This window comes from Chrysemys picta, chromosome 13 (genome assembly GCF_011386835.1).
Source record: "Chrysemys picta bellii isolate R12L10 chromosome 13, ASM1138683v2, whole genome shotgun sequence".
In the NCBI taxonomy this organism is placed as follows: domain Eukaryota; kingdom Metazoa; phylum Chordata; order Testudines; family Emydidae; genus Chrysemys; species Chrysemys picta.
The window spans coordinates 23397584-23685941 of record NC_088803.1 but is presented as its reverse complement, the minus strand read 5'-3'; the positions used below and the strand labels follow the sequence as shown (position 1 = coordinate 23685941).

At 45.0% G+C, this 288358-nt stretch overlaps 6 protein-coding genes and 1 long non-coding RNA gene across 46 annotated transcripts; 4 read left to right on the top strand and 3 right to left on the bottom strand.

Annotated features, from left to right (window-relative positions):
* Nucleotides 1-15548: 15548 nt before the first annotated feature.
* On the bottom strand, nt 15549-20595 carry LOC135975492 (cyclin-dependent kinase inhibitor 1C-like). Its single transcript, XM_065566605.1, has 2 exons — nt 18778-20595; nt 15549-18107 (listed from the first exon to the last, which is right to left on the bottom strand). Exons 1-2 carry the CDS (start codon nt 20056-20058, stop codon nt 18066-18068), a joined length of 1323 nt encoding a protein of 440 aa, XP_065422677.1. The 5' UTR covers nt 20059-20595; the 3' UTR covers nt 15549-18065.
* Nucleotides 20596-56047: 35452 nt separating this feature from the next.
* Nucleotides 56048-105487, top strand: RBM39 (RNA binding motif protein 39). Of its 18 annotated transcripts, none has more exons than XM_065565628.1 (19): nt 56117-56357; nt 65406-65468; nt 65693-65765; nt 66726-67001; nt 67262-67311; nt 76767-76961; nt 78138-78203; nt 78310-78363; nt 80213-80330; nt 81016-81168; nt 81951-82088; nt 85130-85195; nt 86409-86613; nt 86773-86850; nt 90215-90247; nt 92170-92245; nt 92383-92488; nt 104318-104396; nt 104476-105487. In XM_065565628.1, the coding sequence occupies exons 9-19, from the start codon at nt 80268-80270 to the stop codon at nt 104574-104576; spliced, it is 1098 nt and encodes a 365-aa protein (XP_065421700.1). In that variant the 5' UTR covers nt 56117-56357; nt 65406-65468; nt 65693-65765; nt 66726-67001; nt 67262-67311; nt 76767-76961; nt 78138-78203; nt 78310-78363; nt 80213-80267; the 3' UTR covers nt 104577-105487. The 18 variants fall into 18 exon arrangements, 16 of the variants coding, with proteins under 16 accessions (XP_005310821.1, XP_005310822.1, XP_065421700.1 ...); XM_065565630.1 differs by having other exon boundaries at nt 65693-65806; XM_065565633.1 differs by having other exon boundaries at nt 56129-56357; nt 65693-65806; nt 66943-67001.
* An 8478-nt stretch (nt 105488-113965) lies between these two features.
* ROMO1 (reactive oxygen species modulator 1) lies at nt 113966-122698 on the bottom strand. 2 transcript variants are annotated; one of them, XM_065565642.1, is made up of 4 exons: nt 122558-122616; nt 118559-118677; nt 115569-115699; nt 113966-114166 (listed from the first exon to the last, which is right to left on the bottom strand). In XM_065565642.1, the coding sequence occupies exons 3-4, from the start codon at nt 115697-115699 to the stop codon at nt 114058-114060; spliced, it is 240 nt and encodes a 79-aa protein (XP_065421714.1). In that variant the 5' UTR covers nt 118559-118677; nt 122558-122616; the 3' UTR covers nt 113966-114057. The 2 variants fall into 2 exon arrangements, with proteins under 2 accessions (XP_065421714.1, XP_005310819.1); XM_005310762.4 differs by lacking the exon at nt 118559-118677 and having other exon boundaries at nt 122558-122698.
* NFS1 (NFS1 cysteine desulfurase) lies at nt 122630-186195 on the top strand. Of its 8 annotated transcripts, none has more exons than XM_065565614.1 (13): nt 122630-122789; nt 123511-123578; nt 125129-125245; nt 127040-127123; nt 128744-128896; nt 133267-133360; nt 135297-135431; nt 141159-141316; nt 145363-145468; nt 147051-147132; nt 153457-153540; nt 153676-153765; nt 183925-186195. In XM_065565614.1, the coding sequence occupies exons 1-13, from the start codon at nt 122690-122692 to the stop codon at nt 184142-184144; spliced, it is 1491 nt and encodes a 496-aa protein (XP_065421686.1). In that variant the 5' UTR covers nt 122630-122689; the 3' UTR covers nt 184145-186195. The 8 variants fall into 8 exon arrangements, 6 of the variants coding, with proteins under 6 accessions (XP_065421686.1, XP_065421685.1, XP_065421687.1 ...); XM_065565613.1 differs by having other exon boundaries at nt 147027-147132; XM_065565615.1 differs by lacking the exon at nt 183925-186195 and adding an exon at nt 155777-156232.
* LOC135975293 (uncharacterized) lies at nt 175435-190009 on the bottom strand. The gene is made up of 2 exons (XR_010592223.1): nt 189724-190009; nt 175435-177877 (listed from the first exon to the last, which is right to left on the bottom strand). It is a non-coding gene; the product is annotated as an uncharacterized LOC135975293 (long non-coding RNA).
* Nucleotides 190010-196355: 6346 nt separating this feature from the next.
* Nucleotides 196356-285254, top strand: CPNE1 (copine 1). 15 transcript variants are annotated; one of them, XM_024111631.3, is made up of 17 exons: nt 196359-196494; nt 200062-200112; nt 242819-242947; nt 244370-244549; nt 255345-255419; nt 255695-255766; nt 265765-265848; nt 267042-267131; nt 271433-271531; nt 272211-272297; nt 272376-272435; nt 272911-273044; nt 275505-275559; nt 275642-275693; nt 277058-277191; nt 281250-281486; nt 283942-285254. In XM_024111631.3, the coding sequence occupies exons 3-17, from the start codon at nt 242819-242821 to the stop codon at nt 284056-284058; spliced, it is 1605 nt and encodes a 534-aa protein (XP_023967399.1). In that variant the 5' UTR covers nt 196359-196494; nt 200062-200112; the 3' UTR covers nt 284059-285254. The 15 variants fall into 15 exon arrangements, with proteins under 15 accessions (XP_005310816.1, XP_065421693.1, XP_023967399.1 ...); XM_065565624.1 differs by lacking the exon at nt 271433-271531 and adding an exon at nt 271272-271367; XM_065565620.1 differs by lacking the exon at nt 200062-200112 and adding an exon at nt 197235-197268 and having other exon boundaries at nt 196384-196494.
* Nucleotides 206866-212821, top strand: RBM12 (RNA binding motif protein 12). Its single transcript, XM_024111628.3, has one exon. The coding sequence runs from the start codon at nt 206866-206868 to the stop codon at nt 209500-209502; it is 2637 nt and encodes an 878-aa protein (XP_023967396.1). The 3' UTR covers nt 209503-212821.
* Nucleotides 285255-288358: the final 3104 nt, after the last annotated feature.

Sequence of the window (288358 nt, the reverse complement as noted above, 5' to 3'; positions counted from 1 at the left end):
AATGTAAGGGGACTGTTGCCCCCTTACTAACTCTAGGGTTACCATACTTAACAAATAAAAAAAGAGGACCCTCCACGGGGTCCTAGCCCCACCCATTTCCCACCCCCAGCCCCGCCCCAACTCCGCCCCTTCCCCGCCCCAGCTCCGCCCTAACTCCGCCCCCTCCTCCCTCCCACTCCCAGCCACGCGGAAAGGGCTGCCCGAGCGCTAGCAGCTTCATGGTTTGCCGGGCAGCCCCCAGACCCTGCGCCCCCGGCCGGCGCTTCCACAGCGCAGCTGGAGCCCGGGAGGGGAAGTGCTCAGCCGGGGCCGCAGGGTCTGGAGGCTGCCCGGCAAACCATGAAGCCGGTAGCGCTTGGGCTTCGGGCAGCCCCCTTGCCTCCGGACCCTGCGCCCCCAGCCGGGCATTTCCTCTCCCGGGCTCCGGTGGCGCAGGGTGCGGAGGCATGGGGGCTGCCCGAAGCCAGTAGCGCTCGGGCAGCCCGGCCCTTAAACAGAGCCGAAGAGTCAGGGGAGGAGCAGAGCAGCCGCGGGAGGGGAGGTGCCCGGCCGGCATTTTCCTGGACATGTTCGGCTTTTTGGCAATTCCCCCCGGACGGGGGTTTGATTGCCGAAAAGCCGGACATGTCCGGGAAAAAACAGACGTATGGTAACCCTAACTAACACTCAGTGGGGGTGTTTTGGTTGGCTAGCTCCCAGCACTAAAAGGGGAAGGGTCGATGGGAAATCAGAAGCCTGAGACTGACAGTCCCCAGGAACAATGGGGAGAGGCCAATGCTCCATATCAGCCTGATTGACAGGGCGGGCAGGCTAATCAGGGAGTCAGGAGGCCAGGGGGGTCCCGTCTTCTGTGTGAACTGGAATGGCCTGAGTCAGACAGAGTGGGGCCGAGCTAAGGAGAGAGCAGGGGGCCAAACTAAGTTGCTGGGAGCAGAGCTGCAGCCCCAAAGCCAGAGCACAGCCCAGAGAGAGCAGAGCTGTAGCAACCAGAGCCAGAGGGGCCAGACAAACAGCCAGGAAGCAGGTCAGAGCTGGGAGCAGAGTCACAGAAGCAGCCTGCAGAGCAGACCTGTCCTGGGGGCAGAGCTGTAGCAACCAGAGCCAGAGAGGCCAGAGAAGCAGCCCAGGGAGCTGAAGGCAGAGCAGCAGCAGCAGCCATGCTGAGGCCGAGTGGAGCTGGAGCCGAGGCTGGAGCAGTCTGGAGCTGGGAGCGGTGAGCAGCTGGGGAGAGCAAGGGGGACCCTGGGCAGTGGGCCCAGCTCAGGGAGACACCTCAGCCAAGAGGCTCTGCAGGCCAGACTTGGAGAGGGATCATAACCCTGACAGGGCGGGGGAGATGCTGGGAAGAAGGGTCCTGCCCACCTAGAGCCTGAGAGCGTGTGGCCACCGCCAGAGCAAGTGTCCAACCCGCAGCATCTCTGCAGCACAGCCAGGGCCTGAGAAGGAGCCTGGGACCTACAAGGAACAGCCTGTGAACTGCCCTGACACTCCAGAGACACTGTTTGTAATGTTCCCTGCCACAGAGCGGGGTGATGTGTTTTCCTTTAACCTTTCCCATTTTTCCTTATTCCTTTTAAAACTAATTGTTAATTAAATAAACTGTATTGCATTAAATCGTATGTAATGATCAGTGGGTCAGGAAAGCATCCAGTGCGGAGTGGGGACACCCTAGCCCCTGACCTAGGTGACCACAGCAGGGTTGGGGGTCGAGCCCCCCAGGAATCCTGGGCCCAGCCTTGTTGGGGTTACGAGGACTCTGCCAGACAGGAGAGTGGAAGGGGAGTCCTCAAGGGCAGGGAGGCCTCTGGGTAAAGGAAGTGGGAGCGAGGACTCAGGCCTGGTCTACACTACGAGTTTAGGTCGACTTTAGCAGCGTTAAATTGAATTAAGCCTGGACACGTTCACACGACGAAGCCCTTTCTTTCGACTTAAGGGGCCCTTTAAACCGGTTTCTTTACTCCACCTCCCACAAGGGGATTAGCGATAAAATCGGCCTTAGCGGGTCGGAATTGGGGTAGTGTGGACGGAATTCGACATTATTGGCCTCCGGGAGCTATCCCACAGTGCTTCATTGTGACCTCTCTGGACAGCACTCTCAACTCAGATGCACTGACCAGATAGACAGGAAAAGCCCCACTAACTTTTGAATTTCATTTCCTGTTTGCCCAGCGTGGAGAGCACAGGTGACCACGCAGAGCTCATCAGCACAGGTAACCGTGATGGAGGCCCAGGATTGCAAAAGAGCTCCAGCATGGACCGAACGGGAGGTACGGGATCTGCTCACCATATGAGGAGATGAATCAGTGCTAGCTGAACTCTGTAGCAGTAAACGAAATGGCAAAATTTTAGAAAAGGTCTCCAAGGCCATGAAGGATAGAGGCCATAACAGGGACGCACAGCAGTGCCGCGTGAAAATTAAGGAGCTACGGCAAGCCTACCACAAAGCCAGAGAGGCAAATGGAAGGTCCGGGGCAGAGCCGCAAACATGCCGCTTCTACGCGGAGCTGCATGCCATGCTAGGGGGTGCAGCCACCACTACCCCAACCATGTGCTATGACTCCGTCACTGGAGAAACACACAGGGAAGAGGGTTTGAGGTTCGAGGAAGATGAGGATGAAGATAATGTAGATAGCTCACAGCAGCAAGGAAGCGGAGAAACCGGTTTCCCCAACAGCCAGGATATGTTTATCACCCTGGACCTGGAGCCAGTAACCCCCGAACTCACCCAAGGCATGCTCCCAGACCCTGAGGGCACACAGGGGACCTCTGGTGAGTGTACCTTTGTAAATATTACATATGGTTTAAAAGCAAGCGTGTTTAATGATTAATGATTAATTTTTGCCCTGGCAATCGCGGCCAGTACAACTACTGGGAAAGTGTTAACATGTATGGGGATGGAGCGGAAATCCTCCAGGGACATCTCCAGAAAGCTCTCCTTCATGTACTCCCAAAGTCTTTGCAAAAGGTTTCTGGGGAGGGCTGCCTTATCCCATCCACCATGGTAGGACACTTGACCACGCCAGGCCAGTAGCACGTAGTCTGGAATGATTGCATAACAAAGCATGTCAGCGTATGGTCCCGGTGTTTGCTGGCATGCAGACAACATCCATTCCTTATCTCTCTTTGTTATCCTCAAGAGAGTGATATCATTCACAGTCACCTGGTTGAAATGGGGTGATTTTATTAAGGGGACATCCAGAGGTGCCCGTTTCTGCTTGGCTGAACAGAAATATTCCCCACTGTTAGCCACGTGGTAGGGGGGGAGGGGTGAAGTGATCATCCCCGATAATTGGGGGGGGGGAGGATGGGGGTTAGTTGGGTTTGTGCTGCATGTTAACCTGGAAACCGCAGCCCCTCCTTTTACATTGCAAACCCATTTTAAATGGCCAAACCAATGGGTGCTTGGTATGGGAAATGAGGGCTCTACTGTTTGAAACCATTCCTACATGTTAAGAAGGTTAAAAAATCCAAAAGACTGTGGCTTACCATGGCTGCCTGCAAGCCTAAATCTGTTGCCTGGCACTGCGTGAGTGATCTCTCACACCAAACCGGCAGGCCCTCAATATAAGAGGAAAAATGCGACCTTATAACGAAAGCACATGTGCTGTGTAATGTGAACAGCAAAATTTAACGTGAAAGAGTGTACCCATTGTTCTCTAAAATATGTCTTTTTTAACCACCTCTCCCTTCTCCACCAGCTGCAAATATTTCTCCTTCACAGAGGCTAGTGAAGATTAGAAGGAGAAAACGGCGGACTCGGGATGACATGTTCACGGAGCTCCAGATGTCCTCCCACGCTGAAAGAGCACAGAGGAATGCGTGGAGGCAGTCAATGTCAGACTACAGAAAAGCACAGTATGAATGAGAGGAGAGGTGGCGGTCTGAATCACGAGATAAACAGAGCAAGTGGCGGGCTGAAGATGATAGGTGGCGTCAGCTTGCAGAAAGAAGGCAAGAGTCGATGCTCCGGCTGCTGGAGCATCAAACTGATATGTTCCAGCATATGGTTGAGCTGCAGGAAAAGCAGCAGGAGCAGAGACCGCCGCTACAGCCCCTGTGTAACCAACAGCCCTCCTCCCCAAGTTCCATAGCCTCCTCACCCAGACACCCGAGAACACAGTGGGGGGGCCTCCGGCCACCCAGTCACTCCACCCCAGATGATTGCCCAAGCATCAGAAGGCTGGCCTTCAATAAGAGTTAAAGTTTTAAACTGCAGTGTGTCCTTTTCCTTCCCTCCTCCACCACCCATCCCGGGCTACCTTGGCAATTATCCCCCTAGTTGTGTGATGAATTAATAAAGAATGCATGAATGGGAAGTAACAATGACTTTATTGCCTCTGCAAGCGGTGCTCGAAGGGGGAGGGGAGGGTGGGGTGGTTGGTTTACAGGGAAGTAGAGTGAACCGTGTGGGGGGGTGGGGCAGAGGGTTCATCAAGGAGAAACAAACAGAAGTTTCACACCGTAGCCTGGCCAGTCACAAAACTTGTTTTCAAAGCTTCTCTGATGTGCACCGCGCCCTGCTGTGCTCTTCTAACTGCCCTGGTGTCTGGCTATGCGTAATCAGCGGCCAGGCGATGTGCCTCAACCTCCCACCCCGCCATAAATGTCTCCTCCTTACTCTCACAGATATTGTGGAGCGCACAGCAAGCAGCAATAACAATGGGGATATTCTTTTCACTGAGGTCTGAGCGAGTCGGTAAGCTGCGCCAGCACTCTTTTAAACGTCCAAATGCACATTCCACCACCATTCAGCACTTGCTCAGCCTGTAGTTGAACAGGTCCTGACTCCTGTCCAGGCTGCCTGTGTACGGCTTCATGAGCCATGGCATTAAGGGGTAGGCTGGGTCCCCAAAGATAACTATAGGCATTTCAACATCCCCAACAGTTATTTTCTGGTCCGGGAAGAAAGTCCCTTCCTCCAGCTTTCGAAACAGACCAGAGTGCCTGAAGACGCGAGCATCATGTACCTTTCCCCGCCATCCCACGTTGATGGTGGTGAAACGTCCCTTGTGATCCACCAGGGCTTGCAGCAGCATTGAAAAATACCCCTTGCGGTTTATGTACTCGGTGGCTTGGTGCTCCGGTGCCAAGATAGGGATATGGGTTCCGTCTATCGCCCCACCACAGTTTGGGAATCCCATTGCAGCAAAGCCATCCACTATGGCCTGCACGTTTCCCAGAGTCACTATCCTTGATATCACCAGGTCTTTGATTGCCCTGGCAACTTGGATCACAGCAGCCCCCACAGTAGATTTGCCCACTCCAAACTGATTCCCGACTGACCGGTAGCTGTCTGGCGTTGCAAGTTTCCACAGGGCTATCGCCACTCGCTTCTCAACTGTGAGGGCTGCTCTCATCCTGGTATTCTGGCACTTCAGGGAAGGGGAAAGCAAGTCCCAAAGTTCCATGAAAGTGCCCTTACGCATGCGAAAGTTTCGCAGCCACTGGGAATCGTCCCACACCTGAAGCACGATGCGGTCCCACCAGTCTGTGCTTGTTTCCCGGGCCCAGAATTGGCGTTCCACGCCATGAACCTGCCCCAGTAACACCATGATTTGCACATTGCTGGGGCCTGTGCCTTGTGAGAGGTCTATGTCCATGTCAATTTCCTCATCACTCTCGTCGCCACGCTGCAATCGCCTCCTCGGCTGGTCCTGGTTTTGCTTTGGCATGTCCTGGCTCTGCATATACTCCAGGACAATGAGCGTGGTGTTCATAGTGCTCATAATTGCCGCGGTGATCTGAGCGGGCTCCATGATCCCAGTGCTATGGCGTCTGGTCTGAAAAAAGGCGCAAAACTAGTATCTGACGGACGGAGGGAGTGAGGGAGGGGCGAGTGACAACATGGCGTACAGGTACAGGGAATTAAAATCAACAAAGGTGGCTGTGCATCAGGGAGAAACAAACAATGGTCACACAGAATGGCTCCCCCAAAGATTGAACTCAAAACCCTGGGTTTAGCAGGCCGTTGATTTCACGGAGGGAGGGGGAAGCAAATGAATACAGAACAAATCTATTTTTTACATCTTAAGCTGGCAGATGATGGTGCAGCATGACTGATAGCCCTCGGCATCTTCTGGGCGCTTGGCAGAAAATAGCATACTACGACTGATAGCCATCATCGTCGAGACTGCCCAGGTGCCCATGATTGACAGCCACTGCAGTACGATGACGACGGATATCAGTCGTAATATACCATCTTCTACCAAAAGGCAAGGGGCTGCTGCGTGCAATGCAGCCCCACGTCTGCCAGCCCCACGTCTGCCAGCCCCACGTCTGCCAGCACCCAGATCATCGATTAAGGCTATCAGTCATACTGCACCGTCTACTGCCAAAAGGCAATTAGCTGCTGCTGTGTAGCAATGCAGTACCACGTCTGCCGGCACCCAGAAGACATATGGTGACGGTGAGCTGAGCTGAGCGGGCTCCATGCTTGCCATAGTATGTTGTCTGCACAGGTAACCCAGGTAAAAAGGCGCAAATCGGTTGTCTGCCGTTGCTCTGATGGAGGGGGAGCGGCCTGACGACGTACCCAGAACCCCCCGCGACACTGTTTTGCATCATTCAGGCATTGGGATCTCAACCCAGAATTCCAATGGGCGGCGGAGACTGCGGGAACTGTGGGATAGCTACCCACAGTGCAACGCTCCGGAAGTCGACACTAGCCTCAGTACTGTGGACGCAGTCCGCCAACTTCATGCACTTAGAGCATTTTATGTGGGGACACACACAATCGGCTGTATACAACCGATTTCTATAAAACCGGCTTCTATAAATTCGACCTAATTTCGTAGTGTAGACATACCCTCAGATCCTTTTGCTAGCTCAATTCACCAGGGTAGTGCAGAAGCCAGGAAAGTTTCCCACAATAGCGGGACCATTCCCCCGCTTACATGAAGAAGAGCTTTCTGTAGCTTGAACATCCAACAGAAATTGGTCCAATAAAAGATCTCCCCTTCCCCACCTTGTCTCTCAGCATCGTTTTTGACAGACTTTCTAGACAGCGCTGGTTAGAGCCGGGCTGCTCCACAGCAGCTCATTGTGCCATGCTGGGGGAGTGAATACCCTGCTTTGTAGCTGAATTAATCTGTCCCTCTGTCGGTAGCCAGCAGAGGACAGTCAGGAGCCACAAATAGTGAAATTGCTGCTGCTGCGCTCAGAAGGCAGCTCTGCTTGCATGTGGAGACAAGCCAATGGCCCCCCTCAGATACCTGCTGTCCAGACAGTTCTCTCCTCCCCTCCCCCTGTTATTCAATCCCACTTATCTGGATCCTGTCAGCACTCCCAGGGCAGAGAATCACAGCAACCATTACCCAGAGGGGCCTACACGCATCCCCTGTAAGGGTGAGTCTCAGCTATCACTTCTTAACCTTGGAGTCTCTAGTCCTCCTCTGTCTTGGATAAGCCTGGAAATATGAAGCAATGCAAACCAACTGGTAGATATGACAGGAACAAACAGCTGGGCTCCACTCCAGGAGGATGGGAGAAACCTAGACACCCATCCCTGCCTGTGCCCCCCTCTTCATACGAGAGTCTGCTAAGTTGGGGTGTTTCCCAGATAGCCATATTGCCCCTCCCGCACAGTGCTCAGGCTAGCCCTGGGCCCCGTGGGGTGAAGCTGGGGTTAGAAGTGGGTTACATTTGGTTGGAGTGTTTGCATTCTGAGGCCATCTCTACTCATTACTCATCTACTCTCCAAGCACACCCACTATTGCTGTGGTCACAGGAGCTGGAAGGGGAACTCCCTCCTTGTGCCTCTTCCATAAGCTCCCAGAGGCACAGGGTGGAGACACACCATCTCATCCCCACAGCCCCCCTCCTGCCATCTGCTCCAGCAGCGCAAGTGAGAAGAAGATGGGGTTCAAGCCACTGCTGCATTGTGTGAGTCCAGCAGCCATTGCAGCTCATCTCTCCCTACCAATGCCTGCCCCCCACCCCCAAATACAAAGCACTGGGAGTAAGGTATCCTGGAGCATTGTTATCCTGCCCACCCACCAGGGAGACTCTCCAGAACCAGGAGATCCCCCACTCCCTGCTCTAGAGCTCTCCTCCAGCAATCAGGGGAGATCTGCTCACCTCAAAGAGGACCCATTTCCCAAGTGACAACCCAGCCCCTCAGAGGGGAACTTGCTCCTCACCCTGTGTCCAGGGTCCACAGGACACTTGGCCTGCCAACACTGCTACCAGCAGGGGCAGTGGGACCCATGCCATGAATGCTGCAAGGGACAGCTGCCACATAGAGGTGCCTCACTGAGCTTTGGGGAGGAAGGAGCAGTGCCAGGCCCAAGGGTGTGGGATGAAGGATGGGGGGCAGGGCCTGCAGGTGAAGTTAATAGATTGCAGCAGGAGCATATGTAATTGGTGGATGCTGGGGATGGAAAGTGTCTGGACCTGATAGCTTTTTAGGGGATGGGAGCATCAAGTATCTTATATAAGGTGGCACGTGTATCCTGAGATGGGACACTTGAGAGCCCCTTGTGAAAATACCATCAGCACAGGAGTTTCCAGTCATCTCCAGGCCTTTCCTAAATATAGCCACATTTGAACTGCAGACAGCAGCACTACATGGGTTTGGAGAAAAAGGAATAGCTTGTCCAACTGAAAGGACAAGAGGCAGTTAGTTAGCCAGAAAGTAATTATCCAAGATGGAATCTGGCAAGGACACCCAGGTTAAGTCTGTTGGGGCCAGGATGTAGGTGGCCTGGCCTTGGGGTTAGCATCAGGCCTGTGCCAATAGACCAGGAGCCAATTACCAGGAATCAGGCTGGTTTAGAACACCAGGAGATCAGAATCAAGAGGCAAATGGGAGGGCAGGAACCAGGTGTCAGTTACCAAGAGCCAGGCTGAGTCAGGCTACTGGAAGGGCAGGATCAGAAGGTAGGAATAGGTAAACACCAGGCCAGCAGTCCATGATTGTATGAGGCCCTCTTGTACAGACAATTCCCTGTTGACTCCTCTGGCTTAAATAGGGGCTGCAGCCCAATCAGGGGCCTTGGAGCATTCCCAATCAGAATGTAGGGGCAGGGCTGGTCCCCCAGTTGGTCTTCATAGACCCTGGTCCCAGCTGCTGGCTGTGAGCTGCTGCAGTGAGGATTGGAGTGTGACTCCTAGGACCCCCTAGACTTGTGTTTGAGACCCACAATGCCTGATACTTTCCTACTACTGCAAAATGTGCCCTGAGAGCTTTAAAGGGGCCCTGCACAGGAGAGAGGGGAAAATGTTTCTGCTGGATTGTTTCACATTAGAAGTTGAGGCCTGTTTACCCTGGAAGACTATGCTGACTAGAAAACTTGGGAAATGATGACATCGCCTGAGCTGAGCAATTGAGAAGGGAAGGGACTTTTATTCAGACTGCTTAGAGTTTCCTCCTTTCTGTTGGTTCACAGTATTTAGGCGCAGTGGCTGATGGACATGTGACTAAAAGCCACAACACTTCCATCCCTTCATGAAGATGTTAGCATCTGCCATACACATCCTCGAGTGACCCTTCCTCCAGCAAAACCAGAGCTCAGAGATATTTCAAAGTTAAAAGACAAGCAGGAAAAAATCTTGCCAACACACCATAAGGTATCAATAAAAAGGCACAAACAAATTCTTGACAAGCATTAGTAACCACCGGTGGCCATGGCCTCAGTTTTACATCTTCTCTTGTGGCACCTCTGTTGCCGGCACAGAGTGCCCGAGGACAGCAACAGCAGGATCCGTTGCCCGGTGTGTGTCACGCCAATAAACACACCAGGGTGGAGAAGCAATCAAAGTTTATTTGAGATCTCAAAGTGGTGCAAGGAGACAGGCACGTCTCAAATCAAGCACACCAACATAAGAGGCCTTTATCTTTTATACATTTTGCAGCTAAGTCTTTCCCTTCTTCCCCCGCCCTTTCTGCCCCCCCCCTTCCTACTTCTCCCCCTTTCCCCCTCTGGTTACATTACACAACCTTGGCTGTGCAGCTTGTTCTCACTGTTTCTTTCTGCAAGTAATCTTGTCCTTTAGCTAGAAGCATGTAGGTTTCCCTTATCACTACTGCTTCCCAGCTGCTGCCCTGTGAGGTTAGTAAAGTTTAACATGCAGGGGCTTTGATTCACTTTGGCTTAGAGCGGGGGGGCTTCATCGACTCTCGGGTCTTCCACCCCCCCGAGTTACCTAGGGTGATGCCTAGTGACACCAATAACTCTATCACTTTTTGTGGGACATGGGCTCAGGACTAACTCTGACTGAAAACCTCCCCTTATGCGGCACCAGCAGCACTGCTTGTACTGTAGTATGTTGCTCAACCTTAATTGTGAGGCCTGACAGGATCAGAGATCACAAAAGTGCAGCTGTGGCCTAATTTAGTTATCAGCAAATGTTGCAATTCCAAGCCACAAGTATAACCCTGTTAGCTGGGTCATTAACCACAGCACCAATCCCTGACTAGTGACCGCTGTGCCACAAGAATGAACTCTCTGCTGGGACTCATTGCCAGGAGTCGTGCCTGTTTGCTAACACCTATCTAACTTAGCCAGCTTACATCCAGTAACCGTGTTCCTTGGGCAGATACGTTAGTCTATGAAACAAGTATTTGTGGTATTTTATCAGAAACATTACTGAAGACTCTCTAGACAGCCTCCTCTGCACTGCCTTTGACTTACTACCCTCCTGACAGGAAGAGACAAGCGTAATAGGAGAACCCCAAACCATTCTCTCCAGCTATGATTTCTAGTTTTCAGAATTTTTCTTAGGACTAAAACTAGACTCCCTGTCCCACAGATGCTTGGACTGCACTCACGCTGTCCCCGAGTCTCACACACGTGTGCCCTCATCCTGAAGAGCGTAATGTGAGCAGGGGCACTACAATAGTTTGTGTAGTATGGGGGCTGAGAGCCATTGAACCAGCCCGTAAGCCCTGTACATGATGGAAACCACTTCAAGCTGGGGGTGCTGCTGCACCCCCAACATCTCTAGTTCCAGCACCTCTGAATGTGAGGCATTACAATCTTCTGCCACTGCTCCCCTAACAATCTGGGACACAAGCCAGCTTGGCCCAGTGCCTCTCACTTTGAGTTTGTCCATATCTGAGCCTTGGCAGGGGCAAAAGCTGTTTGCATTGTACACCATGCTCTGAGGAGCAATGCTTAAAAATCATTAACCATCCCTGACAGCATTCAGAAAAACTCAGACAAACAAGTTAGTGAATCTATTGATTCTCCCAAGCTGAGGAGACTAGGAAGAGGGGAAATATTCTTCACACCAAAAATCCTGGTTGGTTGGAAGGAGGTTTAGCATTTGCAGTGAAGCTTTGAGGGGGTTGTTAGTTATTTTTATTCCCACAGTGCCTGGAAGCCCAATCCCAGCCAAAATCAGGGCCCCATTGTTACAGACACTGTAGAAACACACAAGAAGACAGCCCATGAGTTCAAATCCCAGCCTTGGTAGATTTGTGTGCTGTGCCCATTAGCAATCCCACTTCTGCTTGATGGCTGAGGCACAATGGGAGTGTGAATGGTGTGTGCAAATGTAAGTAGGTTCAGCTCCCTAGAAAGGTCCCCCTAATGCCATCTACCCACCATGAGACAGTCTGGTGGGAAGTACTGTGCCTGGGATAGAAAACCCTGTAGGGGCTGGGCTGATAGGGGAGGGGCTTGCTGCCACATTGAATATGGCACCAGAAAGGCCACTGCAAGCGTCCCAGCCAGGATGAGGCAGGAGAGGTTCACTGAACTGCTGGGCAGCTCTAGGTCTGAAAGCAGGGTGCGTAGCTGGGAACAGGCATACTGGCCGCATAGCTCAGGCCCACAGGCTTGAGACATGCTTGGGGCACACCACAGGGATCCAGCCCTGAAACTGGGGTGCAAGTTGAGACTGGGCATTTCAGTGCACGAGAGGCACACAGCACTGGGCCCAGGGGGACTCAGAATGGGCATTTTCTGTGAATGGCAGGGACACACTATGCTGACACAGGGTGGCGGGGAAGGAGTGGGGAATGGCAATGGGGAGCACAGGTCAATGGCTGTACGAAGGTGGGGGATCACCCTGCAGCCTCCCCACCCCCAGGACACGGACTCCGTGTCCCCACTGCCATGATGGAGCCTCTGCATTTATTTATTGACAAATAAAACTTGCAGAATCTTGCTGAAGTTTAAAATATTGTGTGCAGAATATTTTAATTCCTAGGCACGGAATTTTTAATTTTTTGGCGCAGTATGCCCTCAGGAGTAAATGGTTTTTGTTCTAGCCAGACAGAATGATAATGCCTTCCTGACATCTAGAGTTTGCAGAACAGGCTCCAGGTTGGAAGTGTGCAGTTTCAGAAAGAAAACTTGTAGGTATATGATCTGATTGATGTGAAATTCAGAAGTCACTTTAGGAAGAAACCTGGGATACTGTGCAAGGGGGCCTGCCCTCAAGGCCTCCAAATTTGCGGGGTAAGGGAATAACTACTAGAAAGGCTGTTTTCCTAGATAAATTCAATAAGTAGCAAGTGGCCATTGGTTCCAAAGGGGGTTTTGTGAGCTTTTGAGAACCAAGTTCAAGTCCCAGACAGGAGTAGGAAAGAGAGTTCCCAGGCCTTTCATGAATGTTGCAGTTGTGGGGTGAGCAAACAGAGAAAAATCCCTCAATAGTAGTATGAAGGGCGGCCAGATGAACCTTGAGGGAATTAAGGAACAGAAATGATTTTTTAAGCTGTAGCAGGTACTCCAGGATGCGTACAGAAGCAGGGCAGATTCAGGAGTAGCATTGTGGATTCACACCAGTGGCCAAATCTTGTCCACTTTTGAAAATAAGTAATTCTGGTGAAAACTTTTTTATCATTTAATAGTATGTGTTGTACCGCCGCAGAGCGGAATGACTCTAGCCCCACAAACCATCAAGTAACCATGGCGTGAGGTGAAGAGTGCCCAAGCTGGGAAGCGTCACTCAACCAGCATCCCGGGAGAGGAGTTGAGGATCTATTGGAGGACAGAGAGCTAGACGAAACAGGCGAGGGAACCACGCTTGCCTCAACCACGTTGGGGCTATTAGAATGATTCTGGCCTTGTCCTGTTTGATCTTGTTTATCACCTTGATGATGAGAGGCATTAGAGGGAAGGCATATAACAGCCTTTTTGTCCAAGGCAGGAGGAAGGCATCACCTAGGGAATTGTGATCTAGCACCCCCCACTCTCCGAGCAAAATAGGTGGCATTTTTTGTTTGTAGCTGTGGCAAAAAAAAAAAAAAAGTCTACTTCTGGAAACCCTAACTGTGAAAGATTCTGACCAGAACTGGGAATCAAACTCCCACTCGTAGTCTTGGGAGAAGCACCGGCTGAGCATGTCAGCCATGCATTCTGGATGCCAGGCAAAAACATTGCTGAAATCCCTACGTGATGCTTTATGCACCAGTTCCAAAACTTTATTGCCTCGGCACAGAGGGAAGGGGATCTTGCCCCTCCTTGCTGATGGATATAAAACATGTAAGCCAAGTAGTCTTTCATGACTTTCATGGATCTGTGTCTGATGAGAGGAAGGAAGTGAAGACAGGCATTTCTAACTGCTTTGGAGGGAGGTCTCTTGGGCTGACCACCTGTCAGAGAGCCGAGATGTGCTCCCATCCTAACAGAGAGGGATCCGCGACATGGTTACTGTTGGCACTGGTTGGAGGAAGGGGACCCTTGCCCCTACATTGCGACGGACCTTCCACCAGTCTAGGAAATGCATCAGCCACTGGGGAACCAACACCTGCTTGTTTAGACCAGTGGTTTTCAAACTGTGGGTTGCGACCCAGTACTGGGTTGTGGAATGGAAGGCACTGGGTCACGGCGGCTCTGGTCTGCACTGCCGACTGGGCTGTTAAAAGTCCCATCAGCTGTGCTGCCTGGCTAAGGCAGGCTAGTTCCTACCTGTTCTGACACCGTGCTGTGCCCCAGAAGCGGCCAGCAGCAGGTCCGGCTCCTAGGTGGGGGGGCCACGGGGCTCCGCGCACTGTCCCCACCCTGAGCACCGGCTCTGCACTCCCATTGGCCGGGAACCAGCCAATGGGAGCTGGGGTGGTCAGTGCCTGTGGGACAGAGCCACGCGGAGCTGCTTGCGTGCCTCCGCCTAGGTGCCAGACCTGGGCGCAGCGTGGTCCGTGATTCCAGGACAGGCAGGAAGCCTGCCTTAGCACCCCTGCTGCGCTGCTGACTGGGAGCCACCCGTGGTAAGCCCGCGCCCCAACCTAGCGCCCCAATCCCCTGCCCCAGCCCTGAGCCCCCCCCAAACCCAGAGCCCTTTCCTGCACCCCAAACCGCTAATCCCTGGCCCCACCCCAGAGCCAGCACCCCCAGCCCAGAGCCGTGACCCTCTCCCACACCCGGCCCCCTGCCCCAGCTCTGAGCCCCTCCCACACCCCTCATCCCCAGCTCCGTTGGGTTGCAGGCATTACCAATTTTCTTCAACTAGGTCACCAGAAAAAAAGTTTGAAAACTGTCTGTTTGTTGAGTAAACCGTTCTGAGCCACCCCAGGAAACAGCGGAGGCCTAACCTCGCAGAAGTGCAAGCGGCCATGTATCCCAGGAGCTGAAGGCAGTTTTTGACTGAGGTCTGGGATTGTCCAGAATCGATAATGTCCGGAACCTGTTCATGGGGAGAGATAGGGTTTCCAACATTCTAATTGCAGAAAACCAAACACCCTTGCCCGGCCCCCGCCATGCCCCTTCCCTGAGGCCCCACCCTTACTCACTCCAGCCCCCTCCCTCCATTGCTTGCTCTCCCCCACCTTCATTCACTTTCACTGGGCTGGGGCAGGTGGTTGGGGTGCGGGAGGGGGATGAGGGCTCCATCTGGGGGTGTGGGCTCCAGGGTGGGGCCAGAAATGAGAGGTTCAGGGTGCAGGAGAGGGCTCCTAGCTAGGGCAGGGGGTTGGGGTGCAGGTGGGAGTGCAGGGCCTGGGAGGGAGTTAGGGTGTGGGAGAGGGTTCCGACCTGGGGCAGGAGGGTCGGGGTGCAGGCTCTGGCCAGGCAGCGCTTACCTCAAGTGGCTCCTGGGCGGTGGTCCAGTGGGCTAAGGCAGACTTCCTTCCTGCCCTGGCTCCATGTGGCTCCCGGAAGTGGCCGACATGTCTGGCCCCTAAGCGGCGGCATGGCCAAGCGGTTCTGCACGGTGCGCGCTGCACACGCCCACAGGCGCCACCCCCACAGCTCCCATTGGCCATGGTCCCCAGCCCATGGGAGCTGCGGAGCTGTCGCGGCAGGCAGGGGCAGCACACGGAGCTTCCCGGATCGCCCCTGTGCCTAGGGGTCAGACATGCCGGCCACTTCCGAGGAGCTGCAAAGCCAGGGCAGGCAGGGAGCCTGCCTTAGCCCCACTGCGCTGCCAACCGGACTTTCAACAGCCTGGTCAGTAGTGTTGACCAGCGCTGCCAGGGTCCCTTTTTAACCAGGCATTCCGGTTGAAAACCGGACGCCTGGCAACCCTAGGGAGAGATGCCCTGGATGTCAGGGAAACCAGGGAAGCCCCTTGTCAAGGCTGGATCCCCACTTTGAACTTTAGGGTACAATTGTAGGGGCCTGCATGAAAACTTCTAAGCTTAACTACCAGCTTAGCTCTGGTTCTGCTGCCACCATTTCAATGGATTCCATTCCTGGGAAACCTTGAAAAAAACCTTCACCAAATCCCTGGTGAAAACAGATCCAAACCCCTTGGATCTTAAAACAAGGGGAAATTAACCATTCCCCTCCTTCCTCCCACCAACTCCTGGTGAATCAAGATCCAAACCCCTTGGATCTTAAAACAAGGAGAAATTAACCATTCCCCTCCTTCCTCTCACCAACTCCTGGTGAATCAAGATCCAAACCCCTTGGATCTTAAAACAAGGAGAAATTAACCATTCCCCTCCTTCCTCTCACCAACTCCTGGTGAATCAAGATCCAAACCCCTTGGATCTTGAACAAGGAAAAATCAATCAGGTTCTTAAAAAGAAGGTTTTTAATTAAAGAAAAAGGTAAAAATCATCTCTGTAAAATCAGTATGGAAATTAACCTTACAGGGTAATCAAACTTAAAGAGCTCAGAGGACTCCCCTCTAGTCTCAGGTTCAAAGTACAGCAAACAAAGATAAATACTCTGGTAAAAGGTACATTTACAAGTTGAGAAAAACAAAGGAAAACTAACACGCCTTGCCTGGCTATTTACTTACAAGTTTGAAATAGGAGAGACTTGCTTAGAAAGATGTGGAGAACCTGGATTGATGTCTGGTCCCTCTCAGTCCCGAGAACGAACACACTCCCAAACAAAGAACACAAACAACAGCCTTCCCCCCCCAAGATTTGAAAGTATCTTGTCCCCTTATTGGTCCTTTAGGTCAGATGCCAGCCAGGTTACCTGAGCTTCTTAACCCTTTACAGGGAAAAGGATTTTGGAGTCTCTGGCCAGGAGGGGTTTTATAGTACTGTACACAGGACAGCTATTACCCTTCCCTTTATAGTTATGACACGCCCCCCAAATCACAGATAGTGTTGGATGTTCGGTTCCACACTGGCTGTGATTTTTTCCTGGAGTTCTAGGAGAAAAGAGAGTTAATAAGACACATGTACCTTTAGACATACTACTGATTATATAAAAACTAACAATATGTTTCATTCCACGAACAATTGTGAATCAGTTAACTCTGGGAAACTTTCCCGGGAGAGTGCATCAGCCACTTTGTTAGAAGCTCCTGAAATGTGTTGTATTTCAAAATCAAAATCTTGGAGAGCTAAACTCCACCGAAGAAGTTTTTTGTTATTTCCCTTGGCGGTATGAAGCCACTGTAGCGCAGCATGGTCTGTTTGTAGTTGGAAACGCCGTCCCCAAACATATGGGCGTAGCTTTTCCAGCGCGTACACAATGGCATAGCATTCCTTTTCGCTGATTGACCAATGGCTTTCCCTCTCAGACAGTTTCTTACTGAGAAATACGACAGGATGGAATTCTTGATCCGGTCCTTCCTGCATTAAAACTGCTCCCACGCCTCGCTCGGACGCATCTGTGGTTACTTGGAACGGTTTGTCAAAGTCTGGGGCCCTTAGCACAGGGTCAGACATGAGTGTTGCCTTAAGCTGGTTAAAGGCCTTTTGACACTCATCAGTCCACTGAACTGCATTTGGCTGTTTCTTTCTGGTTAGGTCTGTCAGCGGGGCGGCGATTTGGCTGTAGTGGGGTACAAATCGCCTATAATATCCAGCCAAGCCTAAGAAGGATTGGACCTGTTTCTTAGACTTTGGAACCGGCTACTTTTGGATAGCATCCACTTTGGCCTGTAGGGGATTTATAGTTCCTTGACCCACCTGGTGCCCCAGGTAAATCACTCTGTTTTGGCCTATTTGACACTTTTTAGCCTTAACAGTTAGTCCTGCCTGCTGGATGCGCTCGAAAACTTTTTCCAGGTGCTCCATGTGCTCTGCCCATGAATCAGAAAAAATGGCCACATCATCGAGGTAGGCAACTGCAGATTCTCCCAATCCCGCTAGGAGACCATCTACAAGTCTTTGGAAGGTGGCGGGTGCATTTCGCAACCCGAAAGGGAGTACATTGAATTCATACACCCCTGCCTGGGTGACGAAGGCTGACCTTTCCTTAGCGGGTTCATCTAGTGGTACTTGCCAGTACCCCTTGGTTAAGTCTAAAGTAGAGATGAATTGGGCATGTCCCAATTTCTCCAATAGCTCATCTGTGCGTGGCATTGGATAGTTGTCAGGACGAGTTACAGCATTTAGCTTACAGTAGTCCACGCAAAAGCGTATTTCCCCATCTGGTTTGGGAACTAGAACCACTGGAGATGCCCATGCACTTTTAGAGGGGCGGATTATACCCATCTGTAGCATGTCCTGGATCTCCCTTTGTATAGCAGTTTTGGCATGAGGTGACTCCCAGTAGGGTGGGGTTCTAATAGGGTGAGCATTACCTGTGTCAATGGAGTGGTATGCCCGTTCGGTCCATCCTGGAGTGGCTGAGAAAATTGGTGCAAAGCTTGTGCACAGCTCCTTGATCTGCTGTCGCTGCAGACGTCCAAGGGTCGTGGAGAGGTTCACCTCTTCCACGCCACCATCCTTTTTTCCTTCGTAGTAGACACCTTCAGGCCACTCCGTGTCATCTGTTTCCTGGGCTGTAAACTGGCAAACGTTTAATTCTCTGGAATAAAAGGGCTTAAGAGAATTAACATGGTATACCTTAGGCTTTATGTTGGAGGTGGGGGAGGCTATGAGATAGTTAACAGCTCCTAGGCGCTCCTGGACCGTGAATGGTCCTTCCCATGACGCTTCCATTTTATGGGCCTGGAGCGCCTTTAAGACCATGACTTGGTCTCCTACTTTGAAGGACCGTTCTCTGGAATGTTTATCATACCAGGCCTTTTGCTCTTCCTGAGCATTCTTTAGGTTTTCTTTAGCAAGGGCTAAAGAGTGTCGGAGGGTGCTTTGTAGGTTGCTTACAAAGTCTAGAATGTTAGTTCCTGGAGAAGGCGTAAACCCCTCCCATTGCTGCTTCACCAACTGTAATGGCCCCTTAACCTCACGGCCATACACAAGTTTAAATGGTGAAAACCCTAAACTGGATGTGGTACAGCCCTGTAGGCAAAAAGCAACTGCTGCAACACTAGGTCCCAATCATTGGAGTGTTCATTTACAAATTTACGTATCATGGCCCCCAAAGTTCCATTAAACCTCTCCACCAGGCCATTGGTTTCATGATGGTAAGGGGTGGCAACCAAGTGATTCACCCCATGAGCTTCCCACAGGTTTTCCATGGTCCCTGCCAGGAAATTAGTTCCCAAATCTGTAAGGATGTCGGAGGGCCAACCTACCCTGGCAAAAATGTCTGTTAATGCCTGGCACACACTTTTAGCCCTGGTGTTGCTTAAGGGTACTGCTTCCGGCCATCGGGTAGCAAAATCCATGAAAGTCAGTACGTACTGCTTTCCTCTGGGTGTCTTCTTTGGGAAAGGACCCAGAATATCCACAGCTACGCGCTGAAATGGGACCTCAATTATGGGTGGTGGCTGGAGAGGGGCTTTAACCTGGTCTTGGGGCTTTCCCACTCGTTGGCACACCTCACAAGACCGGACATATTTAGCAACGTCCTTGCCCATTCCCTCCCAGTGGAAGGACTTCCCCAACCGGTCTTTGGTTCTGTTCACCCCAGAATGGCCACTGGGATGATCATGGGCTAAGCTCAAGAGCTTTACCCGATACTTAGTGGGAACTACCAACTGTCTTTGAGGATGCCAGTCTTCCTGGTGCCCACCAGAAAGAGTCTCCTTGTATAAAAGTCCTTGTTCTACAACAAACCGGGATCGGTTAGAAGAGCTGAGAGGTGGTGGGGTGCTCCGCGCCGCCGCCCAAGCTTTCTGAAGGCTGTCATCTGCTTCCTGCTCGGCCTGGAACTGTTCCCTTGATGCTGGAGACATCAGTTCCTCCTTGGACTGTGGACTGGGGCTTGGTCCCTCTGGAAGCGATGCAGGTGCTGGGGCTGTTTCCATTGATTGTGAACCGCTGTCCGCTGGTGCACTATGTGGTATCTCAGGCTCTGGCTGAGCCTCTTGGGTAGGGTTATCTGCTGCTTCTGCCAGTTCAGGCTCGCTGGTGCCCTCTGGCATTGGAGTTGTAGATGGGTTTGCAAGCACTGGACTCAGTGCTGGCAATGGTTCTGGTGCTAGTTGCGTTGCCAGTTCCGGTTCTGGGACTGGCTTTGGCTGGGTCTCTGGGATTGGATCCACTACGGCTGTTGCAGTCGTTGGCAGGGGATCCGGTTCTACCACCTTTGTCTGGGTCTCTGGTAACCCAGACGGGGCCCTGGTGGACGGCTTAGGAACAGGGATGGGGGTGAAAGCTTGCTTAGCCTTTGCTAGTTCCAGTTCATGTTTCCTTTCTTTTTCTCTCTCCTCCATCTCTTTTTCTTTCAGCTCCATCTCTCTCTTGTGGGCCTTCTCTTTGGCTTTTTCTTCTCTTTCTTTTAGCTCCATCTCTCTCTTGTGGGCCCCCTCTTTGGCTTTTTCTTCTCTGTCTCTCAGCTCTATCTCTTTTTCTTTCAGCTCCATAGCTCTCTTGTGGGCCTCCTCTTTGGCTTTTTCTTCTTTTGTAGTCATTTTCCTGTTTTCTTGTGCTGGGTCACCCCGTCTGCAGTTGACTGAAACTGGGAAGCTCTCAGCTCTGGCTGCTGCTGAGTTAACAGAGACTTTCTAACTAGCTACTCCCGAGAATGTAAAAAGAAAAAAAAACAATTCAGCTTGTAAAGTCCTTTTACCAGTCAAGTTTGCTAATTGAACCCTTCTCTTAACAAAGGACCTGTTAAAAAAACTTAACACCTCTGCCTTCAGGCAAGGAGAGATAAGATATGCATCTATCTACTTCCAGCTCGGCTTTCCAAGCAGCTAGAAGGAAAAAAAAATCTCACTGGCTTTTGGGTTTAAAATGATCCCACCGCTCTACCACCATGTCAAGGCTGTATCCCCACTTTGAACTTTAGGGTACAAATGTAGGGGCCTGCATGAAAACTTCTAAGCTTAACTACCAGCTTAGCTCTGGTTCTGCTGCCACCATTTCAATGGATTCCATTCCTGGGAAACCTTGAAAAAAACCTTCACCAAATCCCTGGTGAAAACAGATCCAAACCCCTTGGATCTTAAAACAAGGGGAAATTAACCATTCCCCTCCTTCCTCTCACCAACTCCTGGTGAATCAAGATCCAAACCCCTTGGATCTTAAAACAAGGAGAAATTAACCATTCCCCTCCTTCCTCTCACCAACTCCTGGTGAATCAAGATCCAAACCCCTTGGATCTTAAAACAAGGAGAAATTAACCATTCCCCTCCTTCCTCTCACCAACTCCTGGTGAATCAAGATCCAAACCCCTTGGATCTTGAACAAGGAAAAATCAATCAGGTTCTTAAAAAGAAGGTTTTTAATTAAAGAAAAAGGTAAAAATCATCTCTGTAAAATCAGTATGGAAATTAACCTTACAGGGTAATCAAACTTAAAAAGCTCAGAGGACTCCCCTCTAGTCTCAGGTTCAAAGTACAGCAAACAAAGATAAACACTCTGGTAAAAGGTACATTTACAAGTTGAGAAAAACAAAGGAAAACTAACACGCCTTGCCTGGCTATTTACTTACAAGTTTGAAATAGGAGAGACTTGCTTAGAAAGATGTGGAGAACCTGGATTGATGTCTGGTCCCTCTCAGTCCCGAGAACGAACACACTCCCAAACAAAGAACACAAACAACAGCCTTCCCCCCCCCCCAAGATTTGAAAGTATCTTGTCCCCTTATTGGTCCTTTAGGTCAGATGCCAGCCAGGTTACCTGAGCTTCTTAACCCTTTACAGGGAAAAGGATTTTGGAGTCTCTGGCCAGGAGGGGTTTTATAGTACTGTACACAGGACAGCTATTACCCTTCCCTTTATAGTTATGACACCCCTATACATTGTATGTTCTGAATGGGAGTTAGTGTGGGTTTTTCAATGTTCAGCTGAAGGCCCAGGTCCAAAAACAGACACAGCATTGTCCTTGAAGCGGACAACACTTCTTGGTAGGATCGACCCCTGAGTAACCAATTGCTGAGGTACAGGAATACCATGATAGCGTGATGATGCAGATGCCACTACTGATAGAGCCTTCTAGAATGCTCTCGGAGCTGAAGAGAGGCCAAAGGGGAGCACCCGGTACTGAAAATGATACTGGCCAGCCACAAATCAGAGGAATCTCCTGTGAGATGGTGTAACACTATATGGAAGTACGCATCCTGGTTGCCAAGGGCAAAAAAACAATCTCCTGAATTTAGAGAAGGAATTATAGCTACCAGAAGGCGACGTGTGTGTGTGGGGGGGGGGGGGGGGTGGCATAAAGGATCAAGTGCCCCTCCCCCTCCCGATTTTAATGAGTGCTGAGTTGCCCTTGCAGGTCTTGCTCTGTTCGGTCAGCCGCCAGGGGAGGATGGCTCTGTCCTTCTGGCGCCTCTCCCCTGGCACTTCCAGCTCGCTTGGCTCCTGCCCGTGGCAGCTGGGCCCAGGCGTGAAGCTGAGGAAGTGGGACGGAGCTGCTTTTCATACCAGCTGACTCCGCTAAGGGTCACTGTCTGCAAGAAAGCCAGGCTGGGGAGGTGGTGGCGACCCACTCCTTTCCTGGGCCTGGCTGCCGGGGACAGGGGCCAAGTGAGCTGGGAATGTGCCAGTGGAGTAGGGGGGGCTCAGATTCTCTTGGCCCCTGTCCCCAGGCTTCCTACCTGCCCTATCCCTGCAGCTCCGAGGCATTGGGGTGGCCAGGGACTGGGAGGCTCTGCACACTGCCCCTGTCCCCAGCGCCGACTCCGCAGCTCCCATTGGCTGGAAACCATGATCAATGGGAGCTGCAGGGGGCAGTGCCTGTGGGCGCAAAGGCAGTGCGCATCACACAGAGCCGCCTGGCCGCCGCTGCACCTAGAGACTGCACAGACCTGGTGGCCACTTCCTCAGAGCCACAGTAAGTGCCGCTGGGACCCTGCACCCCCTCCTGCACTCCAACCCCCTGCCCCAGCCAGCCCGGAGTCCCTTCCTGCACCCTAAACCCCTCATCCCCAGCCCCAACCCCAGTCAGAGCCCTCACACACACACCCCAATTCCCTGGCCCAGCCCAGAGCCCCTCCTGTACCCCAAACCCCTCATCCTCCCCCCAAGCCTTCACCCCCTCCTGCACCCCAACACTGTGCCCCAGTACGGAGCCCCCTCCTGCACCCCAACCCCCTCATCCGCAGCCCCACCCCCAGCCAGAGCCCTCACCCCCCTGCACTCCAACCCCCAGGCTGAGCCTGGAACCCCCTCCTGCACCCCAACCTCTTCATCCCTGTCCCCACTCCCAGCCAAAGCCCTCATGCCCCCTGCACCCCAACCCCCTGCCCCAGCCCGGAGCCCTCTCCTGCATCCCAAACCCGTATCCCTGACCCCACCCCAGAGGCCACACCCCTAGTCAGAGCCCACATCCCCTCCCGCACTCTGAACCCCCCAGCCCATAGCCCCCTCCTGCATCCCAAGCCCCTCATCCCCGGCCCCACCCCACAGCCTACACCCCCAGCCCAGAGCCCATACCCGCACCCCAATGCCCTGCCCCGCCCGGTGAAAGTGTGTGAGGGTGGGGAAGAGTGAGCGATGGAGGGAGGGGGGATGGAGTGAGTGGGGGCAGGGCCTTGGAGAAGGAGGTGCAGCATGGGTGGGGCCTCAGAGAAGGGGCGGGGTAGGGGTGTTCAGTTTTGTATGCTTAGAAAGTTGGCAACTCTATGCTGGGGAGAGGAGCCGAGTGAGCTGGAAGTGAGAGGGGAGAGGTGCAGCAGGGGAAGGACAGAGCCGCCCACCTGCAGGTAACTCTGGTGGTGCGAGGAGCGCGCAGCGGCCCCGGCTGGGCCCAAGGCAGAGGGTTGCTGGGGAAGGCGCCAGGAGCAGGGTCTCTGTGCTCAGCTGGAGATGGGGCATTGCCTGTGCCACTCCCCCGCTGAGGTGTCCGTAGGGTGACCAGACTGCAAATATGAAAAATCGGGATGGGGGTGGGGGGGTAATAGGACACTCTATAAGAAAAAGACCCAAAAATAGGGACTGTCCCTATAAAATCGGGACATCTGGTCACCCTAGGTGTCCACGAGGGCACGGGAGCTCCAGGAAGACACTGGTGCTGTGAGTCAGGCCAGGGCCAGCTGGCCTGGCCCAGAGGCACCTGCTCCCCGCTCCTGTGGCCCCAGCCTCCTAGGACCCGGTGGGATTGGCTGTCCTGGCTCAGGGAGGTGGGGCTGGGAGATTCCTCTGAGGTGACACATGGGGCAGTCACGTGGGCCCTCGTTTTGTGCCCCCCCCCAGTATCATCAGGCACAAGTCATCTGTCCTGAACTTTTGGAATCACACAAATGTGTTTACAAGTCATAGATCTAAGATTGATCTCCACCCTCCATTCTTCTTTGGTACGAGGAAACCCTTTCCCCTCCAGACAGCAGTTCTGTGGCTCCTAAATGAAGAAGGGTGTTTATTTTCTGCCTTAGCAGGAGCTAGTGAGAGGAGTCCCTGAAGGGGGACGAGGAAGGGGACTGAGGAGGAGAGAGGGAAGCAAAGTGGATGGTGTAGCCTGATTATATACTTCCAGCACTCATTTGTCCATGCCTGCTGGAAATTAGAGAGTTGGTTTCCAAACTGGGGAAGATGGGCAAGACAATGAAGCTGGCAGGCTAATGAGAGAGGGGAATTTGAACCCTCAGCTGTCCTGTCAAAACTGGCACATCAGTGATGACACCTGTTGGGTTAGACGGCCTCTTTCTCTGGAACCTGTAACTCTTCCTGGAGGGCTCCATGAGCCTCTGGAATCCAGAGAATTGCATAGGACGGGACCTTTGAGCCATTTGAGATCTGCTGATCTTCCGTTTGTTTACAGGAGTAAGGCTGCCTAACGAGCATAAAGTGGCCCTGGAATTTGGAAGAGTATATAACAACTTGTCAGTGTTCTTTGCAAACAACTTCCATCCATCAAACAGGAGATCCGCACCCGTATTCTGAACTTCTCTAGGGAAGCCGGACAATTGTAGCCAGGAAACCTGGTGTGTCACCACCACCGTAGAAATGGAACGAGCTGCAGTATCTCCGGCATCGAGTGTTGCCTTCAAGGATGTTCTCACCAGTAACTGTCCCTCAGCAATAGTGGCCTGGAATTGTTCCCTTTGATCTGGAGGACGGTGTTCAATAAACAACCCACATTTCGTGTAGTTGGTGAAGTGGTATGATCAGTGCTTGGTATTCGCAATGTGGAATAGCAACATAGCCAATGAATAGGACTTCCTTCCCAGGAGGTCCAGGTGATTTTGGTTTCTGTTGTATGAGGTGAATTTATAACAGTGCTGTTTGCCCTGCTCATTCACCACATCAAAGACCAGAGAATTGGAGGTGGGTGAGAGAAAAGGAATTCATGGATGGAGACATAATATTTTTCGTCAGCCTTCTTACAAGCGGGTATCATATCAGGTTTCCAATAGAGCCCCATTAATAGAGAGTGCAACTCTAGATGGTGTGTCACAGTGCAGAATGTCCAACAGTGTTAGGATGCTCTGACCTCCTCCAAGGGGATCTGTGGAGAGTCTACCACCCGCTTCACGAGATCCTGGGAACTGCTGAAAATCATCTGCCATTGATGGAAGAGGAGGCCTCAGGGCCTCATCCAGCAAAGAGGACAAGTTGGTGATTTGAGGCATAACTTCATTGCCTGCCCTGGTCTACTGCTCCTCAAATGTTTCCTTCTGTTGCTGGGGAGGAGAAGCTTGGGTCTCTCCAGTGTCCTAATGGGAGAGGGTTGGGGACCTAGAGAACTGATGATGATAGGCTGCCCAGGGATCCCAATATGGCCATTGAGGGACATTCAGGGGAGGAGATGTCATCCAGGGTTGCTCCCACCAGGCGTGATAAAGCCCTGGAATATCTTCCCTGCTCCTTCAGGAAAGGGAAGGGGATATGTAGTGTGTATTGCAGAACCCTGCACAGAAATGGAAGAAGCAGAGGGAAGGTCGTTGTCATCCTCCTCCTCCTCTTCTCCTAATGGAGGCGCTCCCACAGAAAATGGAGGGGATAAGACCAGGGATGTAAAAGGATCCAGAGACAGAGAGGTTCTTGGCACCTGCCACAACAGAGACTCGGTCAGCAGTCACTGCTAAGTCTCTCTGGTATCTAAAGTCCTGTGGTACCAAATGGTGCTGCGGCATTGATAGATGTTGTGGTACCAAGTGGGGTAATGGCACTGAGTAGGGTTGCGGTACGGGTGTTTGTCCTTGCTCAATGGCTTTGAGCACTTCACATGACTCTTGATAAGGGCAGCGTGAGTGGAGTCAGGCCCAACAGTACTGATCTTCCATGCTTGGTGCAGTCCCCAGCCGAGGGCACCAGGGTCTTCCCAGAGCCCTGTTTATCTTTAGCACAGCAGGGTTTTCTTGCTCACTGGAGAAGCCTTTTGCCTCTAGGTTACAGTCTCAAGGAAGACCTCTCTGAGGCTGCAAATCTGTCCAGAGATTGAGGTCTTTTTGAGGGGGAGTCCCTGGGAGGTGAACTAGAGCTCCTCTTCTTAGAAGATTTGGAGGACTCAGAGGATTTCTCCTTTCTAGGAGAACGTGTCACCGGGGTGGAAGGGGTGCTAGAAACTCCTGGAGATGCATGTCATGGGGGTCCTGACACAAGGTGGAGGGAACGCTCCATCATAAGGCATCAAAGTTTGACTTCAATTCTTCTGAGCTCTAGATTTCAGGGCTTGGACAGAAGTTGCACTTCTGCGGCACATGCGTCTCACCCAGATAGCGAACGCACTTGTAATGTCCGTCACTGACTGGGATGGCCTCTCTCCACAAGAGGCAGCGTTTATACCCCCTTGAACCAGCCATGCCCCTCACAAGGAGGACTTCCCAGAGGGAATAGAAAAAGTCTCTCTAACCAAAAATTTTTACAAAAATTTAACAAGTACAGAACTAACTGCTACTAACAAACTAGCTAACTAATTAAGTAGAGAAAACCTCCATACTGTCAAGCTAGGCAAGGAGCAGACACTCTAGCTCCATCTCAGGCCCAGGCAGTTGAGAAGGCACGGAGGGATGGGTTGCTGGCGCAGCCTGATATAGCCTCGAAGCGGGGCACGAGGATACCAACGGTGCATGAATGGGCTGAACAGACACTGCTAATGAAAATCTTCACTTGAGGGCACGTGGAGCTCATGTGAAGCACCCATAGGGACACTACTTGAAGAAGAACGGAGAGATGCAGAAGTGTAGTGTGGAGAAAAATCTTTAACCTTGTCTTTTCTATAGGAAAATTGTGGTTAGGCCCAGGTTAGCTAGATTAGATGCCTCCTTCCAAAAAATATGTTCTAGCTCCACAAGATATGGGCTGGATTCTGGAATCACTGGGGAGGGTTCTCTGGCCTATGCTATACAGGAGGTCAGACTAGATCAGTGGTTCCCAAACTTTAACAACCCGTGAACCCCTTTCATGAAAATATCAAATCTCGCAAACCCCCTCCTAAAAATGAATATTTCCAGGGATTTTCTCCCTTACCTGAGCATAAATTATAGAAGCAATGATCTTGGAAATAATTTGGTTTTTTTATGACATGCTTATTACACACTATTTATTATTACATTATTTATCATTACATTGTTAAATTTTATTACATTGTGAAAACGGCAACACTCTTCCAACATTTCACTTTTGTAGCTCGTATCACTTTGATTAAGCCTCCTACATGTTTCATCAAGGAGTACCAGACGTGAAACAGCATGATGGTATTTAAGAAGCCAACTCAAATAAAGAGTTCCTCCCACAAGCATTTGGGTCTTGAGCAGTCCAGGCAAACAACGCATGACTACAACAAAGCTTAAACTTGTTCTTCATAATAATTTTAAAAACAAACACTAGCAGTGTATTTAATTTTAGAAACAGCAAAAAATATCCACCTCCCTGTCCATTTCTCATAAGGAGTCTTGAAGTTTAAATCTCCTCACTGTGATGGATGCACTTGCTTTGATCTGCATTGCTCTTGGAAGTCTGGAACCATTGGAGAAATATAAAGTCTCAGATCTGGTTCGACATTGAGTCTGCTTCTGTATTTGGTTTTCAGATGTGCATACGAGGAAAATATTCTCACATAAGTATGTTGTTGAAAACGGTAACAAAACTATAGTAACTTTTTCTGCCAGCAGGGGGTACTCGTTTCTTAAACTCAGCCAAATGTTGATCAATGAGAGACTTCTGAAACTCCTTTTCAGTTCATAATCACAGGAGATCTCAATCAATTTATCTTTTTCCTCAGTGCTCAATATCTGCGTTGAGAAAGTGGTATCATCAAAGGGGTTGTGAATCCAGTCATTATCGCCTGACATAGCTGGAAAGTATTCCCTGAATGTTGTACAAAGTCCTTTTAGGTGTGCAGTTATATTGGTTTTAGTGCACTGATCCAACCGAAGTTTGTGTTCTGTCCGGAAGTCATGGTCATGGTGCTCGGGCTGCTGGCTCCACGCCTGGGGTCCCTAGGGATGGCTCTGTCCGCCATTACAGAATTTTTTCTGAGAACCCCCTGATACATTTCGCGAACCCCCAAGGGTTCACGAACCACAGTTTGGGAACCACTGGACTAGATTGTCACAATATTCCCTTCTGATCTTAACATCTATGAATTTATGACCATTCTTCCTACTCAAGACAAGCTCCCAAAGTACACCTCTACCCCGATATAACGCTGTCCTCGGGAGCCAAAAAATCTTACTGCGTTATAGGTGAAACCGCATTATATCGAACTTGCTTTGATCCGCCGGAGTGTGCAGCCCCGCCCCCCCCCGGAGCGCTGCTTTACCGTGTTATGTCCAAATTCATGTTATAGTGAGTCGCGTTATATCGGGGTAGAGGTGTATTTGTATTGTTAACACCCCTTTGTTTTTCTCCTGCAGAACTGCTGGAGCCATCACCCTTAGTTATTCCTGCTGGCTCACTCAGGGTGTTGGCTTTGTGTTGTGTGCGGATTGATTAGACTTTCACAAAGATAAATATTACCTTTAATCCAATGGTGGCAGCTGAAAGGAAGAGTTTTATTATAAGCATTTTGGTCATTTGTCACACACTGGCAGGTTGGAAGGTGGGGAGGGAACCTGGAGGTAGCACAGCAGATTGCACACTGCTAGCAATGTGCAGACACTCCTGTGCAACCTTCACTCATCCCCCTTGCGCATATGCATTAGGATATGGCCTTTCATTGCATGATGACGTGCTGTTTTTTCCACAGGACCCCTGTCTCATTCAGTGCACAGGATGGATAGTGCTCCCTGAAAAAACAGGTATTCAATATTTTATTTTCTCCTTGTTTTTCAGTGTGTGGCCCCAGGCCTTATTTACTGCACACTATTCAAACCCTGCTCAAATACAGAATTATTCATTTCCTCGGGGTCTTTTCTGTGGTGCTCCTCACTACAGTATCTGACTGTTTAACAAACATTAACTAATTTCTATTCAGCACCCCCTTGTTAGGTGAGGGCTGTATTATCCCCATGATGAAGTTAGGGGAACTTCACATATTAAGGTCACACATATCCACTAACTTTGGGTACCCGGTTTGAGATGCTGAGTACATGATTCATCAAGTACTAGGCTATAGTACTTCATATGTTCATAGCACCATGCCTAGTGACTTCCTTTGCAGCTGTGAGTGCTCCTCACTTCTGCACCTCAGACTCCATCAGCTCAGCTGGGCCCCCAGCAAATGAGGAACTCACACTTCGTGACCCCCTATGTATGTTTGGTTTAAGTGACTTGTCCCGCATCACACAGGACCTCTGTGGCAGAGGCAGGGATAGAATCCAAATTCTCCAGGGCATAGGTGCTGGAACTAGGGGTGCAGGGGGTGCTGCTGGCCCCCTGGCTTGAATGGTTTCCATTATATACAGGGTTTACAGTTTGGTTCAATGGCTCTCAGGACCCCCACTATAAAAATTGTTCCAGCACCCCTGATCCAGGGCAGCATTCAACTGCCCAAGCCATGAATCCGTCCTGCCTCTGCCTGCAATGCTCTGCCTCCTTCCCTGCCCACCTGTGGCTAGGACTTCCAGTTGCTACTGTTGCTGCTGCTGGGGTGGGGGAAGTAGCGTGTATCCCCTCTCCCATCCACTCTCCCACCTCTCCTGCTGACCATTTGCTGGCCTGCCTGCCTCCACCACCTGCCCTGGGACTGCACCAGAGCCTCTCGCTTGTGCATGTGAATGTATGTGCCACCTTGGCTCTCCCTGCTTGCATGCCAGCCCCTTCCCCTCACAATTTGCTGTCCCCCATCTTGTGTGTTTCCTCTCAGCCCTGCAAGGAGGGAAGCCAGGTACCCTTGAGACCCGGGAGGGCGCTGGCCTACCACCACCAGTGAGTTAGCCCTCCTCCTTCTCCTCCACCAGCCAACAACCCTGCTTAGGAGCCGGGGGCAGGCCCCTGTCATGCCCAGCCACATGGACAGACCCTGCTGCTGATTTCTGTCAGGCAGGGTCCACAGAAGAGGGGTTTGCAGTGACATTTGGGAGCTCAGGAGAGGGCCCATCTCAGAAGGAGGTCACCCTTCCCTCTGTTGACCCCTCCTGCTTTCCCCACCCCAATCCTATTGCCCTTGCCCCCCGGACCCACCCCCGCTAGCCAGCTTTCCAGTGACACCACTGAGGGTTGAGTACTAGTAATAGGGACAAGCATAAGTCGTGGGCCCAGCACCTCCTTCTTGAGGAGGGGGATGAGGCCTTCCAAAAAGCATCTCGGGGGACTACTGCTGGGCCTGCTTGCGGCTGGATTCCCCATCAGCATGTTGCGGCTGGATTCCCTGCTGACCCAGTGGTGGAATACTCTGCTACTGTAAGGGCCCTAAGCTTGGACGCAGTGGAGTTGAGAGGGCCTGTGTCCCCCTACCCCTGCCACCCCACCTACCCCTACTCCACCACCCCACCCGGTGCTTCCCTCCTCCACCACCCCTCCCAGGCTACCTTGGCAGTTATCCCCCTATTTCTGTGACTAATTAATAAAGAATGCATGAATTTGAAACAACAATGACTTTATTGCCTCTGCAAGCAGTGATCGAAGGGGGGAGGGGAGGGCGGTTGGCTTACAGGGAAGTAGAGTGAACCAAGGGGGCAGGTTTTCATCATAGAGAAACAAACAGAACTTTCACACCGTAGCCTGGCCAGTCATGAAACTGGTTTTCAAAGCTTCTCTGATGCGCAGCGCACCCTGCTGTGCTCTTCTAACCGCCCTGATGTCAGGCTGCGCATAATCAGTAGTCAGGCGATTTGCCTCAACCTCCCACCCCGCCATAAACGTCTCTCCCTTACTCTCACAGATATTGTGGAGCACACAGCAAGCAGTAATAACAATGGGAATATTGGTTTCGCTGAGGTCTAAGCGAGTCAGTAAACTGCGCCAGTGCGCTTTTAAACGTCCAAATGCACATTCTATCACCATTCTGCACTTGCTCAGCCTATAGTTGAACAGCTCCTGACTACTGTCCAGGGTGCCTGTGTATGGCTTCATGAGCCATGGCATTAAGGGGTAGGCTGGGGCCCCAAGGATAACTGTAACCCTTCTGCCCATCTAAGTTGGTAGCAACAAGGGCCGGGTTCTGTATCTAGGGGTTCCGTTTCAATAACGCAATGCAAAACCGGCTCGAGCCCCCACCCAGTGACCTGGGACAATTACATATCACCCCCTGGGTGCCTCTAAGAGGCAATACTTCCCCTCTCGCAAGCACGGAGTCTGAGTGTAGCAGGGAATGTTTAATAACATGAGGTAAACGACATCAGCATTACATTGGAAAAACACCACAAACAGGATTCCTAACACAAACCATGAGCAAAAAACCCACCCCAGCAAATTGGGCTGTGTCCTTTCCCTTTGGTTCTTGAATCCAGCAACCCAAAAATCACCCAGAGTCTCCAAAGTCCAACAGCCCCAAAGTCTCTTGGGTCCAGCAACCACCCAAAGTCCCAAAAGTCCAACAAACCCCAAAGTCTCTGTCCCTGGTCAGTGCAGCCCCAGAGTAAAAGGGGGGGGGGGCACGCAGGGTGTTAAGGGGCACCTTACGTGATCCGAGGCCAGCTGGCCGTCTCTCCGTGGGGTTCCGCCGCAGCCTTCACGACGAGCCAGTCCACTTCCTGCCGTCCCACAAGCTGCTCCGCTCTACAAGCTGCTCCACTCCACTCCGCTCCGCTCCCCAACCTGTGAGCCGCTCCAGCCGTCCCCGCAAACAGCTCCGCTCGCCGTTCCTTGGGCCACTCCAACCGGCCCCGCAAGGCTCCGTGCCGCTCCTCTAGTCGTCCCCACAAATTGCTCCGTCAGCAGCTTAGCAATATAGCTTCAGGCTCCCCCACTAGTTAACACAGCACTCAATGATCGCAGCTCTTAATAATTTCAGCTCTTAGCAATTTCAGCTCATAGTAGGGGAGCCCCACTGCTAGTACACCATTGGCCCAAAGTGAATTCAGCTCAGCAGTCTGTAACTAGACTCCTAACAGAATCAAAGTTAGCTCTGACATTCAACAGTGGAGAGAGGAGGTAGTGCAATTGGTGTTTCAAGCCCTCGGGGGGGGGGGGGGCATACCATCAGGTACAAATACCTGTCCTGATCCTCTTTCCATTCACTGGGTTTTGTAACCCATGCCCCTTGTCAAGCAAGTGCTACTTAGATAATGGTGAAGGACTCACTCAGTCCTTCTGTCATACAACAGTTCCACTGGCCTTGATTCACAGAATCAGGGTAACAAAACTTTATTCTTCCTGCCCCAATAACAGAGAAAACTGGGGATCCCACACCAGCCAAAGTAACCACTTTGAGTTGCTGTTGTTTCATGCCAGGCGAGTGGGTGTGCCTATGCAAACAAGATCAGCTCCTGGAGTTCTTTTCCACACTCGCCATAATTCACCACCAGATGTCAAGGTAGAGCTCATCCTAACTCTGCTTACATAACTATAGGCATTTCAACATCCCCAACGGTTATTTTCTGGTCTGGGAAGAAAGTCCCTTCCTGAAGCTTTTGAAACAGACCAGAGTTCCTGAAGATGCGAGCGTCATGTACCTTTCCCGGCCATCCCACGTTGATGTTGGTGAAACATCCCTTGTGATCCACCAATGCTTGCAGCACCATTGAAAAGTATCCCTTTCAGTTTATATACTGGCTGCCTTGGTGCTCCGGTCCCAAGATAGGGATAGGGATTCCGTCTATTGCCCCACCACAGATAGGGAATCCCATTGCAGCAAAGCCATCCACTATGACCTGCACATTTCCCAGAGTCACTACCCTTGATAGCAGCGACTCAGTGATTGCGTTGGCTACTTGGATCACAGCAGCTCCCATAGTAGATTTACCCACTCCAAATTTATGCCCGACTGACAGGTAGCTGTCTGGTGTTGCAAGCTTCCAGAGGGCTATCGCCACTAGCTTGTGAACTGTGAGGGCTGCTCTCATCTTGGTATTTCTGCGCTTCAGGGCAGGGGAAAGCAAGTCAAAAAGTTCCATGAAAGTGCCCTTACGCATGCGAAAGTTTCGCAGCCACTGGGAATCATCCCAGACCTGCAACACTATGTGGTCCCACCAGTCTGTGCTTGTTTCCCGGGCCCAGAATCAGCGTTCCACGGCATGAACCTGCCCCATTACCACCATGATGTCCAAATTGCCAGGGCCTGTGCTTTGAGAGAAGTCTGCGTCCATGTCCCCATCACTCTCGTCACCACGCTGCCGTCGCCTCCTCGCCTGCTTTTGCAGGTTCTGGTGCTGCACATACTGCAGGATAATGTGAGAGGTGTTTACAGTGCTCATAACTGCTGCGGTGATCTGAGCGGGCTCCATGCTTGCTGTGGTATGGCGTCTGCAGGAGAGCAGAGTGGCAGCAGAAGCGTGACAATGGTTTGCAGCCCTGTTGTACCATCTGCTGCCAGCAGCACCCAGGACACAACAGTGGCAACTGAGCTGAGCGGGCTGCACACTTGCTGTGGTATGGCATCTGCACAGAAAAAAGGCGCTAAATGATTGTTTGCCGTTGCTTTCACGGAGGGAGGGGCGACTGACGACATGTACCCAAAACCACCCGCGACAATGTTTTTGCCCCATCAGGCATTGGGAGCTCAACCCAGAATTCCAATGGGTGGCGGAGACTGTGGGAACTGTGGGATAGCTACCCACAGTGCAATGCTCTGAAAGTCGACGCTAGCCTCAGTACAGTGGACGCACTCCGTCGACTTAAAGCGACTTAATGTGCTTAGTGGGGACATACACAATCGACTGTATAAAATCGCTTCCTAAAAAAATCAACTTCTATAAATTCGACCTAATTTCATAGTGTAGACATACCCTTTATCTTTAGGACACTAAAATCAATTAGGTTCTTAAAAGAAGAACTTTATTATAAAAAAAAGTAAAAGAATCACACCTGCAAAATGAGGATGGAAGGTAACTTTACAGGGTAATAAAAAGATTTAAAACACAGAGGACTCCCCTCTGGACTCAGCTTCACAGTTACAATAACAGGAAAATAAAATTACCTCTTAGCATAGGGAAATTCACAAGCTAAAACAAAAGATAACCTAACACATTTCCTTGCTTTACTTATAATTTTTGTAATTTTAGATGGATCATTCCAGATATATTTTCAGGAGATTTTGTACCTGCCTGGTCTCTCGCTCCATCCGGAGAGGGAACAAACAAAGAGAGCCACAAACAAATCCTCCCCCCAGATTTGAAAGTATCTTCTTTCCTCATTGGTCCTTCTGGTCAGGTACCAACTAGGTTATTTAAGCTTTTTAACCCCTTACAGGTAAAGCAATTTAGTACAGCTGCCAAGGAGGGATTTTATGCTATCTTTCTCTCTATATTTATGACACAGACACACTTGCTTTCCCAGCCTTGGTTAATATTAGCAGGTTACTCCAACACACCACCAGCCCTGAACTTTCCCAAACCTGTGTGCGCTGCAATGTCCAGTCCTCTTCTGCAACATTCAGAGGAATAATAAAAGGACCATTTGCTCCTTTAAAGAGACAAAGGCCAACGGCTTATCACTTATAACAGCAACAAAAATGATAAGAGGTGTGGAACACTTTCCATATGAGAAGAGATTAAAAAGATGGGGCTTGTTCAACTTTGTAAAGAGACTAAGGGGGGGGGATATGACAGAGGTCTATAAAATCATGAATGGTGTAGAGAAAGTGAATAAGGAAGTGTTATTAACCCTATCACATAATACATGAATCAGGGGTCACCCAATGAAATTAGTAGTCAGCAGGTTTAAAACAAACATAAGGAAGTACATCTTATGTACTTATGTTCTTATCTGGGAGTCATAGTGGATCACAAGCTAAACAGGAGTCAACAGTGTAACATGATTGCAAAAAAAGCAAACATCATTCTGGGATGTATTAGCAGGAGTCTTGTAAGTAAGACACAAGAAGTAATTCTTCCATTCTACTTTGCCTTAACTGGAGTACTGTGTCCAGTTCTGGGCGCCACATTTCAGGAAAGATGTGGACAAATTGAAGAAAGTCCTGAGAAAAGCAACAAAAATGATTAAAGGTCTAGAAAACATGACCTCTGAGGGAAGATTGAAAAAATTGGGTTTGTTTAGTCTGGAGAAGAGAAGACTGAGGGGGGGGGGGGACATGATAACAGTTTTAAAGTACATAAAAAGTTGTTACAAGGAGGAGGGAGAAAAATTGTTCTTGTTAACCTCTTAGGAAAAGACAAGAACCAATGGGCTTACATTGAAGCAAGGGCAGTTTAGGTTGGACATTAGGAAAAACCTCCTGTCAGGGTAATTAAGCACTGGAATAAATTGCCTAGGGAGGTTGTGGAATCTCCATCATTGGAAATTTTTAAGAGCAGGTTAGACAAACACCTGTCCAAAATGGTCTAGATAATAGTCCTGCCTTGAGTGCAGGGGTCTGGGCTAGAAGACTTCTTGAGGTCCGTTCCAGTCCTATGATTCTTCACACAATATGCAATCAACCTATGGAACTCATTACCAGGGGATGTTGTTAAAACCAAAACTATAACTGGGTAAAAAAAGAATTAGATAAGTTAATGGAGGATAGGGTTATCATTGATTATTAGCCAAGATGGTCAGGGATGCAACTCATGCTCTGGTTGTCCCTAAACCTCCCTAGCCCCTGTTTGCCAGATGTTGGGAGTGGCTGACAGGATGGATCACTTGATAACTGCCCTGTTCTGTTCATTCCCTCTGAAGCATCTGGCACTAGCCACTGTCAGAAAACACGATACTGGGATAGGTGGATCATTGGTCTGAACCCACATGGCCATTCTTATGTTTAAGTGGAATTAACTAACAAACACAGCACTGTTGATGTAGATTAAAAGTAAAACAAGTTTATTAACAAAAGTAGATTAACTCATTTAAAATCCTAAGAGACAAAATTAGAAATAGTTACAAGCAAATACAAGTGAAAACACACATTTAAAGGTCTAAAATGTAATCTAGCAAGGTACTGGCTTTGTTCAAGATGACAATTGTCACCCACAGTTTTCCAGCAAGATGGCTGACTGCGCCTCAGTCAGGATCTCCTTCAGAAGCCCAAAGTGTTGGTTCCTTTGTCTTCTTAGGTGGAAGAGATTGCCTAAGCAGGTTTCTCACCTATACTCATTTCCTGGAGACTTCAGCCCCTCCTTGGCTGAAGGACCCATCTTTCTCAGCTTGCAAGTGCTCTGGCCCTTTGTGTCTGTCTAGTGATGGTTGTCAAAATGGCTTTCTGTCTCTGCTTATCTCTCTCAAAGTTCAATGACCTTGTTTCAAGAGGCAGGATGACCTCATGCTGTTCTTTCCTTCCTGTGATCTTCCCATCCCCCTGATGATCTGAATGTAAATGGAGCTTCTATTGTTTTGGTCACACTTTGCTTAATCTCATTGGAGACTGGCAAATAGCTGTGATGTTCCTTTCTGTCTCAGAGAGACCTGGTGTCTCCCTTTGTTTGGTCACAGACTGTAAAGCAGAGGTGGGCAAACTACGGCCTGCGGGTCACATCTGGCCCATGGGACCGTCCTGCCTGGCCCCCGAGCTCCTAGTCTGGGAGGCTAACCTCCGGTCCCTCCCCCGCTGTCCCCCCTCCCCCGCAGCCTCAGCTCGCTCGCTCTGCCACCGGCGCAATGCTCTGGGCAGCAGGGCTGTGAGCTCCTGGGGCAGCACAGCTGCAGAGCCCAGCCTGAGCCGGTGCTCTGTGCTGCATGGTGGCGGCGGCAGCATGGCCCAGCTCCAGCCGGGTGACGCAGCTGTAGCGACCCAGCCACCGGTGCTCCAGGCAGCGTGGTAAGGGGGCAGGGAGCAAGGGGGGTTGGATAGAGGGCAGGAGAGTTCGGGGTAGTGGTCAGAGGTGGGGGTGTGGATAGGGGTCGGGGGTGAACAGGGGATTGAATGGGGTCACGGGTTCCCGGGGGGCAGTCAGTTGGATGGGGCAGGGGTCGGGGGGGCATCAGGAATAAGAGGAGGGGTTATTCCTGATGCCCCCCCGGGACAGGGGGGGCAGTCAGGGGACAGGGAGCAGGGGTATGTGGATGGGGCAGGGGTCCCACAGGGGCCATCAGGGAACGGGGGGGTTGGATGGGGCAGGGAACGGAGGGGCAGGTAGGAGGTGGGGGCCGGGCCACAACCCTCTCCCCTAACCGGCCCTCCATACAATTTATAAAACCCGATGTGGCCCTTGGGCCAAAAAGTTTGCCTGCCCCTGCTGTAAAGCATAATATTAATGAGTATCTACAATTCCTTATGTAGAGTTAACACATACAATCCAAAAGTTATTAATCACCAGTGTGTCACAGGCTTTCATAAAAAAATCTCACTCTATACATTTTTATAATACAGTAATATTATATACATCAGCTGATGCAAATGCTTATAAATTAAGGTTCAATCCCCTAGTCTTCAAAGCACATATGAAATTTCTCTCGCTCCTCCTGAGGAGCAGATACCATAAGAACATAAGAACAGCCATATTGGGTCAGACCACAGGTCCATCTAGCCCAATATCCTGTCTTCCAACAGTGGCCAATGCCAGGTACTTCAGAGGGAATGAACAGAACAGGTAATCATCAAGTGATTCATCCCCTGTTGCCCATACTGGCAAAACCAACAATAGGAACACCATCCCTGCCCATCCTGGCCAATAGCCATTGATGGACCTATCCTCCATGAATTTATCTAGTTCTTTTTTGAGCCCTGTTATAGTCTTGGCCTTCACAATATCCTCTGTCAAAGAGTACCATAGATGGACTGTGCATTGTGTGAAGAAATACTTCCTTTTGTTTGTTTTAAACCTGCTGCCTATTAATTTCATTTTGTGGCCCCAGTTCTTGTGTTTATGAGAGGGAGTAAATAACATTTCCTTAATTACTTTTTCCACCCCACTCATAATTTTATAGACCTTTATAATATTCCTCCTTAGTCGTGTCTTTTCCAAGCTGAAAAGTCCCAGTCTTATTAATCTCTCCTCATACGGCAGCTGTTTCAGGCCCCTAATCATTTTTGTTGCCCTTTTCTGAACCTTTTCCAATTCCAATATATCTTTTTTGAGATAGGGCGACCACATCTGCACACAGTATTCAAGATGTGGGCATACCACGGATTTATATGGAGAGGCAATATGATATTTTCTGTCTTATTATCTATCCCTTTCTTAATGATTCCCAACATTCTGTTAGTTTTTTTTTTACTCCCGATGTACATTGAGTGGATGTTTTCAGAAAATTATCCACAGTGACTCCAATATCTATTTCCTGAGTGGTAACAGCTAATTTAGACCCCATCATTTTATATGTATAGTTGGGATTATGTTTTCCAATGTGCATTACTTTGCATTTATCAACATTGAATTTCATCTGCCATTTTGTTGCCCAGTCACCCAGTTTTGTGAGATCCCTTTGTAACTCTTTGCAATCTGTTTTGGACTTAACGATCTTGAGTAGTTTTGTATCATCTGCAAATTTTGCCATGTAGAAGGGTTCGGTTGGGGGTCGCCCCTCTCTGGGGTGGCTGGGAGCCAGGCCGCCTCACTACTTAGGTCTGGTGAGTCGGGGAATTAGCCTGGTGGGGCAGGAAACAGTCAAGGGCTCAGGCCCTCAGGCAGGGGCTGAGCAAAATAGTTCACTAACAAGCCCAGGCCCTGGGTCAGGGTGGGGCAGCAAACAAACAGTCTGGAGCTCAGGCCCTCAGGCAGGGGCTGAGCAAATAGTTCAATAGCAAAACCCAGGCTCCTGGTTCTGAGCGTCTGGGGCGAGGGGGAGACTGCCACTCATGAGTGGGGTGGCAGGGAGGACGCAGGCCCACCCACTCCACTGCGTCCCAGCCCGGGGACCTAACAGCGGCAGGCAGCCTGCTGCTGTGTCAGTGGGGATCCTGGCCGCAACACACTGACATCGGCTCTGGGCGTGCTGCAGCCAGACTAGGGTCGGCTGCCCCCGGGCTCCTTCCTACCTCCCCCTCTAGCAGTACCTGCGTCTGGGCGGTGTCCTCCACGGAATCGAGCACCATGGGCTCCTCAGGGAACTCGGCGAGCGGTAGGCTTGGCAGCTCCTCTGGGTCGCTTCTCACAGGTAGGCTTAACAGCTTCTCCGGGGTATGGTCGTCATCAGGCCTTGACTGGTATGGCCAGTCCTCGGGTCGGACACAGGCTGCAGGAGTCTCCCCAGCGGGAGCTAGGCCCCCAGCGTCTGGCTTCTCCGGCGGCCAGGCAGCTTCTGAGCCCTGGGGTGGGGCTTTTAGACTTCCTGTCCTGCGCTTTAACCTTTGGGGGGCGGGCGCAGGCTCCAGTGGCTCCGCCCACTTTGGCATCCGGAGGGGCTCGTCCCTCTCTGGGGTGGCTGGGAGCCAGGCCGCCTCACTGCATGCCACCTCACTGTTTACCCCCTTTTCCAGATAATTTATGAATATGTTAAATAGTATTGGTCTCCTGGGGGACACCATTATTTACCTCTCTCCATTCTGAAAGCTGACCATTTATTCCTACCCTTTGTTTCCTATCTTTTAACCAGTTACTGATCCGAGAGGACCTTTCATCTTATCTCATGACAACTTTGCTTAAGAGCCTTTGGTGAGGGACCTTGTCAAAGGCTTTCTGAAAATCTAAGTACACTATATTCATTAGATCACCCTGGTCCACATGCTTGTTCACGCCTCACCAATCTACTAGAATTCTTTGAGGGGATTGTTGGTGTCACTAGGCATAACCCTAGGTAACCCCGCTGTTGCCCCCTCGGGCCCTCTGTGCCGGCAACAGGATGATTTCCCTTTACAAAAACCATGTTGATTCTTTCCCAACAAATCATGTTCATCTATGTGTCTGATAATTCTATTCTTTATTATAGTTTCAACCAGTTTGCCTAGTACTGAAGTTAGGCTTACTGGCCTGTAATTGCTGGGATCACCTCTTCATGCTTTCTTCAACTCTGCTTCGTAGCTTTGTTTACCTTATATGTAAATAGTAGGGCTGTTGATTAATCGCCGTTAACTCACAGGATTAACTCAAAAAAATTAACTGCAATTAAAAAAATGAATCACGATTAATCACACTGTTAAACAATAGAATACCAATTGAAATTTATTAAATATTTTGAATGTTTTTCTACATTTTCAAATATATTGATTTCTATTACAACACAGAATACAAAGTTTACAGTGCTCACTTTACATTCTTATTTTTATTACAAATATTTGCACTGTAAAAATGATAAAAGAAATAGTATTTTTCAATTCACCTCATACAAGTACTGTAGTTCAATCTCTTTATCGTGAAAGTGTAACTTACAAATGTAGATTTTTTTTTGTTACATAACTGCACTCAAAAACAAAACAGTGTAAAACTTTAGAACCTACAAGTCCACTCGGTCCCACTTCTTGTTCAGCCATTCATTAAGACAAACAAGTTTGTTTACATTTACGGGAGATACTGCTGACTACTTCTTATTTACAATGTCACCTTAACATGAGAACAGGCATTCGCATGGCACTTTTATAGCCAGGGTTGCAAGGTATTTACGTGCCAGATATGCTAAACATTCATATGTCCCTTCATGCTTCGGCCACCATTCCAGAGGACATGCTTCCATGCTGATAATGCTCATTTAAAAAAAATGCATTAATTAAATTTGTGACTGAACTCCTTGGGGGAGAATTGTATGTCTCCTGTTCTGTTTTACCTGCATTCTGCCATATATTTCATGTTATAGCAGTCTCGGATGATGACCCAGCACATGTTCATTTTAAGAACACTTTCACAGCAGTTTTGACAAAACGCAAAGGTACCAATGTGAGATTTCTAAGGATAGATACAGCATTCAACCCAAGGTTTAAGAATCTGAAGTGCGTTCCAAAATCTGAAAGGGACGAGGTGTGGAGCCTGTTTTCAGATGTCTTAAAAGAGCAACATACTTAGATGCGGAAACTACAGAACCCAAACCACCAAAAAAAGAAAATTAATCTTTTGTTGGTGGCATCTGACTCAGATGATGAAAATGAACATGCATCGGTCTGCTCTGCTTTGGATTGTTATCAAGCAGAACCCGTCATCAGCATGGATGCATGTCCTCTAGAATGGAGGTTTAAGCATATGAATCTTTAGTGTATCTGGTACGTAAATATCTTGCAATGCCGGCTACAACAGTGCCATGTGAACGTCTGTTCTCACTGTCAGGTGACATTGTAAACAAGATGCAGGCAGCATTATCTCCTGCAAATTGTAACCAAATTTGTTTGTCTGAGCGATTGGCTGAAGTAGGACCGAGTGGATTTGTAGGCTCTAAAGTTTTACATTGTTTTATTTTTCAATGCAGTTATTGTTTGTACATAATTCTACATTTATAAATTTAACTTCAATTATAAAGACATTGCACTACAGTACTTGTATTAGGTGAATTGAAATATACTATTTCTTTTTTTTTTTACAGTGCAAATGTTTGTAATAAAAAATATAAAGTGAGCACTCTACACTTTGTATTCTGTGCTGTAATTGAAATCAATATATTTGAAAATGTAGAAAACATCCAAAAATATTTAAATAACTGATATTCTATTATTGTTTAACAGTGCGATTAATCACTTGACAGCCCTAGTAAATTGATCTTCATTGTCTCTGCCTGATGACCAGGCTGGTCAGAGAAGTAAATACACATTCCTTTGACTGGGGCAGTGACTCTCAACCTTTCCAGACTACTCTACCACTTTTAGGAGTCTGATTTGTATTGTGCACCCCCAAGTTTCACCTAACTTAAAACTACTTGCTTACAAAATCAGACAAAAACATACACAAGTGTCACAGCACACTGTTACTGACAAATTGCTTACATTCTCATTTTTACTATATAATTATAAAATAAATCAATTGGAATATATATGTATTGTACTTACATTTCATTGTATAATGCAGTATAAACAAGTCATTGTCTGTATGAAATTTTAGTTTGTACTGACTTTGCCATTGCTTTTTATGTAGCCTGAAGTAAACCTAGGCAAAAATCTAGATGAGTTTATGTACCCCCTGGAAGACCTCTGCATACTCCTGGTTGAGAACCACTGGTCTAGGGCAGACCTGTTTACCAACTCCTCCTGACATGCATGCTTTAAATACAATTTTAGTCACAGTTCCAGCATATATCCATAACTCGTAATACACATTGCGTACATACATCAGGCAAAAATATTAATGATCAGTGAGTTATTAGTTTTCCAGTGATATCTTACTTAATATCTTTTAGATACAGATTATAACCATTGTGAGTTGGGGAACACTGAATTGGTCAGGCCAGCGGAAACTCACTACCCGATATCAGTGAGTTGCTTTTAGGATCACATCTCCCTCCTTACAAAACTTCACAAGGGTCAGCAACTGGCTGAGCTGGAGTCAGCCGGTCAGAGACCTCGTCCCTGCACAGGGCATCTGCCATCCTATTTTCCTTCCCTTTTATATAGAAAAAACCTGCTTTGCCACCTTTCTCTATTTACAGTCTCCAGGACATAATATCAGAAAATAGCTGTAATTTCACCTACAGAGTTTGTAGAAACATTTCATAGTGATCTTATTGACTAGTGTGTGGTTAGATTTCAAATGATATATTATTTCACCTTTTAAATAATATTGTGACACCAGCATGTGAGGAGTAGTGACTATGTCAGGCCTGACAAAGTAGTGGCTCACCAATGGGCCTCTGTGTCACAGAATCCCACGATTTTCCTACTGTTAGGCCAGTTCTGGGCTACAGTACCCTATGGTCTATCCCAGGCCAGTTCCCATGTTACCCCTGGCATTTCTTCCCTTTGGGACCTTGTGACAGTGGTTAATATAGTGACCAGACAGTCTTCTCGGATCACAGTAGGCAGGGCCGGCTTTAGGCCAATTCCACCAATTCCCCCGAATCGGGCCCCGCGCTTAAGAGGGCCCCGCGCCCAGTGGCAGGGTCGCCCAGAGTGGGGGCAAGTGGCAGAGAATCCCTTCCCTGGCTAGAGGCACCTTTTTAATTTTTACTCACCCGGCGGCGCTCCAGGTCTTTGGCAGCGGGTCCTTCACTCGCTCCGGGTCTTTGGCGGCACTTTGGCGGCGGGTCCTTCAGTGCCGCCGAAGACCCGGAGTGAGTGAAGGACCCGCCAAAGACTAGGAGCGCGGGCCGGTGAGTACAAGCCCCACGTGTTTTTTTTAACGTGTTTTTTTTTTTTTTTAGTCATCCCTGTCGGGGCCCCGTCAAAACTGTTCGAATCGGGCCCCGCACTTCCTAAAGCCGGCCCTGACAGTAGGGTTTAATCTTAACAGGAGAACACAGGGCTACATGCATGTCTATCTTACCTAAGGGCATGCCTACACTGACAAAGTTACAGCGCCGCTCAGAGAGCGCCGAAGGAAAACCGCTGTTGTGTGTTCACACTGACAGCTGCCTGCGCAATAGCGTGTTCACACTTGCGGCACTTGCTGCGCTATTTGGAGCGGTGCACTCTGGGCAGTTATCCCACAGAGCACCTCTTTCTCTTTTGCCGCTAAGACTTGTGGGAAGGCGGAAGGGGTTGCGGGGCATCCTGGGTCCTGTCCCAATGCCCCGTGATGCATTGCTTCACATCCCAGCAATCCCCATGCTTCCATCCACATTTGGCTCCATCTGTCAATGGTTTGTGTACTGAGCACCCTGCCCTGCCTCTTTCTGGCTGCAGGAATGGATCCCAAGCTGTTGACAAGAATGCTGCTCGCACTGACCAACACGTCACGAGTGGCAGTGGAGTTATTCCTTAAACTACAAAGGCAAGAGGAGTACGACATTGATCTCGTCACACATAGTAGCTATGACACGAGACTGCTTGTGGCATTCATGGAGGTGCTAACCACAGTGGAACACCACTTTTGGGCTCGGGAAACAAGCACTGAGTGGTGGGATCACATTGTGATGCACGTCTGGGATGACGAGCAGTGGCTGCAGATCTTTCACATGAGGAAAGCCACATCACTGTGTGATGAACTCACCCAGCCCTGCGGCGCAAGGACATGAGAATGAGAGCTGCCCGGTCACTGGAGAAGCGCATGGCAATTGCACTGTGGAAGCTGGCTACTCCAGACTGCTACCGATAGGTCACTAACCAGTTCGGAGTGGGAAAGTCGACCATTGGAATCGTGTTGATGGAAGTGTGCAGGGCCATTCATCACATCCTGCTCCGAAAAACCATGACTCTGGGCAACGTGCGTGAGATTGTGGATGGCTTTGCACAAATGGGCTTCCCTAACTGCAGAGGGGCGATGGCATGCACATTCCAATTCTGTCACCAGACCACCTAGCCACCGAGTACATTAATCGCATGGGGTATTTCTCAATGGTTCTCCAGGTGCTTGTGGATCACCGTGGGCGTTTCACAGATATTAACGCAGGCTGGTCTGGAAAGGTGCATGATGCACGCATATTTTGGAACACTGGCCTGTTCAAGAAGCTGCAAGCAGGGACTTTCTTCCTGGACCAGAAGATCACCGTAGGGGAGTCGAAATGCCCATTGTGATCCTGGGAGACCCTGCCTACCCCTTAATGCCGTGGCTCATGAAGCCATACACGGGGCAACTTGACAGCAGCAAGGAGCGGTTCAACAACAGGCTGAGCAAGTAGAATGACTGTGGAGTGTGCATTCAGCCATTTAAAAGCCCTTTGGCGATGCCTGTATGGGAAGCTGGACATGGCCGATGACAATATTCCTATGCTTATAGCCACGCGCTGTACGCTCCATAATATTTGTGAAGGGAGGGGTGAAAGCTTCACTCAGGGCTGGAAAGCAGAGGCTCAGTGCCTGGAGGCTGAGTGTGAACAGCCAGAGACCAGGGCTATTAGAGGGGCACAGCGCGGAGCCATAAGGATCAGGGATGCTTTGAGGCAGCAATTTGAAGCTGAAAGCCACTAATATTTTTTGCTTTGCTCAGGATTGCAGTGCTTGTAATGCTAGGAGGTGATTGGTGCACATGATGCAAGAAGGGGCCTTAACATAATTGTATGTTGCTTTGCAGTTCTCTTTTTGCTTTCACTTAATAGAATAAAGATTGCTTTAAAACCAGCACAATTATTTTATTGAAAGACAACAACCAGAGGAGAGAGTCAAACAAAAAAATTAATCATCAGGGAGGGGAATGGGGGAAATGGAAGGAATGGGGGAATGGAAGTTCTCAAGAGAAGGAGGGGTCCCGGGACGGCTACAGATTTGTGTATGTCCCGGGATCATACCCAACCTTCTCCTTTGGAGTACGATGCAGCGGGTGCTGTACTTCAGCAGGGCCAAACTGCAGATGGATCGGTGTCGAGTGCAGTGAGTATTGAGAGTCCACACTGCTGGACTGTCAGGAGAGAGGAGTGGAATGCTGCGGGTAGAGAGTGGAGCCAGGAGGTCGATAAGAGTGTGCTGGCAGTGTGTGTGTGTGTGTGTGTGGGGCGCATGGGAAAGAGTTTTGCAACAGTGGTTGCAGAGGACGGCGGGCGCAGAGCTGCTCGGTTTGAAGAGCCAGTATCACCTGGAGCGTGTCCGCTTGGCGCTCCATAACTGTTAAGAGCTGCTCCGTGGCTTCTTTCCGGTGTGCCGTGTTCTCCTTTCAGTCCCTCTTCTCTCTGTCCCACCACTCCTTCAATTCCTTTTTCTCAGCGGCAGAATGCATCATAACCTCACGCATAAAGTCCTCCTTAATTCTTCTTTCTAATGCTTTCTAATTCTTCACAACCATTCTGCCACCGATAATGAAGAGGGAGGCTGTGCTCCCAAGGTCATCTCTGAAGTTTAAATGCAACATTTTACAGAAGCAGTATTGTTTGCAACACCGACAACACAGTTTCAGTGCTTTAAAACACAGCCAGTACTCACACACCTGTCACTAACTGGCTGACTCCAGGCAAGCACACATAAGTCATGAGACCCCCAAAATGGTGAGTAACCGCAGGGCAGGGTAAATCACTGTTCCCGGACCCTGCTGTACACTGGGCACGTGGCTCTTGGGCACTTGGGGAGAGCCAGCACTGTAGGGTGGGCCTGATAATCATTCCTGTCTCCACACTTTCCACAGGAGGTGATCATTATGGAAGATATCTCGCTGCTGAGGGTGAGCAGGGAATCAAGGAAGGTTCTTCTCCAAGCCTGTGGCTTGTGCCCTGGCCCTTATGCGGCTAGCCTGTGTGCAGCAATGGTTACCCCCCCCCCCCCCCAGTGATGGCACAGTGGCACGGGAAAGTTACCATTAATGAGGCAAGAAACAAAGCAGCTTTGCTGAGGAACCTGCGGGAGTGGTTTGCCTAGTATCTCGCCGAGAGTTTCCTGGAGATCTCTGAGGGAGATACACATGAAGTGAGGGAGTGTATCAACAGTATAAAGCACAGAGGGTCCTGTGGCACCTTTAAGACTAACAGAAGTATTGGGAGCATAAGCTTTCGTGGGTAAGAACCTCACTTCTTCAGATGCAAGTAATGGACATCTCCAGAGGCAGGTATAAATCAGTGTGGAGATAACGAGGTTAGTTCAATCAGGGAGGGTGAGGTGCTCTGCTAGCAGTTGAGGTGTTAACACCAAGGGAGGAGAAACTGCTTCTCTAGTCGGATAGCCATTCACAGTCTTTGTTTAATCCTGATCTGATGGTGTCAAATTTGCAAATGAACTGGAGCTCAGCAGTTTCTCTTTGGAGTCTGGTCCTGAAGTTTTTTTGCTGTAAGATGGCTACCTTTACATCTGCTATTGTGTGGCCAGAGAGGTTGAAGTGTTCTCCTACAGGTTTTTGTGTATTGCCATTCCTGATATCTGACTTGTGTCCATTCAGCAAAAAACTTCAGGACCAGACTCCAAAGAGAAACTGCTGAGCCAGAGAGGGTCTTGTTAACAGTTAATTCTCCTGTCACAGGGTGGCTATCCTCTTAAGGGGAGAACGGCCTCAGTGTACATGGGACAAGATTAGCTCATCTAGCCAGGAGGGGAGAATAAAGATCATGTGACTGGTTGGTCTGGTGACCCAATCAGGCCACTCATAAAGAAGAGGGAGCGCTCAATGAGGAGCTGGTAACACTGAAGCAAGGAGGTCCAGGTAGGATCCTGGGTACCTGGCTTGAGGAAGCAGCTGCAGGGAGTGAGGGGGGAGTTTGAATGATAACCTAGCTCTGGAGCGATGGGAACTCCTGTTGCAAGAAGGAAGAAAGAGAGACTTAACGTGAGATAGCTCTGGGAAGGAGGACTGAGGACACCCCTAGGTCCTTTTCTGCAGAACTGCTACCTAGCCATTCGGTCCCTAGTCTGTAGCAGTGCATGGCATTCTTCCGTCTTAAGTGCAGGACTCTGCACTTGTCCTTGTTGAACCTCATCAGGTTTTTTTTGGCCCAATCCTCTAATTTGTCTAGGTCCCTCTGTATCCGATCCCTACCCTCTAGTGTATCTACCACGCCTCCTAGTTTAGTGTCATCTGCAAACTTGCTGAGAGTGCAGTCCACACCATCCTCCAGATAATTAATAAAGATATTAAACAAAACCAGCCCCAGGACTGACCCTTGGGGCATTCCGCTTGAAACCGGCTGCCAACGAGACATGGAGCCATTGATCACTACCCGTTGAGCCCGGCGATCTAGCCAGCTTTCTATCCACCTTACAGTCCATTCATCCAGCCCATACTTCTTTAACTTGCTGGCAAGAATACTGTGGGAGACCGTATCAAAAGCTTTGCTGAAGTCAAGGAATAACACATAAAAATATTATATATATATATATAAAAAATGTGTGTGTGTGATTAAGTGACAGTTTAACAGAAGATATGCCAAACACTTCACATAGTATCATAGTATCCTGGGTCAGGTAAAACTAGCTACTTTGTCCTGGTCTACACTTGAAAGCTTGGGCAGCAAAATTTTAATTCTGTCAGCACAGCTTACATGCATCCACGCTCAAAACTGAGTCCTGCTGACAAAACTCTGAACATTTACTGGCAAAATTAAACCAGTTCCCTGAGCGATGTAAGTCCTCTAGTACGATAGTGTTGCTGACAAAATACCTGTATGGAACACAGAAGTACCTGTACCAGCAAACACAGTCTTCCAGCAACAAGCGCACAGTGCAACTGTCACTGCAGCAGGGACCTCTGGTTAAATTTTTGAACCCTGCAGATAAGAAGTCTCACATCTGGAAGTCCATTCCTTACTTAAAATCCCCAGTGTGTCCTAGAAACACCTGTCTCCTCATGAAGTGTATCTCTACAAGCACCGTTCCCGGTGAGAGGTCCTGGATTTCCTTGGCTGGGGTGGGGTGGGGAGAGTGAGCAGTGCCGGCAAAGCTGTGGAATTCCTGCAGAAACAAAGATGTATACACTGATATTGCAAAGGAGATGCAGAAGCCCGGATCAGCAAGGATGAGGGCCAAACCCAGGCAAAGGGAAAGAATGGTGCCAGGTTTAGCAGAAGACAAACGAAGAGGGCAACAATAAGTCTGGTGCTTCCCCCAAGAGCTGCTGTTATGTGCAGTGTGATGCCAAACTGAGCAGGGATCCCTTCACCAACTGGCCAGTGACAGTAGCCAGACTTGCAAGCTCTGGAGGAGGGCACCCGGGGACCTATGGACTGAGGTGAGGGACATGGATGATGTCAGGCTGCTCAAGAGCCAGGACTTCTTCAAGGCTCAGCTGAATTTGGAGAGTGAACGGATTAGCGATTAGGGACTCAGGTACATTGTAACTTCATGCCATTAATGCGTGCCTTTATTTTACATTCTCCAGGGCCCTTTCCCCTTTCAAAATGACAGCTGACTGTGAATGGACAATGAACAAAGAAATTCTGTTTTAAAGTAGACAGTTTATTTTAAGAGCATGAACTGGTAGCACTAGCTAAAATCAACAGAAAGAAAATAGGAAAAAGCAGCCAACAAGTATTCCCAAATGCATATGTTTGCCAATACTTTGCAAACAAGCATTCAAAGTACATATTTTTGCAGGCAATGACTACCCTGTAACCAAACAAAATTCAATATTCTGCAAATAGAAAAAAGCACTTGCACTAACTGTAAGCTACACATAGACCAGTGAGTATTCAAACAACATGCATTTGCAGAAAATGCAATGTAAACTGATTGGATGCAGGCTTTCAAGTCCAAAACACATTACTTGCATGCTGTGGTTAGATTCAGGAAAGAGGCAGAAACAATGTGTGGTTAGCTTGCACAGGCAGTCACTGAGGCCCTCTGCCAATAGTGCAGAAGAGCGTTTATCTTGGCCCACACAGCTTTCCAGTCCTCTGCGATTTCACTGAACTTTTCAAGCAAATACTGTTTGATCTTTGCCTGGACATTTATAGGCAGACCAGCCTTGTTTCTCCCATCAGGGTAGGGTACCGTCTTATTCCATTCTACAAGGACCTCTCAGGGGATCGTTGCTGCGAAGAGGCCAGTACCATAGAGCCCTGGCTGAACACAGGCTCTCTTAAGCAGTTGCAGTCTGTGGGCCTTCAATACCATCATAAATGATAACTGCTAAGATCACTATTGCCTGTAATAAGTTTTGCAGTCTTTATTACACTATCCTTGAAGTTCCCCTGCCACTCACTGGGTTTGAAGAAGTGCCCCCTGTGACGGGTTTGGTCACAGAGACACCCTCAAGACTGTCACTAGATGTGCTGGGATACCACTGAGAACAAACCCCCCTGCCAGAGAAGGCTTCCCTCCCCTTTCATCTTGCTGAGTTAGACACTCCAGTCAACTACAGCACAGACCAAGAGGTTGGGCCATGCTCCCCTGTAGTTCACAGAAACTAAATTTCACTTAGCCCAGGGGCTTCTCAGTTAACAGGGACTTTCCCAGCACCCAATATTCAGTCTTTCTGGGAGCCTAAACCCCAAATAAGGAATAGCCTCCCCCCCCAAGTTTTACTCTATATAAAGCTTATACAGGGTAAACTCATAAATTGTCCGCCCTCTATAACACTGATAGAGAGATATGCACAGCTGTTTGCTCCCCCAGGTATTAATTATTTACTCTGGGTTAATTAATAAGCAAAAGTGATTTTATTAAGTATAAAAAGTAGGATTTAAGTGGTTCCAAGTAATAACAGACAGAACAAAGTAAGTTACCAAGCAAAATAAAACAAAACATGCAAGTCTAAGCCTAATACAGTAGGAAACTGAATACAGGTAAATCTCACTCTCAAAGATGTTTCAATAAATGCTTCTTTCTCCAACTAGACCCCTTCCTAGTCTAGGCCCAATCATTTTCAGACAAATGTTGTGGTTTATGGCCTGGGTCCAGCAATCACTCACACCCCCATAGTTACAGTCCTTTGTTCCAGTTTCTTTCAGGCATCTTTTTGGGGTGGAGAGGCCATCTCTTGAGCCAACTGAAGACAAAATGGAGAGGCTTCCAGGGTCTTTTATATTCTCTCTCTTGTGGACGGAAACCCCTTTGTTCTTCTGTGCAAAATCACAGCAACAAGATGGAGTTTGTAGCCACCTGAGCAAGTCACACGTCCATGAATGATTCAGTTTTTTGCAGGCCGACGCCATTGTTTACATGTTAGTTTGAATGTTCCCAGGAAAGCTCAGATGTGGATTGGCGTCTCCCAAAGTCCATTGTCAGTTAAGTGTTTCTTGATTGGGCACTTACTCAGAATAGTCCTTTCTCAAGAAGCTGACCAAATGCTTCACTGATGCTACTTAGAATCAAACACATTGAGATACAAGTACATAGCCAATATTCATAACTTCAAATACAAAATTGATACACGCATATAGACAGCATAATCATAACCAGCAAATTACAACCTTTCCATAGATACCTTACCTGACCTCCTTTGTACAAGATTTGGCTATTAGCTATTATCTTTGGAAAATCATGGGAGACTGGAGAGATTCCAGAAGACTGGAAAAGGGCAAATATAGTGCCCATCTATAAAAAGGGAAATAAAAACAACCCAGGAGACTACAAACCAGTTAGTTTAACTTCTATGCCAGTGAAGATAATGGAGCAAGTAATTAAGGAAATCATCTGCAAACACTTGGAAGGTGGTAAGGTGATAGGAAACAGCCAGCATGGATTTGTAAAGAACAAATGTCAAACCAATCCGATAGCTTTCTTTGATAGGATAACGAGTCTTGTGGATAAGGGAGAAGCTGTGGATGTGGTATACCGAGACTTTAATAAGGCATTTGATACGGTCTCGCATGATATTCTTATCGATAAACTAGGCAAATACAATTTAGATGGGGCTACTATAAGGTGGGTGCATAACTGGCTGGATAGCCGTACTCAGAGAGTTGTTATTAATGGTTCCCAATCCTGCTGGAAATGCATAACAAGTGGGGTTCCGCAGAGGTCTGTTTTGGGACTGGCTCTGTTCAATATCTTCATTAACGACTTAGATATTGGCATAGAAAGTACGCTTATTAAGTTTGCGGATGATACCAAACTGGGAGGGATTGCAACTGCTTTGGAGGACAGGGTCATAATTCAAAATGATCTGGACAAATTGGAGAAATGGTCTGAGTTAAACAGGATGAAGTTTAACAAAGACAAATGCAAAGTGCTCCACTTAGGAAGAAAAAATCAGTTTCACACATACAGAATGGGAAGAGACTGTCTAGGAAGGAGCACGGCAGAAAGGGATCTAGGGGTTATAGTGGACCACAAGCTAAATATGAGTCAACAGTGTGATGCTGTTGCAAAAAAAGCAAACATGATTCTGGAATGTATTAACAGGTGTGTTGTGAGCAAGACATGAGAAGTCATTCTTCCGCTCTACTCTGCTCTGGTTAGGCCTCAGCTGGAGTATTGTGTCCAGTTCTGGGCACCGCATTTCAAGAAGGATGTGGAGAAATTGGAGAGGGTCCAGAGAAGAGCAACAAGAATGATTAAAGGTCTTGAGAACATGACCTATGAAGGAAGGCTGAAAGAATTGGGTTTGTTTAGTTTGGAAAAGAGAAGACTGAGAGGGGACATGATAGCAGTTTTCAGGTATCTAAAAGGGTGTCATAAGGAGGAGGGAGAAAACTTGTTCACCTTAGCCTCTAAGGATAGAACAAGAAGCAATGGGTTTAAACTGCAGCAAGGGAGGTCTAGGTTGGACATTAGGAAAAAGTTCCTAACTGTCAGGGTGGTTAAACACTGGAATAAATTGCCTAGGGAGGTTGTGGAATCTCCATCTCTGGAGATATTTAAGAGTAGGTTAGATAAATGTCTATCAGGGATGGTCTAGACAGTATTTGGTCCTGCCATGCGGGCAGGGGACTGGACTCGATGACCTCTCAAGGTCCCTTCCAGTCCTAGAATCTATGAATCTATGGTGCAACTATAGGACCTTGGTTGCAACAATGATCTATATGGTCACAGTTCATGTCAATAATGTCACACACACCCCTACATATTTACCATGATACTAAATGGTTGTGAAACTGTAGCGATTGTGGACCTGTTCTTACATGTGAAAATGTTTAGAGAGTTGTACTGCTTATCTTCTGATGTTTGCTAACCCTACAACAACAGAAGGGGCTCTTATGTTACTGTAGTAAATCCACCTCTTCAAGAGACAATATTCTTCCGTTGACAAGCAGTGTCTACAGTGGAACTCAGGTTGGCTTAATTATGTTGTACAGGGTGCAAAATTTTTCACAGCCCTGAGCAATGTAGTTAACCTACTCGGTAATATAGACCAGCCCTTAAAAATCTAGCAATGGCACTCTGTCTGGTGGTATTCATCAGTGGCCTTGGCTGCAATATCCTTGGGGACCATCCCTTCCACACATGCTGAGAAACTCGCCACAATGAGGAGGAAAAAGAAACAAGCAAGAGAAGACACCTTTCAGAACTGGTCAAGACTGATGAATCTAGAACCTGAGATCCAGGAATGGCAAGACCATATACTGGAAGAGAGACAGAAGGATTGAGAGGTGCACCAAGCCATCATACATCTCCTTACACAACAAACACATATGCTGAAACACATTATGGAGCAAAGCACCCAGCAGCCACTACTCTCAGTAAACAATTCCTTCTTTCTGCCCTCTCCCCTTTTTTCCAGACAGCAGCACTCCATGCAACTGTATTCCTTTCACTCAACTCTGTAATGAGAACTGCTTTGATTATACCTACCCTGAGCTGTGATGTAGCACAGAGGAGTCAGCACTGTGCATTTTCTTTTTTAGTAGTGTGTCTTGTGCACTAATAACACAAAGTTCTGGTTTGTGGGAAAACAATTTATTTTCTTTGTCTTACAGAGATACAGCCTCTGAAGCAACAGCCTCCCTTGCAGCAAACAAACAATTCATAAACCAGCCCATTACATTACGTACAATCACACAACATAACACACTGGCTATGGCAAACTATCAATGTGTGCTCTAGAAAACTTCACTGAGCTGCACAGCACCTTGAGGGGCTCTAGTAACAGTCGGGCTTTGTAAAGTCAGCTAGCTGTCCACATCCCTCACCCTGGCAGTAGCATGTCCTCCTTGACCTCACAGATATTATGCAAAACACAACATGCAGCAATACCAGGAATATGTGACTCACTGAGATGAAGCCCAGTCATAAGACATCTTCATCTATCCTTCAGTCTTCCAGCGGCATGCTGCATGGTCATCCGGCATCTGCACAGGTGATATTTAAATTTTTCCTTGCTGTTGTCCAGGTGTATGGCTTCCTGAGCCAAAAAAAGTAAAGGGTTGGCTGGGTCCCAGTGAATCACAATTGGCATCGCAACCACAATAGGGGAATATGTCCCTGCTTCCAGCTTGTCAAAAAATTCCTGAAGTCCTAAAGATGCATCATGGACCTTCCCTGACCAGCCAATGTTAATGTCATAAAACAGCCACACTGATGCACCAACACTTACATAACCATGGAGAACTACCCCTTTCTGTTTAGATACTCAAAGGCAAGGGGGGGCGGGGAGGGGATAGGTGTCCTTTCTCTCTCCCTTCTGCCCCAACCCTCAAGGAAGTCCAATTCATTGCTTTGTCCTTAAAATAGATAGGACAGCTCTGAGGGATGCTGCATAGATCCTGTCTCTAGTATCCCCCAAGAGGTAGCAGCTCCCATACCCAAACTCCCTGCCTGCTCCCCATACCCCCACCCAAAACCCTGCCCCAGCCCTGAGCCCCCTCCTGTGCCCCAAACCCCTCATCTCCAGCCCCACAACCCAAGCTGGAGCTCTCACCCCCACCCCAACCTCCTAGCCCTCTCCTGCACCCTGAACCCCTCATTTCTGGCCCCACCTGGAGCCCACATCCCCCAGCGCATTACCCCCTACCCCAACCCCTCCCCCAGCCCGGTGAAAGTGAGTGATGGTGGGGGAGAGCAGGCAATGGAGCGAGCGGGAGGGGGTGGCAGGGCCTCAGAGAACAGGGGTGTTTGGGTTTTGTGCTATTAAGAAAGTTGGCAACCCTTAGGGTTACCATATTTCAGCAAGCAAAAAAGAGAACGGGAGGAGCCCCGCCCCCGTCCTGCCCTAGCCCCGCCCCTGCCCCCCCCCACTTCCCGCCCCCCTCAGAACCCCCAACCCTCCCCCCGTTCCTTGTCCCCTGACTGCCCCCTCCTGGGACCCCTGCCCCTAACTTCCCCCCAGGACTCCACCCCGTACCTAAGCCTCCCTGCCTCTTGTCCCCTGACTGCCCCCTCCTAAGACCCTCCCCCCATCCTAACTGGCCCCCTAGGACCCTACCCCCTACCTGTACCCTGATTGCCCCAACCTTTATCCACACCCCCACCCCCAGACAGACCCCTGGGACCCCCACGCCCCATCCAACCACTCCCCACCCCCTGACAGCCCCCCCCCCAGAACTCCCAACCCATCTAAACCCCTCTGCTCCCTGTCCCCTGACTGCTCCGACCCCTCTCCCCACCCCTGCCCCCTGACAGCCCCCCCACCAGAACTCCCAAACACCCCCCCACACTCCTTGTCCCCTGACTGCCCCCTCCTGGGACCCCTGCTCCTAACTGCCCTCCAGAACCCCACCCCCTACCTAAGCCTCCCTGTTCCTTGTCCCCTAACTGCCCCCTCCTAAGACCCCCCTGCCAAACTGCCCCCCAGGACCCTGCCCCCTGCCTGTACCCTGACTGCCCAAATCCTTCTCCACCCCCCTCCAAAAAGCCCCCCCCCCAACTCCTGACCCCCCCCCCCGTCTCTTGACTGCCCCCTCCAAAATCTCCCTGCCCCTTCTCCTGCCCCCTGGCCCCCTTACCCTGCCGCTCAGAACAAGGTGTTGGGCTCTGTGCGGAGCCGAACACGTGGCTGCGCTCCCCAGGGCAACACACAACCCAGTCCCTGCCCCTGCACAGTGCTGCCGGAGCGGGGCGCTGGGCTGCAGGGGAGGAGGAGCTGCCGAGACAGATGCAAACGGCCCGGCAGGCCGGCTGGCTCAGAATGCGGGGAGGGGGGCGGGGAGGAGGAGCTCTACAGCTGCTCCGGAGTCCAGCCCGGCAAGCTGCGGGGGAAGGGCTCTGGCTGCCAGAGCCCCATGCGAGCGGCTGACTTTCCTGCAGCCCTCCCAGCCGCGCCTCGCTCTGCATGGGGGGGGGGAAATCCCAGACATTTTTAGTGATTTACAAATTCCCCCCAGACGCTATTTTTAACACAAAAAGGAGGACATGTCCAGGTAAATCCGGACGAATGGTAACCCTAGCAATCCTATACACCAGTGCCATGGCAGAAAATGGTCTTGTGTAAACAAAGCCTTTATTAGAGCTGGGCAGAGAGAGGTGGGCATGACTGAGCAACAGTCACAGCACTGGGGTGGGGACCCCCCGGCCCTGCACTCCAGGAGGGAATGGGCACCCCTCTAGCCAGTGCTGATCCCCCCCTTGCCCAGCACTCTCAGGGGTGCAGGGACCCCTCTGCCCCAGCATTGACCCCCAAGTCCAGCATTGAAAACCCCTCTTCCCCCCAACCTAGGGCTACTGGGGAGAAGAAGAAAGTAAGACCTTTTACTTCTAGTTTAAATATCCAAATTTAACCTTTGACCTCTCTCTTGCGGTTGCTGCTGACCCGAATCTCGCGAGACTTTGAGCCTACGGGAAGGGAGCGTACTTTGGCGGGGCCTATTCCTTATTCTCGCGATTGTTCTAGTCTGCTTCCGGGTGTGGTGTCTCGCGAGATTCGTGTGTCAAGGACGCGCTCAGCCTTGTTTGTTTTGTCTCAGTCTCGCGAGAGCCCGTGCAGCGGGCTCTGGGCGACCCCGTGTGTGAGTGCGCGGAGCTCCCGAGCAGCCAGACGCGGCAGGCGCCATTTCAGGGAGCAGTCGCCGCCGCCACAAGAGCTGGCCCGAAGCGGCCTTTAGTGTCTGAGCCACCCCCACACCTTTCGAGCCCCCCCCTTTCTGAGGGACTCGCCGCCGCTGGGCCTATCCCCGCCCTTAGCGCCGCTGGATCTCGGGCACCTGAGCCAGAAGCGTAACCCACAGCAGCGCAGGTAACCGCGCGGCCCCCGCCCGCTCATGGCCGTCCAGTTCCGCGGCCGTGTTCGGCCCGGGGGCCTTTCCCGCCGCCGCATGTGGGGGGGACGCGGACAGAGTCTCCCCTCCTGGCTGGGCCCTTTTACCCAGTCTTCTCCGGGAGGTCCTTGGGCCGTCTTCCCAGCCGGGCCTGTCTTCCCGGGGAGGCCCCTGGCTCGAAATCCCGGGGGCGGTGGGGGCTCAGCGGTTGTTACCCCCGCATTGGGGGTGGTGCTGGGGAGGCCGCAGCTGTTGGTCTGGCTGGGACCCTGGCTGTTCCCATAGCCACGTAGTTGGCGAGCTGGGCCTCGGCCCAGACTGTCCCTTGCGCAGCTGCTGCTGCCAAGGCCAGGAGCGCCCGGGGCACCGCCTGAGCGCCCCGCGTCTCACTGCGGGGAGAAGCTGCGCGAAGGACTCTCCGGAAAGTTGTTTCTGCTCGATTGGAATTTTAAATCCGGGTCTGGGCTGGCGGCGGGAGGGCGAGTGCCATGGGCGCCAAACCTGGACTAAGCTAGTGGACGCTGGACAGTCTAAAATTAAATTGTATTTTGTTACCACCTATTTGAACTTAAGTAGCAACATGTTGAGGAAAGGCAGGTTTGGCCTGTCCTTGGCCAGGAACACAATGTGTGTTTGTATCCATTATTAACTAATATTGCTAACACAGGCCAAGTGGAGCTTTGGCCCCTTGAGGTAAACCCTGCACTCAACCCTAGTACCTTTCTTGACATAGTAACACGTGTGAAAACTAAAAACTGTTCTGTTTTGACTAGTGTCTTACCATGTTAACTAAACACATTGTAAGAAAATATATTTGTTTCTTGGGGAATTCAGTGAAGGTATTACAGCTCACAGTAAAAACCCCAGAGACCTCACACAGGACTTCCAGCAAAACTAGGAAAGACTAGAATTAATATTTCTGAAATGGCTAAGGTGAAAAGTGAAGGTGGGGAATATCATCTAGGCCTCCTTTGTACATCATGAAGAAGCAAAAAAGGGGTAGGAGCACAATACAAAAATTACTTTGCAGTTTATAATTAAAGATTATACTGACAGTATGGGCAGGGTTTGCACCCATTGCAGCATTGTGATTGGGTGCCCCGAAAAGGCCTTCGGGTTTTTTCAGTATAGAAATATCAGCGGTTACAAGTCTTTGTTTCCCTGTTCCCCTGTTTGGATGACTTGCTAGGGCCATTTTGCCATTCAACATGGTTTATGGAAAATAGGTACTGTGAAATAAATAATGTTATTTTTCATGAGATTACAAATTTGGTAAAGGTAACTTTATAATTTCTGTAATGTTTGACTTGATACTGTGTGTTGTTGTAGCCACGTTGGTCCCAGGTTATCAGAGATACAAGATGGGTTAAGTAATATCTTTTATTGGACCAACTCCTGTTGGTGAGAGAGACAAGCTTTTGAGCTTACTCAGGGCTCTTCCTCAGGTCTATGAAACTGTTCCCCACCAATGGTCCATCTAGCCTAATATCCTGTCTTCTGGCATTCGGGAATGAACAGAACAGGCAATCATCAAGTGATCCATCCCGTTGTCCACATCCAGCTTCTAGCGAACAGAGGCTAGAGACACTCAGATCATGGTGTTGCATCCCTGCCCATCCTCGCTAATAGCCATTGATGGACCTATCCTCTAGGAACTTACCTAGTTATTTTTTGAACCGTGTTATAGTTTTGGCCTTCACAACATGGCAAAGAGTTCCACAGGTTAACAATCCATTGTGAAGTACTTCCTTTTATTTGTTTTAAACCTGCTATTAATTTCACTGAGTGACCCCTAGTTCTTGTGTTAGGAGAGGGAATAAATAACATTTCCTTATTCACTTTCTCCACACCAGTCCAGATTTTATAGACCTCTATCATATCCTCCCTTAATCGTCTCTTTTCCATGCTGAACAGTCCCAGTCTCTTAATCCCTCCTCATATGGAAGCTATTCCATACCCTTCATCCTTTGTTGTTGCCCTTCTCTGTACCTTTTCCAATTCCAATAGAACTTCTTTGAGGTGGGGCGACCGGATCTGCACACGGTATTCAAGATGTGGGCGAACCATGAATTTATGTACAGGCATTATGATATTTTCTGTTCTATCTATCCCTTTCCTTGTCTGTTACTTTTTTTGAGTGCCGTTGCACATTGAGCAGACCTTCTCACAGAACTATTCACAATGACTCCAAGGTCTTTCTTGAATGGTAACTGCTAATTTAGATCCCATCACTTTGTGTATATATAGCTGGGATTATGTTTTCTGAAGTGCGTTACTTTGCATTTATCACCACTGAATTTCATCTATTATTTTGTTGCCCAGTCATCCAGTTGGGTGAGCTCCCTTTGTAACTCTTCGCAGTCTTCTTTGGACTTAACTATCTTGGGTAATTGCAAATTTTGCCATGACTGTTTTTCCAGATCATTTATGAATATGTACCTCTCTCCATTCTGAAAGGTGACCATTTATTCCTACTCTTTGCTTTCTGTCTTTTAACCAATTCAGCCAACCATGGAAGGACCTTCTCTTTCTGAAAATCCAAATACACTACCCACTGGATCACCCGTGTCCACGTTCAATGGGAATCATCATTGAAAGGAAGTGTTTCTAATGGGGTCCCACAATAATCTGTTCTTGGCCCAGTGCTAGTCAATGTCTGTGTCAATGATCTGGTTGAAAATATAAAATCATTGCTGATAAACTTTGCAGATAATGCCAAAGATTGGTGAAGTGGAAATAAGGATAGGTCACATTGATGGATTTGAATCTGTTGGGAAGTTGTATTTAAACAAATTTCTCTTAATACTGGTAAATGCAAACCCATATACATTTAGAAAAAACATATAGGCCATATTTACAGGATGGGGGACTGAAAAAGATAGAAGGAATCATGGTGGATAACCAACTGAACATGAGCTGTTAATGAAATGGTGTGGATAGGAGCTAATGCTATCGTTGGATGTACAAACAGGAGAATATGGCATAGGAATGGGGAGGTAACTTTACTTCTGTATATGATGAGACTGCGATTGGTATACCGTGTCCAGTTTTGATATCCTCACTTCAAAAAGGATATTGGAAAAATTGAGGAGGCTTCAGGGAAGACAAGTAGTATGAGGACTGGAACACTTGCCTTGCAGTGAGTAATTTAAGGAATTCAATTTATTGTAGCTTGTAGAAGAGCAAGTTTTAAGAGACTTGGTCAGTCTAAAAGTATCGGGTGCTAAGGGCTCTTCAATCTAACTAAAGCATAACAAGACCCAAGGGCTGGAAGTTGAAAATCTAGATGACATTCAAACTGGAAATAAGGCACATATCATTGAACAGCTTCCCAAGGGATGAAGTGAATTCTTCATCACTTGAAATCTTTAAATCAAGATTGGATGTCTTTCAAAGAGAAGCTCTAGTTCATCTGCAAATTATTGGGCTTGATTCAGGCAACACATGGATAAATTCTCTGGCCTGTGCTATGCATAATGGCACTTTCTGGCCTTGGAATCTATGAAACTTGGACATTTGCAAAAATGTCCCTTCTCTGTTGCTTAGGTCTTGCTTCTTTTGGTAACTGGTGTCAAACCCTTCTTCAGTTTGGTGTTAGACCTGAATTTCTAATAAATAAGCATATTTCGATGTAGGGAGAATCTTTCTGACGTTCGTTGTCATAAAGAAGCAGGTGGCACACAGTTCTTTTCTTTGAACTTCATCTTCCATTCATAGCCATGACTTAGCTGGTGCTTATATTGCATTCTGTACTGTCAGCGTGCAGGTTACATTCCCACTGCACGCTCCTTCCTGATTCTTCTCCATACGATGTTTCACACTCAGAATCATTTTAACAAGCTCCTTATTAGTATGTAGAGTTGGTCAATCGACTGGTCCAAAAATAATTGGTCAAATATTTTAAAGTGCTTATTAGAACAGTAGTGAGTAAGACTATGGTTTCCAGTAGGCTTAGTCTTCGATACATATGCCTAATTACAAGAAACAGGTTATTTAATTATTTTAACTTGGAAAATGTGAAACAATGAAATGAAGTTTTTAAAAAATGAAATAATCATTGCTAAAAAAAGTAGCAATGTTAGCTTCATATTTAAATGTGAACAAGACTGAACAATTACAAAAGAAAAGAAAATGAAATTAAGTGGGAAATATCTAGCAACGGTGAATTGGATTTAAATCACCAGTTAGGAAGACTTAATTTAATCATGGATTTCTAAATAAAAGTGCATTCTTGTTGGTTGTTATAACCTTAATACATATTCTTCACATATTCTATCAGAGATAGATGTAGGTTCCATTTTTAGAAGGTACACACTATACATTTTTAAAGTGATTTATTTTGAAAACGTTTCAGATTAGTTTTATAGCTATATCAGAAAATGAATGGTTAATTCATTTACCAAAGGTAATGGAAGCAGATAGTTCACCTCCCAATGACTTCATAAATATCTCCAATTCAACAGGTTAGTCATTAATATTTGGAGGATTTTATTGCCATGCTGTATGAGGACAGAACATCACCAAACAGACATTTAAATTGCTTTATTTAACTAAAACAACAACGTTATGTATTCTGTTTTTTTTTCAACAGCAAACATATAATTTAACAAAACAAGTATAAGTCTTTTTGAATTTAGTTAAACATTCAAGTTTTTTAAAATCAGGTTTGTTTTTGTTAAAAATGTTTTTAACTAAAATAGTAAAACGAAATATATATTTAAAAAAAAAATTAAATCGACCATGTCAGCCAGGTCAACATGATAAACTTAGTTGTCTTTACCTTCATTTTGCTGTTTGTTCATAATCTGGAAAAGAAAAACAAGCTTTCCTGCTTTTTCAGGTTCCAAACAATTTCTCAATTTCTAATGAATTAGTCCAAAGGAAGAAAATATTCTTTCTACACCAGATGATGATGATACTGGTGTTAAAAGTGAGATTATGGCTTCAGCAGTCTTTTAATCCAAGTGCTTAAGTGACTTCCACCAGTTCACTGGCGTGACTTTCTTTAAACATCGTCAGCAAACACCCTTAGCTTTGAAGTTTGTTTATATTTGGCATTGTGGCAGGATGATTGCTGGATTTCCATGTCATAGCCAACTCCTCTTCAGCAGTTAAGGTTTGACCCTGGTACCGAGTATTGAGACTATTTGCAAGAAAATGAGCTGCAGATAGTGCTTCTTCAATTTGTTTTTTTAATGCTTGTAATTTAACTTTGCATATTTCTCTTTTAAGATTTCACTCAGTTCCTTCCAAATTTCAGCAGCATCAGCAATAAAACAGCTATTGCCCTGCATTTTGTTCAAGGCTACAGAAATAGGCTTCAGGGTACTCAGCATGTGTTCAACATTTCTCTTAAGCCCCATGTTGAGAACTTTGGCTGTGACAGTGCCATCTATTTTTTCACGATTTTGTTCACAAACTGTCATCAGATTAGGCCAGTTCTTGATATAGTGCTCAAAACAGTCCACTACTGAGTTCCATCGCACGTCTTGTAGGAGAGTTAGCTTGGTTCCTCCCACTTTTTTCAGAGCAGGTGCATCAAATGAGCACTGCAACCGTATGTTATTAGCTCTGGACTCTCTTCTAAATACTTTCTTCTCATCTTGGATACGTTTGCAGCATAGTCTGTGACCAAGCTGCGTACTAGACATGTGACATTTTTTTCACCATTTGTTATAGCTTTTACTGCTACTTCTTGTAAGTATTCTGCTGTGTGCGCATTTCCTGGTGTATCAGTTGTTTCTGTAAGGAAGACATTCCCTTCTTCTGTTGTCACACAAGCACATACAACATGATCATTATGGACATTGCTCTACCCATCAAGATTCAGGTTAACAATTTCACCCTCTAGACCTTTAGCACACTGCTCAGTTTCTCTGTCATACACTTTATCCAGCAATTTGCCTGCGACATCTGCTCTGTTGGGTGGGCTGTATCCTGGTCTTAATGACTGAACCATATTAATGAAGTGTGGATTCTCAATCATACGGAAAGGAGAGTTTGTTGCATAAACAAACAGGGCAGTTTTTTCATCAGTTACCTGTTTTTCTAATTTGCTGGTTTTTAATCACAAACTTATCTGTGGTTGTTTCTGGATGATGGAGATTTTTTTTTTCTTTTTGCTACAGGTGATATACTGTGGCTATGTGACATACATGATGTGACTGAAACACTATCATTGACAGATAACTCTGAAACTATAGAAAATGATGGTGATCTCTTGAAGGTGGATAGTCTTCAGAATCCTGTATGTTGAGGATGGATTCTCGTAAACAAAATAAGTCAATGCAGTTATTTAATTATTATTACCATACTGCTCATTTAGTATTACTCATTGCATTCACTGACACTCAGTACTACTTTAAAGGTGAAATTGCAAAAGGAAGATCTGCCTATTTCAGCTATTTATATTTTATCACAACTGCATCTAAAATGAAAATACCATAGAGTAACAACTATATTTTTTTCTCAAACATGAGAATTCAAGAATAGTCCAGAAGGAAGACAGGCAGTCCTTAACAAAGAAGTATGAAATAAAAAAGTTAACCAACCTGAAGATCCTGCATGTTCAGAGATGTTCCTTTCATCATCTTCAAGGCAGCTTCCTCCTGAGAAGGAACACTTCTCATGATGTTGTTTCATTCGGGCAACCAGGCCTTGCATTTCTTTGTTGCACTGTTTGCATTTTGCACGCATGCCTGTCTTACCCACAGGTAGAGGAACTTCATTTAAAATATTCTCAAACTGGGTCTCTCTTACGGCCTGCTGCTGTTATAGATTTTTCCTTCTAGTGAGAGAATATGATAGATCTCAAATCAATGAAGGCTACACTCAGAAAGACCTCCAGACTTCTGGAATATTCTACTCAAAAAGTTTCACATTTGTTTCTGCTCCCTGTTCCCTGCCTTCTCATATTTATCTCCAGATGACCTCTCCTTTTTCAGATCTATTCCGCCCCAACAATCTTCTATTAATTGAACTTTTTGAAACGTTGCACTTTTAGAGAGAGGTAAGGGATTGATTGGGTACACAAATTTGCAGAGGGACAATAGAGTTGAGGTCTGTTATTTCTCACCTCTATATATTTAATTATGTATTTATTTAAAAACATTTTTGCTGTTAACAAGCATGTTACCTCTGGAGACACAAATCCACAGTTTAAGAACTGCAAACCTAAGCATCTCTGATGACAAGTTTCAGAGTAGCAGCCATGTTAGTCTGTATCCGCAAAAAGAACAGGAGTACTTATGGCACCTTAGAGACTAACAAATTTATTAGAGCATAAGTTTTCGTGGACTACAGCCCACTTCTTCGGATGCATCTCTGATGGTATCTTCTAGACTGAGTACAGAGTCCCATTGGGTAGATAGAAAGATTAACCTAAATCAGTGGTTCCCAAACTTTAACAACCTGTGAACCCATTTCACTAAAATGTCAAGTCTCGTGAACCCCCTCCTATAAATGAATATTTCCAGGGATTTTCTCCTTTACCTGAGTATAAATTATAAAAGCAGTGATCTTGGAAATATAAAATTTGTTTTTATGATGTGCTTATTACACACTATTATTATTATTTATCATTACAGTATTTTTATTACATTATGAAAATGGCAACACTCTTCCAAGATCTCACTTTCATAGCTTGTATCACTTTGAATAAGCCTGTTATAAGACAAGGCTCCTATGTTTCATCGCATATCGGATGTGAAACAGCATGAAGGTATTTAAGAAGCCAACTCAAAGAGTTCCTCCTTCACAAGCATTCAAGATCTCGAGCAGTCCAGACAAACAACGCACGTTACAACAAAGCTTAAACTTGTTCTTCATAATAATTTTACAAACAATACTAGCTGCCTATTTAATTTTAAAAACAGCAAAAAATTTCCATTTCTTATAAGGAGTCTTGAAGTTTAAATCTCCTCAGTGTGATAGATATGTTTTTCTTTGATCTGCTTAACTCTTGGAAGACCAGGGGCTCCGGGTTGCTGGACCTGTGCTGCCCAGGGTCCCCAGGGACAGCTCTGTCCACTACTAGGGAATTTTTCCCTGAAAACCCCCTGTAACATTTCGCAAACCCCAGTTTGGGAACCACTGACCTAAATAATTTATACAGAAGCCCCTGGAACTGCATAAGATTGGGTCCCTAATCCATGAACTATTGGAACTCATTTACAAAACTTTTCTTAAACATTACATGAATATATTATTTCATACTATAGAATTTATAATCCCTATTCCATGATGAGATACATTATAGCTCAAAGATATCTTAATTAAAACTACCTTCGTTTTTTTCTCAAAGCATTTTATCAGAAAAATCCAATTTAAATCAAAAATCGATTTTTTTTATTTATAAAAAAACATTGGTTTTTATCCACCCAGTATAGCAATTATAAAAGAAAAAGTTTAAATGCACTTATGTTAGGTAGGCAGCTTAATGGCAGTACGCCTTTTCTCTTTGCATTTGGAGAGGAAGTTTAATTATTGTGAACCCTTCTCCCCCTTTTTTCCTTTTGATTAATTTCTGTATTTGTCTAGTCAGTTTAGCTTGTATGCTCTTGAGGGCAGGGATGGCATCTTGTTTAATGTGCTTTGTAAACTGCCATATGCCGTGATGTCCTTGCATACAAATAGATATTCATTCATACGTATGCACAATGTTTGTTCTAGAAGATTCCAGCCAATCAAGATACTCAGCTTTCAGTTAGTTCACCTTTTTCCCCAATATGTGGCATTAGTGTGTAGTAAAGTGATCAGACATTTATATAGGCTTGTTAATAGATAACAAACATCATGATGCAGTCAAAAAGGTAGGCCTCAGGGCATTCTTGATGGAATATTTAACAGTATTTGACCAGTTTGCCAAGTCTATTAGTATGCATTGTAATTAAAAATCATTTTGTGAATTTGGGGGTCTTCCCAACATTGGCTTTGTCACCAACAGTACAAGTGCCTTGGGAGCTATTAGAGATTGATATAGTTTATGGGCTTTTTTCCTGTCTGATGCATTTTGCTCTTCCTTTCAGGTGTCCTGAAAAATGGCTGACGATATTGATATTGAAGCAATGCTTGAGGCTCCTTACAAGAAGGTGAGAAAAATGTGCCAGTGAGGTGTTGTACTTACCTTAATTTAGCCTTATTCATGAAACTACTGCTGAACTGTAAACTAACATCCCTGGAGCCCTCATGATTTATCTTATTGGAGATGCATTACATGTAACTTGCAAATAAATATATACTGTTAATGTAATTATATTGTGCAGTAGTTTCACTTCAGCGTGATGAATAAATGCCCATCTATCTCTCTTTGTAGACTTGCCTAACGATATCTCACCTCTACTCCCATGAATTCACCTTTGATTCCAGTGTGAACTGTCAATCATAAGGTAGTAATTGAGTGACGTATCGCTGTACCGTGGTCCCCTAGGTAAAAAAAACAAACAAACAAAAAACAATTACTCGCCTAAAATTGCCAGCTCCAGTTTGGTATAGCAACAAGGTGAATGCAGTGTTTGGGAAAATAGCAGGGTTCCAAGAATAACCTTTTCACCAGTCCGTGGCAAGTAAATCTTTAAATAGTCTGCTCAGTGCAAGAGGCGTGACCATTATTTTTAACATAGAAGACTGGTGATGGTTAATCTTTTAACAGGGCAGATGGAAATGAATTGCTGAGTGAAAGAACTTTCCAAAATTCTTGGATCCCTGAATAGATACATTCTTAGCAAGTAAAAGACAGTATCACAGTCTGCAGTGTCATTCTAAAAATAGCCGTTGTACTCTTCTGTTTTAGTTGTTCAATTAGGAATTACCAATTTTGACACAAAATTCTGTTAACTTCTGAATGACTAGAATAGTGATGTACTTAGTCTCCTTAACAGGCAGCAAATGTATACTGTCTTTTTTTCGTTTTTTCACCAATTGGTGGTGAAAGTGTTAACATTATGCATGCATTAGCACTGGTTTCACAAGAAATGTGTATAAACTTGAAATAATTTAGCAGTTGTACTCATGGTGTAGCTGGAGTGATTAAACTATAGAATAAATAACAGCTACTGTTAGTTTATTTTGGAGTGTTTAGCACAACCATGTGGTATCAGTTTTGGATGAGCATTTGTAAGCTTTAAACACTGTATATTTAGTTTTATGTAATATTTAGCAGTTACGTAAAATCTTGAAGAGATAGTCATAATTTGTAATGTTAAGATTCTTGTGTCCTAGTTTAACATGGATATTTTCCATGTAAACAGGTATGGAAATAGGGAATGTTTAGGCTGGACTGGTGGATTTTTGATGACTTTCTTGGGAGTCGACGTTACTAAAGCAGTGTGAATCCCTGTTTGCTTCAGGGCGAGATGTGTGACAGAGGTGGCATCAAGCTCTTACAACCCTCCAACGAAAATGAGCGAAGATCTCAGGAATGGCATCGGTCACAAGAAATCGATAGTGGCTGGCTGCTAGCATGGCCACTTGGGGCTTAGGCAGAGATATAGCCTTGGTACTGATCAAAGGGATCATAGCACATGAAAAATGCTTAAACCTGAAACTTCCTCTTACATTTTATAGAAATAACATTTAACCACTTGAGTGCTGAAATCTACAGGATAATTTACTATCTAAATCATGTAAGGAAGTATCTACAATTTAATATATTTTTAAAAACTGTAATTTCTTGTATTTTATAATTGTATGTCTTAAATGTAAACAGCAAAGTGGTTAAACATGCCTACTTAAATTTTTATAGCTTTCCATATTAAACTATAAACACGTAATTTAGTATTAAAATTTTTGTTTTGTATTTTCTTATTCCTATTCCCTTTACCCTTTGACCACTTGAAATGTTACCACTTCGTCCTCACGATGTTCTTCTATCAACCCTGCTTAGGATGAGAACAAATTGAGCAGTGCCAATGGCCATGAAGAGCGCAGCAAGAAGTAAGTGTTTATCTGTATATTGACATTTCTAGGGAACTCTGTCAAGTATTCTTTGTTTTTACTTTTTAGTGTATGTAGTACTGTCAAAGAAAATAAAATGGAAATCCTTCCGTGTTTGTCTTTTGCTGTTTATGGCATTCCAAACAAATATGACTACCTCTTACACAGTTGATATCCGTGGTATAAATTTTCAATTAATGGTGTCCCTTTTTAAAAAAAGAAAAAGAAAGAAAATGTAAACTAGAACAGTTTTGAGGGCTTAAAGATAATGACCCTGTCCCTCTAAGATACTATGCTATCAGTGAGTTTTATATATTTTGGGTTAATTTTTGAAATAATTGTAATTACATTTGTGCACTAATTATAGGAATTTGAAGGACTTGTGGTTCAGAGAAATTCAATGGCCTCAAGCTCTAACTGGGAAATCTCATAGAAATGTGGTCACATGTGTTGGCCAGTATCAGGCTAATACAGTTTTAACTCCTTTCAACACTTTATTCCTTGAATTAGTATTGTGTGTAAAAAGCTATTGTTTGAATGAATTTTCTCTCTTCTCCCCAATCCAAAATAACTAACAAACTTGTATAAAGTAGAACAAATCTGGAGAGAATTAATTGTATTTATCTCCTCCAGGAGAGACTTATCAGTGTATTTTGTTCGCCTTGTCAGTATCCTGATTGATACTGTTGACCTGTATAGGCAAGGACCATGCACTCTGCAATGAGAGAAACCCAAGGAAAGCTTCCCCTACAAAACAGTCAAGCTTTTGGAGTTAAACAGAAAACACTTAAAAATTCAAATATGTAAAATAAGATTACTTAAATTACAAACACATATTTTGATTAAAATATTTGATATTTGCTGTAGGTCGTAGGAGAAAAGTGAAGTTTGGCTCTGTTCTGAAGAGAAATTTGGACACACATTTAAATATTTCTTTTTAAAAAAAGGCTTCATTGGATTCCAGGTTTGTGTGTCAGACTCGAAGGTCAAATGTGCATTGGTCACAAGTAAAAAGATGGATTTTCTAACTTACAGCTTAGCCTGGGATCTGAAAGTTAAGCTATATTTTTTTGTTTTGTTTTGTATATCTTTATTGCTAAAATATACATTGGGTTAAATTCAGTTACCTGTGTAACAGCAGAAATTGGCCTTGCATTAGAAATTTAATTGTGTGAGCTAGAACAGTCTTTAGCTTGCTGTCCCATAACTGCGGTGGCTGAGTCAAAGTGCCATTTTTACATAGATGCTCTTCTGACTAAACCGCACTTTAAGGGGTTCCAGTATATCCCATGTTGACTGTGAATAGTATTTTGGGGCTTTGTACAACCAGACCTGAATCCCCAGGTGGTATGGGCATTTCTCAATTAGATATTTCTGGTTTGAGTCCAAGTCCCTTGGTGCTGAAGACCGAGATAAGGTAGAGAAATAAGAGGGGACTCTTAAGAGCCTGCCTCAGTACAACACACTGTGCAATCAGAAGGATGCTGATAACTGAGGAGTCTTATTATTCTGACTTGTGACCAGGCTAGAGCAAGTTTAGGCCAATAGTCCTTTACAGTGGTTGAATGTCCAACTTCCAGATGAACAAGCCTTCACTATCTCTATCTGGAGCTTGGGCCAACACTACGTAAGCTAGGTGCCATTCCGTGGACAAAATACTTGTTATACTTATTGAAGACTAGCTGCAAATATTGCTCAATATTGCTCAGTGGTTCACATGTTTGATGTGGACAAGTGTAACAGTCCTTTGGAAACATAACAGTATTAATATACCATGGAGCTAAGGATTTGTCATGAATGGAGCTTTGCCAACTGATGGAGTCGTAGGTGGAACATGTTTGTCTGATCTACCCACCATCTGCTGCCACTAATTGTTAAAATCACAGGCATGAGTGAACTTCTGTGATCTGAGGCCACAGTTTGTTTGATCAGTGTTGCCTCACTGGACAGAGTAAAAGACTTCTCAAAGTTCATTTTGTGCACAAGATAGCACAACAGCAATTTGTCCATCCCTCTTTCACACTAGAGAAATAAAGGGACACTCAACTCAGTCTAATCAATTTTTAAACAACTTCAGGTACAAAACTTGTCCCTGAGGCCCTCTGTCTATGTTGTGAGTATTACTGTCAGGTTTTTCTGTCTTAGAATGTTTCTGTTTCTTGTTGCAGTGTGAAAGACTCACCTGGACAAAAGAATAAAATCACTGATGGGATAGACTAATTTTCTCAGAACTGAAATCATGTCTTCTCTATCTGGAAAGTGCCTTATGGGTATAGGCACTACTGCAAAAAACAAACCCAACTATTAGAGCCTGGCAGATCTGCGGATATCCACTTGATATCCGCATCCATGGGCCATGTTTGCCGATAACGGATCTGATGCGGTTACGAATTTTGTATCTGCACATGGCTCTACCAGCTATCACTCCACAACAGTGTTTATACCGCAGTATTGTTAAATGCACAAAGTATATGGAAACATTTTTTTAGTCTGTTCTTGGTTGTAACAATTTTGGGTATTAGTTTAAGTGATAAGTTTAAAAAAATTGGAAAATAGTGTTAAGTTTTTCTGCTCCTGATGAGATTCTGAATGAGCAAGCCTGTGGTATCTTGTTTTTTTGGATTAATGAAACCAATTCCTCACTTTTTTAACAGAGGTATTGCTTTAATTATTGCCTCAGCAGTAGCTGGATGGTGATGGAATGTGCTGCTTCTTTGTATTATGGTGTTGCCAAAAGACCCTTACTTAGAGCGGGGCCTCATTGCATTGTGTCTTAGCCTAATTCATAGTAAGACATCCCTGCCCAATAAGAGCTTACAGTCATTCTAAATAGAGAAGACTGTCAAAAGATGGAATGGGAAACCTCAGTACAGAGAAGTAAAGTGACTAATACTAAATGGAAAGGATTTTCTGAAGTGCAGTAACGTATGCTTCCCCAATGTTCTTGCTGTGTGCCATGTTTTACACACTTGTGAAGGACAGTGGGGAGTTTCCCTACTGAGAGCATTGGAAATAAGCTCTTGTACTATTTAACAGTCAAAAACTGCTGTTGAGAGTGAAACACTGCAGTAGCTACTAGGAATGATAGCCATATTTTGTTAGTTGCAGAAAGATGAAGATGCTGCTTGATCATATGTACTGAAAACAATGCATAATGTGAGGCAGTGTATTTGAGAGGGAGGGAAAGAGAGGGTAGAAGTGATGGATGGATGGCCACTCAGTGTTCGGTACTATTCCTTGAGTATCAGGGGGTAGCCGTGTTAGTCTGTATCTACAAAAACAACAAGGAGTCTGGTGGCACCTTAAAGACTAACAGATTTATTTGGGCATAAGCTTTCGTGAGTAATAACCTCACTTCTTCGGATGCATAGAGTGAAAGTTACAGATGCAGGCATTATATACTGACACATGGAGAGCAGGGAGTTACTTCACAAGTGGAGAACCAGTGTTGACAGGGCCAATTCAATCAGGGTGGATGTAGTCCACTCCCAATAATAGATGAGGAGGTGTCAATTCCAGGAGAGGAAAAGCTGCTTCTGTAGTGAGCCAGCCACTCCCAGTCCCTTGAGTAGTAGCATTTTCATTTGAGGGAAAGGGAAGGAAGGAGGGAGATTTGTTGCATAGCTTCCTTATTGTATTATTCTTAGCTTGAAAATTAAACAGGGAAATGTATTACTGTTTCATAGGGATTCTGTCTGAGTCAGAGTAATATGTTGAGGATCCAGAAAATGTAGGTAAAGAAGATGATGGTGGAGAGGATGAAACAGTTGAGACAGTTTGTCATTTCATACATTTGGATGTGTTGCTAGTGGTCAGCAGTTCTGTTGCAGTGGTTGGTGACTGCTTCTGACGGTTGCAGCCTCTCACTTCTTCATGCTCATGTTTGCACTTTTGATCCTGCTGCTATATACTATTTGAGAAAATTCCGCTTTTGCCACCAACAACTTCTGTGGGTTTTGCTCTTCCGAGGCTTTCTTCTTGTTCCCTTTAACAAAGCACTTTTTAGTAAAATTTTTACAATTTTTCACTCGATTTGATTAATTTAAAATAGACCATTATGGTTGATGTACTCTTCTGTTGAGCCTGTAGCATTTCTGTTAAAAAGAAACAGCTAGTTTCACCTAATTACATGAAAGAATGGAATGAGCAGTCAAGTTTCATGATTAAATCCAAGATAGTATCCTTTTAGTACAAATAACTATCAGCTTAAAAAAAATCTCACTTCCCTCTGATTTTATTTATAACACCTAAGATTACTGTAAATTAAAGATTAAAGCTGCTCTTCTTTCATTTTTCTTTGTGCATTTGGCAGTGTTTTGCATATAGCTAGTTTCACTGTTCCCTGGGGGTGTGAGTGCGCGTAGGTTGGTTTGTGTTTGGGTTTTTTGGGAGGGGTTAGTTGCTCTGTTGCTCCATAGTTAAGATAGAAGTTAATTCACTGACCTTGCTGATAAAGTGTTTTGAGATCTACTGATGAAAAGTGATAATTGAGAGCTGGGTATTATTCTTCTAATCCACCTTTGTCTCTTTCTATGCAAAATCATTTTATAGATAATTAGATATGTCTGGTTGGCATTATTGAGAGATTCCTTCTGTTTTGGGGTAGATTAGTTGCTGGGGAAGTGAAGGGAGGAAAAGGAAAGTAGACGGGGAGGGGAGTTTTAGTATAAATGTCATGTATAAACAATCTGGCCTTTTTCTGAATCCTGTGCTGTGGTGGCTTCTAAGGGTGCGGGGCCGGGGAGAGGACAGTGGTGAGAAACAAGTCCAGGAAGTATTAGAGATAATCTAGATATAATAGGCATCACAGAAAGTTGGTGGAATGAGGATAATCAATGAGATAGTAATACCAGGGTACAAAATATTTCGGAAGGACAGAACAGGTCTTGCTGGTTGGGAGAGTGGCACTATATGTTAAAGAAAGCATAGAATCAAATCTTAAATGAACCAAACTGTAGCACAGAATCTCTGTGGGTAGTAATTCCATGCTCTAATAATGGCAGTAGGGAGATATTACCGACCACCTGACCAGGATGGTGTTAGTTGCAGCAGTCATGACTGTGGATCACAGTAGTTGAATCTTTGTGCGAATGGGGTCAATTTTCTGCCTGTAAATAGATCGAAGTGACTGTTGTCAGGATGATGGCTACTTACTTCCAGTTCTAATGAATGGCTAAGACACCCAAGCTCAGGTAAGTATCAGAGGATGTATGACCGTGATAGAGGGGGATGTTATAAGGGTGGAGTTCTTCAAAGTGCTTCCCTCTGACTACCATCCTCACCTCAGTGTTGCCTGGGTTCAGCTTTCGCCAATTGGTCTTCATCCAGTTGCTGATTTTGGCAAAGTGTGGAAAAAGATGGGAGACTGATGTAAAGAAGATGTAGAACTGGCCATTGTTGTCATTTCAGCTGTTTTTTCTCACTAGCTGTCAGTGGTTTCATGAAGATATTGGAGAGTGTGGATTGCAGGAGGGTGTGATGACTGAGGTATAACTTAAGAGTAGTTTTAAAAGGACACAATAAACTTAAAAAATCTAGACATTTCTAAAAAATGTTTGTTTTGGATCTTCCTGTGAAATCCATCGTCTTGGTTTTGTAATTGTCCCGTCTCCCAATGGCTTTTCTCTTTGTTGCTGCATGAAAGGTCGACAAAAGAGGAGAGTGAAACAGACTACAGTGTTTTGAAATGAAACAAAGTAGGGCTGTCAAGCGATTAAAAAATTAATCGCGATTAATCGCACTGTTAATAGAATACCATTTATTTAAATATTTTTAGTTTTCTGTATTTTCAAATATATGGATTTCAATTACAACACAGTGTACCGTGTACCGTGCTCACTTTATATTTATTTTTGATTACAAGTATTTGCTCTGTAAAAAAAAAAAAAAAAATGTAATTTTTAATTCACCTAATATAGGTACTGTAGTGCAATCTCTTCATCATGAAAGTTGAACTTACAAATGTAGAATTCTGTACAAAAAGTCATTCAAAAATAAAACAATGTAAAACTTTAGAGCCTACAAGTCCACTCAGTCCTACTTCTTGTTCAGCCAATCGCCGAGACAAACAAGTTTGCAGGATATAATGCTGCCCGCTTCTTGTTTACAATGTCACCTGAAAGTGAGAACAGATGTTCTCATGGCACTCGTGTTGCATGCATCGCAAGATATTTATGTGCCAGATGTGCTAAAGATTCATATGTCCCTTCATGCTTCAACCACCATTCCAGGGGACATGCGTCCATGCTGATGATGGGTTCTGCTCAATAGCAATCCAAAGCAGTGCGGACTGGCGCATGTTCATTTTCATTATATGAGTCAGATGCCACCAGCAGAGGGTTGATTTTCTTTTTTGGTGGTTCGGGTTTTGTAGTTTTCGCATCGGAGTGTTGCTCTTTTAAGACTTCTGAAAGCATGCTCCACGCCTTGTTCCCCTCAGATTTTGGAAGGTACTTCAGATTCTTAAACATTGGGTCAAGTACTATAGCTATCTTTAGAAATCTCACATTGGTACCTTCTTAGCATTTTGTGAAATCTGCAGTGAAAGTGTTCTTAAAATGAACAACATGTGCTGGGTTATCAGCCAAGACTGCTATAACATGAAATATATGGCAGAATATGGGTAAAACAACAGCGGACATACATTTCTTCCCCCAAGGAGTTCAGTCACAAAATTAATTAATGCATTATTTTTTTAACAAACATCATCTGCATGGAAGCATGTCCTCTGGAATGATGGCCAAAGCATGAAGGCGCATACGAATGGTCAGCATATCTGGAACGTAAATACTTGCAATGCCGGCTATAAAAGTGCTATTCAATTGCCTGTTCTCATTTTCTGTAAATGTAAACAAACTTGTTTGGCTGAACAAGAAGTAGGACTGAGTGGATTGGAGACTGAAGTTTTACATTATTTTGTTTTTGAGTGCAGTTAATCTACATTTGTAAATTTTAAAATTGTAAATTTTACTTTCACGACAGAGATTGCACTACAGTACTTATGAGGTGAATTGAAAGATACTATTTTGTTTGATTTTTACAGTGCAAATATTTGTAATAAAAATGACATACAATTTGATTTGAATTACAACACAGAATACAATATATATGAAAAGGTAGAAAAACATCCAAAATATTTACAATATATACATGTTCATAAGCCGAATTTTTTTAGTAAAAAAGGGAAGCACCAGAGAAGGGGGTCAGCTTATGAACGGGTGTGGAGAGGGAGAGGTGGGACACAGCCCCTTCCCCCAACAGAGGCAGCAGAGCCAGAAGGGAAGAGGCGGGGCCAGAGTCTCCTCTTCTGCCCATGCTGCTCTCCCCCCAGCCTCCGAAGCAGCAGCTGCAGCTCCGGGGCTGGCAGGCTGCGGCCGTGCCGCCCGGTCTGGCCCGCCAGAGCAGGCTGCGGCCGTGCCGCCCGGTCTGGCCCGCCAGAGCAGGCTGCGGCCGTGCCGCCCGGTCTGGCCCGCCAGAGCAGGCTGCGGCCGTGCCGCCCGGTCTGGCCCGCCAGAGCAGGCTGCGGCCGTGCCGCCCGGTCTGGCCCGCCAGAGCAGGCTGCGGCCAGGCCAGAGACATCCTCCCCAGATAAGGTGGGATGGGATGGGGAGAGTGTGGGGGTCCCGGGTTAGGGGTGGGGTCACGTGGGGGGTGGTCATAAGGGTTACTCCCCTGACCCCCAGCTTCTCCCCCCCACAAAAATTTCCCCACCAGTTGCTGTCCCGGCCCGTCAGGGTAAGCACTGGTGCGCTGGGACGCTTTGTTTACGCGAGGTAAACAAACTATCCTGCCAGTGGCTTATCCTGATGGCCCGGGAGCCAAAGTTTTCTGACCCCTGAATTATAGGGTCAGCTTATGAACGGGTCGTAAAAAATTTCCATTTTTACTTATCCATCTTGGGGGTTCGGCTTATGAACGAACCGGTTTATAATGGAGTATATACGATAATAAATTTCAATTGGTATTCTATTGTTAAGCTGTGTGATTAAAACTGCGATTAATCGCGATTAACTTTTTTGAGTTAATCGCTTGAGTTAACTGTGATTAATCAACAGCCCTAACAGAAAGCTCTTCAAAAATATTCTTTGTTACGGAAGTCTGATGTTACTTTTACTTTTACAAGTTGAAAAAAAAAATCAAACCAAAGTTTGAGTGTTTTTTTGTTTGTTTTAGTTGATTGGTGTCCCTTAAAAATGCCACATCTTTTATTTACAGTGTTGTAGCTGTGTCGATCCCAGGTTATTAGAGAGACAGGGTGGGTGAGGTAATATATTTTATTGGACCGACTTCTGTTGATGGGAGAGAGAAGTTTACATAGAGCTCTTTTTCATGCCAGGGAAACATAATCATAGTGTCACAGCTAAATGCAAGGTGGGACAGATTGGTTTAGCATCAGTAGTTAACACATTTCAAGGGACCATTCAATGTGAAGCGGCCCATTAATCCCCCTTCAGTCTTAAGAGGAGAATATGAAGAGGAGGTTGTTAGTGGGTTATAGATTGTTGTAATAAGCCATAAATCCAGTGTGTCTATTCAGTCTGATTTTTATTGTCTAGCAAAGTTATGAGTTTAACCTCCCTGGCTCATCTCTGCAGGTTTCCTCTGAAGATGAGGACTGATAGGTCAGATATATTGTGATCACTTTGTGAAGTGTTCAGTTGTTTGTTGTGAAGACAGTAGGACAGTCTTCAGCTCCTGATGCCTCTTAAGCTTTTGCTTTTGGGAGGGGGTGGGGGGGCGGGGGAGAGGAGCAGCCAAACACATGGAAAGGATCAAATTGTGTGGCAGACTTATTGTTCCGCTCCTTTCGGTCCAGCTATATTTGTTTGGGGCAACTACTATTTTAGTATATAAGCAATGAACAGTTTCATCCTTGTGAAATTTAAACAGCTCTTCTGGAATTCTGTAGTTAATAGGAACTGGAGACAGTTTGCATGTTATTGCTGTTACAGTAATGCTGCAAAATTCCAAGATGTCTGTCAGGATTAAAAAAAAATAGGTAATTGTCCTTTGTCTTATTTTTACTATGAAAAGTCAGCCCCACTTGACTCTCTTCATCTTAGCAGATGTTGAAAACTTGGATGCTCATTGTAAATACTTTTACAACATAGTAATTGATGTGTTGAATTTAATATGTACTATTTTACATTCAGCCCCACTACCTAGTATTTTTTAATATTTACAAAGCCAAAAGATGAGAGCTTGAAACCAGGGAGCATTCATGCTCAAATTTTAAGAGTTCTAAATTGATCTCTTTTGCTAATGGCTGATCAAGCATATAAAAACTGATTTAAGCACTGTTCGTATGTTAGTGTCTGGCATTACAGATTGTGGAAATAAAATTAGTACATTGTTAGAAAGAAGACTGACTAATTAGATGAGGAAAGTTAATGCATAATGACAGAAGACAACATTGAAGTTTCTTAACATCTGTAACATAAATTGTATTTTCTTAGGAGAAAAAAAAGCAAGAGCAGAAGTCGCAGTCATGAGAGGAAGAGGAGTAAAAGTAAAGAGCGCAAACGAAGCCGTGATCGCGAGAGGAAAAAGAGCAAAAGTCGGGAAAGGAAACGCAGCAGAAGCAAGGAACGCAGACGTAGCCGCTCTAGAAGTAGAGAACGTAGATTCAGAGGCCGCTATAGAAGCCCATAGTAGGTTATTTTAATGTACAATTGAGCATGTTTCACATCAATATGGTAAAGGCTTAAACTGAACTATGTACTTTCTAAACTAGTCCGTTTACTTTTTACTTTGAACACTTGTTCAAAGTAATGTTGCAATTTACAAGGCAGTAAGGAGAACGATGGAAATAATGTTATGTTTCAGTTACTACTTTTAATTTTGTTTTTATCCAAACTACACGCAAATAACCTATACTTTGATTAAATTGAACTAAAAATTGATAGAAAAACAAGTAGCATAAAGTCAGAATATAACTTTAGTTAGGATTAGGATGAAAGAAAATTATCTATTCAAGTCCTAGTAAAAGACACTTATTAGTAGATAAACCAGGTCAAGTTGAAGGTTTAACACTTAAAAAACTGGATGATAGTTTCCAGTAGGGTGCAGGTTCTTAAGTCTATTGCTGTTGCTTCTAAAAATAAACTTTTATGGGATCCACAAAAAATATGAACTACCCTCTTCCTGCTGGGCTTGCATCAGGCGTTAACTAACAAACTTGCATCAGGCGTTAACTAACAAACTGTATTCCCAGAGCTTTGCTGACATCGCTGATGCTGGTGCACAAAGCAGGAAGTAAACAGAGGTATGTAGAAAAAAATGGACAAAACTATTCCAGAAGGAAGATACCTAGTTGGTAGCTAAGGACTACTTGTTACATGAAAAAGCTGTTTGCAAGCAATGGAGCATATTTTTTTCAAAGTCTATTTCTAATTAGTTTTTGAGTTTAGCTGTGATCTTTGTGAATGATGGCATTCTGCCTGAGCTGCATCATTGCCACTTGGTGGCAAGGTGTAGCTAATGGTAGATGAGAATATCTTTAGTTAACGAGAGATGTTTATTTAAGAGGTTGGCTCACAGTTGCGCTTAATGTGTGTTAAAGCCTCTGATTACATATATGTATATGAGAAATAGTATTAAAATAAGTATAGGAAAATAGAGGATCCCTGGAATGAACAAATAACCTTTTCTTATAATTTGTGTCAAACTAATATTCTTGAGGTAGCACTACTTGTCTTGGACTGTATTTTTGCCCATATAACAGTTAAAAAAACAGGGACGTCAATAAGCATTAGGTTGGCAGGATACTATATTTTTTCTTGTCATGTACTGGATTTATAACAAGCTCTTCTTTGTTTTTACCTTAGTTCTGGTCCAAAATTCAACAGTGCTATCAGAGGGAAGATTGGTCTGCCTCACAGCATCAAATTAAGGTTTCTGAGTTTTCTATTTTTGTGGCTAGTTAAGTGTCAGTGCTAAAAATTAAGCTACTTTGTACTTTTTTTGATGATCTAGTAAATATTTTTTTAATGTTTACAGCAGACGGCGCTCCAGAAGCAAAAGTCCATTCAGAAAAGACAAGAGCCCTGTTAGGTAGCTATTTTCACATTACTATTTCTTAACTTGTAATTAGTCTTGTTATGCTGAATGCCATGTGAGATGCTGCTGCATCTTGAACTGCACAATTACTTTCTGTGCAAGCTAGTTTTAGGATTGCCAGTTTCCAAAACTGTCTGATCAGTATAGGTATCCATGCTGCTTGGGATGGAAGGGAGGGCTTGCGGGCACGGGGGGAATCTGTATTGTTTTTCTGGTGAAGGAATATCCATGACATTTAATAAATTCACAGGTTTCAGAGTAGCAGCCGTGTTAGTCTGTATCCGCAAAAAGAACAGGAGTACTTGTGGCACCTTAGAGACTAAAAAATTTATTATAGCATAAGCTTTCGTGGACTGTAGCCCACGAAAGCTTATGCTCTAATAAATTCGTTAGTCTCTAAGGTGCCACAAGTACTCCTGTTCTTTTTAATAAATTCAGTTACTGTAAACACCTTGTTCACTGTTGCAAAATTGTTATGCATCAATCCTGCCTTGCTTTTCATATTTAAGATTATTTGAATTAGGTTATAGTTTACCTAGTTGAAATTGGTTCATTTTTTCTCATGAGTCTCATTTATAGAATCATAAAAGCTGAGATGGTCATCCAGTCCATCACTTGCAAGTGTGTGATTTTTCTCTACAGTATGTTACATTGCATGTAACATAATGAAACTGAGTGACTGTTTCCCAGTGTAACATATCTCACTGTCAGGAAGGTTTTCCTCATACTTAGCCTAAATATTTCTTTTCTTACACCCTGTGGTGTCAAATCCTAAATTCCACACCCTTAGTTTCACTGGATGTGTTACTGATAGTTCAACTCCAGTGTGGAAAGTCAGATTAATACATGGGTGTCAAACACCCATAATCTGGGCTGGATCTGCCCCATATAATGTATATGAGGCCTATGTGGCATAGTCATATTCTTCAAAATCCAAGTTTTTATTTTTAAATAAAAGTGGTGCAGCCCTAACTCACACTGCACTTTGACACATTCCCTGCTACTAAAACAGTGCTGCTAGGGCAAGAAACTACAGTAATTATTCAATTATATAGTAATTATTCAGTTAGCAGTTTACTTGATTGTTTTGTTAGAACGTCTACTCTTTGTATCTTTTGGATTTTTAAAATTTTTGGTAGTAACAAATGCTGAAACTAAAATAATCAATTGACCAAGTTTAAGCATTTGGGACTTTCTGCATATGGACATGTTGGCATTACTGAGTGATACAACAGTGATAGTCAGTGTACTTGTGTAAAATGGCCACTCAGCCAGCTAGGACTCTTATTCTCTGGAATCTTGGCTGTAGTCACTTGCATCTTTAAAAATAATTGCATAAAATTAGGTCCCTAGATGTTGTGATTATTGCTTCTACCTTTCTTAAGAAATGAACAGTCTGTGATGAAATATCCTATTTTGTTACCTGTTTCTTCACTCCCCACACTTACCTTCTGTCTTTTGCATATTGTGTTTTATATAGTAAAATGACAGACCCTGCCCCAAAGAGTTTACAGTGTTTATGCAGTACCTATCACAATGGGGCCTTGATGTGGTTGAGTCTTCTAGGCAGTTCTGCAATATAAACTAAAAAAAAAAAGGCCACTTGTTTATTAACAAAGTGCTAAGCACCTCCCTTTAAAGTTAGTGGGGATACTTGTGTGCTACTACTTGTGAATATCAATTTAAAGGACAACCTTTAGGTTCTTTCTTTAAATTTAGCACATATCTTTAAAAAAAGTTATGTAGATGTTTTGACTTGTTGTCAGGCTTAAATGACAAATTCTGCATTTGCTCAAACTGTCAATTGCCTTAAATCAGAACCGAGTTTCTCCTTGTTTTGCAGAGAGCCAATTGATAATTTGACCCCTGAAGAGAGAGATGCTCGAACAGTGTTCTGTATGCAGTTGGCTGCAAGAATTCGGCCAAGAGACTTGGAAGAATTTTTCTCTACTGTAGGAAAGGTAATTGAGGGTGGGTTAAATGAACATATAAAAATTGTCTGTGTGCAGTATCAGTGGCTTTTCCAATATTGAAGCCCTCTGCAAAATTGTAAGTAGATAGCTCTGCACATGGAATTCATATTTAGTCAGGAGTTTTATGTCCGGACTGGTTTGCAAAAATCAAAGCTTCAGCTCATGGGACTTGCCTTTGTCATACATTTGTCCAGTGACCAATGCAATGGAAGTAATTCTGATTAGGTCCTCCGTGTATTGTTGCAATAAAAAGTAAGATGTCATCTTTGCATGTGGGTCTGCAGCATAAGATGGAATTCTAAGTTTAGGTCCCTTTTTAATATGGTAGCTGTTCTGGTGAGCTGTTAGAAAATTTGTAGTGATGCAACAGTTTTGACAAACTGGAATCTACAACCCTTTTTCCTTACTACCTTCAGTTTTATGTCAAAATTGTCAGTCAAAAAATCACTTTAATGAAGCTAATTTTTCGGGATGTGTTGGTTTAGAAGGTAGTGTGACTATGTATCTAGTCTATATAGAATTATTACACCGTTAAGAAATCATTAAGCATCTTGTATTGAGTCAAATAATAGCTAACTTCATGTACATATTCATGAAGTCCCTTAGTAACTATATAAACGTTAATTGCACTAAATAGAGATTAATGATAAACCTGAAATTTTCATTCTTGTAGGTTCGTGATGTGCGGATGATCTCTGATAGAAATTCAAGACGTTCCAAGGGAATTGCTTATGTAGAATTTGTTGATGTTAGTTCAGTGCCTCTGGCAATAGGACTAACTGGACAGCGTGTTCTGGGAGTACCAATCATAGTACAAGCATCGCAAGTAAGTTGTGGTTGGTTGAATACTAGTCATAGAATTATGTAACATTTATACTGCAGCATATGCTGCTTGACCAAGAAGTAATATACACATCCTTGAAGCACCATTGATTTCAGTGAGACTTACTTAATTTGCAGAGATACACATATTCCATTTCAAAATTGATTTCTCCATATTTATGCAGAAGTTGTACTAATATTGTTACCGTTAATTATGTTGAGGGATAACACAAATCACACAAAGGCCAGAGAATTCAGAGGGATGGCTGAACGCCATTCTTGTTTCACCTGTTTTATGATTGAGTAGCTGAAAATTGAGTTACAATTGAAACATTTCTGTAACCTTAACTGAAGTGGTTGCTTCAGTTTTAATAAATATTGCCAGGTACAGAAAACTGAGTCTAAATAAAACTAGACAAATCAATACAGAATGAAATGTAGAGGGTAGATGAGGGAATTAAGGCTAAGAAGGGGAATGTTAACTGACTTATACAATAGTATGTATCCTATATGTAGAAGTCATGCATATTTAACAAGCAAACTGCATTCTGTTCACTAGAGAAACCAGTAATCTACATCAATTCATTCATTCCATTTGAAGCATATTTCTAGTTGCATAATTCTAATCAAGAGCATGGACTTTTCATAGCATTTAAGTTATTAAACGCTGCATTCAAGCCATTTTTACTGGGAGTTATAGAGCTTGTACTTTTTAGTGAGTTTACTAAGTTTAGTAGATTTTTTTACTTAGGCTCTTACAGACAATGGAAATTTTGTTTTCCCTAGGCAGAGAAAAACAGAGCAGCAGCAATGGCCAATAACCTACAGAAAGGCAGTGCTGGGCCCATGAGATTGTATGTAGGGTCATTACACTTCAACATAACTGAAGATATGCTTCGTGGGATCTTTGAACCATTTGGTCGGGTGAGTTCTTATTGATGGCAGAGGTGTTATGAAGTGCACGTTGCGATTACTCTTATTTTAGATCCTGTTTCCTATAATAAATGCAAAGGACTGAAAGGGCATCCTGATTGAATATAAATTCCACATCTACAAAAATTATTTTCTCTTCCTGTTCTCATATGTATGTGGGTGTTTATGAATCCAGTAGGGGTTAAATATTCTGATTACATCTGAAATCAAATAAGGGATTTTGTATTAAAATAAAGATATTTTCAATAATACTCAACCATTTTTATTGAACAGGTAGGTGTGATGTGGAGAGCTGAGAATTCAGGGACTAACCTGTCAAGCTAAGATTAGGTGACACATTTTAATGTTTAAGGAATTCTGTGTGCTTAAAAACTAGCTATGGTTTATCAGATCTTATTATTGCCTCCCCTTTTGAGGCAAATGTTTTCCTTTGTGACCTTTTGGATCATGAGGTTGAGGAGGTAATCAGGAAGATCCTTTGAGCTGTGGAATCTCAAATTGTTGCAACAATCTATCTCCTGTACATACCAGACAAACCATTCAGTAGCTCACGAATATCCAGTCAGCCACCTACTCCAGAGTTTCTAAAAGCTGTATATATAAATTTCTTCTGATGCTTTCTGTGTTGCAGCTAACAGCTTGAATGATGTAGTCTTGGGCTCCATTTGTATCCTTCATCCTGGCCCCAAGAGTCGCGTGTTCTCCCCTAAAAGAAAAAGATACAACTTTTCACTACGTAAACCTCCAGTAAGATACATGTCCAACAAAATCAAATACCAGCAGAAGTCATACTAAGCCCAAGTTTTATCTCAACCAGAGAATCTTATTTGTGACCAACAGTCTATGATCCTCCCGCTTCCCCCCCCCCCCTCCCCATTTCAGGCATCTGTCTGGGTAACCCTGGATGGCTTTTTGCCGCTTTCCTCTCCCTCCTTAAACCCTCTTCTCCACTTCCTGCTCCTTTCTACCACTCTGCTCTAGATCTTGCTGACTTCTTCCAAAAGAAAATTTTAGAAATCTGATGGGACCTCCTCTCACTTCCATTTACTTCTTCTGCCTTTTCTGAGATCTCCTCCGGTTACCGCTTCCAGCTCTCATCCTGTCTCCTGATCTTCCTTGCCACCATTTTCATCCCTACTCTCACCTTTCTCCTCTGATCCTTCCTCTTGTAGTACAAACATGCTTTAGTCTCTCCCACCATAAACTCACCTTTGATCACATGTGTCTCGCCAGCTATCAGACAGTCTTCCTTTTATGTGATCCTAAAACAGACCTTGGCAGAAATTCCAAGGGAGGTGTAATAAATGAGACTTCACACTTTTTTGAATTAACTGTTTCAAATTGAACATATCTCGTCAGAGTAGTTTTTGTAATAGCAACCCTTATAACAAAATAACCCTTTCTAGGAAAGGTTCTTGCTAATGCGGAGTAAATAAAATTTAAACACATTATTGAAATTAACAAGTAGAATTTGAAATTATGGGTACTCTGGGCAAAAAAAGTCTTATTTTCATAGCATACTAGTTCATAACCATACCTTTATAGTTAAACTCCTTGTAATGTACGAATATGGACTAAATCTTTGGTTAACACTAAGCTAACTATGCATGGAATATATAATGAAACTGTTAAAATGTGTCCCTTTGTACACACAAATTAAAGTTACAGATGGGTATGTGTATAAGGATTCTTAGAGATGTCTGCAGTAATCTAGTACAGTCTGAGTACTGTATTTTTTTTAAAAAAGACCAAATGAATGTAATTTGCAACCTACTTCCATCTCTGCGTATCTGGCTTCTCAAAAATCATTTTTGTGTACTGCCTGTATTTATTACTTGGTGGGACACTTTACCCCTTAACTTCTGTCATATCTGGTCAGATGCCTATTAAATAAAATCTGAGTACATATATTCCTTTAAGTTACAGCCATGCTAAAAGAATATCCTTCAGAGAACTGCAAGAAATTGTTAATTGTGTTTGAATCCATGCTGTTTTATCCCGATCAAGCTTTGGTAAGAGGAATAGTATAGGCCAGGAGGGATAGGGTTGAAGTCTTCAAGAAAGACTTAAGAAAATGGAATGTAGATTTAGATATGGTTTTTAAAATAATCTCCTTTATACTTTCTTCTCCCTCCCCACGCCCCCTTACGTATGCATAACCATCTAATACTTTATGGTTGCAGATTTTTTTCCCCCCCAAAATTCAGTAACTTGTGAAATTCTGTTCACTGCCCAAAATAGCAGCAGGCAAAGATATAAGACTTCCAATGTTTATACCTCTTTTTTTAGTTGGCTCTGACTAGACTCTCACATGATTTTATAATTTGATACATTGTACAAAATTGTAATTGCTTGTATCTGAGTTGATGTAACAATCAGCAATTGATGATGGCTGTGCTATCATAGTATGTGCTAAGACAGTGGTTCTCAAACTTTTGTAGTGGTGATCCCTTTCACACAGCAAACCTCAGAGGGCGACCCTTCCTCCTCCCCCCCCCTTAGAAATTAAAAACACTTTTTAAAATATTTAACACTATTATAAATGCTGGAGGTGAAGTGGGGTTTCGGGTGGAGGCTGACAGCTTGCGACCGCCTGAGGGGTCACGACCCCCAGTTTGAGAACCCCTGTGCTAAGAGGTCACATCTGAGTGGAAGTCATTGGCTGGCTGAGGAGCCTAAAATAATCCATAAAGAATAAATTGAACATACCTGACTGAGGCTGTTTGGTGCACTCAACAGAGGACCCTGCATGTCTCACTTTTAAGTAAATTGCAAGTTACCTTTATGCTAATATAGACACTTTTTTACTCAAAAAAGGCACAGCTGGTAAAACTTCCAGCAACAGTTTTTAAGCTCCATTATGTACCATGTGTTTATTCCAGCTGTTTTATGTTCTTGTATTGTTTGATATCTTGCGATGTATTCAAAAAAACTTGCGTGGGAGAAGGCTAAATTGAACTGCTCATTTGTCTTTATGGGATGCAATGTGTGATCATCTGTTTTTTTTTTTTTTTTTTTTTTCATTTTTTTAGATTGAAAGCATTCAGCTGATGATGGATAGTGAAACTGGACGCTCCAAAGGATATGGATTTATTACGGTAAGATTTTGACTTGTAATAAGTTAGCAGAGTTGTGGGTTAGGTCGATTAACCCAAAATCCAACTGATTGAACATGGGTATTTCAGAGCCCGGGCAGAAACAAACTCAGAGTCAGGGGTTTAAACTGAGATTAGAAGACTTCAAATGGCTTCTATGTGATTTAAACAAAAAAGAGCTTTGTGTAACCAGATTGCTTTTCTCCAACGACGAGCTAGCTCTTTGTGTTGCAGCTCCTTAAAGCTTTTTTACAGCAACACAGATGACTCTGTATATTAGAAATACTTTATTCACTTTAGACCATCCCAACACTTGGGGCATGCAGCTATGTCTCTTTAGTCTGCCTGCCAATCCTGGATTGGTGGTCTCTGTGGCGATCACAGATGAATAATTAAAACAAAAAAACCTCACACATGACCAGTATTACCGAATACCCCAGTAAGCTATATCACCACCCCTTCAAGGAAAAGCTTGAGTGGAAATAGGCCATGCGCAAAGTCCCGAAGGTCATCAGACTTGGGTTTTGTCGGAAGAGTCAAATGGCAGAGGCTAGGGCTTTTGGAGGAGAGCAGCTTCTAGCCAGGCCCAGATGTTCAAAACTGGGAACTAGGATCCAGTGTTTAAAATGACACAGTAATATATAGTGGAAGGAAGAACTCTCAGCTGTTAGCCACGTTTATGGATTATTGTTCATGGAAACAAACGGGGGGAATCACCACAACTGTATAACTATTATATGTGCATGCTGTGGCTAACACCTGACTAAGTAGACATGCAGCTGCATGCTGCACTGTCTGAAGCTTTGATTGGCCCATAACTACATGTAAAGCATGCTACAGTAATTGAGATCACAAGACAAGGGCAAGACCCAAGAAAAATGACTTCATCATAGTCCTGAAACAGCTCACTGGAGGAAAGCTGAAGCTATGGCCTTGATTTATGTTGGAATTTTTAATGTGTTCTAGGCATCTATTCCACAAAAGATGAGCATTAAAAAATTGAATAGATATGCAGAAGAAAATATCCAGAGCTGAATATTCTACTGTTTAGTAATTAACAGGGTTTGCTGTGCTTCCTGACCTCTGTCCAACAAAAAACCCATAAATTGCTTCTTTAAAGTTAAAGGCATCTCGGATATATATTCTTACAAATAATACGTTTGATAGAAAGTACCTTGTGTACTTTGCTATACACTGACCATGTATAATTCTACAGTTCTCAGATTCAGAGTGTGCCAAAAAAGCCTTGGAACAACTAAATGGATTTGAGCTAGCTGGCAGGCCAATGAAAGTAGGTCATGTAACAGAACGCACTGATGCTTCCAGTGCTAGTTCATTTTTGGACAGTGATGAACTGGAAAGGACTGGAATTGACTTGGGAACAACTGGTCGTCTACAGTTGATGGCAAGACTTGCAGAGGGTAAGTGTGGTAATATAGATTATGTGTAAAAATATTGGAGTTAACTTAGTAGGAAGTATTTCACTTCCTTTAATGTTTGAGAACGCTAAGATTTCTTAAGCTTTCTATTCCTAGACCACTTACCAAGTGAAGAACTCAGACTAGTACTTTCTGTTACAGGTACTGGTTTGCAGATTCCCCCAGCTGCACAACAGGCTCTGCAGATGAGTGGATCTTTAGCATTTGGTGCTGTGGCAGGTAAGAATTTGATAATCCATTTATTTTGGCATGTTATTTTTAGCATGCTTATAGCTTATGGGGAGGTGAAAATATTTTATATCTTGTGACTTAACATTTGAACTGTAGTAGTTCACAGCAGGGCTCCCAGTCATGTTGAATGATTGAACTCTGCAAATCTACAAGCAAACAAACATAAATAAGAATGACGTATCACAAAGTATTCTTCATTTATTTTGACATGTGGTTCAAATTGCGCTGTGTTTTGCAAATATACTGTAATACGTTTACTAGTGCATTGTACAGATTAGATCAGTGGTTCTCCAAGCCGGTCCGCTTGTTCAGGGAAAGCCCCTGGCAGGCCGGGCTGGTTTGTTTACCTGCTGCGTCCGCAGGTTTGGCCAATCGCGGCTCCCACTGGCCGCGGTTCGCTGCTCCAGGCCAATGGGGGCTGCGGGAAAGGTGGCCAGCACATCCCTCGGCCCGCACCGCTTCCTGCAGCCCCCATTGGCCTGGAGTGGCGAACCGTGGCCAGTGGGAGCCACGATTGGCCGAATCTGCGGACGTGGCAGGTAAGCAAACCGGCCCGCCCCGCCAGGGGCTTTCCCTGAACAAGCAGCGGCCCTAGTTTGAGAACCAATGGATTAGATAATTCTTAACAATCTGAGTCCTCACTGCTTCTCTCCGATACAAAATTCCTGAGAGGAGTGGAGAAACAACTTTTTTTGTGCTGTTAGGCACTGATCAGTAGTATCCTATTAATGTGGAATTACCAGAGTAATGCTTTGACATTTCCTGTTCATGGATGTCAGTTGCAGGGTTTAAAGTCAACGAGTCCCAAACTGAGCTATTGATCTCTCTCATGGTGTACAATCATACCATTGTGCCACCTTCTCAAGTCTGTAACCTGGATGTCTTCGACTGACCTCTGGGTTTGCACATGCAGGTCGTGACTAAATCTAGTTTCTTGTGTATTACGCGTCAAAGATCCAACCTTCTCCATTTGTGCATGTAAATCTCTCAACCACATGCTTCTTTCCTATGTCTTGACATTTGCAACCTCCTCTTGTCTAGCATTGACTACTACAACTTTACCTTTGAAAAATCCATGCAAAACGTTGCTAAGGTCATCTTTCTGACTCATTGCTCTGGCCACATCAGCTTTCTTCAGGACCCTCCACTGTCTTCACCTTTCAACTCCACATTATACACACACTTTTCTTTATCTTTAAGACAATTAAAGTGTATTCTGTGTATTCACAACTTAGTTTTGCCCTACCTAACTGATCTAGCAACTTACAGCAGTGGTGACATCTGCCTTTATTTCATCTACATTCCTGCCTTTTACCATCCAGTGAGTTTCTCCATCAAACATCTCGGTGCTTTTTCCCAAATAGCTCCTTATGCATGGGGAAGACTCCCAGATAAGAGCTACTACTATATCACCCTTCAACTCTGTCCTCCTCAAGACGCACTTTGGCTGTGATACCTAGAAAACCCTGGCTGCTGATCGTGGCTAAACAGATGAGGAACTGTGACTGTCCATTTCCCTTACTTTTTCTATTCTCTTACTCTTATCTCCATTCCAGTTTTTTCCCCATCCAATCTGTCACCATTAAAATAGTTATATTAAAAAAGCAAAAAACATAACAATTGCCATGTTCACTTACTTGCACAATACTCTATCCCTCAATCCTTTGTCTGTTTGTGTCCTTTGGATGGTCTCCTAAGTGGGGTGTGTACAGCTTCCAGCACCAATGAGGACCTAATCTTCATTGGGGCTTTGGGCAAGTAACTGGTTTGTGATGCAGGGGACATTGTGAAGGGATGCAAGTGCAGTGAGAAGCTGTGCGAGGGATCACAAAGGGATTGGGACTTTGCAGTGGACACTAGGACATGGGAAGGAATAGTACAGATCAGTCCTGATAGTTGTCATGTGAATATCTTCACTGATCTATATTTATTTAGAAACCTGGGAATTTCTTGGTTTTTTTTTTTTTTTTTTTACTTTATCCGTTGCGTTTCCAATGAATGAAATCTCTAAAACTCAGGTAAAGCAGCCTTCATTCACACAAGTGTCATAACTACACACTTGGATGCCTCACCTCTTAAAACCTCTTTACACTTTCAACGTAAAGCCAGCTACAATACACACGCATCCTCAAAACTACTCAGTCTAACTCTAATACATTTTTTGTACATAAAAATGAGACTAATTCGTATATGGACCTATAGTGAATATCTGTATTGATGAGGGCAGAGTATAGAGGAAATGAGTGCACTGTCTGGTTATAGGTTGGAAGAGCAAATTAATCCAGAAAATGCTAGTCATAAATCATTCTCCTAGACCACTGAGAGTTCTGGTCACCTATTCCCAAACACCTATCACAATAGCCCAGTTTCAGATACTGGACATAAATAATTAGAGGTGTACAAAAACTGTCCCATGAGGAGATAGTGTCTGACTAGTCAACAGAATAAAACAAAATCTGAGATTTCATGCACCCTTCTCTGAAATGTGCATTCTCATGCATTTAAAGTCTGACAATTCCCTGTGTGTGTGTGTGGTGTGAATTAATGGAAGATCTGGGCACGAGGAAGAAAGCTGGAAGTTACATTTACATCACTTGCAGCCCACAGTTTACCATTCCTACTGATTTAAAGAGGCGTACTTTTAACATCAAATTTAATCCTGGCAATGACATTGCGCTCCTTAGTGATGCTTAAAGTCACGTTATCTCTGCCTCATTTCCCCTATTTGTAAAATGGATAACTACGCCTTAATGCTTACTTAGATATTTTCAAACTATTTTGAACTTGGAAAGCACTAAAGTAATATTTCAGCATTGACTTCTGTTACAGGAAAAGGTTGCTAGCTGAAACTTCTGTTTGTATTTTTTTAAATGAAAATCGATAACCTCTATTGTTAAATTACATTGAAGATTTCAGCTAATGAAGATAAAACTATTAATACAGAAATAGTTTATATATAATGTTTGTTAAAACTGCTCTCTACTACTTTGGTGGCCAAATTGTACTTTATCAAGAGGATAAGTAGAACAGATTATTGTAAAGCAAGAGTGTGGACCAAAGAGAGAAGTTTCATGTTCGTCTTCCTCTCCATTAATTGAATACTACTTCTCTGGAGAATATTTATCTAAGTAGTTATAGGCCCTCCCAATCATTAATATCTGAGCACCTCCCGTGTGATAAATTAGAAGGAACGAAGCTACCTTTTTCTCCTATCTGAAGAATGATAAAGAAGGAGAGTGGGTGTGTTGTGTATCTGCATGAAGATCTTGTCCAACCTAGATTTAGGTGGGCAGTTAAGATCTAGTATTTAGTGTTCTTTTATTTAATTTTCTATACATTCTTTTTTCTTTAGATTTGCAAACCAGACTTACCCAGCAGAATGAAGGTACGGTTGGATTTAACATGAACTGTTGGCAAATGGGTTTGCAAGTGTGGGTTCTTTGCACCAGAAGTACTTTACATCTGTGTAGAAAGTTCTTCCAGCACCCCAGAAATGCTGTTTTATTGGTATCTATACGGCCTTTAGAAAGCTAACACTTAACCCTAGTATTCCTGACACTCCCTAAATCTTGCACTATTAAGAGAGACAACTCTTGTTAAACTGTATTTAATTATTTTTTTTTTTCTAGCTATATATCTTAGAGGGAGGGGTTAACTAAGGGAACTGGGAGTTAGGATTCCTGGGTTCTATTCCCAGATTAGTCATGAATGTATTATGTCTTTGGGCAAGTCACAAAACCCCACTATTTATCTGAAAATTTCTACAGACCTAGAAAGGGAGTTGTGCCTCAGAATGATAACCTGAACTCTTTATTCCTTTTTATGTTGAATAAAATGTAAATTTCAATTAACTTAAAATAGCAACTTACAATGGGGCAATTATTTAATTGGCTATTATAAGTCAGCCATACTGAAAGTCTACTGATCGCTCGGTTTTATTCAAGCTGTGACATAACCATTCCTAGCACAGTACTGTAACATTCAGTAACTTACAGGTAAAATGTCAATATCCTCCCTTTTCACTATTCAGAAAAGCTTCCAAACTGCTATTTAACCCTGTCTAGCCTACTGCAAACTTTGTATTTTTGCTACAGTATAACTAGTTAAATATATTAATGAATTTTCAGAGTATGTTATTGCCTGTCCATGGTTCCATTATCACCATAAGTGTGAATGGTGCTGTTGTCTCTATATGGAGCTGCCATTTGGTTTAGACATTAGACTGTCTCTTCTACTTAAAATTGAGCTGCAGGGTGTGCAGTTCCCTGTTGGAATGCTTGGGACGGGCAAAGCTTTTCAAAGATATAAGGTTACTTCTGTTTTTGTTTAAATTGGTTAATATAATCATGAATAACTGAATTTAGGCATAGTTTTAATAGTTCTAAACTGCACTGGTTTTTAAGTGGGACAGTTCTGAGATTCTGTCTTTCGCATGCATTCCAGTGGCACACTGCATTTTCTGTGTTCTAACATGCATCAAATGTCAGTGAATTCCAGTTTGTTTTTAGACAGACCCAATCAGGTTAAAAAAAAATCTTACTGCTGTCTAAGCTTTTACTTGCTGTTTCCTATAATACCTCAGAGGGGGAGATTCATTAAATATAGGAAAATGCTTGATTGAAACAAGAAATTATCTGGGAAGGCTTGAAAGTATAGTACAAGAATCTACTTTTAACTCCGGTTTTGAAATTGATTGGTTTCAAGTTAACTGCATCTCCTTCAGACACTTTGTTTTGATTTCTTGTAAGTTGCTGGAGTAATTACAATTATTCAGAAGTGTTGGTCTTCTAGTTAAAGCACAAGGCTGGGAGTAGGTATGTCTGGGTTCCAAGTTTATCTAGGTACGTTAATCAGAGTGGCTCCCAAGAATTATTTTAACAAATCTCTTACCATCAGGTAAGAGTGAGTAAGTTTTTGGTTTTGTGGGGGCAATTTATCAAGAACTGTGGTTCTGAACACAGTGAATTCTATTTCCAGTTCTGCCATAGATTTCTTGTCTAATCTTAGGCATGTAACTTCACTTCTCTATGCTTTTGATTTCTGCACCTGATTAAAAATATTAATGTTGTAACTGAATATGATAAAAACAGGTTGGACAAACATCTGTCAGGGATGCTCTATGTTTAGTTGGCCCTGCCAAAGTGCAGGGGACTGGACTGGACTTGGTGACTTTTTGAGGTCCCTTCCAGTCCTGTGGTTCTATGACTTTGAAGTACAGACAGAAAAAGCCTTACTTATAAATTTAATTTTATGTAAAAGACTTTTTTCTTCCATGACAGAAAAACTTGTCGCTTTCTCTTTAAATAGTTCTGGCTGCAGCTGCTTCTGTACAACCACTTGCAACACAGTGCTTCCAGCTTTCCAATATGTTTAACCCTCAAACGTAAGTTACCTGCTGTCTATTTCCATTTATTACACATTTGTTTCTGACTTTAGTGGGATTAGTGTGAACATTAGTTTTTTATAGGTGTGATCTTGTTTTTGTTCAAAGTTCTCACGTTTGAATTTTTCCTTTTGCAGTGAAGAAGAAGCTGGCTGGGATACAGAAATTAAGGATGATGTTATTGAGGAATGTAACAAACATGGAGGAGTTATCCACATTTATGTAGACAAAAATTCAGCTCAGGTACGTCCTGTGAGGGGTACTAAAGAAATTTTAGAACCTCTTTCCAAGTTGTCACTGTCAGAGCTGTTTTGCAAGTGTTAGAATTGTGTTGATGTGAATAGAAATGTCTTAATTTAAAAAAAAAAATCTTCTAAATTGCTGAATGCAGTTGAGCAAGAGTCACTCCAGCAGTTATTTTAATTATCTACTTTTGTAAGTCGATGGGCAATTTTCTATAGTTACAAGACTTCTCACTCAGAATTTACCATGTTCTTGTGGATCTACAAAACAGTCAAATTAAAATATTGCAGAAATGTATATTTGGGCTGTAATGAGAACCCCTCTACCGGGTAGCTTTAGTTTGTTTCAGACTGGTGATATTTATTGAGAGTTCATTGAATAGCATACTCCAGTCTGTAATCTACCTGAAAAATACACTAACACCACGGTGTAAAATTCTTTAGCAATACAGAAACTGTTGTCTCCTTTGTGGACTGTGGGATGGCCCAGTGTGTCCCTGGCTGGTAAACCATTGGGGATGATGTGCCTTCTGTATGGAAACAGTGGGCTAATGCCTTCTCCCTGGGGCAGGAAGTTCTCTCTACATAAGTGCTGTGGGGTTCATTTGTTGCTTGAAAAACCCTTCCCTTGATATGGGGATGTTGGCTGACTAGTTAACTAATCTCTCCTCCTTTTAGGAGGAGGAGAAACGTTATTGAAGATAGTGACTGGACAGCTCCAAGCATAACCTAAAATCTAGTTGGATTCTAACAACGTAATTTAAAGCTGAACTGAATTATGTCAGTGAAACAGCCTGGGTTAATGTAGCTGATATTAGTGCAGTACACTCCATAATTTTTGTACCCTTATATGCCAGTGAGGCTGCTGTCAGGTAGGGTGAGGGGAAGTCTACTCAGATGTTACTGGATAACTTTGGAGGAGGGGGTTTAAAAGGCAGTAGTTTGCACTTTATCCCCAAACACAACAACTTTATCAATGATTGTTTCAGTAGAGTCGAGGAAAAGCTCTTGGCAGATAAGGGGAAACAAAATTCTGCAGCCTCAAAAAAAAAAAAAAAAAAATAGTTTGGAGATATAAAGTAAGAAAGTTGGATCCTGCAACCAATTTGTTGTTAATTACTCACCTCACCAGATTTATACTTCCTACCAAATCTTACTATTACCTGTTCATGGGATCTATTTCATGTGTGTGTTGCTACCATGAACTCCAGAATGCCTTGGAATTTGGGATAGAACCTCACCCTTACCATGGAATTGCATTCCAGAATTCAAACTATCACCTTCAAAAAAAACCTGCCCTTACCACTGTGAAGAAGAATATTCCAAAGTGAACAGAATGTGAACTGATGCAGTGGGGTCTGCCTGACTTTGCAGACAGCTTAAAACAAAGACTTTTAGGGAAATGTGAACTGAGTATTCATCACAGGTTCCTGTTCTTGCGGATATTACTGCACAGATCACAAGCTAGAACCCTCTGAGAAAGGCCACCCTTAGGAGGACCCTCTTCCCCCATTGCCTCAAGCTATGTGAGACTGTGTAAAGGGATGTGGACACCTGCATCTTACTTCCAGTTGCTGAAACAGAAAGTGGGAATAAAAAATAAAATTCCTTTGCTTTTTGACATCTTAATTTGAAAAGCTTTTACCATTTAGTTTAGTCACTAATTTAGTTTACTTAATGGTGTGGGATTCAAAGATTGTCCTGTTTCAGATCCTCCATGGCCCATGCTTGAATTATTTGGGTGAAGGTAGTCAGCTGGGCTTCTTTTTTTCTCCCTGTTTGGGATTCAAGCTCTGAGAAAAAAGCATGAGTTTAGATTCCATTCCGTCCTGATGGTGGAAGCCCTGTAAACTTCCAAAATGGGTCTGGAGTCTGGCCCAATTCCGTAGCCTCACTTGCAAACTTTCAGATGTAAGGAAGATGGAATACAGTGTTGAGAAGGCCTTGATAGCTTGGGCCAAATACAGTCTCGGATTTGATTCTGAGGCACTCTTCCTCTATACTGAGAGGGGAAAAAAGAAAATAGCACCATAGTTCCCCAGGACCTCTTGCCTCCCAGACCAGAGATAGCAACATTCCATCCTCCGGTTCCAAGATTGCAAACTCCGCAATGCCAAGAAGAAAGCATTGTGGCCAGCACAGAGGGAAATCAGCACATAGGTGGTTATCCCACGTGCTGAAGCCCAAGTTGATATGTAGCTCACGCTCCCCAGCACATGGGATAACCACCTATGTGCTCATTTGTCTTGGTTCTGGCACATGAGGGTATCGAATTGAGGCTGTTCTATCTTTGTGCCAGCCTATATGCAACACCCCAGGGTCAAGACTCAATCCAATCCCCTCATGCTCCACAGCAGGCACTAAGTAGTCCCATTCCCAAACTACTGGTCTTTGATGGCAGTGTTGCAAATGAGTCCTCTGTCTTGCCACGGGTAATCTACATATGCCCAAAGTCATAGCCCTTCCCGTCTCAGTCAGTAACAGAACTAAAACATGTGGTTCCACTGGTACCGCAGGTTAACATTTGGCATTCTTTGTGCTGACTTTCCACGTAGTTGGAGTGAGTCATTCTGAAGTGCTTGGGATCCCATCTGCTATAATTAAGGCTGCGAGTCTGTCACGGAAGTCATGGATTTCATGACTTTCTGTGACTTCTGCAGCGGCTGTTGTGGCTGGCCTGGGGGCTGCCTGAGCAGCTTGGGCAGCCCTCAGGCCAGCTGCACCGACTGCTGCTGTGGCAGTCTTGGGCCACTGCACCCCTCCCCCACCACCAGCAGCAGGAGTTTGGGTGCAGGAGGGGGCTCAGTGCTGAGGCAGCGGGTTGGTGTGTGGGAGGGGTGAGGACTCTGGGCGGTGCTTACCTAGGTGGAGGCCTGGCCAGGTGGTTCTGCATGTTCCTTTCGCATGCAGGCACCACCCCCACAACTCCCATTGGCTGCAGTTCCCGGACAATGGGAGCTGTGGAGCAGGCGTTTGGGGCGGGGGCAGTGCGCGGAGCCCCTCTGCCTGCACCTCTGCCTAGGGCCCACAGGGACATACCGGCTGCTTCCGAGAGCCAGGTAGGGAGCCTGCAAGCCCTGCCTACCCCCCAGCAGCAGTGGGGGTGCTGGGCCACACGCTGCTCTCACCCATGGTGCCCCCCAGAGCACCCTTCCCTCCACAAGTTTTAGTAAGGGGTATATAGTACAAGTCATGGGCCACGAATTTTTGTTTACAGCCTGTGACCTGTCCATGTCTTTTACTAAAAATACCCGGGATTAAAATGTAGACTTAGTTATAATCCAAACCTGACAATCAAGTCAGAATCTCCGTGAAGTTTCACGTGGCCTGGCAACTTCCTTGGCAAGACTAAAATGCCTTCCTACGTGTGCTAGGAAAGGTAGTGCAAATACAGAGACAGGCTACACTACAGCCATACAATAATTTCACCTCACTGACCAGGTCACATAGTGGTCATGAAATTATGACATCTCTCTATTGTTGGATTATTACATGGCATTTCTGTGTCCATCGTGTTCCTCTTCTTGTTCTCTGCAGCACAACAGGACCAAATTCCATTATAGTGCTAATTTATTCTGTCACCGTGAAATACCCTTCATAACTGTCCTCGCTCAGCTACGGCACATAGATGAAAATACTCCAATGTAAAATCCATTGCTTATTTTTGAGGATGAGTTTTCCCTAGGTTCTCAAGATGGCCCAGCTCTTCTTCCCAAGTTTTGGCTCCTGTCATTGTCTAGCCCCACTCAGAATATTCTTTCCTGGCTTCTGGCCTTGGACTGCTGCATTGTTTTCCAGGCAGCCTAGTTTACCAGACTCTGTCTCTGATTCCTGTGGCTTGGCTCCAGTGCATTGTAATCAGATTAACTCCCTCATGTGGGGAAAGCTGGAAAGCAAGAAGCAGCTATAGGCAGATCATTAACCATTGGAACAAACTACCCAGGAAGATGGTGGATTCTCTGTCCTTTGAAATCTCCCTACGAAATATGCTCTAGTCCCACATGTGGTGGTTAGACTTGAATTACTAGATGAGATTCTCTGGCTTGTGTTATGCAGGTGGTCAGATTATCATAATAATCTCTTCTGGTGTTTAATATTTGCATTATGCGGTCAAGGAATAAACACGGCCTTGATTAGTCACTCAGATACTATGGTGAGGAGCATGGTATAAACATATGTAGCAGGAATGGGCAGCTTTAAATCCACTAAAACCCTTTGACAGGCCATACGTCTTTTTAAGAGGCTAATATTGCATAACAAATATTGCATTTGGTACAATACAGCATGTTAACCTACAATAAACCACGTATTAAGAGTGTAAAACTGAAATGTTCTTAAATATAACAGCCCCTTATAGCACTCTTAAATCCAAAAAGTTTAAACATAAATATTTCACTAACCTTTCTTCCAGTGTGTAGAAGAGTTGGGGTTTAATAAATGAAAATAATGGAAAATAAACTCTTAACATTTTTTTTTTCTCTGCTGCTCCCAGACTTTGCCTCCACTCTGTAGTAGTCACGGGCTCCACCATGAGAGGCAGAGCCCACATGCTGTGTCGCATGTGGGGAGGGATAGCTCAGTGGTTTGAGCATTGGCCTGCTAAACCCAGGGTTGTGAGTTCAATCCTTAAGGGGGCCATTTAGGGATCTGGGGCAAAAAAATCTGTCTGGGGATTGGTCCTGCTTTGAGCAGGGGGTTGGACTAGATGACCTCCTGAGGTCCCTTTCAACCCTGATATTCTATGATTCTATGCCACTCAAATTTGGCCCATCCATCCATCATGCCAGCAGTGAAGGCACTCTGCCATTAAGCCACCCAGCTCTGGTTATTAACTCTCTACTGGCAGAGCTGTGCCCAAGGCTGAGGGTGGAGGGAGATTGTCCACAATTTGGCTGTGGGAGCTGGGAGCCAATGGCAAGGCAGTAACCAGAGCTGGGTGTCATAGGGTGGTGACCTTCCCCTATGTGAATGACAGAGGTGGTTATGCCAATGAGTGTCATTGCATCTGAGCTTATGGGCTCCTGCCCTGTTCCCCATTGACACAGGCTCTGGTTTTGTCTCATGCCACCCAGCTCTGGTTTCGTCCTCCCATTGGCGGAGGTGTGCCCTGCTACTGCTGGGGTGGAGGTTTGGCCAGAAGCTGATTGGCTGTCAGCTCCCAAATAATCAGCTGATGGGAATGCAGTAACTGGAGCTGGGTGCAGGGGGGTAGAGTTGGAGTCTGTGTTAGGAAAGTGGAGCCAAGTAGAACAGTGTGAGGCATGAGCAGCTTCACTAAAACTGTGTCCTCAGTAACCAGCTCTTAAAACAAAATAATAATTCTGGGACTGCGACCCTGCCTATGGACAGGCCAAATAAAATGTTCTGGTAAGCTGGCTCCGGGCCCCAGGCCACAAGTTGATGACCTCAGCTATGTAGAATAGATTATATGGCAGCAGAAAACTGACTGGGATCCCTTATCTGTTTGTTTCCAGACTTTCCAGCACTGGGTTTTTTAAGTTGTATTTTTTTTTTTTAAGTATTGTACTTTTTTGGATATTAGCTGGACTAGTGTGTAATTTTAGAAGTAGAAAACTTCATCCATGGTTAATGCAAATAAGACTCTAGTCTACCCTATTCACCCCACCTCCAAAGCCTTCCTAGGACCCTTGCACTTCTCCCTAGTCTTTCCTCCCCATTTTTTGCGAGTCTAAAATTAGGCACCTACATCTGTGAGGAAGTACTTGTATTAGCAGCCTCACTTTTCGAGGCACTGAGCTCCCATGAAGCTCTGATGTGATTAGGAGCTGTGGGTGAAAATTCAACCATGTACTTACATAAGAACACTGTGGCCATATTGGGTCAGAGTAATGGTCCATCTAGCCCAGTATCCTGTCTTCTGACTGCAGCTGGTGCCAGATTTTTTTAGAGGGAATGAATAGAACAGGGCAATTACTGAGTGATCCATCCCCTGTTGTCCACGCCCAGCTTCTGGGAATCAGGTTTAGGGACACCCAGAGCGTAGGATTGTGTCCCTGACAATCTTAGGGATTGTTCACAATCCTCCGTGAACTTATTATTTTTTTAAACCAACAGAATATCTCCACAGGTTAACTTAAAGCATTATCCTTGAAATGTTGGCAGTAATTTGTAGAACTTAGTGATTATCCTGAAGGAGGGGTTGTTTGGCTCTTAAACGGTGTATTCCAAGAAGTAACTGAAAAGGGTTAGGCAACTTTTTAAAAAATTGAAGTAAAAAGCTTTATGCAAAGGCCACAGCTAGTGTATTGTTATATGCTACTTCCTGTTTTGAGTACTGCCTGGTCTCGATCCTTCTTTGGGAGTTACTGTATCTTCATGCTGAAGAAGTGTTTAGTCTGGTAGTGCATGTCTACAATGAACAGCATCCATTATTTTAGTTTTTATTTTGTGCTAGTTATGAATTAGCAATTAACATTCTTCTTTGAGTGTTTACTCATGTCAATTCCATTTTAGGTGTATGCGCACCCACGTGCACAGTTGTCGGAGACTTTTGCCTTAGCAGTATCCATAGGGTCGGCTGTGGCACTCTCTGGAGTGCATTGGTATATCAGGCGCCGCCGGCCCGGTTCCTTCTTACCGCTCATGCAGTTTTTCTCCTACTTGATCTCTGCACTATAGCTGTAAATAGTTTGTTTTTAATAGTTTAGTAAGTAAAGTGTTGTAGTTAGTTAGGAGTCCAGCGGGGACTTTGCCCCAGGCGGGGCGTGCCCAGGTCTCTGAATTTTAAGCCCTGCTCTGACCTGCACGGCAGCTGTTTGAAGTTCCATGGGGAATCCCACTTAAAAGAGAAGTGTCACATCTGTAAGAACTTTTGTCCCAGGACACAGAAAGAACGCAATATTCACTTGAGGGTCCTCTTCATGGAGGCCGATCTTGCACAGCCTTGAAGCCGGCACGGCCGGACGCAGCACCCAGTGCTTTGGCTTCGGCATGTAGCGCACCTCCATCATCTTCCAGGCACTCTTCGCCTTCGCCAGTGCCCAAGAAGAGGGACTTGACACTGAACAAGCCAGATCAAGGGGTGTTGGGCAAAGGACCCTGCTTGGCCCGCCCACCCACCCACATTGGAGCCTCCAGGGGGCTTTGCCCTGGCGAGTAGTACCCCCCTAAGGGACCTGCCACCGATTCCAGGGAGCAGTAGGGGACCAAGGCTGATGGCGCAGTCAATGCCCTCTCAGCTCCCGGTGCCCGGAGAACAACAAGCGCTCTCGCTGTTGCCACGTGTGATGATGGACCCGGCTAAGGCTCCCTACAAGGGCAGGCTTGCTGTGAGGGCCTCCCAGAAGGCAAGCGAGCGCCGTTGGTCTCTGGAGCTAAGGCAGAGCCCTGTGTTGCAACGCCATTGGTCTCCACGTAGGCCCAAGTCATCAGTTCGCTTCTATAGGTCACTGGCACCGCGTTCTTGGTCTCCGCCCTCATACTGGGACTCACCTAGAGAGAGAGACCGGTTATCTTAGAGTTGACCCTCACCAAGACCTTGGGGATGCTCCCCAACTTGGCGCTGCTCCCCTTACTCCCAACACTGGTTGGACCATTCCAGGCACCAGTCACCCGTGGTGGTAGTTAGCCGCCAGACCCCAGCCTTGACGGCCCCACCCTGGTCTCTGGAGGAAGAGGACTTCTCTGGCATGGAGAGAGAGTTCAGCCCCTCGCCTACACAGCATTGCGGCTGGGCTCCGGAAGGTGCATCTGCTGTGGTGATGCAGACCTGGCAGCAAGGCCAGTGGTCGACACAATGGCCCTATTGGAACCCCTTGGGCATATCCATTATGCCAATGCCCCAGTCCCGCCAGTCCTCTGTCTCCGCATCGGACAAACCACAGTCAGCACAAGTTCAGGATGCACCAGTGGGCGCTGCGGTGGAGGAACAGATGCCCACCCCGAGACCTCTTTTCCCAGCGGGGAAAGATGCCGCGGGCCCTCCTCCGGTAGTCCAGTCATCCTCCTCTCCAGACGCGGCGGGGCCTTCCTGGGCTAGCCCTCTGGATTACTTCAGAGAGCATCAAGTGCTGCTCTGCCAACTTGGGCCTTAAGGCGGAGGAAATGGTGGAGCAGTTATACATGTTGTTCAGTGTGCTCTCTGCGTCCACCCCTGCTTGTGTTGCACTCCTGGTGCATGAAGGGGTCCTGAATATTGCCAAGACCATCTGGCAAACCCCATCCTCCATCCCGCCCACTTCCAAGAGGGCGGAAAAGAAGTATTTTGTCCCCGCAAAGGGATTTTGAATACTTAAACACCCACCTGTGGTTGTTGGTTGTATCAGCAACCAACGAAAAGGACAACCAGGGGCCGGCCAGATCCACCCCCAAAAATGAGGCCAAGAAACTGGACCTTTTTGGATGCAAAATTTATTCCCATGGCCAGTCTCCAGTTCCAGGTGGCAAACTACCAGCCCTTTTGAGGCATTATAATTTTAACTTGTGGAACTCCCTCCTCAAGTTTAAGGACTTCATGTCCCAGAAGGCAGCCCAAGAGTTAGAGGCTCTGGTGGACTGTCCCAAGAGATGCAAGCCTCTATTCAGGACCTCCCGTTTATGGAGTTTGGGCTGTTCTCTGACCAAACGGACACAAGGCTGCGCGGTCTAAAGGACATTCGGGCCACTCCCGTCGCCAGGGCACTGGTAGCCTCAGCAGGGACCTGCAAGGAGAAGGGACACTGGTTTTAGTTGCTGCTACCCTTCATCCTCCCGCTCACCGGCACAGCCTGGCCCCGCAAGACACCACAGGGGCCAGAAGTGGTCGTTTTGAGGGAGCACCCAAGAGCGACGCACCAGTCAGCTCCCCAGATCTGCTGCCTTTACCTCAACCATCTCCGGCATTTCCGTTCAGCCTAGTCAGGGGTCACCTCGGATCGTTGGGTGTTAGACTTCGTGTCATCACTCTACACCCTCCAATTTTTGGCCACCCTTCCCTCCCCCCCCCCTTTCCCTGTCCCTCTTCAGGGACACTTCTCATGAGCAACTCCTCATTCAGGAGGTAAACAACCTACTGCAACTGGGGGCGGTGTAAGAGGTCCCTCAGGAACTGAGGGGGAAAGGGTTCTGCTCCCACTATTTCCTTAGCCCCCCCCTTTTGCCTTCTGGATATGTCCCATTCTGGATCTGCGATAGCTTAATACTTCAAGAAGTTGAAATTTCACATGGTATCCCTGGCCTCCATCATTTCCTCCCTAGATTTGGGAGACTGGTATACCACTCTTGATTTGAGGGACGCTTATTTCCATATCTCTATCTTCCCAGGACACAGGCGGTTCCTTTGCTTTGTGGTGGGCCAGCACCATTTCCAGTTTGCGGTGCTCCCTTTTGGCCTATCCTTGGCCCCGCGGGGCTTTACAAAATGCCTGGTCCCAGTAGCCGCTTACCTGACGTGCCAGGAGGTCCAGGTCTATCCTTACCTTGATGATTGGTTCATCAAGGGCAGATCACGGGATCACATGCAGAGCAGCCTCGGTCTGGTGCGAGCCACATGCCGCAACTTGGGCCTGTTAGTGAATTAAAGAAGTCAATCCTTGTACCAGTGCAATGGATAGAATTCATCGGGCGGTTCTCGACTCCACACGGGCAAGGGCATTCCTTCCGGAGTCCCACTTCCAAGCCATGTCAGATGTAATCTCCCATGTGAGGAGATATGTTCACCACTGCCCGTACCTGCCTAAGGTTGTTAGCTCATATGGCAGCCTGTACTTATGTGGTGTCCTGCCTGGCTCTAGCTGCGCTTGCTGCATGCGTGGTTGGCGTCGGTCTACATCCCCAACAGGCACGACCTGGACCTGGTAATCAAGGTGCTGGACCACGTTCGGGCATCTCTGGCGTGGAGGTTGGACCCTGCATCAGTCTTGTAGAGAGTTCCCTTCGCGGCCCCATCCCCATCATTGACTCTGGTGTCCAATGCCTTGGACCTAGGATGGGGAGCCCACCTGGGAGGGTTCAGTACACAAGGCTACTGGTCGGGGGGGGCCTACCGTTCCATCCACAAATGTCAGGGAGTTCAGGGTGGTTTGCCAGGCTTTTCGGTCCCAGTTGCAAGGCAAGGTGGTTCAAGTTCTGACTGACAATGTTTTATATCAACAAACAAGGCAGAGCCAGGTCGTCAGCCCTTTGCCAGGAAGCCCTCTGTGTGTAGCATGCCATTCATCTTATGAAGTGCACCTGAACCAGGAACTTTTTGGCAGATTGCCTCTGCAGAATCTTCTCATCTCGCCACGAGTGGTCTCTCCACCCCAATGTGGTCCATCAGATCTTCCAGAAGTGGAGGTCTCCCCAGGTGTGGACCTGTTTGCGACTTGCCAGAACAGGAAGTGCCACCTGTTCTGCTTGTTCCGGGGGATCAACAGGGACTCCCTGTCAGATGCCTTTCTACTCCTGTGGTCTGGGGCTCTGATGTATGCTTTCTCACCAGTGCTGCTACCCCACAAGGTCCTCATGAAGGTCAAGCAGGACAAGACCAAGGTTATCCGGATTGCCCCGGCTTGGCGTCACCAGTACTGGTTCAGCACACTTATGAACCTGTCGGTGTCATCCCCGATGACGCTGGCTGGATCTCATAAGTCTGAGGAGGAGCGTAGGTTGCACTCCCTGTACGTCAGGAGTACACTAGCCTTCTACATTGAAAGGACCAAACTGTCAGAACATAAGAATGGCCATACTAGGTCAGACCAAAGATCCATCTAGCCCAGTATCCTGTCTTCTGACGGTGGCCAATGCCAGGTGCCCCAGAGTGAATGAACAAGTAATCATCAAGTGATCCATTCCCTGTTGCTCATTCCCAGCTTCTGGCAAACAGAGGCTAGGGACACCATTCCCGCCCATTCTGGCTAATAGCCATTAATAGACCTATCCTCCATGAATGTATCTAGTTATTTTTAACCCTGTTATAGTTTTGGCCTTCACAACATCCTCTGGCAACGAGTTCCATAGGTTGACTGTGCGTTGTGTGAAGAAATACTTCCTTTTGTTTGTTTCAGTTTTGCAAGTTGACTCAGTTTGTCGTGGTGGCAGATAGGATGAGCGGTCGTCCGGTGTCCACCCAGAGAATTTCATCTTGGATCACTGCCTGCATCCATTTCTGCTATGATCAGGCGAAGGCGCCTCTGCCGGCAATTCACTGCTCACTCAAGTAGAGCTCAAGCCTAGTCAGCGGCCTTCCTGGCCCAAGTGCCCATTTAAGATATCTGCAGAGCTGCTACCTAGTCGTCCATTCACACATTCACATCTCACTACACGCTTACCCAACAAGCTCGAGACGATGCTGGCTTCAGTAGAGCAGTGCTGCAAGCCGCAAGACTGTGAACTCCAAGCCCACTTCCATGTATACTGCTTGAGTCACCTAGAATGGAATCGACATGAGCAAGCACTTGAAGAAGAAACGGTTACCCACCTTTTTCGTAACTGTTGTTCTTCGAGATGTTGCTCATGTCCATTCCATTCCCTGCCCTCCTGCCCTGCCCCTCTGTCAGAGTTGCCTGCAAGAAGGAATTGAGAGGGCGTACGGCTGCCGGCGCCTGATATACCAACGTGTGAATGCAGCACAGCTGACCCTATGGATACCGCTAAGGCAAAAGTGTCCGACAACTGTGCACGTGGGCGCACACCCACCTAGAATGGAATGCACATGAGCAATTCATCTCAAAGAACAGTGGGTAACTGTTTTTCCCAAGAATTAAGAATATCCCTGCTGACACGGATGTTGCTAGTTCTCCAATAGGTGTATAGGAGGTTCCTTCAAACATACATGGTGAAAAACCAATGTAATTGGGGGGGGAAGTTGTCATGCACCTCAGAGACTAACACTGTTTTTTTTTTATTTTAGGGCAATGTGTACGTCAAATGCCCTTCAATCGCTGCTGCCATTGCAGCTGTCAATGCATTGCATGGAAGGTGGTTTGCAGGTGAGTAAAGGCTGCTTAAAGACCTGAGTTCTCATTATGGACTCAAGACATTAAAAACATCTTTTTATCTTTTTATTAGGTAAAATGATTACAGCAGCATATGTACCTCTTCCAACATACCACAATCTTTTCCCTGATTCCATGACTGCAACCCAACTACTGGTTCCTGTTCGACGATGAAGATGGATTTCGTCAGTTTTGTATATAACTATTTTTTTGGAGGAAGATTGAGTTATCTTTTATTTAGATAAAACTAAAGGAAAGGGTTTAATGTCATTTTGTGTACACTTCCCGTTACCTTTAAAAAATAAAAACTGAGTAAGCAGGAATGCAGTGTGCTCATTCTCCCTAACTAGCATTCCCACTGTGTACAAAGCTGTTGACTTCTTGTTCTGCCTTGTAATTCTTGTACATTTACTAAGGTGTTCAGTAGGAACTGAGAAGTAGCGCATAGAAACGAATTTTCTGTAAAAGGCAGATGGGACATAATGACATTTTTAATGTTTCACAAGCCTTTCTTTTAATGCAGTAATTACATTTTACATTTCACTAAATATAGGTGCTCTGTTAAAGGTCAATATCTGATAGAATTTATGAAGGGATATATTTAGTGTTTTGTATAAATGGAAAATTCAAAAGGCTACTGAAGGATCTGGTTTTGGTCAGCTACTCAGCTTGTTTTATGCTGAACAGTTGATGAGAATGGGAGGATTCAAACGTTTTATTTCTTGATGGCAACTTTTGATTGATGTATCTGTAAAAGTTTCTTTGTAAATACTGTGTGAGGTGTGTCTAGGGTTCCAAACAAAACACTCTCTGCATTTCCAGAGACAAGTTGAATTGAATACAGGTAGTGTGCACAGTTTAATGATACTCAGCAAAGCCTAAGAATAAGTAGAAAATGCAGAAATATGTTTTGTCTGGTTGCATATAATCTTTGCTCTTTTTAAGCTCTGTGAGCTCTGAAATATATTTTTGGGTTACTTCAGTGTGTTTGACAAGACAGCTTGATATTTCTATCAAACAAATGACTTTCATATTGCAACAATCTTTGTAAGAACCACTCAAAAATAAAATTCTCTTAAAAAGGCCTCCAGAAGCTTTATTTTCCAGCTCAGTCTGATTTAGAGCTACAAGCAGCATAAATTGAAAGACTGGAGTGAGGATGGTGAGGTTCTCTTTCAAATGCTAGGAAATTAGCATTACTCTAAAAGTATTTTCTCCCTGGCTGTAAGTTGGCATGTCAACAACTGGTGTGTGTTAATTACGCAACAACCGTGTAGTTGTTGAGGTGTCAAGATTTCATAGACTTGAGCAAGGTCTGGGAGTCCAGCGCTCTTGCGCTCCTATCTCAGCTCTGCCACTGACACGGTGTGTGGATTTAGGCAAGTCGCTAATGTTTCTCTTCTCCAGGAGTAACTAGTTGTCGGGGTGCTGAGGATTGTTTATCAAGTACAGTGAAGAGCATGCTATAAGCGTAGGGATGAATACAGTTGACCTTGGTAACCAAACACGCCTTTCATGTGCTGAGTTGAAGACACCATGGGTGTCTAACAACATGGTAGTTTTTCTTGTTTTCGATCCCTACTTCAATAATTTCATTAATATGCTGCAGTACTGCATAGGGAGACGAAGTAGCATGTCAAATCTCCAAAAGTAGCAGTGTCACTGGACTTTTTTGTAACTTGGGTACCTATCACACGCAGTAAAAGTAAATTTGGGCCCTGGTCTGCTGGAGCACGTGGAGAGTTGGGTTATGTAGTAGCGGTTCTCCTCATTTCCAGCTAAGGGCTCATCTATGCAAGGAAGTCATGTCAGTTTAACTGAAGTGACCTCAGAGTGGTGCAAAAGGCTGTGTGGATGCTATTTTTAGTTTACAGCAGGCTTGCTTCAGTTGATGAGGAATCTGTTTAAGCTGTACCATAGTAAGCCACTGTTAACCTGTGTTGACACTCATTCTAGTTTTGGAATGATTTAACCAAATCAGTTTTAAAAGAAACCACAGCTTTAAGTTAAATTGATGCAAACTCATTTGGATAAAACCAAAGAGAAACTGAACTGATGGGAGGGAAAGATGAGGAAGAGCAAAGGGGGACAGTTTTTTTTCTTTGAGTGATGGTCCCTATTGTACTCCATTGTGGTTTACGCATGCGCACCGTGCACCCGGGGTTAGAGAATTTGAAAGTGTCGGTTGATCCGCGCATGCACCTTGACTTGCTTCGTGCTTCAATCAAGGGGAGGGGGGAGACCCACATCTCCAGTTCCTTACCACCACAGGGTCTGGGTCAGAATCTTCAGTGTCCTCATCTCTGATCACAGTTATAAATGGTTTTAACTGTAGTTTTGGTAGCTTTATTCTCCTCTTCTCTCTCCTCTCTCCCCCCCCCCCTCCCCGTTTTAGTAGTTACTAGTTTTTAACAGGTTTGAGTAGCAGCCGTGTTAGTCTGTATTGGCAAAAAGAACAGGAGTACTTGTGGCACCTTAGAAACTAACAAATTTATTTGGGCATAAGCTTTCGTGGGCTAAAACCCACTTCATCGGATGCATGCAGTGGAAAATACAGTAGGAAGATATATATATATACACATACACACACACACACACACACACACAGAGAACATGAAAAAATGGGTGTTGCCATACCAATTCTAACGAGACTAATCAATTAAGGTGGGCTATTAGCAGGAGAGAAAAACTTTTGTAGTGATAATCAGGATGCCCCATTTCCAACAGTTGACAAGAAGGTGTGAGTAACAGTAAGGGGAAAAAGGTTGTAATTCTCCAACAAAAAAACTTCAAAAACAGACTCTAATGAGAAACTGCAGAATTGGAATTAATTTGCAAACTGGACACCATTAAATTAGACTTGAATAAAGACTGGGAGTGGATGGGTCATTACACAAAGTAAAAACTATTCTCTCCCTCCCCCCCCCCCCCCCCCCCCGTTACTCACACCTTAAATATGGAATATCAGGGTTGGAAGGGACCTCAGGAGGTCATCTAGTCCAACCCCCTGCTTAAAGCAGGACCAATTCCCAGACAGATTTTTTTTTTTTTTTTGCCCCAGATCCCTAAATGGCCCCCTCAAGGATTGAGCTCACAACCCTGGGTTTAGCAGGCCAATGCTCAAACCACTGAGCCCTCTCTCTCGTCTCTTCTCTTCTCTCCCCTCCCCCCTTTTGTCAACTGTTGGAAATGGGCCATTCTGATTAACACTACAAAAGTTTTTTTTTCTCCTGCTGATAATAGCCCACCTTAATTGATATACTGTATTTTCCACTGCATGCATCCGATGAAGTGGGTTTTAGCCCACGAAAACTTATGCCCAAATAAATGTTGTTAGTCTGTAAGGTGCCACAAGTACTCCTGTTCTTTTAGTTTTTAACAGAGAAGACTTCGGGGAGTTACCTTGTACCCCTGTTCAGGTACCAGACTATGTGCAGAACTCCTGGCTTCAAACTCTCTGCCTCCTGCCCCAATTCTTCTGTCAGCTAGGTGCAGTATTTGCCAGTCCTTCCCCAGATGTACCCAAGAAGGCTGAGCACTTTGTCTCTGGGAAGTATTTCATGGAGATGGCATTCGGACCCAGGCCAGGGAACCCCTCCCACAGACATCGGCCTGATTCAGTGGGGAATGCAACTCCTGATGCTACATCTGACTCTGGCTGGCAGACCCACCCCTATGGTAGAGCCCAGTTGGGAGATTAGGAAGCAGTCCAATAAGCACGGGACCATGGCTTCCTCCAGGTCCAAGAAACTGGGCATTCCCTCCAGCTCAGCACAAGAGGAGACAGCACATTCTAAGTCCCCCAAGCACAGGGAGAAGAACCATAAACAATGGGATCCAGTGAAACTGGGTGGTGATCTAAGGGAGTTTGGGGACCTTAGTGGTGAGTGTTTACCCCAGCCCTGAATGTTGTGCCTCTATTGGTTGTGGTGGCAACTTTTCTAGCTGTGCCAGTCAGGTTTTGATATGTACTCAGACTTATCTCTAGGGTCAGATCCTTACTGGAGCCCTGTCCCATGGAGGTAATCTCCAGATCCTGCTGGAGAAACTGCAGGCCAGTGGAGCAAACAGATAGGAGGCTGGGACCAGTGCTGTTAAATGATCTGGAAAATGGGGTAAACAGTGAGGTGGCAAAGTTTGCAGACAATATAGAATTACTCAAGATAGTTAAGTCCAAAGCTGACAGTGAATAGTTACAAAGGGATCTCACAGAACTGGGTGACTGGGCAAGAAAATGGCAGATGAAATTCAGTGGTGATAAATACAAAGTCATGCACATTGGAAAATACTGTCCCAGCTATACATACAAAATAATGGGGTCTAAATTAGCTGTTACCACTCAAGAAAGAGATCTTGGAGTCACTGGATAATTCTCTGAAAACATCCACTCAACATGCAGCAGCAGTCAAAAAAGGTAACAATATTCGGAACCATTAGGAAAGGGGTAGATAATAAGAAAATATCATAATGCCTCTATATTAGGGCTGTCAATAATTGTGCTGGTAATAGGATCCTGTTTATTACATATTTTTGGACATTTTCAAATATTGTATTCTGTTGTAACAAATCAAAGTGTACAGTACTCAGTTGATTTTTTTATTACAAATATTTGCACTGTAAAAAAAATGGTGTTTTTCAATTCCCCCATTGCAAGTACTGTAGTGCAATCCCTTTATCATGAAAGTTGAATTTACAAATGTAGAATTATGGGGGGGGGGACAAAAAAACCTCTGCATTCAAAAATAAAACAATGTAAAACTTCAGAGCCTACAAGTCCACTCAGTCCTTATTCAGCCAATCACTCAGACAAACAAGTTTGCTTACATTTGTAGGAGATAAGCTGCTTGTTTACAATAACAATGAGGAGGCTGGTGGCACCTTAAAGACTAACATTTATTTGGGCATAAGCTTTCGTGGGTAAAAAACCCCACTTCAGATGCATCTGAAGAAGTGGGGGGTTTTACCCACGAAAAGCTTATGCCTAAATTAACAGTCTTTTAAGATGCCACTGGACTCAGTCTGTATCCACAAAAACAACGAACATGCCTACCCCTCTGATTCTTGTTTACAATGTCACCTGAAAGAGAGAACAGGTGTTTGCACTTTTGTAGCTGGCCTTGCAAGATATTTATATGCCAGATATGCCAAACATTCATATACCCCTGCATCTGGCATGCAATGCTGGCTACGAATGTGTGAACACCTGTTCTCACTTTCAGGTGATGTAAATAATCAAGCAGCATTATGTCCCTGTGATACAGGAGGGCCAGGGAGCAGTGGGAGAGTAGTAAAGGGGAAATATATAAGCCCTAGGCTAAATAAGGCATGGTTCCCTGTAGACTAGGGAGAGTGGCTATGGCTAATTGGAGCATGTGCAGTCAATTAAAGCCCTGTCAGGAACCTAATAAAACCCCCCTGCTTCAGGCAGTCAGAGAGGAGGAGGAGGACTGGAGGTGTGCTGAGAGATTTAAAAGACCAGAGAACTGAAGTAAGACCCTGCCCCAGCAGGGGAGGGAGACTCTCCCACAGTGTGTAAGGACCAAAGATATCCCATCAAAGGGGGAAGAGGATAAGAAACTGCAGGGGCTGGGGCTCAGTGAGGAGCAGACCCATCCCCTCCCCTGCTTCCCTCCTTTACCACCTTCCCAGGCCACTAACGGGGCCCTCGGGGCCCCAAGAGCAGGGGCAAGGGGTGGCATCTTAGCCCCCACCAAGAAAAGCACAGGACCCACCATATTAACATTGGCCATCTTGTTACAGTCCCATAAATGTAAACAAACTTGTTTGTCTTAGCGATTGGCTGAACAAGAAGTAGGACTGAGTAGACTTGTAGGCGCTAAAGTTTTACATTGGTTTGAGTGCAGGTACGTAACAAAAAAAATCTACATTTGTAAGCTGCACTTTCACAATAACGAGATTGCACTACAGTACTTGTATGAGGTGAATTGAAAGACTATCTTATCATTTTGAGTGCAAATATTAGTGATAAAAAAATATAAAGTGAGCACTGTACACTCTATTGTGTTGTAATTGAAATCAGTATATTTGAAAATGTAGAAAAATATCCAAAAATACTTAAGCAATAGAACACAGTGAAATTTATGAATGGTGTGATTAAAAGTGCAATTAATCATGATTAAATTTTTTAATTGTGATTTTTTTAAGTTAATCGTGTGAGATAACTGCAATTAATTGACGGCCCTATTCTATATAAATCCATGGTACACTCACATCGTGTATACTGCGTGAAGATCTGGTCACCACATCTCAAAAAAGATATATTGGAAAAGGTACACAGAAGAGCAACAAAAATGAGGGTATGGAACAGCTTCTGTTGGAGGAGAGATTAAAAAGACTGGGACTATTCAGCTTGGAAAAGAGATGACTGTGGAGGGGATGTGATAGAGGTCTATTAAAATCTTGACTGGTGTGGAGAAAATGAATAAGGAAATGTTATTTACTCCTTCATGTAACACAAGAACTAGGGGTCACCCAATGAAATTAACAGGCAGAAAGTTTAAAATAAAAGTAAGTACTACTTGTGGAACTTTTTGCCAGGGGCTGTTGTGACGGCCAAATTTATAACAGGTTCCAAAAAAGAATTAAATAAGTTCCTGGAGGATAGGTCCATCAATGGCTATTAGCCAGGATGGGCAGGGATGCAACACTGTGATCTGAGTATCCTTAGACTCTGACAGAAGCTGGGACCAGATGACAGGGGATGGATCATTTGATGATTGACTGTTCTGTTCATTCCTTCTGAAGAACCTGTCAGCCACTGTCGAAAGTCAGGATACTGGGCTGAATGGACCATTAGTCTGACCCAGTATGGCCGTTCTCATGTAAGACTTTGATACTGTATTCCCCATGAGCCTGGGGAGAACATATGTCATACATCATCATCTGGAGAGCACACCAGGACAACAGGTTAGAGAAAATTCTCAGCCCTTGCCCAAAAGGATGTGGGACATGGTCTAAGCAGAAGTGCAGGCAATACTGAGAATTGGGGTCATCGAGGAGTCCAAGAGTGACTGGAGGAGCCCTATAGTCCTGGTCCCCAAAGCAGATGGCACGTTCCAATTCTCTATCAACTTTCTTAAGGTCAGTTCGCCACAGAGCTTGATGCTTACATAATGCCACAAGTGGTTGAGCTGTTAAGAGCGGCTGGGCCTGGCTTGATAGATCTTACAAAAGGCTATTGGCAGATCCCTGTCTTCATCCCCCTCTACCTCCTTTGGCCATTTCCAACTTTAAAATCATTTGGCCTGCAGGGGGTTGCAGCAACTTTTCAGCGCCTGATTAACTGAATGCTTCGACCCTAACAGCAATGCACTGCAGCTTACCTTGATTACATTGTAATTTATAACCACACAGAACAGAATATTGGGAATCGTTAAGAAAGGGATAGATAATGAGAGAAAATATATTGTCTCTATATAAATCCATGGTATGCCAACATCTTGAATACTGCGTGCAGATGTGGTCACCCCATGTCAAAAATATATATTGGAATTAGAAAAGGTTCAGGAAAAAGGGCAACAAAAATGATGAGGGGTATGGAACAGCTTCCATATGAGGGGAGATTAATAAGACTGGTACTTTTCAGCTTGGAAAAGAGATGATTAAGAGGGGATATCATCGAGGTCTATAAAATCATGCCTGGTGTGGAGAAAGTAAATAAGGAAGTTTTATTTACTCATAACACATGAACTAGGGGTCACCAAATGAAATTAATAAGCAGCAAGTTTAAAACAAAGGGAAGTTTTTTTTTCCACACAACACACAGTCAACCTGTGAAACTCCTAGCCAGAGGATGTTGTGAAAGTCAAGACTAACAGTGTTCACAAAAGAACTAGATAAGTTCATCAATGGCTATTAGCTAGGATGGGCAGGGATGGTGGCCCTAGCCTCTGTTTGCCAGAAGCTGGGAATGGGCAACAGGAGATTGATCACTTGATTACCTGTTCTGTTCATTCTCTCTGGGGCAATTGGCATAGGCCATGATTGGAAGACAGGATACTGGGCTAGATGGACCTTTGGTATGACCTAGTATGGCCGTTCTTACGTTCACACATGGAAAGACCACCTCAGTCACCTAAGAGTAGTAGTCACTTCCCTGCCAAGAGTAAGTAGACCATGATAGAAGTGACTTATTTAGGATATTGGGTAGGAGGAAGCCTTATGAAACCACTGATAAAGTCCATATGGTAAACTCGTGCCCTACACCACAGACCAGAAGAGAGAGACACTACTTCCTTGGCCTGGAGGGACACGATCACAGGTTCATCCCCTACTTTGCATCGACTGAACTGCTGCTAAAGGGCAAAGTCACCAAAAAGATTGGCTGGCATGACTATTGCAATGGAGCTTTAACACCCTGGAGGTGCAGCTGAGCTGGGAGCCTGTCCTTGCCAACCCAGACTTCTCCAGGGGTTCATTCTCTATACAGGTGCAGCCAACGTTGGCCCGGGCAGTGGTGCTCTCCCAGGACTTTGAAGGCAAAGAGCACCCCCTCCTACATTTGAGCAAAAAGTTGTGAACCCAGGGAGAAATCATATTACATGACTGAGGAGGTGGCTCAGGCAACAAAATGTACTATGGAAGCCCTCAGGTATTATCTGTTGGGTAGTCCCTTCTCCCTAGTCACAAACCATGTACCTTACGGTGGCTACACTCTCTGAAGGACTCGCACCTCCAGGTTATGTGCTGGTATCTGGCACTCCAGCCCTACAGCTTCCAGGTGCAGCACTGTGCTGGGAAGGAACATGCAAATACAGATTCTTTTCACTAGAAGACTGGGAGCTGATTGAACAAGAAAGCTTTCTGGACTTGAGGGGGCAAGTGTGTGATGGGACGCACCCCCATTCCACTGACAGCAAGCCTAAGCAGCATCCCACACTCCAGCCATGCCATTAAGCATATGTGCGCAGCATGCTCTTCCTGGAGAAGGGAAGCTTACAAAGGTGAAGCTGGCCACGGAGCAGGGGGGAAAGCTTGCCCAAGAAGAGAGGCTACTAGAGACCACTAGGGAGCCCAGTAGCCAGGGAACCCAGCCCTAGGCAGTGACTAGCTTTCCCTTTCCCACCCCTTGTTTAGGGCAGACACCCTGCAGCCCCGAGAAAGGCTCTTGACACCTCTCCTATCAGCGCTGGACCTGAGGAGCAGGGCCAAGGACTGGAGATAATTAGACTCAGGAAGGATCTTGGAAATAAGCCATACTCTGCAGGGAACAGTGAGCTTGCCCAGGAGTGGGGGTTCCAGAGGGGACCCAGAGGCAAGAGACCTAAAGATACAATGGCCAAGCCCAGGCTGAGAGCCAGCTGACTTTGGGAAAGTAACTGGGTGGCTCTCTCTTTGATCAGGTTTCCTTATTCCTATATAATTCCCTCTTCTCCACATGTGGAAAGGGGCACTGAGTTTTGTCTCTGCTGTGGGCTGTTGTTTCTTCATAAACACAGGCAGTGTGGAGTTCAGTAGAAAATACTGCAATTCAATTTGTTGAGAGCGCACTAGCTGAGTCTTATACCACACTTTATGATCTCAGTAGGATTGAGCACTCAACATTTTAGATACCCAAAGATTTTATTATATTACATAGGTGGAATGATTGAACAGGGGCATTAGTCTTCAGGTTAAAAAAATCCCATGCTCCAGGTTAGCAGCGGATTCCCATGCCAATGGCCATGAATGTCCCAAACGTGCCACCACTTTGCATCATAGTTTTGCCAACTCCACCCATCAGTTCTCGTCCTCTCATGCCAATCCTGAAAGAGAGAAAACAGTGCAAGATTCCACACAGGCTGACCAAGGCCATTCTATTGCTGAAGTGACAATCCATCCCTGACAGATTGGAAAGCATGTTGGATTTTATCATCAGACATTCTGTATCAGGTGCCTGGCAGGAGAGTTGGCTTAATTCACTTCTAGACTGTACAGACAACGTGCTTTTTAGGTTTTGGAGCAAGTGACTTCAGGGTGCATAGGATGAGTGGGAGGAGAGAATGGATGCACTCCCTTGTGTCTGTGATCCATTGGAAGGACGGGGAGGGGCAGCTTGCTTCTTTGTGTCTGTGACATGTCAGTTATACAGGCTAAGATGGAGAATTCACCACTATGTATTGAGTGCCAGAGGGGAGAGACTCTGGACCCTTGCATCTGGGCCCTGTCTAGCTGCATGTGCTTGAGGCAGTGAGATTTACTACATTTAAAGGGACAGTATCAACTAAAAATGAAGTGGGAACTTTTGAAGCCCAAGTGAATCTCTGCTACAGCTGCATTTTTTTTTTTCTGTTTGCAGGAGGTTGGACAATAAAAATAAGCAAAGTGATTTTCTCTCTCAGGTTCCTCCTGCTACAATATTTGCATGGAAAGTTTAATTGTTTATAACCACTTGTGTGCATTTGGACTTTTAAAATGTGCTGGTTTATTTGCCATGAGTTTTATAAACGTTTGGTTTTACATGAGTTAAATTTTGGGGCAAATTGAAGCAGCTAATATCCTTTTAACCAAGTCGGATAAAAAGCAATCTCTTACTGCTCCTTCAGATCATCCATGATTGCATTTCCTGCCAATATTGTGGTGCCTATGAAAACATTCACCAGGATTTGAAGAGGATCAATGGGAGGGATATGGGGGGTTGCGTTTGTTTTTTTTAAACACAACTTTTAGAACAACTCATGGTTCTTGTTTCTCCCATTCAGTGTAGTCAGTGCCACATATCAGTGATGTTAGCTGAAGAGAATTCAAATAAGCGCATATATATTTTTGGTGTAAGATACTAAAGAGCCCATCGATCTACCAGTTCTTTATAATTTATAATATTGCATGTACAGAGAAACGCTGAACACCTCAGGATAACTGCTCTCAACAAATGAGTCATTGATATGCAATGAAAACAGGACGTAAAGACAACAGAAGACCCTGCCAGATGCCACATACAACCTCCAGTGCTAAGAGAAGAGCTCTTTGTATGTTTGTACCCGGCAAGCAAAGGCAGCTTGTCCAATTTCTAATTCTACACCTTGGATGCTCCAAATCTTCAGCCTGGTTTAGAGCCACAGGTAGCATTCCATCTATGTTACAAAATGGAACAAGGTCTTTAGATCCCCTCCCTCTGTCCCAGTTTCTCCTAGGACTGACATTTACAATTAACTGCGTCCCACATACCTGAGGCAGGAAAATGTGCCAAACAGTGCCCCTGCCGCCATGCCAACAGCAAAGCCCATCATGAAGCCCATTTTCACTCTGTCAAAGCAGTTGGGCTGGGACTGTCCATATGGCCCCACAGTCACAGGCATCTGGAAAAGAAGCAAGACACTTAAAACAAAAAAGAACCATCCTCCCCCCCCCGCCCAGACCTACCACCTCTTCCTGTGGATGACAAGCTTCCTGCTGGATTGGACAGCAGCAGCTGTGAAGACACTACGTGCCTGAGGCCATGTCTACACGAGTCCACAGCGGCGCTTCTGTTGGTGTAACTTGTGTCACTCAGAGGTGGGGTTTTTTCACATCCCTGAGCGACAGAAGTTACACCGACTAAAGTGGTAAGGGTAGACTTAGGCTATGTCTACACTGCACTTTCATTGAGTGACAAAAGTTTTAACGGGTGTGGAAAAAAAACCACACCCCTAAATGACAAATGCTTTAATGATGAAAAGCACCGGAGTGGACAGCGCTTTGTCGGTGGAGAAGCTATCGCCCCTTGTTGGATATGGTTTTATTTTGTCATCAGGAGAGCTCTCTCCTGGCAACAAAGGGCAGCTACGCTGCGCGCCTTACAATGACAAGGCTTTGGCGGCCTGGCTGTGCTGCTGGAAGCTGTGCAATGTAGACATAGCCATGGCCTGAGTCTCATACAATTTAGGAGAGGGCATGTGCAAACTGAGTATTTGCATGCCGATGTGACTAGCTAGTTCTCTGTGCAGTCACAGTAACTGCTCATTCAGCTACCACTTATTAGCACCTAAAAAGACTTTTCTCTAGGAATTTACTAGCAAAACACTGAGCAACCGGATTCCAGAGCCTCAGCTTTACTTTGTCTCTCCACCTTACAGTTCCCATTCCTAAATAGAGGACATGCTGTCACGGAACAGAGAAGGTTTTCACACCCTTGCATCCTGGCCCAATACTGGGAACAGACAGGAGCAAAAGGAGGACTGTCCTGATGATAGACTTGTTTTGCTCCCACACAAACCTTCACACCTCCATTAACAGTCACTGTGGGTATGTCTACACTGGAAACTTCAAAGCGCTGCTGTGGGAACGCTCCTATGGCAACGCTTTGAAGTGCGAGTGTGGTTGCGTGCGAGTGCTGGGAGAGAGCTTTCCCAGCGCTCCTGGTAATCCACCTCCATGAGAGGATTAGCTCCGAGTGCTGGGAGCCTGTCTTCACTAGTGCTTTAAAGCGCTCAGACTTGCTGCGCTCAGGTGGGTGATTTTTCACCCCCCTAGCCAGCAAGTTAGAGAGCTACAAAAAGGAAGTGTAGACAAGCCCTATATTTCTGACAAAGGACTTGAGGGGACTCCATTCAGTCTGAGAGAGAGCCTCTCCTTGATAAGCATTGCCTGGAGGGGTTGTTGAAAGCAAAAATCCTTCTCTCCCTGTACACACTGCATCCAAGGCACTCCCACACACCCTACTGGCTGATGCATGAAACAGCCGACTCCCAAATTCCTAGCCCCTAGGCTATTTGTATTATGTCGATTTTTCCCCCCCATTCAGAGCAGGGGGGAAAAATCTGACAGGACTTCACTTTCTGTAACAAAGATTCACATTAAAATTCCCCTGTGCTCAACGGTGTATGCAAATTTCAGTACTTGCAAAAGGTGCTGGTTGACAGCTCTGGCGATTGTAGTTCTTTTTATCCCCAGAACACAGAGTTTGGGCAATTGCAGTCAGGGTGGATAAAAATCAATGATTTTTTTTTATTATTTAAATTGGATTTTTTTGATAAAATGCTTTTTGAGGGAAAAAACCTATCTAAAGATAATTTTAATTAAGATACATTATAGCTCAAAGAGATCTCATCATGGAATAGGGATTATAAATTCTAATTTTATAGTATGAGACAACATATTCATGTAATGTTTAAGAAAAGTTTTGTAAATGAGTTCCAATAGTTCATGGATTAGGGACCCAATTTTACGGGGTTCCAGGGGCTTCTGTATAAATTACTTAGGTTAATCTTTCTATCTACCCAATGAAACTCAGTGCTCAGTCTAGAAGATACCATCAGAGATGCTTAGGTTTGCAGTTCTCAAACTGTGGATTTGTGTCTCCAGAGATAACATGCTTCTAACAGCAAAAATGTTTTAGATAAATAATATATAGAGGTGAGAAATAACAGACTTCAACTCTATTGTCCCTCTGCAAATTTGTGTACCCAATCAATCCCTTACCTCTCTCTAAAAGTGCAAATTTTCAAAAAGTTCAATGAATAGAAGATAGTTGGGGGCGGAATAGATCTGAACAAGAAGTCTGGAGATAAATGTGAGAAGTGAGGGACAGGCAGTAGAAACAAAAGTGAAACTGTTTGAGCAGCATATTCCATAAGTCTTGAGGACTTTGAGTGTAGCCTTCATTGATTTGAGATCTACCATACCATTCTCTCACTAAAAGTGAAAACCTATAATGGCAGCAGGCTCTAAGAGAGACCCAGTTTGAGAATATTTTAAATGAAGTTCCTCTACCTGTGGGTAAGACAGGCATGCATGCAAAACGCAAACAGTGCAACAAAGAAATGCAAGGCCTGGTTGCCTAAATGAAACAACATCATGAGAAGTGTTCCTTCTCAGGAGGAAGCTGCCTTGAAGATGATGAAAGGAACGTCTCTGAACATGCAGGATCTTCAGGTGGGTAAACTTTTTTATTTCCTACTTCTTTCTTAAGGACTGCCTGTCTTCCTTCTGGACTATTCTTGAATTCTCATGTTTGAGCAAAAAATATAGTTGTTACTCTATGGTACTATCATTTTAGAAGCAGTTGATATAAAAAAATAAATAGCTGAAATAGGCAGATCTTCCTCTTACAATTTCACCTTTAAAGTAGCACTGAGTGTCAGTGAATGCAATGAGTAATACTAAATGAGCAGTATGGTAATAATAATTAAATAACTGCATTGACTTATTTTGTTTACGAGAATCCATCCTCAACATACAGGATTCTGAAGACTATCCACCTTCAAGAGATCACCATCATTTTCTATAGTTTCAGAGTTATCTGCCAACGATAGTGTTTCAGTCACATCATGTATGTCACATAGCCACAGTATATCACCTGTAGCAAAAAGAAAAAAAAAATCTCCATCATCCAGAAACAACCACAGATAAGTTTGTGATAAAAACCAGCAAATTAGAAAAACAGGTAACTGATGAAAAAACTGCCCTGTTTATTTATGCAACAAACTCTCCTTTCCGTATGATTGAGAACCTACACTTCATTAATATGGTTCAGTCATTAAGACCAAGATACAGCCCACCCAACAGAGCAGATGTCGCAGGCAAATTGCTGGATAAAGTGTATGAAAGAGAAACTGAGCAGTGTGCAAAAGGTCTAGAGGGTGAAATTGTTAACCTGAATCTTGATGGGTAGAGCAATGTCCATAATGATCATGTTGTATGTGCTTGTGTGACAACAGAAGAAGGGAATGTCTTCCTTACAGAAACAATTGATACACCAGGAAATGCACACACAGCAGAATACTTACAAGAAGTAGCAGTAAAAGCTATAACAAATGGTGAAAAAAATTTCAAATGTCTAGTACGCAGCTTGGTCACAGACTATGCTGCAAACGTATCCAAGATGAGAAGAAAGTATTTAGAAGAGAGTCCAGAGCTAATAACATACGGTTGCAGTGCTCATTTGATGCACCTGCTCTGAAAAAAGTGGGAGGAACCAAGCTAACTCTCCTACAAGACGTGCGATGGAACTCAGTAGTGGACTGTTTTGAGCACTATATCAAGAACTGGCCTAATCTGATGACAGTTTGTGAACAAAATCGTGAAAAAATAGATGGCACTGTCACAGCCAAAGTTCTCAACATTGGGCTTAAGAGAAATGTTGAACACATGCTGAGTACCCTGAAGCCTATTTCTGTAACCTTGAACAAAATGCAGGGCAATAGCTGTTTTATTGCTGACGCTGTTGAAATTTGGAAGGAACTGAGTGAGATCTTAAAAAGAGAAATATGCAACGAGAGAGTTAAATTACAAGCATTAAAAAAACGAATTGGACAAGCACTATCTGCAGCTCATTTTCTTGCAAATATTCTCAATACTCGGTACCAGGGTCAAACCTTAACTGCTGAAGAAGAGGAGTTGGCTATGACATGGAAATCCAGCAATCATCCCGCCATAATGCCAACTATAAACAAACTTCAGAGCTAAGGGTGAACCATTCAAGAAATATATGTTTGCTGATGATGTTTTAAAGAAAATCACACCAGTGAACTGGTGGAAGTCACTTAAGTACTTGGATTCAAAGACTGTTGAAGTGATAATCTCACTTTTAACAGCAGTAGCTTCTTCTGCCAGTGTAGAAAGAATATTTTCTTCCTTTGGACTAATTCATTAGAAATTGAGAAATTGTTTGGGACCTGAAAAAGCAGGAAAGCTTGATTTTCTTTTCCAGATTATGAACAAACAGGAAAATGAAGGTGAAGACAACCGAGTTAACTGCAGAAGCCAATATTTTAAGTTTCTCGTGTTGACCTGGCTGACATAGTCGATTTAATTTTTTTAAAAAATATTTCATTTAACTATTTTAGTTAAAAACAATTTTAACAAAAACAAACCTGATTTTAAAAAAATTGAATGTTTAACTAAATTCAAAAATTCAAATGCTTGTTTTGTTAAAATATTATGTTTGCTGCTGAAGAAAAAAAATCCAGTATACATAACGTTGTTGTTTTAGTTAATAAAACAATTTAAATGTCTGTCTGGTGATGTTCTCCTCCTAATACAGCATGGCAAGAAAATCCTCCAAATATTAATGATTAACTTGTTGAATTGGAGATTGTTCACCTCCCAGTGACTTCATAAATATCTGCTTCAATTACCTTTGGTAAATGAAATAACCAATCAAGCATTCATTTTCTGATATAGCTGTAAAACTAATCTGAAAAGTTTTCAAAATGAATCACTTTAAAAATGTACAGTGTGTACCTTCTAAAAATGAAACCTGTATCTATCTCTGAGTTGTGAAGAATACGTATTAAGGTTATAACAACCAACAAGAACGCACTTTTATGTAGAAATCCATGATTATATCGAGTCTTCCTGACTAGGATTTAAATCAAATCCATCCTGATTGCAGTGCACCATTCTCCACACTGCCCCACTGATATGCCGCTGCCTGCTGGAGAGACCACTTTTAGGAATTAGAGCTGAGTTCAGTTGCCATGCCTCTTCAATCTGTGGTGGTGGTGCATGTCCAGTACAAACTGGACTAAGACTAATAACTCATTTCACATATGGCACTGGTCAGTCATCTGATGGTAATAACTTTCAGTTACTACCAACCTGAGGTGAAAATGAATGATGACCTTGTGATTGAAAGCCTCTGTATCCCTTTTCTAATCCCTACATTTAATAGATACTCAATTAGACATGCATTTATTGGATTAGAGAGAATTTCTAACAGCTTGGAATTCCCCTGTCCAATATGGTGCAGACAAATGGCATTTTGAAACAATGAGCAAAGGTAAAGGCGAGATAGGAAGGATTAGATAAAAGGCAGACTTTACAATGGGTTAGGGTGTGCCAATGCACTGGAATGGTCCAACATGATAGATGCAAAAACAAACACCTATTGCATAATTTTGGACTATTAATGATAAATAATAGTATTACTTAGTTCATATATTTAACAGGATGGTGAACAGCATAACAGATGTCTGGCATTAAAGACCTATCCAGACAATAAATTATAGTGTTTTAAAACTGCGTTAGCTAGCATAATTTCAAACCCCCTTTTACATTTAGTAAAGATACAAATTAGCACCTTTAATTTGGCTGGTCATGTTATAACCTGGGGGGAGCCTGCACTAGATGTAAAAGGATGTTTCAAATTATGTTAGCTAACCAGATTTGAAAAAGCATTTTCATCATCCAAATGGACACTAAGAAACTCTCCCTGCCCCCTCCAGTCCCTAGAACTCAAGCACTCACACTTTGTCAGTGAAAATCATAAATATTATATATTCATAATCTGTTACAAACAGGGCTCAGATTGTGACAGAAGCTCATCCACACAAACATCAGTCTAGGTTTTATACTTCTCAGTTCCTACAAAGTGTCATAAACTCTGTACATTCTGCATTCACAGTTGGCAAATACATTTGGCCAACAGACAGAGGTTACTAGTTTTATTTTGTCCCGCCTCCCAAAAAAAAAACCCATGCTAGGTAAAACTGCCTCCTTCCAGATTATGCAGCAACCAAAACTGTTCATCTGAAGGCTGCAAAAAACTCCTTGAACTCCTTGTTGCTTTTTAAACTCTGGTATTATTCTAACCAGGACAAGCATAGTCTCCTTGGCCATAAAGCATTTTGCAGCCAGACGTTTTGTGTGATGCCCAGAACACAGAGTGTTCTTCTCCAACAAGTTTCCCTCACATAAAGAAGCATATACAGAAAACGGTCAGAGACTGGACATTTCTGAGCAGCTACGTTGTGAATAGCTTAGGCCAGAGCAAAGAAGAGGCTGCTTCCATTCCCCTACGTTGTCCCAAGAGGGGCATGGTCAATAATCAAGACTAAGGGAAAAAGTAATGAGCTACAGCAGCAAGGAATAACGCTTCTCTGGGGAAAGGAGACTGGACAGTTTAGTTCAGAGAGGAAACAATCGGAACAGAACATGAGCGAGGCGCATAGCGATGTCCCCGCCCCAGAGGGGGCCAGGCCCCTGCTCGGCCTGTCACACAGCACAGGGACTCGGAGGCTTTAGAGGAGAGGCTGCGGCGGGCAGCTGCAGAACTCGCTGCCGCAGGACATTAGCGAGGCCCCCAGCTTGGCAGGGCTGGGGCAAGCCCTGGCGCCTGCACGGCGCGGACCCGGGACCCTGCGGCCGCGGGAAGCTCCATGGGCCCGGCTGATCCCAGGCGCTCTGTGGCGCGCTCCTGCCCAGCCCGCTCCTGGGGGCGCCTGGGGAGCCCTCACCTCGCTCCTCGCTTCGCTCCTCGCCTCCGGCCAGCACGCTCCAGTCCTCCGTCACTTCCGGCGCGCTGCGATGACGACACGCGGGTGGGGGTGAAAGGGCAGGGGCTGTTTCCGGGCCTGGCTATCGCGGGGATGTTGCTGCTGCTGCGGAGGGTGGCGACGCTGCGGGGGGCCCGCGGGCTCGCGGGCGCGCCGGCCCGGCGGCTCTCGGGGGCGGCCCGGCGCCACGAGAGTGAGGGGGCGTGTCCCTGCGGGGGGGCTGGGCCAAGGGGCCGGGCGCGGAGGGGAGCCCGAGGACTTGGCGGGGCTCAGGGGCGGCGGTAAAGGCGCCGAGCTATCGCGGGGGGCTTGGCCCAGCCGCCGTGTGGTGCCCGGACTGCTATGGCTGGTGGGCACGGGAGGGGGCGGGGATGGCCCATGAGAAGGGAGCCCATTGGGTATAGTGCTAACCTGGCCTCAGTTCCCCGTCCCCCACAGACACCCGGAGTGCCCTTGGGCAAGTCTCTCGGTGCCTCAGTTGTCACCTGTGACACGGGAATAATGGCCCACCCAAGTGTTGTGACTGGCTTGTCAGACACAGGAGTGATGGCGGCCCTAGAAGCACCTCAGACAGAAAAGGGTGTTAAAGATTCAGCCCTCCTTGTACGCCATGCTGCCTGCTCCCCTGGGCTGGCTGAAAAGGCCACTTGCCAGATTGCAGGGAGTGTCTTTGCCCCCTATCCTAGCAGTACAGGTCGTGACTGGTTCTCCTTTGGAGTGCCCAATGTGGTGCATGTTCTCATTAGAAAGGTTCCATGCTCACTATGGGTTCCCTGATTTCTTCTCCTGCACCACTGTCCGCTCCTGTTGTTGGAAAGTTTCACCTTTCTCCTCTCCTTCGCATTGCATCCTTACTTGTCCCTTGTGCTTGTTGGGCAGCTATCATTGTAGTCTATATATTTTTTCCTTTATAGAAAAAGGCCTTGGTGAAGAATCCACGCTCCGGCCGTTGTATATGGATGTCCAGGCAACTACTCCTCTGGTTGGTAAAATGATGTGAACATACACTAGTGCCCTAGAATGCACCCTATAGTTGTAACCTGATGAGGTATGGGTAAGGATCGGGGGGAGGGATAGCTCAGTGGTTTGAGCATTGGCCTGCTAAACCCAGGGTTGTGAGTTCAATTCCTGAGGGTGCCACTTAGGGATCTGGGTCAAAATCAGAGATATCATGGATTCTGTGACTTCCAGAGATCTCCGTGACATTGTCCGCCTCAGCCCTGTGCCAAAGCTCTCGGGCAGCTCAGGGCAGGGGGCGGATGCAGACCCCTCCCACCGCAGCAAGGCTTGGGCTCTCATCTCCCACCCCTCAAGTTTCACAGTCATCCCCCATCAACTCCTCACCCCTATTATTTTTACTAAAAGTCACAGTCAGGAATTTTTTTGTTTATTGCCAGCAACCTGTCTGTGACTTTTACTAAAAATAACTGTGACAAAATCTTAACCTTAATGATGGGGAATGCAGATTTCAATTAGCAAATCAGAGTGCTCATGAGTAACTATGGGAAGAGCTGTATTCTTGCCAGAAGAATGATCACCTTGTAATGAAGCCCAATATCTACTCTTCCTTATTTGTTCTTGATGTGTCGTTCCTTCCCACACTGAATCTCTCTATTAGCTTCCTTCTCTTACCACATCAAACTCAAGCTTCTTGTTCTCATAGTGTACATAATCTCATATCCAATTACATCTTGGCTTTCCCCAGCACCCACTCCTTCTCACTGCACTCTTCCCAAGGAACATTGAAAACATGGAGGGATTGAGAAGAGACTGCCTTATTTGTGCGTAAAAAAAAAAGTCCAGTTGTTTACCCAGTTTAAGGCAGTCACCATCTTTGTTGTGGTCACTGTGATCAGCATCTCCATTCAGTGGTACACCAAACTCATTTTAACAATGGTCTGCAACTAAAATTCTAACCTTGTACTTTAGTAACAGTTGAGGAGCAGGTCTTTCTCCAGAAGTCTCATCTTCTCCACTCAGCATAATTTTGTTACGGCCAGAATGTCATTCATCAACACTTATATATTCTGAGGTTTAATAATTAGAAACCTCTTTATATTCCTGGGGGAAACTTACAATAAATGTACCTTGAGGTGGTGGCTATTATCAAGTACTGTCTTGTCATGTCATTTAAATTAAATAAATTCTGAAGTGATGAAGGGTCATCTTGGATAAAATGTAAAACTTTTCAAAATTCTGTTTTACATCATTTCCTGTGACTGTTAGGGGGTCTTGTGTTTCTTTTGCTTAGAAAGTCCTTGCTCTTCTGAGACAGATTTCTGATTTAGTTCAAGGTTTGGCTTGTAAGATTGCGCTGGACGTTGTTGCAGGATGTTATTAGCAAACGTTTGCCAGTCACCAGATAGGTTAATACAGAGTGTATGTAAAATGTTTTTGCATCCACAGTAGTTTGGAATAAGCTGGCTGCTGGTCTGGTATAAAGCAGAGCATACGTATTGCAGGGGAAAGAAAGAGGGAGGAAAAACAAAATGCTTTTTTTCCGCTTTTAAAAAAGTGTCTCTTGTCTACTAGGACCCCAGAGTTTTGGACAGCATGCTCCCTTATCTAATGCACTACTATGGCAACCCACATTCCAGGACTCATGCCTATGGCTGGGAGAGTGAGTCTGCTATGGAACGAGCCAGGCAGGTGAGGCTTTCCAGCCCCACCACAGAACATAAATATGTTTTCCTGTTCATAAACTAGTTGCTTAAAAAATAAAAATACCCCAACCCGCATAATTCTGGTTTAGTTCCTAGGAGGTGGGACTTGGCAACTTGATCTCTAGCAACTTAAGAATTTACTATGTTATATATAGTTTGGCAAACTCAAAACAAAACACATACAGTAACTCCTCACTTAACATTGTAGTTATGTTCCTGAAAAATGTGACTTTAAGTGAAACGATGTTAAGCGAATCCAATTTCCCCATAAGAATTAATGTAAATGGTGGGGTTAGGTTCCAGGGAAATTTTTTCCCCCAGACAAAAGACTCATATATATACACACACACACACTATAAGTTTTAAACAGTTTAATACTGTACACAGCAATGATGATTGTGAAGCTTGGTTGAGATGGTGAAGTCAGAGGGTGGAAGAGGGTGAGATATTTCCCAGGGAATGCCTTACTGCTAAATGGGCTGAGCCCTCAAGGGTTAACACATTGTTGTCAATGTAGCCTCACACTCTACAAGGCAGCACAAATGGAGGGAGGGGAGACAGCATGGCAGACAGAGAGACACACCGTGTGTGTGTGTGTGTGTGTGTGTGTGTGTGTGTGTGTGTGTGTGTGTGTGTGTGTGTGTGTGTGTGTGTGTGTGTGTGTGATGCGCATTGCCCCTTTAAATACGCTGACCACTCTAAGTACATTGCCTTTTTAAGTAGATCAGCAAGTTGAGACAGCAGCTGCTGCCAGCATGTTCCCTCTGTCCTGAGCCCTGTCATGTGTCCCCCTGCTCTGTGGAGATGGGGTAAGCAGGGGGGAGGGGGACACCCTGACACTAGCACCCCCGCACAGCAAGCAGGAGGCTCCCAGGAGCAGCTCCAAGGCAGAGGGCGGGAGCAGCACCTGGCAGTGGGGGGAGGGACAGCTGAACTGCCAGGCAATTGATAGCCTGCTGGGCGGCTGCCGCACAGGGAACTTAGGGGAGCGGGGAGCTGATAGGGAGCTGCCGATCCACCCTGGTTCCAAGCCCCCACCAGCTAGCTGCAACGGGCTGCTCTTCCTGCAAGCAGTGGACAAAGCAGGCGGCTGCCAAACAACATTATAAGGGAACATTGCGCAACTTTAAACGAGCATGTTCTCTAATTGATCAGCAATGAAATAATGTTAACCGGGACGACTTTTAAGTGAGGAGTTACTGTATTTTATATTAAAATAATTTAAGTGGTGGTGACTTGGGTGTGTGTCCGGGGAGGCTTTCCAAAGCTCCTCAGGGGGTTTGAAAGTCCATGGGTCTTGTTGTGCTAAGTCCCTCTGACACCTGTGAAAATCTCCCCCTCGGGCATGTATCTGCCCTTGCATTAACTAGACGGTCTTCACGTTTTAATACAACAAGCTAGGTGAATGGATTTTTGCTTTGGTGAGTTTTACATAAGTTAAAGTTTGGGTGTATTTTGGTTGCATATGGGATATATTGCATATTGAATACACTGAATATTTGTTGCATATTTTGTTTTCCCATTCCTTCAGAAGGGTTTATGTTCACAACAAGTAGTAGTATTGAATGCGAATGACCTATGCAAATCCTCCTCCACATTAAAAGAGGAAGTACATGTGTGTAATGCCATTTCTAAAGATAGTATCTATAATCCTGTCCAGGTTGGGCTAGTATCGGTGTAGAGGAGAAGTTCTGGGAGATGCTGTACATATTCTCCGTGTGTGATGAACTCAATTTTCATGTTTTGAAATAGCAAATCATTTTTATTTCTTTTTAAACAGCAAGTTGCATCATTAATAGGAGCAGATCCTAGAGAGATTATTTTTACCAGTGGTGCTACAGAATCAAATAATTTAGCGATTAAGGTAAATGGCTGGTTTATAATACAACTGATATATACTAAATTACTTTGAAATCTGTAATGGTTTGGGGTTTAAGTCCTGTTGTCAAGCTGCCAGTGATCCATCTGTGACTCTGAACGGTTAATAAATTGATAATGATTTTAGTGGAAGGCTTGGTATGCTTGTTTTGATACAGTCCTAGTTTGACCAACTTGTTCCATGAAGGAATGGACTGCCATGCCACAGTATACCTGGAGGGAGTGGTGGGCTAGTGGGCGGGAGCAGGCTGGCCGTCACCCATGGTTTGGAGCAGGTGCAGTACTTTGCCTTTTCCTTAAAATGAAGAAATCTTTGAACTGTATTGAAATCCCCCACAATTAACCTAGCTGTTCCAGCCAAATTCCTTTGGGCCTGAAATTGTCCATCCTTGGTATTAAAGCAAAGGTGACTTTTTTTCCCTTCAAGCTTGATGAAAATTGTTTTTGATATATGCACGTGGGGATTAAAAATCCTTTTGTCCCACATGAAGTTTTGTGCTCATGTAACTGAAATCTTGATCATAAAGAGTGGCTGAAATCTTGATTATCAATCATTTTCCAAAGTTTTTGATCCTTTAACCCACAGGTGATTATTTTCCTTGTTAATATTTAGAAGATTTTTCATTCTGTGTTCTCTCCCTCCAAAGAAGCAGAAAATTATAAATCCTTTCTTAATAAATACTTTCAGAATTCAAAGCTATATATTTTTGGAAGCAATTAAATAACCAAATAGTCTAATTTAGTGCAAGTAATATTTGTAGATTATAATTGAGTAAATAATTGGGAAAGGATGGTGATTGTCTCAGGAGGGACTGGGATGTTGGGTTATCTCCTCACTCCCTCTTCAGATTGAATGTTGATTTGCATATAATAAACCAGTAGGTAAAGTTTACTGGAGTGTTGTGGCTAATTCTCTTCATAAGTAGAGCCCTACCAAATTCATGGTCATGAAAAATGCATCACGGACCGTGAAATCTGGTCTCCTCCCATGAAATCTGGTCTTTTGTGTGCTTTTACCCCATACTATACAGATTTAATGGGGGAGACCAGTGTTTTTCAAACTGGGGGTCCTGACCCAAAAGGGGGTCTGCACAGAAGTAAGGGTGGCAATATCATACCATGTCATCCTTACTTCTGCGCTGCTGCTGGCAGCAGCTCTGCCTTCAGAGCTGGGTTCCCGGCCAGCAGCCACAGCTCTCCGGCCACCCAGCTCTGAAGGCAGAGCCGCTGCCACCAGCAGCGCAGAAATAAGGATAGCAGTACCGCAACCTCCCCTTCAATAACCTTGTGACCCCCCCCTCCAACTCTTTTAATGGTCAGGACCCCTACAATTACAACACTGAAATTTCAGATTTAAATATCTGAAATCATGAAATTTATTATTTTTAAAATCCTGTGACTGTGGAATTGACCAAAATGGACTGCGAATTTGGTAGGGCCCTGTTCATAAGAGACTTTCTCCCAATAGCCCTTTCAGACTGCCATGCTGAGTGACCTTGGGAGAAACTTCCTTTTGCTTGATGTCCTGCCCCTTTGAATTTATGTAAATCGCTATCTTTTAAGCAATTTCATAGCAGTTTTATTTTTCATTTAATGTGAACGCCAGGGTGTTGCAAGATTCTATAAATCCAGAAAGAAGCATATAATTACAACTCAGACAGAACACAAGTGTGTACTGGACTCTTGCCGTTATCTGGAGGCTGAAGGCTTTCGTGTCACGTACTTGCCTGTTAAAAGAAATGGGCTCATAGATTTAAAGGTAAGTTGCTTGTTATCAAACACGTACAAATTCTCCACATAGCACTATCACCTTAGAGGCCTCAGCATCACTTTTGCTGAAGCATTGCTGTTACACTAAAAACAATTTTATTGATGATCTGTTCCTAATTATCAAAAGACAAAAGAATGGAAATTATACCAGCCAAGTTTTTAAGAGCAGCGTGCCACTTTGGAGAAAACTGTTTCTCTGCCTTTCTGATTTATTTCTTTAATTATCTGGAGTAAGAGAATGAATGTCATTAAAAGACAGAGGACAGAATGATATTGTGGTGGAATGGTAGTCCCACAATAGATTTTCGTTTTAATTGGAAAGGAAACATTCTTTAAATCTTTGTTTTGATTTAAAGGATGAGTTTGAGATGCTTATTGTAGTTTATGAATTGCTTGAAATTTTTAGGGAATTTTGAAGGGAAAAAAACCTAATGTATGAAGTTAGCTATAACTTTCAGAAAAGGACCATATGATCAAAACATTTCCAGTGTCTAACATTTGTTTTGGATTTCTTTTAAACACATATTAGAGCAGTCTGAAATTAAATGCATGTGGCTCTTTGCTTTGAGTAGTTATGAAAATGTTAAAATAGCAACCTGTTTTGTATGAATGATGATTAAGGTTTAAAATAGTAATGTTTGAGTGCTGTCATAGAGTTCAATTGACACAAAATGTTACTAATAACATAAGCCATGGTGGCAGCATAAAAGTTATGTTGATGCAATGACAGAGGGTTTAGGATGAAGCAGGGTACAACACTGAATGCTTACTGTGGTACTAGAGGAATTCAGAAGGTGCAATTGTAACCCATGCTAACACAATATGGCTCAGTTGCCCTCTAATGTTCTTCATGTATTGAAAGTGTGTGTGTGTGTGTGTGTGTGTGCACGCTCGCGCAGTATTGGTTCCTTTTTTCTAACTGAGCATGAAGGAGTTTCTCCCTTTCACATACATCATTCTTTCCTCTCAAGGTTCTGTTCTTTTGCTGTGTTATTGCTCAAGTAACAGGGAAGCTGCCAGGAGTTTCAAAGAGAGAGCTCACCCTTTGGTGCTTGTTTTGGTCTTTTCCCTTTTGGTTTTAATTCTCTCTTTTGCTCAGGTCTTGAGCAAAACTCAGATACTCTCCACTGGGTTTAGACAGATATGGTTCCCTCATCTTGGAGGTTATGTGACACCTGTGTCCAAACTAATCTCTTATGTGGTATTAGAATTCCACTTGACTATGCTAGGAGTTGATGCATTTCCCCCCCTCCCCAAGCTTCTTTTCGGTAAAGTCTTGCTTCCTTGGCTTCTTCCTGAAGCTGACAAAGCATCTGGGAGTCTAGTCACAAATTGTTTTGTTTATCTCTTTTGAACAAAATACCAGGGTACAAAATATACAGGAATGACCAAGTCAGTTGTGCTGGTGGAGGAGTGGCACTACACGTGAAAGAAAGCCCAGTCAAATATAGTAAAAATATTAAATGAATCAAACCATAACATAGACTCTCTATAGACAGAAATTCCGTGCTTGAATAATAAGAGTATAGCAGTAGGAATATACTCCTGACCAGGATGGTGACTGGCTGTGAAATGCTCAAGGAGATTAGAGAGGCAAAAAAATTTGAAAAAAATACAGAGAAGGGCAACAAAGTTATTTAGGGGTATGAGGAGCTTTATATGAGGAGAGATTAAAAAGACAGACTGTTCAGCTTAGAAAAGAGACAGCTAAGTGGGGATATGATAGAGATCTATACAATCATGAATGGTGTGGAGACAGTGAATAAGGAAGTGTTATTTACTCTTTCACATAACACCAGAACCAGCGCTCACCTGATTAAATTAATAGGCAGCAGGTTTAAAACAAACAAAAGGATTTACTTCTTTACACAGCGCACTGTCAAACTGTGGAACTCCTAGCCATGGGATGTTGTGAAGACCAAAAGTACAACTGGGTTCAAAAAAGAATGAGACAAGTTCATGGAGGACAGGTCCGTCAATGGCTATTAGCCAGGATGTTCATGGATGCAACCCTATGCTCTGGGTGTCCCTAAACCTCTGAGTGCCAGAAGCTGGGACTGGACGACAGGGAATGAATCACTCTATAAATTGCTCTGTTCTGTTCATTCCTTCTGAAGAATCGAGGCACGAGCCACTGTTGGAAGACATGATACTGAGCTAGATGGATCATTGGTCTGACCCAGTAGGGCTGTTCTTTTGTTTTTAAGAACTGCCTAAAATCCTCTTGTAATGGACTCTTGGCTTGTATGGCTGTTGCTTTCTAACGATGGTTCCCCTCCACAGCATCAGTACAGGCAATTAAAGCTTTTGTGTTGGTTCTTCTAGGCTTCCCCCTCTGAGCCTGAATGATAAGCATCTATGCTGGGCTTTGTGTTCCACCACCCATCACCTCCTATTCAGTTGTACACACTCCAATCAGGCCATTTCCCATCTTACACAAAACCTAAGTAAATGGCATACAGTGGGGTGCAGTTGGCCATGAAGTATGAAATATTGGTGAGATTCTGTGGCCTGTGCAATGCAAGACATCAGACTAGATTATATGAATGGTTTCTTCTGGCCTTAAACATTTATTAATCTATGAATTCATCCCTCCCAGGCTCAGGCTGCAATGCTTGGGTTTCGGGCCACCGGATACCCATTAGTACTTGGGGTGTATTCTGCTACACAGGGCTGTCAACTTTATCTCTGGGCCAGATACCCAGCTTTGAGTGATGACTTTCATATTCTTTTGCATGTAATGCATGATTGTTACTCCTGCTCTCAGATAACTCTGCTGACAGTAATCTTCCTTTTCCCCCCTTCTCCTTCCTTGTGTATTGCAATAATTTTCTTGAATTCGGAGGACTTGCCATTTCTTTAGACGTGTTATCTGGGTTTTTTTGTTTTTTTTATTAATAAAATACACTAGAAACAAGCTGGCATGAAAGTAACCGTGACAAGCGTAGCAAAGATTTCATGGCTGTGACCTAGTCATACATTGTTGTTCATGTGGATATTAAATGATCTAGAAATTAAACAGTCATGCTGCTTTTATTTATGTATAACTAGTATTACTGCTAATTCTGAAAATGGGTTCTTTTTTAACTGATAGATGTGCTGGTTGGTGATTGGTGGTGTTCTGCCTGAGCCTGCTCTATCTCCTTTTAGAACGTCTGTCAGTAAATTGAATCAGGATTTATTCCAACACTTCCATAATTTTCATTTGTAGTTCCAAAGAACTACAGGAACTTTTTCTTAACTGAATGTAATTTGCTATCAACACTGAAGCTAAGTGTTGGGTCTGTACGATGGGAAACGGAGTCACACATCCACCCAATTGAGGCTTTATTAGTTTTGCCTTTATTTTAATACAATTTCAGACAGAATTATTGTCAATACTTATTGTGTCTGGACATACATGGAATAGTTAAATGGGCCAAAGTTGCACATTTTGGGGCACCAAAAAGTCCCTCCTTCCAGAGTTATCATTACCTCCCCTGATCTCTTGGTCTGGTCCTTCAGTTTCGTTCATTAGTTTCTGATATGGCGTTTCTCCAGCCTTGGGTTCATTTTTACATGTATTCTGATACGTTTTCACATGCTCCATTACATAATTTTCCTCCAATCTGCATTCAACACATATCCATTGAATTGTACATAACCCATACATATTCATGTCCAAGCATTAATCACCTAATGTCTATAATTTTCTTGCTGAATTTGCAGTTTTGGGATCATGTTGCCCTCGGTCCCAGAAAAAGGGAGTTTGTGTTTATCAGTGCATGTTCGTACCTCTTACTTACATCTTCCAGCATGATACATTACTTATCTTGCCAACAGTATCATTTTAAACAAATCAGCAAATTATATAAAAGAGAAATTAACAAAAAATATCCTCGTGCCAGGCAAAGCCGTGGCCTGTGTATTGCCTTGTCTAATACTTCCTCTATATCCATAATTACAATTTATTAAATGTATAGCTAACAATTAATCTTATTTTATTATTAGCGATCCTTCATTTCAATGTTAGATCAGTATGTGTTTATCATAGTATATTATCCTCCGTCTTAATCTGTTAAAAGGGGAATTTTAGAAAGCACACTATGTGATTCTTTAGTTCAATGTCAACATTTCTTATCTACTGTAAACACAAATTTGTCAGGGTTTTTATTTTACTCAAAGTCCAAAAACTTGGTACTTTTGGATAGCCAAATCATATCAGTGTTTTTCCTGTTAAATATTTTAGGTGTTCTGGTTTTTAGGCCTTGGGTTTTAGTCAAATTTAACAGCATCCCAACACTAAACTGTAGGCGGCTTTTGCTTGTACTTTTAGTTACGTTGGGCACTACATCTGTGTCTTTTCAATGTTTTCACCAGGAACTGGAGGATGCGCTCCAACCAGACACAAGCTTGGTGTCCATAATGACTGTGAACAATGAAATAGGTGTAAAGCAGCCAATTAGTGACATTGGTAAGTAGGCACTGTCTTCCAGCAACCTAATATAAATGACTCTGACTTGAAAAACGGTATCCTCTGCTTTGTATATACTACTACACATGTGGTTCATTATGAAAAATGTTCAGGAGACCAAATAACCAAACTTACCCAGTTTTAGCAATAAAATTGGCTGACAGTACAGGAAAAAGAGTCACTACATTACTAATCATTCTGGGAAGCTGTTTCTCACAGCATGCCAAATGACCTTATATGGAAGGTATGCTCCCCAAAATATGCCCCACAAACTAGCTGTATTTATAGTTACTTGTTTACAAGTTAAAACCACTCTGTATGTCACCCAAGGCTAAAATTCACCAATCAATTAGCTTTTAGCTTCTTTTTTTGGTACCAGTGTATCCTTTATCTCTTGCTTTTGAACACAGTATTCCAAACCACTTGGGCCATGAAGGCACTCCCAACTTAGTACCAGGATAGAACACTCATGTATCTTGATTTTGATAGGGTTTATATTCACTAATGCCAGATGTTATATTTAACTTTGCAGGGTGTTGGGGGGATCTCTTGATGTGAGTGAGCATAATACAACTTAAAGTTAAGATTATATAATGTTGATCTGATGTGTAATACATATCAATAACATGTGCAATATGTATATGAAATATACTTTGGCTAATAGTACTAAAAAGGCATATTGGTTTAATATCAGGTGTAATGAAACTGGGCCCTAAGGAAGCTACATTGTTTTGAAGGATCAGAAACAATCCATTGGCCTGTCTTGTCTGAGACTGTTTTGATGATGGTTTTGCTGTCTCAAACTATGTTCTTAAATCACTTAAAAATGTAAACTAAAACTGCATCTGATATTTTTAACGGGGAGTTGTTACAGTCACGTAGCCTTATAATGAGAGTGAGGTGCACTGTTTTCTGCTCCTACCTGGCTTTTGCAATTTAAAGCAAAGCTTTGCTATTGGCAGCCAAAATTACTACTTGTTCACAATAATCTGAAATACACACACATTGTGTGTTGGAGAATCTTAGGGAACAGTCGTGCAAAATGAGACCTAGAAATGAGTCCGCTGCGGATCAAATGAGAGTTTACACTGATCTGGCAAGAAAAAAAGATCACTCTGCCTGGAGGCCCATCATGTCATAGGGTAGTAATAGTTTTTCTCTCTGCGGATATGGTGCAGCTACAATTGGAATATTGCTCACTTCTGGGCACCAGAAAGTTACTGTCAGTCTGAAGAAAGTTCAGAGAAGAGCAACCACAGTGAGGTGGGAACTGAGAGTATTGCTTCTGTTTTTTGAGTAAAGATTAAAAGCTAAATTTGCAGAAGTTGGCTAAGTGACAACACAGTGGGGAATGGATCATAAGCATACAGATACTTGATGAGTATGAACACCAATGAAGGAGAGAAATTATATTAGCCTGATGAATGGGATATTCTTAAGATAAAAGGGAATTGAGAAGTGGAAAAATCTAGGTGGACTACCAGGAGAATTTCTAAAGGCAGATCTGCCAGGTTGTGAGTAGACTTTTCCAAAAGAAGTGATAGAAGCCCTCATCGCTTAAGACAAAAGAATAAACTCAGCCATGCACTGTAGTTCCATAGGGGACAGTCCTGCATTTGACAAGATGACATTTTTGTCTCTAACGTCTATGATAAGGAAGCAACTTGTAGCCTTTCTGTTGCCTCTAAATTTCAGCTAGTTCTAGCCTTGAGCCGTGTACAACTAAGCTTGGGTGTCCGCTGGAAAAGCTGCAAAACAGTCCATAGACAACTGACTAAAAAATTAGAACAACCTAAGAATACTCCTTTCTTCTCCCTTTTCCCCACAAAACTGCTCCTGCTCCCTGCAAGGTGACACTTTTCAGGTACGTTAATGCATTTAATGAGATAAGTAACTAACTGTCTTGTTTTTTGCTGTTGTGGTGTTCTTATCCCAGGTCAGATCTGCAGCTCTCGTAAGGTTTTCTTCCACACCGATGCTGCACAGGCAGTTGGTAAAATCCCTATGGATGTCAATGATATGAAAATTGACCTAATGAGCATCAGTGGCCATAAAATCTATGGTCCAAAAGGTATTGATTGATTGTTTTTCTAAGGGATTGATGTTTCCAAGCTTGTCTTGGGGTTACTTTGTTTCAGCATGCATTCTGTGAATTGTTCAGATAACTTATAAACCCGTCATATTCTTCTTGAATGAATAGAGTTTATCAGTAATCATTTAACCAATCATGGCATACTTGGATGATCTAGTCTAGTATTTTTTTTTTTTTTTTTTAATGAAAAAGAGGCAAAATTTTCCAAAGGGCCCTGTGACTAGCATGAAGTCTCTGACAGAGCACATGTGTGCTAAGGCCTGTGTGTCTCCTTTCTGCCACAGCCTTAATCCATACTCTCTTTCTGCTGTTGGGAAGCAAACAGGTTCCATCAGTGCACAGTACCTCTTCAGAGTGCTCTCTTAGCTGATAGTAGTGACTCAGTCAACAGCTAGGCAGAATTAAAAGTTTGGTGCTACACCTTTCCCATAGTCTAACTGTCAGTTCTTGTGCTCTGACAATCATATTTTCCTATTTATTAAAATGTTTCTCTCCCCTCACATAAATGGGAGGCTGTCTGAATATACAGGTTAAACAATGGAACTAACTAAACACAAAGTGCCCAACATAAACCAAAGCAGAAACAGTTTTCTCCAACCTTACTGTTCTAGTGATCTTAGCATTACTTGGGCTGTAGAAAGTGAATTCCTCTGACAGACAGGCTGTGCTGCCAAACCTGCAGTGGGCATCTGGATCGTGCCTGCCCACCATCAAGCATGTGGACAGGCTGCAAGGCTCATGTAGTGTTAGCTGCTCATGTTCCACATGGGGCAAAAGTCCAGACAGGGCTGTGTTCTGTTGACTGAGAGCTCTAAGATAACTGGAGCCCCCTGGAGACTCAAAGTGCTTTGCTCCATCACTGTTGCCCTGGGAGGGATCTGGTTCAGGTTCTACCCCTCCTCTTGTTTCACAGGAAATATTTTGTTGCTTATTCCACAGCTTCCTCCACTAATACGTGCACTATTTCTGAACACCTTACTACTTCTCCCCCACCCCGGTGGGACTGGATCCCTGCCGCCATCAGGGGGTGAATGGATTTGGAGGAGAAGGATTTTAGGGGGTGAATGGATTTGGGGGAAAAGGTCAGACACACAAATTTAGGTTTGCAGCCAGTGGCCCCACTTGAGTGGCTTAGAAGGAGACTTCAGATAGGTGTGAAGTAGCTCTGATGTTGACAGTGTTGCTGTAAAGCCACAGTGTGATAGGGCCAGTGTCAGCAATCCAAGAGAACACAAGTATGCCATTCCTTCCACTGATTTAGAAATCCTTAACTCAAATCTTTGAAATAGGGAGGGAGTGTAGAAGGTGATCATCTCTGAGAACCGTGTGTTTAATTTTTCTCATTTGGCAATTGTCCATGTGGATCCCCACTCTTTGGAGTGGAACAAGCTGTATTGACCCTCCAGAAGGTGAAGCTGAGGAGCATTGGTGAAAAGTGATTACAGCAAGGAACACCCAATTCAGGAGAGCAGTCTAGAAGGCAAATTTAAAGGAGTAAAGCTGTGTATAAGTGCATGTAGAACTCTAAATACTGGCCTTGCATAGTCCAGGAATGGAGACCATGCAATTGTAGAACAGGAAGGGACCTCGAGAGGTTACTTAGTCCAGTCCCCTGCAATCATGGCAGGACTAAGTATTATCTAGACCATCCCGGACAGGTGTTCGTCTAACTTGCTCTTCAAAATCCCCAATGATGGAAATTCCACAACTTCCCTAGGCAATTTATTCCAGTGCTTAACCACCCTGACAGTTAGGAAGTTTTTCCTAATGTCCAATCTTAACTGCTCTTGCTGCAATTTAACCCTATTGAGGATAGGAAAGAAGCAGAGGTTAAGAAGAACAATTTTTCTCAGGCCTCCTTGTAACAATCTTTTACGTACTTGAAGACTGTTATCGTGCCCCCCAGTCTTCTCTTTTCCAGACTAAACAAACCCGATTTTTTCAGTCTTCCCCCATAGATCATGTTTTCAAGACCTTTAATCATTTTTGTTGCTCTTCTCTGGACTTTCTCCAATTTGTCCATATCTTCCCTGAAATGTGGCGCCCAGAACTGACACAATACTCCCATTGAGACCTAATCAACGCAGAGTAGAGCAGAATTCCTTCTCGTGTCTTGCTTACAAGACGCCTGCTAATACATCCCAGAATGTTTGCTTTTTTTGCTACAGTGTTACACTGTTGACTCCTATTTAGTTTGTGGTCCACTATGACCCCCAATCCCTTTCTGCAGTACTCCTTTCTAGGCAGTCATTTCCCATTTTGTATGTGTGCAACTGATCCTTCCTACGTGGAGTACTTTGCATTTGTCCTTATTGAACATGATCCTATTTACTTCAGACCATTTCTCTAGTTTGTCCAGATCATTTTGAATATTAATTGTATCCTCCAAAGCACTTGCAACCCCTCCCAGCTTGGTATCGTCCACCAACTTTATAGGTGTACTCTCTATGCCATTATCTAAATCATTGATTAAGATATTGAACAGAATCAGACCCAGAACTGAGCCCTGCAGTACCCCTTTCGATATGCCCTTCCAGGTAGATTGTGAACCTCTGGGAACGGTTTTTCAACAAGTTATGCACCCACCTTATAGTAGCTCCATCTATGTTGTATTTCCCTAGTTTGTTTATGAGAAGGACATGTGAGACAGTATCAAAAGCCTTAAAGTCAAAATATATCACATGTACCGCTTCTTTCCCCCCTCTCCCCCCCATCCACAAAGCTTGTTAACCCATCAAAGAAAGCTATTAGGTTGCTTTAACACAGTTTGTTCTTGACAAATCCATGCTGACTGTTACTTATCACCTTATTATCTTCTAGGTGTTTGCAAATTGATTGCTTAATTATTTGCTCCATAATCTTGCCAGGTACAGAAGATAAGCTGACTGGTCTGTAATTCCCCGGGTTGTCCTTATTCTCCTTTTTATAGGTGGGCACTTTATTTGCCCTTTTCTAGTCCTCTGGAATCTCTTCCATCTTCCATGACTTTTTGAAGAGAATCGCCAATGGTTCAGGTATCTCCTCAGGCAGCTCCTTGAGTATTCTAGGATGGATTTCATCAGGCCCTAGTGACTTGAAGACATCTAACTTGTCAGTAATTTTTAACTTGTTCTTTCCCTATTTTAGCCTCTGATCCTGCCTCTCTTTCACTGGCATTCACTACATTAGATGTCCAATCGCTACTAACCTTTTTGGGGAAAACTGAAACAAAAAAGGCATTTAGCACATCTGCCATTTCCCCCCTCATTGAGCAATGGACCTACCTTGTCCTTAGTCTTCCTCTTGCTTCTAATGTATAATTTGAGCCTCTGGATGGCTACAGGGTGGAGCCTGACCTCCCTGGGTATGAATGAAAAGCTTGAGGAAAAATTCAGATGGGCTAATAGCCTGTTTGAACAGAAACCAGAGACCATTTTAGATGGGAATTTGGGGTTAGAGTGCAGGACTATTTTATCCTTATGCAATGTGATGTAGGGAGGATCTGCCATCAAATCTGTATCTCGATAGCTCTGGCTGGTGTTATGAGGAATGCTGTCTTCAGAGAGATGGTACAGACAACAGTTTTAAAAATATTTGTACAACAGTCCCACAAGCTTTATGAGAACAAGATGCTGATCCCATAGCAGAGGTTGTTTGTGTGCTGGAGGAAATATATGGGGGAAGCCTTTCAGAAATTTGGGTATTGTAAGGGGAATGAAGATTGTCAATTTGTGCATTTGGATGGGTGGGGGAAGAGAGATGAGATGTAGCCACATACACTTCAAACAGTCTGAATTTTCTTCAAGTACACTCCAAGGCAAAAGCGATGGAGGACCATATCAGATCTGCTCCCTCATGAGTTGCCCAGAAAGAGAATGTCTTCCTCTTTATTAGTGAGTAGGTCTGTCTGGTCTAAAGGCTTCCTGCTTTCCAATAGCATCTTTTAAACACTAGCAGACTATTATAGTGATCCCAGAAATCCAGAAGCCAAGCTGTTAGCCAGAGAGCATTTAGATTTGGGTGGAGAATATCACCAATCCTGAGACAAGAGACCTGATTGATTGGGGTCCAGGGCTTGTGATTCTTACCGCAGTCCCACGAGGGTCAGAAAACGAAAACTACCCAGGCTACCAGCAGCATCCTGGACCCATCCTGCCTAACTCTGTAAATGTACATAGGACTCTTGACCCCAGTCCAGAAGAAAAAGTGACTGGTGATACTGGGTCCTGTCCCTACAGCAGAACTGGAGACACCTGATGCTTTCTTGGTGGCATTGAGATCTAGGTGTGGCTTGCCCATCACCCTTGGAATGGGTGATGAAAAGTTGAATCTTTGAGGGGCCACTCATTCTGTTGATTGTAAACTCTGCTCAAGAAGTCTGCCAAGACATTGCCTTTTGATAAGCACGCTTTCCTGAGGACTGAAGACACACCGTGGGGCAAATGTGGTCTATTCAGAAAAAGCTTGGGCCAGTGCATAGGGTACTAGATTAGGGGTGGGAGGCACATAGATTCTGTTCCTTGCTCGGCAATGGCCTTCCTGTGTAACGTCAAGCAACACAGAGTTGTTGTAGCTGTGTCAGTCCCAGGATATTAGCAAGACAAAGGGGATGAGGTAATATCTTTTATTGGACCAACTTCTTCAGCTCTGTGTAGCTTGAAAGCTTGTCTCTCTCACCAACAGAAGTCGGTGCAATAAAAGATAAAAACACAAGGTTGGTGAGATAATAATTGACCTTGGGCAGGGGACTTAACCTCTATGTGCGTAGCTCCTCATCTGTAAAATGCAGATAACACTGCCCCACCTCGCAGGGTGTTTGAAGGATAAATATGTTAAAGATTGTAAGGTGTTCAAATACTACAGCATTGTAGGCTGGACAAATATTTTCAATAAACAGATAGAACCAATTAGATGGCAGATGTGTATGCCACTGCCTCTGAGGAAAAATTGTCACTACCGCCATGCTTTTGGTGGCAATGTTTGGTGCCATGGAAACGCAATGGTGGGAAATGCACCAGTCTCCCCTGTGTGAGACTAGAAGTTAATTCAACGAGGGAAGGGTGGCTTGAGGTGCAAAAGTGTCTTTCAAAACTGTCAAATTAGCTCCTTGAAGCGCAGCTCATCTGATGAACTGCCCCCAGAAACAGAAAGTGAGAGACCCTCTGGAAAGATTCCTGGCCTGCAGAGTCAGAGAGTTCTGCCTCGGGACGGAAAAGATTGGATGATGGAGCTAAGGAAGTAAGAATATCTACACACAAAAATCAGCCTAGCAAGACCACTTTTGGGGAAGCAGCCGAAGCAGACTGTGCCTAACAGCATGGGCAACAAAATACTTCTAGTTAACCATATACTGGCAGTAACATCCAAAAGTGGGGAAATGATTAGGGTAGCACTGGGGATGTTGTGCTCTGAGCACACTGAACCTTTTGTTGCCAAAGCAAACTGGGGAGAGGTTGAGGCCTCTCTCTCTCAGACACTCAGAACCATGCAGGAGGGGACAGTTGTCCAGAGGAGGAACAGCTTCAGTGCACACTGGTTTCTGGAAGATTCTGAGTTCATACACCTGTGGGTGCTTCTCTCTCTCTCCTCCCCGGATCCCTGACAGGGATCCAGATGAGCAGTTCTTGAAGGAGAAGGAGGTGGTCTCTTTCAGTGCTGGTATCCTTTGTGGTAATTTCAAAAGTATATATGTCCTGAACATGCCCAGCTTCTTTGTTTGTTTTCAAGGAGTTGGTGCTATCTATATTCGCCGTCGGCCCCGGGTGAGGTTGGAACCCTTACAGAGTGGGGGAGGCCAGGAGAGAGGAATGCGATCTGGGACTGTGCCTACACCTTTAGCAGTTGGCCTTGGGGCAGCGTGTGAAGTGTCTCAACAAGAGATGGAGGTATATGGAGATCAATTTTGTCTCATTTTCCTATATAATAGTACATGACATGTTCTTAGATTCTTTCCTGCCCATTATGCATGGGCTGTAATGAATCTTTCCATTGGCCCCTTTAATGGGACCACATTTCACTCCAAAGAAGTCCTTTTCCAGCATGTACACCTGCAATATTGGCAGGCTGGATTCTGATTCTCACTGTTGAGACTGAGTATTAAAGTGATTCTCCTGATGTAGATTTGAGTGAGCCCCTTGAAGTCTTCCCTGCAGACATTTCTGGGGGATTGGAAGGTGATCTTGAAACCACTTCTGCTTTAGACTGGTTTCAATCTATTGGTTTTCTGCGACAGTTTTGCAGACAACCCCCCCCCCCCCCCCAAATCTGGGAGAGCCTTGTTTCCTTTTACATTTTTAGACAATATGTATGTGAGCACAGCATCCCCAAAGAAGTGTGAATGTGCCCCATGCATGAAGTTATGTGCCTTATACCTTCACTGATAGTAAAAGGGGCTCTTTGTGCATAAACAATTCAGTATTTTATTACAGAGTAATACAAAGTAGACATAACTGTACCCTGTCATATGTACCTAAATTCCATTACGTGCTGTAGGCACTTAAGAGTCTAAGCCTCACTGCAAGTCAATGGGACTTGTGCTCCTAAGTCACTGGGGTGCTTTTGAAAATGTTACCTATCCTGTCTGCATTAAAATACGACTCCACTCTCAAATAATCACCCCACTCTGTTCATCTTGCCCCTTGGAAAAATCCTGGTTGCACTGAAGATCAACTAGTGGGGGGCCATGGGTGGCGTGGTGGGGGTATCTGTCAGCCAGTGTGGTGGTGATAGGGGGTATAAGTCTCAAAACTGTTTATACCCAAGTTAGTGAAATATCAAGTGGGTATGTGTGTTTACTGTACTCATCTGTCTGCTCAGCCTGTCTCAGTTCTTACAATGCATGTAATAACTGAGTTTATTACAAATCAAAGTTAACACAAGAAAACCTGGTATGGGAATCAAGTCATATTGGCTTGTGTAAGCCATGCTAACAGTGTGGCCATCTGTCCCATTCTAATGCCTAAACCATATAAAAAAGTTTGAATCGACTAAGCTCTGTAGTCTACGGAAGCTCTGTTGGAGGCTACACTCCTGCAGAATTTGTATGTTCTGCAGTCTCAGCTCTGATTATACATTCTGCAGAACTAGGAAGAGCAATCACCACATGCCCAGGGCGTGCCTACCAGAACCTGCAGTCAAACCTCCCAATATTCAAGCCTGCCAATGTACAGCACAAGCCACCCAAATGTGGGACAAATGACAAAGTGTGGAATTACTCCCTGCTCTTGCCCCTCGGGGGAACGTTTGCCCTTCTTCCTGGAGGGGATTTTCCCCAACCAGCTAAGACTGCCCCTCCTGGCACAAAGTAATGCTGTCCTCGACTAAATGAAATGAAATGTATCCTGGGCTCTGCCTTTGCTGGCTCCTTTGTTGCTGCTGGTGCCATTCTGGCATCCAGAACGCTCCTAGCTGCTGCTACTTTAGTTCACCCCATTTCAAGGAGCAGAGAGAGGCCTCTGAGGGAGAGACCCAAGAGCAGCTTGAACTGATATTTTCGCAAGAGGGGAGGTGGGCATGGAGTAGCCCCCAATCCTCTCTTCTGCCTGTGAAGAGCAGAATGGGGGGAGGGATAGCTCAGTGGTTTGAGCATTGGCCTGCTAAACCCAGGGTTGTGAGTTCAATCCTTGAGGGGGCCATTTGGAGATCTGGAGCAAAAATCTTTCTGGGGATTGGTCCTACTTTGAGCAGGGGGTTGGACTAGATGACCTCCTGAGGTCCCTTCCAACCCTGATATTCTATGATTCTAAGAGCATGGCAGCTCAGGGCCTGCTCCACTCCTTCCTCTCCCTGGGGGACATGTATAGACTCCACTCTGCTCCATCAAAAACAGTTAGCTTCTGCACCACTTGGTCTCTCCCTTTGCTCCTTTACAGGAGGGATTGGCGGGTGGTAGAGGAAGAGGGGCCAAACAAGTGCAAAGTTTGTGATTGAAGTAGAACAGCAGAAGCCATCTGCCCTGAATGCAGAGGGAGCCACCTAATGTGGAGTGCTTGAGAGGTCTGCCTGTGGTGTGGATAGGCTTTGCCAGAACCAGAGTTCTCCTTCCTCCTCCCAGTGTACATCTCTGGTTCAAAATAACCAATAGGCGGCTCATGCTATCCACATCTGGTGGAAGGATCTGCTTCTTCAGAGATTATAAGCCCTATGTGAGTCATTGCCAGAGAACTTGAGAGAGTCAGTAAAATTCTCCAAGGTCTAGAAGGAAAATCCATAGTATACAACTGTCTATAATAGGGTTGTCTGATTACAGAGTTAGAGAATTTAGATTGCAGTGACAATCAGTCACATTTTCCAGAAATAATCAAAAGGCCCAGTCCTCAGTGAGGACAACAAGGTAGACTAATTTTGGAGTTTCTGTGCCAAGCCATTTTTGAGGTAGACGTTCCAAAAAAAAAAAAAAAAAACCTAGGAATACTTTTCAAAAATTAAACACTTAATAGTTTTCAAATTGTTTTACCTGACCAACAGCTTGTTAGATTACCCACATGCTGCTCAGAGGAAAATCTTTTCTGTCAGAGGAACACATGTAAGAAATTTTGGGTGGATTTCTGCCTAGAGCGCCCTCCTGCAGCAGGCTGCAGCATGATAGATGTGCCTGTCTCAGTTTCTCTTCTTCAGAGTCCCCAGAACTCCACGGGACATTTTCTTGACTCACTAATGCCCTGCTTGGGGCGAGTTTATTATAAGCATAGTACAAAATAGCCCATAAAAAAGGTCCCCAAATGTAGTTCATTTATCACCTCCAGGCATGTAGTCCTAAGTATCTCATATCCTCTAATCCACCAACATAGCAGATACCATTCTCCAGCATCTTCTACCACACCCAGGCTCTTCTCTGGGCCTCTCCTGCCCTTTTACCAGGACAGCCACCCCAGCCCTTCCAGATGGACTGCAGCCCTGATTTTTCCAGGGGGATCCCCCAGAGCCCCTCTGTTGAGAGGTCATCCCTCACTCCTGCTGGCCCTCAGCTATCTCTCCCTCCAGTATGGAGACTAAACAGGTAAACCCCCACTGCTCCCCTGCCTTCAGCCCTCTCTGGCCCTCAGCTTCAGCTCTCTGACTTGGGGAAGATCAGCAGGCAAACCCCACTGCTGCTCTTCAGCCTTCTCCCAGGAACCACTATAGCCTCGTATCTATGGCAGCTCCCACCTGCCTGAATTGAATCTTGGTGTGCCCCAGGTGCCAGTGCATAAACCCAATTAGGAGGCAGCTGATGAGTCAAGTGCATCTTCTCTATTAAAGGGCCATTGCCATCCTGTCACAGTTAATTATGGTGAAGTTGAAGGGCAGAGGAAATCATCTTTGCATATATCCCACATGGTCAGTTTCCTGAAATTGCAGGGGATATGCCTTGGGGGGCCTTGGTCCTTCCAGTCATATTGTAGTTTCTAGACAATCAGCAATTCTCTTATTACTGAATCCAGCAGGCGTCTCTTCAGAAAGAGAACTGGGTGCACATAATTCAGTGTGGATAGCCTCCTAGTTGCCATAGTGAGGCGGACATCTCCATTATGTAATGGGCATTTCTGACCGTAGCAAAACAGGAGCGCTCTGTAATACTGCAAACTACTCTATCACTTTAACCATTATCTAAAAAGTGCTAATATTGAAACTCAAACTTTTTGTGTTTATATGAAAGTTCACTTGATAGTTCTTATGGGTAAAGTTTTCTTAACTGATAATTTGGTTTGTTTTGGGCAGCAGGCTGAGCTGACAAATACCAAACTACTAACTCAGAGTTATTTTTAAAAGGGTACCAGAGATGAGGCTTTTTAAAAAATAAGTCTTTAATGTCTGTCTTGCCATAGTCCAACCAACTCCAAGTACTGATGTCCATGCCCAGGGTGGTAATTGTGTGTGGTTGGTAAAGGAGGGAGAGTTGAACCCATCAATCATTTATTAGACTGATCAATCTCTCTCTTTCTTTTCTTAGTATGACTATAAGCGAATCTCTGTATTGGCGGACCGACTCATTACAAAAATAATGACTGAAATTCCAGATGTGGTTATGAATGGAGACCCAGAGCATCACTATCCAGGTATTAGCAGAATCTGATATTTCTCTGGTTACAGAATCCACCCCTTCCTGCAAACTCTGCTTTTTCTGTTATTTTATAAATAAAAGGTTTTAACCCTTCTGGTTGAGATGAAAACGTTCTAGAAGATCCCTTAATGTGAACCAATATGGTGATGACTTCCTGAGATTGCAGGCAGCCTCATGCTGTATGTCTGAGAGCTACGAACTGCCCCACTCATCTCAACGATGTGTTGATGCTCAGCCCTAATAATAGCACCTTAAAAGTAAAATTAATGGAGATATCCTATCTCCTAGAACTGGAAGGGACCTTGAAAGGTCATCGAGTCCAGCCCCCTGCCTTCACTAGCAGGACCAAGTACCAATTTTGCCCCAGATCCCTAGGTGGCCCCCTCAAGGATTGAACTCACAACCCCGGGTTTAGCAGGCCAATGCTCAAACCACTGAGCTATCCCTCCCCCCAGAAGGTTGAAACTTTCACTGCTGCTCATTTTAACAGACACATCTAGCTAGTTGTCTGGATGCAGTGGTGGCGATATGGGATGGGGTGACTGGTTGCTTTGTGAATGGTTAGTGAAGCCATGACCCTGTTCTGTCTCTCAGGTCCTTGGATGGCTGGTTTTTGCTCACATGCTCAGGGTCTAACTCATCGCCATATGTGGGGTCAGGAAGGAATTTGTCCCTGGTCAGACTGGCAGTCACTTGGATTTTTTTCACCTTCCTCTGCAACGTGTGGGTGTGGGTCACGTGTCAGGATTATCAGAGTATATCTCACTTAATGCTCCCCTTTGGAGGGACCCTGGCACTGGGGCACCGCGGTCCCTCCTGTTCTCTGCCTGTGGCACATAGTAGTCTAGGTTTCTATGGGTGGACATACTTTGGTCTCATTTTTGTTGTTGGGTTTAGTGTGGGGGTGGTGTTGGTGGCCTGTGATCTACAAGAGGTCAGACTAGCTCTGGTGATCCCTCTGGCTTTGCCAGACTTCTTGTTGTCCCTGATGCTTTTATGGAAGCATTCTGTTCTCTTGTAACAGCTTCCCCTGTGCAATTACACCCTATCAGTATAAAAGACTGAGATAGTTTGAAAATTTGGGGGCAAAAAAAAAGTTTAAATGCCAAAGCTGAAGTATGTGTTGGATTTAGTACCAGAATGAATAACCGGGGGCACGGACTTTTTCGTTATTAATTCAGTAAAAACTCCTAGTTAGTATAAACCCAGCAGCTGCTGCAGGTATGTCCGTGCACTTCAGGAATTATGGGGTTTAGATCCAGTGAGCTGCAGAGTCCTTGGCCTGCTTCCCTTTGGTCTATAGCCTGTTCCAGGACTCAGGCTAAGTGACTGAAATAGGGATTAGGACAGTCACTATGCAGAGTTCAAGGGAAGAGAAATCCTGCAGGACTCCACAGCCTTGATGGCCAGTCCTACAGGCCCTCTGACCTCTGCCTGCCCCGCCTTGAACCTGAGTCTGCATGCAGGGAGCCCAGTGGAACTTGGCTCAACCTGGTACAGTAGAATGGTGCCCCCCTTTGATGTGGGTTAGGACTTTCCCTGGAGTTCAGCAGACACTCTTTTTTTAAACTATGCAGGCTGCATCAATTTATCTTTTGCGTATGTGGAAGGAGAGAGTCTGCTGATGGCTCTGAAAGACGTGGCTCTGTCTTCAGGAAGGTAAGTGTGGAAAATTGGGGCAGAAAAGGAAGCTTTTGCTAAAGCACTCTTGAGAGGGAATGCTGTCTGCTGATGGAATCGCACATCTGGGAGTAGGCACCTCTATGCCCTTTATTTGCTCTGTAAGTCTGAAATGCAGCTGTACTCTGAGATGGGACTCTCTAAAAATGGCTCCTTGGGTCACCACATCAGATCTGTTCAGTTTACAAGTAAAAGTGGATTTTTCTAACTGCCAGCCTTGCAGACTCCACCTGGAATCTGAGAGTCAAGCTGGACTTTTTTTTTTTATGCGCATCACCTCTGGTAATGATGATTCTCCAGCAAAATGCTGTCCTCAGTTGCACCTGTGTAACCTCATGGCCTTCAGTAGAATTTCACAGGAATAATGGTGAGCATCGTTTGAAGATTGTAGAGGTGCATATGCAACCCCACTAAGGAAAGTAGTAACAATTCCTGTGTTTGAAGCACAAGCCATAAAAGAATCCAGTGCACTTTCTCAGAGCTCTGTTGACTCTGCAGGGCTGACAGTAGTAAAATCTTTTTATCATTAACATCAGCAGATCTGATGCACATGGAGAGCAAATCTGCAGAATACAAAGGTGCCATTTTTACTTTGCTTTTCAGAGTAATGGTCTGAGCTGCAAATTTATCAACCAGAAATGTGTTGGTTCTAATAAGCAGAGCAGTTCGAAAGGAAGAGACTTTCCGAATCCATCTGAAACTAAATACAACCCTGTCAAGAGGCCCTGCAGTTAGAGCTGTCATCTTAGTCCACATCTTTCCATTTGTGCATGTTGCAAAACTACTGAGCAGGTGATCAGCGTGGGAACTTGTTCACATGAACCCCTGCTCTACCCGTGCTGGGTGTGTTGCAGGTTAAGGGAGAGGTGTGTTGGCTGTATTCAGGGGCTGCAGGTTAGCCAAGGAGCTGCCTGTACAATATCTAGCTGTGGCTAACTCTAGGAGTCCTTCCCTCCCTTGAAGGACCACAAACTTCATGTGGATTTGGGTTCTCTCCCCCCCCCCCTTTTATTTTTAAACAGACATGGACCATTTTTACTATATTAGAATCCTTTTCAGTACTTAGATTTTGCTTTGTTAGTACTTAGAAATAGCTTCTTTTGTGCATGTTGGATTTTGTGCATGTTCTGTGCCTCAGGTTTCCCCTCTGTAAAATGGGGGTAATTATATTTACCCACTTTTGATGTCCTTTGTGATGTAAGCTGCGGCATGCTGAGTATAGTCTCACTCAGGATTCCAGGCTGTAAAGGTGTTAGGGCTCACCACCCAGCGCCCCCTGCTGGTCATCCTCAGAAATTAGCTCAGTCCAGTGGAGCGCCCCCTCCTGGTGGTGTCCCGTCCATCGTCTCACCCTCGGGTTGGCGTGTGGACCCGCATTGCTCCCAACTCGTGGCGTCCTCTTCAAGCCACTGTCCTCCGGCAGTGCCCCTTAGTCCATCCTCACCGCCTTCCGGGGGGATCAATCAGCTGTCCCTCTGCGCCCCAGCCAATGTGAGCAACTGCACCCCCAAAGTCACCCCCCTGGCAGGGAGTTGGTGCAGCCCAAGACGGCCACTCCCATCAGCCGGGTGTAAGGCAAGGGGGAAAGGGGGGGACCCAGGCCCACCCACTACTCTGGGTCCCAACCCAGGGACCCTCTAGTGGCAGCCATTCTGTCCTCCTTCTCTCCCTCCATCTGTCCACGTCCCTGGGCTACTTCCCATTCAGCCCCTCGCACCGGCTAGGCCCTTCCCCTCAGGGCCTGTAGCCTGGGAGACACCAGGTTGGAGTTCCCTTCTGCTCCCCTGGGCCTGCCCAGCACTGCGCTGTCCCAGGTGCTAGTCTCCCACCTCTGGAGACAGACCTTCCCTTCTCAAAGGCCTGGGACAGACTGCCTGCTCCCTCAGTGAGCAGCCTTTTTATAGGGCAGAGCCTGGCCCTGATTGGCTGCCTCCAATCTGGGCTCTGATTAGCTCCCAATAAGCCCTTCTCTTATTGGCTGTGCGTCTGTGGTCTGCTGCAGCCTAAATTCTCAGGGAGTGGGGCAGCCGCCCCACTACGCAGGCCTTTATATTTGTCACTTTTCAGATTCTCTTAGTACTTAAGGGGTGAAAAGGTGGTTTTCAAAGCCATGTTTGATCTTTGGTTTATAGAAATGTGTCCCTTGGTGCATTGCCATCCTCTGTCCTGATCTGCTCTGAAGAATTCTTCTTCTGCTTTTCCTTTTCTACTCCCCCTCTGTTCTCCTAAATCTTCATTTTTCATCTGCCTCTTTCTGTGTCTCACTGCTGGCAACATCTGACCTAACACAAGGAGGGCAGGGTTATAGAATCATAGGAATGGAAGGGACCTCAAGAGGTCATCTAGTCCAGTCCCCTGCACTGAGGCAGGGCTAAGTATTATCGAGGCCATCCCTGACAGGTGTTTATTTAACCTGATCTTAGAAACCTCCAATGACAGAAATACAGCAACCTCCTTAGTTAATTTGTTCCAGTGCTTAACTATCCTGAGAGGAAGTTTTTCTAATATCTAACCTAAAATCTCCCTTTCTGCAATTTAAGCTCATTACTACTTGTCCTCTCCAAAGTGGTTAAGGAGAACAATTTAACACCCTCCTGTTTATAATACCCTTTCTTGTTCTTAAAGACTTATCATGCCTCCCCTCCCCCTTCTCTTCCCCCTTAATCTTCTCTTCTCCAGACTAAACAACCCCAATTTTTTCAATCTTTCCTCATATGTCATGTTTTCTAGACCTTTAATTATTTTTTGTTGCTCTCCTCTGGACTTTCTATGGACTTTGTCTATATCTATCTTTCCTGGTCCCCAGAACCAGACACAATTCTCCAGTTGAGGCCTTATCAATGCCAAGCAGAGTGGAAGAATTAGTTCTCCTCTTGCTTACAGCACTCCTAGTAATACATCCCAGAATTACGTTTGCTTTCTTTGCAACAGTATTACATTGTTGACTCATTTAGTTTGTGATCCACTATAACTCCAGATCCTTTTCTGCAGTACTCATTCCTAGGCAGTCATTTCCAATTTTGTATTTGTGTAATTGATTATTCCTTCCTAAGTGGAGTACTTTGCATTTGTCCATATTGAATTTCATCCTATTTAATTCAGACCATTTCTCCAGTTTTTCAAGATTCTGAATTCTAATCCTGTCCTCCAAAGCACTCGTAACCCATCCCAGATTGGTATCGTCCACAGGCAAGTGTACTGTTGAAGATATTCAATAGAACTGGACTCAAAACAGTTTCCTGTAGGACACCACTCAATATGTCCTTCCAGCTTAATTGATATCTACTCTGAGTATGGTTTTCCAGCCAGTTATGCACCCACCTTATAATAGGTTAATCTAGGCTGTATTTCTCTAGTTTGTTTCTGAGACGGTCATGTGAGGCTGGGTCAAAAAGTCTTACTAAAGTATACGCTTCCACCCTATCCACAAGGCTTGTAACCGTGTCAAAGAAAGACAATATGTTGGTTTGACATGATTTGTTCTTGAAAAATCCATGTTGACTGTTGTTACTTTATTTTCCTCTAGGTGCTTACATAGTGATTGTTGGACCAAATAATCAGTTATCATTTCGGATACCAATGTTAAGATGACTGGTCTGTAATTCCCCGGGTTGTCCTTATTCCCCTTTGTATAGATGGGCAAATATAATGCCATCTTCCAGTCCTCTGGTATCTCTCTCATCCTCCACAAGTTCTCAAAGATGATCACCAATGTCTCGGAGGTCTCTTCAGCCAGTTCCTTAAGTATTCTAGGATGTATTTCATCAGGCCCTCCTGACTTGAAGACCTGTAACTTGTCTAAGTAATTCTTAAGTTGTTCTCTTCCTATTTTAGCCTCAGATCCTACCCCATTTACACTGATGTTCACTAGATTAGTGGTCCAATCACTGCTATATTTTTAAAAAACAAACAGAAAAGGCATTTAACTTTGGCCATTGCTGCATTTTCTGTTGTTGTCTTTCCCCCTCATTGAGTAACAGGCCTACCCTGTCCTTGATCTTCCTCTTGCTTCTCAGTTATTTGTAAAATGCTTTGTTACCCTTTCTATAATCTAGTTTAATATAGTTTTGTGCCTTGGTCTTTCTAATTTTGTCCCTACATGCTTGTATTGCATTTTTATATTTGTCCTTTTGTAATTTGACCTACTTTCTGCTTGTTGTGTGACTCTTACCTCACTTCCCATCTTTCCTACCCATTGAGATAGTTTGCTCTTGTGCCCTTATTAAAGTCTCTTTAAAAAACTGACAACTCTCCTGAACTTTTTCCCTTAGACTTGCTTCCCGGGGAACCTTATCTACCACTTCTCTGAGTTTGCTGGTCTACTTTCTTGAAGTCCATTGTCTTTTTATTCTGCTGTTTTCTCTCCTACCATTCCTTAGAATCATTAACTCTGTCATTTCCTGATGACTTTCACCCAAGCTGCCTTTCACCTTCAAATTCTCATCTAGTTCCTCCTCATTTGTCAGAATCAAATCGAGAATAGCCCCTCCCCTTCTCACTTTCTCCACCTTCTGTAATAAAAGGTGGTCTCCATTGCATTCCATGAACTTGTTGGATGATCTGTGCCCTGCTGCATTATTTTCCCAACCGATGTCTGGTCCACCATCACCACCAAGTCCTGTGTTTTGGATGATTTTGTTAGTTTTTTATAAAAAGCCTCAGCCACCTCTTCTTCCTGGTTTGGTGGTCTGTTGTAGACAGACACAATGACATCACCCTTGTTTTTTTTTTATGCCTTTTATCCTTACCTAGGCACTTAACAGGTCTGCCTTCCACTTCTATCTCAACTGAGTGCAAATATATACATCTTGGATATACAAGGCAACACCATCTCCCCCTTTTCTCTGCCTGTCCTTCCTGAACAAGCTGTACCCTTCTATACCAGCATTCCAGTCATGGGAGTTATCCCACCAAGTCTCTGTTGCCAGTTATGTCGTAATAGTGAGTATTCACTAGTATTTCTGGTTTATATTTATATTACAGTTTATTCTCCATAGTTCTTGCATTAGGATACAGACTTCTCAGATGTTCATTAGATTTCTCCTCAGTATCTCTTCTTATCTGTCCTTTGCTCCTCTACGATTGTCCATGTTTCCCCCAGATTCCAACCCTTCACCCACATCTCCATGTTCTGGACTTGCCCATGGGCTTTTTTCTCCTGCCCCTGTCGAATCTAGCTTAAAGCCCATCTACCAGGTTAGCCAGTCTGTATCCGAAGATACTCTTCCCCTTCCTGGATAAGTGAACTCCATCTGGGCTCAGCAGTCCTTCTCAGATCAGGATCCCATGGTTGAGGAAGCCGAAGCCTTCCTGGTGACACCATCCGCTCAGCCATGTATTTACCTCCAGAACATGTCTGTCTCTGCCCAGGCCCCTGCTCTTGACCAGAAGGATAGATGAGAACACCATATGCGCCCCAAAGTCCTTCACCCTCCCTCCCTGTAATCACTCTGCATCTGCTCTGGGTCAGACCTGGCAGTATTGTTAGTGCCCACATGGATGAGCAGCTGGGGTTAGTAATCAGAGGGCCAGATGATCCTCAGCAATCCCTCTGTAATGTCTCCGGTACGGGCTCCTGGCAGGCAGCACACCTCCCGGGATGCCAGGTCAGGCCAGCAGATGGATGCCTCTGTCCCCTTAGAAGGCAATCACTGACCATCACCACCCTTCGATGCCTCTTGGGAGTAGTGGCTGTGATCCTTGCAGCCTTGGCCTCCTTCACTTTTGCGGGGGATTCCTCATCCTTTATTGACAGGGCAGAATACTGGTTTGTCATCTCTATGGCTGGGAGCCAGAGTGGAGCACTGCCTGCTGCCAGAACTAACTAGCAGCCATATTTCTCCCTGTGAAGGAGCCATTTCCTCCTGCCCTGGTGGTGCTACTGCAGTCCTCTCCAGCTGATTTCTTTGTCAGACTTGGAGGTCTCCATATGCATATTTGCACTCTTCTCTTTCCTCAAACTGCTGTCTCACTAACCTTGTTCCCAGCTACTGCTTCCCCTCTTGTTCCCAGCTACTGCTTCCCCTCTGCCCATCCTTTTCTTCTGCTGCTTCTGGAATTCCCGGTCTTGCCACAGTTCCCAATTACTTTCCTGCGCCATCTTGTTTTCACTGACTCTCTCCCCAGGGACCTAGGGTAATTATATGTTTTGTAAAGAGCCATGGAGACCTATGGTGATGCTTAGAGTCTAGAAATCAGATATTCTTCAGTAGAAATTACTGATAGTACAGAATGTTAAATGTCATTAGTATAAGAGCTCTATGTGAAAAAAGGGCACAATTTTTTCTCGCCCTTTTTCCTCAGTGCTTGCACATCTGCCTCTCTGGAGCCATCCTATGTGTTACGAGCAATTGGGACTGATGAAGACTTGGCTCACTCATCCATAAGGTCAGTGATATGACCCTTGCTGTCTTTTCCAAATTGTTTCCTCTCCTACACTCAGAGCAGACTCTGTTCTCCTGTTCTACCTTCCATGTGTGCACTATGTTAGCACCTACACAGTACATCTTTGTTTTGTTTTAGGTTTGGCATTGGTCGTTTCACTACAGAAGAAGAAGTAGATTACACAGTGCAGAAGTGCATACAGCATGTCAAAAGGCTGAGGGAGATGAGGTGAGCCATTTCCTTACTGAGCTTAAAAGACAATGAATTACTGCACATTTCCTCTAAGCTTTTGTGGAATGTGTAAGGCCCTTGATTTCTGTTTTTTTCTTATGTTTAAAATTGTGGGAATTGGAGTGTTTTACAGAAAAAAAGGGGGGGGTAAAAATCCATGCAAAAAGTTACTTTCCCAGTTCTCTGGGTAAATACCAGGATTAATCCTGGGCTTCCTCTGGCACCCAAGTAGGTTGCTATCACCTGAAGGACACTAGAGAAAATAGAGAAGAAATATTACTTGAACGGAACCCTTATGCCAAAATAATAATCTCTCCCACTGCTGAGGTGAGACACGAGGGCCTGGAGCCAGGAGAGAGCAGGGGAAATCGAGACCGAGGAAGAGCAGGAGGGTGGGAGCTGTGAGGGGAGGAGAGTGAATGTACAGGAAATAATCCTGCCACCATTGATACCCGATGTCGCTCCCACAGATCCCAGTCACTGAGTTAGCCTGGGCTGTGGGGGAGTGGAAATTTTTTTTACTGCTCGTCAGATTCCTTGGACAGATACAGAAGCAGCTTATTTGTGATACCATTATCCTTGGCATTCCAGCTGACATCTAATTTTTTTCTATTTACAGTCCACTGTGGGAAATGGTGCAGGATGGAGTTGACCTCAAAAGTATTAAATGGACCCAGCACTAGGAAAGCAGTTGAGTTGTAACCTTGGACTAGATGGATGTAGATTAAAGTGCATTTTCTGTACATTCCTGAGGAAAGACATGTGGCATTTGCTTTTTTACATAGTCAGTCTGGTGGTAGGGGTCTAAACACAGAATCTAAGAAACCAGAACTGAGGTGAAGCTGAATCTCGCACACTTATTTACGCACAAGATAACTTGCACTGTGACCTAGCTTCCTTGGAATTGCATTTTCTGATGCAAGAGTGAAACTGGGCCCTTTAACCCTGATTTCTCTTGCTGCAGAAGAGTCCCTCTGTTAGGAGGTTCGCCTTTCTTGGCATCACACACATGCTGCAGCAGTTCTGTTTTTTGGTAAAGCTTTATTGCCAAGAGCCTTGTTTCACTTACTCTAGTGATTTTGATTTGATTCAGTGACATCAGTCTCAAACAGCAACCTGCTTTCTGTGTTCAGATAGTTCTACTTATATAAGGCACCTCTAAAGGAAACAGAAATCTTAGTTTATGGTTCTAGAATTGTGTATACTTGTGTTAATTGTATGTTCCAGGCTCATTCATATCTGCAGTTAGAGTCCCTTTCCCAATTGAACAAAATATTTTTGCCTCTTCCAGTTTGGTTTAGTTTGATTTTTGCAGTTCTACCTTCTTACATTTGTTTCTCTCCTGATCCTCATACAGGCCAATGTGTGTTAACCCAAAGCATTCTTCCACCTTTCCAGAATCTAGGATAGGATGATGCACTTTGCTGTCTGTATCAGTTGTTTCTTTCCATGCAGTCTGTCTATTTGCAAGTAAAGAAAGAAAAGTTGTATGTAATAGAATGTATTTCTGGGGGTGGGAGGGGGAAGAGGGAGCAGGATACATTGGCTTCAGTGGAATTGGAAGCTTTTAGTTTGGCAGGAGTGGTGAGACAGAAAAGAAACCAGCTCTAATGCATGGAAATGCTTTAAATACTGTTTGCTCTTTTCTTGGTGACGGAACCTTTCTCCACTACCCATCAAGAATATGACCATGGGCAATAGCATCCTAATTTCTTTATGGGGTCTGTTGCCTTCCCCGTAGTCTAGTCTGCCAAACCAGTTCTGTAGGTAGGAGGTAGGAATGGATGAGCTCTGAGGAGAGTTCTTGACACTCCGGGTTTACACCCTTTTTGTTACTAGAGATGGTCATGGGAACAGCATCCATTCTATTTAGACATTGGGGGAAATGTCCATTAAAATGGGTCTGGCTAAGTTGAATTAAATTTCAGTGATTGGTTTCTTGCTTTCTTTTAAGTTGTTCAGATAGGGAATTTAACCCTAAATTATGAAGCGCCTTTGTCTTACCCAGCTTTGTATGCAGACTACTCCTCAGAAGGTAGCTGGTTCACAGATGAATGCTGTGCCTAGCCACTGGATCCTAGGCATCCTACTGACAATGCATATCTCCTGTTGGGGGCAGCAGAGGGACATCTCCTGGCTACCTCGAGGATGAACCCAGACATGAAAGCTGTCTCCTAGAACCTAAATCTCACTTTGCAAGGTGGCGTGCCTTGCAGAGCCCTGCAAACTCTGATCAGGAAGGCTTGTGTTGTATCAGTTGCACGGAGGAGAATAGATTTGCCCTTTCATAATGAGTGCAGATACTAATTTTGTTGGGATGGGAACTTGTAATGACTTCAAAAAATTTTAAAGTCTTGATGTATAAGTGGCTTTCAAAAGAGTTGTAATATATACCTTGTGCATATAGGTCTGAGTAACCATGTAGTAACACTTCCCAGCATGTTATAAAAACATTTCTCTGAAATTGTTCTGCTTCCTGCATTGTAAATATAAATAAGATTTAAACTTGATTGTTTTCAGTTATACATTTGGAGGAAAACCGATATAAAATGGGGTGTTAATTATTCTATAGGCCTGTGTTTGGGATCCAAAATTTTGGATGAACAATTTAAAACAGAGTAAGCCTATTCTGAAGGGGTTGTGCTCAGATTTCTCCTCTTGGAAACTCCCTGCAAGTCTCTGAATAATCTGCATTTGTTCCATGAATGTCACTCTCTGGTGACAAGTGCCGCTCTGCATATGGTATAGACAATGGATATGTGCTGTACTTTGCCCTTAGATTTTGCAGTCAGAAACAGTACCACTCCCAATAAAATTACATACATAAAATAGCCCACATACAATATTGTGAACAGATTATGCAGGTGGAGGACTTACAAAGACACTTAGGTTAGTAAACCACCACCTACTCTGCCATTAAGGATCTAGAATAATAAAACTCCCAAAGCTTAGTCAAAGGCTTTTGTGAGCTCTGTCTCCTTTCTAGATGTCTTAGAGTTTGATTAGACGTCAAACAGACTCTTCAAACTTAATATACCTGCTCTGATTTAATACCAGATGGTTTGGATCATTTGAAAAGAGCCCTGACGACTTGAACGTGAGTAACATCTGAAGTAAGAAGATTGAGACTTTAGTACTGCATGAAATGGTTTGGGCAACAAGAGACCCTCCATTCACGGATGTATGTTTCAAAGTGTTAAATAATGATAATGTTTGCAGTGTTGTTGTAGCCATGATATTAGAGAGACAAGATTGGTAAAGTACTATCTTTTATTGGACCAACTTCTGTTTGAGAGAGACAAGCTTTGGAACTTACACAGAGCTCTTCTTCAGGTCCTGAAGGTGGTCCACTAAAAGACAATACATCACCTTGTTGCAAATAATGACAATGTATGAGTCCAGATGGGGGGGAAAAAAGAAATGATCGTGATCCTTCCAGTCACACAAGTGAAAGAAGGAAGAAAACAAAGTAGTGGAGGTGAGCCATTGGCTGCTCAACTGGGGTGAAGCTGAAAGTTTTGTGGAGCATGGGGCTACAGTCAGATTTGGGGAGGGGGGGTAGCTGAATGGGCTGGCCTGCATCTCACAGGTAGATGAGCTAACTTGCTCAGTTGGAGACTAGCTGCAGTAACTAGGAAGGCATTAAACTAACAAGGGGGGGGGGGGGGAGGATGCTAAAAAGGTACACGCTCAAATAGCGTTCCGTGGATTGTGAACAAATTGAACCAATGTGACAAAGTGAAAAAAGGAAAACTATCAATTGCTTATAGTGCTAAGGTGTCTGGGTGCCAAGCAAGAAGAATTAGACATTCTTACTGGCAAGAAGAAATCTGATATAATTGGCATTACTGAAATCTAGAGGGATGATTTGCATGTTTAGAATGCTAAAATCACTAGTTATAACCTGTTTAGGAAAAGTAGGGAGCATGGCACTCTACATTAGACACCGTTACCTCTTTGAGTTATTGATAACTCAGAACCACAAACTCTTGAATGCATATGGATCAATGTACTAATTAACAAAGCCCAGATGGGGGGGTGCTGGCAGGGGTCTGTTACAGATCCCTGAATCAAACCAGAGAACAGGATCAGTTATTTCATAAGCACCTGTCTATAATGTGTGGACTTCAGTTTGGGAGACAAATGCTTAAAGCTCTCTTGCAGCCACTAGTAAATCATCATTAGGGTTTCTAAAAATTATAGATGGTAATTTACCTCACATCAGGAGCAATAATTTTGTTAATTGTTTTGGACATCATTATGACTGATAAAGATGAATTCATCACTGGACTGGAAGCTGATGGGTGCTTAGGGACCAGTGATCATGGCCAAATAAAATACACTCCTAGCAAGTTATGTACTTGGTGTGTCAAAAGGGTTAATTTCCTAACACTGATGAAAATTGAGTATAGTTGGTTGGGAGGGAAACCTTAGAAATGTAAATGAAAGTGGGAACCCCTGAAGAAGAGAGTATGGGATGGCCAAAAAGCTACTATCCCAAAATCAAGGAAGAGGACAGGTTTGGTTAAAAGCCCGTCCTGCTTTTGTGGTGAAGTGAAGGCAGCAATTAGAAATAAATAAAAGCAATATACAAGTGAAAAAGGGGTAAGCATATAACTTCACATTTATATCAATTGCTATGAAATGCAGAAAATTTATAAGGGGAAAGACTTGAAGAGCATGATCTGTTTAGCTTATCGAAGGAAAGACTGAGAGGTGACTATCAGTGTATAAGTATCTTCAGAACATACCAACTACTAAAGGGCTCTTCAGTCTAGCAGAGAAAGGCAGAACAAGAACCAAGGGCTAGAAGCTGAGGCCAGACAAATTAAAATTAGAAATAAGGCACATGTGTTTTAACAGTGAGTGGTGATCAACCATTGGAACAAAACACCAAAGGAAGTGATGGGTTCTCCATAGCGCAGTGGTTCTCAAACGGGTTCACGAGGGTACCCCAGGAGGTTCTTGAGTCATGTCCGGGGCCACCAGGCCTGCTGATCAACTCCTTCCCCTCCCTCCTAGCACCTTCTGCATGCCACTCAACAACTGTTCCATGGCATGCAGGAGGCACTGGGAAGGAGAGGGAGGAGCGGGGATGGAGGTGGGGCCTTGGGGGAAGGGGTGGAGTGAGGGCAGAGCCTGGGGCTGAGCAGGGGTTGAGCACCCCCATGGAAAATTAGAAGACAGCTTGGGGGTGTGACAGTGTACCCCATAAGGCTTTATGGGGAGGGGGTGCTTATAAATGTATGTATGACATAACTGGAATATGTTTTGTGCTGCCTGTGCCATGTAACATATCTCCGTAAGGGTTGTGATCTACTATATCTATTCATCCTATTTGTACGTATATATCATTTTCTACTCGAGCTTAAGAATATGGGCTGTATGCTTGCCTGATTTCTAAGTAAGCTTTGTGAGGCATTTGGTCAGCTTCTTTAGGAAGGAATTTGCCAGGTTAAGTACCTGATCAGGAGACACTTAGGGAACAATGCATCTTGGAATGCTCCAATCCACATGAGAAGTCTTCCTGGAGACATGCAAGATGCCATGTGGACAATGCAAAGACTGAGTCATGCAGGGGCATGTGACTTGCCCAGGTGACTCCAAAACTCCATCTTGGAGCTGGGCTTTGCAGAGGAGGGAGGTCTCCACCCACAAGAGAGAGTCTACTTAAACCTGTGGGAGACCCCTCCATTTTGTCTTCAGCTGGCTAAAGAAGGAGCCTCTCCACCCCCCCCCCAGGATACTTGAAGGAGCCTGAAACAAAGGACAGTAACTACAGGGGGTGTGAGTGATTGCTGGACCCAGGCTAAAAGGAGCTTAGCCTGTAAAAGGGAGCACTCTGGAACTGGTGAGGAAATTATCTGTATTCAGTTTGATTAGGCATAGATTTGCGCATTTTATTTTATTTTGCTTGGTGACTTACTTTGTTCTGTCTGTTACTACTTTGAACCACTTAAATCCTACTGTCTGTATTTAATAAAATCACTTTCTATTTAGTAATTTACTCAGAGTATGTATTAATACCTGGGGGAGCAAACAACTGTGCATATCTCTCTATCAGTGTTATAGAGGGCGAACAATTTATGAGTTTGCCTTGCATAAGCTTTATGCAGGGTAAAACAGATTTATTTGGGTGTAGACCCCATTGGGAGTTGGGCATCTGAGTGCTAAAGACAAGCGCGCTACTGCGAGCTGTTTTCAGGTAAACTTGCAGCTTTGGGACAAGTGATTCAGACCCTGGGTCTGTGTCTGGAGCCAGACGGGAGTGTCTGGCTCAGCAAGACAGGGTGCTGGAGTCCTGAGCTGGCAGGGAAAACAGGAGCAGGGGTAGTCTTTGCACATCGGGTGGCAGCTCCCAAGGGGGTTTCAGTGATCCAACCCGTCACAGTGGCGTAGTCGAGCAGGATCTGTGCACAGCTGATTGCTTTGAGATACTGGTAGTGATTTTAAGTGAGTTTTAAGTGTGGTGGCTGGAGAACAGACAAAGTGGTTACTGGTTTGTTATTTTCTGTTTGCTTATTTCGGGCAAGGGAAGTAGGGACAGAAAAGGAAGCTCTCTGGTAACTAAGAATCCCCTGAGCTGAGTGCATCTCAGTTTCAGTGAACTGCAGAGGGGTTGTGGCCCAGCACAAGAAAGCAGGAAAATGAGTACTAACGATCTCAGTTCCAGTGAACTGCAGAGTGGTCGTAGCCCAGCACAAGAAAGCAGGACAATGAGTACCAGTGACGCTGCTATTAAACTAAAGCTGGCCAGGTTGGAAGCAAAAGAAAGAGAAAGTGAACATAAGAGACGGCTGGAACTAAGACAATTAGAAATTAGTGCCATGGAGGCAGAACATGCAAGGGAAGAGGCTGCCCACAAGAGAGCTATGGAGGTCGAGGCAGCGAGGGCGGAGGCAGAGGCAGCGAGGGCAGCGAGGGCGGAGGCAGAAGCAGCGAGGGAGGCAGCGAGGGCGCGAGTGGCGGCGGAGGCAGAGGCAGCTGCCCACGAGAGGGCTATGGAGGCCCAGAGGGAGGCCCGGAAGCATGAACTGGCTGTTATGGAGTCAAAGAGACGAAACCCTCCCCCTGCTGGCTCCACTTCCCCAAAAATCCACAAATGGGAGCGACTATGTCCACAGTATGATGAGTCCAGCGATATCGCCGAATATTTCATCACCTTTGAGAGACTGTGCACCCTCCATGCCATCCCTGAAGATCAGAAGATGACCACATTGATAGCAAAATTGACTGGCAGAGCTCTGGACATATTCAATAAGATGCCTATTGATGATGCTTCAAACTATGGTAAATTTAAGGAACTGGTTTTGAAACAGTTTCAGGTTACACCTGAAACCTACAGGGTTAAATTCAGGAGCCTTAAGAGGGGATCTGGATTAAGTAATGTGGCTTATGCCAATGAAATGAGAGATTTGGTAGATAAATGGGTGCGGGGGAGAGGCATTACCAGCTTTGAAGGGATGTGTGATCTAGTTACTCAGGAACATTTCCTGAATATGTGCAGTGATGAGGTAAAACAGTATTTGTGGGACAAAAAGGTAAATGCAGTGGGTGAATTAGCTGAGTATGCTGACTCTTATGAACAAGCCCAAGCTGCAATCAAACACAAACCACTGGCAGAAGGGTATAAGGTTGGGGGAAAGCAGAATCACCGTTTTACCCCTGGGTCTGGGAAAAAAGAGGCTGGGCGGTCACCTCCCCATTCCCCTGGTACTCGACCCAAATTTCCTGTGCAAGCAGAGGAGCCCAAGAGGTGCTATCATTGTAAGTCCACTGAGCACCTGAGGAATAAGTGTCCCTTACTGAGTGAAGCTGCGGCTTCTCAGAGCCAGGCTGTGGCCTCTTTCCACACAGGATTTGTAAAGCTTGCTTCCACACAACCCAGCAATGAGCATATGCATGCTGTTAAATTGAATGGTCAGATGCTTCTTGGATTAAGGGACACGGGTGCTGAGATTTCTGTGGTCAGGAGGGACCTAATCCAGGAGAAGGATCTGTTGCCAGGTAAAATGGCAGAATTAGAGCTGGTAGGGGGTTACAAAGTCCTTGCACCTTTAGCTAAAGTACACATGCAAACTCGGGATTTGCAGGCTGAGCTGACTGTTGCAACGGTGGCAAACAATTTTGCACCGTTTCTACTGGGGAATGATTTCTTTAGTGTGGCAGAATCTGTCCCAGGGTTGGTTAGCAGTGAGAAGGAATCTTGTGCTAAAAGCCCCAGAGGGGGGGGTGAAGTCACACGGACTGCTGGGGGAATAGGAGAGTGTCTCTTAGGTTCCTCTGCAGCAGTAAAGGATGCAGCTTCGGGGGCAGGGCTGGTTGTGGCCAGTTCCTGTAGCCCTGGGGCTCAAGGGAAGTTCCAGAGGGAGGAGCTGGATGAAGCCAGCTCCTGTCCCGTAATCATCTCCCCTGGGGAGGGGGATGTGCCACCTTGTAGCAAGGAGGCCACCACAGCTGCTGACTGCCAGGAAGTTGCAGGTCAGCAGGGGGCTGGGCCTGCCCTGGGGTGCACAGAGGCGTGTGTCCCAAAGGTGGAAGTTGGGGTCCTGGGGACCGCTGTGGTGGGAACAGGCCCCAAGGACTCTATAGCTGAGTGCCAGCCCAACCCGAGTGGAAGGGGAGGGATTTTGCTGGCCAGCGAGAGGTCTGTCGTAGCTGGTAGCTGTGAGTCCACAGCTGGGGCAGGATCACCTTCCCTTTCAGGGGACACAAGAGTGTCGGACCCAGAGGGGAGATCAAAGAGGGAAGCCCAGATGGAAGGTCAGGGGGGGCCAGAGAGTCCACCCACCTTTTGTGGGGAGGGGCTTTCCCAGGAGGAGGGTGAAAAGTCTGCATTCGAAATGCCAGCCCCCTCTCCTGTGGATCAGGTTTTAAGGGAAACCTGGGGGTCAGGTCTCCAGGATAAGGGGGTCTATCCAGCTGACCCATTGGAAACAGAAAGTGGGGTGCCCAAAGGGGTCCAGAGCACCCCAGGGAGAGCTGCTGTTCTTGCTACACTTGCAAGAGATAAAACTCTCTCTCCAAGACGGGGGGGGGAAATCTCTTCATGGGAGGAACTTCACAAGGGAGTGGGGCCCAGCCCAGAGAAACTCCAGAGGGAGGGGCCGAGGACAAGTATGGTTGTAGTACACCCTTTCCTGGCCAAAGACCCAAGCACATGCCCGAACTAGAAGTCTTCCCCAAAGAGGCAGAGGAATCTGCATCAGAGGGTCTACCAGAGGGCACAGAGAACTGGGAAAATGCAATGGGTGCTAAACAAGTCAAATTGAGTGAACGAAGCCTGTCCACTGTAGATTTGCTGTTAACCTCGTGTCTTTTGCTAATTCACCTATGGGATAAAACAAAAGAATTCACACTAGTGGTAAACCCTTTAAAGATGTGGAACATATTTGATTTGTGGAATAAGCTGTTATACATGCTGGGGATGGTGACAGGACAGCCCCACCAGCGTGTTACTTTACAGCCCATACCTGTAAAAAGCAGCAAAAGCATAACAGGCCTATGCTGCTGTGTAGAAGGGGAAACTGAGGCACACCGCCTCATGGCATTGGTGGCTAAATGCCAAGATACCTCCACATTAATGAGTATTGCTGCCTGCATTCTGTTAGCAATACTACATCCCTACCTGTTTGCAAGCATCTGGGGACCAGGGACCCCAAAACGGGCTAGAACCCCCAGGAGTGACACCATATGGTTTCAAGGTACTGAAAGGAAGTGTGACCAGAAACAAACAGAAATTTTACAGGTACTGCCTCCGCCATGGACAGTGTCCAAGTCTCTGGCAGTAAGTTCAGGGGGAGGGTGTGACAGTGTACCCCATAAGGCTTTATGGGGAGGGGGTGCTTATAAATGTATGTATGACATAACTGGAATATGTTTTGTGCTGCCTGTGCCATGTAACATATCTCCGTAAGGGTTGTGATCTACTATATCTATTCATCCTATTTGTACGTATATATCATTTTCTACTCGAGCTTAAGAATATGGGCTGTATGCTTGCCTGATTTCTAAGTAAGCTTTGTGAGGCATTTGGTCAGCTTCTTTAGGAAGGAATTTGCCAGGTTAAGTACCTGATCAGGAGACACTTAGGGAACAATGCATCTTGGAATGCTCCAATCCACATGAGAAGTCTTCCTGGAGACATGCAAGATGCCATGTGGACAATGCAAAGACTGAGTCATGCAGGGGCATGTGACTTGCCCAGGTGACTCCAAAACTCCATCTTGGAGCTGGGCTTTGCAGAGGAGGGAGGTCTCCACCCACAAGAGAGAGTCTACTTAAACCTGTGGGAGACCCCTCCATTTTGTCTTCAGCTGGCTAAAGAAGGAGCCTCTCCACCCCCCCCCAGGATACTTGAAGGAGCCTGAAACAAAGGACAGTAACTACAGGGGGTGTGAGTGATTGCTGGACCCAGGCTAAAAGGAGCTTAGCCTGTAAAAGGGAGCACTCTGGAACTGGTGAGGAAATTATCTGTATTCAGTTTGATTAGGCATAGATTTGCGCATTTTATTTTATTTTGCTTGGTGACTTACTTTGTTCTGTCTGTTACTACTTTGAACCACTTAAATCCTACTGTCTGTATTTAATAAAATCACTTTCTATTTAGTAATTTACTCAGAGTATGTATTAATACCTGGGGGAGCAAACAACTGTGCATATCTCTCTATCAGTGTTATAGAGGGCGAACAATTTATGAGTTTGCCTTGCATAAGCTTTATGCAGGGTAAAACAGATTTATTTGGGTGTAGACCCCATTGGGAGTTGGGCATCTGAGTGCTAAAGACAAGCGCGCTACTGCGAGCTGTTTTCAGGTAAACTTGCAGCTTTGGGACAAGTGATTCAGACCCTGGGTCTGTGTCTGGAGCCAGACGGGAGTGTCTGGCTCAGCAAGACAGGGTGCTGGAGTCCTGAGCTGGCAGGGAAAACAGGAGCAGGGGTAGTCTTTGCACATCGGGTGGCAGCTCCCAAGGGGGTTTCTGTGATCCAACCCGTCACAGGGGGTCCATGAAAATTTTTAAATTAAAATGGGGGTCCTCGAGTTGCTAAAGTTTGAGAACTGCTGCCATAGTGTGATGTCTTCAGATCAAGATGGGGGGTGTCTTTCTGGAAGTTGTGCTTTAGCCAAACACAGGCTATTGGGCTCAATTCAGGGGTAATGGTAAAATGTAATCATCTGTGCTATACAGGACGTCATGCTAGGTGATGGAATGGTCCCTGCTTGGATCATGCAAACAGGAGGAAGATGGCTTTTCAAGAACACACTGCTTGTAATTTTAACTTTGACACTTGTTACTGAAAGAATCAGCTGCGAACAATCACCTCCCCACCCACACCAGCCAAATCTTTTGGTCCATGAGCAACTCAGTGTTTTTCTGTTAAGTTCTTCCTTCTCTCAGAACTGGCTGTCTTCTTTGTTTTACTGTAATTTGCCACCAGGTTCCACTGTAAAAATCCTATTTTATGCTTTTTAGCCATCTACCTATAGTTTGTCTTAGAAAATTCATTTGTCCTGAAAATTGCTGGACATTTGTTTCATTCTAGTTGTAAAACTGCTTCAGAGTTAACCGTTGTATTTCATACAAAAATATTTGAAAAGAAAACTAAGCTGCAATTAAACAACAATAATAGTGTGTACACAGGAAATTGACCCTCTGATAAGGGTTCTCTTCATCTATTTTTATTTATTTATTCATTCTAGTGTAATAGTACTTTGGGGCTCCAGCCATGGATGCAAGTTCCATTGTACTATACATACACATAACAGAGACAGTCTTTGCCATTAGTTGCTTACAATCTTTGTATTACATGAGAGACAATAGGTTGAAGCAACAAATAGGCATGGGCTGGTACAAAGAAACCATGAGACAAAACTGGTCAGCAGGGTTAAGAATTGCTACTGTGTGTGTGTAACAGGGTTCTACTCACAAAGCTGGCAGCTTCTGCTGACTGCCTTGGGGATTAGCTCTGCAGGTCATTATGCCTTCTCCTGGTGGTTCCTTGCCCCTATCACTTCTGCTCCCAGACCCACATCACTCCTCTTCATGACCCAGCCCTCCGGCCATGTCACAATCTGTGCTTCCCCCAGCTGGGGTGAGTGCTGCAATCCAACTGTCGCCACTGGGGAAGTGGCAGGACTGCAGCCCCAGCACCCTCTTTACTCTTGCCTCAGCCTGCAAATCCCAGAAGCTAGACAGGAGTTCTTTCTAGCTTCCCTGGTCCCTGCTAGTAGCACTGTTCTGTCCAGGGAGCTAGCTTTTTTTCTTCCTGCTCCTCCCCTTCCCCCGCATGGCCCTCCCTCCTGCCCTGACCAGACATTGGGCCGTGGTAAGAGCTACCCAGGGAGCCCAGGCTGCTGTGGGGAGCCCTGGACCCTCCATCTGTCCTGGATGGCACACCCTGGGGGGCAGGGACACGGACCGGAGTCTGCTCTTGAGCACCCCAGCACCTAACCCAGGGCAGGTGGAGGGTCTGGGGCTCCCCACAGCTCTTACTACAGTCTGGGGTGACCATACATCCTGGGGAGGGGGGCTCAGGGGACCCTTAGAAAGGAAGGTCTGTTTACAAGTACAGGGAGCAAAGGAGCAGTGTGTACATATTTAAAAGAGGGGGGAAATTTGGCTGTCTAAAAAGGCCCATTCAAATAGGGAAGGAATGAATCTGAGTGAGAGGGGAGAAGAGAAAAGCCTAGATAGCTTATAGATAATGTACTGGACTGGCTGGAAAAGTCTTTCTAAAAAAACAGCTCTGGGAGAAAACCAGCTATTTATTGAAGACAACAAAGGAACCGTGTACAGTTGCCAGGGCTGGCCTTACCATGAGGTAAACTGAGGCGGCCGCCTCAGGTGTCAGACTTGGGGGGGGGGGGGAACACCACTAGGACTAGAGTAGAAAATTGTGTCTGCTGCTGGTGCATATGTATTCTCTCTGATATAGATGTACAGACATGGTGGAGTGCTGTGCTGGAGGAAGGAGGGCACAAGAGACATAACAGGCAGGCAGGAGAAAAGGTGAGAGGGAATAACAGAAAGCAGCAGGAGCTGCAGAGAGAGAGGAGGAGGAGGAGCCTCTTATGTACCTCTCTAGCACCCCCAGGAGCCTGGACTGATTAACACCAGCTTCTCAGGGCGCTTCCTGTTTCCTGCTGCTTCCCTGAACCCACTTAAGAACAGGCAGTCAACTGAAGTAGTAGGAGCCAGTTAGGACCTTAAGACACTGATATCTTCCCTCACTCAGGCCCTGCTACCAGCCTGCTTATTGTCCACTTCAATTGAGTGTTGAGAGCCACTATAGCTGGCACAGAACAGCAGTCATGAGTGAAAGAAGAAAATGCCCCTCTGGGGCAGCATTCAGAAAAAGAAAGAAAGCAAAGGAAGCTTTTCTATCTAAGCAGGAAGGAGCTCTCCTGAGATACATAGACACAAATGTTCACGGTGAGCCTTCCAGCCCCAGTGAGGATGTGAGTGGTGAGAAGATGCCTGATCTTCCAGTTAGTCAGAGTTCGGGTGACCTGGCAGCTACTGCAGCATCCCTCTCAAATGGATGTAACCATGCACATTCCTGAAGAAAAGTGTAGATCAGAGAAGAGTGTGGTGGAGGCGCAAGAAAGCTGCTGCTGAGTTTAGTTCCGTAAGTCTAGGTGATCCAGGACTGTGGACCCACTTGAGCAGTAGCCTGAGGGACTTCCTTGTACTGCATGGGCCACAGCAAGTATAAAACGTCATGTTCCCCAAAGACAATGAAAATAGAAGTTTCCATCCAACACATTACTGGCGTGAAATCCACAATGGTGAAAAAGTGGAGAGGCCATGGCTTATGTACTCAAAAACCCAGAATGCTGCATACTGTTTTTGTTGCAAACTCTTCCAGTCTAATGTTCCAGCCACATTGGGTTCTATAGGAACAAAGGACTGGAAAAATCTGGCTAGAAATCTGGCATGCCATGAGAAGGCAGCAAATCACCAGAGAGCATTCCATAGGTGGAAAGAGCTTGAGATGAGACTAAGATTAAAGGCCATCATAGATGATCAGCATCAAGAGAAGACTGCATCAGAGTCTCTTTACTGGCAAAATGTTCTGAAAAGGCTCATTGCCACTGTGAGAATGCTTTCTACCCAAAACCTAGCACTGCGTGGCACTTCAGATCAGCTGTATGTGCCAAACAATGGAAACTTCCTTAAAATTGTGGAGCTGATGGCTGAGTTTGATGCTGTACTCCAAGAGCATCTAAGAAGAGTCACCACCGAAGAAATGTACACACACCACTACCTTGGAAAAACAATTCAAAAGGAGATCATACAGTTACTGGCAACAAAAATCAAACAGAAGATTGTGGTAGATTTGAAGTCAGCAAGATATTACTCTGTTATTCCGAACTGCACACCTGACATCAGCCATACAGAACAAATGACTTTAACATTTTTGTAACAACAACAGAACCTAGTGAAAATGTCCCTGCAATGAAGACTGTTAGAGAGCATTTTCTAGAATTTATTGAGATTGATAATACTACAGGAGCTGGTATGACAAATGTGCTTCTTAAAAAGCTAGAAGATACAGGAATTGTGATAGCTGACAGAGGTCAGGGCTACAATAATGGTGCCAACATGAGAGGAAAGAACAAAGGAGTGCAGACACGGATCCAAGCGTTAAACCCTCAAGCCTTTTTTGTCCCATGCAGTTCTCATTCATTGAACTTGGTAGTCAGTGATACAGCATCAGCTTCTAGTGAGGCTGATGAATTTTTTAATGTCATTCAAAGCATCTATGTATTTTTTTCTGCATCAACTCATCGATGGCAAATTTTGAAGGAACATCCTCTCTGACACTGAAACCACTGAGTGCCACATGATGGGAAAGTCACGTGGAGGCGATAAAGCCTATCAAATACCAAATTGGGAAGATAGATGATGCCATAGTTACCATTATGGAGGATAATGCTATGACAGGAACTGTTTGTGGGAGAACAGTGGCAGAGGGAAATGGAATCACCAGAAACATACATAACTTCACATTTCTGTGTGGCTTAGTGTTGTGGCATGACAGACTGTTTTAAATAAATGTTGTAAGCAAGAGACTCCAAGGTGTTGACCTTGATATATCTGGAGCAATGGACCAACTGGACAAAGCAAAGTCATAGCTACAGTCTTACCAGTCAGATGAGGGATTTCAAAACGTTCTGAAGAGTGCCCAGAAGTTGGCAGAGGAACGTCACACTGACACTATTTCCCCACCCATTCAAGAATACAAGAGTCACCGAAGAAGAAGACGTTTGGATAATGAGGCACGGGATAATCCCATAAGAGACCCCAAACAACAATTCAAAGTTGAATTCTTTAGCCAGGTGCTAGATTATGCAATACAGTCAGTTGAAGAACGTTTCATGCAGCTCAAGGAACACAGCAGTATATTTGGGATGTTGTAGGATATTCCAAAACTCCTCACTATATCTGAAGAAGACCAACACCAGCAATGCAGGGCACTAGAGACAGTGTTGACACATGATGATATGCGCGATATTGATACAAGTGATTAGGTGATGAACTGAAAGCCCTTTCAAGATACATTTCAGCAGGATTAACTCCAAAGGCTGTTCTGGAATATATGTGCACAAATAAGATGACCACCCTCTTTCCAAATGCTTTTGTTGCTCTGCACATACTTCTAACACTTCCTGTAACCGTTGCCAGTGGAGAACGTAGCTTCTCCAAGCTGAAGTTACTAAAAACACATCTATGCTCCACAATGACACAGGAGAGGCTGGTCGGTCTTGCAGCCATCTCAATAGAGCATAGCTGGCCCAGACTGTGGACCTTCAGCAGGAAGCAGTTCAAATCTTTGCAACCAAGAAGGCAAGAAAAGCACCACTTTGATTATTCAAATAGATACAAATGCCAGTGTTTACTATGCAGACAAGAAAAGTTACATTTGCTGTTCAGGCGTTTGAAAATTAAGTGTTATTTAAAATTTTTGAACAAGGCATTTTAAGTTGTTAGTTCTCCTTTATTGGGGTAGGTAGCAGAGCAGTACCATGAAAGGAGTGGAACAGGAAGAAGGCAGAATTGAGACCTTTCAAAGTTTTGGCCCAAGCGAGGGGGCATCGGGGCGTAATTTGAGCTCCCTGCCTCAGGTGCCAAAATGTTGTGGGCCGGCCCTGACAGTTGCTGCACTTTAATTTACTGTCTTTATTGTTTAAGTGAGGTAGAACTGCCTATTTTATTGCAACTGGTTTAATAAAGAAAAACAGGTAATAATTTAAGTATTTTATTTTATGTAAATTTTCCTTTTTAAGTGTGTAAGCAGAGTCAGGATGAGCTCTACCCTGACATCTGGTGGTGAATTATGGCGAGTGTGGAAAAGAACTCCAGGGGCTGATCTTGTTTGCATAGGCACACCCACTCGCCTGGCATGAAACAACAGCAACTCAAAGTGGTTACTTTGGCTGGTGTGGGATCCCCAGTTTTCTCTGTTATTGGGGCAGGAAGAATAAAGTTTTGTTACCCTGATTCTGTGAATCAAGGCCAGTGGAACTGTTGTATGACAGAAGGACTGAGTGAGTCCTTCACCATTACCTAAAAAAAGAACAGGAGTACTTGTGGCACCTTAGAGACTAACAAATTTATTAGAGCATAAGCCTTCGTGGACTACAGCCCACTTCTTCGGATGCATATAGAGTGCTCTATATGCATCCGAAGAAGTGGGCTGTAGTCCACGAAGGCTTATGCTCTAATAAATTTGTTAGTCTCTAAGGTGCCACAAGTACTCCTGTTCTTTTTGCAGATACAGACTAACACGGCTGCTACTCTGAAACCTACCATTACCTAAGTAGCACTTGCTTGACAAGGGGCATGGGTTACAAAACCCAGTGAATGGAGAGAGGGTGGGGACAGGTATGGGCCCCCTCTGAGGGCCTGACACACCAATTGCACTACCTCCTCTCTCCACTGTTGAATGTCAGAGCTAACTTTGATTCCATTAGGAGTTAGTTACAGGCTGCTGAGCTGAATTCACTTTGGGCCAATGGTGCACTAGCACTGGGGCTCCCCTACTATGAGCTGAAATTGCTAAGAGCTGAAATCACAAAAGAGTTAAAGTTATTAAGAGCTGAGATCACTGAGTGCTGTGTTAACTAGTGGGGGAGCCTGACGCTATATTGCTAAGCAGCTGGCGGAGCAATTTGTGGGGACGACTGGAGGAGCAGCGAGCGGCGTGGAGCCTTGCGGGGCCGGTTGGAGTGGCCCAAGGAACGGCGAGCGGAGCTGTTTGCAGGGAGGGCTGGAGCGGCTCACAGGTCAGTGAGTGGAGCAGCTTGTAGAGCGGAGCAGTTTGTGGGACGGCAGGAAGTAGACTGGCTCGTGGTGAAGGCTGTGGCGGAACCCCACGGAGAGACGGCCAGCCGGCCTCGGATCACGTAAGGTGCCCCTTAACACCCTGCGTGGCCCCCCCGTTTTACTCTGGGGCTGCACTGACCAGGGACAGAGACTTTGGGGTCTATTGGACTTTTGGGACTTTGGGTGGTTGCTGGACCCAAGAGACTTCGGGGGTGTTGGACTTTGGGGACTTTGGGGTGATTTTTGGGTTGCTGGATTCAAGAACCAAAGGGAAAGGACACAGCCCAATTTGCTGGGGTGGGTTTTTTGCTCATGGTTTGTGTTAGGAATCCTGTTTGTGGTGTTTTTCCAATTTAATGCTGATGTCGTTTACCTCATGTTATTAAACATTTTCTGTCACACTCAGACTCCGTGCTTGCGAGAGGGGAAGTATTGCCTCTTAGAGGCACCCAGGGGGTGGTATGTAATTGTCCCAGGTCACTGGGTGGGGGCTCGAGCCGGTTTTGCATTGCGTTATTGAAACGGAACCCCTAGATACAGAACCCGGCCCTTGTTGCTGCCAACTTAGATGGGCGGAAGGGTTACAAGTGGTTTGAGAAGCTGAAGTAGACAGAGCATCTGAGCACAGGCTGTGGAGGCAGAAAAATTAGTTCTCTTCCTCGCTAGATGATCTTTGCTTATTGCATAACTTTGCTTTGTCTGAGTTTCCACCTCATAAAATGATTTTTACTTACTTACCTCCCAGCAGGGAGTGGGGATTACATATTTAGCTTTTATAAAGCAGCTTGAACTTTAAAAACACTAAATATAAGCTACATATTTATTGGAAAAATACTAGATGGTAAGCTGCTCAGGGCAGGAACCTTGTCTCTTTACATGTCAAAGAATCAAACGCACCTAAAACCGGCAGCATAGAAATAAATGTGAATGAAAATAAATAGCTCGATGCACTAAACATGGCTATCTTAAAGTTGTCATCTTGTCGATAAATTGGTTTTGAATTAATAACCCTGCTGATACGTGACAGTAGTTTTGGAGTCTGAGTTTCAGGTGAGTGAGTGTGGACAGCTGCAGCTGTCTGTACACATAATTACAGCATTATGCCAGAGAACTCTGCCTAAGTGCCAAATATTGTAATAGCTGAGACATGAGGTTTGTATTAAAACAGTATTGTCTATTGGTAAGTGTTGGAGATTGGCAGTCAGGACTCTCGAGTTCTCTAACTAGCAATGATACATGATTCACATTGTGCTTGACTGTAGGCAATTCATTTAACCTCTGGGTGTTTCACTATACCCATGTGTAAAATGGGGGGCAGGAGAGGGGCTGGGGGGGGCAGCTCTGCACAGGAGGGAAGGGGAAGGAGAGAGGCTGGAGAAGGGCAGCTCCGCACCGGAGGGAAGGAGAGGGGCTAGGGGTCAGCTCCGCATGGGAGGGAGGGGGCAGAAGAGGGGCTGCGGGGGGCAGCTCTGGGTGGGAAGGAGGGAGCAGAAGAGGGGCTGCGGGGGGCAGCTCGGTGGGAGGGAGGGGGCAGGAGAGGACTGGGGGGGCAGCTCTGTAAGGGAGGGAGGGGGCAGAAGAGGGGCTGGGGGGCAGCTCTTGGCGGGAGGAAAGGGGCTGGGCGGGAGGAAGGGGGCAGGAGTGGGCCTGGGTGCTAGGACAATTTTTATAGTTCGGGTGCTGAGAACCATTGAACCGAACTGTAAACCCGATATATAATGGAAACCACTTCAAGCCAGGGGGTGCGGCAGCACCCCTAGTTCCAGTACCGATGGGTGGGGGCTCTGCACAGGGGGAATATCCTCAGTGCTCACCTACCCACAGCTCCTGCCTCCTGCCTCCGGCCTGGCCAGGGGGCAGGGCCTCCGGGGGAAGAGCGGAGGAGCAGGGCTGCAGGCTGGGAGAGGAGGAGCGGGGCCTAGCTCCCAGTTGGCTAGGGTAACCAGGTGTCCGGTTTTCGACCAGAACCCCCAGTCGAAACGGGATCCTGATGACTCCAGACAGCACCGCTGACCGGGCCGTTGACTGTCCAGTTGGTGGTGCTGTGCAGCGGGGCTGGCAGGCTCCCTGCTAGCCGCCGCACAACTCCCAGAAAGCAGCCGGCATGTCCCCGATACGGCTCCTAATGTAGGGGCAGCCAGGGGATCTGCATGCTGCACCGCCCAATGTAGTAAGATGAGGCCCTGAAACATAAGCCCTTATCAGAGGCCCGGTATGAGGCCTAAGGCCTGAACTAAAGTAATGGTCAAGACTTTGCTAACATAAAGCAAAGTTAAGCTGTGAGCCAGAGGCAGGCCCTGCTCACAGAAGCTGGCAAGGAAAGGGCTGATGTTGCAAAAATACACATACCTAAAAGGTACCAGAACACTCGAATACTTGCACATTCTACACAGATAACAAGGAACAGGCTGACCCATCCTAAAGATGGGCAAAAGGGTAATATGGATAGCGTTGTTTTGTTCGAACCAACATGTACAAAGTGAGAGGGGCACCTTACAGCGTAGAGGGGTTGTATCTTGCTACGTAGAGGGGTTGCACCTCAATATGTCAGGAGTGATGTGTAATTTGTTTGTACCTGTGTATAAGAATTCACCTGAGAAGTTATCTTTGTCCGGCCTAGGGGGCAGTGGAGAGTCCTGCCACTGACTGAGCCGGTCCATTGTCAGGGGCACATATTCGTAGTACATCCTGTAGAGTCTGCTGAAAACTATTTCTGTGCTTCCTTTGACAATAATCCTGGCTGGATGCCTTCGTACCTTATCAGAGTCTGTGGTCATTGGGGGTTCTCTCGGGGTCTGCTGTGCCAGCAATCTTCACAGAGCTGGGGCAGCACATAGAGGGAACACACGCACGCAGCAGACTGTTATCAACAGTGAATAGAGCAGAGCACCACACCGGTGATGTCTGACAACACCCCCCGCCCAGAGGAGCAGCTCCCATTGGCTGGGGAAGGGCAGGCGGCTGTTGAGGGGTCGTGGCACGTGCCTCTCCCACTGCTGCTGGCCCTCTTCTCCTCGCGCTCTTCCTGTGGCTGGGCTCAAGCTGTGGCATGTGCCCTGTGGCGAACTGCGGTCTCTCGCCCCATCACAGGCACCCAGGAGTTGGAGGTATGTATCCCTGTCTCTGAGTGCTGGGAATGGGGCTGAACCCCCATCCCCCCTCACTGCATCCCTCCCCCATCCCCACCTACCCATAATAATAATAATTAATAGAGATATCCTATCTCCTAGAGCTGGAAGGGACCTTGAAAGGTCATCGAATCCAGCCCCCTGCCTTCACTAGCAATAGAGTACTGATTTTGCCCCAGATCCTTAAGTGGCCCCCTCAAGGATTGAACTCACAACCCTGGGTTTAACAAGCCAAACCACTGAGCTATCCCAACCTCTCCCATCCTAGCACCCCTTACAGCGCTCTCCCACCCATCCTCTCCGCCTCTCAGAGCCACCACCCCCATGTACCTCACCCCCCACAGCCCTGCACCCCATTCATCTCCACACACTGCTTCACTCCCATTATGTCCCTATACACCCCTGTGACTGGCGTCCTAGTGGGGCCAGCTATGGTCACTCAATTAGGGTGAACTGCAAAGAATGGGGCTGCCAAACCCACAAAAGCTGGTGGATATTCCAATACTTAGATTCACCAAGCCAGCATAAAACAGCTTCTTTATTACCTTACTGGTTACTCAGAAGTCCAAACAACACAGTTCCCTTAAAGTGATCCAGCCTCAGGCCTCCATCCAGGTAACAACGTCAAATATGATGAACATTTTTGTAAATCTTATTTCATCACATAAAAGAAAAGGTTCTACCAATCCCAAAGGATCGGACAAATTACCTCCCAGGTTAACGAATGTTTCAGATCTTACCCAAATACACGCTACCACCAATTCTTAACTAAAATCTAAAGGTTTATTTATAAAAAGAAAAAAGAAAGAAAGGTGAGAGTTAAAATTAGTTAAAGGAATCAATTACATACAGTAATGGCAAACTTATTGACTCAGGCTTGTAGCTGTGATGGAATAAACTGCTGGCTTAAGTCAAGTCTCTGGAGTACATCCACAGCTTGGATGGGTCATTCAGTCCATTGTTCAGAGCTTCAGTTTGTAGCAAAGTTCCTCCAGAGGTAAGAAGCAGGACTGAAGACAAAATGGAGAAGATGCAGCTGCCTTTTATAGTCTTTTGCCGTGTGGCCTGTGCTTCCTTTGTTTCAAACAAAAAGCTGCCCAGCACATGGCTTGGAGGCCTTAGAGTTCTGTTGCCGGCACAGAGTGCCCGAGGACAGCAATAGCGGGTTCTTTGCCCGGTGTGCTTCGCGCCAATAAACACACCAGGGGTGGAGGAGCAAACAAAGTTTATTTGAGATCTCAAAGCGGTGCAAGGAGACTGGCACGTCTCAAATCAAGCACACTAACAGAAACAGTTTTTCTTCTTTTGTACATTTTGCAGTTAAGCCTCATCCCCCCCTTCCCCCTCTAGCCCTCCCTTTCTCCCACCCCATTCCTCCCTCTACCCCTCCCGTCCCTGGTAATAGTTACTAAGCAAATAACGATTACATTTAAGCAGTTAAGTAATTCTTGGCAGCTATAAGCCTAGCTTGTTAGTAACTTCTTTAAACCATTATCTTGTCCTTTTTCCCTTCAGCCAGAAACATGCAGGCCTCATTATTACTGCTTGATACCGCTGTGAGCAGGGGGTTGCACACAGATAACTGGTTACTTACATATTCCAATTGCACCTGGCTTTTGAGGTCGATTAGAGTTTAAACAAGGAAGGAGTTTGGTTCATTTAGTGCAGGAAGGCTTCATTGACACTTGTGATTTTCCACCCTCCCGAGTTACCTAGGGTGATGGTGACGCCTAGTGACGTCAACAACTCCCTCCTTTGAGAATACTCAACAAGCTTTTGGCTGAGTTTTCTCATATTCTGTGGACAAGATATGATTAAGTGCTATGAAGCTGGGGTTATCAATGAGAGGGTATGTCGGGATTTCTGGGGAAAGGGGGGCACACAGCTTACGGAGGAGCAATTTAAAACAAGCAATCAGGAGGAGGGTGACCAGGCACAGTACCACACCTGTGAGGAGGAGACGCACAAGGCCACCCCCCAGTTCTCCTAGGTCGGGCAACCAACTTCAAAGGGAATTGAAAACTGTGGGTTCCTTTTCCTGGGCCTTCCACTGCTCAAAAGCCTGTTCAGCTGACATGATGTGCTTGTTAATGTCCTGTGAGTTTTCCGGGACATAAGTACAACATTCACTCCCAATAAGGGCACACATCCCGCCCTGGGAGGCTAAAACATAATCTAAGGCCTGTCTATTTTATAGGGACAGCAACCGGAGCTGGTAAAGCTCTGAGTTAAGGCTCTTTTTTATGGCTAAGGTCTTATTGGCATACTTGGTGAGAAACACAGAGAGCCTGCGATAAAATTGGGTTAGCCGTCCCACCCCATAGGATGGGAGGAGAATCATACCCAACCTGTCTCCTTCTGTAATGGGCTCTGGGGTGGCATACAAAGATCTACGCTGTCTGGGGCAGCCAGGGGGCAGTTTAGGGAGGACACGAAGGGGAGGGGCAAGATATCCTAGATAGCAGCTCCCATACCACCGATGCAGTAGCCACTTATAGGCAGAAATTCCGCAAATGTAAAAGGAGTGGCCATTTCCTACCAAGCCATTATAACCGCTACTCCACCTATTTGTTTCTTTGTCATCAAACGTTGCAAACCGGGCAGTAGAGTTGGATTTGCCATTAACATAGACAGGGACAGAAGCATCACTGTCAGGGGATAAATAATACTGACAGGTACTATTCCCAGCAGACCAGGTGTGATTGCTGGACTTGACCTGTCGATAGCACACCAACCCGGGGGCCACTGACCGCAGCCTAATAGGGGAAGGGATCTGCATTGAGTTGGCCTGTGGCTCCCAGGGGTCGTCTCTCAATGCATACTGGGATTCAATGGTACAGTTTTGCGACAAGGGGGTACCCGAGGTATTTCTTCCCCTACTGAACCATCCCCAACAGATATCTGACCAATTTTGGGGAACCGCCCTCCAGGGTAACCCTGCTGCGTGGTGCGGGACTTGGGAGCATACCCAGCTGTTAGAGAGGTTGAACTCTTGGGCAAAGCAAACCTTCAAGGACTCATATGTGTTTGTTTCCAAGTTAGTAGGGATCCCTTTCCATCCCGCATGTGGTCGGGGGGAAATGGGAGGTAACGAGAGGAGTGTCCCTATGGCAAAGAGTACCACTGTGGCAGACCCTGGACCTGTTTCCATGCTGGGCAGGTGACCCTAGAGCCTAACAATTACAATTCCCCAAATACCCACAAAATAATAATTACCAATAGTAGGCAGATTAAAAACAAAAAGGACCAGGCCACCAGGTTAGGCTGGCCCTGTGAGAGTAAACACAACCAACGCTTAGAGTTTTCGCGGGGAGTGCACTGCGACTGTCCAAAGAGACCACAGGGCATTCCCAGCAGATCTTGTTTTTTTGAATAACAGTTTAAGTCCCAGGTCGTCGCTGGTAGTTCTTTTCCGTAGGCTGGACGGTCCACCGTTCAGGAGCAGGCACTGCCTTCAGGCGGGAGTGATGAATCCAGTTCTTGTGTCCCTCGACCTTTGCTGCTGTGTGGGAGACCAGCAGGACGGTGTGGGGTCCCTTCCACTTCTCTTGGAGAGGCTAGTCCTTCTAGGTCCGAACGAGTACGGAGTCACCTGGCTGCAAGGAGTGGATCGGGGCATCCAGCGGGAGAGGCTGCAAATCTTTTGTATACCTGTGGAGAGAACAAAGAACAGCAGACAGAGAGCACATGTACTGAGATAAGAAACCACAGCCTACCTCCCACTCCCCTGCCAGAACCGGTGTACCGTTCATAGGCCATGCCCTTCCAAACATAATCTCGAAGGGACTGAGCCCTAACCTGCCCTTTGGGAGAGCGCTGTGAAAGTGAAATGAATTATACTAAAGAAATAGAATGAATTAAAGAATGCTGTATGTACCTTTAAGTAGACATGAGAAATGCTGCAACCCAGGTTGGGCAGGAAAGCAGACATTAACTGCTTAACTTGCCACTTAAGGGCAATTGGTGAAGCATTAGTCTTAGATTGATAAGAGTTAACAAGGAAGCAGGATATGCATATTGTGCTCCATGCATATTTTACAATTTTGCTCTCTCTGTCCTTTTGTTTAGTTTGCACCCTTTTATCTGTATAAATAAGACTGTTTGAATCTTGCATGGAGGCTCACATTATCTGATTGTATTAGCAGAGCGCTGTGCTAATAAACAGAGTGGTCTTGACAAAATTGTGAGTCCTGATTCTAACTTTGACAATTTGGAGGTTCCACCGAGATGGCAACCGTCTTCACTGGGGCTGTGTGATTTCTGACCATTTTTGTAGGACGACCGTGGTAGCCAGCACCTGGGCATTTGGCCCGAATGGTCCTCCTCCTGAACGGAAGGGCACACAACCACAGTGAGGTCTATGCCATTGAACCTGTTGGTTCCCACTCTGTTCTGATAGGGATCCCAGGATCTGGCATCAGGAATCTGGTCAGGTAATTATTTCTGTGTTTTGTCCGGACTGAGGACTGTCGTGTCTCTGTGTCTATCTGTCCTCCTGTGGAGTGTTTGAGTCTGGGTGCCATCTCCGTCCGGGGATCGGCCGACCAAGGGGTTCCTGTCCCCGCGGTCTGAGTGAAATCTGCACAATCGCAGCCGCACCGCACCTTGGGTAAAACCCTTGGTGTGAAAGCAAGGGCGATTGAGGCAGTAGCCTGTGGGCTCCTTTTGTGTGTTGCACCGGGCATCGCTCTGACGAACCCGAATTTCCTTCTTGTGTGATTGGTGTGTGTGTAAAGTCCTCCTGTATGGGTAACCAGACGTCTAAGTCGGGACTGTTCCCTAAAGGAACGCCGGCTCATTTTATGTATTTTAGGAAGGGTCCGGACTCCTGTAAATTTCTGGAAAAATGGTCTAGGCTAACTCAGGGAGATCCCAAAACTCAGTGGCCACTGTTAGGATCTTGGGACAAGGACCGAGTAGACGTCTTAAAAGACAAACTCGGCCAATCTAAAACTAAATTGGCCAGAGGAGAGGTTGATTGTTTCATGCAGTGGTGGGAAGAGGCAAATCGTAGGTGGACAGAATCGAAACTCGCCTCTCTCAAAGATTCAAATGATAAGTTAAAAGCTTTATTGAAAACCTCCTCTCCCACCACCAGACCGAGCGCTCCCCTTTACCCCGTTCTCCGAGCAGATCCCCCTTCATACTCCTGTCTCTCTGTGAAAAAAGATGAAGAAAACTCCTTGTTAGATTCTGGGGATGATGATGAGGAAGACGCATTAATTGGCTTGGCAGCCTTGCGTCGGATCAATAGACCATCACCAGATTCCCCAGCTCAGGAACAACTGTCACCAGATTCCCCAGCTCAGGAACAATTTCCAGAGATCTCCAGTTCAGACCCATCTGGATCGTCCGATACCACCCAGGCCCATTCCTCTGATCCCGCTCTGCCCCGTAAAAGCTTACGCTTGGGCCTTAAAAATATCCAGGCTCCCCTCCGAATCTTGCATACTGGGGGCCAAGACAGGGGTCCCACTTGGAGCTATAAACCCTGGACTCGTACAGAACTCCTTTCAGTTGTAAAAGGCTTTCCAAAGCCCCGGGAAAATCCTACCAAATTCGCAGAGGAATTTTTGTTAGTATGTGACACCTATGAACCCTCTGAGGCAGACCTCCTGCAGCTGTGCAAGCTACTTACCCCTAGTGAGCATGAAAAATGGCTCACAGCAGCAAATTGGCTCGCAGCTGACCACCACTCTACTTTACCAGACACTGGTCCTAATGCTGAATACCGGAAAAGGTGTAAGGAGCGAGCTAAAAATCTATTTGAAGCCATCCCTCGGGTATGGACTCCTAAAACTAACTGGACGGTCATAAACGGCTGTAAGCAACGACAGGGAGAAAACCCGGGTGACTATCGTTCCCGGTTAACTGACATTTTTCTGCAACATTCTGGTATACAGCAACCGGATAAAAATGGACAGGGCACCCTGGCTAATGCGTTTGTTAATGGTCTCCTACCTGCTGTTGGTAATATGCTAAAACGAATAAGTGTTGGGTGGGAGTCCGAAACCATGGACAAATTGCAAACAGTGGCAGAGCACTGCCAACGTACTTTAAAAGGAAAGGAGGAACAATCAGCTCAACAGTTAATAGCCCTGCAAATACAGCATTATTCAGGACAGGGCAAACAGTACCAGGGACGGGGAAAATACCAGGGACGGGGACGTGGTCGAGGGAGGGGCCGAGGAACTGGATTTTCGGGTTATGGGGATGTTTGTAATTACTGTAAGCAGCGCGGACATTGGAAGAACGAATGTCCGAGCAGGCCTAATAACTCTGTAAATAACCAGCTAGACCCCCTGCCGGCACAGCCAGTCAGTCCCCAGCCTTACTTTGTCCCACAGCAATGACGGGATGCCAGGGAACCTCAGGAAATTTTAGCTCCTTTACTACCTCTCACTCCCACGGGTGAGTGTGTGTTAACTATCAATGATTTGTCTCTCCCTTTCCTTGTTGATACGGGAGCTTCACTCTCTGCAGTTCGTACTACTGACCTGCCTGCGGTTCCCTGCTCCGGAAAGACTGTGTCTGCTGTGGGCATTTCGGGAATCCCAACCCCTTATCCCCTTTCAAAACCTCTACCGGTCCAGGTTGGTCCCCTATCTGCAGATCATGCCTTCCTTCTCTCTGACTCCACTCCAGTAAACCTTTTGGGTCGGGATCTGTTATGTAAACTTGGCTGCACCATATACTGTTCCCCGGATGGTGTCTATTTGCAAATTCCCCAGTCCTCTCTGAGTGATTCTGTGGCCTCCCTGCTGTCTGAGACCCCCCTTTCCACCTCAATCCCTTGTTGCACACTGGTCCCGTCCCTTGAACACCTAATTTCGCAGGTCCCATCCCCTCTGTGGCCAACCCATCCCTCTGAGGTGGGCCACCTAAATACTGACCCCGTCTGCATTACTGTTGACTCCTCCAAACCTCTGCCTCGCCTGTCTCAATACCCTTTAAACCCCGAAGCCGAGGCTGGCATTGCTCCGGTCATGACCGCCCTGCGGGAGCAAGGCATTATTGTTCCCTGCTCCAGTCCCTGTAACACCCCTATCCTCCCAGTTCGAAAAGCTGATGGCAAATCATGGCGATTTGTTCAGGACCTTCGAGCCATTAATCGTATTGTCATACCTGCCTTTCCTGTTGTCCCTAACCCAGCAACCATTCTGGCTTCTATCCCACCAGAGGCAACTCATTTTACTGTTGTTGATTTGTGTTCTGCTTTCTTTTCTGTTCCGGTTCACCCTGACTCCCAGTACCTCTTAGCCTTTTCTTACAAGGGACAGCAATATACATGGACTACGCTTCCCCAGGGGTATACTGAAAGCCCATCTTACTTTTCCCAGGCACTAGCCCGAGACCTAGCTGACCTTGTTTTCCCATCCGGGTCCACTCTAGTCCAATATGTAGATGATCTACTCCTCTGTTCCCCCTCGTTATCTGCCTCAAAAACTGATTCTTTAGTGCTCCTTACTGCCCTAGCAAAAAAAGGTCACAAGGCTTCTCGCTCTAAACTACAGCTCTGTCAAGCCTCTGTCACATACCTTGGCTTTCTCCTCTCCCAGGGTTCCCGTACACTTTCTCCCACCTGCGTCCAGGCTATCCTTAGCTTTCCCCGACCCCGCTCCCCACGCCAGGTCCGAAAGTTTTTGGGCATGGCTGGATTTTGCAGGCAATGGATTCCCCAGTATGCCTCCCTTGCAAAACCTCTCCAGGAACTCACTCGACTCTCTGTGCCTGACCCCATGCCATGGCCCCCTGAAGCAGACTCTGCCTTTGTTTCCCTCAAACAGGGTTTGGCTTCTGCCCCCGCTTTAGGGCTGCCTGACTACTCTAAGCCCTTTACCCTTTTCTGCCATGAACAATCTGGCTGTGCACTTGGAGTTCTCACTCAGGTGCACGGAGGCAAGAACCGCCCAGTGGCTTACTTCTCTGCCACTTTGGACCCTGTGGCCCAAGGCTTACCCCCCTGTCTACGTGCTGTGGCTGCCGCAGCGCGCCTAGTTGAAATGTCCGAATCCCTTGTCCTTCGCTCTCCCCTTACCCTCATGGTCCCTCACTCTGTGGAAACCCTGCTGTTACAACGTAACACAGGCCACCTCTCCTCCGCTCGCCTTACTAGGTATGAACTTTTACTGCTGTCAGCTTCGTATATTACTGTGAAGCGTTGTTCTCAGTTAAACCCTGCCACTCTCCTTCCTTTGTCTGATGACGGTGATCCCCACGACTGCCTTGCAACTGTTTCTGCTGTCACCGTCCCACGCCCTGACCTCTCTGATGCCCCTCTCCCTAACTCTGACCTTGTTTTGTTTACTGATGGTTCCTGTTTTCGAGACAACCAAGGTCGTCTCCTTGCAGGGTACGCTGTAGTGTCACTCGCTGAGACCCTAGAAGCTGCGCCTTTACCTTCTGTAACCTCAGCACAAGTTGCCGAATTGGTTGCCCTCACCCGTGCCTGCTTTTTGGCAGAGGGACACTCCGCCACTATTTACACTGACTCCCGCTATGCTTTTGGGGTTGTACATGACTTTGGCACCCTCTGGCAAGCTAGGGGTTTCCTTACTTCTGCCGGTACCCCTATTAAGAATGGCCCCTACATCGCTGCCCTCTTGTATGCAGTTTTACTTCCGTCTGCCCTAGCTATTGTTAAGTGCCCTGGCCACTTGATGGCAGATACTGATGTTGCTAAGGGTAACGCATTTGCTGACACCTCTGCTAAACATGCTGCTGCCATAGAACCTTCCCCAGATGCATTTCTAGGTTCCCTTTCTGTTTCTATACCACCGCTGTCCCTCACTAACCTCACCCTGCTCCAAGACTCTGCCCCAGAAGTCGAAAAAGACTCCTGGATTGCCCAGGGTTGCTCTCTATATCCTGATTCCCTTTGGCGTTTGCCTACTGGTGCCTTTGTGGCCCCCTTTTCACTCTACCTGTCGCTGGCCGACCTGCTACAAGGTGTTTCGCAGGTCGGAAAGGAGGGGATGGTCTCTGCTGTAACTAAGGCAGGATGGTGGGCCCCGCATTTCAGCTCCTTTGCAGCCCGCCACTGTGCTGCCTGTACCACTTGCCAAAGCCATAATATTGGTAAACCTGTAAAAGTGGCTCAGGGGTTCCGGGGCCTGCCCCAGGCACCATTCTTGCATTGTCAACTTGATTTTGTACAAATGCCTAAGTGTCAACGATATGAATTTATTTTGGTTATGGTATGTTTATTTTCTGGTTGGATTGAAGCCTTTCCTTGTCGCAAGGCTGATTCACTGTCTGTTGTTAAATGTTTGTTAAATCATATTATGCCTGCCAAGGGAATTCCTGCCACTCTGTCCAGTGACCGGGGTACACATTTTACCGGACAAATTGTTCAACACCTGGATCGTATATTACATATCACACACCTGCTGCACTGTCCCTACCATCCACAAAGTGCAGGTGCTGTGGAAAGGCGAAATGGTATACTTAAGAATAAGCTTGCTAAGATTTGTGACTCCACAGGGTTAAGCTGGCCAGCAGCTTTACCACTAGCCCTTATGGAAATGCGATCCACTCCATCCCAAAGGCATAAATTGAGTCCCTTTGAAATTGTTATGGGACGGCCCATGCGAGCTATGGCTACCATTACTCCAGTCCCAGACTTGAACTTGACTCACAGTACGCTCCTTCAATATTGCAAGGGATTAATGCAAGCTGTAAGTCACTTCTATTCACAGGTTCGAGCCGCCTGGCCAACAGAACCCACCTCTGACGCTTGCCACGACCTCGAGCCAGGTGACTGGGTCTACGTACGGCACCATCATCGAAAACACGCCTTGGAACCCCGGTGGAAGGGTCCTCATCAGGTACTGCTTACTACCCAGACAGCTGTTAAACTATCTGGCATTGCAGCGTGGATACATGCTTCGCAGTGTAAGAAGACACCCTCCCCGGTGAACCAATCATCATCTCAGAACTGCGCAGAGTCAATTTTGACTCCGGAAGAAGACGTAGAGGAACAGCCTGCAGTACCTTACCATCTACGCTCTCGTAAGGGTTGCCAGAAGCAGACGACGACCTAAAGCAAGGCCCGAGAAGGAGCAGTAGTGAGCCTAGCGCCTGCTGCCTGGTGGACGTAAAACCGTAACTACGGTTCCCTCAGTTGAGGTTGTCAGAACCAGAAGGGCCTTGCCTCCAACATGCACCTCTGGTGGCGCCTGTTCCTTGGCTGCTGGTGTCTTAAGGTCTGGGGAGTCCACAATGACAATTCTTTTATCCAGCAGCAAGTGTGGATAGCTCAGACTCTTAATATTTCTAATTGCTGGGTCTGCAGCCACATCCCAGCTCACTCTCAAGCTGGTGTTCCTGTCCTGGCAATCCCACTCAATTCCCCAGACCTCACTGGAGGACTTCGTCCGTTTAACAAAACATGGAATAGCAATGACACTTGGGAAGCAGTGGGAATAAATGTATCTAAATGGATAAGTGTGGTGAAGGGAAAAGGTCATTGGTGTTGGGTGTGTAATGGGACAGGGCTGGATCTGGGAAAAAGTCGTTGCCTTCAGCATATTGTGGCAAATGGTGTATGGGATTATTCGAACAAAACTAAAGAGTGACGGGCCGGGTATGGGGATATGAATTTTTTCTCAACCTGGGATCAAACAGAAAAATCAATCTCATGTTCCCCCTACAGTAATTTTAGTGGAAACAATACAATCTTTCAATGCCATGCAAATAACACCACTCCTCGTAAGGAGAATTACCCTGTGCCCTTCGGAGGATATTACTCCTCCTTTGTAGGCACCTATGTGACAAATGGGTGCAACCGACCCTTCCCAGCCTTAATAGGCCATCATTGGGTTTGTGGGACCAAAGCTTATACTGTGTTACCAGCTAACTGGTCAGGTATCTGTTATCCCGCTCGACTCTTCCCACAATTCCGAGTGCTGGGGTCCTTCCCACGAGAACGCCTTCGTAATTTCAGGCGAAGAAGAAGGGACTTATCAGATGCCCAATGGCATCTTGACCTGGGAAGAGGCCATTGGCAGTTCCCTTATCCCACTTGGGGGAGTAATACACCATGCAAAAAGGCTCCTAAGGTTACAAGCAGTAGTTGAAATAATGGCAAATGAAACCGGAGAGAGTTTAAAGACCCTGGCCAAAGAAACAGGGGCGATCCGACAGATGGCCCTCCAAAACCGTCAGGCACTGGACATAGTGCTGGCAGCCAAAGGAGGGACCTGTGCTCTCATTGGAAAAGAATGTTGTGTGTTCATACCTGATGACACCAATGTGATAATAGATCGCGCTAGTCACTTAGAACAAATTGCATCTCTTCCCCATGAAGAGCCAAGTTCTTTATGGAAGTGGCTAAGTAACCTATTCAATTTCTCTGGCATAGGAAACTGGTTGTTTCAGGGAGCCCTGACTATCCTGTGTGGAATCCTAATGATTTTTGTATGTTTTCAGTTAATCTCCTGTTGTATCCAGAATTGTTTAAGGTATGCCACCCAGGTGACTACCCCAAAACAGAGTGCTAATATGATGATGTTAAATATCACTGATGAACGAAGAGATAAAGAACTATTAATATGTGGAACCCAGTAATTGTTGGTCTTTGCGTAAGCTTGACCAAAAGGAGGGATTGTGAAAGTGAAATGAATTATACTAAAGAAATAGAATGAATTAAAGAATGCTGTATGTACCTTTAAGTAGAAATGAGAAATGCTGCAACCCAGGTGGGCAGGAAAGCAGACATTAACTGCTTAACTTGCCACTTAAGGGCAATTGGTGAAGCATTAGTCTTAGATTGATAAGAGTTAACAAAGAAGCAGGATATGCATATTGTGCTCCATGCATATTTTACAATTTTGCTCTCTCTGTCCTTTTGTTTAGTTTGCACCCTTTTATCTGTATAAATAAGACTGTTTGAATCTTGCATGGAGGCTCACATTATCTGATTGTATTAGCAGAGCGCTGTGCTAATAAACAGAGTGGTCTTGACAAAATTGTGAGTCCTGATTCTAACTTTGACAGCGCGAATGTGGAGCAAAACAAGGGGTAGAGCATCAGGCCACTTAAGGGAAGCCTCTTGACAGACCTTTGAGAGGTGCCACTTAAGTGTCTGATTTGTACGTTCCACTACTCCACTGGCCTGCGGTCGCCATGGTGTGTGGAGCTTCCAGGGGATTTGCAGGGCATCCGATATCTTCTGAACAACTTGAGATGTGAAGTGTGTTCCGTTGTCAGATTCCATCCACTGGGGGAGTCCGAAGCGGGGAATGATCTCCTTGAGAAATTTAAGAGCCACCGTTTTGGCATTGTTGTTACGACATCAGAAGGCTTCAGGCCATCCGCTGAATCGATCCACTAAGACGAGAAGGTATCTGAATCCTTGGGTCCGGGGGAACTCAGTAAAATCTATTTGCCAAACTAGTCCTGGGCCTGGGGTAGGCTCCAGAGTGGCTGGTGGCACTGATACTCCTGGTCGAGGGTTGTTCTTTTGGCAGACTAGACATTCAGCCTGTACCTGGGAGGCCAGGGGTCTAAGTCCAGAGGTTAGAAAATATTTATTCATAAGCTGGGTAAGAGCCTCCCTGCCAGCGTATAATTCTTTGTTTCTTCATCAGGGTCAGTTCTTAATGTCTTTTGTAGTCAGGAATTCCTGGACTTTGTGGTTTCAATGAAGCAAGTGTTCCTTTTTCTCTTTTCCCAAAACAGTGTGGTTCAGCATCATACAGGGGAGAGGTTACTAGCACATCACCCTGTCTTTAAATAGGCTTATCATCAGTCGGAGAGTCCTCCCGAGGTGGAGGGGTCTTTTTACAGTGAGAAGCATGGGTTCAAGTGGGCAGTCCTTGGTACTTCACAGCGGTGTTGGTGGTTAACAGGACTTGGAAAGGGTCTTTCCAGTGTGGAGCCAAAGCAGTTTTTCGTTGATGGACTTTACGTAGACTCAGTCTCCTTGTTTCAATGAATGGCAGGGCTGCTAGGGTCATTGGTTAGCACTTCTTTTATGTGTGAGAAAAGAAACCTAACACATTTCATTAATGCCTGGCAGTGTTTTGCAGATCTCATAGTTGCTTGGGCACATTCAGGCCCCCCTTTTCTTGGCTGTCAACCAAGTCTTAGCTGTGAACAATGCCCTTGGATGGGGCCAGCATCTTATCTTTGGACTGAGCTTGCTAGCTATATTTTTTTCCTCAGTTAACTCATTCTGTTCTTTTTCCTGCTCTCCTTCTTGGCTTATTTTAACTTACAAAGGAAGCTTCCACTCTTCACTCATACACCTTTTCCCAACAATGAACACATACACATTGCCATTATACACCCTTCCAGCAAAATAACTTCTATACAGAGCTTTGGAGCAACAAACCAGGATGAGCACACTCACTTTTGAGGAGTCCAACAAAGTTCAGGAGGCTTTCAGTGGCTTTAAGCAAGGGATTAGACCCACAGCAGCAATCAACAAGTCATCCACATATTGCAGGAGGAGGACCCAGTCCTCATTGTCCCACTCCTCCAAGTCTCTGGCCAAAGCCTGGCCGAACAGAGTGGGGGAATTTTTAAATCCCTGGGCCAGCACTGTCCAGCAAAGCTGCTTTTTAACCCTTCTGTTGTCCTCCCACTCGAGGGAGAAAATCTCCTGAGATTGGGTGTCGACCGGAATCGTGAAGAAAGCATCCTTCAAATCTAGGACAGAAAAATGGGTGTACTGCCCCCCTATAGAGGCCAACAGTGTATACGGGTTTGGAACAAGGGGGTGCAGAGTCTTAACCCGCTCATTAACTGCCCTCAGGTCCTGAACCAGCCGGTATGTGCCATTGGGCTTTCGCATGGGCAGAATGGGGGTGTTCCAAGCTGACTGGCATTCTCGAAGTACCCCGCACTTTAGGAACTGGTCTATAGTTTCCTGCAGTCCCTCTCTGGCTTCCCTCTTGATCGGATACTGTTTGATTCGCACTGGGCTTTTTCCTGGGAGAAGCTGAATACGAACAGGGGTCTGACGGGTTGCCTTCCTGGGATCCCTGAGGCCCATACCAGAGGAAAAACCTGCTTTTCCCACTGGCTCCATTCTGGGGCTTGCATGGCTGAGGGCTCAGTTGCAAGAGTCATTATCCAGGCATTCTCTGGGGGTAAGGTGAGGGTTATTTCATCTTGAGTGAAATGCAGGGTGGCACCTAAGCGACAAAGCAGGTCCCGTCCTAGTAGAAGTGTTGGACAATCGGGGAGGTAAACCAGTTTGTGAGATAGAGTTCTGTTTCCCAAAGCACATTCCACTGGGGCATATTCTGGGCATTTGGTTCCTTTCCCTGTGGCACCCACCACAGTGAGGGATTCTGACACAGGCAGCTGCAGGGGTTGGTTTATGGCGGTTCGTGCAGCTCCAGAATCTATTAAAAAGTTTATGTCCAAGTCTCCCACCCTCATGTTTACTCGGGGTTCTGGGGGCAGGATAGTCCATCTCCCCTGACACCCCTATTCTTGGTCCTCCGCTGCCATCATAGGGGTACCTTCCCTTTCGGGGCACTCATTTTTCCAATGTCCCTCCTTTCGGCATCTGACACACTGGTTGCGACCCAGACGCCTTTCCTGTGAGCCAGGGCGCCCACGTCCATGTCCTCTCATTCCCCGGCCCCTTCCACCTTCCTGGAATTTTCCCCTGCCACCAGCCTGTACTGCTGCAGCCATCATTTTCACTTGCCTTTTTTCCTTTTCTTTAGACACAACCTGATTACGCTCCACCTCAGACAGCAGGGTCTGCATAAGGACATTACAATCATCCCATCCAGGCTTACAGCTAACCAGGCACCCTTCAAAGACCAAGATAAACTTGCTTGGGTTCGTAGAGAATTCCCCTGCCTGTGCCTTAAAGGCTGCTAGGTCCACCGGGTTAAAAGGCACATGAGTGTAAACCTGCATAGTAGTGGCCTGATTCCTATCTGAGCCATGTCTGGACACCACGGTCTCAGTGACCAACGGATAAAATTCCACCGAGGGGGCAATCTCTGGGAGCTGAGACACCTTATCTTTATATGGTGGGGGTGTGATAGGCGAAGGGGACACCGGACCTGCCATTACAGCTGTGGGGGTTTCTGGGGACTAACAGTAGCTACTACCGAACCTGTCGGAGTCAAATTACACCTTTGCAAAATATCTGACGTATCTCTTAGCAACATAAACAACTGTACATACATCTGTTCATTCCATTTACCCGTACGCTGACAAAACAGAAGTAATTGAAGGATCTTGTTAGAATTAAGTGATCCTTCCGGGTCCACCTTTCCTGGTCCTCTAGCTGATATTGAGGCCAGTCTACTGTACAGAACCTTTTCAGTTTACTTTTAGTTATTGGATTTGTGCCAAACACTTTCCAATTCACCAGAATGCATTCCAAGGGTGTATACCTTGCCCTGCCTGCCATACTCTGTCCCTGCCCCATATTAGGGAGACACTGGGCGTCCCCAGGTCAAAACAGGTGGACACTGGACGTCCCCAGGTCAAGACAGATAAAGTCCCCACTGCACTGTTCCTACCTTATCCACGGGACTGGTTCCCCACCGTCGCCCGCAGCTGCTTCTCCACTACTTGAGCGCATTGCACCGTTGTGCCCTCCGGGATTGACCAAACCACGTCTCCGCCGAGGCCCCCGATGAAGTCACCGGTGAGCGCTCTGGGCGTCGGTCGTCGTCGTAATCCGTCGGCCGCCAGGAGGGATCCGGGCAAGGCTAAATTTCAGCCTCGAGCCCCACGTTGGGCACCAAAACTGTTGCCGGCACAGAGTGCCCGAGGACAGCAACAGCGGGTTCGTTGCCCGGTGTGCTTCACGCCAATAAACACACCAGGGTGGAGGAGCAAACAAAGTTTATTTGAGATCTCAAAGCGGTGCAAGGAGACTGGCACGTCTCAAATCAAGCACACCAACAGAAACAGTTTTTCTTCTTTTATTCATTTTGCAGTTAAGCCTCATCCCTCCCCTTCCCCCTCTAGCCCTCCCTTTCTCCCCCCCCATTCCTCCCTCTACCCCTCCCGTCCCTGGTAATAGTTACTAAGCAAATAACGATTACATTTAAGCAGTTAAGTCATTCTTGGCAGCTATAAGCCTAGCTTGTTAGTAACTTCTTTAAACCGTTATCTTGTCCTTTTTCCCTTCAGCCAGAAACATGCAGGCCTCATTATTACCGCTTGATAGTGGTGTGAGCAGGGGGTTGCACACAGATAACTGGTTGCTTACATATTCCAATTGCACCTGGCTTTTGAGGTCGATTAGAGTTTAAACAAGGAAGGAGTTTGGTTTATTTAGGCCTAGTGCAGGTAGGCTTCATTGACACTTGTGATTTTCCATCCTCCCGAGTTACCTAGGGTGATGGTGATGCCTAGTGACTTCAACAGTTCTGTCCATAGGCATGCCCCTGCATGCCTTGCTGAGTCATAAGGTAGAGGTATCTGCCTTCTCTCAATGGGTCAGTTGTATAGCTGATGGTCCTTAATGGGCCATCAAGCAGGCTAGTAGAGCTGATGCCCAAACTGTCTGAGGATGACACCCAGAAGCATAGCACAACTTCGAAATACAGGCATACATACATAGCTATAACTCATCATACAAAGTTGATACAAACACATAAATGAGATTATCATATCTGGCAAGTTATAACATTTTTTCAGATACCTTACATGGCATATCTGGCATAACTCATTACAATTTTACAATATTAATATTCATAATATCCTCATGTCCTCCAGATTCCATACAGCGTCACACCCCCACATCCTCATGCACCTGTAGCCTTCTGCCTCCCCATCCACCCCACATATCCCCCACGCCGCCTCCTCTCTCCTTCACTGCCCCCTCTTATCCCCACCCTGCTCTTGTCCTTGACCTTTTTCCCTCCCCATCCTCTCTCCTCCACGCCCCCTCCCAGCTTTTTCCCTCCAACCCACCCTCCTCCCTTCCCGGCTGGGTGTGTCTGTGTTGGCAAGTGTGTGCATACATGGGTTGTATGTGTGTAAGAGACTGTATGTCTTTGTGTAGGGGTGTGTGCGTATTGCTGCATGTGTATATACCTGTGTGAATACAATTTGTAGCCTAACTCTTTGACTTTAATTCCTTTTCGTGGCGTGCACACACAAAAATTGATGACATAAAATATGTGTATTCATTTCATAACAAGTTTTTAAAAGAGAAGGGAACTCTAAGAGAAATGTATTGTTTCTTAAAAAGTGGTTGTTGTTGACTAGTAATTGCAGAAGAGCCAATATATCAGACATTTCTCCCCACCTTTGTCTAGCTACATTATAAACTCTTCCTTGCAGACTCTCTTTTTATGTGTATGTCCAGCACCTATCACCCTGTATCCCTGATCTTAATTGGGGTCTCTAGGCATTAAACAACAATTGTATTTGGGTTATTGCTGGTTATGTACTCTATGTATCATCTGACTTTTAAAAACTAACTTTATATTTGTGGATAATCTAAGCACTATACCCAGATTTACAGACACTCTTTCCCAACCTATGTCTTATATATATATAACATTAACTTTAATAAAATTTTAAAATAAATAATATGGAAGTATGTGTGTCAGTGCATGCTAGATGTGTACACATGAATACATGCATGTAGCTGCATGTAGGTGTGGGAGTCAGTTTCTACAGATTTATTTATATAGGGATATGGACAGGTGTGCATTTCTGTGGTTGTGCTCTATGGATTTGTATTTGGACTTCAGGAGTGGGCCTTTAATGGAAAAAATCATGAAAATGTTTGTGAAATTTCGTTTTTTTTTAATTACCCTTTTTGACTATTTCGCTGCCAGCTCTAGCATCCTGTAACAAATAAAACCTGAAATTAGCATAATACATCTGTCAAAACAATAAATATGCCTGTTTGGGCCTTGCTGTGAAAATGAGCATGAGAACAAGGGTGGGGGAGAGCAAGCAATGGATGGGAGGGGGATGGAGTGAGCGGGGGCCAGGCCTCCGGAAGGGGCAGGGCAGTGGGCAGGGCAAGGGTGTTTGGTTTTCTGGAATTAGAAAGTTGTCAACCCTACAATTGGCCAGGGCTCTTGGGCCCCTAGGATAATCCGTCCCTGCGTGCCCTCCCAGCTGATGTGGTACTAGGGATGTGAAGTGAGAGCAAGGGGACTGTCTCCTCCTGTATGCTCAGTGCTTTCACCTGCTGGTATGTGGGCAGTGAAGAGAAGGATCAGGAAAAAGCAGTGTGATTCAAAGGCAGCAATGAAGAGCTGGGTCTTCTAGGGGGGTGACAAGTGGGGAGACTTGGCCAAGGGGAGGTAGCAAGGGGGAAGAATAGAACAATACTTTGGAGTAGATGGGGGTGACTGAGACAAAGACAGACAGTAGGGCATAGGAGCAGAAAGGATCAGACTTGGGGGGGAAATGGGTAGAAGGGTCTGTAACCATTAGAGTACAGTTCCCTCAACACCTAGAATAGAATCAGGATTCCTGAGTTTCAACATCTCTCTGCTGTCAGCAAATGGCTGTGAAACCCACTGGCAAAGTGAATGCTTTCTCTCTCTCTAATTGCTGATGCACAGAGGATGACAACCTACTACTGCTATCAGTTATTCTGTTAGACCAAGAGGCAGAGGTCTGTGCTGTGGATCTAATGGTTCTACTCCGGTGCTGAACCATGTGGGATTTAATATAGTTTCACTTGAGGGAATCTCTGCTTTCAGTGTGCTTTTTTAGAAACCTAGGAAATTACTTATGAAAATATATTAAAAGAAAGTTAAGGTGGCAAAGTTAAGCACTTAAAAGTTAAGAAATGCCAGAACTAACATTGCCTGTACAACCTAAATTCAGCCCCCTTGTACATATGTATTTTGATACAGTCTTTAATCACATGATCACATACTATTTTTTCCACAGGACCCCGCCTCACTCAGTATCCCACACAATTTTATATTATTCCTCTCCATACACTGTCACTGACCACTGCAATAGATATAAGTGTTGTGATGTAGCAGTTAGTTGCAGCAAGTTATCAGATCTTCCACCGCGATCGGAGGACAGGTGCAACTGCAGCTAGCAGGGCCGACTCCAGGCACCAGCCCACCAAGCTTGTGCTTGGGACGGCACCTGGAGGGGGGCAGCGTGGCGCTCCGGCTCTGGCCGCCGGGGAGAGCGGAGCCCCGGCCGGGCTCGCCGCCCTCCTCCCGGCGCTCTGGCCGCGGGGAGAGCGCCCTCCTCCTGGGGCTCCGGCTGCCAGCGGAGCCGCGGCAGGCTCGCCGCCCTCCCCCCAGCGCTCCGGCCGGTTGGGGAGAGCGGCCTGTGGCCGGGCTTGGAGCTCTCCCCTGCTGGGGTGGGGGTGGGCGGGAGGCTTTTTTGCTTTGGGCGGCAAAAAAGCCAGAGCCGGCCCTGGCAGCTAGAGGGAGCTGGTCTGAGCAGATGATCCAAAGGGCCTGTCTTGGCTCTAAAATAGAGGAATGTTTGAATGAGTTGTAAAACCTACTACAGAGTTTCAGGGCCATTAGAATATCTGCAACCGCCCTCTGTAGCAGCTGATACTCCACTAGGTATGTCAGGAAACAGGAACAGAAGAGTGCTTCCCTCCATTCTATGATTCTGACACTCTGCTGCATGCTGTCAGTACCCTCCTGAACTCCACTTCTGCCCTGGCATTCACACAGTGCATGCAGCCTCCCTGCTCTGTGTGCTGCACTGTTGCCCTGGAAAGTTCTAGCAGGCTGTTGGCATTCACCACCGTGCATCACAAGGCTCAGTCGGAGCCACCAAAGGGGATGTCGTAGAGGGAATGAACAGGATAAGGATGAGCAGGCACTAACAGCTGGAAATCTGGAAAAGGTGACATAGTTAAGTGTATGTTAGGCTAAATAGCTTGTGTTTGCCAAGCCCGGACTAATGTTGTCTTTTATTGTAATCAAGAGAAGGCCTAAGTTTATCTGGCACTCCTGTAGGAGCTGGATTTTATAATGTACTATGAGAATGAATGTATGATTTGATTTCATCTTGTCAAGCACCCTTTTTGAATAGCAGAAAGGAATGACTGACCAGAACAATCCTTATGACTAATTATGGTCATCCTTTTGTTTTAGAATAAGTTATAAAGCTACTATGGTTTCCTATATGTATTACAAATTAGGAAGTAAGAGACAGGATTCTCTAATGTATCTATGTTAAGAAGCTTAGAGGAATGTTGAGAGCCTGAAGCCCCAATGTGAATTGTTTTAGTTATAAGATTTAGCAAGGCTTGATTTACAATGTATTCTGCTGAATATACAATACTGCTGTCTGTATACCTTTGAAGGTTTCTGTAAGAGATTGTTTGTGTGAATGAGGAATGCATGCATTAGGAAAAGATAAGGTGTGAAAGCCATCACAAATGTCCAGATGGACAAGAAGAAGTGAGAGACTTGGAAAGACCAGGAGACAATCAGAAAACATCCATTGTATCCAACGTTAAACATGTTAGCAGCACTGACGACCTCAGAGGTGAGGCAGCCACCCCCGAAGGCGAGACAACAAATAGAAAATAACGATGGGAATCAGGACAATAACAATCAAATAATAACACCACTTAAGGACTAATGATTACAGGAGGACATTGCAAAATGCATGGACTCAAATGAGAATTTACAACTATAAAGCTGGGGTGTTTTGCCATGGAACTCTGGGTTCAGTCCTGCAAAGCCTCGGAGCATGAGATCGCGACTGACAGAACCCAGCTCCACACTCGTGCTCAATCTAACTGGCCATTAGATTGACTCGAGCTACAACAGACTGGTATCTATGAACATCACTGGCAGGACTATGTGTGTCTAAAAAGCATATGCTAACTGTGGTATTCTCAATAAATGCTGTGTATTTACCTTCCTCTATAAAAATCCCGTGTGCTTTAACACTCCTGTGCACCTAACCCACTGCTCTGCACTTAGGGTTGCCAACTTTCTACTGGAACAAAACCGAACACCCTTGCCCTGCCCCGCCCACTGCTCACTCTATTCCCTCCTCCCTTTGTCGCTCACTCACTCATTTTCACCAGGCTGGCTCAATGGGCTGGGGTGCAGGAGAGGGCTGGGGGGGTGGAACCGAGTTGTTCAGAATATGGGAGAGCCCTCCAGGCTGAGGCAGGCAGTTGGGGTGTGGGAGGAGGTGCGGGCTCTGGGCTGCGGGTTCCGGGGTGGGGCCAGAAATGAGGTGGTCAGGGTGCAGGAGGGGGCTCTGGGCTGAGGCAGGGGGTTGGTGTGTGTGTGAGGTCTCTGGCTGGGGGGTGCAGACTCTGGGGTGGGGCTGAGGGGTTTGGGGTACAGGAGGATGTTCCAGGCTGGGACCAAGGGGTTCAGAGGGCAGGAGGGGGATCAGGGCTGGGGTAGGGGTTGGGGCATGGGGGGGACTCAGGGGTGCAGGCTCCAGGCAGCGCTTACCTCAAGCAGTTCCTGGAAGCAGCAGCATGTCCCACCCAGCTCCTACACCGAGGCACAGCCAGACGGCTCTGCACACTGCCCCATCCACAGGTGCTGCCCCCACAGTTCCCATTGGCCACAGTTCCCAGCCAATGGGAGCTGCAAGGTTGGCACTTGGGGCAGCATGTGGAGCCCCCTGGCTAACCCTACGCATAGAAGCCAGAGGGAGGACATGTCACTGCTTCGTGGGAACTACACGGAACCGGCAACTGGACAGTCAGTGGCCCAGTCAGCAGTGCTGACCAGAGCCACCAGGGTCCCTTTTCCAGCAGGTATTCTGGTTGAAAACTGGACACCTGGTCACACTATCTGCACAGGACCGTGCTCTCCTCTCGCAGGGCTGCACAGCTGGAAGGGGGCACAGCCGGCAGGTGGAGTTTTGGGGCGCCAGGCTCTGCGCTCCGTGACACGAGGGCTGCAGGTCCTTCCGCCAGGCGCGGCTCGCCGGGTGTGACACGGCGGGGGGGTCCAGGCCTGGCGGAAATGCCGGGAGGGGATGTTCGCTACGAAGCCCGAGCGGGCGGTACAGGGCAGGGGCAGAGGCAGCCGCAAGGCGCGCCACGAACAGCCGTGCCAGCGCCCCGCCCCGAGAGGTTCCCTGAGACCGAGGAGGAGTCGGGGGCGCCGGGCGCAGTATAGGCCCGCCTACTCTGCAGCAGGGCGCCACCAATGCTCCGCCCCTTCCCCTCTCTGCTAGGCCCCGTCCATCTCCTGAAGCCCCGCCCCCTCCCTCGCGGCGGCGCCTCAGCCGCGGCGGCCATTTTGTGGCGCTGCTCGGTCGGTGGCGCTGGGCTCGCGCGGGGAGCGGGGCCCGGGCGGCGATTAGCTCCTTTCTAACCCTTTTTCCGTACAGATTCCTCGGTAAGAAACCGGCAGCGTCCGGGCCGGGCCCGGCCCGGCCCCTCAGCGGCCCCCTCCGCGCGCAGCCGGGCTCTGTCTTGGGGGGCTGGGCCAGGCCCGGCCCGGAGCGTGTCCTCCCAGCTGCACAAAGGGGGGAGGGGCAGGGACTGGTCTGAGGAGGCCCCGGGACCTGGGCGGCTGCTGCCCGGGCCCCAGCGTGCCCGTGTCTCCGCCCGCGTTCGCAGGGCTCCGTTGTCGCCCGGGGCCGTAGGTGCGGGCGCCGCTCACGGCCCGGCTGTGGCCTGGAGCGCCCCGCTGCGCCCGCTCCCCGGGGGCAGAGCCTGGCCCCTGCGCGGCTCGTGCGAGTTGCGCGGCCTCTGCGCGGAGTAGGCGGCGCGCTCGGGTGGGCGTGGAGAGCCCGTGGTCGCGGAGCCGTGTTTTCTTCTCGCAGACAGCCCGGCGGCTTCCGCCCCTTTGTGCTCTGCGCTGTTGAATGTGAGTCCCGGCGCGGGGCTTTGGCTCCAGGGGCCTCGGAGCGGAGGCTGGGAAACAGGAGTGAGCTGGCTACTGACTCGCCTTTAACGTGCCAGCGTCTGGGGGCGCTTTACAGACATGAGTGATGGCTCCCTCGGTGCGTGCAACGAGTGTTCTGCTGCGACAGTGACAACAAATTAACGTTAAGCTTGTATGCCTTTGGGAGGGGGCAGAAATAAAAGTAATGGCACTATTAGGTTGTGATGTTGATGTTTGTATCCTCATAGGCCCGCTGGATACAAGGTGTAAGCACAACACTTGGTGAGCTGACTACAGCATTTGTGGCAATCAAATTCTCCTTTGTGGTTCACATTGTTTCACCAGTTGGTGTGTGTCAGAGGATCCTGGTATGCCTTCGCTCTAATTCCTTCTGGATTGACTAGACCCACTGCTCAATAATAGGAAATACAACTAATACAGCCTCTCTTAGAGAGACATTTGGGTTATCCACTGTTGATACTGGACAGGAACAATTGTTGGCATCTTTCAGTGAGAGGGCCTGGAGGTTGCCTCTTTGCTCTTTTCCAAAGTGAATATGCGGTCATGATGAAAAAGGAAGCTGTGCCTGGAAAGCAAGTAGGGAGGAGGAGTTGGCAAAAGTGAAGTTTAAATAGGATAAAATGCTCTTATCACTAACATAAGGAATGTAACTGTATGACAGATGTTATGTAAACTGGTGTTACTTTAATTATAACTGCAGATTGGTGATATATTCAGTACTGTAGCTTTTTCTTAGGTGCTGTATACTATAGGAAAATGTGCTTCAAAATGGGTCCTAAGAAGAATGCATCTAGATTCTGTGTTAATACAGGAGGTTGAACTAGATAATCTCAATGGTCCCTTCTGATGTCGGAATCTGTGAAACATGAGTCTCTGAATTTTCCTCTTTCTTGGAGGGAGAAAATATCTTGGTTCTTGCTGTATTATCTTGTGTCCTTAGACTTGTGTATCCCCTTCCCAACTCTCATTGCTGGGGTTAGGCAAGTAGATCAGTGCATCTTTTTCCACCTTTAGAGAACCTCATTGCTTATTTTCACCTGTGACCTAAATTGGGTCTCATCCTAGTCTCTAGTGGATATTTGTCTACAGTGCAAAACCAATGGGGAATGTGGCAGAATTGAATTTTTTTTCAAGAAAGGCATAAATATAGAATTATGAGGGTGATTCAGATCACAATTGTCAGTTCTGTATGAAAAAGCAGTACCTGCTTCTTACTTCATTTGGTTGTGTATGTAGGTAACACCCTTGTGAGCACCAAATTCACATGAAAGAATGGTTCTGTGACAGTGTAATGTGGTCTTTTAAATGTTCTGATTCAAGATCTAGAAAATAACAGATTTGTCTAAACAAATCATGATGTTGGCTAATGGTAAATGAATTATGCTGGATGGGTACAATGGAAAGTTCAAACATGGTAGACTATTTGAAGAACGCTATTGGGTTTTGCATACTATAATGTGTTTTTTTGTAGGATAATGTATCTTTAGCACAGTATTACTTTAGCCTATTTTTATTAGTTTTAGGTTTCTAGATAAGTATACACAACTGGAATGTTTTTTGGTCTGTATAGTGGAAACGTTCTGAATTATCTGGAATTTCTTGGTAAAATGTTGCTTCTGCATGAAAGATCTATTCCAAATCCATACTTAAATAGATAAACATTTGTGTGAAAGCTGTCCTTCAGGTTATGTTGCATCTTTTTGTATTGGAAATTACTTTTTGAAACTGGCTACTCTTTGGAGCAAATAGCAGATTCCTAATTTGGGGTTGTCTGGTCTTGAGTCCTCTTTTTTAAATAAAAAAGCATGGCTCTGTTTTGGAGATGAGTATATTTGTCATTTTAATCAAAAGTCTAACTTGCGGGACTTCAGTTTACATATTTTTCTCACTTGTAATTTTGCTGTTGGTGTCCTGTTTCCTGAAAGGTTTTTGAATGTGACTGTTTATTTTAATCTTTTGATAGTGAATTATTTTAGATTATATGCAGTACATTTAACTCCAGTTTGTGGATGCATGTCAATACTAAATGTTTACAGCAGATGCCCCCGGTGGTCCAACTTCATGAGAAAAGGGCAACTATTCATACTTTTTCTGATTACGTTTCTCAATTTTTTCTTAATATATTTTTCTATAGGTACCTTCCAGAGAGCCAAGAGTATAGTGTGAGGTGGTCTATTAGGTAGTGGAATAGTTAATAAGTGATTTTTTTTCAGGTGTAGACACAAGCATTTCCAGTAAAACCATATAGCTTTTTTGCTCACTCTTGTGATCCCTCGAATCAAATGTAATAATCTTGAGTACAAAGAATGACTGGGATCTGACTCTTGTATTGCATGTTAGATTAGGGCTGTAGACTGCAAACAAAAAGGCATGGGTTCCCATAGTACAGTATGTGAAAGCGCGCGTTTTCCAAAGATGAGACTTTGACATGTGTCTTAGCTCAAAAGTTTTTGCTGGTTCTTGGAAGGATGTTGATATGTGTAGTTAATTATTTCTCATCAGCAGCATAAGGTACTGTTTTGCTTAGGTGGGGATAGGAAGGTGCAGAATTAAAAAGCAATTGACTTAATAGTGTTAGTAACAAATGGCTTGGGTAAGGTTTTATTATTCGGTATCAGGATTTGATTCTGCATTGTGAGTTTTGGGGGTCAAGGGTGTGACCCTTGTCTTCTAAAGATACATTGACTAATTCGGGTGTCTGGAAAGGGAAAAAGAACCAACCAACCAACCAACCATTGGAGATGTTAAATACTGTGTAATGAGAGTCTTCTGGCTTTTAATTTGTATGTATTCTTATGAGTTAAAATTTGGTAACAAAGTATAATTAAGCAAGTGCAATTATCAAAATGTAAGAGATTAACAAGTGTTTAAATTTTTTGCACTTAGTCTTTTGGTTGCTATATGATGCAGTGCTTTGTGGTGGTCTCAGACCTGAACTTTCTTAATATACAGTTCATTGTGGACTGTTACTGCTGTTGTGTTGCCTGAATTGATTTTTGCCTCCATTTATTCTTTATTGCAGTCTAAAAGTTGGTTTTAATTGGTTGCCCACAGGATTGGCTTGGCTTCTGCTACTTATTAAGAAAAAAACATCAGTCTCTGCAGGTAAGATATTTTTGACATGAAGATTTCTTTTTATGCTTATTGACTACATGTTAAGAAATATTCTTAACAATTATGTGGAATATATGAATTGGTATCAAAATATTTTGGTCAGTAAAAATTGCGCGCGCACACACACAGTTTGGCTTTTTAGCTCTGATTCCCATTGGTAATCATTTTTATGGCAATGTTGTCCTTGTAAATGACTTTTCTGCCAAATTCTGAAGTAGTGCTATTTTATCAGCATATGGTAGTTTTTAATACTCTCTCCAACAATTCTCCACTGTTTGTAAATGTAGGTATTTGCTGCAGGCAATAGTTCTGCATGTTCCTAAAAGCTATAGATATCAATGAGTAAAATATATAGTATTTGGGTTCTTATAACTAGGATTTGCAGTATTTAGAGAGCTCGGATATATTTATTTCTGAGAAGGTATTTAGGCTTTCTTAATTTAACAGGTGAATGCTAGTCCTTGCAAAAAAGTCTGCCACCTGCCCGGTTTTAGCTATTATTAGTCCCGTAACACATCTCGGGCTAGATACCTTCAATCCTTCCTTCAGCATCAATGCTATTCTGCCTTCTAGACTCTGTCCAAGGATTGCCAAACATGTGCATGTGTTGGTGATGGTATTGTAGATTAACACTCAGCAGGGACTAGGTTGAGCCTTCCAAACTTGTGTTTATACCTGTGAACTATATGTAAATTCAGAGGTTAGTCCAGTACCTTCTCTGTTCAACACTTTTTACATATGGCCTTAAATTACTTATTATCTTCTGTCTACGTACCCAGTTTCTGTTAATCTTCCTGAAAGTTACACATTGTGAGTGTATAACATTGACAAATATTGTCCTCTTATGTGTTGCACACTTATGATAATAGCAATTATTTTTGAAACTGGAAATACAAGTAATTGTCTATCAAGATAAATATAAGCTTTTAATTGAAATGATTTCTTAATTTGAATTTAAATTAGATTTTTGCATGTGGATAGTTATTCACTTTCCATTTTTAGTCATAAATTGCTAAAGTGGATTTTATACTTTTTTAATTTAGTAGAATTTCAGATTTTACATAGATGCTTCATACTTTAAATGCCCATCTGTACTGCAAAAGTCAAGATGAGGGGCTGTCAGCCTTACAGTGAGAACAACATAATCCTGAACACAATTGATAAGCCCACACTATATTTGCAACCATCACCTTCCAGTATTGAACTGGAAAGTAGAAATGCTTTAACCAGGCCGTGCTGCTCCATCACGTTTTGTAGTTTGAATCAATGGGATTTATGTATCTAAATCACTTAGGTGCTTTTGAAAATCCCACTCTTAAGAGCGTAAGTATAGGCTCCTATTTTTTGTGAATTTGGGCATGAGAGTGGTTTTAGGAGTTCATAATTTTGTTAGTGAATTTCTAAAATGTTTATATTAACGTTGAAGCCATTTTGTTTTGAAATGACAGATGTTATGCAACTAATAAGCTTTTATCAAAAAATACAGTTTTAACCCCTGATGTTGCAAGCACTTATGGACATGCTTTACTTCAAGCACGAGTAGTCTCGTTGAGTCAAAGCATCTAGCCAGATCACTTGTTAAGTGTCTGTATGATCAGGACCTTAATTTTCAATATTTTAACTTTGCACCTGTAGCAGTTTTATAAAATTCAAATAAGATATCCTGCCAGGAGTGATTTAAAAAAATTCTACTGCATTTGTGATTGTTAATTTTAAATTACAGAAAGAGTTTATTCTCTGTAATACATAAGTCTTACTTTTCATCCTTAGGTTTCACAGCTGCCTAAGGGGTTGGAATACCTGAATCCCATTAAAATTAATGGGAACTGGGAATCTGAATCCCAGTCCCACTAAATAGGCGACTTTGAAAATATCAAGCTAAAGTAAAACTTGTTAAATTAACAGATTATTAGGCAATTAGACAAATTCTGACCTGTGGGCCAGATTCAGGATACTAAATGTAATTGTCTGGCATCCATAAAACATTGGGTCTTCAGAATGGAAACCGTAATTAAAAAAAAAAAAAAGCTCCAGGCTTATAGTTGCAGTGATAAGCTTCCAAATGTGATACAGCACTGTCTTAACTTGAAATGACAGTTCTAAGAGGTCTGAACTCCTCAGTCATCTCAATGACATGCTATCTCTGAAACCTACCAATGATTACTTAAGGACCAGATTATAAACTAGGTATGCAAAAGTGGAGCATTTGAAACAAATTTTTAATTTTCTGATTCAGTTATTGCATTTGAACATGCAACTAGAGTAACTGCATGCACACATGAGAAAATAGAGACCCCTGCAAATGTGATATATATTTTTTAATGATCTGATGTCAGTTGTAGTTCTATGAATTACAGGTAGTTATAGCCATAATGATGTGGCCCCTGGTGTAATAAAAATGCTGTCTCCCAACAGAATGAGTTTGACACTCTTGTGCTCTTCTTTAAATATCTGGTGAGAAATTTAGCTTGGATTCTAAATACATCCTTAAATCTCCTACTGTTTTGGAGAAATTAAAATATATATTGCACCAAAAATATGTAATTACTAACCACTTAAAGTTGTATAAGTAGAAAACCCATCCAAACCACCTCTTTTTGTAAACATCTTTATTTGTCAACAGTTAATGCTCTTATCTGTTATTGTGACACTCCTGGTGTATGCTTGAGGAAGTCATTATGAAAAAGTCAATGTTTTTCATTTGACAAAAGATAAAATAAGTAGTGGAAAAACATGTGTGATTTTTGAGGGTATATGGGTAAAAATAATACAAATATCTAAGTTTAATCTCTTTACGTAGCAGGTAATGCTGAGGACTTATGTCTCTTAATAATTAACATTTAGAAGTTCCTGAATACCTTAGTTGGCTGTATTACATGATTTTCAAAACTAATCAGTGTTGTAACGTGGACAGTCTTGGACCCTAGCTTTTTAAAAATAGTTTCCTGTTAAATATTTAAGTATCAGGTCCCTCTAATATGAACATTATCCTGTGACGTGACACACAAATTCCCTGTTTTAGAACAGTTCAGTAATGCTGCTTTCCTTAAATTTGTAAGGATTTTCCTTATAAATCACTAGTTTTGGAGTTTTGTAGCCTTATTTAAGGATTGGTCAAATTTATGTTTCCTTAAAATTATGTAAATAACACTTCTCTTTTTAAAACAGAACAAAAATGTTTTAAATGCTAACATACTATTGTAGAAATCATAGTGGTTTTTGAGTAATACAGGGTTTGACAAATGGTTTACTTCTATGATGTAAACACTTCTGCTGTTCAGAAGAAAATTACACTATTACATTTGAAAAATGGTTGAGAAAACAAATTTAATTTTCAGATTTTTTACTATAAACTTAAAAACATATATTGTAAGACTTCTAGAAAGTATTGAAATGAGACCAGAATGGCCAAACTAAACACATTCCAAGACTTTTTAAAATATATTTTACCAAAAGACTGGAAAGAGACTTACTTTTAAAAAATACTCAAAAGATGGTGAATATACCTTCCTTTACAATTACACTTCGTATTTCTGAGGAAGAAAGTGTTCTCTTATTGGTAAAATACCAATATGTTTTCATGCATTCCACTTTATTTAGATCACATTTTCTGTTGCCTTAGCAGATTCAGTCCCTTCAATCTAGGAAATTCTGGTAGCAAAATGTAACCAAAGCTAGAGCAGCAGCACAGCAGATAGTGTACCAGTATAGTAGCTAGGGCACTGTTTGTTGCAGGTAATTGATATCTCTGCTGTTGCCTTTAAGGAGACAGGAAGCAGAGGGGGCAGCCACACTTCTAATGCCTACTAGGAATGGGCCAAAGCCTACATAATGTTAAAACCCATTGTTGATGGTGATTAGGGGAGGAAAAGGGCAGACTGCAGAATGCTTCAAAGGGTAGAAATGTTCCTTCTCCAGTTTAGAGTGAAACACAGACTGCTAGAGAGCATAAAGTTAGATGCCTTTGATCTGTTGGCCATAATGCACGGGACTGCTCATTTCCCCAAAAATGGTGGTAGCCGCCTGTTTTGCCTGAATATTTAGTTCAACCAGGTGTCAGTGTGGATAATCTTTGAATTTTCTGTAACAGTGCACAGCAATATTACTCAACAGTGCAGAACAGGAATTGGAGAATAAGGTCTTCATCAAAACTGCTGGGGGAACTTAGGGAAGCAAATGTAACTGAATTTGAATTTTACTTGTACACTGAGAAATAATGCTTTTAGTGTGGCAGAAAGTGCTGTGGGATCGTATGATCACAATTGGTCATGACTTTAGTTTTACATCCAACTTTGGTGTGACATCTTTGGTAGCACATTGCCTCCTAATGATGCAGTAGCCCATCTGGTTTGTAATTAATTCCCTTATGAATTTCTAACATCACTTACTGTGGCATATAGGAGTTTTCAGAGGTCTTCATTCAAGTATTGAGCAGGTTTTCATTGCTTAATGAGGGAGCTAATGGGATTCTAGGGGAGGAGAGGATCAGGTGAAGGATGATGCTGGTAACTACCCAGGACAAGAAACTGACTTCTGAATCAGAATTGGACTAGGCTTCGCAAATCTAAAGCACTGAAACCTTATCCTCCTGCTAAGTGTGTGTTTAGGTTAGGAAAGAACTTGAGGAAAACTAAGGTGTTTGAGATTAGCTAATTCTGACCTAAACTTTTTCCTGGTGTATACACAGGTTAACTCCTTTTATCTAGAGTTAGCAGGCTGAGGTCAAACCTAAACTTCCTCCGTGGTTGACCTCAACTAGTTGAATTGAGGTTAGCATATTTTACTTGTGGCCTTGGTCTGGAGATTTAAGGTAAAAATGTAAGCATGTCCTAGCTAATATGCTAACTATCATTCTAAGTCTAGTTTAGACAAGACACTCTGCCTTTTACACTTGCAAAACTGGGTAAAGACAAGGGAACCTAGCTATAATGCATGTTAACATCACACCTTTATATCCTAGGGCCTTTTGTCTATAGTAGCAAAATAGTTGGGGTTAACTAATAAACATTAGCCAACTCCAGCCTAACCTTGATCTCTCTTCCTAATCAAGTTAAAAACCATAGCACAGGGTTACATTTCACTGTGTAGCCTGTACCACCCTCAGTGGGGTGGGAAGGGTGACCACTTCTAAGGAGTGATGACAGTTCAGACTGTCCCTCACTATTAGTATGGTTCACAGCCTGCACTGTGGCCCCATCCTTCTCCAGCTGGTATATGAGTTATGGCTCACAGTGAGAGGTAGAACTCTGTTTTTCTTTGCCACTGCCACAGACCTTTAGCTCTAAGGTCCAGAATAGCTTAGGAAAATGTTTTTAAAACATTCATACTGTTTTTAAATACCATTTATCTTGTGTAAGTTAGGAGGTGAACTTAGAGTTGATCTCAACCAGCCAATGCATATTTAAAGGTCTTAATTCCTGTCTACACTAGATGCTTAGGCACCATTTTAAAATGCTGGTATTTCCCTAGTCTGGACGGGCCTAAAGGGAGAAGAAAGGATGGAAATGGCTATAGATTTAGGCCAAGTTTATTAACAAATGAGTTAGGCCTCTAAATCCAGAGTTAGGCACCTAATTAAATGGCCTAATTTTTAAAAAGTGGCGAGCACGCAGTATTCCTATTGAAGTCATTGGAAACTATTGAAAACTTAGAAAATGTAAAGCCATTGAGTTAGTGGGTCTAATTTAGGCACTCATTTTTGAGAATCTTGGCCCTAAGGTTTACATAATTACAGTCACTGGGATACCATATAGCTGTGCTCATGCCCTGGTTCTGATCCACAGATCATTAGGCCTTGCTCAGGCTTCGCCTTTAGGCAGCAAGTGAAAGTTGGGAAAATATTGTTTAGAAGTAGTTTTAAATATTGGAGTTTGCAATTCTGGGGCATGTTCCATTAATAAAGTGTATCTGGAAGCATATTGTTCATACTGGGGTAATGCTCAAAGGTCCTGTTAGGATTGGGACCCTATTTTGGTAGGTACTGCATTAACACAGAGGAAGATAGTCCTTGTCCCAAAGAACTTAACTTCCCCCTCCCCTCTTGTTTTTGGGTTAGGGGGCGGTAAATATGTTGTAAAGAAACACAGTAAAAAGAAATTGAAAACTGATTAAAAATTTGACCAAGCTAAATTTAAGGCTATGATTAATTCCAACTAATTTCCTTTCCCCCCTCTGTTTGTGAAGATTTTGTATTTAAGATCTGTGCAAAAGAGAAGGTCTTAAACTTTATTTAAAGTATTGCACTTTTTCTGTTCAGTCAGAGCACGAGTCTTTTAAGTATACAAAAGTGTCTCATTGTTTCAGTAGTCTTCCAAGATTCAAGGTGTGCGGTATGTTTTTTGCATGTGACTACTGAAGTTCAATTGCTTAGCTGAAACATTAATTTTTTGTACATTCCACTAAATATTGAACCATCTGAAGTAATAGTTCTGATTTAACCTCACTCTTGGGTTTTGTATTGACACTTGTTTGGGTCTCAGGCTGAGTTTTCTTTAAAATCTTGATTTAACAGATTATTTTGGATTTTTTGGTGCAAACCTTGAGTTAATCTTGTGTTGTAAATGTTTAATATTTTATTTGAATAAAAGTCTAGAACTTAATATGCTTTAATTTTCAAGATGTCTTTAGGAGTGTGTAATCAATGTAGTAGATGGTGTCTGTAGGTAAATACGTGGTATCATAAACAGTAGTCTGACATAGCCGTTGCCTTTTCTCATCTGCAGGTGTGTGTTGTTTCAGCGCAGCATGGCTGTGGTCATCCGCTTGCAAGGTCTCCCGATTGTGGCGGGGACCATGGACATTCGCCACTTCTTCTCTGGATTGACCATTCCTGATGGGGGCGTGCATATTGTAGGGGGTGAACTGGGTGAGGCTTTCATCGTTTTTGCCACTGATGAAGATGCAAGGCTTGGTATGATGCGCACAGGTGGTACCATTAAAGGGTCAAAAGTAACGCTGTTGCTGAGCAGTAAAACTGAAATGCAAAACATGATAGAACTTAGTCGTAGGCGTTTTGAAACTGCCAATTTAGACATGCCACCAGCAAACGCTAGCAGGTCTGGACCACCGCCTAGTTCTGGAATGAGTGGTAGGGTAAACTTACCTACTACAGTACCTAATTTTAACAATCCTTCTCCTAGTGTAGTAACTGCAGCTACTTCTGTGCATGAAAGCAACAAAAACATACCCACGTTCTCAACTGCCAGTATGGGAACTGCACCTCCAAATCTTGGAGCTACCTTTGGTAGCCCAACATTTAGCTCAACTATACCTAGCACAGCATCCCCTATGAACACAGTACCACCCCCACCAATTCCTCCTATCCCATCTATGCCATCTTTGCCACCAATGCCTTCTATTCCCCCCATACCTGTCCCGCCTCCTGTACCTACGCTGCCCCCTGTTCCCCCTGTACCACCAATACCCCCTGTTCCTCCTGTACCACCAATGACACCTATGCCTCCTATGTCAGGAATGCCTCCTATGAATCCTCCACCTATAGCACCTTTACCTACTGGAATGAATGGGTCTGGAACAGCAATGAGTATGAACAGTGGCTTGAATCCATTGTTTATGGGTCCTATGAATCCTGTAAATCCTATTCAGATGAATTCTCAAAGTGGTGTGAAACCCCATTCTATCAACCCAGATGACTTGTATGTCAGTGTTCATGGAATGCCCTTTTCTGCAACAGAATCTGATGTGAAAGACTTTTTCCATGGACTCCGTGTGGATGCAGTACATATGCTGAAGGATCACTTAGGCCGAAATAATGGAAATGGACTAGTTAAGTTTTTCTCTCCTCAAGATACTTTTGAAGCACTGAAGAGAAACAGAATGCTGATGATTCAGCGCTATGTTGAAGTTAGTCCTGCAACAGAGAGACAGTGGGTGTCTGCTGGAGGCCATATAACTTTCAAGCAAACCATGGGTCCTACTGGACAAACCCATCCTCCGCAGACACTTTCTAGGTCCAAATCTCCTAGTGGACAGAAAAGGTCACGGTCAAGATCTCCTCATGAGCAGGGTTTCTGTGTTTATTTGAAAGGTCTTCCCTTTGAATCAGAGAACAAACATGTGATAGATTTCTTTAAAAAGTTAGATATTGTTGAAGACAGTATTTATATAGCTTATGGACCCAATGGGAAAGCAATTGGTGAAGGCTTTGTTGAGTTCAGGAATGAAGCTGACTACAAGGCAGCTTTGTGTCATCATAAACAGTACATAGGGAACCGTTTTATTCAAGTTCATCCCATAACCAAAAAGGGTATGTTAGAAAAGATAGACATGATTCGGAAAAGATTGCAGAATTTCAGCTATGATCAGAGAGAGGTCATGATGAATACTGAGGGAGAAACAGGCCCGCCAAAGTTGTGTGCACATATATCAAATATTCCATACAATATTACAAAAATGGAAATCCTTCAGTTTCTAGAGGGACTGTCAGTGGAAGAAAACTCTGTACAAATTCTTGTTGATAACAACGGGCAAGGTTTAGGACAAGCACTGGTTCAGTTCAAAACAGAAGATGATGCTCGTAAGTCAGAGCGCCTCCACCGTAAAAAGCTGAATGGAAGAGATGTTATTTTACGTGTAATCACCCTAGAAGAAATGAGAGAAATTGAGAGAAATCCACCATCCCAAGGGAAAAAGTTGCTGAAAATGCCAATGCAAGGGAATGCGGCAATGCCAGGAGTGCAAAATGCTGGTGGGGATGAGCATTCCTTTATGGGTGGTAACTCAAAAGATGCAAATAATGGCCCTCCATTTAATTTTCCCAGTAATTTTAGTGGGTCTAACACATTTGGTCCCCCTCTTCCACCGCCAGGAATGGGTGGCTTTGGTGATTCTAGACCAGGAATGCCTTCAGTTGGAAGTAGTGGTTTACCTGGTGCTGGTATTGATGTCCCAGGTTTTGGGAGTGGTCCTAGTAATCTGAGTGGACCATCAGGTTTTGGAGGGGGACCTCAAAACTTTGGGAATGGGCCTGGTAATTTAGGTGGGCCTCCTAGCTTTGGTAGTGGCCCTCCTGGTATTGCAGGTGGTCTTGGACATTTAAGTGGACCTCCAGGGTTTGGACCTGGACCAGGAAACTTACATATTAGTGGACCCCCTGGTTTTGGAACAGGTTCTGGAAAGCCAGGCCCAACTGTCATTAAAGTGCAAAACATGCCTTTTACGGTATCAGTGGATGAAATTTTGGATTTCTTTTATGGTTACCAAGTGATCCCAGGTTCCGTGTGTTTAAAATACAATGAAAAGGGTATGCCCACAGGAGAAGCAATGGTTGCATTTGAGTCTCGTGATGAAGCAATGGCAGCTGTTGTTGATCTAAATGACAGACCTATAGGTTCGAGAAAAGTCAAACTTGTTTTAGGGTAGCCGTTCATATAAAATGTTTGTAGAATAGATATTCATAGTGCTGTGATTAATTCATCCAGATTGTTTTTATAGTATTTCCAGGGTAGAACCTGTGGATTGTTTAAATTGCAAACAAATTTGTTTTGAGAAGGCAGAGCACTGGTTTAACCATTTACAGAAGAATCACTGCAAGGATAAGTGTGCAGTGAATTTCCCAGTACGGCTGTGTGGAGAAGAAAGACAGATTCTTATTCACCAATAGAAAAAGTTTGCTCAAGCTAAATTGGCCACATAATGCTTATCAAGGAATCTAGATTGGTTTTATGTAGTTTTGGATTAGGGAAGTAGTTATGTATTAAGATGAAGTCAGTGAGTGTGTGCTATTGCAAGCCACTGTAAAACAAGATAGCTATTCCTAGATTTGGTTAAAAGCTGGCTGAATTTGCTTTGTTACAGGTCAAAGCTTTGTTTAAAGTCCTGAATTTACTTTGCAACTGAATGAATTCTCAGTGTACACAGATTAACTGTTTTGTGTATGTACCTTTATTGTTTTTCAAAGGTTCTTGCTGTATGTGAACAGTCAATTATGCACATTGCTGATGTGTCTACCAAACTAATTCCTATGCATATGAGCAGAACTGTTCTGTAAAATTCAAGCTGTTCTTTGTGGAATAACCTTTAGTTATTTTTATTGTTGCATTTAAAACTGTGCAGAATAAGACTTTTGCCACATAAGTGTAGGTATAACCTCAAATATATTGAGTTGACTATTTACTTAAAATTGAATTATAAAGTTGATGCCATACAAGCAACAACTAGAAAACACTCATCATTGTTTAAGTAGCTTGATTTGTTAGGATTACATAAATCAGTTGGGATAGGATCGTCAGCACTAGTTTGGATATTTAATGTAGTTCTCACATCTTTGGAACTACTCACATGGAATGTCGCATTTAAGAGAACCAAAGGGATTAATATAACTAGAATATTGGAGTCCAGTTAGTTTTAAGAATAGTGTAAAACATATTAAAGACATTTTTGAAATTACCAGCGACTCTGAATATTGCTGAGAGACACTTCAGAGACTAAATTTTATGTTCCCCCAAAAACTTGAATCTACTTTCATTGAGTTATTGCGTATTTTTTCAATAAAGTTATGTTTAATTCCAATTCTGTAAAGAATTACCATTTTCTTTACTGTGCAGTAAAGCCTTTAATGGCGAATAGAGAATCAGAAAGCAATTTTACAAAAGAGTGAAAAGTAGAACTCGCAGTTTGTCTACACTTATAAAAAATTCAGACTCTTCTCTTGGTCTGAAAATCCCACTATTCCCTGCAAATCATTGTACTTAAACACAGCAGTCTATAAACTATTCTGTTTGTTGGGTGAAGAAAAATGGTGCCTTTTAGTGTTGCATATCATGGAACACTGAAGTATGTAGCCTGGCATAATTTAGAGGTGCAAGTGGCAACAGTTTTATTCATGTGGTGTATAGGAGAGATTTGAAAGCCTGTGCAACACTACATCCTGAGAGGATTTCACAGTACAGGAATTTTTGGAAGGATTGTATAAAGGTGTACTACAATAAAGAGGCGGTTGCATTACACAGATGCTTTTGTAATTCATGAGTATCAATTTTTTTTGACAGATTACTAGGTGGTGCTCTGACTTTGGAAAAGTGATGTGATTGTATATACTGTTTAAAATTAAGCCTACTGTTAATAAAACTGTCTCTGAAAATTCATGTTATGCATTTTAACAGTCTTTGGGGATATTGTTTCAACAGCAGATTTTTTTTTTCCTCTTTGAAAGGCTGAAAGTTCTGTTACTGATGTCAGAAAGATGGGATATTTGAATAGGAGACAAAATAAGTCTTTCAGTTTATTTTTTTAAATTTTGCTCTGTTCTTAAAACAGTACATTTTTATTAATTTCATATTATATTGCAGTTATTATTTGGGTGCTGTTTCTTCATATTTCATACTAGAATAAAAATATTGAAAAGGAAAACCTGCCTTCATTGTTCACAGAATTAATTTAATTAAGAATTTATTAGTATGTGGCTTGCAGAAACTGGTGGTAACTGTATTTCAAGCTTGAATGAATCACAACAAGGCATTTCTTGTTGTGAAATGTAATTAAACTACTGCTATCTGGAATTTGATTCCTTGTGTATCTAAGATTTAATACAGTGCTGTGCATCTTGCTCCTCTTGGTATTTGGGTGTGGGATTTTTGGTATACCTTTCAAAATACTCTAGATATTGCTTTCACTGTGAAACATGCTTGTACACATGTTCCTTCAGACTTTCTAACAAGTTGCAGGTTTGTGTTGGAAATCTTTCATTTTCTGATTATTTTTAATTTTCTGTATGGTCTAAAAGATTTGTAAAGCTGTTTCATAAGTTGTGCATTTGTAAATGCTTTAATTCTGTTTTCAAAAATTTATGTAAATGCTGTATTTGGAAGAGGAACTTTCTAATGAAGGGTTTGAGTTTTCTTTTCTGCATCTTGCCAAACAGCTGATATGTTCATTGTCCTTTAGTGTAATGGGTTAGTAAATATATCTCTGTAAAATATATACTTGTAAGTATTTCTGTGGATTTCTCCATAAATATTAAGAAATCCTCTTTGTCTAGAGAGTTTTGAGGTATATTTTGTATAAACACTGTAGTTGTGCACTTTTACAATAGTTAAATATATTAATTTCTTAAAGCTAGTGTAAAGTATGCATTGTGCTAGAATTAGTTGAAAACATCAGTCATACACCAAGTTGCCATAGCAACTTTTTCATGTTAGACAAACTGTCCTAAACTGTTAGAATCAAAGTAATGAAAATTTAGGATACCATTTATCAATAACTTAAACTTCATACAGAAAAAATTCCGAGCTTACAGGTGTCAGGTAGTAGCAACAGTAAGACGTTAATAGATGGTGGTGGCAGCCTAGCAGATGGTGGTTATTAAAAGTAGGTGCTGCTTGTCAGTTACTTTGGCTAATTTGAAACTGTAAAAACAGAAGTTATTAGTCTGAAGAGTCTAAATATCTGTGTCCCTTCAACTTGTAAAATTATCACTCAGAAAAATTTATCATGTGTAAAAAATATGGCAGTTAATGAGAAAATATGAATCTTGGGCTTATTAGTAAACAAGTTCAACAGTGTGTATAATTATATTTTTATTAACACCTTATTTAAAAAGAGGCTTATAATTGACAGGGAAGAATTGTTACTATCAGGTGCCACCATGATATTAAATCTAAGTATTTTTTCTGTTTTTAAAGTAGTCTTATTTAATAAACATGTTAAAAAATAAAGCTGCTACTTTTAATACTCCAAGAAAGAATGTTTCCTTGCACAACCAATCATATTTTGGGAAAGCTAAGACTTTATTAATAAAGGAATACTGTCATTTTAAAAATCTAAATATTAGTGATTGGGGTTCTGTTGGTTTAGAAAATTGAAGGTTATGTCCTTTACAGTAAAATAAGAACAAGAGTATCCTTTTCATAATAAGTTTACACACACAAATGTCCATCCTCAGAGTTTTTTTGGAGCAGGGAGGGATATGGATAAACCAACAAGAGTTTATGCCAGATTACACTGAGCTCTTTGGAGAATTCCACAAATAGACCAAGAGTTTTGCTTGATTTTGGCTGCAGTTTAGAACTCACATGTGTTCTCCTAAGAACATGTGAAAAAAATAAATCTTGTCAATAGCTGTTATGTATATTTCTGTAGGATATTTTTTGTAGAATAGGGAATGGAGTTCTTAATAAAGGACGAGCTCATCTCAGTTACCATAATAAACACTTTTAGTAATTCCATATCAATTCTGATTCATTTGGTTTTAAGTTCTGTGTTGGAGTTTCCTCTCTGATTTCTTAAAGTAAATGATTGTAGCACATGTCAGGTCCCAGAATCAAAGGACTTCACTTTTTTATACAAATCTGGAATTTAGTGTAGGTGGAAGTCTGCAGTCTGTGTCCTCTGCAGTAAGATTGCTTGATTCTAGTTAATTATTTTTAGTGAGATTCAGCAGCTGGGCTGACATCTGGGAAACATTTATATTTAAACTCAAAAGATGCTGTCAAACTGAGGATTTTTTTAAATTGACTTTTCTAAAGTATTTACTTACCCTTTAGATAATATGTACATGATTTAAAAACGGGTTTTCTGCTCTCCTGCTTGTTTATTGGGGCAGAGCTTTCAGAAAGGGAAAGTGTGTAAGTCTGAGAACAAGGCCCTCTATCTCCCCCACCCCCTTGCAGGCTCCTGCCTGCTGCCTCTTCAGTTTGTTTAGCTGCTACTGGAAAACACTCTTGCAGGGACTTGAAGAGTAGTGATGGAGACCTCATGCACAGAGCAGTGCTTGATGTCATACTAGTGCATGAAAAGGAAGTACAACTAGCCATCAGCAAAACAGGGAAAGTGACTGTACGCTGGTGTCATGCACAAAGTGAAACTTGAAAACTTTTTTCTAATTATTTCCAGTTATAAGACTTTTCCATTTTAGGTAGGCACAAAATTGTAAAATAGTTTAAGTTATTTTCCTTTAAAGATTTTCCCTCAAAATGAAAAATCTTTATCAGTTGCTAGTATTCTCTCCATAATTGAGTTTTGTAGCTCCTCTCCTACACTGTTCCTGGTGTCTGCTCTTGTGAGTGTGCTGTAGCTCCTTTCCATAGAAATGATTTTCCTGACTCAGTAGGTCTCAAGGGTCTATTTTTTTCCCAAATGGAAAAGGGCCTGAAATTTCCATGTTCTGGGGAATACTTCCCACCCGCGGCGTCTGGATGTTCTTGGCTCAGGTCTTCCGTCATTTTGAGTCTGAATGTTGAATTGTCTGGTAATGATAGTTTTATAAGCTTGCCTATCCTTTGTTTTAATGCACTTCTCTTTCTCGCTGCTCCAGTGTGTCTTAACATATGGTTCATGTGCGTCAAAATGGATGGTTTACACCCTTTATTTTCTACATTTGCAAATAAGTTGTCTGTGCAGATTCCTGTATGTGGTAACCCTCAAATTTTTTTTTAATGGGCACAGTCCCAGTGGGACAATGTTGTGTAAGTTTTTTTTTTTTTTTTTTTTTTTTTTTTTTTTGCAGGAGGGAGGGGAATGAAACAAGGTAGCTGCTTCTAGGGACCTTACAGCATCATAGATCTGAACTTAAATTTGCTTGTTTTCTCCGCTTTCAAATTGTGGCATGTCCTCATGTTGTGTATGAAATGGTCCTTAAGTGCAAATGTAGTTCCCAGATGTTTCCCAAATGTACTAAAATAAGCTTTGGAGCCTGGTAAAGAAGATTGACTTACACCAACTCAATTTTTATAACCCTCCAGTTGAATACCCACTTGGAAGTGAAAAGATGGTTTTATGTTTCCCCCTTTGGAAACTTATTTTCCTCATTTCTTATTACCTATAAACTACTGTGGCCTTTGCTCACTTTATCATTTGTATATTAGTTCACTACAGAGTTACTACAGCTCTGGGAATAGGATTTAATGAGTGTTCTCCTGGCTGACTCCAAGGCTGTGCAGCACAGAACTGTGCAATGAAGACAATGGATGAAAAGTACAATTTCTTTGTAGTCTCTACAATGGGAGGTGTGTAGGATCTGTCATATAATGCAGGAATCTTCTTCTACCAAAGTACTCTTGCTTTTCACACTTTGCCTTTTGGACCTATCACTATAGAATATATATAAATGGTGACTTGAAAACTTCATGATACAGCTGTTCTCCACATCAGTAGAAACCCAATATTCAACCAAAATTGAAGGCAGATTTGGGTGGAAACTGAAAGTACAATCTAAGTCTATACTAGTTAAAACAAAAACCAGACTAACCAAACTTCTTTGGCTAATTGAGTGAAATTTTGAACTGTTACTCTCTCTCCCCCCCCCCCCCCCCATCAAGAATTCATAGTTTTTTGTCTAGTTTTCAGGTACTTATAAGGCTCTCATTGCTATAATATCTGCTACTTGATCTTTTAACTTTTAATCAGGACTGTTCCACAGTTGCTGAAATTTGCTCCAGAATCTAAGCTTTTATTTCAGAAATGTTTCTAGCTCTTGTGGATAGTTTAACTAAATCAATGTTCCCTGCTTTGAAACAATACATATGAAGGTTGTGCAGTGCCCATATTCATTTCAGTGGGAGGTTTAACTGAAATACTTACACTGTCTTCATTATTTCACTGATTATTTTGGCAGAAACCTCCAGGTATTGTCTCATGATACCAGTGTGTTCCATTCTATACATTTGAGGTAGGCAAAAGCCACAACTGTGCCCCCTTCTGACAGTTGCTACAGTGATATGCACTGGCAATTAAAAAAAATCTGCTGCTGCACAATGAAAGCTGAATGTCGTGATGGGACAGCATTAATGTTTTTTAAAAGCTGCTATTTAGTTTATTTTCATAACTAATTCAATAAAATCTCCATTTTAAAATACAAATAAAACTGGCCTAGAATTTCCAGACTACCATTCCAGCAGAACTTAGGTTCAGTCTACCATGGAATAAGCAGAGCCTTGCTCATAACACTGTACATTTACTTAGAGCTTTTCATTTGAGGCTCTTAATGTTTTACTGAGGTTGGGTAAGTACAGTAACTCCTCACTTAACTTCGTAGTGATGTTCCTGAAAAATGCGACTTTAAGCGAAACGATATTAAGCGAATCCAATTTCCCCATAAGAATTAATGTAAGATGGGGGGAGGGAGGGGTTAGGTTCCAGAGAAAAAAGTTTCGCCAGACAAAAGACACATGCGGTTTGACTCACAGCTGTGACTAGGTAAGTGACTATCCTCTGGCCCCAGAGCTCTGGTGAGGGTGTGGGCCAACAACACCCCCACTCCTAGGCCTGCAGAGTCCTCCCCATGCAAGTTCTGCGGGTTTGGGCTCAACATGAGAGCCAGGCAGAGCAGGCAAGCTGCAGCACATAGGAAATGACACTGTGCTGCATCCTTCCCCAGGACTCGATGGGGATGTCTGCTAGCCTCTGAGTAGCAGATCACACAAATGCCTGCTCCAGTGTGTTACTGAACACTTCCTCCCCCCCCCCCCCCCCCCCCCCCCCCGGGGTACTAGGGAGACCAGTTGTCTCCTAACGGAACCAATCTGCCAGGTTGCATGGTACGCTCGGGACACACAATGCAGAGGCACGGGGCCTCTAGATCCCTGCACAGCTGGAGACATCCATAGGCTTCTGGGGCTACAGGTGCCGACTTCAAACTGCCGGGGGGGTGCTTGATCCCCGGCTCTGCCCCAGGCTCCGGCCTCACCCCACCCCTTCCCCCAAGGCTCCGCCCCCACCTCTTCCTGCTCAGTTCTGCCCCTGAGCATACCACGTCCTTGCTCCTCCCTCCCAGCCTCCCTGCACGCCACGAAACAGCTGATTGCAGGAGGCACGGAGAGGGAGAGGGGAGGCACTGATCTGTAGGGCTCGCTGGCAGGCGCTGGGAGTGGTGGTGGAGGGCGCAACTTTAAACTAGCATCTTCTCTAATAGAACAGCGACTTAATAACGAAACAACTTTAACCAGGGCGACTTTAAGTGAGGAATTACTGTATTATGAGTCTGCTTCAAAAATAAACCCAGGTGGAGGAGGGCGTGACCTGAACTATTGACACTTTCTCAAGTCAGTGGCAGATTCGGGTATTGAATGCTTTTGTCTTCAAGTTGATGGCATTGGTTAAAGGGACACTGGTCAAGTTTAGTCCAAAATTTAGGCTTTCTTCATATGAGCTTTAACAAGTTTAGTAGAGATGTTAATATATTTTTGTAAAAACAATGGAATTTTCTTTAAATGTAAACATAGCCCTACAGTTTATATAATCTAAATATTGCAGCATTGAGCAAGTGAATGAGAACTAGAAAGCAAAACAAAAGTGAAAGGCTAGTTACTATGGGTGCTATTTAACATAGTCATCCAAAATGTAAAAGAGTAAGCTCTGAAAATCCCACATGGTCTATTTTTCATGAGAGTTCATCATGGGCCTAAATCTGCTTCTATTAAGTAAAGGATAAAATATATTTACTTCAGGGGGAGCAGTTAAGTCAATGCTGAGCACTTTTGAAAATCCTGCCCTAGATGTTGTTTGTTCTTAAAGATTAACACAATTTGATATATATTTTATAAAGAATAGTCAGTATCATTTCCCCCCCATTCTATTTTGTCCCAGGTCAAACACAGTTTGGGTATAAAAAATATTTTAGGTCAGGGGTTGGCAACCTTTCAGAAGTGGTGTGCTGAGTCTTCATTTATTCACTCTAATTTAAGGTTTTGCGTGCCAGTAATACATTTTAACGTTTTTAGAAGGTCTCTTTCTATGTCTATAATATATAATTAAACTATTGTTGTATGTAAAGTAAAGAAGGTTTTTAAAATGTTTAAGAAGTTTCATTTAAAATTAAATTAAAATGCAGAACCCCCTGGACCGGTGGCCAGGACCCGGGCAGTGTGAGTGCCACTGAAAATCAGCTCGCATGCTGCATTTGGCACGCGTGTCATAGGTTGCCTACCCCTGTTTTGGTAAACTGGCCACATTGACTAGTATTATATTTAAATAAAAAGACTTTAAAGCATATACCTAAAAGTGTACCTTCTGGAGTTCGTAGAAATTTCTTTTTTTTTTTTTGTTTTTTTTTGTTTAATACCTGAAATTTGGTCCTAATTCTCCTCTCTTTGCTGGAGAACATTGGCACGATCTCTGGCAGATTTGAATGTCACACAAATATTTAAACTGAGGAGCAATTCTCTTTACTCACAACTGAGGCAGGTGGGCATGCTCATTCTTAAGGAGGGAGAGACACTTTGTGACATCACTCTTCGTTCCCCTAACAAAGAGGCTAGTTTTTGGAGACTGGGTACCTTTTTATTAGCTGTCATTTTTTTTGCTCTAAGGCCAGAATTTTCATTTTAGAATAATTTAAGTCTGTAGTCCTTATGGCTGCAAAGACCACTTCAAACTGAATCGAGAATAGAATTATGTCATTACTAGAAAAGTGCATCTGTTTAACTCAATTGAATTAAACTGATGCAGAAACTGACATAAATTTATTTAACCTTTGTTTATACAAAGTCAGTAACATACTGATTTGCAGGCAATGTGAGAGAGCTCCAAAAGATGTGAACTGCCCCATTCATCTCAGTGGGGTGATTAATTTTGAAAGTAAGGATAACTTAAGTTTCAACAGTAATTCTTTCCCTGGTGGTCAGAGTGCATGAAAGGAGTAGGGTGATTGTATCAGGAAGTCCTGCACAGACCACTGAGTGGAATCTCAGTTTAGTGTCCTGAAGGGGTGTAACTTGGGAGAGTATGACTTTGTCTCCCTCCTGTTTGGTTCATGAAAGCGAAACGAGGACCGGATATTTCAAACAATAAAAAAATCTATTCCAAATCTTGATGCGCCTGTATAATGGAAGAATACAGATATGAGGGGCATACTGGTGGAGAAAAGGCATGGGCATAAGCAGTAATTGCTGTTAAAATACAGTACCTGCCCAGTGTTTTGGCCTGGCTTTATGATGTGGTGTGGTATCTCCTTCCCTGTACCTATAATTTTCATTAATGTTTAGTCCAACGGGTCTCTCTGATCCTTGTTAGTTGCTACTATAATACCAATAATAAGCCAAAGATTTTCTACTGCGCAACAAATATATCTTTTGTACCTTTATAAATATTAAACTTTACTCACCCAAACTTAGCTTGATTTTTCTTCCTCAGTGAACACCAAATGAAAAGAAGTATGTTCACCGTCTTGGAGTTAGTCTAATGATTTAAACATTTTATATTGGGATATTTCACCTTATTCTGAGACTAGCTAATATTACTCTAAGTAGATGCAGTGACATGTACTATTTGTTAGGGCCAAATGGAGCTAAGACCCATCAATAATGTCATAACTAAGTACTAGGGTGGCTGTACTGCAGGGTGCAGTACCTGCCACTACTGGGGGACTCCTATCCCTGCAAAACACCTCCAGTTGAAGTGTAAGGAATTCATTTGAAAATACAGGTTTTCTGTGACAATACGCTGTGGAGTATTGGGGCTGTCTGCAGTCATACGCACCCCCTGGAGTCCTTGCAGCATGTGGGCTGTAAGTAGAGGGAGTAGTTAGAGCAGGGAGCACAAGCCTTTGGGCTAGCCTGATTCTGAGACAGCAGGGGAGTGGGTTGTGGTGGCAAATTGGGTGTGTGTGTGTGTGTGTGTTGTGAATGAGATGGTAGGTTTACTGGTGTATGTGGGGAGGAGAGGTAGACTGGTCAGGGAGAGATTGGGACTAGAAGAGAAAAGCAAAGGGGGGGACACAAGGTTAAATACTGTGTTCTCCCATCTTGCCCTTTACTATTCCCTTTTTTTCATTGTGAATGGGGGAAAAGGAAGAGACAACTTCCCGATAACCGTTTGTTCTCCATCAAAATTCTTCCCCGTGACCCTTTTCCCCTCCATAGTGTCAGCTTTTCACTTTGAAAATATGATCAACCTGCAAGGGGTTGGAGTATGTAGATGGCTATTAGTGAGACAACCTCTCTAATTCCACGACTGGGCAGTCATCAGAGAAGTCCAGAATATCTCAAAATATTCTAAAGGAATTGATTCTGGACCTCTAAAGTCACCTGTCTCAATCATTTTTAGTACAGTGCAGGACAAAAGAAGCATGTGGCCAGAATATCACATCACAGTTAGGGCTTAATAGTGTTCTATCACTGATGTTATTGCTAAGCTTAATCCCGCAGTTGATCATCTTAATTGGCATCACTACAAATCTTTTGCAGAGTGGGTGCTGCTGATGGATCTCCTATGAAAGACTTGTGTAAGAAGTCACTAAAATGGCATTCATGCTGTTTATACAGCATACCCCACTATGAAACAGATGTACGGTCCCATAAGTTCCTGCCCTGAAGCACATACAGTATAAAGCCATGAATATGGTCAATGCAGAACAAACACAGAATGATGTATGATCAACTGGAATGCTTCATTAAAAGGATGGCTTTTTTTTTTAAAGGGTTTATTAAAGAGATGGGCTGTGTTTGGCATACATTTATTTGAGGCTGTTCCAGGCACAAAGGATGGCATGAAAAACCTGACTTTGGGAATTGTGGGCAGAGAGAATATGGTAGGGGGGGGGGGGGGGAATAGTAGGAGTAGAGTTCTTGAAGTGCTTTGTAAATGAAGTGAAGATTCAGTTCCATATGGAAGGAGGGGAAGCCAAACCAGATATTTTAGAAAGGGGGGATGGGAATAGGGAAGATTTGTGTGCAAATAAAGGAAGAGCTGCATTTGGGAAGAGAGGAAGTTGCAGTGGTAAGGCAGGAAATTGCCAGAGGAGGATTATTATGGCCAAAAAGACAAAGGAAGAACACTGGAAATGTAGAACCACCACCAATGGGATTTGTCATTGGTATGAATGTGATTGGAGAAAAATCAAGATTTTGAACCTGGGTGACTGTAAGGTTGATATTAATAGAAAATGGGGAGAAGAAAGAATATCTGATTCCAACATTGAGCTTAAAGTGGCAGTGATGCTTTCCAGGAGAAGGTATTGGAGATGCACCTATAGGTGCAGGACTGCCCAGAAGGTGAGCAGCTGTGATGGAACAGTGTATTTGTAGTTAGAATCAAGGTAATAGTTGAACTCCTGGCAGTAGATGAAATCACCTAGACTATAGAAGGAGAAGAAGACAGAACACACTATTCTCCTTTCCTGTTATGAGAGTATAAGAAAGGAGAATACAGCCTTTGGAAAGAAAAGCGAGAGTAGTCAGAAATATGAGTGCCAAGATGCATTTTCTCAGAAGAGCATGGAGATGTGTAGAGGAAGAGCCAGTAGCCTTTGTTAAAGGCAGTAAATGATTCCAGAAGAATGAGGACAGAGAAGAGCTGTTAGACTTGACCAGGTGGAGGTCAGAAGTAACTTTAGCGACACTGATTTCAGAAGAATGAATTGGGTGAAAGGCAGACTGCAGAGTTGACTAGAGAAAGAAAGAAATTTGAAGAGTGGCCTCATTCCATGTTTGCTCAAGCTGTCATAATTAAACCACCCCCAACGAGCGGCGGTAGCTATATCGGCGGGTGAACGTCTCCTGCTGACATCGTGCTGTCCACACTGGCGCTTTTGTCGGTGAAACTCCTGACGGTCAGTTGGTTTTTTTCCCCCACACTCCTGACCAACAACAAAAGTTTTACCAACAGAAGTGCTAGTGTAGACATAGCCTAATTTTCTCGTCTGCGAAATGGGGATACTACTTCCTTTTCCTCCCCCTTTGTCTGTTTTGTCTATTTAGATTGAAACTCTTTGGGGAAGCGACTGTCCCTTACTACATGCCTAGAACAGTGGTGCTACTGTAATAAAAATAATAAGGGCTAACCTTCTCTGGGTCTTTGTTCACTTAGCTGCAGAAAAATTAAATGTGTAGGCTTAAAGCTGCCCTTGATCACATGGATGCCAGATTCCCCAGGTTACACCAATTACAATTCATGTGGTTTCAATGCTTTTACTCACTCCTAGTTACTAAAAAGAATGGGTCCATTATGGCAACATGCAAACTACAGGTATTCAAAATACAGGGGATTCTGCTTGATAACCCAGATAATTTTTGGTTAATAAAAACATTTTGCATGGAACAGATACTGTCCAATTGACTATAATGTTAATTGATCTGGATATGAGCAACAGGCATGCTGGCTACTAACTTGTTTTATGGAAAGCCTGGGCTGCAGGTAGATTTGGGGGGTTGGGCTGAGCGTCAGCTGCAGCCTGGTTTGCGGGGCTGCAGACAGGGAAGCGCTGGAGGGTGCATGGTACCTTTCCCTGCACTCTCCAGGCTGAGAGCCAGGGCTCAGCACATCCCATCACTGCCTTTTCTGTCTAGTCCTGCAAACCTGCCTGTGGCTGTGGCTTTCTATGGGGAACAGGGCTGCTGGGACATGCAGAGCCTGGGTCCCTGGTGTCATGGTGTCAGAGTAGGATGCAACCCAGAGAGCACAGGGAGAGGTATGGTACAGCTCTGTATTCCCTCAGTCCCCCCCTCACCCACCCCCCATGGAAAGCCCCAACATCTGGGTAGTGGCCCCCTCCCTGCCACTGCCCACAGTGTACCTTGGGGCCCAGTATGGGCACATCCTAGCACTTCCATCCCTGGCTGCAGTCTGGCAAACCTGCCTTTAGCTTATTGGCAACTGTCAGGTAATGGCAACTTTTTTCTGTCCACCAAGAGGACTGTCCGGGAATTGGTCTTGCTCTGAGCAGGGGGTTGGACTAGATGACCTGCTGAGGTCCCTTCCAACCCTGATTCTGTGAATCTACTGGACTATCAAAATTCAACTGCATGCACATATAAGCTTTTAACCATCAGGCCACTCTGACCATCAGGATCTATTACTGTAGGAGAAAATACTGTTGTGCAGGGCTGCGCTAATAAAATGAAGGTTTTCCACAATGAGCTTAGTCAAAGTAAGTCTGCTATGTGCAGCAAATCATAAGCTAGGGCTTGCTATAGATACCAATGAATGGCCCAAGTGCAGATACTGCTCATCCCTAAAAAGCTATTCTCTGTTGGCTTGAAGGATTGGGTAATGACCAGGAACAAAACAGTTTATGGATACCCACTGCGACTGTATGTCTACACTGCTATTAGACACCTGCAAGTGACTTGTGCCAGAATACTTTGGCTTGTGGGGCTTGGGCTAAGGGGCTGTTTAACTGTGGTGTAGACATTCAGGCTGGGGCCTTTATTCTAGAAGCCTGCAAGGTATGAGGGTTCCAGAGCTTGGGCTGCAGCCCAAGCCTGAACCTCTACAACAGGGGTTCTCAAACTGGGGGTTGGGACCCCTCAGTGGGTCACGAGGTTATTACATGGGGGGGTCGCGAGCTGTCAGCCTCCACTCCAAACCCCGCTTTGCCTCCAGCATTTATAATGGTGTTAAATATGTAAAAAAGTGGTTTTAATTTATAATGGGGGGTCGCACACAGGCTTGCTATGTGAAAGGGGTCACCAGTACAAAAGTTTGAGAACCACTGCTCTACATCACAATTAAACAACCGCTTAGCCTGAGATCCATGAGCCAGTCAGCTGGCACGAGCCAGCCATGAGTGTCTAATTGCAGTGTAGAGATACCCAGTGAGTGCTCAATAGCTGACCGTGCTAGTGGAGGACTAGACTAGTGCTAATCTGCCTGATCAGATGTGGATTTCAAACCAGCTGGTCATTATCCATATTATTTAGGTATTAGAATCTTTACTTGAATTTGAAATTTTGCAGTTTTGTTTTGACTGATGGCAGAGACATTTTAATTTATATAAAAGCAAGGCAAAGACAAAACATATAAAATGAAGTGGTCAGACACACTAAAAAATAAAAAGGTGAAACTCTGACAAAAATGGTCCAAAACCAGTCTTTAGACAGTCATAATAGGAACATCTTTAATTTAATTGAGAGAATAAAACCGAATCCTGAAAATTGGGACAGCCGTGTTTTAGAATAACCAAATTTTGAAGACTTTAGCTGCCTGTTAACAAGTAATTTCTAGCTGGTATGATTGTGAAAAGTACTTTCAAAACATGAAAGAAGTGTAACTGAGCCAATGAAGTCCGCCTGAGTCAGAAGAGAACCTGAACCGATATCTGAGTTGCAAACTGCTCCATTCATTTCAATGGATGTTAACTCGGATGCGAATGATGCAACTTTAAATGTCAACATGTTACTTCTTAAATGAGCAGTAAAATAATTATCCCATATTGAAGGGTTACATCAGCCATTCTCAAACATTTGGGGTGTAATTACTGGGGGTGTCTAAAGGACTAGTGTGGGTGTTGCAGATGTATAAATTGAGTAGGCCTTTAACAACATATGGTGGCATTGGAGAAGGGTCAGAGGTAGCTATTAGTTTCCTTTTTCTGAAGTGGGACTCTTCTTTCATGAACTTGGGAAATGCTGGACTAAAAGAAAGGAAGAAGGAACAATTGACGGCTTGCTAATGTTTTTACTGACTGAGATGAGTGGGACAGTTCAGATCTCTCAGAGCTCCAGGCTCTCTGCAGACACAGGCAGGCACCACTTCATTGGTTTACACTTTAAAACATCAAGTTTCTTTTCATAACTATAAGGGCTAGAAGAATATTTTTTTAAAAAATGAAAGCTAGGATTTGGTAGCAAGGAGCAGTTGCAGAATTGTGAAATAGTGTGGGGCCCTGCATATATTATACAAATTAACTTCACCCATAAAATTGATTGAATTTAAGTTTCAGTATCAGAGTTGCAGGGGTATAAATGAAGTGTCCCTTTTATATCAAGGAGATCAATTTGTTTTGCATAGAAACTTCTACACAAATAGTGTTGAAGAATCCAGAATCTTCTGGAATGCTGTACGAGACTCAAAATGCATTAGACAACTCTTCAAAGCAGTGCGTAAGCAATGCATGTTCAAGGGTTGCTTCTCTGTACTTTTCCAAAAACATTTTGAGGGTTTATTTTTTATAAAACTTGATTGCCAACTCATCTCAATTGGAATGTTTCCAAGTTACTGGCTGTGACAATCGTTTGGCATGCTTGAGTTGGCTTGGATCTATGAACTGAGACTAAGCTTCTTGTGCACAGTAGCCCCACTCTTGGAATCGGATATCTTCCTTCCAAGGGAGGATGGCATCAGGGGGAAATGTTCACAGATAAATTAATGCATTCTTTGAGTGGTTGCACATGTGTATTCCGCTCTTGGTGTCTGCGCACCCAGCATATAGCTGTCGGAAACATTTTCCCTCAGAGGTACCTGTTGGGCAGCTCGAGCTCTCCCTGCTTCCACATGCCACTGTATGCAGGTCTGAGCGCAGAGCTGTCCCTAGTCCCCCTCACTTCCTTCTTACCGTGACAGTTGTTGGAACTCTTTTCTATACAAGAACAGTTTGTGTCTCAGCCTTTGTGTGAACATAGTGTGTGTGTGTGTGTGTGTGTATAGTTAGTCTAGTTCTTAGTCTTGTTAGGATAGTAAGTTTTAGTTCTGTTAATTAAAAAAAATTTTTTTTGGACGTTTCCCCATTTGGAGTTTTTTCTAGATACGGTATTGAGTTATGCCTTAATCCCTGAGTTTCAAGCTGTAGGCTTCTTGCTCCTGGCCTATGCCAGTGAGTAACCCAAATAATAGCTGCTTGAAGTGCTTGGGAGAGATACATGTGAAGGACCAGTGCCCGATTTGCAGGGAATTCAAGCCTAGGACAAAGAAGGCTAGGCCGATGAAGGCAGTGCTCAGGCCACTGTCGGCGCTGTTTTGAGGCTCTCCCGATCTAACTTGGTGCCGAGTGCTGCAGCTTCAGTGTGCTCCCTCGGGAGTTAACAGAAGCCCAGCACCATTCTCTCTTGCCTGTACCCAGGAAAAAATACAAACCTTCCAGAGAAGGTCTCCTCCAGTTCTAAATTTGGGAAGAGGGTCAAGAAGCCATCAAGTGGAGTGCACTAGAAACCGGAGCACTCCTCCTCCAAATCTGTGCGTAAGTTGGCCCTGGTGCTGTAGGGGACTCTGAGCCTGGTGCCAGAAGTGGCAGGGTCAATGTCTTCTGCACCACAAGAGACTATCTTGGTGTGACTACCCCGGAGGCATTTGCAGCAGCAAGAAACCTGCTTTGCCTATCAGTGCACAGTGTCGCCATCCTTACAAGAGTCCAGTCCCCCCACACCACTGCCAGAGATTCAATCTCCAGCACTGCCGTTGCCTGCTTCCCAGGGGAAGCCTGCCACAATGGCGTTACTCTGCGCATCACCTGGCTCCCAGCACTCATCCCCGGCACCAATGGGATCAGCTCCACCATAGTCAGAAGAATGGATATCCTCCTAGTTGGATTGAAGATGGGGTCGGATGTATCTCAAACACAAAGCAGCACCTCCTTGTCTCTGCTTAGATCCTCTCTTCCTGCTGACCACTGTGATGCTTCAGTGGGAACTCCCATGGGAATGTGACCAGGATAGTGGGGCTCTGCTCTGTATCAGTGGCCCTTTTGTAACCCTGAGGGGTTTCCCCCACTTCCAGATCTTCTCCCACACCGTGTGTATCAGTGCCCTTGTCTAGAAGAGCGAGTCTATGTACTGAATGGCTCAAACCCCAGAGTGTGGTACTGGGCCTGGTACAGTATTAGGTGGAGGTGCAGGAGCAACAGGCAGTAGAGAAGGTTATACCCCCTCCAGTCTTGGCTTCCTCTTTGCCCTCACCAGATGAAGCCATTTCATCTAGTACACTTCTCCTGATGATGATTTTAAAGTTTTATCAGGAATTGCTCAAGAGAGTGGCTGCAGAATTAGGTTTACAGTTCAAAGAGGTCAGAGAGTCTTCACATCATCAAGTTGACATTTTATCAATGGTGGGTTCCTGCAGGGTAGCTCTGCCAATTAATGAGGCAATACGAGAGCCTATAAAGGCTCGGTAGCAGACTCCATCTTCACTGCCTCCCACCTTAAAAAGGGCAGAAAGAAAATATTATGTACCCTCCCAAGGTTTTGAATACCTCTATACTCACCCACCACCAGGCTCTTCACTTGTGACTATGACTAATTAGAACAAGCATCAAGGGCACAAGACTGCCACTCTAAATCAAAGGATGCTAAAAGGCTGGACTTATTTGGCAGAAAGATTTATTTGGTGTATCACTAACCAACAGGCTTTGCTGGGGCAGTATGATTTTAATTTATGGGCCTCAATGGAAAAGTTCTGAGAGCTGCTTCCAGGTTCAGAGAAAAGTTCAGAGAACGCTAGACAGGAGTTCGGCTCCCTAGTCAATGAGGGTAGATTAGTCAGGAGAACACCACTGCAGACAGGGCTGGATGTAGCAGACTCAGCAACTTGAACCCTGGCTTCCGCAGTGGCCATGTGTAGATCATCCTGGTTGCAGTCTTCTGGTCTCCCCTGACATATCGAGCAGTATCCAGGACTTGCCATTCAAGGGTCCTTCTTTATTCTCAGACCAAATGGACAGCAGGCTTCATGGACTTAAGGAGTCTAGAGCCACTCTAAAGTCCTTAGGTTGGTACATGCCTGCAGGAGACAGGTAAGGGTAAACTTGCACTCCTGATCCTGATCCACTGTCGTCCACAGTAGACACCCCAATTTTTCCATTACTTTTCCTCAGTAGGACCTATCAAAAAAGAGGTTCAGGGGTTATAGGTGTAGGTCTCCTCCTACTTGGGCTCTGGGTCACTTAAGACACCTGGGAACTCCGAAGAGGCAGTTTTGATGGACCACTCAAGGTCAACATATCTCCAGACCCAACCCCCCTGACCTTTGCAAACCATCTGTCCCATTTCCACAGTTCTTGATCTCAGATTACTTTTGGACCAGTGGGTCTTGAGTACTGTGTAAGTGGGATAAACTCTCCCATTTGCTTCTACCCCTCCCTCCATGCCCCTCTTTACAGACCACTCTCACAAGAAACTCCTTATCCCAGAAGTCAATTACTCCTTCACTTGGGAGCCATAGAGGAGGTTCCATGTGATTTCAGAGGGAAGGGGTTTTATTCCCAGTATTTCCCAATTCCAAAATCAAAGGGGTAAGGGGATCTCGGATCAATTTTAGACCTGCATCAACACAACAGATTTTTAAAAAGGATAAAGTTTTGCATGGTCACGCTAGCTTCTGTCATCCCTTCCCTGGATCTTGGGGACCAGACTTGACTCAACTTGAAAGATGCCTACTTCCATGGGGCAATCAATCAAGCTCACAGGAAGTACCTCTGATTTCTGGTAAATCAAAATCGTTACCAGTTCACTATACTACTTTTTAGCCTGTTAGCAGCTTCCAAGGTCTTTACAAAGGTCATGGCAGTAATAGCTGCATTCTTCTGAAGATCAGGAGTGCAAGTTTACCCTTACCTAGACAACTGGCTTGTCAAGGGCCAGACTGAACAGCAAGTACAGAGCAGTGTTGCCATGATCCAGTCAATGTTCAATGCTCTGGGACTGATAATCAACCCAGAAAAATCTGTCCTCACCCCAGTCCAGAGGATAGAATTTATTGGGGCTGTACTGGACTCCTTTCAAGCCAATGCCTTTCTTCCGGTGTCAGGTTTCAGGCAATTCAATTTTCATAGATTTGAAGCCTTGCCCAGTCACAATAGCACAAAACTGTTTGAGGGTTCTGGGTCACCTATGTGGTTCAGTACGCCAGACTACAACTCAGAACTCTGCAGGACTGCCTGACATCAGTTGGACTCTGTGGTAAGAGTGCCCTCACTTCCCTAGATTGGTTGACAGATCCAGCTGGTGTATGTTCAGGTGTTCTGTTTGTGGATTACTTATTATACCTGAAGCACCAAGATTTGATGGATAGTTCCATCAAAGTACATCTAGCTGCTATTTCAGTGTTCCATCCTACAGTGAACAATCACTCTATTTTCTCCAATGACATGTCCATAAGGTTGTTTAAGGGCTTAGTCAAATTATAATCTCAAGTGCCAGACTAGATCCCATAGGGGATCTAAACTTTGTATTGTCAAGACCTGTTTGCTGCTGCTTCGGTCAATGAAGGTGGCATTTCTGGTGGTCAATCCATTGGCCAGAAAGTAGGAGAGCTGCAGGCATTAATTTCAGAACCTCCATATATGATCCTTTTTTAAGGACAAGGTTTGCCTGCACCCTCATCCAAAGTTCTTCCCTAAGATGGTTTCCTCTTTCACATCAACCAGGCAATTTATTTGCCTGTTTTCTGCCTGAGGCCATGTACAAAGAGAGGTCAGAAGAGCCTTGACATTTTACCTAGATAGAACCAGACACTTTTTTAATCTTCCCAGTTGTTCATAGTAGTGGCTGACAGAGTAAGAAGTCAATCAATCTCCACCCAAATAATTTTTTCTTGGATTGCGTCCTATATAAGCATGTTATGATTTGGCTAATGTTGCACCACCCAACAGAGTCACAGCTCGTTCAACAAGGTCACAATTGATTTTGGCCTTTCTGGCACAAATTCCAATTGTAGACATTTGTAGAGCGGCAACCTGGACCTCAGTTCACATGTTTGCCTCCCACTATGCTGTGCCTCAGGACTCCAGAGACTATGCTAGAGTGGATCAAGTGTTCTATAATCTTTTTTTAAATAGACTCTGATCCCACCTCCTGTTCTACAGCTAGTGAGTCACCAAGAGCAGAATCCATATGTACAATCACTTGAAGAGAAAAACAGTTACTAACCTGTTCCATAACGGCTGTTCTTTGAGATTTGTTGCATGTGTCCATTCCATGACCCACCCTCCTACCCTTTTACATCAGAGTTCTGGTCAGAAAGGGGGGTTGGGGGCGGCTCTACCCTTTAAACCTGCATGCAGTAGCTCCAGCAGCAGGGGAGCTTGAGCCCTCAATGGGTACAACTGAGGGAAAAGGTTTCTGATGGCTGTGTGCTGAACACACGGACACCAGGAGTGGAATAGAAATGTGGTGCACATCTCTTAAGAACAACAGTTATGGAACAGGTTAGTAACTTTTTTAATTTTGGGGAGTGATCCAGCAATAATTCCAGTAGCATACAACCTTTGTGGCACTAAAAGCAGCATTATAACTTATCTGAAGTCTGAGAGTTACATTTAGTTTGCATACATGTGCAATTTTTGAAGCACACTAATACTTTGAAGAGTTCAGGTGATTGAGGATCAGTGGAAATGTGGCCCTCTTTAACAAAAAGGTAACTTATTGATTACTTTATTTCTGAGATGGCCATGTACATTATGCTAATGAAATGTAGGTTTGAGTTTGCAAGGTGACTGAAGTGTCTTGGTTTGTTACTAAATAAATGTGTACTTTAAAAAGAAAAGATGAAGGCTACACAAAAAATGGAAAGCCCCTTTTAGTTTAAGTACATAAGGCTTGATACTCATCCTAGGATCACCACATTCCTGCCTCTTCACCCGTGGCCTGGAAGTTCAGACTTCCCTTTGCATACGAATCATAGAGACCTTATAGAGATCATAAAGCCTTTATTTTGTAGTACCTGCCCTTTTTAAAGGGCATCCGAGTGAAACTAAGTAATCCTGCAATATTCTAGTGTTTGACTAGTGCTGATGGTGAAGCACTGTGGTCTTGAGAGTATTCTGTCTGACTCCTTTGTCAAAGGCCAGTTTTGGGGGAGCAGAAACAATGAAAACTGAAAGAGGGTTGTGTGGGACAACAGGAAGAGATGTGCAAAACCACCACGTTTTTAAAAATGGGTGGATGTGTTAGATGAAATCATAGTGACAAATAAAATGCTGATCCTTGAGGAACCGGAGGCCTTCAGGATTCCTTCACTGGCCTCTTAAGGATATTGAGAGGAAGCTTTATGGAAGAGAGAAAAAAGAACTGAAGGGATTGCTATATTGAGATATTCTATCAGTCCATTGCTTATCATGACAAAAGCTCAAGATACAAGTAATACAGTAACTAACTTATACTTTACTGTTTTACCAAGAAGAATGGGAGAGTAGATCCCAAAAACATATGGCTTAGGGAGGTAAAGCAAATGCTAAAGGAAACCACATTGCTCCCCCAAAATGAACCCTATTATTAAAACAAGTGAAGACTTAAGAATTCTAGGACTTATTGTGCGCTACTCTAGAATTCTGAATGAAGTAGCAAAAGAGCAAGTGGGGTATCTAGCAGAACTATATTTTACACGTCTGTTTGGAATGAATATACCTTTGTCAGACCTTGAGCCCTCGCCCTCTATTCACATACAGGCAGCAGAAGTACAAGCTTCCTCAAACTACTCCAGCCATGTGCTTCCAATCTGACCCATACGGCCCTCTATTCGCAATAGACCGTGCAACCTTTGGTCTTTCTGCTGGAACTGATAATTAGGTTGCAAGTTATGATGGTGATTTTCTGATAGACATGTTCAAGAATTCGACTGCTATCATCTTACTTAATACAGTGCACTGAATAGCTATGAGATGTAGATGGATTTTGGTCACTGCCAAAATGAACGTAGCAGATGAGGAAACTAGCATGAGAGCTCTGGGGATTTCGTCTGGGCAGCAACAAATAAACACGTGTTGAGCCTCAAGGTTTGTCAATTTAGATAAGTGTGGATGTTTTTCTGAACCTATGAAGGGGTTACCCTTCCTCTAGTTGGTCCTCTTGTATGCTGCCTCCAGTGACAATAAAATCTTTCCCCTTACTACTAAGATGACAGTTGTTTCAGAAAGAATACAGTCTTCAAGGGAAGGCTCCTCTCTACTTTCCTCAGGAGCAGCTGGACTCGGTATGAAGTCTTGCTGTGTCTCCACTAGGCCCTGTTTGCTTAACATTACATTTGGTAATCTCCTTTGATTAGACCCAGAAGATGATGTTCTTATGGGAAAAGTCACTTACTCTCTGAAAAGAGAGATCTCTTCTGCTTTGGAACTTCCCAGATAAAAATAGTTCAATCTGAGATACTTTTCAAGGCAAATCTTCACACTATAGCTAAAACTGAGCAACAGCTGGGCCCGGTGGAGACTTCGGGTGCTGCCACATCCTATTATGATAACATTTTGAAGTGCCCATCACTGTGGCATCTGAGCTCACATGGTTTAAATTAAGATATTGGTGATTTTAATGAGAGAAAGTAGGAAGGAAAATGAGGGATCATTTGGGAGGTAGGGCTGAGTTTCACTTTTTTTCTTTAAAGATTCAAATAAGTCTTCATTTTGTGAGATGGGGCAGTTTCATATTTGCTTGTCCGCTTTTAATACAAATTTGAAATGTGCATTTATGTATTTGATTTGTACTGTGTGCAAACACAAATCAAGGAGTGATGGTTGTCTTCCTGCAAAGGATGTCTGTTACTTGGAGATACTGAAGCCTAAACAGAGATGGTTCTGTTTGCTGAGCAGCCCCTCCTTCTACTTCATTAGGCTCTATTTTGTCCTGTATCTCTGAGTGCACTAATGGGGCTGAAGGTGGAAATTACTCTTTTTCGGTATTTCCTTTTTTGTGTGCAATTTTTACTGCTGGCAATATGTAAAGTTTAAGAAGCCTGGCTAAGAAGCCTGGGCTAACTGACCTTTTTACCCTTCTCTCTTTCCTAATGATAGACATTGTACAAAGTTGTACTGAAGTGTCTGCTCTGGGGAATTGGAGCAAATATATTAGGGCTCCAAAGAACTACATAGACTTGAGATTAAATTTGTTCTATACTCTATGCTGGGCTGGGGAGGAACGGTATGTAGGTGGATTTGGATCTTGAGTTCTGTTGTTAGCCTGACTTGAGAGAAACTGATTAGTTTGTCAGAGGTAATGGTAGACTTTTGAGGCTGTGTGCACAGCCTGTTTGTGGTTGAATGCTACCAAAGAATGTGACACGGAAGGTCAATAGTAGCAATATGGGATAGTAGCTTACTCACATGTGGGAATGGAACTAGGGTGTCTTGTCCACTTTTCCTAAAGCTTCACTAAATTCTACTCTACATCAGTTTTTATACCCTCTCAGCACTGTAGGATCTGAGTGCTGTACAGTACTGTATCAAGCAACGCGACTAATATCCGTCACATGTGGGTTAAATGATGTTCAGTCTTGAGTGATTGGCCAAATAACTGTGTTAAATTATAAAACACACTTAAAAGGGAAACTAATTTTTTGTTAAAATCACTTGCTACAACAATGAGTTGAATAAGATGACTAATAATTAAATACCTGTGGCTTTATATGTGTACTGACTCGGTCCTCAGAAAGATTAAATAGACCCTCCCCAATTCTGATAATGATATATATATATGTTTATGAGAGAGAGAGAGAGTTTATCCTTTATATATACGTCTATTGTTATAGCACTCATTGTAGTAACCTCATTTACAAATATTGTACTTTTGGTTTACTACAGTTTGCAATAACTTTTTGCAACCTGTTAAGAATATTTTTTATTAAATCTTAGTGAGATTTACAATGCTCAGTTGGGTTACTGGCATGCATCTCTTTATAATTCTTCTGGGTACAGAACATGAACAGAACAGCAATGGCAAGAAGGACTATGTCACTTCCAAAACTGATATCTGTCAGAGATAGTGATCACCTGCCAACGGTTATTCATCCCCCAAAGGATTACGGACAGAAGTCATTCTTTCAGCATAATTCTAAGGCTTTTACTCTTCGCTGTGTGTCTCAGCACTGGTTCTGTCTCACCCTCCATATGATTGCTTGGATAGACAAGTTTAGGTATTCCATGTCTTGGAGTGACAAGAAGTTAAAGATAGCTTTCAGAGATTTCCCCGTAAGCCTTGTTTATCTCATAGCATGTAATAAGGTAGTCAGACACCTTTTGCTCTGCCTTGGAAGCATATATACAGACCAAATAGCATCAAAGGACTCTGAAGACAAACTGTTTGGCAGCTATTTTATCCGGGGGATTCCCTAAAGTAGCTGTGAAGCCCAAGAAATGTGTGCTGTCCTCCATTCCTCCTAGATGGGACTTTCATTCTTCCTTTTGCAATAGGACAGATTTCTAGACCAAGCCTCCTTGATACCAGAGAGATTTCTACTGCAGAAGCAAGTGGAATAATTTAGAAGATGGAAGAAAAATCACCTTAGACAAGTGGGTCTAAGAACAGTTCACAAGGAACACTTGCGTGAGCTGCTGAATATTAAAACAAATGTTCAAGCTTTGTCTACAATGGGAAACTGAATCGTTGCTGACACTTTTCAGCAATGTTTCTCCCTGAAGTAGCAAGGACAACTGCTTAAGTGCTAGTGTAGACGTAACTCTTCTCTGTCTACTTAAAAGTTCCCTGAGAAGGATGGCCTTGAGATTAAAGGCCTGGAGTTGGAAGCAGTAGAGCCAAGTAAGATTCCTGGCTCTGCCACAGACTTCCTGTGTGAACTTGGGCAAGTCACCAACTTTTCTACTTCAGTTCCTCATCTGTAAAACAATGATAATACCTCACAGGAGAGTTGGACTTGTGTATTTTCTCATGCTCAGATAATGTAGTGATGAACACCACAGAAGAAGCTAAGAATAAATAAATTTAAATAGAAATATCACAAGAGTGGCACACCTTGAATATACACAAAGGCACTGCAGGATATGTTTGACTCAAAGAAGCAATCAATTACTATCAGAGACCTGTCACCCAAGAAAGAAGGACAAGAAAGCTTGAAAATCTTCTGAGTTGGACCGGAGCACGCTGAAGTTCTAACTTCGCTAAGGGTTTATTGGCTAATTTGTGTGAGGATTAATCACTTCACTGGCAGAAAGCTCTTATGCTTCCAATGGTAGTGGTATTTGCAAGGAGTGTGCCACAACCTGCACTGCCTCAGTAATCTCTTAAAATCTGTCTACATTCAGCATCCTAGTGGCTCTTTTTATTATGTAGTTATCCTCTCTCTTTTAGGTCCTTATTTCACATCCCTTCATAAATTTTGTTGGCTGTGAAGGGGCTCTAGAATGGAAAACTTCTTGCTTACCTGATCATTTTCTTTTTTATATATTTCATACTCAGCAATCTGACCCACAATGGAGGATTAAGATTTTAACTAATTTCCTCAAATTGAAAGACTGTCAGGAAAGGGAGAAAACTGCTTAAAGTATCATGACGTATTTGTTGTGGTTAATATTCCAGAGGTCTACTCTAGCATTAAGCACTGTAGAGAACTCTGTATGGCCGGAGGGATTTTCTATTCCCTTGGAGACAACTCTGCTAGTCTGAGCCTATTTTCTTATCTGTACTTGAGAGCTAAAGAAAGGAAATGAGAAAACTTCCCTCTCCCAAAACCATTTCTGTAAGAAAACTTCATTTAAGATTTCACGTCAACTAGATTTTTCTGCAGTAGTTGACATCACAAGCACTTAAAGAGCTCTAGTAAATGCTTTGTTCATCCAGGGCTATATTTGTAAGGAGAACTGCATGGCTTGTGGACGACTCTGACACCATCAACACCATCCTCCCTAAATACCTGGGTTCCCAGAACACCCAATAGCTTGATTCGAGCCCTAGGATCAGTTTAGCCTCTGATTTGTCTTTGTCTGAGTCTGAGGGATTGGAAACACCTACAAGATCTCTATCAAGCGTTCTTAAAACTACACTACCCACTTGCTGAAGTGAAGAAACAGATTGACAGAGTCATAAGAATACCCAGAAGTCACCTACTCCCGGACAGGCCCAACAAAGTAAGTAACAGAACGCCACTAGCCGTCACCTTCAGCCCCCAACCAAAACCTCTCAAGTGCATCATCAAGGATCTACAACCTATCCTGAAGGACGATCCCTCACTCTCACAGATCTTGGGAGACAAGCCAGTCCTTGCTTAGACAGCCCCCCCAACCTGAAGCAAATACTCACCAGCAATCACACACCACACAACAAAAACACTAACCCAGGAACCTATCCTTGCAACAAAGCCCGTTGCCAACTCCGTCCACATATCTATTCAAGGGACACCATCAGAGGACCTAATCACATCAACCACACCCTCAGAGGCTCGTTCACCTGCACATCTACCAACATGATATATGCTAGCATTGCCCTCTGCCATGTACATTGGCCAAACTGGACAGTCTCCATGCAAAAGAATAAATGGACATAAATCAGATGTCAAGAATTATAACATTCAAAAACCAGTCGGAGAACACTTCAAGCTCCCTGGTCACTCAATTACAGACCTAAAAGTCGCAATACTCCAGCAAAAAAACTTCAAAAACAGACTCCAATGAGAAACTGCAGAACTGGAATTAATTTGCAAACGGGACACCATTAAATTAGGCTTGAATAAAGACTGAGAATGGATAGGTCATTATACAAAGTAAAAACGATTTCCCCATGCTAAATTCCCCCCTACTGTTACTCAGACCTTCTTGTCAACTGTTTGAAATGGGCCATCCTGATTATCACTAGGAAAGTTTTTTTTTCTCCTGATAATAGCCCACCTTAATTGATTAGTCTCCTTAGAGCTGGTATGGCAACACCCATTTTTTCATGTTCTCTGTATGTATATATATCTTCCTACTGTATTTTGCACTCCATGCATCTGATGAAGTGGGTTTTAGCCCACGAAAGCTTATGCCCAAATAAATGTGTTAGTCTCTAAGTTGCAACATGTAGCCCTCAGTCTTTTCCCTCCAACTAGTGTTTATCTAAGTCAAACTGGTCAGTTAGCTCATGGCATGGAGCGAACAAACAGGCGCAGCTCACTCATTGTCATCAATGGAAGCCGCAACCTCAGCGTTTTCCCTGGCTTCTGCTCTCAGACTCCGCATAATCCTGCCACTGTTCCTCTTCGCTGTTACCGGGATCCCTGTCCCCTCTTCAGCCGCTACCCCGACTGCGCTTCCCAATAGCCTGCCCCTTCCCGTCGCTGTTGGGAGCCGCCCAAGGAGCTGGCAGTGCCCCTCGCCGGGGCTGCAGGAAGTTTCCTGCTGCAGGCAGAACAGACTCTGGAGTTCGTGGCCCCTCGCCGAGCAGCTGCTTGGGCGGAGAGAGCCCGGCGCTGGCGGCGATCCGGGCTGGGGAGCGTTCTCCTCCCCCGAGCTGGGCCTCTCGGCGCAGCGTCCCCGCCCCGGGGAGGAGCCGGGAGATCAGGGTGCCAGAGCCGCGCTGGCCCGCCCAGACCCCACACCTTGGCCGCTGCTGCGCTGGGTGCGGATCGCGCGGGAAGAGCAGAGGTGGGTCGGGCCGGGGCGCCCCACAGCCCGCGGGGCGTTGGGGGCAGACGGGCGGCGGGCTAGGTCTGCCTCCCCTGCTGCCCCGGCGAGAGCGGAGTGCGGGCTGGGGCCGGCGCCGGGGGCACTGCTCCCAGCTGCATGCCGGCAGGGCAAGGGACCCTTGCGCGGTGTCGGGCGGGGGCCGGCCTGCAGGGCCCTTCTCTTCCGGGGCTGGCCGCTATAGCTGCAGTTGGTTGTGGCTCCGTGTCGGTGCGCTAGGGCGCAGGAGGGGGTGAGAGCCACCCAGCCAGCCTCCCTTTCTGCTCCGCTCCTCTCCGCCTCCCGGAGCGCGGCGTTGGCTGGGCCTGAGCATCCCGCGAGCACGGGCCGCCTTATGTAACCTGGCTGTGTGCACAGCAGGCCCTGGGGGCTCCCGGGGCGCCGCGGTTCATTGTTTGCAGAAGTGGATCTCATCGAGCAGGATGTTTGCCTAGTAGAGGCTGGTGTTCTTGCGCTCAGATTCATAGTGATGGTTAAATTTGTGCTAGTCTTCAGGTTGCACGGGATTTTCCATCAGCTTATTTGTACTTCAGACCTTTCGTGCACCAGGAGGGCTCAGCCTCTGCCAGCTGAAGCTTTGTTTTCCAGTGTCATAAAAGGAGTACTTGGCAGGCTGGACAGTTGGCATAGGTCACCCTCGGACTGAAACAACAAAATACTGCAGGGAGAGCAAACTGGGAATTAGATAACTGATTATATTCTACAGAGGGCTCTCTAGCTCCTAAAAGAGAGATCTGGAACCCTATAAAATGCAATATAAAACAGTACACACATAGTCAGGTTAGCCTGCAACCCTGTTTTTACATTATGTCTATCAGTTCAATATTCCAAATAGTTTCAAGCAAGAATAAGACCCCGAAGACTTGTTGCACAAGGACACAATCTCATTCACTGATTTGTAGAAACTTGACTCACACACACAAAATTTGATATATAAAGGGAAAATATTAGCTTTAACTAAATTAAACTTGTCCACATACACATATTTGAGAGCTCTTAGTAACAGAGCAACATCAGAAAAAAGGTGAACTCTGGGGTGGAAAAGGATTCAGAAGCATCCATAGGTAGAGGATTGTCTTTCTCCTTTTTTTTCAGGAGGAACATGAATAAGCCTGGTACGTGAATTTAAAATAAATAATCTCAGACAAGGGCATATTTGCTTTTAAATTATATTTATTCCTTTACTTTAAACATTGTATTGTATTGTCTATAGATTTTCTTTATCAGTGACAGTATAAGAGATGTTAAAAAGATTGCTAGCAGAATTTTGGTTGTAAACTTTTAAGATTAGCTGTAGATCACTTTGTCTTTAGACTGTATTTACAAGACATGAAATTGTCAAATTTAAAAAAAAATCCCTGTGTTAATCCTAGCTAGCCATTGCATTCAATGTTTTTGTTTGTTTACAAAATAATATTTTGTTGACTAAAATATTGAGACATTTCTATTTTAGTGCTTGTGGTGAAAATATATTTAGTAACCTGTAATTTTACTGTGATACACCAAGTTTTTCTCTTGAAGATTTAGGTCTGATTGATAAAGTTGCTTTTATTTTCTTAGAGAATGCAGTGGTTGTCTGCAGGATCTGTTACTGGATCCAAACCGAGTTATCAATTAATACAAATTTTATTTACTGTCATTTTTAAAGTAAGGAAACTCTTGTTCTGAAATTTGTATATTAAAATATTCTGTTGCAACGCCACTCTGTTGGTCCGTTCACTACCTTGTTAATTAATAGATTAGAGAGACAAGGGGGGTGAGGTAATTTTTTTTATTGGGCCATCTTCTGTTGGTGAAAGAGGCAAGCTTACATAGAGCTCTTTGGGTCTAGGAGAGGTACTACATGTGGGCATGTCTACACTACAGAATTAAGTTGACTTAAGTTAGGTTGATATACAGCTACTGCAGTAATTAAATTGGCTCTTTGTGTCCACGCTACGCTCTTTCTGTCAGTGGTGCACATCCTCACCAGGAGTGCTTGTACCCATTTAAGTGGGGCACTAGCAGCCGGAGCCCCAGAGCAGTGGGGCTCCGGGCAGTAACAAGCAATGTAAGTAACGCAGTGTCTACACACATCCTAACTACATTGACTTAAACGCTACACTGCTCACAGAGGTGGAGTTAAGTCAGTATAGTGGGTGAGTTACATCGGCGGAAGGGACGTTTTAGTGTAGATGCTTACACTAAGTTTGGTCGACGTAAGGCAGCTTACGTGTAGTGTAGACAAGGTCTCAGTGTCACGTCTAACTACAAGGATGGAACAGAAAAGGAGTTAACACGTGTTGCAAGAAATGATTCATGTGAAGTGTGCAATTAACATCTCTAGAGTCATAGGACAAAGGAGGGTTAGTGGGTTACAGGTAGTTGTACAGAGCCATAAATCCAATGTCTTAAGTTCATGGTTTTTGGTGTCTAGCTGAGTTATGAATACAAGTTCAGCTTTTGAAGGTGTTATGCAGGTTTCCTTTGAGGCTAAGGACTTGAGAGGTCAGGTATGGAGTGATTTTTCATAAAACAATGTTCACACTTGGGTGATAATGGTGTTTATATCTCATCATTTTTCTGTGTGAATTCATTTGAGAGCATAGTAACTGTCTCATTTCACTCACATGGTGGTTGTTGGGGCATTTAGTGTACTGAATGAGGTACGCCACTGACAAAATGGGAATTTTCTTAATGTTTTGTATGAATGTTGTGGTGCCTCAGTTTCCTTTGTGTGTTGCACAAGTATCTAGGTAGTGGGACAACGGTGTGTGATCATTGCAGAGGCCCCTAGAGAGCAGGTGTGACTGCACTCTAACTGCCTGGGCCCAGACAATGACCAGACAGTCTGTATCCTGACAACTGATGGCCGGGGCTGATCCTCTGCAAGAAGCCAGCTGGCTGCAACGCATGGGAAACAAAGAGAGAGGTGGAGGCCAGGTGACCAGTTTGCTGGGAAAGAGACAAGGGATGGAGGTGGGGCAACTGGGCATGACTGAGGCGCTGCTAGATGCTGATCAGTCTCCTGGTTGGGACTCGGGACGGGAGGAGCCTAGGGGTCTGGGTCTCCCCAAGATGGACTTTGCTGAATCTTTCTTCTTTCTGTGCTAACAAGCAGGGCTGGCTCTACTGTTTTTGCCACCCCAAGCAGTGCGCCGAATTGCCGCCACGGACAGCATGGGCAGTCCGTGCGCCGTTAGGGCGGCACCCGCGTTTCCGCCACGGCGGCAATTTGGCGGCAGCTTCAGCTGGAAGACAGAAGCTGCCGCCAAATTGCCGCCATGGGCAGCTGAACATAGAAGCTGCCGCTGAATTGCCACCGCCACGGAAACGCGCGTGCCACCCTAATGGTGCACGGACTGCCCCTGCTGTCCACAGCAGCAATTCGGCGCGCTGCTTGGGGGCAAAAACACACGGACTGCTGCCCCTTGCAGACTGCTGCCCCAAGCACCTGCTTGGAAGACTGGTGCCTGGAGCCGGCCCTGCTAACAAGATCTGTTCTGCGCTGTATTCCAGACAACTAATAAATCTTCTGGTTTACATCACTGGCTGAGTCACTGCTGACTGTGGAAGTTGAGGGTGCATGGCCTCTTTGGAGGCACGTAAGGCTTCCCCAGGTCTCCTGTTCAGGTGGGCTCACTGTGGGGAGCTCACAGCATCAGGTCAGACCCAGAAGGCGCTGAAGCCAAGGAGGCTTGCCCTAGTGAGAGTGTGCCCTGAGGCGTCGTCTCACTACAAGAGGGTCCTGTCTGAACATCATTCAGAGTTAGGGTTGCCAGGTTTTCGACCAGAACGCCCGATCAAAAAGAGAGGTTGGCAGCTCCGGTCAGCACTGCTGACCGGGCCGTTAAAAGTCTGGTCGGCGGTACAGCAGGACTAAGGCAGGCTTCCTGCCTGCCCTGGCTCTGTGCACTCCCCGGAAGCGGCCGGCATGTGCGGCCCCTAGGCGCAAAAGCGATCAGGGAAGCTCCGTGTAGCACTGGCTCCACTGCTTCCATTGCTCGGGAACCGCAGCCAATTGGAGCTCCGGGAGTGGCGCCTGCAGGCATGGGTAGCACGCACTGTGCAGAGCCACCTGATCACCCCTGTGTCTAGGAGTCGGACACGCTGGCCGCTTCCAGGAGCAGCCCAGAGCCAGGTCAGGCAGGGAGCCTGCCTTAGCCCCGCAATGCCACCCACCCGGAGCAGCCTGAGGTAAGTGCCACCCAGCCGCAGTCTGTACCCCAACCCCCCTGCCCTAGGTCGGAACCCCCTCCCGCACCTTAATTTCCTCCCAGACCCCACTCCTGCACCCCAGCCCTGAGCCCCCTTCCAGAGCTCGCACCCTAATGCCCTTCGCCAACCTCCTCCTGCACCCCTACCAGCCTCCTCCTGCACCCAGATTCCCTCCCAGAGCCCACACCCCCTCCCCCACTCCAAACCCTTGGGTCCCAGCCCTGAGCCTCCTCCTGCACCCCAAACCCCTCATTGCTGGCCCCACCCCAGAACCCACATTCCCATCTGGAGCCTGCACCCCCTCCCACACCTCAACCCTCTGCCCCAGCCCTGAGCCCACTCCTGCACTCCAAACCCCTTGGCCCCAACCTGGAGCCCAATCCTGCACCCCAAATGCCTCATCCCCAGTTCCACCCCACAGCCTGCACCCCCAGCCGGAACTGTCAGCCCCAGCCCGGAGCCCCCTCCCACACCCTGAACCCCTCATTTCTGGCCCTACCCCGGAGTCTGCACCCCCAACTGGAGCCCTCACTTGCTCCCGCACTCCTGCCCCAGCCCAGTGAAAGTGAGTGAGGGTGGGGGAGAGCAAGCGACGGAGGGAGGGGGGCTGGAGTGAGTGTGAGCGAGGCCTCAGAGAAGGGGCAGGGCAGGAGTGGGGCTTCAGGGCAGAGGGTGGGGCAAGTATGTTCGGTTTTGTGCAATTAGAAAGTTGGCAGCACTATTCAGAGTGGTTTCAGAGCACTGAACCTGTGCACCCATGGCAGTGTTGTGATAGGCATGTGTAGGACCCAGGAATGTTGAAAGGTGTGTTGTGTGGGGTATTGATCATTGTAGCAGTGGAGATATGTCTGGCGGTTTTGTATCTGTTCTGGCAGGATCTGGTGCCTCTTTGAGTTGGGGTGTCCTGCTCCGTGGAGAGCTTGCTTCTGATGATGAGCTTGGTGAAGTTGGGGGTTTGTTTGAAGGCCAGAAGAGGGAGTTCAGGAAAGATTTCTATCAGGATGTGATCACCATTGAGTATGGATTGTAACTGTTTAATGATACCCTGTATGGGTTTCGCTGTGGGGTCGTAGATGAGAATTAGGGATGTGCAATGGAGGGAGTTCAGGCAGATTCTCTCGGGGTATTTGCGTGGTCTGTTTCATGATGCGATCTACTTCTCTGGTGGAGTGCCATTATTTGATGAAGGAAGTTTTAAGTGTGTTAAAGTGTGTATTCTGGATTTCCTAAATTAATCTTTCTAAATGGCTGTGTATTTCAAGCCTTGTGTACAATTTTCTAGAATTAAATGGAATCCTTGTTTTACAAATACCCAGAATATAAACACTGGAATTTAGAATCAACTTGAGAGCTTTGTCCCCTTCTAAAATCCCAAGAATCCTCTAGCTGAGGTGTATTTATCCTACTTAGGTTCTGTTTGCTGTGCTGTGTGGCTTGCTATGTGTCACTGTTATGAATGTGAGGGACGTGGTTTTATTGATAAGTACTTTATCAACATTTGCATTTATTCCTTTTCTGCAGATGGCTCAGTGTGTGACTAAGGTGGAATTGTCGATATCCTGTGAGAATCTCATTGACAAAGATGTTGGTTCAAAATCTGACCCTCTGTGTGTCTTACTTCAAAATGTGGGAGGTGATCAATGGGCAGAGGTAAAAAGTAGTCTATAATCTCCAGTTTTGCATTATCATACAGAAATATGTATTTTCAGAACATGACCTAACGGTAAATATTTGCACTTGTTATTCTTCCTAGTAATTGCGTAATTTGCTTAATTAAATGCTGCAAATATTTACAAATTAATATTTGGTCAAAAATTTTGTGACTTTGAAAGTTCATGTCTCTCAAGTGTGATAAAGTAAGAATCGTTTGCTTATTAACTTGGAGAAACAACAGGAATGTTTGTTTTTCTGTTAGGATGTGCCATGTGCTTTTCCCCTGTGAGGTGGGCAATCAGCACATAGTACAGCGTTTCTCTAATGCGGCCACTAGGGGCTTTTCTTGGGGCCACAGCCTCCTGGGTTGTGATGGGGGAGGGAAGAGGGAGCAGTGGCCCCTCCCCTTCAGTGCTCCTAGAAAGATTCACAGCCGTGGTGTTGGTTTCTGGGGCTTCCAGCAGGAGTTGGGCCCTGCCCCCCCTCTGGAGACAGCTGGGGCACGATGCTGGAGGAACAGGCAGTCGGTGAGTTCCCTACCTTTCCAGGGGTGGTAGGGCTCAGGCTTTTAGCTTCATCCCGGGGGGTGACGGAGAGGCAGGATCTGGCTTCAGGCTCTGGCCACGTGGCTTTGGGTTCCGTCCCCTGCGGGGCTTCAGGCTCCAGCCCCCTGCTGCCAAACCACCATTCCCGTTGTCCCTGGCCCCTGCTGCCTCCCCTAATCCCCCATCCAGGGCTTAATTTGTCCCCAGACTTGTGGGGCTGAGTAAGTCTGCTGTGAAAAGTGATACTTATATGTTTGTTAATATCACTTTTCACAGCAGACTTAGCAGCTTGCAATAAATAAATTACAGTGATATGGATATGCATATTTATTTGTTTTCCTAAAGCTAATTAAATATTTTAGGAAAAAATTTGAGCAAGAGTTGGTGACTGCACTTTGAGGCCACCAAATAATTTGTCCATAGTATGTCAGTGGCTTTTTTCCTCAATTTCAGATTATCTCTTAGCCAAATTTAGTGGCCATTATAGGGAGAAAGAGTCCTGTGGCACCTTATAGACTAATAGACGTATTGGAGCATAAGCTTTTGTGGGTGAATACCCACTTCGTCAGATGTGTCATAAGGTCTGTAAGGTGCCACAGGACTCTTTGTCGCTTTTTACAGATCCAGACTAACATGGCTAGCCCTCTGATAATTGATTATATAGTTTCTTTATTAACATTTGGGGAGTACAAAGTTGCAGAGCTGTCAGCAGGCTCTGTGGCAGTGGCTAGATTTAGCAGCCTGGATCCTCAGATATGGTGCATATAAAGGCCAGTGAAGAAGTGTTTGGGGGTGAGGGATATAAAGAGTTTTGTGGCAAGTGTGGTTAATATGTTTATATATAGTGATCATCTCCATCTCTTTCTTTGCATAGTTGGATCGAACTGAAAAGATAAAGAACTGCCAGAAGCCTGAATTCTCCAAGAAGCTGCTCGTTGATTATTACTTTGAGAAAGTGCAGAAGCTGAAGTTTGGTGTATATGATATCGATAACAAGTCCTATGACTTAAATGATGATGATTACCTTGGAGGGGTTGAGTGTACACTGGGACAGGTACTTGCAGAAATTTCTTCTCTAATGTTCTGCAAAGTTGTGATATATGTAGGTTTAAATCTGAAAACAGGAGAAACTTAGGTGTCAGAAGCTTTGGCATACTTGAGGTGAAAGAATTTAATCCTTTCAACTGATCTTATATAGGCCATGTCTACATTATGGGTGCTATAGTGGCACAGCTACAGCAATGTGGCTATGCTGCTGTAGCACAGTCGTGTAGACATTTCCGAAAGTAACAAAAGGGGGTTTTCTGTTGCTGTAGGTAATCCACCTAGCAGCAGTAGATAGATGACTACCTTCTGTCCACCTAGCTCCATCTACACCAGGCCTTAGGTCAGCATAGCTGAGTCATTCCAGGGTGTGCATTTTTCAACCGTAGCTATGTCAACTTAATTTAAAGTAGGGCAGGCCTTAGAAAAAGAGTGTGTGCCACTAGCTTAAGTCTGAAGTGGCTTGGAGTTCTCTCAGCCATTGTATTTTAAAAGAGTACCCTCTGAAATACAGTATTTCTTTCATTCCATTTAGAATGGTACTGAGTGGATCTCTGACTCCTAGGGCTGGCTCTGCTGCAGTCACTATATTTAGGCTTGGTCTGTGCTTAAAAGTTAGGTTGACATAGCTGTGTTGATCAGGGCTGTGATCAAACTATACCAGCCTAACCTCCAGCGTAGATGCAGCTATTTTGACAGGAATGCTCTCGTCAATGTAGCTGCTGTTGTTTGGGAAGGTGGTATTCCTACACTAGTCCCCTAAACTGTCTTCCATCCATGTAGACTGCGTCTACACTACAGGTTTATGCTGGCATTGCTATGCTGACATAGCTATGTCAGTATAGTCTCCATAGTGTAGACATAGCTTTGGCATCCAAAGTACTTTTAGGATCTTTCACAGTGTCTGCAGCAGAGTTCTTTCTATTGATGTAGGATCTTTTGGCAAGCAGAGTGGATAAAAAATTATTTTAAAAAGTCCATTTTAATTTAAATTACATACATTTTCTTTCTAAAAATAAGCCTATTTAAAATTAAATATGAAATTATAACAACCTATATTAAGGCCTGACTTTACTATAATGTGTTAAAATAATTTAAATTTAAAAATTAATGTTCAAGAAGTACATGTTTGCTGCTGCAAAGGGCGTGCAGAGGAACTATTTCATACCCGCTAAAGGGTCCGAGTACTTATTCTCTCACCTGCAGTCCTGCTCACTTGTGGTGGCAGTAAACGAGAGAGAGAGAGAGAGAGAGAGAGACAGGGACAACAGGGCCCAACTCCCAAGTCGAAAGACTCCAAAAAGATGGACCTCTTTGGCTGGAAGGTCTACTTGACCAGAGGGATCCAGCTGAGGATTGCTCACCAGCAAGCAATCCTCATCAGATACAATTTTAATTCGTGGGAATCCATGATGAAATTCAAGGAGCTTGTGCCAGCAGATTCTAGAGCCTAGTTTGCGGCGATAGTGGATGAGGGCAAGGTGGTGGCACGGACCTCTTTACAGGCCTCACTGGATGCTGTGGACTTGGCCACGCGGACCATGTCCTCTGGTATAGCCATGAGAAGGAGCTCTTGGCTCCAGGCATCTGGTCTTCCTCCTGAAGTCCAACAAACTATTCAGGACCTGCCCTTTGATAGCATGGGCCTATTTGTGGAGCAAACATACTCCAGGCTTCACAGCCTAAAAGATTTGCGGGTGACGCTGAAATCGTTGCGCATGCATACCCCTGCCACCCAGCGGAAACATTTTAAGTCACAGCCCCTACAGCGTTTCTAACACTCCGGCCCAGGCATGACTTCTCCAGGAAGCAGGATAGGAATGGCAGGTGCAAGCCTCCCCATCCTCCGCCGGGCCAAGGCTTGACAAGGCCATTGTCAGGCTCTAAGCAAGCCTTTTGAAGGCACGCCTGGGGGCGACACACCAGCCTGCACACTGGATCCTTCTCCCTGTTTTCTCAACCATCTGTCCCACTTCTATTGTGCTTGGGCACAGATTCAGATGGCTGGGTCCTTTGCATGGTGGAAATGAGATATTCTCTCCAATTCTGCCCTTCCCCTCTCTCCCAGTCCCCTTCCCTATTCCTCTTCAGGGACCCTTCTCGCAAGCATCTCATGCAGGAGATCCAAACGCTCCTCGCCACGGGAGCAGTGGAGGAGGTTCCTCAGGAGCTAAGGGGCAAGGGATTCTGTTCCTATTATTTCCTAATCCCCAAAGCTAATGGGGGTCTCAGACCCATCCTTCACCTGCGAGGCCCCAACAGTTTAATGAGAAAGTTGAGGTTCCGCATGGTCTCTCTAAGTATGATTATTCCCTCTCTGGATCCAAGAGACTGGTACACCGCCCTCGACTTCAAGGACGCGTATTTCCACATCTCTATAATTCCTGCCCACAGATGGTTCCTCAGGTTTGTGGTCAATCACAGTCATTACCAATTTACAGTCCTCCCCTTTGGCCTGTGAACGGCCTCACGAGTGTTCACCAAGTGCATGTCGGTCATAGCCACCCTCCTACACCGGAGGCAGGTGCAGGTTTACCCGTACCTCAACGACTGGCTGCTCAGGGGGCATTCCAGGGACGAAGTGGAGTGACAAGTCAGCTTCGTAAATTCCACCTTCGACAGGTTGGGTTTGCTGCTCAACAAGCACAAATCAACCCTTAACCCAACTGTAGCAAGGTGACGACTCACCAGTGCGGCGCCTCCTGCTGGTCATCCAGGGAATTAGCTCTCCAGCTCCGGAGCGCCCTCTGCAGGCCGGCTGATTTCTCGCTTGTCACTGGCCCTCATGTCCCTCCTGGACCCCTTGCCTTTGCCTTGGGGTGCTGCCGCCTGGCAGTGTCCCCACACTTTGGGTGTTCCCTCCCAGGGGAATCCCCAACTCTCTATATCCACTTTGCCTCAGTGGCTACTGCCAGTCACCACCTAACCTCCGCTCACTGGGGCAGACTGCAGTCTGTAATCCACTCATCATTGGCAAGGGTGGTTTGGACCTGCTGCCTTTGCCTACCCTGGTCTGCACCTCTGCAACCCCAGTACTCTTCCTGGCTTTTACCAAGGCCTGCAGCCCGGGGGTTTTCCAGCCTGGAGCTCCCCAGCTCCTCTGGCCTTTCCCCAGCCCTGCTCCACTCTAGGTACCCTGCTGTGCTCCCAAGCAGCCAGGCCCATCTCAATCCACAGCTAGAGCGAGAGACTGTGTGCAAGCTCCTGGCTCACAGCCCTTTTATAGGGCCAGCTGTGGCCTGATTGGGGCGTGGCCTCAACTGTGGCTGTTTCCCCAATCAGCCTAGCCATTCCTCCCTGTCCCGGCCCTCTCCAAGGGCTGGCTCTTAACCCCTTCTTAGCTGGAGCGGGGTGACCGTCCCGCTACACTGACACAGAGAATAGATTTTATCGGAGCAGTGTTGGACTCAGGCCAGGCTAGGCCATCCCTGCCAGAGGCTCGCTTTTGGTGAATGACAGACATCATACAAAGCCTCAGGCGGTAACCTACTACCACAACAAGGGGTTGCTTGAGGCTTCTTGGCCACATGGCAGCATGTACGTATGTGGTACAGCACGTGAGACTCAGGCCTCTCCAAGCTTGGCTGGCATCCACCTACTGTCCGGGGCGCAACAGCCTGGACAAGGTGGTCACCCGCCTGGTGCTGATTCTCGAATCTGTCCACTGGTGGCTCAACCCACAGGAGGTGTGCAAGGGAGTCCCCTTCAACAAACCTCAGCCCTTTCTGTCCCTCTTGACAGATGCATCAGCATTGGGATGGGGCGCTGACCTGGGAGAACTCCAGACCCAAGGTCTCTGGTTGCAGGACGAGCTTTCACTCCACATCAATGTCAAGGAGTTGAGAGTGGTCCGACTGGCGTGTCAAGCCTTCCAGGCCCAATTGCAAGGGAAGTGTGTGGGGGTCATGACAGACAACACAATTGCTATGTTTTGCATAAACAAGCAGGGTGCTCGTTCTTCTCCCCTATGTCGGGAAGCCCTTAAGCTGTGGGATTTCTGCATAGCCCACTCCATTCACCTGGAAGCACTTTACCTCCCAGTTTCTCAGAATGAGTTGGCGGACTACCTCAACAGGTCCTTCCACAATCACGAGTGGTCTATCCGCCCGGATGTGGTGCACAACATTTTCCAAAGGTGGGGAGTTCTCCAAATCGACCTGCTCGCCACGAAGAGCAACAGGAAGGGCCCCTGATTCTGTTCCTTCTGGAATCTCAGCCTGGGCTTTCTAGGGGATGCATTTCTCCTTCCTTGGACAGACCATCTGTTGTACATGTTCCCACCGGTTCTGCTCATCCCCAGTGTTCAGCGCAAGATCTGCAGGGACAAGGCGGTGGTCATACTGGTAGCACTGGCTTGGCCTAGCCAGCGCTGGTACACCATGCTCCCGGAGCTGTCAGTGGACACCCCAATCACATTGCCCCTGGTCCCGGACCTGATCACCCAAGACCACAGTCATCTTCATCATCCCAACCTCGAGTCTCTGCACCTCACTGCTTGGAAGCTTCATGGCTAAACCCGATGGAGCTTATGTGCTCTGAGCCAGTTAGGGAGGTCCTATTAGGAAGCAGGAAACCCTCCACCAGAGCTACCTACCTGGCCAGTTGGAAAAGGTTTGCAATCTGGTGTTCTAAGGTCGTGCTCCTCCGATGCAGGCTCCCATACCGCTTATCCTAGACTACCTACTGCATTTAAAACAGCAGGGCCTCTCGGAATCATCTCTGGCAGCCATCTTTGCCTTCCACCCAGGAGTGGCAAGCTGTTCTGTCTTCACCAACACAATGGTCAGTCCCGAAAGATCTGGACAAGCTATACCCGCAGATTAAGCAACCTATCCCAGCATGGGATCTCAACCTGGTCCTTTCCAGACTAATGGGGCCCCCATTTGAACCCCTGCCGACTTGTTCACTGCTCTACCTGTCATGGAAGATGACATTCCTAGTTGCCATTACGTCAGCAAGGAGAGTGTCGGAGCGTAAAGCCCTAACCTCTGACCCTCGTTACACTATTTTCTATAAGGACAAGGTGCAACGTAGGCCTCACCCAGCCTTTCTCCCAAAGGTTGTGTCCCAATTCCACGCCAATCAGGACATTTTTCTACCCATCTTTTACCCAAAGCCTCACGTGGATAGTCGAGAAGAAAGGCTACACTCCCTGGACGTTCGAGCGCTGGCCTTTTACATTGAATGTACAAAGCCGTTCCATAAGTCAAACCAGCTGTTTGTGGCAGTTGCAGACCGGATGAAGGGCCTTTCGGTCTCATCACAGAGGATTTCATCATGGATCATGTCTTGTATCCAGGCATGATATGATCTGGCAAAAGTACCAGCCCCTGAACTAACGGCACGTTACAGAAGAGCGCAGGCCTCCTCGGCAGCATTCCTGGCCCAGGTCCCGATCCAGGAGATAAGCAGGGTGGCATCGTGGTCCTCGGCTCACACTTTCACCTCTCATTACGCTGTTACCCAGAGACGATGCAGCATTTGGCAGAGCGGTGCTCCAGGCAGCAATTCCACGAACTCCGATCCCACCTTCTGGCAAGGGCTTGGGAGTCACCTAATTGGAATTGACATGAGCAAACACTCGAAGAAGAAAAAATGGCTACCTACCTTTCGTAACTGTTGTTCTTCGAGATGTGTTGCTCATGTCCATTACAAACCCATCCGTCTCCCCTCTGTTGGAGTATCAAGCAAGAAGGGACTGAAGAGGCAGCAGATGGGCAGGGACCTATATTCACTGCTATGAAGGCGCCACTCCAGGGGGCCTCACAGCTGACCTGACGGGTGCTGCTAGGGGAAAAACCTTCCGATGACTGTGCATGTGGCGCGCACACACCTAATTGGAATGGACGTGAGCAACACATCTCGAAGAACAACAGTTATGAGAAGGTGAGTAACTGTTTTTTAAATTTACTAAGTATATTTCGTTTGCTTCATAAATCAGTTAGTTTTAAGTGCAAAACGTGTTTTGATAAACTTCCTTTTTTCTTATGTATCCAGCACATTTAAGGTAGTTTTATTTGACTAATAATTTCAAAATGCTGTTTTTTCACATTTTAATTGAATTCCAATTTCTGTCCAAATACAGCTTGACACAAAACGCAAGTAAAAAATTAATCATCTACTAAATAAGAAATGTGTTGTTCACCAGTTTCTAACATGATACAAATATATTAAAATTAAGAATCTGAATAAATGTGTCTAGATATACTGTATCCCCCGATTAGCAAAAATAATTACCATCAGATTTGGCGGAAAGGCTATGTGTAGTTCCCTATCAGCATGTTTTAATGGTACCAACCAATGAGAATCAGCCTTTTTTTAGGAAAATAACTACAAAGCACAAACGCAAAACAAGATTAAAATTGATTATTTAAATCATGATTAGAATCTGTGATTTAAATCGCTTAGATTTTAATCAATCTACCCTGCCTGCAACAGAGACACAGCAGTTCTGGTGCCTTTCTGACGCTCCCTCTACAATGTGACATCCTGGTTGGCCAACTCTCCCTAAAGCCAAGTGGAAGAGCTGTTCTGAAACATTAGTATCAGTTGTTTGTAACTTGCTCAGGTGTGTTCTTTGATATTGAAACTTCCCAGCCCAAAGCTGGTTTCTTTTAAAGAGTTTGAGCAAAATGTGTTCAGCTTTTCTTTACATTCAAACAAGAAATTATTAATTTTTTTTTGGCAGGGTTTGTGATAGCGTCTGTCTGTCTGTAACATGATAACTTTTGAACGCTGACTGTGATCTGTTCAAAATTTCAGGGAATGTTGTAGGTTTCAGTGGGCAGAACCTGATTGATTTTGGGGGGGAAAAATAGAAGGGGGAAAATGGGGATCACATGGAGCCTCTGGCATCTGTTTAGCAGAGCCACACCTTCAACTGGTTAGCATCTTCCAGCATAACAATACCTCTATCTCAGCTCCGTTCATCCTCCCAATAGAGTAGAGCATGTTGCCATCTTGAATGACTTTTCTTTCTGCCTACAAGATGAGAAGAAATAAGGCGGGGAAGGGGAGCCCACAGGGCATCTGGCAGAGAAGATCTTGGAATGGGGTTTTTGCACATAGTCCTTGGTATGGGGAAAACATAGAGCCACTGCCAATGGAGGGAAATGGGGGATGCACAGAGCCTGGTGTGCAGGGAGAGGAGCAGTTACAGGGAGTCCCTGGATTAGAGGGCGGATGGGAGAGTGGCACACTAGGAGCTTGTGGGGAGAATGGAGGGATTTAAGAACTTCTAGATGTGTGCAGTGAGCCCACCCTATAGAACTTGCAAAGTGTGCAAACCCCTAGTTTATATTTAAATAACTTGAATGGGCACAGTTTAAAAAATGAAGCTTATTGTGAGGTTAGCCCTCAATGAAGAGTCTCTCTTTCTTAGGGCTGGTCTACACTGCAAAGTTATAGTGGTATAGCTACGTCTCTCAGGCGTGAAAAATAGACACCTAATACCCAGAATAGACAGTTCTACCGCCTCTTGGGGAGGTGGATTTCCTACAGCGACAGAAGAACCCCTCTCATCACTGCAGTGTCTATATTGAAGCACTTCAGTAGCGCAGCTAAGGTGTTTTAAGGTTAGACATAGCCTGAGATGCTTAGTTATGTATTTGCATATGTACAGTACATGAGTTTCAATGCACATTTTAATTGCGCTAATGGTCTTCACTCTCTCTGCTGGCAGAGAAGAGTTTACATTTAGTGTCTTGTTTAAAGATGACCAATCATGGAAGGGGGTACGTTAGAAGCTGGCCTTTTGCCTAAAGAAAGTTTTAAAGTTATTATAGTACAGTCTTCTGCATATTTTTAAATTAGAAATTCATGTTCTGTCTTACTGGAAAACTAGTGAAATGATTACATCTGAAGAGGAGATGAGATTTTAAGTCAGACTGTGAAAAACTATTTTTTAATTTTTTTTTAACACCTATTTAACTTCAGTGATTACCACTTTGAAGAGAGGAGATCTTCAATTAAAAATCCAAACACTCCTGCTCTTTCCATTAAAGTGTGAGCGCTAACAGTGTACATGTTCTGTGACCCCCAACATGTCCTCTAGCAAAACCACGGGAGAAGATACTCCTAATTTTTTCTTAGGTACAGAACAAGCAGAAAAAAATCTTAAAACCCCAAACAAACAACTCCTTTCAGGCTTTCTTTGTTATAATAAAGCAAAAATAAAGGTCACAAGTCCAATATTTTTAGTAGGGCTGTCAAGCGATTAAAAAAACGAATCGCGATTAATTGTGCTGTTAAATAAATGGTATTCAATATTTTAAAAATATTTGTGGATGTTTTTTGCATTTTCAAATACATTGGTTTCAATTACAGCACAGAATACAGTGTACAGTGCTCACTTTATATTTATTTTTTATTACAAATATTTGCACTGTAAAAAAACAAAAGGAATAGTATTTTTCAATTCACCTAACACAAGTACTGTAGTGCAATCTCTTTATCATGAAAGTTGAACTTACAAATGTAGAATTATATACAAAAAATAAAACAATGTAAAACTTTAGAGCCTACACGTCCACTCAGTCCTACTTCAGCCAATCACTCAGACAAACAAGTTTGGTTACAATTTGCAGGAGATAATGCTGCCTGCTTCTTGTTTACAATGTCACCTGAAAGTGAGAACAGGCTTTCCCATGGCACTGTTGTACCTGGCGTCACAAGATATTACGTGCCAGATGTGCTAAATATTCATATGTCCCTTTATGCTTCAACCACCATTCCAGTGGACATGCATCCATGCTGATGACGGGTTCTGCTCGGTAACGATCCAAAGCAGAGTGGACTGACGCATGTTCATTTTCATCATCTGAGTCAGATACCACCAGCAGTGGGTTGATTTTCTTTTTGGGGTTCAGGTTCTGTAATTTCCACATCCGAGTGTTGCTCTTTTAAGACTTCTGAAAGCATGCTCCACACCCTGTCCCGCTCAGATTTTGGACAGTGCTTCAGATTCTAAAAACTTGAGTCGAGTGCTGTAGCTGTATTTAGAAATCTCACATCGGTACCTTCTTTGCGTTTTGTCAAATCTGCTGTGAAAGTATTCTTAAAACAAACATGTGTTGGGTCATCATCTGAGACTGCTGTAACATTAAAATATATGGCAGAATGCAGGTAAAACGGAGTAGGGGACATACAATTCTCTCCCAAGGAGTTCAGTCACAAATTTTAATTAACACATTTTTTTTAACAAGTGCCATCAGCATGGAAGCATGTCCTCTGGAATGGTGGCTGAAGCATGAAAAGGCATACGAATGTTTAGCATATCTGGCATGTAAATACCTTGCAACACTGGCTCCAAAAGTGCCATGCAAATGCCTGTTCTCACTTTCAGGTGACATTGTAAATAAGAAGTAGGCAGCAGTTTCTCCCGTAGCTTGTTTGTCTTAGCGACTGGTTGAACAAAAAGTAAGACTTAGTGGACTTGTAGGCTCTAAAGTTTTACATTGTTTTGTGTTTGAGTGCAGTTATTTAACAAAAAAAAATCTACATTTGTATGTTACACTTTCACGATAAAGAGATTGCACTACAGTACTTGTATGAGGTGAATTGAAAACTATAATGTATTTTATCATTTTTACAGTACAAATATTTGTAATAAAAATAATATAAAGTGAGCATTGTACATGTTGTATTCTGTCTTGTAATAGAAATCAATATATTTGAAAATGTAGAAAGACATGCAAAAATATTTAATAAATTTCAATTGGTATTCTATTGTTTAACAGTGTGATTAAAACTGTGATTAATCTTGATTGATTTTTTTTTTAGTTAATTGTGTGAGTTAGAATCATAGAATATCAGGGTTATAAGGGACCTCAGGAGGTCATCTAGTCCAATCCCCTGCTTAAAGTAGGACCAATCCCCAACTAAATCCCCAAATCTCCCCCTCAAGGATTGAATTTACAACCCTGGATTTAGCAGGCCAATGCTCAGACCACTGAGCTATCCCTCCCCCCTGTGATTAACCGACAGCCCTAATTTTTAGATATCCTTTGCAGGCCCCTTTTAAATCAATGGGAGAAACAATGTTTTCCATCCTGATTAATTTCATTTCTGATGATTGCACAAGAATGTGTCCTGGAAAACAGATATCTGGAACAAAAATTCTTAAAACTTCCAAGTTCAGAAAATAGAGATGGCTTATTATAAATTGCTCAAAATGGAGAGCGCATCAAACATCATGGAATATGATCTAACAAATGAGTATGGGGTAATTGGAGAACTCTAGCAGGGCTACTTCTCTGTGTTTAGTTGCCTTTGTGTGAAAAGGGAAGGTGATTGCAGCAGAGATTGAATGAGTATTGGAGACCCCCTCTACTCCTCCATTTCTGGAGCAGAAGGTTGGATGTTTAACCCAGGGGTAGCAAAGTGGGGTTCAAATATATTAAAACAGGACCTGGCTTGTTGAATGGCCTCTTTCTATGTTTAGAATTTCTTGGATCCTTATAGTAAAATATCATTGTCTCAAGGTGTCATTGGGAGGCAAAAATTAGAGGTGAAAGGAATGCAAGGATTAGATTTCAGGGGATGTCAATGGATGTCAGAGCTGGAATACTGTAGCCTCAGAATGTATAGCTTTAGGATAAATAAAATTTGCAAAAAAGCCTTAGTGATTTAGGAGCATAAGTCCCATTGACTTTCAGTGATGCTTAGGCTCCTAAGGGTATAGGTTACTTTTGAAAATGGAACTTAGGGACTTAGCACTTAGGTGATTTTGGGAAATTTACTCTTGAAGAGTTACCTTGTTTTCTGGGTCTAACTCCATAATTATGTATGCCTTCATTTGGCTTTAGATTGTTTCCAGTAAAACACTCACTCGGCCTTTGGAGTTGAAGAAAGGAAAGCCAGCAGGAAAAGGCACCATTACGGTAACTGTGCTTTGTGTATATCCCTAAAAGAATGAATGAACTTGTCACTTTATGTAGAGTTAAATTTCGTTGGTTAAATTAATTAGCTTTGGGTAATTTAATTTCAAAGTTTGTCTGCTTTTTGGCAGTGTTAAATTGTGTTACTTGACGTGTGTGTGTGCGCACGTGTGTGCAAGAAAACATATTTACAACCAGAAGCAAAGTCCCTTTCATGTGCCTGAGTGTCTGCTAAGCTCCATTGGAAATTAATTTGTCTTTAAATTCTTGTCACACAGATTTCAGCAGAAGAGATTAAAGACACAAGAGTTGTCAGTCTAGAGATTGAAGCACAGAACTTGGACAAAAAGGTAATTGACTCTTACAGAGTTACACATGTTTTTGTAGCTATAATCAGGAATTGCAATGAGATGGATTTCAGTTCTACTCGCTGTGTGTGTGTGTGTGTTTGTGTTCACTCTTTTTTTTTTTTTTTAATTGGGAGAATAGTGTAGAAGAGGATGTACTCACATTTAGAAATGCTTGAACAGGAAACATGCTGTTTATGTTCTGAATGTGATGTCACATAGAAAGTAATCAAACCACACTTTTGGGGATTGGCCTTGCCTTTCATTCAAGCTGATTTCATTGAGATGTGTCTTTGATAGTGGGCAGTTTATCTGAAAAAACATCCTTGAGGTAGAATTGAAAGTTGATTTAGGCTAAATATTAAATGTATTGGATAACAACCGGAGAACTTCCAAAGATTCAGAGTTTAGTTTTGAATCCTTATCTGCAGCTTCTCCCAGTTATCCAGACTTTGGAGTCCTCCCCAGCATGCCCTAATGCCCAACATCATGCAAAAAAATGATACATCTTCTTCCTTCTAATGTTTCCAGACTGCTCTTTTCATGCTGTGTTGGGGTGAGTCTGACTGATCCTTTGGAAAGTTGGTGTACTTTTCTTCTGTTTGTAGGACAGTCCTGGACTGTCCATGTCCCATCATTAACACTGGATGAGAAATAACACAATCTATATATGGAAAATGTGTGTTCAGTGTTAACAAAGACATATTGAAGACCACACAAGATATGGAAAGTTTTAAAGTAAATGTATTTTATTCCAGTTATTATTCCAAGAAAATTATTGTGGAACCACCTGATTTATTACAACATTATATATTTAGTGTTACATTCTAAATAGAGCTGAAAATGGATCAAAATGTTTAGTTTTTCTCTAAAAGTGGTGGGCTATTGGTGTGAACTTCACAATATTAACTTTTATTTAGAGCTGTCAAAATGGCAGAATGTGGGAAAAACAGAACAGGAGACATACAATTCTCTCCCATGGAGTTCAGTCACAAATTTAATTAACACTTTTTTTTTTAACGCGCATCATCACCATCGAAGCATGTCCTCTGGAATGGTGACCGAAGCATGAAGAGGCATACGAATGTTTAGCAGAGGTGTAGGCAACCTATGGCTGATTTTCAGTGGCCCTCACACTGCCCGAGTCCTGGCCACCGGTCCGGGGGGCTTTGCATTTTAATTTAATTTTAAATGAAGCTTCTTAAACATTTTAAAAACCTTATTTACTTTACATACAACAACAGTTTAGTTATAGATTATAGAAAGAGACCTTCTAAAAACATTAAAATGTATTACCGGCACGCAAAACCTTACATTAGAGTGAATAAATGAAGACTCGGCACACCACTTCTGAAAGGTTGCCGAACCCTGGTTTAGCATATCTGGCACGTAAATACCTTGCAACACCTGCTCCAAAAGTGCCATGCAAATGCCTGTTCTCACTTTCAGGTGACATTGTAAATAAGAAGTAGGCAGTAGTATCTCCTGTAAATGTAAACAAACTTGTTTGTCTTAGCAATTGGCTGAACAAGAAGTAGGACTGAGTGGACTTGTAGGCGCTAAAGTTTTATATGTTTTTGAGTGCAGTTATGTAACAAAAGAAATCTACATTTGTAAATTACACTTTCGCGATAAAGAGATTGCATTACAGTACTTGTATGAAGTGAATTGAAGATACTATTTCTTTTGTTTATCATTTTTAAGTGAAAATACTTGTAGTCAAAAATAATATAAAGTGAGCACTGTACACTTTGTAATAGTTGTTTCAATAATATTTGAAAATGTAGAAAAACATCCAAAAATATTTAATACATTTCAATTGGTATTCTATTGTTTAACAGTGTGATTAATTACGATTAATTTTTTTATCTTGATTAATTTTTTTGAATTAATCATGTGAGAGTTAACTGCGATTAATCGACAGCCCTACTTTTATTCCCTTAGAATTTTCTGTGTCACTTTTTGGAGTTTTTTAATCCATTTTTATTAGGAAATCTCTTCAAATTGGGCTCTGGCTGAAATTTGTCCTTGACAGGGCAACCTTTTATTATAGACAGATATCTTTTAAAAACATGGTATTTTCTCTCAAAATGTGGTATGTAAACTGAGTAGATCTGGTGCAATGTGTAGCTGCATCTTTGAGTGATGGTCCCTATTGTATTCCACTGCGGGTTACACATGAGCACCATGCGCCCGGAGTTGGAAAATTTGAAAGTAGTGTCCATTGGTCCACGTATGCACCCTGGGTTGCCACGGGGCGAACCGACCATTTCTCCAGTTCCTTCTGACCGATGCATGGTCCAGTTTGAAACTTTTAAGTGTCCTCATCTCTGACGCACCTTTAAACACATCATTGTACATAGTTTTATAGTAGTTTTATCAGTTGTACTGTAGTTTTTATCATAGTTTGTAGTATTTAGTATACACAGATCTCAGGTTTGTTTTTCTGCCTCCCTCCCGTCCCTTCCCTGTATGGGTACCGGACTATGCCCAGGACCCTGGGCTTCAAACTCTGTGCCTCCTGCCCATGGTCCTTCTTGGTAAGCAACGGCCACCAAAGCTGTCTCTACTGTTTGGGGGAAGTTCACGTCACGTCTAGGTGCAGTATCTGCCAATCCTTCCCCAGCTGTACCCGAGAAGGCCAGGTTCTCCGTCTCATGGAATTCGCCTCACTCACACCCAGGTCGGAGGACCCTCCCCCCTGTACATCAGCCTGAAATCGCAAGTTATGTGCCTCCTGCTACCGAATCCGGCTCCGGTGGTACCACCCCATGGACTCCATGCCGAGGCCTAGTAGGGAAGTAAGGAAGCAAACCCAAAAGCATGGGACTAAGTCTTCCTCAAAAGCGAAAAAAGTGAACGCTCCTTCCATGAGTTTGAGCCACAGAGATGTGTGCACACAGAACCCGATCGACATGACAAGAAGCCCCACAAGCAGGGGGATCCGGCGGTTCCGAGTGCTGGTCCATTGGTATCGACAGCCCTGGTGTGCCATAAGATGCGGGATCCAAGGCACTGAGTAAAGAGAGGGTACCTCTGACACCAGGGAGATCAGGAACTGTGTGATCCTCTTAACATATTTGCTTTAGCAGCTCCGGGATCACCCCATTTTTTCAGACCCTTCTACCTCTAGGGAGATTATTTTTCCCCCTTGTGATGCACCTCCCACTGTGGGACCCCTCAGATGAACTACCCTCTTCCACTGGCTTCAATGGTACTTCCAATGGAACTGGATTCTGCCTTCTCATCCTCCGACAAATTGAACACCGGAGAGGGATTATTGGCATTGTACCACCCACACGTGCCATCCCGGTCTTGGCGCCCGTGGAGCCACCGGTACCCTATGCCATGGGGACCACCTCAACATCCCCCAGATCCGACCTCCGGGCCGTACTGCGGACTCTGGTCCTGATGCCCTCCCTCAGAACTAGCCTGATCCACAAGGGAATTTTCACCTTCCTCCCCATTGAGGGCCCTTTCTAGCAGGCACTCGGATCTGTTAGAGGAGGAGGTATCCCTTAGCCTAGCTCTGAGGGTGCCGCCGGAATCAGCAAGATTTCCCTCCTCTTTTCCAGATGAGGCAGTGACTACAGCATCCGCTTCACCTCCAGATGACTTCAGACAGCTCAAGAGCTACTGTGCAAAGTTGCAGGGGAACTCTATATTCCCATGGAGGAAATCCAAGACACCCAGCATAAACTCCTGGATATCCTCCACTCCTCAGCACCAACTAGGGTTGCACTGCCTATTAATGACGGCATTCTTGAGCCTGCCAGAACATTATGGCACACCCTGGCTACCTGCATGCCTACCCCCAAAGGGGCAGAAAGAAGTTACTACATTCTGGGTAAGGGGTCCAAGTTTCTCTCTTTGCACCCCCTTTCTCCTCCACCCCCCCACCTCCCCATGGTTGTGCAAGTAGCGACTGAACAAGCCAGCCAACAGCATCCTTGTTCTGCAATATCTGACAACAAGGACAAGTGTTTGGACCTTTTCCTCATCCAGTCTTCAGTTCTGGATTTTGAACTATCCTGCTTTACTAGCCAAATACAACTTCCTGAACTACAGCAAATTTGAGGAATTTGCTGATAGTCTCCCACAGCAGGACCAGACTCGTTTTCAGGTGTTTGTTGAGGAAGGGGAGCTGGTGGCCAGAACAGCACTCCAATTGAGGCTGGACACAGCTCCTCCAGGGCTATGGCTAGGGCCATAATTATGCATAGGGAGTCTTGGCTCCGCTCTTCTGGTTTTCCTAGGGAGGTATAAAACACTATCAAAGACCTTCCCTTTGATGAATCCCATCTCTTTAATCAAAAGACAGACAATTCCCCACATACCCTCAAGGACTCCAGAGCCACCTGTCGCTCCCTGGGCATCTACACTCCTGCCCCAAAGCTTAAATTACACCACGACCACCTACCCAATGCTACAGGTCCCCCAATTCTGTCCTCAGAGACCTTATGAGCCACCAAGGAAGTGACAGAAAACCCAGAGATCATGCCTCCTGGGACCCCCTTTACAGGCTTCCACCTCACAGCTGCAACCTCCATCCAAGACATATTTCTGTTACCATCTAGAGAGCGGCCAACTACCTTGCCTACCACCTCGCGACACCTACCCACTTTGGGGTCATTTAGCACTCTTTTTCCAAACTTGGAGTGCAATAACAATGGACAAATGGGTGCTGAATGTCATCCACCATGGCTATATGATCAAATTGATCACACTACCTCATCTAGCCACCCCCCACCCCTCCCTTCAGGGACCACTCTCACAACAGCATTCTCACCCAAGAGGTGCATTCCTTATTACAACAGGAAGCAGTAGAACACGTCCCCCTGGAGTATCAAGGAACTGATACCCAAGAAAAAAAGCAGGTTTTGACCAATTCTTGACCTCCGTCATCTCAATCGCTTCATCCACAAACTCAAGTTTCGTATGGTCACATTGGCAGTGGTTATCCCATCCCTAGAAAAAGTCATGTGGTTTACAGCTCTCTATGTGCAGGATGCATATTTTCACATCGATATCTATCCAGCCCACAGATGCTTCCTGAGATTCAAAGTCGGCACTCACCATTTCCAGGTTACTCCCCTTCAGAAGAGCCACTGCTTCCAGGGTTTTCTCCATTGTAGTGGTTTATGTCAGACATTTCGGGATCTTAGTGTTTCCATATCTAGACAACTGGCTCCTACACATACAGTCCAGACACAAAGCCCAAGTTTCAGCCTCCATGTTACTCGACTTTCCTTCGTCCCGTGGAGTCAGCATCAATTTTGTGAAATTAATCCTAGACCCCATACAATCCCTGGACTTTATAGGGGCCACCATCAGTTCAGTCACAGAAAAGGCCTACCTACCAAGGAACAGGTTCCAGGCAATGAGAGAAATCATAACTCACATTGTCAACAATCCTTATGTACCAGCCAGGACTTGCCTGTTCCTTCTTGGCCACATGGCTTTTTGCACATACATGACCACCTTTGCTTGACTCCACCTTCATTGCACCCAGATGTGGCTCCAAACCGTTTACTCGCCAAAACGTCATGCCATGGACCTCATACTGACAGTGCCCAACTGGGTGCTCTCATCCCTTCAGTGGTGGACAGACCCATGTCATATATGCATAGGTGTTACCTTCCTCCCCGGACAAGACAGTCATCACCGACAAATCCTTCATAGGCCGGGGAGCGCACATGTACGATCACAGGAGACAGAGAACGTGGTCTCTTTGAGAATCCAAGATGCATATCAATATCCTGGAACTCTGAGATGCAAGGAAAGCATGCCAATCCTTTCTCCTATTCATCCGTTCCCGTCATGTCAGACAACACCACCACTGTTTTCTACATCAGCAGACGGGGGGACACACGAGATCGACTGCTGTATGTGCAGAAGCAGTCAATCTCTGCAACTAGCGTATCACTCACCAGATCCTCTTGTCCTCAGCCTATCTTTGATGGGCACAGAATATGCTCACGAACTCGCTCAGACATTTTGCGATTGACCATGAGTGGGAACTTCATGATTAGGTAGTTCACAACAGATTCACCTGATGGGGGATTCCAACCAGAGACCTCTTTGCTTTCCATATAAACAGCAAATGCACCAGGTACTGCTCCAGGGAAAATCTCAGCCATCACTCTCAGGGCAATGCTCTCCAACACCCCGGTCAGACCAAATCAGCTACACCTTCCCTCCTCTACTGCTCCTATCTCAGGTACTCCACAAGATTTGATGAGACAGAGCAACAATCATTTTGATCACCCTTTGCTGGCCCAGACAATTCTGGTTTCCCAAGCTCCTTTGCATATCAACCCGTCCACCAGTTCCTATCCCCATCTTCCCCGCTTTGCTGACCCAGTGCAACGGCGAGTTCAAACATCCCAAACCATAGGCGCTCCACCTCAGAGCATGGTATTTGGATGGGCATCTGCTTTAGAATAGACCTGTTCTTCAGCTGTGCAAGACATCCTCTCCAGCAGCAGGAAGGAATCCATTAGGCACTGTTACCGAGCAAAGTGGAAATGCTTCGCCTCCTGGGTTCAACAAAAGGGCGTTTTACCAGAATCAATGGGGATCCCTCTCCTCCTGGACTTTTTGTCTTTGAAGGCATTGGGTCTTGCCATCAACTCTCTGAAAATCCACATGGCTTCAATTAACGCATTCCACCCTCCTGTGGAAGGTCACTCTATCTTTACACACCCACTAACTGGGGAGTTTTGAAGGGGCCTCATCAGACCCTTCCCACCCATTCAAACCCTTGCACCCCAATGGGACCTGAACCTAGTTCTATCCTTGCTAATGAAACCACCCTTTGAATCACTGGCATCATGCTCTATGTCCCTCCTATACATAAGTCACCTTCCTTGTTGCTATCACTTCCGTGAGAGGGCTCGGTGAACTCAGAGCTATGATGGCGGACCCACCTTTCACAATTTTCCATAGTGCTAAAGTATCCCTGCGCCTACATTCCAAATTCTTACCAAAGGTAATCTCCTAGCTTCACATCAATCAATCAATCAATCCAGTCACTTACCTGTTTTCTTCCCAAAGCCACGCAAATCTGCAGAGGAATGCTGACTCCGTTCCCTGGATGTCCAACGAGCTTTAGCCTTTGACCTGCAGACAATGAAACCCATCAGAGAGTCCCCCAGGCTGTTTGTTGCAGTAGCAGAAAGACTCAGGACAGGCCATCTCTACCCAGAGAATCTCTAAGTGGATTTCTGGTTGCATTAAACTCTGCTATCATCAGGCCTGCCTCCTCACACCAGGTTGCGGACTCGCTCCACAGGAGTCCAGGCTTTGACCACGGCCTCCCTCCAGGACGTGCCGCTCAGAGGACATATATAGAGCGGCCACATGGAGTTCTGTGCACACCTTTGCAACATTTGCAGGATTCGGCGGCTAACTCCTTCGGCACAGCAGTTCTCCACACAACCATTCCATCCTCAACCTTGCACCCTTGTCCGACTTAGGTACTGCTTGTTAATAGGGGCCATCATTCAAAGACGAAGATGAGGTTACTTACCTGTAACTGGAGGGTCGTCAAGATGTGTGGTTCCCATCTGTATTCTACTTCCTGTCCTCCTTCCCCTCTGCTATGGATTTGTCTGATTCACGGTAGAGAAGGAACTGATCACATCTGACGGAAGCACAAGGCGAGCCAGGTTGCTTTGTGGACCAACAGACATTACTTTCAGATTCTATGGCTCTGGGCGCATAGCGCACATGCATAACCCTTAGTGGAGTACAGATAAGGACCACACATCTCGAAGAATCTCCAGCTACAGGTAAGTAATCTCCTCGTTTTAAGGGAAAGAAAACGAAATTTTTGGTTCATTTTTAGCTGTGATTCATTTAACTGAAAGTTTTTTTCAGTGCTCCTGAAGTCTAAATTTTTTACTTATGTAAATTACTTTTATTCTTATTTCTCTTCCCAACCTCTGTGCTTTCATAGATTGTTGCTTTCATAGATTCCAAGCCCAGAAGGGACCATTGTGATCATCTAGTTTGATCTCCTGTATAACACAGGCCAGAGAACAGCCCCAAAATAATTCCTAGAGCAGAACTTTTAGAAAACATCCCATCTTGATTGAATAATTGTCAGCGATAGATTCTCTATCAACACTGTTACAAGCCAAACTTGTAATCTCATTGAAAAAAAAAATCATGTTAGTTTGAAAGGATGTATTTGCTGCCAATGCCCCCCTGCCGAACACCCCCGCCGCGCTGCCGAACGCCGCAGTGCCGAACACCCCCGCCCCCCGCTGAGTGCCGCCAAAACCCCTGCCGAGCGCTGCGCCGCCGAACAGCCCCCGCCCCCGTGGAGCGCTGCGCCGCCGAACACCTCCGCTCCCCACAGAGCACTGCACTGCTGAAGCCCTCCCTCTCCCCTCCCCCCCCGGCGTGGAGCACCGCCGAACCCTTCCCTGCCGAGCACCGCGCCGCCAAACCCTTCCCCGCCGAGCGCTGCGCCGCCGAACACCCTCCGCCGAGTGCTACGCTGCCGGAACCACCACACACACACCCCCTCCCGCCGAGCGCCGCACCGTGCTGCCCCCTGCCACCCCAAGATTGGCCACCCCTTACCAGGTGCCGCCCCAAGCACGTGCTTGGTTTCCTGGAGCCGGCCCTGAATACACCTAACATCTAATACACTGACTGTACCTGGAGTGTATCCAAATCATTCTCAATGGCTACTGCCAGCTCCAGGGGACCGGAAAGAAGTTGACAGTCTTTTCTGTCCTTTAGTACATGGCATCCTGTGGGTGAGAGTGAATGGGTTATAAAAGGAGGTGAAGAGCTTATATGTTTCAGTGACTGTGGGGTTGGCAAAGTGAAAGTATGTGCATTAATGGAGAGTACCGGGGCATTGCCAGCAATGGGCATTGCCAGCAATGGGCATTGTCAGAGCTATGAGGTGCAGGAGTGGTGGTGTGCACTGGCAGAGCTCTGGGGCCTGCAGGGGGGTTGGGGTGCACTGCAGAGGTGGAGGGTGCAGTTGGGGTGATCTGACAGAGCTGTGAGGTGCAGGCAGGTTGAGGTACAGGGAGGTTGGGATATGTTGGCAGAGCTGTGGAATGCATGGGGATTGCGGTGCACTAGGATTGGGGCTGGGGGAATTGAGATGTGGGTGCAGTGCTGGAGGGTGTGGGGCGGTTTCAGGTGCAGGATTGGGTGCACTGGCAGAGCTGTGGAGGACATGAGGTGGGGGTGTGCTGGCAGAGCTCGGGGGCCGTGCCTCCCACATCTGAGTCCCCAACCTCTCTTGCCTCACCTATCATCCATCCTTATTTATCCCCCTCCCTCCTCACTGCAGTCCAAAATCCCTCTGCCCACATTTCCCCACTCCTCTGACCCCTAATGTCCCCCCAGGCATTTACACGTCTAATTCCTTCCCCCCCAAAGACGTGGATTACATTCCCTCCAAAATACAACTCTCACATTGCAGCACCCTCCAGCCCCTCAGTGCAGAACTCCTTTTGTCATAGGGGAGGGCTGTGATAACTATTTAATGGCAGCATGAGTTCACAGCCAAGAGGGCTCTGTTTCATCTAGTCATTAGTTTCTCAGTTTAACAGTACAAGGCAGCCAAAGGAAACTTGTTTTTTGGGGGCTAAAAACAACTTGTAACCTGGAAACCCCTTGATCAAGTGACCCCATATGTGTATAACTAATGCTACCCCACACTCCCATGAGGAACACCACATTTCAACAAATCTGCCTAAGCATGTCGATTTTAAAGGACTTAGGAAGGTTGACCCTTTAAACAGCTATCACGATGCACCCATAGCTATAGTGATGCACCTGTGCCATTGGAATAAGTGCACTGCCACACTAACTTCTCCGTGCTTTCTGTCCCACTGGGGATGCCAGCCTTCCGTCATTCCCGTCCCCAAACGTGACATACTCCTACCCCAAATATCCACCGCTAAGTGGTTGGTATTTATTTGGGTAAAGCATGGGGGGTTGATTACTCTTTTTTTTTATTTTTACAGGATTTTTTGGGCAAATCCGATCCGTTTTTGGAATTTTACAAGCCGAGTGACAGTGGAAAATGGCAGCTGGTCTACAGATCAGAGGTAGGGTTTCCACACCGACACAAACTATTCTGGCCTTAGTTTCTGCTATCATTGCCTGAAAAGGGAGAACAGAGTGTGCTGTGGGGAATAGGCTATAGCTGTGATTTCACAGAAACTAGTTTTAGTGTCTACTGAACTCTTGTGCCACTAATGCTAACTAGCGCTTCATTAAGTGTGTTTCATTTCAAAGGTTTCCAAAGTATTTTCCAAGCTAACTCATAAGGGTAGTTCTCCACACTGGGATTTTGCACAACATACTAGGGTTAGGACCTATGGCACTTTAACAAGAGTAGAGACTCCTTAATGACCATATGTTAGGACCTTTTTTAATGTTTAATCTGAAAAAAAATGCCGTGTCCCTTAATGGTGTTGGCGCATTGGTTCAGTCCTGACTTAGAGGAAAGAGTGGCACCTACTGAGCTGTGAGCTCTTGCTTTTTGCATTACCTGTTTTACAGGATTTCTCCTCCAGGGATTAATCAGGCCCAACCCTGAATATATTTAGTCTGCACTTAAATTTTAGGCCGCCCTAGCTACGTCGCTCAGGGCTGCAAAAAAAATCATGACCCGTGCAACGTAGTTAAGTTAACCTAATCCCCACTGTAGCTACTGCCTCTCAAGGGGGTAGATTTACTATAGTGATGGAAAAACCCCTTCTGTTGCTGTAGTAAGCATCTGTCTACAGCCTTGTAGCTGCAGCTGTCCCACTGTAGTGTGTTGTGTAGACATGTCCTTAGCATGCAAAATCTGAGAGGTTCGCAGCCTGAGACTTGATCTACACTTCTAATTGATATCAACATAGCTGTGTCGGTCAGGGGTGTGAAAACCCTCCACATCTCTGACCCACATAGCTATGCTGGCAAACCCCTCAGCGTAGATGCAGCTATGTCGACAGAACAGTGCTTCTGTCCACATAACTAATGTTATTCAGGGAGGTGGTATTCCTATACCAGCACAAAAACTCCTTATGTTATTGTAAGCTGTGTCGACTGTAGGGGACTGTATGGACAAAGCGCTGCCTGCATAGGCTCTGTAGAGTAGACGTAGTCTGAAACACCGAACCTCCAGCTCAAGAATTGCCTCCAGATCCTCAGCATGGTGCAGAACTCTTGATTTTGACAATGTTAAAGCTCTTAAAAATTTGCATGTGGCATCCCCCATGCAAGATTATTTATTGTATCTGTTATCTTGCAGGTGATTAAGAACAATTTAAATCCATGCTGGAGGAAGTTTAGTGTTCCCTTGCAAACGTTCTGTGGAGGGGACTTCAATAAACCAATCAAGGTAAGGTCTTTGGAAATGCTTAAGTGATTAGATTCTCTTTCTTATTCCATTGCAATTGTAAGTCACGATCTCTGGGTTGACATTAACTAACTATGTGGTTATCAGGCTGTTCAATCTTTGCTTATCTAGAAAAGTTGTTTAAAAATTTAAATATTAGCAAATAAGAGATCATTTTTATTAAATGCAAAATCTATGTGAATGCAATAGCACGTGTCAAATTTAAAATAGGTCGAGAAATGCAAAAGTGAAGTTTCCCACACTCTTCCCTAACAACTGATCCATACACAATTATCAGACTTTCAGTCATTGTCTGGAATGTAGCTGAGAGGCTCATTCAATGCTGAACCAAATTGATGTGCTGAGGAAGGCGATGGTACCATGTAAACCCCAGTGCCATCTTTGGTCACATCCATTCATATTAGCAGGGACCCTTTCCCTATTGCCAGCTTGAGCAGAGGCTTTTCCTTGAAAAGGGTCTAGGTTCTAACTCCTTGAGCTCTTACATTCAATAAATGACTCTGTCTGACTCAAGGTCATGAGTAGGTCTTCAACATAATACTCCACGTTCATAAGACAGTTTGCTGTATCTTAAAACACCCCATGTAGTTACCTAATCTTCTTAATTCACTGAAGTTTCTGATTAGAGGTGCAGTCTAAAAATATACCCTTTCCACAATAAATGAATTCAAAACCACATGCTGTTCTTCCTAAACCAGCCTTTTATCTGGTCAGTCAACCCAAAAAAACGTTTCTTTCTAGGTTTTCCTGTCTCATTGTGCCTGTGAGGAAGCCTTGTGCTGGGAATCAGATCTTAAAGGTTTAGCAAAAGGCATGCATGCCAGTCAGTGTGTGTGTGTAGCATGGTAAATCCAAAGAATTACTGAGATTGTTAAATAGGAAAAAAGGTTTGAAGTATGACTTGGGGTGCTAAATATGGGGTAAAAGATTTCAGTGATAAGTTAATGTACTTCATAATTGGGGGAAAACCTGACCATGACCAAAGAAGAGGAATCCTCTTGGCCCAAAGACATTTGAGAAGTGAGAGAGACACTGACTAGGCCCACGTTGGTAATGTTTGTTGTCCCTCTTTGCCAAATTGATGCTAGATTAAAATCCTTGGTACTTTGCAAGCATGGCATAGAGTGGGGGCATTTCATTATGTACCGTTTTGTGTGCTAGGCTCTGAAAGCTGTGCTTTACAGTAGGAATCCGTATTCGTCACTTCAGGGCAACTGTATGCTAATAATACACTTCCACATAGTGCCTTTCAGTCAAGGACCTCAAAGCATTCACAGACATTTAAACAAACTCCACAACATGCCTGTGAAGAAGGGATGTATTATCCTCTGATTACAGGTGGAAAGGTGAGTTTGGGTTGAAGGACAACCGTGGTTTAATATCACTGAAGAATACAATATCAAGTCAGAATTTGGTGAGGCACTGGGGGGAAATGTCATAGGATCTTTAACGATCTCAAGTGGTCAAGCCCCTGATTTTAATCTAATTACATCCTGGTGAGAGAGTGATTGGGCAAGATGTGTGTGCCCCCTTTTTTGACTCATTGCCATCATGTCCAGCTTTTGCTTCACAGAACCCTCAGTCAGTCTACTTTGGGGGCTTCCTAAGCTTCATGTAGAAACTGCTCGTAGCCATTATTATGACTACATGCTGCATAGCAATCACTGAATCAGGTCTCCACTCTGCGCTCCTGATACACTAGTATAACTGTTCAAATGATTTAACATGGACACCAAAGTCTTATTTGTTTGATTTGGCTTCTGGACATCAGCTTTGCAGGTCTTTTGTGCGAGGATATTTTGGGTCAAGAGTATTTAACCAAAGTTCAAGATAAACAGGTGCGGTTTGATTTCCTCAAATTAGTGCTGACACCAATATTTCAAGTATCAGGGGGTAGCCGTGTTAGTCTGTATCTACAAAAACAACAAAGAGTCTGGTGGCACCTTAAAGACTAACAGATTTGTTTGTGCATAAACTTTTTACTCACGAAAGTTTATGCACAAACAAATCTGTTAGTCTTACCAATATTTCAGTAATTCTTTTGCACACTGCACCACTCCCCTGCTGCATTGTGATGCAGAGAGTGACCTTGACAGGGTTTTCTTGCTTTTTTGTTTTTTAAAATAAGTAACTCGTTCAACTTGTGACAAAAATTGATGTCCTTGAGGGTCTTTTTTGATTTTTAAACTGATGCAATTCCTTTCCACCAAAGTAATCTTTCATTGGAATTAGTTCTTCATGTAAATGTAAAACGAGATTTTAAAGAAGAAAATAGCTACCCATCAATCTGATGACATAAGGGTTAGAGCAGAAACCACTGCCTTCTGTGAATTTTGGTAGTTTCATTTTTAGGAGGCCGAGCGTCCTTTATTCACTTTGAGGACTTCTTGGGCCCCACAAAATATTGGACAAAATATTTGCTGACATTTGGGTTATGACCTGTTCCCTACAATATTGCTAGCTGGCCACTGATGCAGTCACTGCTGACAGCCTGTGACTGCCCATTATAGCTCAAAAGAGCGTGTTTCAGAGACGTTTGTTTCCTTCCGAGCATCGTAACAGTCTAGCAATGGTAGCCCATGTCTATACGTACAGTGCTGCAGTGACTCAGCTGTACCGGTACACAAGGCGCTCTGTGCCGATGGGAGAGAGCTCAGATACCCCATCCTGTGAGCAGGTGTGAGTTTACTGGGAAAAGAGTAAGTGGATTCTGAGGACTCACTGGGCTCATTTCCCCACCCAGATCTAAGGGAGAATGGAGTAGCTCTTTAGGTGGAGAAGATGTAAGGTTCTGAGGGGAGAACTCCCTGTCCTGTTAGCTGATCAGGTAGGTATTTCTGCAGCCTCAATGCTTTAAATGTGAGCATTATCTGTTCACTTGCAAATGGTTTTAGCAGATGGTGTGATGAAAGGGATGGTAGAGAAGCTCATGGTGGAAACTGAAAGTGGCTGCAGAGTGGGGAATGCAGAGGAAAGGAGGAAACAGAAGAAGGATGGAGGAAGGAAGAGAAGTAAAGGGAAGAAATAACAGTGGTCTTAAAAGTGAGCATGCTTTTCCACTGAGTGAGGTTGAATGTGACAATAAGATACTTGATTGAACTTTTAGTAATTATTTATTATGTAAAGGCACATTTCACCCTTGATTTTTGTGCAGATTTCCCAATGACCAGTGGGAAAAGCTGCAGTGGAACAAGGGGAGTTTGTGAGATCTGAATTTAACCCTGTAGGCTATAATTACACATGTAATTTGGGCCTCTCCAAAGGATGAGTTTGACACCCTTATATAGAGTGTTCACTGAGCCATCCTGAGAGCAGAACACTGGGAGAAGCTGATTGTGAAGAGATGGCTTGTGCTGAGCTGTGTCTTGTGATGGTGGTAATTTTTTCTTTATAAAGCCAGACCCCCCAAAGTCAGTAAGTTTTGAAGTCTGTGGAGCATATGGAGTTTGTTTTTGAACAGGTGGGGAAAGGCACCAGTTCATAAGCATTGGTTCTCGATTGATCCACTGGAGTACTTGCATTCTGCAATTTGTAATATGCGTTGTGTGTTTTGTGCATATTAAAACCTCATACATACTGCTTTCTAGTGGCTAATGTCATGTGGTGCTATAACTGATTTAGGTCTTAGCATGTTCTAAATGCCATGATCTCTTGCATTGGCTTTAGCATTGGGGAATCAGGTCTCCAGGCTGATCTAAACGTGATTAATAATTCAAATATAGATAATCTGCTTGATACTGTGCAAAATACACAAGAAGATTGGCAGTTCCACAGAGCAGAAACCTAGCCTATCTCCAATACAGTCCATATTACTATTTTTATGTAAGCAAATCTGAAAGACTTTGGAAGATGTTGGGTACAGCATTCTTACTGCTTCTTTCCCCATATTCCAATTGAGTACCTTCTGCAGAATAAAATCATGTTTATACTTCTGAACCTACATAGAAGTAAACAATATTCAGTAGCAAAGCAGATCAATTTAGTTGGGGAGAGATCCTGATTGAAGCAAAACTTCTGCTGTGCATGTGAGTTGCATTTAATTGCCGGTTAGCTAAACGGATGAGTAGCGGTATTTCTCTGTCTCTAACCAGGATTCACTTTGAGTGTCTCTTTTACTGTCAGGTTTCAGTTAGTGATATGGATGACAGCACCAGTTCTGATTTAATAGGGGAGTTCACTTGCATCACTGCAAAGCTGCTGGAAGCGAGAGATCATGTGGTGAGCAGTGTAATTCTCCCTGATACAATACCCTTGTCCATTGTCTGCTGTTTCTTTCCTTTCAGGTACATTGTTCAGATTATGATAGTGATGGGTCACATGACTTGATAGGCAGTTTTGAAACTAACCTGTCTCAGCTGCAGAAAGCAGGTGGCAGCTCTCCGGTGAGCTTTTTCTTTTTCTTCCCCATTTTTTCAGCTGAGGGGGCCATAACTCACTGCAAAGGATTTGCAAGAGATTGTTGGATAGTCCTAGTGTAGAGCTCTGCTCCACATTCAAAAGTTATTTTATTTGTGCTGTAATGTCATAAACATACATCCCAGAAAAGTAAATACATTTTGCAGCCCGAGCACCCCAATCTGTAACTCCTGGGTGCTGTTGCATCTCCTCCTCCTGAAGATATTTTGGTGTCCTTTGTCTAGTTCCTGTGCCATGCTTTCATCATCTCCATTTTCCTTTGTCTCTGGAGAATCAGGCAAAAGCAGAGTAGCTTCCCCCCCTTGTTCACTCCAGCATAGCAGGAGACATACCAGGAGTGTTCTTGCTGCATAGCTGACTTATCCCTACCATCAGGAGGCCAGTTTTCTAGAGCAATAGACTTTTCTTGAAAGTCTGACTATTTTTAAAATATGGTTGTTGAAACAGAGAATGTGGCAGAGTGATTAAAATCTATGTCTGTTTACTGTATGTGTGTTTAAAAATCCCATTACTTTCACTATTTTTGGAGGGGAGGGCTGGATTGAATCACATCCTTTGCACTGCTCTGGTTTAAACTCCTGAAACTCTGCTTTCTTCAGGTGAGTATGTCAGTAATCGGGCTCTTATGTGCATTGCGTCCTGTAGGTGGAGTTTGAATGCATTCACCCTGGGAAGAAACAAAAGAAAAAGAGCTACAAAAACTCTGGAATTGTTAGGATAAAATCCTGCAAGGTAAGCTTATGTTCCAAACTGCCAGCTTTTCTGTCCCTGCGGGAGAGGAGGTGTAACCCTGAGTATTTGTTCCTTTAGATTGAAACTGAATACTCTTTCCTGGATTACGTCATGGGAGGCTGCCAGATTAACTTCACAGTGAGTTGCTCACCTGCTTTATGTCTTTGTGACTGACAACATAATAATTTAGAGGTTTTATATAATAGACATTTTCCTCCCTAATATCTCTCAAAGTAATTTCTTTGGTTGATTGTCATTAGCATTGCTTTGCATCTCACAGTAACTTTAATAGGCAGGGAGCTTCTTAAACTCCTCTCAGGTAATTTATTTTTAGACTAGCAGTAAACAAGCTGGTGTCTGTCCATTCCCTAGGAATAGGGTGCCAATACCTACTTGTGCCCTGTCACAGGTGCCAGTGCCTGCCTACGACTTCCAGGGAGTGGAGGGGTCCAAGAGCAGTACTGTTCATTGGTGCTGGGGAGATTTGGTGCCAGTCTGCATGTGCACAAGTGTTGGGCTAGGGGTGAGCTTCAGTTTCTGGATATAAGTGTTTTCTTTGTCTTGCTTACCTGGTGACGCTTCAGTGGCCTGCTGTTCTTATCTTCTTAATCAGGTGGGTATAGACTTCACTGGCTCCAATGGAGATCCAAAGTCACCAGATTCTCTTCACTACATCAGTCCAAATGGGATAAATGAATACCTGACTGCCATCTGGAGTGTGGGGAATGTGGTCCAGGATTATGACACGTATGTAAGAGGTTCTTTAACTCAGGGGTTCTCAAATTTTTGTACTTGTGACCCCTGTCACATAGCAAGCCTCTGAGTGTGACCCCCCCCTTATCAATTAAAAACACTTTTTAATGTATTTAAAACCATTATAAATGCTGGAGGCAAAGCGGGGTTTAGAGTGAAGGCTGACAGCTCGCGACCTCCCCATGTAATAGTCCCGACCCCCAGTTTGAGAACCCCGGCTTTAACTCATTCATCCACAGGCTTCTGAAAAATGTGCATTTCTAAGTGTTGGCAGTCAAGGGCTATAGGTTAATGTATAATGCTGCTGTCAAGTGTTAATCTTTTGTTGCCGGTGACACATTTCATGCCTGAATGCCGTGCTTGTTCAAGTCTTAATTCAGTGGGAAACATGTGCTAGCCAGCTCTCTAGTTTTGATGAGCTCTGTCTGGCTTTAGTCCTCTCTTAACCTGAAATATAATTTTTTTTTTCAGTGGGACAGTATGTGTCCCGAGAGAGATACTGGAATTCTCAACCATCTTTCTGCAGTCCCTGTAGCCCCTTCCTTGTTGTGACCATCCCTCTGGTTAAATAGGGTTAGACAGAGGCCATTCTCTGACCAGGATTGAGTTTGATCTCTAATGATCCTTCCACAGTTCCGGAGTAGATGAGATCACTGGGTTACTAGATCATCTAATTGTGTGCCACAATTCTGCACCACAGCATGGGCCAGGAAATGCACCCCTTGCCACAGAAGTGTGACCTTTCATCACTGAATTAGAGATGGTAGGTAGGGTGGGGATAGGCTGTGTAAGGTATTGAAAGTGCAGACAGCTAGCTTGTGTTTGATACAGTAGAAAAGAGGGAAGCAGTGGAAGGATGCAAACAGAGGTTACATAGTCAGAGCAACGGGCTAGGACAATGGTCTTTGCAGCAGCATTCTGAATGGATATCAGTGGGACAAGACTGCATTTGTCCAGGCCAGAGAGAAGGATGTGGCATTAATTGAGCTGTGGAGAGCCTGGAAAAGAGTTTTAGCTGCACGGATGGATAGGAGAGGCTGTATCTTAGTGATATTATGCAGAAGAAATTAGCAGGATGTAGACAGCCAGGATGTGAGGACCTAGAGAGAGGTTTGAGTTGAAGATGGCATCCCAGTTATGGGCCTGAGTGACAAGAAAGATGACAGTGGTATCCACAGTTATTGAGAAAGGAGGTAGCAGGGAGGGCTTGGGGGGGAAGATCAAGAGCTCTATTTTAGCCATGTTGAGCTTGAGCTGATGTCCAGTTCTGTTGTCCACCCTTCAAAAGGGAGGTTGGAAAATTAGGGTGGGTTCAGAGAAGAGGCACAAGAATCAGGGCCGGCTCCAGGGTTTTGGCCGCCCCAAGCAGCCAAAAAAAAAAAAAAAAGTCGTGATCGCGATCTGCAGCAGCAATTCGGCGGAAGGTCCTTCACTCCGAGCAGGAGTGAGGGACCATCCGCCAAATTGCCGCCGAATAGCTGGACCTGCTGCCCCTCTCCGGAGTGGCCGCCCCAAGCACCTGCTTGCCAAGCTGGTGCCTGGAGCTGGCCCTGACAAGAATGATGTAAGGACTGAAAAACCCACCTTACAGTGAGAGACTAAAGGAGGCCAATTTATCAGGGAGAAGCTTAAGAGATGACCTGATCAATCTAAGTACCTACATGTGGAGAACTTTAATTTCTGCCAAATTAAAGCTAGACAAATTGAAACTAGAGATAAGGTGCAAATGTTTAGCAGTGAGGGTAATTAATCATTACCAAGGAATGTGATGGATTCTCCATCTCTTTAAGTCTGTAAACCAAAGCTGGGATGTCTTCATGAAAGAGGTGCTTTGCTCTAGTTCAACCAGAAGTGGTTGGGCTTGATGCAGGAACAGCTGAGTGATATTTTCTGGCTTGTGTTATGCGGACATCAGACTAGATGATCCCATGCGCCTGTGCTGATCTGCCTGTACTGGCTGGTTTTGCTGCATACTTGTATTCCTTTATACTGTGCAACTCAACTGCACTTTGGAAATGAGATGCGGCTGCAGCTCTCTCTCTGTCTTTCAAAACTGGGAGTCATTTTGGGGCTCATGAAAATGAGGAACGAATATCTCTGGATAAGTGTCCACATTTAGCTCTGTCCCTGAATGCCAGTCCTGTCCTGCAGCATCCTTGCTGTTAAGTTGTAGGCAGGCCTTATGTGAGCAGAAACTGCGGATGAGGGGTTTGGTGTTCTCCTGAATGGGGATTTGAGCTTCTCTTTTCAGTGACCCAAAGCAAGCTTTGCAGCACTGAACCCCAGCAGCATGCTTTCACAGGACCTGCACCACCTCCTGCTGATTTCACTGGGAACAGGATTGGGTCCTATGCAGCATTCACCTTCCATCAATTGAAGCAGCGATAAGGGGAGGCAGTGGGGGGTGGATATCCCAATTTTTCAGGCTTCTTATTGTTTCCCTTTCTCCTGCAGAGATAAGCTGTTTCCTGCGTTTGGGTTTGGAGCTCAGGTTCCTCCAAACTGGCAGGTAGGTTTCTCAGAATTCTGCCAGCACTTCTTGTATGCGTGTCAGTGTTTCACTAAATGGATGTAAATGTTCTCTCTTCCAGGTGTCTCATGAGTTTGCCTTGAACTTTAACCCCAACAACCCCTATTGTCAGGGTAAGCACACATTTGTCTTTGTTAATGTTTCTTGAATAGGAGAATTGCTGGTTTAAATTATTCAGTTTTTTATCCCCACAGAAATTGGAAATGGAACAATCGTTCGCTCTTTTTGGCAGCAGAGGTCTTAGTTTGTGGATGATTCATTCCAAATACTCTGGATTCATATATATCATTTCTTCACCCAAGTGTTCACTAAATATTCATCCTTTTGCAAATGTGGCTTTTAAAAGTATTGAAGTTTTATTTCTTTTGTTCTCAAAACCTGTGTTGTTAAACAGTAGCTTGTCTACGATCCTCTTTTTAATTGTTGTTCTTTCATTTGAGTTGGTTTATAAAGGCCTTGGAGCTAGGACTGTCTCATTCCCTCTTTATTCAGTACCTAGCACATGCTCATTAAGTTTAAGAAACTTTAGTTTTTCTATCTTGTCTGGGGCCAGCAGAAAATTGCAAATCTGTGAGTTTCCCTGTGTGAATCCAAGTATTCGTTCCCAGAGTGAATATGGTTGCCCACTGCATGGCTAGGATCTCTTTCCTTGCTACCTCAAGGTTGTCCCTTTAAGCCAGCCATGTAGAAAGCCTTGGTCCTGCAGTTATGCAATTAAAACCAATGTGGCAGGCAGTGTGAGTGTAGCATAAATTGCAAAATGAAGCGAAATCAATAAACCAGTTTAAGTGTCCACACAAAAGTTTGTAACAGTTTCACTAAATCAATTTTTACAACTTGGTTTTAGTTAAACCAGTGCAAGTGTCATGCATAGACAAGGTCTTCAATAGTATTTCTAGCCTAGTAATGGCTAAGGACCCTAAATGGGGACATGGTTCCACTGAACTAGGCACTATACAAGCAAAGAACGCACAGTCTTTGCCCCAGAGACTTCACAGTTTAGGATTTAGACAATAATGCAGTAGATGCGTAAGCAGGAAAATGTGGGAGGGAGATAACAGAAATAAATACATTTGCACAAATTAGTAGTCACAGCTGGTCACCAGCCTAAGCACACACCAGACCATCAGCCGCAAACCCTCCTTTTGTAGAGGAAACTCTCACATCAGCTGCATTATGTTAGTAGCACTAACCAGTGTCATTTCTTGGAAAATCATTTGGCAAGTACAAGATGGGAGGAGTCTGCCGTATACCCCGCCACTTCTCTGCAGGTTCCCACTGGCCATGCTGACTACCACCTTGGGCATGCACTGCCGCCTTGCTGCTGCTGTGTAATCAGTCCAATATGATTTTCTGTATGCACCTTAAATGTGACCGGTTATTGTAACATGCCAGAAGGATAATGCTCATAAAACAATTAGCAAGATAGGTAAAATGTTAAGGCTTTTCTGGTAATTCAGACCTTTTTGTTGCATAGGAATCCAAGGAATTGTGGATGCTTATCGCCAGGCACTGCCTCAGGTCCGACTCTATGGGCCAACAAATTTCTCTCCTATTATAAACCATGTGGCAAGGTTTGCGGCTCAGTCAGCACAGCAAGGAACGGCTGCTGTAAGTCCATATTTATCGGTACAGACCTGCATTCTCGATCTTTCCACTTTCCCTGGATGTGATCGAATGGAATCACAAAGAGATTTCTCCTTCCCTGCTTGGACTCCTCTAATTTGGTTCCCCCAACTTGCTCAGATCTCTGGTATTTCACTCAGCCTGTGGTGGCCAGGTGACCTTTACTCCACCTTGTAATGTCTTGGTGAAACACTGGCTCTGTGCTTACTGCTGAATAGGGTGGGGTGCAATGGTTGGCGCTTGATGGAGGTGACATCTAGTTGTTAGAGGGCGGTAGGGGAGCCCAGGCCCTCCCGCTCCACTGGACTCTGGCCCAGGCCTTGTGAGGGTAGCCAAGGTCAGGTACCCAGGAGCACCTTAACACAGTCCTACCTGGGCCACTTCCTACCCCTTCACGCTATAGTTCAAGCTTTTTCAGTCTGTAACCAAGGTAAGGTAGAACAAACAGTGCCTTTAGTCAGTCTGGGGTCTAGTGGATCAGTTCCTCTCTTTGCAGAGGAGCAACTTCCATGTTCTTCCTCAGTAGCAGGTTCTTCTCCCTGCTCCCTTCTGAGCTATCTGGGTGTCTTTTAGGCCCCACTTCCACCTGTCGCATGCTCTGTAGGTGAGGCATGCTCTGTAGGGTGGGGTGTCTGGGTCCAGAGTTGTTCCTTAACCCTACTCCTACTACTGGGTTTATACACTCTGTCACAAGGGGTCAGTGTGAACTACCTCCCTTGGTGCAGTTCCAATGAATTTAAGTAATTGAGTAACCTTCCCTGGAGGGGATGCAGGTCGGCATGGGATGCACAAAATGAGACAGTAAGGAGTCCTTTAAAAGTTTTCAACCCCTTCTAGTGCACCGGAAGATTAGGGTTGGAAGAGACCTCAGGAGGTCATCTAGTGCAACCCCCTGCTCAAAGCAGGACCAACCCCAATTAAATCATCCCAGCCAGGGCTTTGTCAGGCCGGGCCTTAAAAACCTCTAAGGATGGAGATTCCACCACCTCCCTAGGTAATCCATTCCAGTGCTTCACCACCCTCCTAGTGAAATAGTGTTTCCTAATATCCAACCTAGACCTCCCCCACTGCAACTTGAGACCATTGCTCCTTGTTCTGTCATCTGCCACCACTGAGAACAGCCGAGCTCCATCCTCTTTGGAACCCCCCTTCAGGTAGTTGAAGGCTGCTATCAAATCCCCCCTCATTCTTCTCTTCTGAGGACTAAACAATCCCAGTTCCCTCAGCCTCTCCTCATAAGTCATGTGCTCCAGACCCCTAATCATTTTTTTTGCCCTCTGTTGGACTCTTTCCAATTTTTCCACATCCTTCTTGTGGTGTGGGGCCCAAAACTGGACACAGTATTCCAGATGAGGCCTCACCAATGTCGAATAAAGGGGAACGATCACGTTCCTTGATCTGCTGGCAATGCCCCTACTTATACAGTCCTAAATGCCGTTAGCCTTCTTGGCAACAAGAGCACACTGTTGACTCATATCCAGCTTCTCGTCCACTGTGACCCCTAGGTCCTTTTCTGCAGAACTGCTACCTAGCCATGCGGTCCCTAGTCTGTAGCAGTGCATGGGATTCTTCCGTCCTAAGTGCAGGACTCTGCACTTGTCCTTGTTGAACCTCATCAGGTTTTTTTTGGCCCAATCCTCTAATTTGTCTAGGTCCCTCTGTATCCGATCCCTACCCTCTAGTGTATCTACCACGCCTCCTAGTTTAGTGTCATCTGCAAACTTGCTGAGAGTGCAGTCCACACCATCCTCCAGATCATTAATAAAGATATTAAACAAAACCGGCCCCAGGACCGACCCTTGGGGCACTCCGCTTGAAACCGGCTGCCAACTAGACATGGAGCCATTGATCACTACCCGTTGAGCCCGACGATCTAGCCAGCTTTCTATCCACCTTACAGTCCATTCATCCAGCCCATACTTCTTTAACTTGGCGGCAAGAATACTGTGAGAGACCGTATCAAAAGCTTTGCTAAAGTCAAGAAATAACACATCCACTGCTTTTCCCTCATCCACAGAGCCAGTTATCTCATCATAGAAGGCAATTAGGTTAGTCAGGCACGACTTCCCCTTGGTGAATCCATGCTGACTGTTCCTGATCACTTTCCTCTCCTCTAAATGTTTCATAATTGATTCCTTGAGGACCTGCTCCATGATTTTTCCAGGGACTGAGGTGATGCTGACTGGCCTGTAGTTCCCCGGATCCTCCTTCTTCCCTTTTTTAAAGATGGGCACTACATTAGCCTTTTTCCAGTCATCTGGGACCTCCCCCGATCGCCATGAGTTTTCAGAAATAATGGCTAATGGCTCTGCAATCTCACCCGCCAACTCCTTTAGCACCCTCGGATGCAGCACATCCGGCCCCATGGACTTGTGCACGTCCAGTTTTTCTAAATAGTCCCGAACCACTTCTTTCTCCACAGAGGGCTGGTCACCTTCTCCCCATATTGTACTGCCCAGTGCAGCAATCTGGGAGCTGACATTGTTCGTGAAGACAGAGGCAAAAAACTCATTGAGTTCATTAGCTTTTTCCACATCCTCGGTCACTAGGTTGCCTCCCTCATTCAGTAAGGGGCCTACACTTTCCTTGATTTTCTTCTTGTTGCTAACATACCTGAAGAAACCCTTCTTGTTACTCTTAACATCTCTTGCTAACTGCAACTCCAAGTGTGATTTGGCCTTCCTGATTTCACTCCTGCATGCCTTAGCAATATTTTTATACTCCTCCCTGGTCATTTGTCCAATCTTCCACTTCTTGTAAGCTTCTTATTTGTGTTTAAGATCAGCAAGGATTTCTCTGTTTAGCCAAGCTGGTCGCCTGCCATATTTACTATTCTTTCTACACATCGGGATGGTTTGTTCCTGCAACCGCAATAAGGATTCTTTAAAATACAGCCAGCTCTCCTGGACCCCTTTGCCCTTCATGTTATTCTCCCAGGGGATCCTGCCCATCTGTTCCCTGAGGGAGTCAAAGTCTGCTTTTCTGAAGTCCAGGGTCCGTATTCTGCTGCTCTCCTTTCTTCCTTGTGTCAGGATCCTGAACTCGACCATCTCATGGTCACTGCCTCCCAGGTTCCCATCCACTTTTGCTTCCCCTACTAATTCTTCCCTCTTTGTGAGCAGCAGGTCAAGAAAAGCTCTGCCCCTAGTTGGTTCCTCCAGCACTTGCACCAGGAAATTGTCCCCTACACTTTCCAAAAACTTCCTGGATTGTCTGTGCACCGCTGTATTGCTTTCCCAGCAGATATCAGGGTGATTAAAGTCTCCCATGAGAACCAGGGCCTGCGATCTAGCAACTTCTGCTAGTTGCCAGAAGAAAGCCTCGTCCACCTCATCTGTATGCCTCGCTTGTATGCCCACCTGTATGCCTAGCTTGTTTAAAAATCAGGCCATTAACTTGTACAATTTCATTTATTCAATTTGAAAACTAAGTCTCACCAACACAAAAGGCTTTTGTTGCCTGATACAATTACTTGTTCTTCTTAGAGTGTTTGCTCGTGTCCATTATTCCATTGTAGGTGTGTGTGCTCGCCACCTGCACCGGGGCCGGAAGTTTTTCCCTCAGTGGTATCCATAGGGGACCGGCTCTGGCACCCTCTGGTGTCCTCTTGGGTGTAAAGTCACTTTCAAGTTAATTTCTTTATCCTTTGTAACAATACCACCAGCAAGGAAAACAGCATCAAATAGCAGGTTCTGCAGCCAATGTGCTTGCTTCAATGGTACTTTGTTGTTCCCTAGTACTTACTGTCCAAAGATCTTAACATTTTTTATAAACTTAATTGACCTAAGCCTCTCAATCCCCCCCTTCCCCTTTAAAACTAGGTCCAGACGATGAAAATCTGAGTTGCAGAGGGAGAAGTGACTAGCCCGGGGTCACACATATATATTGTGTGACAAAACTGGGAATAGAATTTCATTCAATCCTGTGCCTTATCCACAACATCAGCTGCTTTCACTGCCTCGAAGATGCGATAGCTAAGGCAGGCTTCTTTTGCACGCGGTTTGACGTTAAACTCGCTGATTGCCTGATTTAATGTTTTGCAGCAATACTACGTACTACTGATCATCACAGATGGTGAGATCACTGATCTGGATCAAACCAGGCAAGCTATTGTTAATGCCTCCAAACTGCCTATGTCTGTTATTATCGTTGGAGTTGGCGATGCTGATTTCAAAGCCATGGAATTCCTGGATGGGGATGACGGCGTATTAAAGTCCTTGACAGGGGAGCCAGCTGCACGAGACATTGTACAGTTTGTGCCTTTCAGACAGTTCCTCAATGTAAGTTATCTTTTATTTGACACAGTTGTCACAGGTTTGATCTGAGAGAAGAGTGTTTCTGTAGAGAATCTGTTAACTATTTAATTAGTGTATGAAGCCAGTGAGTTGTCTGCGAGGAAGTGTCGCCCAAAATTGCTCTGGAGACTGTTCCTCAGAGAACTGAGAGATGTTTCCTGCCCATCAGAAGCTGAGCACTCCCAGCTTGTTGGGTTGAGGAGCAAGAGACTAAGTGGAGGTACTTCCATTCAACCAGGGGCGTAGCATGTTGCCTCTGCTATGTTCTCAGCCTCCAGGAGATCAGAAGACTGAGCGCAGTATCTCCCCTGGAATGTGAGTTAAGTTGCTGTCACCTCACTAGGCCTGTCCTCTTTGCCTCCATAATCTCGGTGGCACAGGAATGAGGCATCCAGCAGGGCGGAGCATGTTACCACCTCAGCCCTGCCTGCCTGGCACCCTCCACCTCTGGATTAGCCCGTCAGTTACTGGGAAGGCTGGCTCCTCTTGGGCCATGCCCCCACAGGGATTTTTACCAGTTGTACCCGGGTAGTTCTATTGGTAGGACACCCCCTTTGGACTTTCCTGTTGTGGTGTAAGAGTGGCTGCTACTTTTTGTGACTGATTTCTTACTGATTTTCAAAAAGACGCAATTAAAAGTACAAAAAGGTAAACAACTTACAGCTTGTATGGGTCCAAATACCTCCTGTTTTATAGGGTCTGCAATAGAATTTTGTAGTTTTACAACTTGTCAAAGGTGCAAAACCAGACAATTCCACGTAGGTATAACATGTTAGGGTGACGGATAAAATAAACATACATGACTATTGCAAAGGAGGGAAGGAGGCACCAGGGGGAGGAATTGGAGGGGTTAGGTGGAATGGAGGGAGGTCTGTATTCTTACAGCATCTCAATATTTTTTATCTAAATGTATCTAGAAACGGGGTCCAAATTTCTTCAGATTCATAGAATTGCTGTCATCTGCAATAAGCTATTCTTTCTTTGGCTGCACAGTAGGGAATATGAGGTTCTCCATATAATTTAGTTTAAAAACTTAGATTGGCTCTTTTCAGGTTAGCTTCTGTTGCCTGGGAAAAGGTTTATACTAAACTGAAAAGGGCCCTCTTCTACTGAATAAGAGTGGCCACATTTGGGGGGAAGTGGGGACTCTACTGGTACAATGGCATTCAGTTAATTCACAACTTAGGTTATACTGAAAAACTTTCTTGTATAGAAGAGGCCTTAATGTCAGGGCTGGGATGTAGGAGGCTGGGTCTAGTGGTTGGAGCAGGAGTTGGAGTTGGGAGTCAAGCCAAGGGTCAGAGCCGGAGGCAGAATCAGGAGTCAAGCCAAGGGTTGGACTGTAGTTGGAGACCAGGGGGCAAGGATCAGGAACAAGGCAAGGAAGCCGGGGTCAGGAATCAGATAAGTCTGCAGGGGTCAGTGTACTAGCCAGGTAAAGCCCAGTTGTGTGGACAACTTCCTGTGCCTCTCTTTAGATTTAAATAGGATGCCCTGCCCTGATCAATTAGAATTCCTGGTGTTCTTCCAGTCAGAGCCCAGGGAAGCCCTTCCTGATGTTGCTTCAGGTTTCATGGTTTCTATTTTCTGTTGATTAGTAGCAAACTGCAGAGTGGGAACAGGGAGATGACAGACAATAGGAATTAGGGGTGGCAGGTATCGATTCCTGATTGTGATTTGATTCAAGGCTTGGTAATCCACACAGAACCGGAGGCTGCCATCTTTCTTCTTAATTAAGAGAACTGGTGCTCCAGCCGGTGTTGGTGATTTATGAATGAACCTGTTAGATTTTGTTGGAGATAATCTCATAAAACTGCGAGTTTGGGCTCCAACCTAGTGTAGATTCGCCGAAATGGAAACTGCACTTCTGGTTGCAGATCTGTTGGGCAGTCTCAGGGTTCGGGCAGGGGAGGATATTCGTGTTTTTCTTTTCAAACACATCACCAAACTCTCAGTATTTACAGGGAAGTTCTGCCATGGGTTCTGAGAGCATACCCACCTGTGCAGTCACTCTTACCTGAGGTTTAGTGGGTCGGAGCTTGGATCAATGTTGATTTCAAGGGCCACTTCACCTTGAAATATGCATTAACTACTTGTGCTAAACAATCTGTTCCACCTTGTATTTAGCTGTGGCACTCTGAGCACATTTCCCAGACCTGAGGAAGAGCTCCATGTAAGCTCAAAGCTTCTCTCTCACCAACAGAAGTTGGTCCAATAAAAGATACTACCTCACCCACCTGGTCTCTCTACTATGTTCTAATGTGTTTCAATGAGAGTGCTGTACTAATTGCCCAGAATTCCCTACAATCCCTATTGCACGAGAGCTGAAGCTGTAGAGACATCGTTTTGGGTCTTTCCTTGTTTGAGGGGAATTGATGGATAACGTGGCCCTTTATTATGTGCTGTCACGTTAGTTTGCTCACACTGGTGTCTCCTGCAGGCTCCTCGGGAGGCTCTTTCCCAGACAGTCCTGGCTGAAGTTCCTAAGCAGCTGGTGTCCTATTACAAGATGCAGGGCTGGGCTCCTGTGAAGCTACCTGGAGCAAAGCAAGAGTAGAGGAGAGGGTACCTGCCGTGCACATCTCCAAAGAAACAGGAAGAGCATCTCTGCTTATGTATCAATCGTATTCAAATTCTGTCGCACGTCATTTATTGCTCAGCACCTCTGAAATGGATCACTCTCGGTTCCCTGATTTACACACCATGTATCTTTAGTTTCTGCTGAATGGTAGAAATTAAACATTCTTTACAGAGATGCTACACAGAAAAAATGTAGCTACTGGCAATTCTTATGTGGAAGAATTGGAGTTAATGATGTAATTATAAGTAGAGGCAATAAAAACAGCAAACCTGGCCTCCCAAATTCTAAGAATTTATACATATGAATCAGTTACTTCAGTACTTACTACAATCCTGACTTATGACTAGATTTCAAAGCCCACATGGTGCATGGAACTGCAGAAAACTGACAACCAAGTAACATTTTTTCCATGCTGAGTTTATTGGAATATGAGTTAATTGCTATCATGTTTGCCAATGTATGTCTTTGATCACGCATTGCTAGACAGAGGGTTTCTATTCTCTTCCCAAGTCAGCTTGATAGAAACCCTCGTATATTGATTTGCATCAAAGTCCCCCTGCTGCCTAAATGGCTCAGGTAATTTTTGTTGTGCCTTTGTAGAGTGCCATGTGATTTTTCTGTTACATTTTCTTCATAAAGCAAATATATTTTTTAAACTTCAGTGACCAGATTTTGCTAAAGTAATTTTATAAGCTTATCTATTTACAACAATTGCTTCTATGGTGCCTTCACTCAAAGCTTGTGTTGTGGGGACTGGACTAGATGACCTCTCGAGGTCCCTTCCAGTTCTATGATTCTATATATAGGGCTCAGTCAGTCCCTCTTTCCCTCCAGTGAGAGCTTCCACAACTACCAGCAGAGAAAGCAGGTGAGTGTAGAGAACAGATGTGCCCAGGAGGGTGGGATTTCCCAGGTCACTTGTCTCTTAGAGGATGGCACTGTAATTCTGATAGTCCAGTGTGCCTGTCACAGAAGAGAAAGAGGCTGAATTTCCAGGGGGTAATGTTCCTGCTTTCTCTGCTGTTACAAGATGGGGATAATCCCATGGGTAATGTTTGGAGATAACAGAGTTGAGAGTTTATTTCAAAAGGGCAATAAAATAACTTTGTCTTGTTGGTGCTCAGCAAACGTTCACCACTTTGTTTTCCAAATAAAGAATCTGCTTTTATTTATAACTGTATGGTGGCTCTTATTTCCTGTTCCTTTCTGTGCTGCTTCTCCTTCTGCCGGTGCCTTTTCAGTTACCTTTAGTGGGAAAGTGTTACATCTCCACTGCAGAGTTAGCCCATGTGATCTACAGCCAAGTAAGCCTACGTGGGCATGAGCAGCCACATGACAGAACTCAGAGGTACTGTGTCTTCACTAGTGCTTTGCGTGACGAGGACTTCAGGGGGCATATCCCGTGGTTCTTTGCACTGTAGTAGGATGAGCTGCTCTGATTTCTCCCCAGCAAACTGTGGGAGAACTCGTCTGTCCTCTGCGCACAAGGGGAATTGTGTGTAGGCATTGGAGGACTACAGCTCTGGAGTGAGTTAGTCTGTGTCGTCACCGCAAAAGCGGGTGGGTTACCAGCCCAAGTGGAAGTGGCACCCAGGCTCTTACCCATACCACCAGCTAGCCCAGGTTGAAAGCACCACCAAACTTGCGTGTGAGGGTTTTGTGTGTGAATGGAGGTGAGGTAGGAGCAACAGCTGGTTATGAAACCAATTTTAACGCTTTGCAGTGAAGACAAACCCTTAGTTAATCCTTCGCCCATTCAGGCAAAGCATTAGTCATGACTGGAAAGTCTGTCAGCCTCTGCTCTAAAGAGCCTGTTAATCTGCTCAAGTTTCACGAGCGGAGGGACGAGATTTTTGGAATGTTTTTGTTCCACCAGCTGATCTATACCGCCCAACTTTCCTGCACTGTAGGAGTTTGTGGAAGGAAACTGGCAAGCCCTGCTCAATAATCAATTGGTTGATCACACTGGAAGTTGATAACCTCAATTTGCTCAAAGTAACTTCCATACACTTATCTCAGCAGCAGTAGTTAGAATTTTCTGGTTCGTGGTACTTAAGGCAAATACCAAGAATCTCACACAGCCAAAAGGATTTTACAGTTTAAAAAGTCGTGTGTTCCCAGAGGGCTTTACACAGCCAGCTGGGATTTAAATGAACAAAATCATTCAAATTGCCTAGTGCCTTCACTCTGCCGAATGTGCTGGCCAATCTTCTCCTTAGTGCACAAATATCATGAGGGCTCCATGAATGCTGCTCTTGGCTATTGACTTTAACAGCAACTGACAGCCAGAAAACTTCAGCACACCTTGCCCACCCCAAACGAAAGGGCTAGGAAAAGCATTGGTTGGAACACAGTTACATGGAATTTATACCAAACTTCAGCTCATGCTTCTACCTGCAGTCTGAAGAACAAGTGAGATGAGCTAATACTTACAAGCCAGGGATGGACAGTGGTGCCCCAAAATTAGGAAGTCCAGACAGCTTACAGAATTCAGTCATGCCAAGAGTCAACATAATGTTTGCTTGAGCTGAGAACTTCAGGACTGTGGGGAAGCATGTTTGACTCCAGAGAAACTCTACTGAATGAACTCTCCAAGAGTTGTGTGTAAACTGTCTACGTTAAACACAAGGCTGCCTGGATACAGCAGTCAGGTGGCACAGTGCTAAATGGCCACCGCACGCTCCTGCATGTTTTACAGTGTAGTCTTTAATAAGTTGAGTTACACACTGAACAAGGAAAACAGGACTAGAAAATACTACAAATACTATTGCCAAAATTGCAATAAGTTGGGACATGCAAATATTTCAGCTTTTGGTGAAAACCTTCATCCTGTTACTTTTATTTGCATTTACTTTCTGATGAAGGAAAACAGGCTATTCAGAAAGCAGGCATGAAACCGTGGATTCTCTGAACACACCTGCAAGCTTAAACAGATGGGAATATGTGTAGGGCGTAACTCCCAAAGCCATTTACTGAGCATCTTCAGTAGGTTGCTTTGAAATGTTCTCAGCAGTTAACTGAAAGGTAGTTTATTCAAGCTTAGGAAAGCGCACATTCCTCACTGAGGGCTGGCTACATGCCAGCTTGCAAAGTTCAGCCACTTTTGCTGTAAACAGGTTAAAGGAGTTAGAATGTTTTTACAGTTGGATGAATGCGCCTCCTTTCCCATAACTCAGGAGGGTGGATGGATCCCGTCTTTTTCCTTGAGACGTCCCCAAAATAATTACTCTTTGGGCAGAGCTCAGCCACAGAAAGTTTCACTCTAAAAGGTGAATGTTTGGAAAGTTCTGAGTGCCTGAAACATGAGGGGCCAGGGAAGCGAGGCAAGAAAATGGTTAATTATAATGCTTGCTACTGGCAAAGGGACCAAAGGAAGGAATGCAATATTGCTATACTATTTTGCACTTCTATATGGACTTGGACAGTGATTGAGGATCCCAGTGAGCTTTAGAATGTTTAGGTAATTAATTATATGGATCTCAAAGCTCTCCAGTGGCTTCAAAGGTCCAGCAAACAGTAGGTCAGAGTTCCAAGATGGAGTATTCTACTCTGGTTAAATAACTTGGTAATTATACATGGAAAGGGTCTCCTGCCTGCGTGTGCAAAACACAAACATACACACACTCCCTCCCTCCCTTTCACTGAATTAAGACCTAAAGGTTGTGTTGCCTGTCTACATCTCCCACTGATAGCTAAACTACTGCTGTAACTATTTAACAATTGGAGCGGGCTTTCCTGCTCTGGAAAGGAGACAGGCCCAGCCATGCCAGATGTGGAAGGGAGATGAGACGGAATCCAGAAGAGAATCTACTTGTCCAGCTGGGGAGCAAAGCGTGAAAGCTGCAAACACAAGTGAGCGAAGGGAAAGGTGACTGAGTGTGGATAGCTGCCTTTCCCTGAGGCCAGACTCCCAACAGACGGCAAGTAGGGTGTGACCATATTTTCCCAAAAGGAAAATGGGACACCCCCAGGCTGCCCCTCCCCCCCCCACACACACACACACGTGGCTGGTCCAAGTCCTCCCTGCCCAGCCTGAGGTCCCCCCTCCCCACTGGTGACCAGGGCTGGCCCGAGCCACCCTGCCACCTGCCTGTGACACCCATCTCCCATCTGAGCCCCCTGCCACCTGCCACAACCTCCCACAGCCCTCTTCCCCCCAGGCATGGGGCTGGTCCAAGCTGCCCCTGCACGCAGGGCTGGTCCTCCAAGCCCTGCTGCATGCCTTTCTGCGGGGCTGGTGGTCTGATCTCCCTCCCAGCCGCATGCCCACGTGCGG

Excerpts from the sequence above, each read along its gene's own strand:
- LOC135975492 (XM_065566605.1), bottom strand. The coding sequence starts at position 20,058 with ATGACTACAAAAGAAGAAAAAGCCAAAGAGGAGGCCCACAAGAGAGCT. Across the intron at positions 18,108-18,777 it reads TAACAGACATTTTTGCCAGG|AGAATTAAACGTTTGCCAGT; the intron begins GTAGGTTGGCCC and ends CTTTTATTCCAG.
- RBM39 (XM_005310764.5), top strand. The coding sequence starts at position 65,418 with ATGGCTGACGATATTGATATTGAAGCAATGCTTGAGGCTCCTTACAAG. Across the intron at positions 67,312-76,766 it reads CATGAAGAGCGCAGCAAGAA|GAGAAAAAAAAGCAAGAGCA; the intron begins GTAAGTGTTTAT and ends GTATTTTCTTAG. Across the intron at positions 90,248-92,169 it reads ACTTACCCAGCAGAATGAAG|TTCTGGCTGCAGCTGCTTCT; the intron begins GTACGGTTGGAT and ends CTCTTTAAATAG.
- ROMO1 (XM_005310762.4), bottom strand. The coding sequence starts at position 115,699 with ATGCCTGTGACTGTGGGGCCATATGGACAGTCCCAGCCCAACTGCTTT. Across the intron at positions 114,167-115,568 it reads GGCACATTTTCCTGCCTCAG|GATTGGCATGAGAGGACGAG; the intron begins GTATGTGGGACG and ends TCTCTCTTTCAG.
- NFS1 (XM_065565613.1), top strand. The coding sequence starts at position 122,690 with ATGTTGCTGCTGCTGCGGAGGGTGGCGACGCTGCGGGGGGCCCGCGGG. Across the intron at positions 135,432-141,158 it reads TAAAATCTATGGTCCAAAAG|GAGTTGGTGCTATCTATATT; the intron begins GTATTGATTGAT and ends TTTGTTTTCAAG. Across the intron at positions 153,541-153,675 it reads TTGGCTCACTCATCCATAAG|GTTTGGCATTGGTCGTTTCA; the intron begins GTCAGTGATATG and ends GTTTTGTTTTAG.
- CPNE1 (XM_065565616.1), top strand. Across the intron at positions 273,045-275,504 it reads GTGGTCCAGGATTATGACAC|AGATAAGCTGTTTCCTGCGT; the intron begins GTATGTAAGAGG and ends TTTCTCCTGCAG. Across the intron at positions 277,192-281,249 it reads CACAGCAAGGAACGGCTGCT|CAATACTACGTACTACTGAT; the intron begins GTAAGTCCATAT and ends AATGTTTTGCAG.
- RBM12 (XM_024111628.3), top strand. The coding sequence starts at position 206,866 with ATGGCTGTGGTCATCCGCTTGCAAGGTCTCCCGATTGTGGCGGGGACC.